This window comes from Mytilus trossulus, chromosome 6 (assembly GCF_036588685.1).
Source record: "Mytilus trossulus isolate FHL-02 chromosome 6, PNRI_Mtr1.1.1.hap1, whole genome shotgun sequence".
Taxonomy (NCBI): domain Eukaryota; kingdom Metazoa; phylum Mollusca; class Bivalvia; order Mytilida; family Mytilidae; genus Mytilus; species Mytilus trossulus.
Window position 1 is genome coordinate 24,960,608 of NC_086378.1, and position 288,358 is coordinate 25,248,965.

At 33.2% G+C, this 288,358-nt stretch overlaps 8 protein-coding genes across 10 annotated transcripts; 3 read left to right on the forward strand and 5 right to left on the reverse strand.

The window, feature by feature from the left end:
* Positions 1-629: 629 nt before the first annotated feature.
* LOC134720980 (syntaxin-16-like) lies at positions 630-11,816 on the reverse strand. Its single transcript, XM_063583613.1, has 8 exons — positions 11,613-11,816; positions 9,934-10,028; positions 8,858-8,910; positions 7,787-7,893; positions 6,857-7,019; positions 5,698-5,807; positions 3,311-3,454; positions 630-2,353 (listed from the first exon to the last, which is right to left on the reverse strand). Exons 1-8 carry the CDS (start codon positions 11,691-11,693, stop codon positions 2,171-2,173), a joined length of 936 nt encoding a protein of 311 aa, XP_063439683.1. The 5' UTR covers positions 11,694-11,816; the 3' UTR covers positions 630-2,170.
* A 1,755-nt stretch (positions 11,817-13,571) lies between these two features.
* LOC134720981 (vesicle-associated membrane protein/synaptobrevin-binding protein-like) lies at positions 13,572-26,141 on the reverse strand. Its single transcript, XM_063583614.1, has 7 exons — positions 25,994-26,141; positions 24,045-24,197; positions 23,162-23,268; positions 22,568-22,645; positions 20,735-20,803; positions 20,115-20,210; positions 13,572-17,940 (listed from the first exon to the last, which is right to left on the reverse strand). The coding sequence occupies exons 1-7, from the start codon at positions 26,043-26,045 to the stop codon at positions 17,761-17,763; spliced, it is 735 nt and encodes a 244-aa protein (XP_063439684.1). The 5' UTR covers positions 26,046-26,141; the 3' UTR covers positions 13,572-17,760.
* Positions 26,142-26,363: 222 nt separating this feature from the next.
* LOC134720982 (cilia- and flagella-associated protein 418-like) lies at positions 26,364-35,759 on the forward strand. The gene is made up of 6 exons (XM_063583615.1): positions 26,364-26,643; positions 28,628-28,694; positions 31,028-31,086; positions 31,330-31,395; positions 32,224-32,372; positions 33,156-35,759. Exons 1-6 carry the CDS (start codon positions 26,543-26,545, stop codon positions 33,251-33,253), a joined length of 540 nt encoding a protein of 179 aa, XP_063439685.1. The 5' UTR covers positions 26,364-26,542; the 3' UTR covers positions 33,254-35,759.
* Positions 35,760-45,280: 9,521 nt separating this feature from the next.
* Positions 45,281-60,569, reverse strand: LOC134720983 (eukaryotic translation initiation factor 6). Its single transcript, XM_063583616.1, has 7 exons — positions 60,339-60,569; positions 58,333-58,418; positions 54,983-55,158; positions 54,441-54,551; positions 48,888-48,953; positions 47,917-48,098; positions 45,281-46,594 (listed from the first exon to the last, which is right to left on the reverse strand). Exons 1-7 carry the CDS (start codon positions 60,443-60,445, stop codon positions 46,585-46,587), a joined length of 738 nt encoding a protein of 245 aa, XP_063439686.1. The 5' UTR covers positions 60,446-60,569; the 3' UTR covers positions 45,281-46,584.
* Positions 60,570-67,837: 7,268 nt separating this feature from the next.
* Positions 67,838-122,522, forward strand: LOC134720984 (protein spire homolog 1-like). 3 transcript variants are annotated; one of them, XM_063583618.1, is made up of 15 exons: positions 67,838-68,205; positions 81,869-81,924; positions 86,953-87,156; positions 105,120-105,245; positions 107,371-107,436; positions 108,115-108,273; positions 109,341-109,427; positions 114,030-114,150; positions 114,925-115,031; positions 115,624-115,726; positions 116,464-118,232; positions 119,924-120,058; positions 120,678-120,779; positions 121,260-121,360; positions 121,997-122,522. In XM_063583618.1, the coding sequence occupies exons 1-15, from the start codon at positions 67,911-67,913 to the stop codon at positions 122,343-122,345; spliced, it is 3,780 nt and encodes a 1,259-aa protein (XP_063439688.1). In that variant the 5' UTR covers positions 67,838-67,910; the 3' UTR covers positions 122,346-122,522. The 3 variants fall into 3 exon arrangements, with proteins under 3 accessions (XP_063439688.1, XP_063439689.1, XP_063439690.1); XM_063583619.1 differs by having other exon boundaries at positions 116,464-118,151; XM_063583620.1 differs by lacking the exon at positions 109,341-109,427.
* Positions 122,523-149,903: 27,381 nt separating this feature from the next.
* On the forward strand, positions 149,904-167,838 carry LOC134723276 (forkhead box protein H1-like). The gene is made up of 4 exons (XM_063586897.1): positions 149,904-149,985; positions 159,059-159,177; positions 162,145-162,213; positions 166,080-167,838. The coding sequence occupies exons 1-4, from the start codon at positions 149,911-149,913 to the stop codon at positions 167,314-167,316; spliced, it is 1,500 nt and encodes a 499-aa protein (XP_063442967.1). The 5' UTR covers positions 149,904-149,910; the 3' UTR covers positions 167,317-167,838.
* An 11,447-nt stretch (positions 167,839-179,285) lies between these two features.
* On the reverse strand, positions 179,286-180,665 carry LOC134722440 (uncharacterized). The gene has a single exon (XM_063586061.1). It carries the CDS (start codon positions 180,663-180,665, stop codon positions 179,286-179,288), a length of 1,380 nt encoding a protein of 459 aa, XP_063442131.1.
* A 3,562-nt stretch (positions 180,666-184,227) lies between these two features.
* On the reverse strand, positions 184,228-189,006 carry LOC134722441 (uncharacterized). The gene is made up of 2 exons (XM_063586062.1): positions 186,114-189,006; positions 184,228-185,402 (listed from the first exon to the last, which is right to left on the reverse strand). Exons 1-2 carry the CDS (start codon positions 189,004-189,006, stop codon positions 184,228-184,230), a joined length of 4,068 nt encoding a protein of 1,355 aa, XP_063442132.1.
* Between the last annotated feature and the right edge of the window lie 99,352 nt (positions 189,007-288,358).

Below are 288,358 nucleotides of genomic sequence, written 5' to 3' on the forward strand. Positions count from 1 at the left end.
ATTTTTTTTTAATATCCCAACATGTTCTACATAATATGTAAGGTTAATAAGTTGTACAATATGACAATATTTTAGATAATGACTAGACTGTTTTGGAATGTGTATTTGTCCTATAGGAATGGTGATATAAACAATACTTTTCGATACATTAACATCATTACATACTGCACAACAACCAAACATACATACATAAATTATGTGAAAGAATCATTTCCGTATTTAACACAACTTTTTGGAATTTGGATCCTCAATGCTCTTCAACTTCGTACTTGTTTGGCTTTATAAATACTTTGATATGAGCGTCACTGATGAGTCTTACATAGACGAAACATAAACTTTATATCTCATAGAAAGGCTGCACAGAAATATTTCAATATAAATAATAATGAAATCATCTCCTTTATTCTTATATTTTACTATATGAATATCCAATTTAGAATACTGAAAATTCTGAGAACTGATAGTTTCTAAATTGTGTTTTTTTCTCTTCTAAAAAGAATAAAATTGTTGAACTTGAAAAAAAAGAGAAAAAAAAGGTTAATTTAAACAATATTAATGAAAAGAAATGTCAAAATTTTGGAGCTAACTTTACAAGATAAGACATTAGCCTCATATCTGAATTTCAATACTAAGCTTAGTTTAAACACATAACAAGGCTGATACTTTGCATGAAAGATCAATTTGATTTTTTTTTTAACACAAGAAACATCTATGTAATGCCCCAGTCTACTTAACTACAATATTTTCCAAAAATAATAACAGCAATCACCCTATAAAATAGAATATTTAAAAGAAAAGGTGATTGTCCAAATGATATATTACAGTATATTATTACAACCTCTAGCATTTCACTTAAATACATATTTGTTTTATTATTCTTAAACAGTTATCTGTGTTTATAGTTACAAACTAATCCCCAATTATCCCCCTTGTAGTTTTCGAGGACATTGTTTTCAGATTTTATCAGATTTTTTTGCATCAACCCTATTCAATAAACAACTTATTATATATCAGTCAAAGAAATGAATCCCTACTTTTCTAACCTTGTTAATCTAATGAAAATATATTTGTCTATTGTTGAAGGTTATATGATGACCTCTACATGTCTAGTTGAGCTACCTTACAATCTATTTTATAATGTTTATTGTCAATTTAACTCGTATTCTAAATTTTGATAACATCAGTTGTATGCAGTCTTTCCTAACATTGTTTTAACAAATCTTACATTTTTTCACATAGTTCAACAATTGCAATTATAAAACTAATGCACACAGAAATTTCTGAATTAAAAATACACAGTGATGAACACAGTAACTATATATTGCACAGTTGAATAATTATATAATCTACAGATAAGATGTCATGCAACACACAAATCATCTTAAAACCAATTTAAATCCCTCTACTCAGGTATTTCTAAGAAATTGTATTAAAAATTTTAAATTCTTAAATTCAAAATGTTGTCCATTGCTGAAAAATTATTGAATAATGAAGTAAATCATCCAAACTTTATAAATTCATCCTCCTGTTGGTTGTGAATACACGAAAAAGTGAAAAACTGACATAAGCCTGATAACTCTCAAAGTCAATAAATTAGTAACTTAGACAGCATTTTGTTGATTAACAATAGGGATTTTGCATGAAAATTTCTTGAAACATAGTTATTAAATCAAAAACTGCAGCTACAAGCGAAAAAAAAATCAAATTTAGCTACACTTTCTAACATTGTCACCTTGTGTTGGCATAGTCAATCATGAAGAAGATTATTTGGCAATGGCGGAAATTTAGCAAATGATGGAGGTGTGCCAGCATGAAACAGACCATGGAGATACCTAAAACTTGTAAATTGTTAAATAATCATAAAAATACTAAAATGATTAGACTATTTGAAATTTTAACTTTAACAACTTCTGATAGACTCTTTTATACACATCCATATATAAATGCAAGGATACTTCAACCTTTCACTTTATAAAGACACCATTGAAGATTTTTTGAAAATCATTCATGACATTAAGTATATTTGAGGTAAAACTTAACTTTCCTGCACCAACATAATGCATAGTTAAATGGCACCATCCAATGTTTCCTTAAGTCCCTAAACTTTTAATTCAATCACAGCCTTTTTTTTTTTATTAAAATATTAAAAATCCCTAAATGACAACTTATGCTATCTTTTGACAGCTATCAATATAATCAATAATAATATAATAACAGCTGCTAATATAACAATACATAACATTTTTCTATTTTTCTTTTGATATTTTTCGGCTTTCTGTAATTGTTGTAGTCCTTTATCTACTTGTACACTGGCATTTTCTACATTATAGTCTATTCTATCTAATATTGTTCCCTGAAAAATAAACAATAAGTAAAATGATACAAGTATTAAGGACTTTTTATATACTTTTTGTGTTCCCAGAAAAAATAGGATTTATTTCAAATTTATCATTGATTTGATTCAGCCATGACCTATAATGGTTTACTTTTTTTTTTTAATTGTTATTTGGATGGAGAGTTGTCTAATTGGCACTCACACCACATCTTCCTATATCTATAAACTGCAATCAAGAAAAAGCAAACAAAAATCCTTATTTAGCATTTGATTTGCCATTTATGATATTACAAACTGGAGTCTACACATGGTATATAATATTTCTTTTATAGTATGTGTGTAAGTGTGACAATTTCCAATCAGTATTTTAGTTGTGTCCCTTTGATGAATGGATTGAAATTAGTCTTATGAACAACAATTTGGATAGTTAACAGCCAGATAACAACTTAATTTGAGTCCTTCAAAACCTACATCTTTGACATGATAATACAGATAATACACTATTTCAATTGTGATGTTCACCGCAAAACATTACAAATAAGACAGTTTCATGAGGATAAGAAAACAAGTGAATTTATCACTTTGACAAATCCCTCTTCTAACTACAGAAACACAAAGTTTTTTTTATTCATTCTTAGAAAGTTGAATATATAAATTCAAGAACTTTGTAAAACTACTAAATCAACAAAAAACTTGAACCAAAGTACATATTATGATAAATTACCTCCCCTTTCCAACACTAACGATCTATAATAAAAATTATCTGCATGGATTCGAATTTTGTTTCTGTAAGACCTATATTTTCAAAAGCAGAGATGACATGAAAAGATTTTAGGGACTTCATTCCTTTTTTGCTTTAGAGGTACTGAAAAAGATTATTACACAAACATTTCTGCTATGAATGTGACATAAAATGATGGGTTGCATCAGGAAATTATGTTGTAACTTCATTTGTATTAAAACTTATACACTTACCTGATCTACAACCATAGTAGCTAAATCTTTAAATATTTCATTCAGATCTGTTATAGACTGTACTATTTGTGATATTTCTTTCTCTCTTTGTTTCACATGTACTGTATTATCTTCAACCATGTGTAATTGTGATGAAGTAAAACCCTGCAATATGGAAATAAACATTTTATCATTCAATATTTTTAAAGATGTCCTTGCAATAGTAGTCAACTTTTATCATGGCAACAAAAAAGTTGATGTGTGCTTGGTGTTCAGTGTGAGCCAAGGCTCAGTGTTGAAGGCTGTACTTTGACCTATAATGGTTCACTTATTACAAAATATGACTTTGATGGAGAGTTGTCTCATTAGCACTTCTTATATCTATAAACCAGTTTCATGAACTCATGTGTGAAAATTCCTACACAAGTGAAACAGTTCTATAAGTGTGGATGAAATGATTGATCTGGACACAATTTTTAGAACATTTTACTGGAATTATAAGTACATTTTATTAGAGATTATTTTTGCATTTTTTTATATTCACATGCCATAAATAAATGTTGTACTACTATTTTGTTTTCATAGAACTATATTCAAATGAGGTCCGAACTCTGGCTGGTTTTATAAATAGTGTAACAAGTAATGTAGACATCATTGACTAGTTTTAAAACAATATTATTCATTCAAAGTGCATAAAACAAGAGGCTCTCAAGAGCCTGAATCGCTCACCTTAATTCTTTTGGTTAAATCTCTCATCAATGATTATTTTGGCTTTTCAATTTATTTAAATGTTCTTTGGATCCTCCTATTTTCTTCAAAAGCAAAAAAAAAAAATTTTCTCCTATGTTCTATTTTAGCAATAGGAGCTATGTTTCTTTACATACAAGGAAATAAAATTTATACTAGATACTCTGAAACTCATTTAGCCTAAGTTAAGCTGCAGTTTCAAAGGAGAAGATTTTTTAAATGCTGTATACAGTTTATCTCTATCTATAATAATATTCAAGATAATAACCAAAAACAGCAAAATTTCCTTAAAATTATCAATTCAGGGGCAGCAACCCAACAACAGAATGTCTGATTCATCTAAAAATTTCAGGGCAGATAGATCTTGACCTGATAAACAATATTACCCCATGTCAAATTTGCTCTAAATGCTTTGGTTTTTGAGTTATAAGCCAAAAACTGCATTTGACCCCTATGTTCTATTTTTAGCAATGGCGGCCATGTTTGTTAATAGATCAAAACTACGGATACAATTTATAAACTTGATTCCCTAAGGAACATTCAGTTAAAGTTTGGAAGTATTTGGCCCAGTAGTTTCAGAGGAGAAGATTTTTGTAAAAGATTACTAAGATTTACGAAAAATGGTTAAAAATTGATTATAAAGGGCAATAACTCCTTAAGGGGTCAACTGACCATTTCGGTCACGTTGACTTATTTGTAAATCTTACTTTGCTGAACATTATTGTTGTTTACAGTTTATCTCTATCTATAATAATATTCAAGATAATAACCAAAAACAGCAAAATTTCCTTAAAATTACCAATTCAGGGGCAGCAACCCATTAACGGGTTGCCTGATTCATCTGAAAATTTCAGGGCAGATAGATCTTGACCTGATAAACAATATTACCCCTTGTCAGATTTGCTCTAAATGCTTTGGTTTTTGAGTTATAAGCCAAAAACTGCATTTGACCCCTATGTTCTATTTTTAGCAATGGCGGCCATGTTTGTTGATAGATCAAAACTTCGGATACAATTTATAAACTAGATACCCTAAGGAACATTCAGTTAAAGTTTGGAAGTATTTGGCCCAGTAGTTTCAGAGGAGAAGATTCTTGAAATAGTTTACGACGACAGACGACGACGGACGCAAAGTGATGGCATAAGCTCACTTGGCCCTTCGGGCCAGGTGAGCTAAAAAGGGGAAGTAAGCAAACATTACAAGCTCCTACCAACAAAAGTCTATTGGACTTCTATCTATAATAAAAGTAGACTTAAAAGGTATAAAATGCCACTAATAATACAGGAAGTGATTTATTGGCAAACTTATAAAGCAAGAAAACTTTATTATATTTCTTATATCTATTCACTTTATTTATTTTTATTAAGTCTTTTGTTACTTTTCTTTAATAGGCATCATCCTCAACACTGAGGTTGTGGGTTCTAACCCTGCTCTTGCAGGTGCACTCCACACCAATCCTAATTGACTAGGATTGTCAGTTTTCCTCTCAAAGGTCATGGTTTTCTCCAGGCACTTCAGCTACCTGTACCAATAAAAACTGGCAACCACTAATAGCCCAAAATTGGCACTTAAAAGTGATGTTAAAACTCCAACAATCAATGAATAGGCATCATTTAAAATACAACTCTAAGCAATGAACATAAATTGCTTCCTTCCATTACCTTGTCAAATACATCTTCAAAAGGTTCTATTTCCTCCATAAATGACCCTGAGCTTGGACCTATATTTGTATCAAAAAATTCTCTGGACCTTTCTTCTCTACTTTTTATTTCTGAAATGAAGACATAAAGAAATTGTTTATTGTTGAATAAATATAGTTAATCATAGTCTTTACCATTTAGAACTATTTCTTACTTGTGAAACTCAAGAGTTGTCTGCAGTTGATGTAAATACTTTTTACTTACATACAGTACTGGTGGAATTACTACAAACACCATCAATGTCCTCAGCCGCGGCCATTCATCATCATGTGTTTCGACCCCTAACTCTGTACACTATCATTCATTTATTTCCATACGTAGTTCGATTCATGATTTAAAAAAAAATCTTCAAACATTGCTTTCTGAAACTCTAATGTTGTTGAAATAAATATGATTAATAATGAATCCATATTCCACAGTATATCTTGATTTAGGTAATAGATTGATTTGTCTACCTTTTTATCTTTTGACAAAATTCAAGATGAAAAACAGCATTAAAAGCAATGCTTGTCTGATTAGAACATTACTAGTACTGAATATTTCAATACTGAACAGGTAAGGTTTTCATATTCTAACATTTGAGATGCCATATTTACTGAGGTTATTTTATTACAAATTTACAGTTTCCTGGTTTGACTAAAACTGACTCATTAATTAAGTTACAAGGAAAAAACTGGAAATGTGTTATACTGCATGACATAACCAGATGAAGATCTGTGTCGTTCAAAAAGAAGCTTTGACTTGTAATGGGGATAAGAAAACTTCTGGTTTCAGTGAAAATATTTTTGTGTCACAATGGAACTCCAAGTAATAGAACAAGTTTACATAACTTTGAAATCTTACAGTATTTGCAATTGTGTTCTTGACTTTATTTCAGGGATGTTCCATAAAACATATATAGGACCCAGGGCAGGCAGGCACTTCGAAATCTGAACAATGGTAGGGTGTCATCTATATTTTTTATAGCAGAAATGCAAGTGAAATTGTAAGTTAACTCTATAGGTGGTTACCTCTCAAAAGTGCCTTCACTAGGTATCATTTATATTTTAATGGAACAGCTCTAAGTCATAAGTATGTGTATAAAGTATTTCTTGTCTACCTAACAAAAGATACCACTTACTTCTAAGGTAATCTGATTGAGTTTTTCTAAAATTTAATGACATATCTTGTAGTGATCTGGCCACAGATGATACTATATTTTTGGCTAGTCTTTTTTCCTGCTCTGTCCCATGGTTTCCTTTGTGACTTATTCTCTGAACTGTTATTTGACATCTGGTAAACATCTGCAAGAAAACTAATGTTTAGTTTCAAATCAATATTACTAATTGGATGTAATTTTTTATGGATTTATATGATTAAAACTAACCAGGAATTTAAATGAACAACAGAGTACACATTATATATTTGCCTGTATGCAGACTTTAGCAAAATCATGAAATGAAATAGTCATAAAAATAAAAACATTTTTCCTAATCAAAGAAAATTACTACCAATGACATATCAGTGAATTCACAGTATGAAATATTTTGAATGTTACTGCAATGTAATAAAATTGTGCTATTTGGATGATTAAATTGTGTACTCTTTGCTAGGGCAGAGTTTATTATTGTTTTGCATGCAATTGTGTTTTGACTATCTACTACAGCAATATATAATTCATCAATTGTGTTATTATATATGTCCTGATTTTTCTATATACCGTTTGATATTCAAATGAATGAGATAAAACATTTGTAGATATCATAACTCAAAATACTTGTTATATCTGGACACAAGTATATGTGCCTCCCTATGTCAGGAACATTGTCAGTGGTGCTCCTTAGTTGTATTCTATTTTTTACTTTTTAGTGATTCAGAGAATTTAGTATGGACAGTACTTTTTGATGGATTCAGTTTTATTTATCCAAATAAAATAACCCAGGCAGTAAACAGCTTGACACTGGTCTATTGTTAAAATTCATATACTTGTCTTTTTTTTTTTTTTGTCAGTTGGTTGCTGTCTGTTAGGTTTGCATCTCCAATCTCCTTGAAATCATACATAAAAACAAACCTGTGTAATATCTTGTGTCATTATTTCTATAGCATGTTCCTCCTGTACATTATCATCTAAAGTTGGTCTGTTTAAATGTCTGTCATGAAGGGTTGCAAGTTCTTTCACTAAAAAATCAAATATACACAGCTTTATATAAAATTCAAATTGTTTGGTCTGAGAAAGCCAGTGTAATACCATTAAGTTCAAGATAACAGTTGGTTCCATCTAACAATGATTGTGCATATGTACTGTCAATTTCCAAAAAGAAATTATTGCAAAATTTATTAAAATAGCTATTTTGACTTGACCAACCAAAAATCGTGAAAAATTGTTGTGAAATCTCTTTCATATTATCCAAAGTGCCAAATCAAAGTGATTGTAAGCACTGAATGGTAAATATTGCTTTAATTTATCAGTGGGAACTTAAATTAAATATTGAATCGGTTGTAGTTGATTCAACTACAATTTTGAACAAAGATAAATAACTCTGAAGTTTTAAAGACGACTTAATCAATGACATCATTGATACTTTTAGAATAGATATTACAGTATTAGGTTTATGTACCTTGCAAAAGGTGTTTTTTTGGAAAAAAAAGTTTGTTTCCAGTTTTGTGGTGAAAAAAATAATTTGTTTTGGACCCTGAGAAAAAAAAATTGTTTGTTTCACCCTCAACTGCCACTATATGTAATGCTAAAATTGTAAGAAAAAAAATTGTTTTCGGTTTGTCGCTAAAAAAATAGATTGTTCTTCGCCGAAGGGAAAAAAAAAGTTTATACAGAAAAAAAAACATAGCCCCCCCAGAAAATCAAATGGTTGCTGCCTAAATATCTTGTATTGTTCATGGATAGGATGTATAGAATGTGATGATCAATGCACTATATTATGTGAATCTCAAAAGGTAGAGATAAACCTTGGAAGATTTGGATATCAAGTCAGTACCATAGGGTTTTGTTAGCATTTCATGCAATCTTTACTCAAAAAGATAACAAATGAAAAAAGGGTACCTTTGCAGCAAATTGCTTTTTCAATAGTTGATTTAATTGAATTTTTATATGTAAATTGAAATCTGATATAATCTGTCTACTTACTTTTAGTTTTGATTTTTGTCATTTCATACTGTACCTCTTCTACACCATCTACCCTGCAAAAATAATGTGTAAAATGTATTTACATCATGTTGTACAAGAATAAGGGGGTATGAATGACCTTTATTGTCATGCATTAAATTGGTTAAAATTTTACGATTATTTGTCAAAATATCCTTATCATGATTTGTCAGACTCATAGGTCAAAAATAATTATCTTAACTGTTATTTTGGAGAAAAAAAAACATGTGTGAGCCAAGGCTCCGTGTTGAAGGCCTTACTTTAACCTATAATGGTTTACTTTTTAAATTGTTATTTGGATGGAGAGTTGTCTCATTGGCACTCACACCACATCTTCCTATATCTATGATTCAACACAATCAGTCAATTTTTTAAAGAAAGTGTACATGTATATGTTATCGTCTTGCACCAAAAATTGCCAGTTGTCATTAGGCAAGAATTTTTACCGTAACTTGTCCCTTAATCATAAACATTAACTTGTTGGCTGCTGCAGGGCCATCTTGTCATAACTCTAGAAATTAATTCAATGTTCATAATGTTTGAAGGATTCCAAATCAAAAAGCAAATTTTTTTTTACTTGTTCATCGTTTTTTTTTTTTTTTTTTTTTTACTTGAAAAGTTGAGTAGAGTAAACAGTATTTTTATCTTTATCTGGTTATAATATGGGCTATTTAATAAGGTGAAATGGGAAGTAAGTTGGCTATAGTTTTTGTGATGAAAGTATCATGTGTAACTTACGGAAGTCTAATTCATATAATTATGCATTAAAACATAAAAATGTACTAACTAACAAATCATTTGGTCATGTTTGTTATTGAAAGTAAACTCTTCTTTGTTGCAGGTTGTCTTGATTTTATGTGTTTGATGCACATTTACATAAATTACAGTCATGGATAATACATGTACTTGTACAAGTCATGCTTATTTGCTTTAGGAATTAAGAATCATTTACTTGTATAAGTCAATTATAAGATTTAATTTTCATTTTAAAGTTTGAATAATCGGCAATTTAAAAAAACTAAAAATTATCTAATAATTAAATTGTTTGTCGTACTTACCATTCTGGAGGCAATCTTGATGATTTTGTATTAATACTGCCCATTTCCATATCAGAAGCTGCATTTGAAACAAGTGCCATCCGGTCATCATTAACCTGAAATTATATGTTTTTGATGTCAGAACATGCACTTTAATCATTGTAAAAATTTACAAATAAATAAACAAGTTCTCAATTTTTTTAAACTGCATGTTTGCATGGCTGTTCTTATTAAATGTTTGTATTGCTATCATGATCAAGACTCAACAAATAATTTCAGAGAGGTTACAATCAAGGAAAAAAACAATAGGCAACAATTTTTATTTGTGTGGTGATGAATTTTAAGTAATTAATTGCAAGTCTGAATTTATTTCTCTGATGTAATGATAAAGATCTCACATTTTTTTATATATCATATTGCATAGATTTTTCATTGGCCTAATCTGAGATTGTCCGAGATTACTCTGACGTCACACGGCTGTTTAGCCAGACAAGCTGGGGCCTTGGGACGTCAGAGCTCGTTCCATATCAAAAAGTGGGTATTTTCCCCCCCCAAAATAGATGCGCTACTTCCTCACTTCTGAAGCCGACTGAGGGCCTTGGAATTATATAAATCGGGCATCAATCTCTTTAGTTTTCATTTATCTCTTCATTTATGTAAGTTTCACCTACCTGCGAAACCTTTAATTTTCTATATTTTAACATTTTTCATGAGACCCATGATTTCTGCATTTTTGACTTTCATTTCAAATGGACGTCAAGTTACGATAGATTTCGTGGCCTCGAGACTCAAATATGCAAATATTTATATTTTGTTATAGGAGATCGATGTTTAACATTTAGAAGCAACCACGTTTTTTCACCTCCTTTACAGGAGATTGGTAACTAGCATTTAGTTCTGACCACGATAACAATCGACAGCTCTCGGATATTTCGGTAACTTACAGCAGAAATGAACGAGGTGTTACATTATGGTCATTTGCACTGTTTTCATGTGGTCACGTGATAATCTTTGAAAATGAAAGGCAAAATAGAGAAATCATGGGTCTCTGTGAAAAATGTTAAAATATAGAAAATTAAAGGTTTGGCAGGTAGGTGAAACTTACATAAATGAAGAGATAAATGAAAACTGAAGAGATTGATGCCCGAATTATATAATTCCAAGGCCCTCAGTCGGCTCCAGAAGCAAGGAAGTAGCGCATCTATTTTGGGTGGGCAAATACCCACTTTTTGATATGGAACAAGCTCTGACGTCCCAAGGCCCCAGCCTGTCTGGCTAAACAGCCGTCGGACGTCAGAGTAATCTCGGACTAAGTCTGAGATTACTCTGATGTCCAACAGCTGTTTTGCCAGACAAGCTGAGGCAGTGGGACAAAACAGCCCTTGGACATCAAATTAATCTCGAACTACATTGGGCATGTCTTAAATTTTCCATGTTGCGTTGTTTGTACTATTACTTGTCTATTTGTCTTTTTCTTTTGGCCATGGCATCAGTTTATTTTCAATCTATGAGTTTGAATGTCCCTCTGGTATCTTTCGCCCCTCATACCACATCTTCTTATGTCTTATAACATATTTATTGCAATGAAGATCTCTCAAGTTTGAATATAAAGAGTATATAAAAGTTTTTGTTGGAGAAAAACAGATATACATGGAATGAAAATAATTTAGTTTGTTTTCTTGAATCTATTGATTTCTTACATGTTCAGAAAACATATGACGACTTTGTAATGCATTGTTTCTCATCAATATGAAAACCTCTGTTAAACTTCGTGTTGCCATTTTAATGTTTTCTCTGTAGTGTTTCTACTACAGAATATCTTTTAGAAAAACCGGCTACTGTCAAAATTTCAGGAAACTGTTTTCATCCAATCCATCATCCGCAGTAAATAATGGTGTTGCTTGCTTCTCAAAAGGTTTACTCCGATGCTCCGAAACACGTATCGGTCGACGTTTCAAATTCAATTTTAAATCAATGTAAGTTGATGTTAGGCTGCATTTATTCTATATTCAAAAATATATTTTACTCTCCTCTATAACATTATATAATGTGCAAATACGAGGGTTTAATAAAATATAAGAATCGTTTCTGTGTTGTATTACTCCCATGCAGGAGCACCTTCATTGTAGCAATAAATGTATTTGTGTTTAAACTTTAATTGCTTGCACTCAGGTGTTAATATTTTGTAAACTCTGATTCTTAGATTTAAAGAGAAAAAATATCGTGGTCAAAAGCAGATGACTACACAAAATTCTCGTAAATCCAAATTTTCCACTTCCTTAATTTTGGAAAAAATAATTTGAGTGCATTGAAGGACTAAAAAAATGTTGGTGCTTTATAACCTTCCCAACTTGAAGTTAAACTGGTTGCTCCCTTTGAATAATATTAAACTGCATGGTAATGATTCACACACACAGCTGCATAAACTGTACCATATTTAATCACTTACCTTTTTATCTATAATTGAAGGCTATACATAAACCTGTAGGTATGTAGTTATTCATTCACTCTTTAATCTTTACTTTTTTTTCATAGGCTATTTAACACAACCTTCTTTGATGATGACTATATAAAAGGAGATGCACATGCCAAGGAAAATAATAATAAGTTTTATTTCATTTTAAATTAAAAGTAAGGTTTAAAATCTTGAACTATATAATTATACTTATTTCAATAAAACAGAGTTATTTACCTCATGTTATTACTTCTGTCTACAAGTGGGAGATTTAGCCAGCTATAAAACCAGGTTTACTTCACAATCTTCTACTAAAGAAAATGCCTGTACCAAGTCAGGAATATGACAGTTCTTGTCCATTTGTTTGATGTGTCTGAGCATTAGATTTTCCCATTCAATAAGGGACTTTCTGTTTTGGATTTTCTTTGGAGTTCAGTTTTTTTGTGATGCTACTTTCTCCACTAATTATGAAACTAAACATCTGGCCTTGGCCTGTTTTTGGGCTCTTTTGCAGGTTGTTGCTACTTTTGACACATTTCAAATTTCCATTTTTAATTTTAGTTTTGATATTTATCATAGGACTTGTAGCAACTTTGCTTTTAATAATTTTTTTATGTTGTTCAATAATAATGACTACACATTTATCTAATTTTTTTATATAATTTATTAACCAAGAAATTTCCAGGAAATGTTGCACAAATAAACCTCAATGATAATTTGACCGTAGTTGAACTGTTGGATATATTAAGGTGGATCATATGTTCATTCTATCCTCTGGAATATCTGAGGAACTTTATTAAAAAAAAATCACCACCAATAGTTCACGTTGACTTTGAATAAACAAAGGTGGCAATTTTTCTTTGTAGTTGTGAATAATCAACGTTTATCTTTCTAGCCAGTATTGACACCATTCTTTTTGTTTCGATGTGATTGGTTATGTTACCCAGTAGATTATTTCATTTCAGAAAATACACTAATGCTTTCTTTGAAATCATTTTTGTGATGTGTTATGTAGTATGTATTTTGTTTTCATGAATGCCATTAGGGTATAACAGTGCATTATTTATAATATTGATCAAACCTAAAATCCAAACAAAATATGATTTATGAATCCAAATCAATATTTGTTTGTTTTTTAATACCAAAATCATTACTTTTTTTCTCTAATGTGTGAGTGAACCTATGGCAATAAATATAACATCAGTATCATCATAAAAGTTTATTTTAACAAACTAAATGACTTGTACACTTTCATTTCAGGACTTTCTCCATTCTATTCTTTTATGATGTCCCATGAAAGTAACAAATGGTTGAAGCAGTAGAAATGATGGTTGTGTAACATCAGTTAGAAACGTTTACATCTATAGTGTTACATACTGAATATACAACTGATTACTTGTATTACATTCAAAGCAGGTAGTTTATAGCACATAAATAAATTACATGATTTTACACCGAAAACCATTTAAGTATTCTCAATTGCAGATTAAATTGCACACACATATGACTGGAATAATTGGTCAGTAAAATTTTAACAGCAATGAAGCCATAATAAATTATTTTTAAATCTCCCATGCCACCCTTGCTCTTAGCACTTGAAATATGACTTGGCTTTATTATTTTGAAGTTTGTACCCTGTCAGTTCTTAGACATTACATTACAAAATGAGGAAACAAAGAATTATATCGGTTCAACCCAGGCTATCCAATACTAATATTGAAATATGATGTGAAAAATGAAAACTACATGTATACTAGTATAAAATATCATTCTTTTTTAATCAACAGGTAGATGTCATTCAGCAACTATATATCCTTTTGGTCATTTGAGCCCTTTCCCTATATTAAATCTAATAAATTAATTATATCATTTTTGTCTTGTAAAACTTTGTATAACTTTACTTATACTTGTTCACTTCATTCAATTATTTTTGTGAAAAAGTTTAAAAGATGTTTCAAAAAACTTATGCATTTATATTCCTCCCAGTAATAGTGATCAACATTGTCTTTTCTTTTTTAATGTTTTCAGTGATGCAGATTTTTTAATTGACCAGATGGCAAACATGTTATTAAACTTTTTGGAGAGAATTTTGTGAAATACATAATGGAAAGAATCTATATCTTCCAACTAAATGTTAGTCTTCATTAGATACTTCTTTTCTCTCCACAGTTGTCACATATAAAAATGTATCAGATTCAAAAAGGTCAGAAAAAAATAATCAAAAACATGAATCAAAGAGGAGGCTACTCTTGTTCTACAAGTGACAATCTTGTGTTACTCATGTCAAATTCTGCTGGTAATAAAATGAAGTTGGTGATAAAAGAAGATTGGTTGACGTCTAACCTAAAGAAACTACTAAATTTAAAACATAAACAATCTTAACATGACAATTTGAAATTATACACAAGACAAAGGATAGACAAGACCATGGCCATTAAAAACACTGAAAATCAAAATGATCACTAAATCATTACCCAAAATATACTAGACTCTAGTGACTTGTGCAAAAGCAGGGAGATAGGAGAATTTAAACCAATGAAGAAGAAACACAAGACAAGACCACATGTTGCTTATTTTCACAAAGGTTTGAGAAAGGATAAATCAGCTAAGAACTAGAGTAAGGTGCCTGTAATGTAATTAATTTGTACAAAAGAACATCTATAAAATATATACACCACTCATTTAATAATTCAAGAAAGGAGTTGTCAAAACATGGCTACTTTTAAACAAAATTTATTCCACTTTCAATAAGCTATTTACATATTACCAACTTTTGACTTTATAATTTTTCAATAGATTGCTACTTCTGTGGTTATACCCCCTGATACTAGGTCAAGTTAGAGCCACCAAAATAAGTAAAATCCAACATATAATGTGTGAAATTTGAGGGAAATGTATACGGTTTTCAGTTGAGTTTTAGAAAATATAAAGTCATTAATTTCACCCAAACATTTGTTTGGATTGAAAGCTTGATTTTACTTCTTTTAGTTGCTCTTACATGACTTGGTACCAGGACGACTTACCACAGAACAGGTAACCTGTCAAAAAAATATAAATTGGAGTCAAAAGTCAGTAATAATTTTTTTTTTAAAAGTCCACAAAGACAGGTGTCCAGCATTTCTCTATCTCTTCTCTGCAATATCAACATGGAAAATTATTCTGTTGAGTTTGTACATCAGAAAGTCTTTCTAATAAATTAAAGCTATGAAAATTTATAAAGTTTTTTCAAATATGATGAACTTATATCACTATTAACCTAGAAAGCTTGTTTAAAGTATTCGAAAGACAAAGCTTTAACTTGTAATAATACCAACCAAGAGAAAATATTATTCAATTTCATAAGACATTCATTGTGTAGCAGGAAAATCACGAAAATAGAAGATATTATATAACATCTGATCTAATAAATTATAAATATTATACATCAAACTGACACATAGTTTATTTAAGAAAGAAATACTTGCATATTAAGTATCAACCAATACGTTACAAAACTTCTCTCCATATTTCTTCTTTTCAATACATGTACAATACCCAAAGCTGTGATATGGTTGTGATGAGACATATGTACAAGGGGACTTTATATTACCTTCTTACATCTGAAAATCCCTATATTTTGGCATCATTGTCACAACCACTGTTTATGATTTCAAGTTCTAAATGTCGGAAAGCAGAAATGTATCGCATTATAATTGTACAACATTTTATTGTTCTGTACTTAAAGGTATAAAATTGTTTTGTTTTCATTTGGTGTCTTTCATAAATAAAACAAAAGAAATTATGAACCTTCAACTAGACTTCATAGAATCTATTTTAAATAAGGCAAAACTTAAGAAAAGAACTTATTCAAATAAACAGTCTAAACAAACAAAAAGAATAACAATAGAAAAAGTAAACATTTTCATAAAAAAAAAACTAAAACAAAACAAAATAAGACCATGGAAAATAAAACAGTGCATCAACTTAAATTTTGGTCTAAAAAATGAAATATACAACATCTGTACAAAGGCCTAAAGATGCACATGTGCATATGATCATCATTAAGTTTTCTTTCAAATATGGTCGTATAGTTCCTATAGACATTTCAACATTTCAGAAAATTTTATGGGTTTTGTGCAAAACCAGATTTGATCTGAATTAAAATGTAATGTAATTCAAAGCTAGCACCTTTATAGAATTTTTCGATAGAATATTTATAAAACTATTCCAGGAACTATATGCTTTATCAACACTTCTTTTAATAACAAAACTCCCAAAACATATGTGTTAAATGATTATACACCTTTCATATAATACACAAGTATGAACCCATCTAATACACCATAAAGTATTCTATCAATTTGATGAAAGAACATACAAGTATGAAATTATATCATTCAATAATGAATTATAACATGCATTACTTCTGATATTAAGAAATGATTTTAGCATTCATGTATTGTTTAATGTTAGATATATAATAAATATAGTAAACTGCTTGTATTAGTCCTTTTTTTGCATGCAAATGTTTTGGAAGTTAAGCACATATTAATAACAAGTGCCACAGTAATTTCAATTCAATTGACAGAACATTATCATTTTAATATTGCTCATCTTCTACACAAGTTTTATATACAATAATTAGTTGCTCTCATTTATTATATCCAGTATCTAAACAACAACAAAATCTGATTTCACAAGGTGATTAAAAAATCCTTACATCTTTATCTCTATCTTTTTCTTTCTCACTCATATTCCTTAAAAGTGCTTGCTTTATAAATATGAAGTGCTATATGTCAACATCTTGTATATCAAATTTACCTATCTTTGAATTTTGTTGGAAAACTGAACCAAATTTTGAATAAAAAGAATATGTGTTCTTCACAAAAAAGGACAACTTGTAATTCAAATATATCAATAAAACTTTAAAGAGCCTGTGACTTTCACCTAGGTCTATTTTTAGCCAAATAGATTGGCATGAAAAGTCATTGGTCACATATTTAAATGATACCCTTGTGAAGTTTGGCTAAATTTGGCCCAGTAATTTCATAGAAGTTGGTCAACGATGACAGACTCCAAGTGATGAGAAAAGCTTACTTGGCTCTTTGGACCAGGTGAGCTAAAAATGTATAAACAACTAGAAGCAAAAATAAGGACCAAAATTCCAACCTTTTTATAGACGAGGTACATTGTACTTTGAAGCTAAATAAGTCCTTTAACCGACCGCTATAGTTATGAATAATAAGCTTCCTAATATTGTCTTGTACCAATCAAACTCACTATTACACCCAATTACTTATCTTAAATTTAAACATTGACAGTTACAAATTAAAATGTCTATTTCTTTAAAAGTTATTAAATTCCAGTCTTATATAGTCACTTTCAGTTTGATGCATTCACATGTTCAGTTATAGTTATAACAGCATTTTTCCAAGAATAACTCCTATAATTAGTGCAGCAATAATAATAACTATATTAGGGAACGCTGTTATCTGACTCATTAAATCCTGTTTAGTTTCTGGTGTAGGTGTGTATGATGGTGTTGATGACACTGTTTCTTTTAGGGCTGTCTTTCTTAATCTTGCTTCACTGTCCTGAAAAAGAAAAATGTAATTTTATGAATTTGCAGAAATTTTTGCTGAAAGGTGGGGGGATGGAACAAAATGATTTCCCTGTCCAGCTAGATCATGTGAAAATAAAAGTTCAAACATTGGAATTTTGCCTTGCTAAAGCTAGGTCATTTTCCAAGTTAAAAAGTGGCATGCAAGTAGAATTGTAAATTACTCACAACCAAACTTGAACTTGTGTGCATATTGATAAAATAATATCTGACATTCCATTTGTAATAAAATTTCATTTCTCACTACAACGTTTAACCTAGAAGTTCTATGTTCTGTTAAAAAAGATAAACTTTTTAAGCAGCAAACAAATTTATACCCCATTTTATTGAAGACATATGGATAGTATGGGTATGTGTTTGCTAATAAAATAGAAATTGGCCTTGGGTCACAGAAGATCTCTTGCATATAGAATTATACAGGGACATACTTTTCAAGTGTAGTAAGTAACACTACCCAATTCATAATTAATCAAAGTTTTGTGGTACTAAGCATTGTGTATAAGTTTCATAACATTTGGTTGAGATAAATTGAAAATTCAGTTAGAAAACTGATCCAGAAAATTCAGCATTTTTTTCCATTTTAAAGGACATAACTCTAAACGGTAAAAGTGACACCACCAAAATTCAAAATTAGCTGCGTGTTGTGGTAATAAGCATTTTGTATCAGCTTCATAACATTTGGTTAAGGCAAATTAAGTTGGAGAACTGAAACAAAATTCAGAATTTTTTTATCAAAAATTTAAACAGACCTCTAGAACAGTTAAAGTGACACAACCAAAATTCAAACTTGATCTGTGTTTTGTGGTAATAAGCATTTTGTATCAGCTCCATAAAATTTGGTTGAATAAACTTTATTTGAAATTGAAAGGTAAATTCAGTTATTTTTCCTTTTGAAAAGGGGCATTACTCGAGAACAGAAAAGGGGACACAAACAAATTTAAATATGATCTATGTTTTGTTGTAATAAGCATTGTGTATAAGATTCATAACATTAAGTTGAAGCAAACTAAAGTAAAAGATAGGAAACTAAAAATTCAGCTATTTTTCTAGATCTTGAATGGTTTAAGTGATGCCACCAAAATTCAAAATTAATCTCTGATGTGATACTGTGCTTAGTCATATGACAAATTATGGTGAGGGCATAAAAAGTCTGTTAAGGTATTTTAAAAGCACACCTGAAACAATAATTTTGTTCAAAGAAAGATAACTCAATCGTAATTTTCTTTAGTTCAAAATTAATATTTCCAGATCTGTCTACATCCTTCTAACTTTATAAAATACAAGTCTATTGTGATATGGTGCAAAGTTAAATTGCCTAGTGTGTGTGTGTGTGTGTGTGCGCCAGTATACTTTATTTTACCTTGCCCATTAATTTCAATGTTGACATTTTTAAACAATAGTTCAAGTAGCTGTTTAAGATATTGAATAGTAACTATGTAACTTTTCTCAAGCATAATTTCAATTGTGTTTTAATTTTATGGTTATGTTTTCATATGTATACAAATGCAAGTACAAATTGAACATGATTTGAAGCCAATGCTATAACTGCCTTAGTCCTATCATGCTAATGTAAGCTCCTTCCCAAGAAAGATGGAATTTTCTTATCATGCAAAAATTAACTTAATTAAGCCCTCAAAATCATAGCTTAAACCCTGATTTTTTGCAGCAATACACAAATTTTTAAACTAACTACAAGCTTAAGAGGCACCTCCAAAAGTTGTTTTACAGATTTAAGACCAGTGATGCTGGTCAATTTTAAAACAACTTACAGTTGCATTAGTATCTCATTTTCCTCCTAAAATCCAAGTAGAAATGTACAGGGTGCAAATGAAAAGTGAAATATGCCAACAGACAGAACAAATACATGTAAAAGGGCAAGCTTTTAAGTGTCTAGTAAAATTGGCATATATATATCTATTAACTCCTATGGAAGTTAAAGAATAGTTTAATGACTGCAGGGGTAGGCAGAAGTAAACATTGTGTTCACAAATCCATACTACCACAGACAAATCTTACTTGATATGGATATGATGAACATGAACTTTCTTTTGGCAATGGTTTCGGGAAAAGATTCTGTTAGCATTACAATTAGACTAGGCCACTAGTTTTCATTACAATACTACATTTCAACAATCACTCTATAAATACCTTTAATGATTTATTTTCATCCTGCAGTTTTTCTATTTCTGCTTGTAATCTTTGTTTATCTGATTCGCCTTTTCTTCCCTCTGATTCAGGACTTGACTAAAAAACAATGGATAACTTTAGTCTATTACTTCATGTACTTGTTTAATTTTTAACATATCTTTAATATTTTTTTTTTAGTAAATATCATAAATTTATTATCTATTGTTAACCCCTCTATAACAATAATGAAATAAGTCCTCAACGTTTTAAGCAGGCCCTTGCTAAAAAAAAAATTTCAATCATGATCTAATAAGGGGAGATAACTCAACAACTGTATAATAATGACACCTTTGACGCCACCCCCTTTCCTCCATAATGATGCTGTGTAGTGCCGCAGTTAAAGCATTCTCCTACGGAAAATCTGTATCAGACTTAATAAAAATTTGTATCTAATTTAAAAAGGATATGTACGACTGGAATTTCATTGATGAGATATTTGTTTTCCGTATGCATTAAGGCTTTAAACCTGATAATTATTTTTATATTGAAAAAATCCTATGCGAATCAAGTAGGTAAAAAAAAGAATCCATGGAAGAAAGGTTAAATATTCAATATGAGGAATAAATAATACAACTTGATACCTTTATTGTTTGTGAGGTTTCTAACTGTACTTGTTTCACTGGTTTTATCTTTTCTGTTTCTTCCCTCGTCTACAAGAAATACATAAAGTTTAAAAAATTATATCTTTTTTTCTATTGGCAGAAAGCTATAATAAGATCTCTATGGAATTCTGAGATCTATTTATATCACTAAGGTAATAAATATTCATGTAATTCTTTATTGATTTCTAAAATTAATCAGGTTAGGAAAGATCTCTTCTTCATGAATGATTAATTAAAAAAGCCTATTAAGGTAATTACCTGAAGATTGATAACTGTATTGCAATAAAGTAGATCACCTTATTTCATGACATGAACGGTTTTAATAGAAAAATTACCAAGTCAATCAGGGCTCGACATTACCGTTTGTCCGATTGTCCGGGACAAGTGGAAATAGGTGTCGGGCAAGTAGATTCATCATACTACTTGTCCGATGGGACAAGTGAAAAAATCGATGTCAGATGTCAATAGATCAAATTCAAGACTTATACATTACTAAAAATATGAATGATTGTTTTATTGATCATACAAAATGAAATAAATATTCATTGATTGAACCAGAGACATATAAACTTGTATATTATGTCTCTGATTAATTTGAACATGATGGCAGCCATTGACCAGGGGAAAATAAGTAAGGGGAAGGAAACCAAATGTAAATGTTTCTTCTTTAATAGTATAAGCCTCTTGAATTAGGAGCACCTCCATATGCATGATATGGAGTTTTCCTTAACTTTAAAATTTTAAATTAAAGTCTGTATTATTTGATTTTGCTTTTAGGCATAACATTAACTTAAAAAAGGTATTATTTAATAAGATCTATATGTTAAAATAATAAGCTAAGATGGAAAAATTAGATAAAATCTAAAAAGGCAGATTTTTTACTAAAATGTTTTATGTACTTCATGATCATATATCAATGTATGTAAAAATCAAGACAAATTGTAAAATCTTGTTTTGCACCATCAATAAATTAAAAAGGTTTATTTGCAAACAAGGTGCCAGGTATATTTAAACCATACCACCACTTCAGAATGAATATAGGTCCACTAATAGGAGAACCTAGTGGTATGGGAAGAGATATGATTTAATGAACGACACATGATAGTGACAATGTGTTAGAGAGCTCAGTCTTGCAAATAAGCCTTCAGTCTGAAATAATAAAATGAATTTTGATGTAGTATTCATATAACATAACAAAATGCTCCCTTTATTGATCTTTATTAGGTACAATCAAAGGGCAAGTGTTATTATTGCATATAACATGTATAATCAATATGGAGAATTTTCAATTATAAATTCGGACAAGTGAGTTATGAGTTCGGACAAGTTGATTTTCTTGCAACTTGTCCGAAGGGACAAGTGAGAAAAAATGATAATGTAGAGGCCTGTCAATGGTACTACCAGTTATTTATTCCTTTTCAAAGATGCTTTATTCATTTCTATGATGTTATGTGATTATATTTTGTATGTATTTACCTCTTGTTTCACATGTGAATGTGACAGAGTGTTTTTAAATAAAAGCATATTGTATTATATTGTATTTACTGGTCATCTTCAACAACAGTACAGTAAATTAAAAACTGACGTTTTCATTTAATAATGTTCTTATTGCTGTTTCAAAATTGAAAAACAGGGGGAGTGAGATGGGAGGAAGCAAAATTATGAATCGTGGGGGGGGGGGGGGGGGGGTTCATTTTCTTATTCTAGAATTTTATATTCTAAGTGGGGTTGAGATCTTTATAAAGTGCCTCCCATGCCCCTATATGTTATTTTGGAAAAGCCTTTTGGACATATATGAATTAGCTACATTACCTGATTATTATCATTAGGAATTTCAAACAAACATTTCAATTTTGAATCCATTAAACTTTCTGGTTTGGCTTCTTTCCACTGAAAAAGAATAAATAAGTATCATTATTTTATAAAGCTCCATGCATTCAACATTTTATTAGCAGTTTAGTGTGACAATTGAAGTAAAAAAGTGTTGTTTTTTTTTGTATTCTGCAATATTTTAATAATGTTTCATCTTGCTGGTTAGAATAATTTTTATACTACACAGCAAATACAATATTTAGTATATTTATGAATGGAGAGAACAATTATTTTATTTGTACATCATGCACCTGTAGTGTCAACAAATGGTTCATCTATAATACACTAGCAGGGACAGTGCTGGGTGTCACCAAGGGTGCATTTTGGTTTTTTATTTCACCTGGCAACAAAATACAGCTGCTGGTGATATTTCTGATGTTAAAATTCTTGTCTTTTTTTACTGTAATGGTTACAATATAGATCTTCCAATTAGTTTTGTTTCTAGAAACTAGTGATAATGATGCTAGTACTGGATTTTTGAATATATAACCAGCCTCCTACTGCTGATAATGCGAGTAAAAATTCAAAACATACCAATTGTTCCTGGCTTTCAATTGGACCATCTGGAGCAAACATAGTCTGAACCATAAACTTGTGTTTATTTTTTTCCAATGGATCATAGTCAAAAGGTTGCAGCATCACTGAAATATATCGAAGTTATTAAGTACAACATACTACAATTACAAACATTTTGTTAAATGTTACCCTTCTACAATTTACAGTCCATATTTTGAGAATCTATTTTAATGGATTATGGTTATTCAAATATTGCAGATTCAAAAAAATTCCCACTCATTTTAAATTTGCTTATTCACAGAGAATAATTTAATAGAACATGTAGAATGAATGTCCACAACTTTTAGGGCAAAGATTGCATTGTAGAAATCCTGTTATTGTTTAGTGTAGTCCATATTATATATACATTATACATGTAAACAAGAATGTGGTACATGTATGAGTGCCAAATGCCAATGAGACAACTCTCCATACAAATCACAATCAACTTCATATTCAAATCAAATGCATTGTCAAGGTACATAAATACAGCTACTCAGGGTTCTCACTAAGGCAATCTGTGAGTCCTGGACTCATCAAAATCTGCCTGGACTCACCATTTTCAAAACTGGTGAGTCCAAAGATGCATCAAGATTGAAATATTTTGGATAAACTGAACACAGTTAAACACAAATCATCATTTTATAGCAAAAGTTTAAAATTGATACGAATTTAATGTCATTTCATTGCTCTGTTAGGCCATGGAGACTAAATTATAACATAATAATGTCTTCTTGCTGTTGGACTCATTATGGCCAAAAATAAAGAGTCCCTGGACTCGCCTTCAAAAATCCTTAGTGAGAACCCTGCTACTGACATGACTGTACACACACAGATTGTGAAGGGTATATGTAGCTCTTACCCGATACATTAACACTTTGGTTTGGATCGATGATGCCACTGTTTGGTCTGACACAGTACCTCTTTGGTGCTGTGGTTTTTACTTTGAAACATACTTTCTGGTCTGAGGGGTTGGTCAACTTTAATTCTGATGTTACAACATCTGTGAATGGTCCTACAATAAAAGAAATGGGTTGAAAAAAGAGGTAATGAAAACTTTATTTATGTATGTGTGTTCAAGTGTAATTTATAATGTTGAACTTTTCTATGAGAACATTATTTTTTATTTAACAATCATTAATGCAGTTTACAGTCATGAAAGTTTTACTTTGCAAAAAAGTAGTAATGGTGTATCTTGCCATAAAATTATTGGGTAATCCAGTCAGAATATTTTTTATTTTCATTAATCGGAAAATATAATAAATGTATAAATAATGTATTAATATTTTGAGATATATGTACATGTACATTAAGAAAAGGATGATGTACATTGTGTTGGATATTTTGAAAGATCTAGAAAAACCTGTGACAAAATGAATCCCGAACTGATTTAAAGTACCTACGCCTAATTTTTAGTATTCATATTGTCATCTGATAAACATGATAAAGTCATACAGCTTATAAAGTGTAGTCTCATTATTTTTTTTCTGTTTGAACCTGTAATGATTTCCTTACTTCAATCGTAAACTTCATGTGACATTACTATTGGTATTTTATGTACAGTTGCAACCTATTATTTTAAATGAGTAAAGTATATGGAAAAATTATTGTTTAAACTTGGGAATTTTAAATTACAGTCAAACAACCACCAAGTATCAAGAGAGACTCCTGCAGAATACACCAGCATGACCAGTAGATGATTTAATATAGTAAAGAGTCACCTTCTTGTCTTCTCTAAACTAGCCAAATATTATCAGTTCCCTAAAATTTCCTCCTCCCTTGTTCATGTTATTGTCAGCTGTTTTGAAAATGGCAGTATGGTCAGATCATGTATTTTCGTATTAATTCGCACTTTGCATATTTTTCAATTGAAATTGTGATGTAACATTGCATTCTTAATAGCACGAAAACCCTGGCATGAGACAAGGCTGTATTTCCATGATTTAGGTTTAAGAAAAAGAGCCTATATATGAAAAATGTTAATATTTTGAAACAGTTTCAATCAGTATACAGATTCTCACAAAATTTAGTAAAAGGACACACCACAGACACAGTGAAAATAAGGATAAACATTTGTTGTACACTTATGGGTTCGCGTTGCTTATTCTTTAGTTTTCTATGTTGTGTCATGTGTACTATCGTTTTTCTAATTGTCTTTCTTCAATTTTAGCCATGGCGTTGTCAGTTTATTTTTGATTTATTATGAGTTTGACTGTCCTCTTAACGTATATTTGTTCCACCTGACAGAAGGTTACATTGGAAACTTTGTTATAAACAATGTCATAATACCTGTTCCTGTTGGAACAAATATTCTGTACCATTTATTCCGTTAGAAACATATATTATGAAGGAACTACTATTCCGTGACACTGACAGTCCCTCTGGTATCTTTCGGCCCTCTTTTATTGCTATTTGACCGCCACTACTGGACATCACAAAAGTTCTGATAAATTTTGATGTCATAGTAGAAAATATCAGAAGCTACGATGGAAAAGTGATAGTTGTATGCGGGACATATTCCCAAATAGTTTTAAGGTTTGTTCTAAGGATAGCATTGATTTTAACTTTTTTATTTTGTTAATAAAAATAAGTTGTTGACATGGTCATGATGGTTGAGAAATAAGAACACAATCATTTTCAAGATAATTTCTATATCGAGAACGCGTAAGATATTAATTGGTTTAGATTGGTAGTAAGTTAATAAAACTATTAAATGTGTTGTATTGATAGGGTGTCATCGCCACATCGGCCGGTTATTGGGTCATACAATTGTATTTTCATTATGAAGTCGGCGAACTGTTGAGCGATTACCTTTAAATTTTAGTTCAATGTCTGGGTCTAATCTCAGCACTTGCTTTGCCATAACGATTTGACTTTAAGGCGCAGAATTAAACAAATATATGCAATGAAATATAAAAGTCACATCTGCCAGACTGGTTTCGTGGTATACGCATGCGCTCATTACTCATTTGCCAAATATACAAAAATTACGAACAAAACGAATTTTCAACCAGAATAAATAAATTAATAATCCAAAGAATTATTCAATTCATTTATGCTTTATTTCTGCAAAAAATATTACTATTCAACAGTTTGTATAAATAAAAATATTACAATTTAAAAGCTCAAGTGGATTAAAAAAGTTGTGACAACAGGTCGATTCAAGATAAAAATTTATATGTTTGTAAATCAAGTTCACCCTTATATTGTCTGTTACCTTTTTTTAATTCTTTGAAGGTAAAAAGTAACAACAGAAAGCTTAAATCAGTAAGCACAGGAAGTACAAGGAAAAATGTTTGGTAGTGACAGCTAAGCAGCACATTTTTCTTGTTCATCTTATTTTAATTTCTAAAATATAAAATGGCTGATGATATAGATGATTTGTTAGATGAAGTAGAAACAAAATATTGTCCAAAAGATAGACGAAAGGGCAAAGAGACATCAAGTAGTATAAAATCAAGGTTTGTTTGAATAAGTTTTAAAATAAACTTAAATTAAAATGTGACTCTTGATCATGTTTACGATTGGAACATGTTGTCAGGTGAAGTCTTTGAGAAATATAAAAATAGAGCAGTGTGTACAATCAGAGACATATATACCAATGTGTATATATCCTATCGTAGTCTAAGATCGTTCATCTTGTCAGTTCGTTAGGTATTTGTGTTTGAACTTAACACACGGGGAAACTCCGCATTGATGTCACTACGGTACTTCTGGCGTAGAAAAACAGTGCAAAATACATTTTTTCTGCACTTTTGAATAAAAAAACATTTCTAAAGGTAAGTTTTCATTGTTGTTCTCAATTATTGCCAAAAAATGCCAATTTTCTAATGCCCGTTTCAATCCCAACTTCCGAATATTTAAAAACATTCTAGAACTTCACAAAATCCCATTTCCGGCCTCCATTGCTTTGTGTACATTCCATTCAGCGTCATCAATCTTGTGGCAGGCAATATAGGTCAAGCAAAACGTATTTTTAGGAATTTAAAAATGACATGCTCCTTACCTCTTTCTCGATTTTCCCGCGAAAAAAGCTCAACCAAAATGAAAGGAAAACTATATGAAAAAACGATGCCCATGCCATAATTTTGAACAGGCATATAGAGTTGGTTAATAAGAAACCATTTACATTTATTTTTCATAGAATTTTCTTTTAATTCATTATAAAAAGATCGATATTCTGACCATCATGACTGTATGTAAATATTCAAACAAAATTCCCTTGATGTCAAAAGGGATGGCAAAAAAAGAGTTTTCCTGTTGAATAAAACCCAGAACTATTGCAAACTCTTTTGAAGCAATATCCCAGAAAGAAATAACGTAATTGCTGTAGACTGAAAAATCCCCTAATTGACAGTAGAGCAATTTGATTGGATATAACGAACTGACATCACGTGATTTTGACGCCATTGAAATTTTAATGTAAACAAACAAGGTCAGAAGGTTCCGTATGGGACATCATTGTACATGTAGTTACTGACAAACAATTACGAGTTATCAAGCTTGCCAATGCATGGTTATAAAAAATTAAAGCTAAGTCTACAGAAAAAAAAAGAAAAAAATAGCCTTAGTATAACGACTTATCATTACACCTGGATATGTCTCTGGTACAATGAAAATCAGAAATGAATGTAAATCATGTTATCAATATATAAATATATCATAACGATTAGTATAATTACTTAGAATTTGTTGATTTTTGATGATTGTCAAAACAAAATAACTTTATTAAAGTTAAAACATGTACATCTACAAGTAAATTAATTTGTTCAAGTGTTAAACACTTTATTTTATATTCTTTAATATATATACCAGAGAGCCACTTCTGGTTCAAAGCTCTTGTCTATAGGGATTAAAAAGCACATTTGATAGCAATAACTCCTACATCCTTAACAAATACAGAGTAAGTTATGAGAAAGAGAAAATCAGAAGTTATAAAAAGAACTGTAAATCCACTGCTAAAAGATTTTACAGGAAAGTGATCTCCCCTGAATGAGTACTAAGTAGAAGGTTTTGGGATCTATATAACACTGCTACATGTATGTCCATTGATAAAGAAGCCACACAGATTGAAATAAAAAAAATCTGAGAAAGATGCAATGCGTGCAACAATAACAGAACAAATGTAAAAAGATTTTTTAAGTACAGTCTTATTTTAAAAGATTTTTTTTATCGTTTATGGCTACATTTAAATTTTCCAAAAATTTGAATTTCTATATTGTTAGTGTATACTTATGGTGTAGAAATTTTGACGCTGTTCCGCAGCTAGCATCCTCTTATTTGAAGCAGAGATCCACAACAGAATTATTACATTATTTGGAAAAAAATATTAAGAGACCTTGACAACTCTTTATTTTACATACATATATTAAACGTAATAGAAATAAAAAAAAATGGAAATTTTACATATATATATTTGTAATTGCTTTTGTTTATGAATAACAGGCGAAAAGCTAGTGAAGATCATGATGACTTGGACCAGATATTAGATGATTTGAAAGTAGAACCACTGGTTTGTAGTTAAAATTTATCAATTAAAAATTGAATGCTCTTTTTTGTAAATTTATTGGGGTGTAAAAGCGTTGACCGAAGTACATTTTGTATGAAGCGCAGAAGCGCTTCATACTAAAAATGTGCACATGGTCAACGCTTTTACAACCCTATAAAGTTACAAAAAAAGCATTCAATACTTATAATTACATTTTTACCTATAGGATCATGAAAACACGCCTTTTATCAAGTTTTTATTTCATTTACCTGTGCACTTTATTGTTATCAAGTTTTTATTTCATTTACCTGTGCACTTTATTGTGGGACCTCGTGTCATCATAAATGATTAAGGAATATCACAAGATTGCTAGTTAGCGAATCAGAATAACGTATTATATTGAAACATGCATCTAATGTAATTATAGATATGTAGTTTGAGTGATATCAGATCCACGGCAAAGGGAAGGATATCAAAAAAAATGTAAAACAAATAAATAGATGTAACCATGTAAAGATAAAGAAATGCAATATGTGTCTTTGTAAATGAAACAACCAAACACAGTCAAACCAGGAAGGATAGCACAAAGTTTTAAACAATAGACAAGTATCTGTACCACATGTGAAGCAGAACAGCACTTATTCTTAAATAATAGACAAGTATCTGTACCACATGTCAAGCAGAACAGCACTTATTCTTAAATAATAGACAGTATCTGTACCACATGTCAAGCAGAACAGCACTTATTCTTAAATAATATACAAGTATATGTACCCCATGTCAATGAGAACAGCACTAATTCTTAAATAATAAACAAGTATCTGTACCACATGTCAATGAGAACAGCACTAATTCTTAAATAATAGACAAGTATCTGTACCACATGCCAAGGAGAACAGCACTAATTCTTAAATAATAGACAAGTATCTGTACCACATGTCAAGCAGAACAGCACTTATTCTTAAATAATAGACAAGTAACTGTACCATATGTCAAGCAGAACAGCACTTATTCTTAAATAATAAACAAGTATCTGTACCACATGCAATGACATGTCAATGAGAACAGCACTAATTCTTAAATAATAGACAAGTATCTGTACCACATGCCAAGGAGAACAGCACTAATTCTTAAATAATAGACAAGTATCTGTACCACATGTCAAGGAGAACAGCACTAATTCTTAAATAATAGACAAGTAACTGTACCATATGTCAAGCAGAACAGTACTAATTCTTAAATAATAGACTAGTATCTGTACCACATGTCAAGCAGAACAGCACTAATTCTTAAATAATAGACAAGTATCTGTACCATATGTCAAGCAGAACAGCACTAATTCTTAAATAATAGACTAGTATCTGTACCACATGTCAAGGAGAACAGCACTAATTCTTAAATAATAGACAAGTAACTGTACCATATGTCAAGCAGAACAGTACTAATTCTTAAATAATAGACTAGTATCTGTACCACATGTCAAGCAGAACAGCACTAATTCTTAAATAATAGACAAGTATCTGTACCATATGTCAAGCAGAACAGCACTAATTCTTAAATAATAGACTAGTATCTGTACCACATGTCAAGCAGGGCAACAAACAATCTTAAACAATAAGACAATAGATATAAGAAGATGTGGTATGAGTGCCAATGAGACAACTCTCCTTCCAAGTCACAATTTGTAAAAGTAAACAATTATAGGTCAGAGTACGGTCTTCAACACAACACTAAAAGGGCCCCAAAAATGACTAGTGTTAAACCATTCAAATGGGAAAACCAATGGTCTAATCTATATGAAAAACAAGAAACGAGAAACACTTATGAACCACATCAACAAACGACAACTACTGAACATCAGATTCCTGACTTAGGACAGGTATCTTTACCAAATGTCAAGCAGGATAGCACACAGTCTAATACAAGATACAAGTATCTGTACCGCATTTCAAGTAGGACAACTCATAGTCTCAAAACAATAGAACAGAATCTGTACCACATGTCAAGGGCACAAGGTCATATTTAACATGTTTAAGTCTGTGTTTCTTTAACAGATATTGAAAAACTTGTCATAGCAGACCTGGTTCACAAATGAACAGCATTAAAATAAGGAGATGGGGTATGATGGCCAGTGAGACAACTTCCCGGTAATAGTTCTGCTCGAGTAAAATACAGCATACATGTACAAAACAACAGGAAAATGACATAATTCTGTTATATTTTTAAATATTCACTGCAGTCATAATGCTTTCTTCAGAATAATATATTACCATGACATAATTGCTTAACTGTAAACGCAGATGAGTTTAAATTTTTTCGAAGTGAAAGATGCAAGTATTACTTCTTTTATATTACAGCCAGACGTTAAACCAATTAAATCAAATGGGTATGATGCCAGAACAGAGACAGCTAAAAAGTGAGTATAATATCCCTGACCTGAAGTTATTGAAAATGGTATTGCTTTTGAAGTGCTTGACAGTCATTTATAACCCATCAGTTTTAACAGCACTTTGATAAAGGAGATAGTTATTTGTGTTTTGTTTTGGATTACCTTCTTTTCACATACTTATCAGATGTAGTCAAATCATATACATTGATGCAATACTCTCTTTTGTATGTCATAAAAATGTATTTTATATATATATATGTTATTTTTCAGATGTTATCCAATATATATAGGTGGGGCCAACTGCTCTTGTGGAATGGGAACATCCATGAGTCAAAAGTAAGTATACTATTATGCCATATAAAAGGATTGTAGATTAAATAATAAGGGGAGATAACTCTATTTATTACCCAATTTTCTTGAGTTACAAACATGCAGTAAAAAGACTGACATATAACTTTTGAAATGAACATTTTTTTTTGCTTACCTGGAATATTGACATTTTCTACAGAAAATATGCACAATACCATTCAGACTTCAAAATATTGGAATCTCCACAGAGTTTTACAATAGAACAGTTTGCTTCAAAATCTTTTCAGATTTCTAGTCCAAAGACCAATAATCTGACATTTTACTTATATGACTCAATAAAGTTTTCCAAAAACTTACTAGTTCAAATAAAATAATTCTGAGGCATTAAACAAGTAGCTTACAATGCAGACTATAGAATTAATCTGACTTTACAATCACTACTGATTTGATATTATGTCTACTGTGGATTCATTATTATTTGTCGGATATCAATTTTCTTGGATTTCATGGGTACAGGTGAACCACGAAATAAAATGTGCAACAAATGACAGATTTTATATAGGTGTGTATGCAGACTATGGCAAAACCACGAAATTAAATATCCGCGAACATGTAATTTTCCTTTATCCACGAAAATTGATACCACGAAAATAAACGAATCCAAAGTATTAGGCCTATCAACATACACAAAAATAGGATAATTAATTATCAATGCAAAAATTGAATTTCCTTTGCATAAAATCTGCTTTATAGAAAAGTGTCAATTAACAAATACATGTTAAATAACAATCAATCATTCTTTTAACAATTTGATCAATTGAGATGTTTATTACCGTAACTTTTTTACTATTACAGAACCTGTGATAAAATGAGATGTACATCATGTGATTTTAAAGTGGTCAGTTTTGATAACTTTGAGTGGACCACAGATACAGACTATTTATTTCTGAGGAATCATGCTCCAGATTTCCAAAAACTAAAGTCAAATTTAAATTCTAGAAAAGGTAAGTGAAGAAATGCACCAAAATACTATTGCTCTTAATAATGCATTAAAAGATATACATCAATTTTACAGCAACCCAATGACAAAAAAATAGAATAATTCACTATTTAAATTAAATAAGAAGTGAAGTGGGGGGATGTCAGTTAACAAAGCCACACAATAAACTCTGTCATGTATGAACAACAGAAAGCAATAAAGCCTAAAAAAAATGCCAATATGAGGTAAGGTACGTCAGATTATTGTGTAATGACTAAAAGACAGAATAAGCAACTACTTTAAAAATACTTAAATATTGGTTTACTGTGGCTGTCTTTATAAGTTTATAGCACTAGTTCCTTAGCCTTAACCCTTTCCTCTAAGAATTTTTTTTTCTCACATACTTGATTCGCATAAGATTTTTTCAATAAAAAAAAATCATCAGGTTTAAAGTTTTAATGTATTGTGAAAACAAATATTTCATCTATGAAATTCACAAGTTAAATATTCTCATGAATATCCTTTTCATATTGGATACAATTTATTTTAAGTCTGATGAAGATAATTTGTAGTCAAAGCGTTTCAACTGAGGTACTACAAAGGCGTCAAAAGGCGTCATTATGGAATAAAGGGGGTGGCGTCAAAAAGCGTCATTATAGAGGAAAGGGTAAAGGCAACTGACACAGCCTGCTGAAATATAACCTTTTGAAACTAAATATAACTATTAACAAGTACAATTAGTTTTAATATTTCACTTTCAACTTCTGGTTAACAGTTAGTTTTTTAGATTTACTTCTTCTACTTGCAGGATACAGAGCTTATTGTTGTCAGTGTTCATTCAGATCTATAAAAGATTTAACACAGCTTAAAGATCCACAACTTAAATGGGTGTGTGGAAAACATTGATGAGACTTTGATCTAGATCTGATTCATCAAGCATCTTTATATCTACAATACTGTCATGTGATCATTTGTGTTTATTTTGAGAACATCCAACAAATGTCATTTTACTTTATATAATACTTCAAAATGTGTTCAAGTGATTGGAAAGTATTATTATAATTATACACCATTGTTTACTGTCTCCTCACTTGTAGATTATTATAATCTTTCATTGTCACAAAAATGGCTGACAAGAAGCTTACATTGGTCACTTTGTATTTGACTGCTAATTTGTTTGATGAAGTTCAAGTACAGAAAAAAAATATAATCCTGGTTTTAATTTAATACTGCAATAGATTTTTGTCCAAGATTTTCTATTTATGACATGAAAGTACTAACTAGGTGAAAAAGGTATTTTTGTTCTAATGGCAAATAATTTATACTGTAAATTCATTTTCATCAACCAGTGTATAAGTTCTCTCTCTCTCAGTTGATTTTAAGGTTGTAACGTTTTTCTTTCTTTTTCACTGATGTGCCTTTTCATAATGCTGGGAAAATAGTTTGTATGTCTTCACGATAATTTACATTGAATAATACATGTATGTGTAATGGGACCACAAATGTTTAAAAGTTATAGTGCATGATTTGTGTCATAATTTATGTTGGGTTATTCCAGTCTTATATTCTTTATTTATTTTCTATTATTTTGTTCTTGCCAAAATATAACAGAAGTCATATGAATAACATTTAATTTTAAGATTTTGTCATGCGAATTGTAAGAATGGCCTTTTGAACAAATATTAATCTTATGTTCCTTCTTAAGTTCTATTGATATTGTTGTTTACAGGCTTTTTTATTGGGGTATTTACTATTTAGGTGTGTGCAATCTATATTGATGTAGAATTTACTGCTTTACTCTGCTAAAATGCTAGTCATATTTATCTATATTTAAACTCATATAAAAGCTTGTAAACTGGTGAATAGGGAACTATAACAAAAATAACACTTTTTGTGATAATCATAACAAAATCAATCATTTGTTTAATTTGGTATCCCCACAAATTAAAAGTCATTTCAAAACCAAAATTGCTCATTTAAGGTTGCATTTCTGTAAATATTGACAATGCAATTTCCCATAGGAACTCCCTTTACGGCTCAAACTGTACCACTTTTACAATGAAGTTTTGAAAAAAATCTTATTCTAGAATTGAAAGTTCATTTGCACCACAATTTTTTTCAAAGGTCAAAATATAGGACTGTGCATCATATTTTCAATGTTTATTTGCCCTGAACTTCTCAGAGTTTAAACTTACACTAATTTTCTTAACTACCCCTACCTCGAATGAAAGGTTACCACAGATCTCATTGTAAACAATATGTACATGTAAATGTACTGGTAACATTCCCAAGTTATGTCTCTGTCAGATGGAACACAGAGAGCATAACTGGGAACCAGTATGTAAACAAAATTAATTTTCTATGAATATTCAAGATCTCCCCAAAAGAGGCGTGTTTTGAGAAACAGCTGTATTTACAAAGTGCAACCTTAAATAGCATCTGTTAAAATTATGATATTTGCAATATACATGGAAATGTATATCATATTGTTTATCATTTATCAAAAGAATTGCATTAGAAGTTTGCTACACTTGACATTTACAGCCAGTAGAAAAAATATGTTAAAGTTGGTACAAATGTACTTGAATTTATTTTGATAGCAATACCAATTTCACACAAAACTATAGCCTCATGTTCTCAATGCTTAACATACTAGGAAGGAATTCTCTACTTTGTTTTAAGTTATCTTAATTTTTGTCCATTATTTCCATTCACCAGATCATTTTGAGAACTTAAAAAATCAGTTACAACTTCACAGAGAATGGGTGGATCATTAATTGACATGTTTAAGTGTTTGCAAGGGAGATAATTTTATGTTTAACTGGATGCTAAGTGTGATTTCCACACTAAAAAATATATATCTGTCTAAATCTCTCTTTTTAAATGGCCTCTGAAATTCTAAAGAAAGTCTCAAGATGATTTTGAAGTGCAATAGCAACAACATAGCTTAAATATTGTATACAGTGTTTTTGTATGTTTAAATATTAATCTTTATCATAAAAAGTCTTTAGAAAACAGAATTATATCAGAAGCTGGCAGTATCTAATTACAAATGTAGTAAGAGCAGCATGGACAAAGCATATATATTTCAGATGACAAGGTTGTACACTATTAAAGTCTTAGTTTATAACGTTCCCAAAGTGTGAAACAATTGTCTTTAGACTTAATTTTGCATAGTAAGTGCTAGGTTATTGCATAGTAAGTGCTAGGACATTGCATAGTAAGTGCTGGGTCGATGCTTTAATAGAAATTAAAATATTCAGAAAGCTAATATATAACCATCTTAATTGTGTGTTTCAGCAAGAAAGGGAAGGTTGCACTTATTCTGAATTTCTATATATTTGTTTCATGTTAAATAATTTATTGTGAACATTATATGTGAATTTTTGTTAAAAATAAATGTTGAATAAAGTCTTTCTTGTAATAAATTCAAGGCATTTTAACCACTGATGGACAGATGAACATATTGGTTTGATGCTGTTAAGGTGGTACCTAACACTACAGGGAGATAACTCTGTAAAATCAGATTAACGTTTTAATTACGTTGTGTTGTAAAGGAAATACTAAGCTTCTCAATGATCAAAATTGGTGTTTGTCAAACTGCTATAAAACCAGTGTAATTTTTTTGACAAAACGGTTGGTTCAAAATTTTTGAATTTTTTTATATTTTTGATAAAGGGTCAAAGTAAATACTTTGTGAAAATTTTATGAAAATTAAACGAGCCAAATTTATTTTAGTGAAAGTGTTGGGTACCACCTTAAGTTGATTTTGTGTCCTAGTTATGACTATGTTCCATAAAACTTTGGATATTTTACATATTCCATGTGCTACTTGTCACTTTCATTTTTTTTTACCTGCCTTACTGAAGGTGAAAGCATGTCTTATAATCCCACACATCTCTCTGTTTGACCTTGCCAGTTGGATAGCAAACTTTCTTCAAATTATTTTATGAAGGGAAAGCTGTAATATTTAGTGCAGCTTAATGCTGTTGGACAATTACCAGGAAGCAGTTTATTCATCCTCCGTGTAGCCACTTTCTGTTTGTGTATTGTTTGAAACTTCTGTCAAAATTTTATTGACTTCTATCAAGAGGAAAGGTTTGATGTTTAATCTGCAGCTTGATAGTGGAAGCAAGTATGTTAAAGCAATTTTGACATCATCTGTGAATTCACTTTCTGTTTACCAATAGTTTGACTTTTTACCACTCTCTACATTGTACTAGAAAATATTATTTTCTTTGAAGGGAATAATTGCATGTGTTAGCAGCTTCATATAAATGGTGAGATGTATTGAAAAGGCAATATTTAAATCCACAGTCCATCTTCTTTAGGTTTGTCTATAGTTTGAAATTTTCTGACAGACATGTTCATGTTTACCATAAGATCATTCCATACACCTATTATAGTTGAACTATTGATTATAGTACTTGAAGAACAGACCAACACACACAAACTGAATATTGACCAATGAATCATGAAAATGAGATCCAAGGTCAGATGAAACCTGCCAGACTGACATTTATCCTTTACAATCATTCCATACAGATAGTTGACCCTCTGCTTGTAATATATGAAAAATGAACCAAATCTAGTAACTTTAATCTTGAGCAATGGTCTATGTAATCATGGTTGAGGTCAGGTGAATCCTGTCTGATGGACATGTTGATGCAGCATGGATCCCATATACCAAATACAGTTATCTTATTAATCATAATATGTGACAAATTGGCATGACATAAACACTAGTTATTTTAAGCAGTTGCTGACATATAAGGCCCATGAAAATGAACACATGACAGACAAAAACCTTGTAACATAAGGTATCTGCATTCAAGGTATGAAGCATCCAGGTCTTCTAACTTTTGAAATATAAAGCTATATACAACCAGATGCTCCACAGGGCACAGCTTTAAATGACCGCAGAGGTTGAACCCTGAACGGTTGGGGCAAGTATGGACACAACATTCAAGCTGGATTCAGCTCTAAATTTGGATTGTGATTAAATAGTTGATACAGCTTAGGTTTTTGACAAAGAATAAATGTGGTCTAATGAACTTAAAAGAAATGTTTTGCCTTTGAGCAATTCACTATGCTGTTGAATATTAATCCTCTCAAAAAACTGTTTGAAGAAATTTTGAAATTTTCTTTTTAATTATGAAATCGGAAATGAGAAACATTGACTCCCCCCCACCACACACACAATTTTTTCCCCATCCCTCTTTCCCTTATTCCAAAACTGATCTCAATTGATCTCAATTCAAATTTCTAATGGAGTTTGCAACAATAATTACTCATTTAAATACATCATAAAATATTAAAATGTAAAAGTGCTTGTTATCACTGAATGGTAAAGGTTTTTTTTATTTATTAGTTGGTAGTAAGTGAATATACATTGTAAATTGTATAAAACAATGATTTTAAGTTGATTCAGCTACTTTTCTGGACAAAGAAAGATAACTCCAATTTTCAAAAAATATTTCTCTAAAGAGCCTGTGTCGCTCACCTTGGTCTATGTGAATATTAAACAAAGGACGCAGATGGATTCATGACAAAATTGTGTTTTGGTGATGTGTTTGTACATCTTAATTTACTGAACATTCTAGCTGCTTACAATTATCTCTATCTATAATTAACTTGGCCCAGTAGTTTCAGAGGAGAAGATTTTTGTAAAAGATTACTAAGATTTACGAAAAAATGGTTAAAACTTGAATATAAAGGGCAATAACTCCTAAAGGGGTCAACTAACAATTTCAGTCATATTGACTTATTTATAGATCTTACCTTGCCAACATTTATTGTATTTTAAAGTTTATCTCTATCTATAATAATATTTAAGATAATAACCAAAAACAGCAAAATTTCCTTAAAATTACCAGTTCAGGGGCAGCAACTCAAAAACTGGTTATCCAATTCATCTGAAAATTTCAGAGCAGATAGATTTTGACCTGATAAACAAATGTACTTCTTGTCAGATTTGCTTTAAATGCTTTGGTTTTTGGGTTATAAGCCAAAAACTGCATTTTACCCCTATGTTCTATTTTTAGAAGTGGCGGCCATCTTGGTTGTTTGACCGGGTCACATCACACATTTGCCAAATTTGGTTTAATTTGGCTTGGTAGTATCAGAGGGGAAGATTTTTGTAAATGATTACTAAGATTTACGAAAAATTGTTGAAAATTTACTATAAAGGGCAATACCTCCTAAAGGGGTCAACTGACAATTTCAGTCATGTTGACTTATTTGTAAATCTTACTTTGCTGAACATTATTGCTGTTCACAGTTTATCTCTATCTATAATAATATTCAAGATAATAACCAAAAACAGCAAAAATTCCTTAAAATTACCAATTCAGGGGCAGCAACCCAACAACGGGTTGTCCGATTCATCTGAAAATTTCAAGTCAGATAGGTCTTGACCTGATGAACAATTTTACGCCATGTCAGATTTGCTTTAAATGCTTCGATTATTGAGTTATAAGCCAAAAACTGCATTTTACCCCTATGTTCTATTTTTAGACTTAGTTGGTTGACCGGGTCAACGGACACAATTTTCAAACTAGATACCCTAATAATGATTTTGACAATGTTTGGTTAAAAATTTGGCCCAGCAGTTTCAGAGGAGAAGATTTTTGTAAAAGTTAACGACGCCGGACGCAGGACTTTTTTTGAAGATTTCTTTTTTGAAGATTTTTCCTATTACACAATACGGTGCAATTGAAAAATTCTTGCTATTGCACAATACTGTGCAATTGAAGATTTCTTGCTATTGCACAATACTATGCAATTGAAGATTTCTTGCTATTGCACAATACTATGCAATTGAAAATTTCTTGCTATTGCACAATACTTAAAATAATAATTTTTTATCCTGATTTAGACTAACCTGAAAACTGGGCCCATAATCAAACATTGAAGTACATGTTCAGATTTGGCATATTGAAGAACCCCAAGAATTCAATTTTTGTTAAAATCAAACTTAGTTTAATTTTGGACCCTTTGGACCTTAATGTAGACCAATTTGAAAACAGGACCAACCAGATGCTCCGCAGGGTGCAGCTTTATACAACCACCAAAGTTGAACCCTGAACGGTTGGGGCAAGTATGGACACAACATTCAAGCTGGATTCAGCTCTAAATTTGGATTGTGATTAAATAGTTGACACAGCATAGGTTTCTGACACAGAATGAATTTGGTCTAATGAACTTATAAAATTTTTGTTTTGCCTTTGTGCAATTCACGTTGCTGTTGAATATTAATCCTCTCAAAAAACTGTTTGAAGAAATTTTCTTTTCATTTATGAAATCTGAAATTAGAAAAATTTACCCCCCCCCCCCCCAAAAAAAACCCATTTTTTTTTCACATCCCCCTTTCCCTTTTTCCAAAACTGATCTCAACTCAAATTTCTAATGGAGTTTGCAACAATAACTACTCATTTAAATACATAATAAAATATCAAAATGTAAAAAAAGTGCTTGTTATCACTGAATGGTAAAGATTGTTTTAATTTATCAGTTGGTAGTAAAAGTGAATATACATTGTATATTGTATAAAACAATGATTTAAGTTGATTCAACTACTATTCTGGACAAAGAAAGATAACTCCAATTAAAAATTTCTTACTATTGCACAATATTGTGCAATTAGATATTTCTTAATATTGCCCAATACTGTGCAATTGAAAATATTTGCTATTGCACAATAGTGTGCAATTGAAGATTTCTTGCTATTGCGTAATTGAAAATTTCTTGCTATTGCACAATACTGTGCAATTGAAGATTTCTCGCTATTGCTGAAAACTGTGCAATTGAAAATTTCTTGCTAAAGCACAATACTTAATATAATAATTTTGGATCCTGATTTGGACCAACTTGAAAACTGGGCCTAAAACCAAAAATCTAAGTACATGTTTAGATTCAGCATATCAAAGAAGCCCAAGAATTCAATATTTGTTAAAATCAAACTTAGCTTAATTTTGGACCCTTTGGACTTTAATGTAGACCAATTTGAAAATGGGACCAAAAATCAAGAATCTACATACAGTTAGATTCAGCATATCAAAGAACCCTTAAAATTAATTTTTGATGAAATATCAAACAAAGTATAATTTAGGACCCCAATTTGGACCAACTTGAAAACTGGGCCAATAATAAAAAATCTAAGTACATTTTTAGATTCAGCATATCAAAGAACCCCAAGGATTCAGTTTTTGTTAAAATCAAATGTTTAATTTTGGACCCTTTGGACCTTAATGTAGAACAATTTGAAAACGGGACCAAAAATAAAGAATCTACATACAGTTAGATTTGGCATATCAAAGAACCCCAATTATTCATTTTTTGATGAAATCAAAAAGTTTAATTTTGGACCCTTTGGGGCCCTTATTCCTAAACTGTTGGGACCAAAACTCTCAAAATCAATCCCAACCTTCCTTTTATGGTCATTAACCTTGAGTTTAAATTTCATAGATTTCTATTCACTTATACTAAAGTTATGGTGTGAAAACCAAGAAAAATGCTTATTTGTGCCACTTTTTGGCCCCTAATTTTTAAACTGTAAGGACCTCAACTCCCAAAATAAATCCCAACCTTCCTTTTGTGGTCATAAACCTTGTGTCAAAATTTCATAGATTTCTATTTACCTAAACTAAAGTTATAGTGCAACCAGATGCTTCGCAGGGCATAGCTTTATACGACCGCAGAGGTTGAACCCTGAACGGTTGGGGCAAGTATGGACACAACATTCAAGCTGGATTCAGCTCTAAATTTGGATTGTGATTAAATAGGTGACACAGCATAGGTTTCTGACACAGAATGAATGTGTTCTAATGAACTTAAAATTTTTGTTTTCTCTTAGAGCAATTCACTATGCTGTTCAATATTAATCCTCTCAAAAAAATGTTTGAAGAAATTTTCTTTTTATTTATGAAATTTCAAATGAGAAAAATTGAACCCAATATTTTAATCACATCCCCCTTTCCCTTATTCCAAAACTAATCTCAATTATAATATTCTAATGGAGTTTGCAACAATAACTACTCATTTAAATACATCATAAAATATTAAGATGTAAAAAAACTGCTTGTTAACACTGAATGGTATTGGTAAAGATTATTTAAATTTACCAGTTGGTAGTTAAAAGTGAATATACATTGTATATTGTATATAACAAAGATTTAAGTTGATTCTGGACAAAGAAAGATAACTCCAATTAAAAAGAATTCTTGCAATAAAATATTTCTTGCTTACTATTTTGGACAAAGAAAGATAACTCTAATTAAAAAAAAAATTGCTATTTCACCATATTGTGAAATTAGATATTTCTTGCCATTGCACAATACTGTGCAATTGAAAAGACTTGCTATTGCACAATACTTAATATAATAATTTAAGATCCTGATTTGGACCAACTTGAAAACTGGGCCCATAATCAACCAGATGCTCCGCAGGGCGTAGCTTTATATGACCGCAGAGGTTGAACCCTGAACAGTTGGGGCAAGTATGGACACAACATTCAAGCTGGATTCCGCTCTAAATTTGGATTGTGATTAAATATTTGACACAGCATAGGTTTCTGACACAGAATGAATGTATTCAAATGAACTTAAAATTTTTGTTTTCTCTTAGAGCAATTCACTATGCTGTTGAATATTAATCCTCTCAAAAAAATGTTTGAAGAAATTTTCTTTTTATTTATGAAATTAAATGAGAAATATTGAACCCAATTTTTTAATCACATCCCCCTTTCCCTTATTCCAAAACTAATTTCAATTAAAATATTCTAATGGAGTTTGCAACAATTACTACTCATTTAAATACATCATAAAATATTAAGATGTAAAAAAAACTGCTTGTTATCACTGAATGGTAAAGATTATTTAAATTTATCAGTTGGTAGTAAAAAGTGAATATACATTGTATATTGTATATAACAAAGATTTAAGTTGATTCTGGACAAAGAAAGATAACTCCAATTAAAAAAAATTCTTGCAGATATTTCTTGCTTACTATACTGGACAAAGAAAGATAACTCTTAATTAAAAAAAAATTTGCTATTTCACAATATTGTGAAATAAGATATTTCTTGCCATTGCACAATACTGTGCAATTGAAAAGACTTGCTATTGCACAATACTTAATATAATAATTTTAGATCCTGATTTGGATCAACTTGAAAACTGGGCCCATAATCAAAAATCTATGTACATGTTTAGATTCAGCATATCAAAGAGGCCCAAGAATTTAATTTTTGTTAAAATCAAACTTAGTTTAATTTTGGACCCTTTGCACTTTAATTTAGACCAATTTTAAAACTGGACCAAAAATTAAGAATCTACATACACAGTTAGATTTGGCATATCAAAGAACCCCAATTATTCAATTTTTGATGAAATCAAACAATGTTTAATTTTGGACCTCGATATGGGCCAACTTGAAAACTGGGCCAATAATCAAAAATCTAAGTACATTTTTAGATTCAGCATATCAAAGAACCCAAAGGTTTCAATTTTTGTTAAAATCAAACTAAGTTTAATTTTGGACCCTTTGGACCTTAATGTAGACCAATTTGAAAACGGGACCAAAAATTAAGAATCTACATACACAGTTAGATTCGGCATATTAAAGAACCCCAATTATTCAATTTTGATGAAATCAAACAAAATTTAATTTTGGACCCTTTGGGCCCCTTTTTCCTTAACTGTTGGGACCAAAACTCCCAAAATCAATACCAACCTTCCTTTAATAGTCATAAACCTTGTGTTTAAATTTCATAGATTTCTATTTACTTATACTAACGCTATGGTGCGAAAACCAAGAAAAATGCTTATTTGGGTCCCTTTTTGGCCCCTAATTCCTAAACTGTTGGGACCAAAACTCTCAAAATCAATCCCAACCTTTCTTTTGTGGTCATAAACCTTGTGTCAAAATTTCATAGATTTCTATTAACTTAAACTAAAGTTATAGTGCGAAAACCAAGAAAATGCTTATTTGGGCCCTTTTTGGCCCCTAATTCCTAAAATGTTGGGACCAAAACTCCCAAAATCAATACCAGCCTTCCTTTTATGGTCATAAACCTTGTGTTAAAATTTCATAGATTTCTATTCACTTTTACTAAAGTTAGAGTGCGAAAACTAAAAGTATTCGGACGACGACGACGACGCCAACGTGATAGCAATATACGACGAAAATTTTTTCAAAATTTGCGGTCGTATAAAAATCTAAGTACATGTTTAGATTCAGCATATCAAAGAGGCCCAAGAATTTAATTTTTGTTAAAATCAAACTTAGTTTAATTTTGGACCATTTGGACCTTAATGTAGGCCAATTTGAAAACGGGACCAAAAATGAAGAATCTACATACACAGTTAGATTTGGCATATCAAAGAACCCCATTTATTCAATTTTTGATGAAATCAAAAAAGTTTAATTTTGGACCCAGATTTGGACCAACTTGAAAACTGGGCCAATAATCAAGAATCTAAGTACATTTTTAGATTCAACATATCAAAGAACCCAACTGATTCATTTTTTGTCAAAATCAAACTAAGTTTAATTTTGGACCCTTTGGACCTTAATGTAGACCAATTTGAAAACATGACCAAAAGTTAAGAATCTACATACACAGTTAGATTCGGCATATCAAAGAACCCCAATTATTCAATTTTGATGAAATCAAACAAAGTTTAATTTTGGACCCTTTGGGCCCCTTTTTCCTAAACTGTTGGGACCAAAACTCCCAAAATCATTACCAACCTTCCTTTTATGGTTATTAACCTTGTGTTTAAATTTCATAGATTTCTATTTACTTATACTAACGTTATGGTGCGAAAACCAAGAAAAATGCTTATTTGGGTCCCTTTTTGGCCCCTAATCTCTAAACTGTTGGGACCGAAACTCCCAAAATCAATACCAATCTTCCTTTTGTGATCATAAACATTATGTTTAAATTTCATTGATTTCTATTTACTTAAACTAAAGTTATTGTGCGAAAACAAAGAAAAATGCTTATTTGGGCCCTTTTTTGGCCCCTAATTCCTAAACTGTTGAAACCAAAACTCCCAAAATCAATCCCAAACTTTCTTTTGTGGTCATCAACCTTGTGTCAAAATTTCATAGATTTCTATTAACTTAAACTAAAGTTATAGTGCGAAAACCAAGAAAATGCTTATTTGGGCCCTTTTTGGCCCCTAATTCCTAAAATGTTGGGACCAAAACTCCCAAAATCAATACCAACCTTCATTTTATGGTCATAAACCTTGTGTTAAAATTTCATAGATTTCTATTCACTTTTACTAAAGTTAGAGTGCAAAAACTAAAAGTATTCGGACGACAATGAAGACGAAGATGACAATGCCAACATGATACCAATATACGACCAAAAAATTTTCCGTATTATAAAAATCAAGAATCTGAATACACGGTTAGATTTGGCCTTTCAAAGAACCCCAACTATTCAATTTTTGATGAAATCAAACAAAGTTTAATTTTAGACCATTTTGGCCCCCAATTTGTAGGGGTAAAAACTCTCAAAATCAATCCAAACCTTTCTTTTGTGGTCATAAACCTTGTGTTAAAATTTCATAGATCTCTATTAACTTATGCTAAAGTTATTGTGCAAAAACCACGAAAAATGCTTATATGGGCCCTTTTTGGCCCCTTATTTCTAAACTGTTGGGACCAAAACACCCAAAATCAATCCCAACCATTTATAGTCATAAACCTTGTATTTAAATTTCATAGATTTCTATTAACTTTTACTTAAGTAAGAGTGTGAAAACCAAATGTCTTTGGACAATGACGTCAAACGTGATACCAATATATGACCAAAAAATTTTCAATGTTTGCGGTCGTATAATAAGCTAACATTGTGTAGCCACTAAAGTATAAATCTTCCTTACTACTACGTTTGTCACAGGCCAAACAAACAGACAAAAGTTTACAGATCTTGTTATTTATTTTCGTACAGTATTTAGAAAATAAATTCTAGATGACAAATTATGATGATAAATGTAATTGGCACTTTCACATATTGGTTTACATGATCAAATTATTAAACTTGCAATTATTTCATTCTGAAGTGACAATTTGACATATATACATTATAACATGTTTGTTTTATCAATAATCTTTTAAATTTTACATAATTCTTTTATCTGTTCCTAGATTTTCTTTCCTTCTTGTTAAAATAAGAATGCTTCATCATTATTTTTTGTAAGCTAATGACATCATTTCTGGAAATAACTGTTTTAAGGATAATATTACCGGTAAAGTAAATTCTAGATGTTCTACAAACTTTTCATATGTACAATGAGGAATAAAAGCTTTCAATTTTCTATGTGTTTAGAGTATTCAAAATGCAAATACCTCTGAACAAAACAAAAATTAATATCAGTGATGGAGTTATTTATTTATAGCACTATGATTTATACTGGTGGATCTCAATCCTTCCTGCCTTCATAAATTCCATAATTAGCTTTTCTTATAAAACATTTACTGTAAATTTAGAAATTATTGCTTGCAATTATTATTGCGATTTTGTCATTTAAGACTTAAACCCGATTTTAATTTTTACTATTTTGAGAAAAATCCTGTACAATTCATATTTCAAAATGTTAGTTTAAATCATTGCGTTTACAACTCTGTCGCATTTTTTGCAATAATAAAACCTCGCAATCATTTCTGAAATTACAGTATCAAAATAATTTACTTTCTATTTCATTAAAAATATAGAATACAAAGTGGTTTTTTCTAACGACTTCCCCTGAAATAATGTGCAATGCACAAAACCCTAATGGGAATTATTATTAAAGTTTTCATCATAAAGAACATGTGTACTAAGTTTCATGTTGATGTGATCACAATTTTTATTAACCAAAACTTTAATCTGATATTAGATGGACGGGGAGACTGACAGACCCATAGACCTAAAAATATAATGCCATTCCATCAATGTAGGTGGGCATAAAGATGCTAAACAGTTTATGAGAAAAATAAAATATACACATGTATTAATTTCAAACAATAAGTTTATCAATGTTGAAGATTTCCGTTTTTTTACTGGCCCAGTTTTGAATAAGTCTGTTAGGTGTAAAGAATTTTCCAGATGAGAACTTTACTCGGCCACATCACCAATTAGCCCGGTTATATATATGGGTTCTCAGTTATGGTCTGGTTAAGCAATCACATCTTCTTGCACACATGTATTCTTCATTCATCCATTTGTAATGTCTTTGTTTTCCTTACGTCATACTGAAATACACAAAACCATGTTGCATTATTATAGGGTAAAAAGAATGTGTCACCAGTACACGGATGCCTCACTTGCACCATCATTTTCTATGTTCAGTGAACCCTGAAATTGGGGTCAGAATTCTAATTTAACATTAAAATTAGAAAGATCATATCAAAAGGAACATATATACTAAGTTTCAGGTTGATTGGACTTCAACTTCATCAAAAACTACCTTGACCAAAAACTTTAACCTGAAACTGGACAGACAAATGAACGAACGGATGAACAGACCAAAAAACATAATGCCCCTTTCTATCGTAGGTGGGGCATAAAAGCATTTTTAAAGAATAATAGGAAATTCTTTCATAAAATTGATTTTGAGATTTATCAAAACCACAAATATCAATATATCATTTTACATTTCCCAAACTTAATTGTGACTGATATTTAATTAAATGCTTTTGTAGCTACATGTTGTAACTTTTCCAAAATCCTGTATGGTACTCAAGTGTCAAATTGTTCCTGTTGTGACAAAAAATTGTATAGCTAACATTTTTCTACTATGCAATGGAGACAAACTTATGATTTGTGTATAAACAAAAAAAATGCTTATGTTCAATTGATTTGTTCAACTTGTCACATGTGTTATGCATAAACTAAAAGTGTAAAAGCAAATCATTGTTTTGTCCATGAACCAGTGAGTTTTCTACAAATGGTGTTAATACACAAATCAAGTACCTTAACAGTACATCAAACATGAGTTACACTAAACGTCATGGTAAAATTTAATTTCAGTTTTTTTATGTAATGGTAAAATTTATGCTTCTGTTTTTATATGTAATGGTGAATTTTGTGCTTCTGATATTTGTTTATGTAATGGTAAAATATATGCTTGTGATATAAAAGGGTCAATTTAGTCCCTTCAAGATTAAAAGTTTCACAGAAAAATCAGCAGCACAACCTATGTCAGACCCTTGCAATTGAAGAAGTGTTTAGATGGTTGGAAGTTGTGAACTATATTTCAATTTCTTTTTAGATAACATTTATGCTGGCAGTGAAATGGCTAAATGGGATATTTTCTGCTTTATATATTAATAGGAGACTTAAAAGTCAGCATTGGCTTTCTATGTATGGTATAGTTTTCAAGATATTTAGTCTGTGAGAACATTTATAATGCTTGTAAATTATGTCCATATCTTATTCTGATATCTGTACAAAAATACTTTTTGTGTAATACTGGACAGTTTGGTATCTTTCGTCCCTCTTTTATTAGGTATTTCTGGTATGGGAATAAAAGTAGCATTTTATAAATGAATTATCTAAAGTAGTAAGTCTTTACCTATCAATTAAACTTTCTCTCATTTCTGTAGAGATTGAACTAGGTTGTCTATCTCCAAGTTTAAATACACTTTCTACAACTGATAATTCTGTACTGGTTGTATCAAGTCCACAGAATGCTATCCAGTCATTGACTACCAGACCTGCTGCTATCACATCGCTGCCTCGGTTTACTGTACCTGCCTAAAATACAAAGAGAACTCAAATTTATGGTGAATTACAGCTTTCCATGGTAGTATTTTCCATTCATGAAAGTCCATGTGCTTACTAGGGTTTAGTGTTTATGAGTCTTTATGTTTCTATGTTGTGTTCTGTGTACTTCATTATCACTAAACTTGTATATATATTTGTTTAGGGGGCAGCCGAAAGACGCCTCTGGGTGCGGGAGTTTCTTGCTACATTGAAGACCTGTTGGTGACCTTCTGCTGTTGTCTTTTCAATGGTTAGGTTGTTGTTTCTTTGAAACATTCCCCATTTCAATTCTCAATTTTACTATTGTTTGTTTGTGGTTTTTTATGGGTTTTTTTTGCCATAGCCTTGTCAGTTAGCTTTTGACTTATGAGTTTGACTATCCATTTGGTATCTTATTTGTTGTTGTGGTGTTCTTATGAATGTTGTGTTCCCATGGTCATTTTCATTGAATTTCACTTCTAGTGCAAATTCAAATTTAAATATGTTCTTATTTATTGTGTTGTTTTAATGTAGTTTTCCACTAGTATTAAATTGTCTTTGAGTTTTAATCATATGCTGGAAGTACAGTTTGCTTCCGTTGAAATATGAAACTTCAAATATGACTATTATATTTTATTTCGACTAATTCCTCAATACCCGTAAGTAAGTATATGACTTTCTAAACTTTTAATACATGAGTAATACATGTAATACATGATTATTTTTTATAGCTGTTTTAAAATTTTACTTTTTATAACTTTACTACGGATTATATTTTTTTCTAGACTAATGAAAACTTACCACTAGTGGAACTTGTAATAATGATGATAATTCATCTTGATCTTCTATGGTGGTTTTGGGATGTACCTACAATTTATTTTGAGAACAAATTAATTGCAAAACATTTAAAAGCATATATGGTATACAGTACGGGTAGGGACTTATTTTTATGGATGTCTTAATCCGTCTAGTCGGATATGAATAATCGGACATCTTTATGGTAGGTAGTATGGTCATTAATCAACAAATCCAGGTGTGATTGGCAATATATTTGTCCTTTCATCTTAATCCGTGCTGCTAGAATTACGGTTCACTGATTTCAGAATCAGGTTACCTGTGATTTTAACCTCTCAGTCACTTTATTGATTACATCGTTTTTGACATAAAATATTTTTACAGGTGAAGTACTGGAGAAAACTTTGTTTTAGGCTTAAATTAAAATATTGTTTGTTTGCAGTTAACCGACCGACCCTTGAAAATCCTCCCGACTATGAAAATTTTATTGCTTTAAATTTGAAGAATTTTTTTTTAAATACCTCTATTGAAGCGATCCGGAACTTTGTGTCCTTTCCGGAAATGATTTAAAATCTGGGTCAATTACGCACTTCAAGTTCGGTTTTTCTTAGCTTCCCGTCAAGCGTTCATGTGACCATTTAATGATAACGCACATGGAAATTGTTTACAGGTATCCATGAAGTCACGGAGGAGTACTTTACGCTGTCGTCTCGTGTCAATTTTAAGACAAATACCAAACAAAAAGTTTATTAGTAAACTGTTTATACAGATTCAGGCACATGTAATGATGTGTGATGATATCATTGACGATGATGCAGCGGATATTCATAACTGACACAATAACCATTCTGTCTCAAACAAATCGGGTTCAGAATCTGTGGAGCCTGACTTTATGGAACCAATTTCAGTGGTTAAATAATTCGACAGCAGATTGAAGTATGGCATATTTTCTACAAATCGTTGTGAAGACGACAAAGATGAAACCACTCCTATTTTCTACAAATCGTTGTGAAGACGACAAAGATGAAACCACTCCTCGGTGACTTAAATCTTCATGGATATCTGTAAACACGCCTGTACGGAGGAAGGGCTCATTTGAAATGTTAATGGATATAGATCATGCCAAATCAATAAGAAGCAACCTTAACTACACAAAGATGTAGAGAAAATGAATGGTTAGCTTGAAAAAAAAATATACTCTCTCTATATTAAATCTATCTTCGATTGCAATGAGTATGCTTCTTTAGGATAAGGGGGGCTGCCCCACTCATTGCAATTATTCTCTTTCTTACATTATTAAATATACCAAAACTGTGTGGCCTGTGTGAATTCAATTCAAACATGTCCTTAGGAGCTATGCTGCCAATTTTTTTTATGCATTAAAAACATTTCAGTTCAGACCATTTACTTTTAATGGGGTGCTATGGATTTCACCCCAAACTTTAGATTTCTTTGGTTTTCATAAAAGCCTGGCAAAAATATAACCTTATCACATATAATTAAATATTGTTAGAAATATGAAAACAGTCGGTTGTCTTAATACTTTTTTTCAATTGAGGAAGATTCAATGGTGATTTTTTTTTTATTAAAAATACACTCTTTAATAATTGTCTTATAAATCTATAATATATACATTTTTTCTGATGAAAATACTCTACTCATGAAAACATTTTAGTCAAGAAGCATACCTGTCTGAATATATTTCTTTAAAACAGTTCTAGTCATGACATTCCTTGTTTATAAGTGTTCCAGTATTTAATAATTATACCATATTTTATGTCATAAATTGGATAATGACACTATGTTAAAGTTTCAGTTTTGGTTAAAAAGTTTTTTATCTGAAAATGCCTGTTCATTTGATGTTGGTTTTCAGCATGTCCAGTGTTTGTTGTTTTAAATAGTTTTTTTTTTCTTTACAAGAAACTTGGTTTAGTGTAACTGCTTGTTTAAACTGTATTTTGGCTGATAAAATAAAATATTTTTCCTACCTACCGACCCTTCAGTCTGAAGGTACAGTCGGAAAACTGCAAACAAACATATTTTTAAGGTTGGCCTTAATAAAAATAGCCTATTTTTTTAATTATGGTTTTTATATTTCAACTGCTATTTATGTTCTAATTTGTTCCTCAAAATTATTTTTGTTCTATGTTCTTTGTTGTTTATTTTTTGTTTTTTTGTGTATCTGTTTCTTATTTTTTTGCATAAAATTTCAAACATAAATATTTTTACATGTATTCTATTTCTGGAAGCTTACGGTTATTTTTGTTTTACTCGTAAATCCATTAGCAGAATGCTGTCTCCAGGGTTAGTTTGACGCGGCCACATGCAAAATATTTCTATAATATGTATTTAATATTCAGTCTGTGTTGGGTCAGTTCCGAGATATAAAAAATAATTACAGTGAGCAATACTTGTATATTATTTAGTAGCTTGCTGATTCTTTGTAGTTTTTACTTTTTACTGTAAACAATTTATTGTCCGAAACTTCAAAGTTGGAGATGTATCAATAAAATATAACGCAAATAATAACACTAGAAGAAGATATTGATTCTTCCCGGACATAAGTTTATTTTAAGATTTCCGTGTCTGTTCATTATGCTAAATTTATATAATTGATCTGCATTTGGGGGTAGGGGGTAAATAGGGTTCGGATCTCGAAATCCCGGGCTTAAAAACACGAAGTCCCAAGGTCCCGAATTTAAATAAATCAAAATCCCGACATCGCGAAAAAAAGAATTCCCAGATCCCGAAAGTGTTAATCCCGAAATCCCGAACTTAAATTAATTGCGTAATATTAATTTACGCACAATCCATGTAAAAAAGGAAACTTGTATGTTATATATTTTTAACAGCAATTTGTTAAGAAAAATTTGCCGTGAAAAGATAATTCCATGATACACATGTTAGTGATCAACAGCGTGTGCACGTGGTTGAACTTTAACTTGACTCCACTCACAATATTATTGAATGCTAATAAAAGATGTTAAAGATCGATTTTGTCCACTGCACGAGATTCTTATATGGCGGGAAATGTCGTAACAGTAAACTCAGGTGACCTTACTGAACGACCGTGGGAAAATCCATTCATGATTAAATTTGATGTGGAATGATTGACAGTATTGTGCGTTAGTTTTGAGGCTCTTGATCGATTGACCAGAATAGAAATTTAATCGATTTACATACATGTAAAATCAAAACAAGATTAAGTCTTCTTTAACTATTTTTTGTTTTATTTTTATCAGTCATTTCCCGGATTCCCATTTAAATATTCTACTTTGGAGAACTCCTTTAAACTTCGGACAACATCGATTTAAAAATTCTTACGGACTGCGCGAGCTATAGAATGACTAGAAGTACGACGAAAAAGTAAAGACAGCTGATCATGAATAGTACGATTAGCCTTCAACCCCATTGGGGTATAAATGTGCATTTATTCAATAAACTATATAAGGTTACATTTTGATTTTCGTGTATCGATTCGTAAAATATATTTATAATAAAAACACCGGCGATTTTCATAAAAGAGTCGACTGAGACATGAAAATAGAAAGGCAATATCTCGATTGTCAACAATTTTTTGTTAAATAAAAAATAGGAATCGAAATATGATCATGGCGTTATAAATATTGTATTTAAAGAAACCAATTGTTTGACTTTCAAAGAGATTAACGGGAAATATGTTAAAATAGAAAGCACGAGTGATCTGTCTGACCAAAATGTTTTACTTGCGAGAAATGATTGACAGGTGTGAATTGATGTAGAGGCTCCGACGGGGAAAGTTGTATCAAAAAGGAAAATAACTTTCTTCACAATGCCTATACATATTTTATAAATACGATATGTTGGCCTTATACTTAAAATTGTGTTTCTAATAATAACATTAACAGGAACAGGACGTTAAAAGGGGGAAATAATATAACCATCAATGAAAACTCGTATAATTTACGGGATTGATGTCTCAACAATTTGATTTAAACTTCGATTGAAAACAGTCTTGGTTGTTATTAGGCTTATTATTTTGAGTAAGAGATGAAATATTTACTGTTTACAAATACAAATACAAAATAGTTTATTGGCACAAAACTATTATAATAATTGGCAACACAATATATTGTTAAAAATCGTCTTTATTTTCATTTTCAAATTATAAAAAAAAATATCCCACATTCATGATATTTAATTTTAATTTTAATTCTAAACATTTAATTTTTAATTTAAATTCTTATATTTAATTTTAATTTCAATTCTTTCTCTTTGAATACAAAACAATATTTTACATTTATCTATTCTCCATAAATACAAATATATCTGTACAGGTAAAATTTAATTCTAATCAAGCTGGTACAGATTGATTTACGACCTTCCACTTGGATATTGCACAGCAGGTGTTTATTACTCTGGGACAACTGTCCGACCAGTCTGACATCTAGACGGATTAAGGCTTCCATAAAAATAAGTCCCTACCTGTACTGTATGTATTTATTCAGGGACAAAGCTTAAAGGGGCCACAGTCGCCTATGGCTCCCAGATTTTGAGCTGGGCTCCTAAACTTTCAGTTAAATTTCTGTTGAACATATAGAAGCTAATTATAAAATATCTGGCCTTGAAGTCATACTTGATACTTTGCTCAGTGCTTGGAGCACAAAAATCATGCTCGAAACATGAAATCCAGAATGTTGATTGGTTCATTTTGGAGTCTGAGTACAAAAAACTGACTCAAAAGTTTAATGACCGCAAGGCCTGGTCTGGCCTTGAAGGCATAAAACATTGCTCAGTGCCCTGAGCACAAAAATCATGCTCGAAACATGAAATCCAGCAATTTGATTGGTTGATTTTTGAGTCGGAGTACAAAAATCATGCTCGAATGTTTTATGACCGTGAGGCTAGGCCTCCCAGCTTGGAATTCCCCAATTTAGTCCCTGTTTATTACCTACCATTCTATTCAAGGACTAAATATAATTTGTACAACATTTTTGTCTGTTCTGTTGTGTACATGTGTAAATGGAAAAATGTCAAAATTTCTGTATCAATGTTTAGTTTACACCTTTGACGGGACCAGCTTCATATTTCGATGCATCATAATTCACCAATTCAACCTATACAATTCTAAAAATCCAACTTTAAATTTACTGGCATTACTAATGTCATTTTTATTAACCTTTTTGAACTGACTGTATCATGTAATATTGCAGACCATTTGAAGTGTGGCTGTCAATTTTGATTATCATTTTGACTGTTGCCATTATATCTTAACTACCATGACTTCTGTAAATTTAGAAGTTATTGCAAGTTTTTTATCATTGCGAAAAATGTGACATAGTTGTAAACACAATAATTTAAACTCACATTTTTAAATGTTTTATATAAATTAAACAGAATTTTTCTCAAAATCGTAATAATTAAAATCACATTTAAGTGTAAAATGACAAAATCGCAAAAATAAATGCACACAATAATTTCTGAATTTACAGTAATTTTTTTTCATTCACCATGATTGCAGTCAAAGCAGTCCAAAATGATCATAATTATATTTTTCACAATATGTTAAAATCTAATTACCAATCCTCCTTGATTACTGATTGCACAATAACTTCCTACTAAAACATTGTCTGCAACTGTTTGTCTGAACACTTCTACTTTCAACACATCAGAGATTATTTCTTCCGTTTCCTGTAATAATAATATATAATGTTTTATATTTATTAAGATCATATATGTATTTACCAAACAATAGATACATGTAGAAGTTTTCATCTTTGTGGGTCATAAAGCTGTTAGTTTTCCTTGACTTTTGGCAAGTTTTCTAAAATCAGTGGCATACTAGTTATTAAATTGTTTTCTTGTTAATAAAACAGGTTTCTTGATAAATTTAAATGAGGCCTGTTAGAATGTCTGTTACATGGCAAAGGAATCTATATTAAAAATTCCTCAAATTGAGTGCCAGGCTTTTGGCTTCAAAAGTTAACCATGATAATGCTGGAATATGGAAAAAAAAATTTACACACAGCATATAATAAGATTGATATCTTAAGCTTTACGTCATAGGATAATGCATGCAACATTTCATTAAAGACAGTAAATCTAATATTTCATTTACTTACCCTATCTAAATCTGGATGTACCAAGGCAACATAATCGTTACATGTGATAACATTACCAAGGGCAGATAAACGTTCCTCAACTCTCTGTATTTTAACAGTGTCAGGAAGAGAATTTCTTATATGCTGTAATTCTTGATCTGTTGTTGTGTTTGGAACAAGTAAACCATTTCTGTTTCCTGGTTAAAAAATAAATAATTTAATTTTGGATGTAACACGTCTTCTGATTGGCTGAGGTCCTTTTGTTTATCAGCTGATGGACATAATTTAGTCATGTGACCGTGACTACATCACTGTTTTTTCATGGTTTACTACAGTGTAAAATGGAGTTTAGAATTAAATAATAAGAAATAACTGTAATATCCTCTCATGGGTTATTCAGTGTGCCCCACATTTTTTAGGTAATTTCTTCATAGACAGAAAAAAAATTTAGTTATTCCTTAAAGTCATAAGAAACGAGTGACCGGTGAAAAATAATATTCCTCCAATTCTTGAACCAACACATACAAACATCATAAACTTAGTCTTCTGTACTCGAATTTATCATTTTTTTCGTGTAAATTTTGTATAATCGTCAATTTTTTTTTCAATCGGTCAGTGTTGTTGTGAAAATATGGCAGGTAATTAAAGTTCGTGTTTTGAAGCCGAAGTTAAACGATTGTCACCTGTTTGTCAACAATTGACGAAAAATAAACAAAAAAGCATGGCAATTGAGCACGTGTTTAAAATGTAAATACAGATAATAGTTTATTTTAAGGACATCCATGCGTATTGTCGTCACTGGATTTTTACGAGATGGGTCACACTGAGGTCGCCATGCATACAGAAAATATGTGGGGGGAATTGCTTGCTGGAAGGAAGCAATTCAAATAAAGTAAACTTCTTCTAAATATGAATAAATTAAAGAATTTTCTTCAGAAAAAAGTATATGTACATAAGTTTTATAATGAAAACTATCCATTGAGTTATAAAAAACATATGCATTAATTTTTTTTGACTTGAGGTTTCTTATGACTTTAAAGAAAATAAATTTATACCAGAACAAGAGGCTCTCAAGAGCCTGAATCGCTCACCTTAATTTTTTTGGTTAAATTTCTCATCAATGATTATTTAGGCTTTTCAATTTATTTAAATGTTCTTTGAATCGTCCTATTTTCTTCAAAAGCAGAAAAAAAAAATCATTTTCTCCTATGTTCTATTTTAGCCACAGGAGCTATGTTTCTTGACATACAAGGAAATAAAATATAGAATTTATACTAGATACTCTGAAACTCATTTAGCCTAAGTTTGGCTGAAATTGATACAGCAGTTTCAAAGGAGAAGATTTTTTAAAGTAAGTCAACATGATGAACAAATTGTGAAAACAGTCTTTAAAGGGCAATAACTCCTTAAGGGGTCATTTGACAATTTTGGTCAAATTGACTTATTTGTAGATCTTACTTTGCTGAACATTTTTGCTATAAACAGTATCTATAATAATATTCAAGATAATAACAAAAAAATGCAACATTTCTTTAAAATCATCAATTCAGGGGCATTATACCTGCAAAACCAGTAACCCGATTCGGCTGAAAATTTCAGGACAGGTAGACCTTGACCTAATAAATACTTTAACTTCTTGTCTTATTTGCTCTAAATGCTGGAGTTTTTGAGATATAAGCCAAAAACTGCATTTAAATCTGTGTTCTATTTTTAGCCATGGCAGCCATGTTTTTTGACGAAATTAAATATAAAACACAGACTTTATTTTATACACCCTACTGATTATTCAGTTGAAGTTTGGTTGAGTAGTTTTAGAGGAGAAGATTTTTTAAATATGATGAACAAATTGTGAAAAATTGTCATTAAAGGACAATAACCCCTTAAGGTGTCAATTGACAATTTTAGTCATATTAACTTATTTGTAGATCTTACTTTGCTGATCATTTTTGCTGTTTACAGTTTAACTTTATCTATAATAATATTCAAGATAATGACCAAAAACTGCAAAATTTTCTTAAAATTACCAATTAAGTGGCAGCAACCCAACAATGGGTTGCTTGATTCATCTAAAATTTTTAGGGCTGATAGATCTTGACCTAATGAACATTTTTATCCCATGTCAGATTTGCTCTAAATGCTTTCGTTTTTGAGATATAAGCCAAAAACTGCATTTGACCCCTATGTTCTATTTTTAGCCATGGCGACCATGTTTGTTGATAGATCAAAACTTCGGATACAATTTATAAACTAGATACCCTAAGGAACATTCAGTTAAAGTTTGGAAGTATTTGGCCTAGTAGTTTCAGAGAAGAAGATTCTTGAAATGTTTACCAGGACGACAGACGAGGACGGACGCCAAGTGATGGCATAACCTCACATGGCTATGCCAGGTGAGCTAAAAAGGAGAAGTGAAAAATTTATCATCTATCAAGTCAATGATCTGGATTTATCATGTAACCTCCAGGGGAGGTAATATTTATAAGTTCCCTTGGATTTTGAGGGTAATATAAATCTCGTCTAAATAACTTTGTTCACACAAAGCAATACTTGACATTGCAATTTTGATAAAGGAGTAGGTCCGGTAAGGACCGATTTCGGCCTCAAATTCCAGTTTCATCTGACGAAAGATTTTGACCACTTTTTAAACACTTAAGTGTCTATTTTATATTATTCAATTAATTTATGTGCAAGATTTTAACTTATTTAGTCATTAAAAACTATCCGATTCAAGCTTAAATATGAAAAGTCTACCAAATATGCGAAAAAATGTCACTTTTCAGATGGTTTTTGTCAAAAACGAAAGTGGACGCATCCGTGTTCATCCTCAATCTTTACATATGTTATGTTTTATCATTAAGTACAACTTCCATTTCAATATTTTGGATGAACACGGATGCAGCCACTTTCGTTTTACCCGGAAACCGTCTAAAACTTAACTAAAATGCTGGAATTGTGAAGATTTCAGTAATTTAGCACGACTTCATGGTGCTAGTACCCAATATATGTGCATTGTAATGTCAAAAACAGCCCATATTTATGTAGCAGAACCATTCTACTAACCAATTACTAAGAAAAAGTTTACATTTTAACAATTTTGTAAAACTGCCATATTTTGGGGCCAAACAGAGGTCTTACTGGACCTACTCCTTTACCAAGTTGACAATCTTAATTGTGATACCTTTTCAAAATGATTTACATGTACATGTTCAAGAAATGCAGCAAAAGTATGTTGTGTATATGCAATGCTTGCATGTACATTTGATATGGTATCAATTTAACATCTCTTCAAAAGTTGTAACAAAATAACGGGTATAATTAAATTATGTTTAAGATCTGCACTTAATTTTCATTATAGTTAAGATCCTACATACCTACACACATCCTTCCAATAATTCTGCATCCTGCAAGACTGACATGTACTACAGGTATAGTTTCTGATAATTCACCTTCAAACACACTGAAAAATAAATTTTGAAATAAATGAAATGTAAAAATTATTTTTATTTAATATCAAACATCTCAAAGCATGCAAAGACAGACAAAGAGCCAAATTTGGCTGCACATTCATTACATTGAGATTGTTTCCCAAGAACATGAAGCAGTGATCGGGAAGGACGTGCGCCCTGCGCCTGTAGCGCATATTCACCAGAAATGGCGCATAGAGTGACAAATGTAAGCGCCCATGTGGCGCACGATATTTTTCACATCGTTTCGAAACGTTTTTTAGATATTGTCAAATAGTTTTCCGATCGTGTTCCGTGCCGCCATGTGTGTGTACACAACTGTATAATGTTCCTCCAATCATAGGAGCACCCATATATTTTTAGGACGTCTCGGGTGTTTTCCTTTGGTAATAGAACCATGCGGTTTAACGTCTCGGGTGTTTTCCTATGGTAATAATAGAACCATGCGGTTTAACTGATAACCCAAAAAACGCAATTAACCATCATTCATGATATAATTTTTTATAAACAACTTAACAGTTGTGAAATTTGGCTATTACAGACGAGATTTAACTCTAATAATAATCTTTCAATTTAGTTTAGCTTGCTATTTTTTCGATTGAAAACCCCTGAAGCCTTTTTATGAATAAAGTTTTTGTCTCCATAAAAGGCGCTTAACTGTCCTTGTCATTTTTTGGTCTTTGGCTCGTTTTGACATTTTGTAAACATGACTTCAGCGATTTATTGTTTTGTTCTATCAATAAATGGTACTCTCTACTGTTATTCTTGTCATCTTGATGAAGTAATAATAATAATACAAGAAGTGCAGAGGATGTTCCTGAAATGTCCTCTAATACGGAACGTCTGGAATGAGTATGGTATCGACGAAGACCCAAATTTAATGTTAAAAAAAACCATGAACATGAACAAGCCAAGGCAACAGTAACAGTTTATACATTGTAAATAAAGGTTTATCTTTTTGGAAGAAGTTATTGTATATTCATTGAAATTACAGAATCACAGGAACAATATTATTTAAAATCATAAAGGTAAACTTGTACCTACACCTCTTTTCCAAAACATGAGAAAATAATGATACTTTTTATTTTTTTACAGAAGTCAATTCAAATGGCCCACTCATTTGACAACATGGCCCATTATTTTTTTAAATGGCCCATTGAATTTGTTTTTGAGGGGCCCTGGGCCCATAGTGAAAAAAACCTTCCAGATCACTAATGAAGAAATATATAAAATAAAATTCAGAATCGACAAAGTTGATGCCTTAGCTTGCATTTGAAACTATAACTGGCAATTACTAAAGAATGGTTAAAGTTATGCTACCAAAACTTGTACCTGATTTTTTTTAAGGTAATATAAGCATTGTGTTTAATTTTCATAACATTTGGTTGAAGCAAACTTCAATTAGAGAACAGAAACAAAAATATAAATCAGCAATTTTTCCAATTGTAAAGGGTTGAAAACTATAAATGGTAAAAGTGATGCGCGGTCGTATCATGCCACAAAGATTTTAACTTGATCAGTGTTATCAGGTAATAAGCTTACAATGTAGTGTATAAAAGAGAGTCAAAAGATACCAGAGGGACATTTAAACTAAAATGTTGAAAATACATGTAAAAGGACAACGCTAAAAAAGAAAAAGACCAATAGAAAAACAATAATACGCATAAAAAATCCCACAACATAGAAAACTAAAGACTTGTAACACAAACCCCAAAAAATAGAACAAAGTTTCACAGATATTTATATCTATATTAAACAATAACAGCAATAAATTTGTAGACAAAATAAAAATCAAAGTTGTGTATTGATGTTATTTTATTGAAACAGATCCAATTAGACTCAGCAGACAACAGAGTGATGTTCTTGTTAAGAAAAGTTAATTTTTCGATTTATAATATAACCAAAAACCTCACCTGTAAAAGTTTTCAGAACCACCTATTGCAGTAAGGCAATATGCATTTGTCAGTTTACTGAACACACCAATTTCATTATTTCCCTCAAACTGAGCACGGACAGCCATATCAGTAATATCAAAAATTCAAATCTTCGGTTTTAAAAACAAGATTATTGCAAAATCATGAGAAACTTTCTCGACAACGTGCAATATCCAATGTGTAGTGAGTAAATCGTCATCAGAAAGTGTGCTTTTGGGTTGTTTCATATTTCAGATCGATAAATAAAACGAACTATGAAAATGTTTCCTTCAAATTCACGTTCTGAAATTTACCATCAGTTATCTCAAATTTGCACCAGTTGGCCAAATAAGAGACATATATACACATATGTGTATATATGTCTCTGGCCAAATGAATGTTTTCTAAACAACAACTTTTAAGTCTGTAACTTGACTTAAACACATAAAAAAATAGAAACTGGGGAAATTGCCTGTTTTAAATAATCATTATTGAGGGTTTTCCTAGACAAATGTACGTGGAACAAGTTATCTAAGGCAGTGGCTATTTGATCGGCACCGGCAAATTAGCACATGTAGATAGGGTAAGTCATATATTGCGAGGGGTCTTGGGGCCCCTCAAGGCCCCTGGAAGGTCTGGTGTTAATAGTGAAAAATTCTGCATTCTCGCAATTTCCTGGAACTTACCTCATAAAAATCATATAATAATTTGAAGAAAAAAAATAATTTGAGAAAAACACTCACACCACATCTTCCTATATCTATTGTTCTAATGTGTATTGGGTTGAGCTAGATTGGATAATAAGGAGCAGCGTCTGTGCAACTTACATGCTATTTTTCAAAATGAGAAAATTTATACATGAATAAATGCAATTACATTTCTCTATGTTTAAGTTTTTTTTTTCACCTTTTCATTCTCAAAATAATTCTAAAAATCAAGGAACATTTCCTTCTAATACTGAAAAAAATGTGTCTGATGACATTTTTATTTTTTCACGGTTTTTGTTTAAAAGACCAAGCCAGATAATCGCTTGATTATAATTGTATTTCTCAAGTTTTCTATTGGCACTGAAAGACCATTCTGCGATTGTGTCGGCAACACAATCACAATGTTGGTTCCGTAAATGAAAATAGTATACTAGTTTCCGGAATGAAGTATAGCTACAAAGTGACTATTATCATATTTGTATTTCAATTTTAAACTTTGGAGTAGGTTCAGTAAGACCCCTTTTTGGCCCCAAAATATAGCAGTTTTAAAAAATTGTTCAAATGTAAACTTTTAGTTATTTATTGTATAGTAGAATGGTTCTTCTACATAAAAATGGACTGTTTTTGACAATGCAATGCACATATATTGGGTACTAACACTATTAAGTCATGCTAAATTACTGAAATCTTCACAATTCCAGCATTTTAGTTAAATTTTAGACGGTTTCCGGGTAAAACGAAAGTGGCCGCATTCGTGTTCATCCAAAATATTGAAATGGAAGTTGTATTTTAAAAGTATAATACATAACATATATAAAGATTGAGGATGAACACGGATGCGGCCACTTTCGTTTTTGACAAAAACCATCTGAAAAGTGACATTTTTTTGCATATTTGTTAGATTTGTCATTTTTGAGCTTGAATCGGATCGTTTTTAATAACTAAATAAGTTAAAATCTTTCACATAAATTAATTTAATCATATGAAATAGACACTTAAGTGTTTAAAAAGTGGTCAAAATCCTTCGTCAGATGAAATTTAAATTTGAGGCCAAAATCGGTCCTTACCGGACCTACTCCTTTATCTTATAACTTCACTTCTATTCATAATAGATTCATCATATTTTTATTTTAGTCAAATTTTCGATGTGTACACAGTTAAAAAAAAAATAGATAAGAAGTTTTTAAAGTGTTTATATGATCAACAGTAACAAAAGTTTTTAAATAGAAAAATATAATTTAAGCGGAGCCGGCTAAATAACAAATTTACTATTTTGCCGGTGCCGGTCACCTTTGACCTTGACATCAATTTTGAGGTCATAGGTCAGTGAGCTCAAATCAAAAGACCCCAGGTCAATCACTTGTATAGTTGTGGAGAAATACTGATTTCAAATACATAAGGGGAGAAAACTCCTATAAGGGTTAATCAAAACTCGACTTGAATAGGTTGAAGTTACGCCTTGTTGTAAACAGTTATTTGGCAAACACATCATATCATTTACTGTAACAGTTTCTTTTGAATAACGATAACAAGCAAAATTCAAAATTTATAACATGACCTTGACCTTTGACATCGACCTCAATTTTCCTTAAATGGGCCAAGGACTTTATATCAAAAGACTGTAGGCCTCTCCGACTTATAACGTATGAATTGATCCAACATATATCGCCTATCTTAAAATTAAAAAAAAAAAACTCCCATAAGATGTCTTCCGATCACTCCAGTCAACAAGAAAAAGAGGGCACAGAGAGATAACTCCTATAAGAATAAGTGTTTGGTCACACAGGGTGAGTTTTGAAACCCCCATTACTGTACAACATCAGTGGCAAAAAATCCATTCGATATGTTGTAAGACAAAAAAGCATCTCAGACGTCAGAATAAAAACAAAAATAATCAGAAGAAAAACAAAAGGTGTTTCCACGGTTTAAGCAGTCGAAAAGCACGGCGTGTGCAATGCCAAAATATAAGTACACTGTACAATAGGACTAACGATGTATAATTGTGAAGCGATACATTGAGAATGGAAGTGGGGAATGTGTCAAAGAGACAACAACTCGACCATAGAACAGACAACAGCAGATGGTTTACATATTTCGTATATATAAACCATTATAGTTAAAAGTACGGTCAACACGGAGCCTTGGTTCACACCGAACAACAACGGTCTAATATATATGAAAAAGGGGGTAATCGAGAAACGGGAAACACTTATGAACAACATCAACAAACAACAAACACTGAACATCATATTCCTGACTTATGAAAGGGGCATCAAATGCAGCGGGTTTAAACATTTTAATAGATACCAACCTTCACCCTTATCTGAAACACTAAAATTTTGTAACATCACTTCTTCTTCTTCTTCTTCTTCTTCTTCTTCTTCTTCTTCTTCTTCTTCTTCTTCTTCTTCTTCTACAGGATCACTTTGTAGTTGCACGTATGGCTTGTAGTATGTATTCTTAGTTGCGTTTAAACAGTTATAAGGCTAGTTACCGGACATATATACAGGGGAATTATATATGTTTACGTAGTAAAATAGTAAAATAGTTCATTCTTGAAAGATAAATGTTGTAAAATAAGTTACTTCACCCACGTTCGCACCGGTAAAAAGAATAACAAACTTGCAGCATTCAAGTCTAAAATAGTTCACCTTTCACAATATGGATTAAGGATCTAAAAGCTAAAAACACTTTGTATTAATTGAAATGGCTAAAGTCTTTAGTTGTTTTGAAATAAATTCCTAATTTATTTCGGAGAAAAACTCATTTTACGTAAATGTATGTATGGGCTCTAAACACAATATCACTCTAAAATGAGAGTGGGATATCCCTTTTGTACTAAGGTTTCTATGCACGTACAAACAAACTTCCAAAACCACATGTATATGTGTAGTTATGAAATAATTTTGTAAACTTTTTTTAAATAGTTATTGATAACGAAATCTCCAAAATCAATAAGCATTTAGCAATTATACATAGATTACGTTTGTTGAATTCTACAACGTCACTACAGATACGGGCATAGCGCACGAGTTTGTAAATAAACATGCCATGAGACAGGACCAAAGAAACATTGCTATTCAAAAAGGAAAAAAAATACTAGAAGGGAACGAAAATTCTTGTCATTTGTCGAGAATTATTTTAAAGAATTTCCTGGTAAATTTATACACTAGTAATTTTGGGGCCCTTTATAGCTTGTTGTTCGGTGTGAGCCTAGGCTCCGTGTTGAAGGCCGTACTTTAACCTATAATGGTTTAATTTTTAAATTGTTATTTGGATGGAGAGTTGTCTCATTGGCACTCACACCACATCTTCCTATATCTATTATATCTAGAAAAGGTAATTTATTGCTGCTTTATAAGAATTATTTAAAGTCAATTCTCTTACATGTATGTATGTATGTATGATTCTTGGTGATTTGAAGCAAAATATCTTTAAAGGCACTAGTAACTGTTGTAAATGTAGATCATCACTGGTATTTACTTAATCGATTGTTCTTATACTTTGTCAACATGTAGATTTTACCATGCTTTTTCCCAGAAATATGATAAAAAGTATGTGTCTGACACTGTGCTATTTTTCAAGCTATAAGTTATTCAAATTCGCCTTATTTAAATATATTGAATTTTCAAATGAAGTATGAGAAGATACATGTAGGTTCTATAGTGAGCTTTTATAAAATAAGAATAAAACAGACATTTCATAAGCATTATTTTACAAAAAAAGATTTATAAAACAATTGTCTCCCTTTATATGGCTAAGTTAAAAACAAAATCATGAATTCAAAAGAAACCAAATATTTTGTATTCGTAGAAAAAGCAATAAATCAATATATCACGAATTTCTTTCTGTATCTGATACAGTCTAACACATAAATTGACATTTTGTCTAAAATATATGCCGATTTAAGCAAAGAACTAGACCGATTGCGTGATGTTATTATACAATCCAAGATGGCAAGGTTGTCAACAAACTGTCCATGTAGCAGTTTAATCACTTTAGTTCACCGTCGGGGAATATCAGTTTCAGTAAGTAGATTTCTTTTATCATAACAGAAGAAGGTATCATATGAGTTGCAATACATAAACCATATGAGACGGGTTTTTCAATGTTGATAACTTGGTAAACGGACAGAAAGTCACAGGACAAAAAGTCACAGGACATAAAGTCACAAATGTGATAGGACAAAAAGTCACAGGACAAAAAGTCACAAACAGTTTTTTTTACAATTGTTGGAATATTTCAGAGAAACATCTTTAAATAATTACTTTTTAATACATATATTCATATTAAAGTTAATGAAATTTATCATTTTACTTGAAAAATGAAGATTTATTTTATTTTAATCATGCAAAAGACATATTTCTTGGCACTATGAAGCCATTTAAGTGCCAATCTACTTTGACATTTTGTTTTCTTAACAATTATTTGATCATCTTTTATATTTTTTTTATAAATTTTGCTTACAAAATTGGGTAATATACAATACTTCAAGAAAAATGCAAAAATGTTTTTTTTAAAATAAGCATTTGTTATTCAAAGAAAATAATCAGAAAAAATGAATTGTGACTTTTTGTCCTGTGACTTTTTGTCCGTGACTTTTTGTCTGTGACTTTTTGTCCTGTGACTTTCTGTCCTACATTCGATAACTTAGCCAATACATTGTAAAAACCCTTACCAGCTTATATGTGCAGTTGAGGTCTTCAGTAATTTCTGGAAAGCAATTTAAGAAAAAATAGAAATGTTCAGGTGTAATGCTGATTGGAGATCTCGAAGAAATATCTTTTTGTTTGTGTACTTCTAATTGTAATATAAATTGGATTTTTTCCTTTGATGTTTTGATGAAATAATTTGCTTAAAAAGTGTAATGAGGGAAAAACCATGGTATATTATATGCAAATTGATGTTGTACCATACTTTGCTAAATAAATATGCAACTCAACTAGAATCCAAAGGAAAAAAGACGGAGTTTCAGCCATGGTTTAACATATTCATTTTTATATTATTCCATGGCTGAAGCTCCACCTTTTTTTCAAATGTGTCCGCCTCTTAAATATTAAGGAAACTGTTAAACGTACTAAAAGGTCACTGAGATCTTTATTTGTTTTCATTTTATAACAAAAAGCAATAATTTATTTGTGCCCACATCTTAAGAAACCTTTTTCAAACAATATAGGATTGTTACGAATTCCCCTAATTTTGGAAACAATTATTAAATGTTTCTTCTTTAAGTTGTGAAAAAAATGAAATGTGAAACTATCATTTCCTTTGCTAAAATCCAATTAAATTTCGATTTAAAAAAGGAGGTACCTATAGAAAAAGGAATAAAAATCGGCTGAGAAAAAAACATTTTTTTGCGATCAATTAGGGGAACGTACACTATCTACGCTCCCTGGATCCGCTACTGTTTAAATACAGTGTGTTATCATTAAAATTGTGTTTTAATAAATAATATTATAATTGAATTAATAAAATAACAGAAAAAAAGCAGTTTGTACGAAAACTAGAAATGTATAAATATGCATTTTTCAATGAGATGAAAATTCTGTAAAATATGATTAATTTGTATAATACCTTGAAAAAAAAAACCCCAAACAATTCTTACAGTCATTAGAATAATTATTTAATCCTTGTCGCTGGATTCCGGCATTTTTATTTATCTCAGTCTGATGACATTATGAAATTAACTGCGCAAACAATCATACCCGGGAGCAAAATAAAATAAAAATCGGGAAAATCCGACATTTTCTTTCCATTTTTACAAAACCAGGGGTTCTATTACATGAAATACACAGTCAGAAGATCATACAGGAGGCGCAAAGGTGACTTGCGCGAGCTTCCGTTTCATTGGATAAAACTATAATGTGATCAATTTCCAATATTAGTTGAAGGTCTTGAAGCTGTCAATCATTTTATTTATATTACAAATTTTATATACCATGTGTCTTACTCATTAACATATTTAAACAAACTCATCCTTCGGATTCGTTTGTTTAAATATGTTAACTCGTAAAAACCATGGTATATATAGTAGAGTGGGGTGCTCATTTTCGCCACATCTTTCCATGTTTTCTATAGTTTATGGACAGGTCTAAATGTTTTTGAAGTATACTGATATTTCTATATGAAGATAACTTCAAATGCAAAATATTCTTAAGCTTGAAAACGGGTTTGTTTAAAAAAAAATCATCTGAAAAGTTAGATTAAAGTGTGTATGAAATTTCCGGATGTTTTGTCAATGGGGGACACATATTCGCCGTTTTTACACATCTATTTAAAACCAAATAACCGCAGCTTTTAACAATTTTGATCAAATCAATTGCATGATAGATGAATTGCAGACATTTCAAAGGTGTAAAGAATTCAAAATTAGGGCATTCAGTCAAATATTTACTTGAAAATACTTCTTTGAAATCATGTTTTTTATTCAGGAAATTGTCATAAAATCGTTCTCCGTTTTTCGGTCATTTTCAATAGGAGCCGCAATTTTGTCTCAGTTTAAAAAAAAATTTCATATTTGTTTTAAAAATATAATTTACCGGTACATTTCTTCCATTTCAGACTTCCTTTGAAGTGTTTACACCTCAAAATTCTAAAACGGCGAAATTGTGTCCCCGGCGAAAATGAGCAGCCCACTCTACTTGGTTAATGATTTTAAGACTAACAACGACATTTTAATTTATAAACCCAGCCTTACTGGCAGATCTTACTTACAGTACTCTGCGGGCTTTGATTTTCAGATTGTTGCTAAATAATTTAGAGTTATCTCCCATGAAGTAAATAAATATTTCGGTATTTAATACCAAAATGAGTGCGATCAAAGCGTGACATGTTTTCGAAACGACCGGATAGATAAAATGGGATTATGGCGAATACGAGCCAAAATGAGAATGGTGATATATTTATAGATTCTTTATCATTAGAGGATATATTAGTAGCTTTTAATAATGCTGTCAATGAGGAACAGGCTTGGTCAGTGTGTTACCAATGTGCACAATTTTTTCAAAACTTCGAAAGTCAATCTCTGGATGATTGTCGTTTCAAGTATCACGAATTGTATAAATATGGAAAACGTGCTTTAAAATTCAATAAGGATGGTGCTGTGCTCATAGAATATTCAGAGATTAGTCGAGGCACTGGAAAGGGTCCTCCAGGAAAGTGTAAGTTTATTTTAATTTTATAATTAACTTATAAATACATGAATTTCTAACATTCTAATTACGAATTTATATGTTATACCAAGCAATCTCGAGGCTGTAGCAGATGCTGACTTACAATATAAAAAAGAAGATGTGGTATGATTGCCAATGTGACAACCGTCCACAAGAGACCAAAATGACACAGAAATTAATAAAGTTCTATAGGTCACCGTACGGCCTTCCACAATGAGCAAAGCCCATTCCGCATAGTCTGCTATTAAAGCCTTAGAGAACTTTAACGGTAAATGTAACTATCATACAGGCTATGCATTCAAATAACTCATAAATTTTTAGACACTGTAATAACATTCAAGAGGGTCATTATGACCAATATGGGGGTACCTTCATGATGAATGACATTAACAGTAATTATTGATGCATGACAATAAAATGTACACTGTCGGTTAGACAATGAAAAATTCAACTGATTTTGACCTATCTGATAGGTAAAATTTTTGGACAAATCCCAATAGGATACTTTGACAAATCATGGTAAAATTTGAACCAATTTGACCATAACAATAGCTGAAAATTACTGTTAGATGACTGACGTTAAAGGACCTGATATTATACTACCCTCATAACAAAAATACACGTTATCACTTTTTTTCGCCATTACTGAACATCACACAGTCACAGGTTCCAGTAAATTTTTATGTCACAATGGAAAAGTGATTGTTGTATGACGTCAATAGTTCAAGCGGGACAGATGCTCGGGTCAGCTGGGAATAGTGATAAGGTGTACATGGTGTATGTAACCCAGTGTCTGCTTCTTGTCCTGACGATCAGTAAGAATTTGGTACCATTTCTTTTAATGGAGCATCACAGATTTGATACCTAAGGCAAACTCCTTGTGTTCGATTGTTTATTTGTGGATAAATTAAAAGGCTGAACTCTTTTGTCAGAGAGGGCCATATCAATGAATTTGAAAATTTCAAAGGCAATTCTCTAAACATTAAGGTAGCCAATATTTATTCCTAACTGTCATTAAATTATTACATTGAACATACATGTATCAGAGAAGAGATTTTACTTGCAAAGGCTTCATGTAATTTTTGATTTTTTGTTTTGACGATTTTAACTAAGGGTTGTGTGATCATACATGTAGAATAGATGATAATCACTTTGTACATTCTTTTGAGCTAACTCACAAATGTACAAAAAATGTAGCATCAAAGGGAGAAAGTAGAAAATTGTTTGTCCTTGACATTGTTCAAACAAATAGTTGATGACAATAATCGTGATAATCAAAATCAAAAAAATTGTTGCATCTAAAGCTCAAAGATTGAAGGAATCAACACATGGGGAAGATTTTCATTTGAACCCCTTTTTGATGGAATAAGAAAAAAACACAGATAAGGAAGGGAAGCAATGAAGGTCTTGCATATATATTCATCATGTTAATGTTAACTGTATGCATGTATTTTGTCTGAGGGCCCCAATGAAAATTAGACTAGTAATTTCTAATTGAGTTACCCTCTTTAAATAAAGAATTTATTATTATTATTATTATTATTATTATCATACAAGAAGGCAATGTACAATGTATTACTAAATGTATATATACATGTATATCATGTATATTGGCACTACTACATTTTACTAGTCATCAGGTTGTGTCTTTTCTTGCAGGATGTCTTTTTTATAGCTTTAATTTGTTATCCAGAGTGTATTTTGTATAGCAGGATTTCCAGCACATTTACAAATTATTATTGTACAAGAAAGTAACCACCAAATTACATCTTGCATCAAGTTCCTTTTCAGTAAAAAAAGACTGGCGCGTTGGAGGAAAAGAAGACAAAGAAAAGATAAAGAAGTACAGCAGCACATATAAGAAAAGTTTATCATTGTTTATGTTGCAAAACAAATTTACTGTTTTAAAAAAGATATAGTATAATACATGAAGTTTACCATAAAGTTGTGGTCACATCAACTTGAACCTACTTACATAATGATATGTCTATTCTTACATGTTTTATGTGATCTTTAAAAATTCCAAATGAGGGTTTTAAACCAGATTTTGCTGTTCACTGAACATGGAAATGTGATAGTGTTAGCAGCGCATGGCGTTCTCTGGATCAATGTTCTTGCTTATATTTGTCTTGTTTTCACGCAATTAGTCTCCTGCATTAACAGATTTGCATGTTCAGTGTGGTTTACAAACCCTTATTACACACATGAATGGCAAAAAATATGTCTTGACAGACCTTGTTAAGTGTTTTTGCTATTTGTACAAATTTGTTTAAGTTTTGAAAAGCAGCCAAATTAAAGGTTTTAAATTTCTCTGTATTGTTAATTTTCAGCCATTTTCCATGATATAAGAAATCTCATATGTCATTTAAGAAATAGAAAGTCATTGTAAGACAACAGCTCTATTGAAGTATGTGGAGGTAAATCATTTCCTCAATGAAATCTGTCAATATGTGTTAACCTGACAATACTTGCCTGACCTCACAATTATACTATACACATATCATGTTAATTTGATTAATATTGTATTGTCTATATAGTACATGGATCATGATTATAGCACACAAATAGTAAATGAGTCCTGGAATCATGAAAATATGTCTAGACTCATCATTTTCATAACTTGTGGGTCCAAATATGATTGTAAAATGTTGTACCAACACTGAGCACTTACAGTATACCATCATTTTATTAGATATTTAAGAACAGTTTTAATTTGCTGTCATTTTTTTATTCATTTTTGTCATCAAGACTGAAATCGTAGATGATATTTACATGTATATACATGTATGTATATAAAATATAAAATTTCATATTCACTGTAATGGCCATGGCAGACGCAGATCCAGCCATTTTAAAAAGGGGGTTCCCAACCCAGGACATAGGGGGGAGTTCCTACTACATTTGTATATGTTCTCATTCAAATGCATTGATCGTCCCAAAAAAGGGGGGGTTCCAACACCCGGAACCCTTTCCCTGAATACGCCACTGCATTGATCGTCAATGGACAAACATAGCACTCTCTGAACTAGCCTACAAGAATGTACCAAGATTAAAATGTGTGATAGAGAACATCATACAAAAAGTGTAGGTGGCATTTCTGGATTTTTCCTATTGGTGATGGGTGCTTGGATAATACAGTCACCAATATTTATTGAACATTAGTTTAATATATAACTGTTTATCATGACTTGTTTATGTCTAATTCTTAAAGATCGTTTAATTTCAATTTCAAAATCTTTCAAGTATATGTCAATTAAGATTTTTACAGTCAATTTGAATTTGTTTATTTAAATAATCTTGTAAATTTTTTATCATTTGAATATTTTATGACATTTTTTATTGGCGATGAATAAACAACTATTAAAATATTTTCAACTGATCAAAGATTCTTAAAATGTATATATATATTTTAACTTAATGGGGGGAATTATATTCTTACAGTGAATGATTTGTGCAATGGACTGACGAAACTTTAATTTAATTTTTGAACGCCTACAATTTTAATTTTAAAATTTGTAATAAGGTCAATGTTTATTTTACAAATTAATTTAAGTAAGAGAATAACGGAGTCATCGATAAAAATAGTTTGGAATTCTAAGACCTGCCATTCCTTCTTTTTGTTATTTGTTATTTAATTACATATTTGAACATTTTATTATATTTCCTGTTTGAAATATGAATAACTGTAAATAGCACATGTGGACAGTTTAGGTTAACACTTTCAATTAGGTTTACATGTAAAATCATTTCAGATGTTAATTTGTTTATGCATACCTTTCATTTTACTACATTGTAATTTAGTGCACATACAGTGCTTAATTTTTTTACATGTCAACTTTTACTTATACATGTATCTACAAAACATGTCAAGTCAATTAATATTATGTAGAATTAGATATACTTTTTGCATTGTACCTACATGTACTCTATCAATACATGAATATTAATTATTTAATTTTTGTTGTGCTAAACAACCATAAATGTTGACAACTGACGTTTTATTTCGTCTTTAAATTTCAATAATTTGTCAACTATTGAAGGTATAATTAACTTCTAAAGTTTAAGATTTAAAAAGTACAACTGCATGAAATATTAATTCTGGTCATTTCTATATATATATATAGGAGACCGTTTTATGAAATCCTTCTAGAACGTCTAGGATTTGGTTAGGATTTAACTATATGGTGTTAATTGAACTATGGGGTTCAAAGAGTTCTCTATTGTTTGAACGTGAAATAAACAGTGTAAATATTTGTGTTTATTTTTATCCTATAAATACACTTGACACATTCTTTATGTAGTAATTTGTTAATTCTTGTCTTTGATTGATTTAAGATCTTGATAGTAATCCTGGGGGCCATTGTATCCCCATAAGGATTTAGATTTTAGACTTTTATGTTTGTTTGATTGGGAATTATGTTATTTGAGACCCCCTTTCTATTGTATTTGGTGATAAACCTGTAAAAACATTATGCTATGTTATCTGTTATCTTATAATTTGCCTGATTGTGATTTTTTTTAATTTTTTTTGTGCTTTCACCTTTATTTTTACTTTTCATGTAAAATATCTTAGAGGTATTTACAAATTAACCAACTTTAATTATGCTCTGTATAGCGATAGACCTATATAATTACTTTGCATTTATCATATTTAAAAAAAAACATCTATAAATATTTTGTTGTTTTAAAACATGATGTCACAATATCTATATATGGAATGTTCATTGATACTTTTGTAAGACATTATTATAGTTTGAAATTCCAGATTGAACAATTATAATTAATGTCCTCATAATTGACATATTTTTAGCCTTTTGTTTGGGTTATTCAATTTGTATGATTACTCTAGAAAAGGAGTGACTTTTGTATGATTTTGTAACAATGTTCTTAAATATTTTCAGAAATAGTATAGTTATTTTATAGAAATGCATTTGGAATTTGCGTAGTTATAAAGTATGCACAATTAGATGTAGATATAATTAGAAAACCAGAAGTTTCCCCCAACAATTTTTACATAATTTATCTTTTAAGATTGTATAGATAAATGTTATTTTACGTTATTGCCTATGATATTTTAACATGTTTAAAAAAAGTTGTGTTAGTTGTGTATTAACAATTGTTCACTTTGTTTATATTTTATATTTTATTTTTAATGCGCCTATTTAAGGTTTTGATATACATGTATGTAGGTATACATATCTAAACTTCATGAAGGCTTTACAACATGCATGAAATAAAACATTTGTACCATTTTGTCATTTATGTGTTTTAAGCTTGTAATAGAGGCTTTTAAGTATAATTTTATGTTTAAAAGATCGGAGTTATACATAAGTTTAGTTATAAGTGGATGATAATAGACTGAATTGTCAACACGATTCGTGTGACATTTGTAAAACATGCATGTATACATGATATTTTTCCTCCATAATACAACATATATATTTGTATGACAGTCATATAACATGTATATGCTTCTAAACTTTTTGTATTTAGAATATTTGAATGACCCTGTATTAAAAGTTTCGTTAAAATTAGTAAATCTTAAATATAGATTTAAAATGCCTTCACCAAGGCGGAGGGGGTGTTTAATGTTACCCTTGACCGTACATCCAGAATAAGTTTACCAGAACTTTAGTGATGTTTTGTTTTTCTCAACCAATAGTTATGAAACTTGTACTCAATACTTATGTATAACAAAAAAACACTGATCAAGTCGAAATTTTGGTGGCGTTACTTTTACCATTTATGAATTATGCACCTTTCTAACATTATGCATGTATGCCAGTGGGAGCCTATCTGTATCCCATAGACACATTCTTCATTTATTTGTTTAAATAGGAGTTTTAAGACTATTTAGCATATTTTATAGTGGTCTTGCCTCAGTCTCTCAGTTTAAGAGGTCACAGTAGATATTATCTACACAGTTAGTAGTCCATATTTCAGACCATTTAATAATGACATGGATGAAATTGACAGTTATTGACCAGTACCTGATTGTCCTTAGGATGTTAACATAAGTGACCATTACATGATAACACATATACTACCTCAATTATCCGATTGTAATCAAATTCTTTGATGTGATAATTGTATATTCATACCTGTCACATATGAATTCACACGAGACCTTGAATTTTCAGGTAGTATGAATATATTACAACTCCTACTGTGATGAATATATATGTAATTCACAAGGACAATACTATAAAATATTCAGATTTATTGAACATGTATATTTCGTGTAATTTGATGTAAACATTCTCCCAATAAGCACACAGGTGACCTAAGCTGTCAAATTTGTTATTTTAATGTTTAATTGAATTTGAACTTCTTTTTATTAATTTGCTTTTGATAAGATAGTTATTATTTTCTGTAATTCTGTAGATTAATATATATATAGATGATTTAACACCATGTTAAACCAAAAAGAACTGAATGTATGATAGTGAATTTTCCAATTTTCTCCTAAATTGCATAAAATGAGAGTGACCATTTATCTAAACTGAAGATAAATTATGGTCATTTATTTTTTACACAGGCTTCATTATTTTCATACAACTTTTTCTTTTTCGACCTGGAAAGGTCACTGATGACACCTGACACTAATTAGGCTCACTTTGTAAAGGGACCTGAACTGTTAGACCTTTGTGACATACAGAAATACAGTTTGACAATTTGTCACTGAAAATTTATCATCTTTGTTTATTGTTTCGTTTGTAAATGTTAAAATGTAAACAATGACCAGTACTGGTCCAGTTTGAAGTATAAAACATTTCTCAGATACTTTTTCTTCACTTTGCTGTATTTATTTCCTATCCATTAAATTTGATCAGTTCAAAGAAAATATCTAAAAGAGGGATGAAAGATACCAAAGGGACAGTCAAACTCATAAATCTAAAATAAACTGACAATGCCATTGCTAAAAATAAAAAAGACAAACAGACAAACAATAGTACACATGACACAACAGAAAACTAAAGAATAAACAACACAAACTCCACCAAAAACTGCAACTTGAAATTTTTATTTTTTCTCTTTGGTATTTTGATAATGATGATAATGGATGAATGTTTTACATCCAGTGACAAATAAATTGCATATTCAGGATGAAGAGCATGTGTTTATACGAAAAAGATAATGTTAAAGCTGTTTATTTTCATATGTAAATGTGATCATGATATTTTACTTTTCATGTGCATCTTTCATTTTATAGGGTGACACATACTCATGTACTGTGGATATATATTGAAATTTACTAGTTTTTTTAGATATTATAATTCATGGTTTTGCCAAAGTCTGCATACTAGCTTACAGACATTGAATATATATTTAAAGTTGTGGTTTACTTGTACATTGTACTAACAAAATTGTTAACTTTAGAAAAATAATGAGTCCACAGTACATTTCAAATCTGTACAATGTACGCAGGATGATCAAATGTGTAAGTTTATTTATTTTTGGTATAGAATTTTATCAAACTTTGATTTCAAGAAAAGAATATCCAATTTCGAGACTCATTGTGGTTTGTTTTCTTTTCCTCTAAATTTGTGGTTTATTTTATTATTGCTTGTTCGGTGACCTTAGGTCAGGTCAAATCAGAGTTTTTACATTGACAAGTTGACAAACAGTGGTCGTTTGACTTTTAATTGTAACATAAAATAATTACTGGCCTCACTGCCCAGGTATTCATGCCTGAGGTTTTGAAGGTTTAAATGTTTTTATCCTTGTTTTATTGTCCGAGGCAAGCCGACTGTAAAAAAGCCTAATCTTTGCTGAACCATTGTACATTGTATAGGATCATGCTCATTTTGTCAATATTGTGTATAGGTGTATGATGTTGTTGGTACAGGTGTCTGTCTCAATGTCCCCCTCCAAGTATGGTTTACGTAAAATGCAGCTTTATATTTAAAAATAAGGTAGTGATATCTCTCTATAAATGTGACGTCCTTTAAATGGTTCAGAATTAAACTAATAGTTACGGCTCACGAAATTTACATTCTCTCGACTGGTATTTTTTGCAAATACCCCTCCTTAACATGATATATCTGTTGACAAATTTTATGGTTATATCAGTGTTTAATAAAGTCCCTTTAGCAAATCAAAGCACAGGTTTTCAATTAGTGCTGTTGAAATGAATAACAGAACAATAATTTATAGAAATTTTCTTCCTGAAGATATATTTCAATATGCAACATTTGGGGATGTCTAATTAAAAATGACAATTTTTTTTTATGCAAAATATGGCCTTAGGAACAAACCAGTTTTAAACCTACTGATGTAGATGAACATTTGTATTGTTAATGTTTTACTTTTAATTTTCAGTTTAAAAATAAGTGTTTATATATATATATATATATATATGTATTAACTGCCATAGACAAAAAAAACCCAAATGGTTTTTTGCAGTTTTAGTTTTTTGGTGCTTTTAAGGTTTTTAAAGAGTATAAAAGAAATTAACTAATTTTGCAAAGATTTTTCTATAGGACATGAAGTTGAGCGCCTGCTATTTAAAATTTTGATCTGAGCAAGGGGATGATATAACCCCTTGATCAGAATGATTTCTGGGTTTCCTTACGAAAACGCAGACTTTGCTGTCATTCCATTTATTATTTTGAAACTGCAGGTTACTTGGACGACTATATATCACATTTAGTTGAAAAGCTTGTCTTTTACCCCAACTAAGAAGTGGATCCAGCTATTTGAAAATGGGGTGTTACCAACCAAGAATAAGGGTAGCCTGGGGTCCTGGCTAATCTTACGAAGTGCAGCTAGATATTGGGCCGGGATACCTGGCTAGAATAAGGGGGATTCCAACCCCTGGAACTCTCCACTCTCACTGGATCTGCCCCGATGTCAAAAATTCATATAATGAAATGCTTGCAAGACCTATTATTGTAGATTTTTTAACAAAAATATAAATATATAGGAATTTAAGTGGTTTTATGATAGGTTTTCATACCTTGAAAAAGTAAGTTTTAAATGGTTTAAAATTGGTTTGGTTCCTTAAACTGTTCAAACAAAAAACGTAAATTGAAACAACACTAAAAATCTGTTGGCCTTAGGTTTCCAATTGTAAGAAAAGGTGCAAATATTAAAATTTAAAAAAAAGAAATACATCAAAAGAATTGAAGAGCTGTGTCTTCTTGTAATAAGTTTTTCACTAGCGACAAAGTAATGTAAACATGAAGTTTGACAACACACACGCTATAGAATATGTCAGCGTTTCATGTCAGATAGGGTTGACAGTTTTATGTAAAGAGATTGTTGTTTAATCTACTTAAATGTAATTAGTTGGGTAATCGAAGATTGAATACATGTATAGTTGCATTGCTTCTAATCTGGGGGCATTCTCTGTATAATGTTGTGAAAAATAATAACCCAATTAAATGATTTGGAAGAGTTTCATTTTTTTCTGATTTGAATAACGATTTTAATTCTGATTTCAATTCCGATTTTAATTCTGATTTCAATGCCCTACCTAGAGGAATTATGTTTTTTCCATCCTTAGTATATGTATGTAGGGGCCTCCTTGGTAGAGTGGTCTTCTCTAAGTCGTCTTAACTACTGTATCATTAGCCTGTGAACAAGTTCAGTCAGTTGTGGGATCCAGCACAGTCAAGCACAGTTTAGTCGACTTCAATCTCAATTGAATAGGATTTCAGTTTTCCTAGTGATTGTCCGTGGTTCTCTCAATGACACTCAAGCTGCCTCCACAGGGGTGGATCCAGCCATTTTAAAAAGGGGGGTTTCCAACCCAGGACAAAAAAAGGGGGTGTTCCAACTACATGTCCCCATTCAAATGCATTGATCGGCCAAAAAAAAGGTGTGTTCAAACCCCCGGACCCCCCCCCCCCCCCCCCCCTGGATCTGCCAATGCTCCACCAATATAAACTATTATCATTGAAATTGTATTAAACACCAATCAAGCAATGATATATTTTACAATAAATGTTAAGTATGGAAGTCTGAGAAAGACAGTTATTTTGTTGCAGAACATTCAGAGAATGTTTATTTTGACTTCCTATCTTAATATACATGATAAGGGGGGATAGAACCTTTATCAGGACTCTGGGATCGGGTGTTTTTAAGCGCGGGATTACGGAATTGACCCTCTCAGGATTCGGGAATTCTTTTTTTTGAATTTCGGGACCTCAGGATTTTGTATTTTTAAGTCTGGAATTTCGGGATCAGGATCCTCCTACCCCCCACCCCCCTCAATGATGTGCCTAACCCCAAACTTTTTTGAGAAAGAGCTATCCTATCATAGTGCCCACCACACAAAGCTAAAATTTATCAAAATTTAGAGACCAAAAACTTCCTGGACGAATATCAAATGTAAATACATGTAGACACTAAGTATATTTGTACTTCACATCAGACATGCAAAAGATAAATTATTTAAATAAAGGTATTGTCCTAACATCCCTGGTATTTGTGATTCCCGTCCAAATACAACCTCGTTATATTTTGACAGACTGATTAAATAGAATGGTTAAAAATGTCTGTAATTTTTATGTGGGCTGTATGTATAATGTTGGAATGTTTGACTAAAATATAACTTTATAAATTAATGACAATTAAAGAATTTTTTAAAACACCAATTTGGCAGTATATCAACTTATCCTGGCTTAAGATTAAAAGTTCGGAGACTTTTGTCGATAAAATAAATATGAGATGTATTATATTTGTAAACATAATTGAAATTCTTTGTGAATAGAAATTAAAATGTTTGTATACTTTACTTTATATTGAGCTTTAGAAGTTGTAATTTTTATTTACCAACTTTTTAGATTTTTTTTTTAATATTTGCTGTATATGCAGATACTGGTACAGCACATACTGTAGTTACATGAAGTACAACATAAAAAAGTTTATAAAAGGTTTGAAATTAAAAAATGTCACATTGATAAATTTATTATACTCTTGTTATTTACATAAAACATTACAGAGATGACTATAAATTTGAATAAAACATATTTTTTATATTTATTGATATATTTTTTGTCAAATTGTGATCATAAAGAATTGACCTATACAACTGTTCAACTATAGAAATGATGCTCAGCTTTTTAAATGTTGATTGATTGCTGATTGGCCAGTAGCAAATATTTGGGAATTTCATAATCACATTCAACAATTATCAGATTGGAAGGTTAATAGAAGATGTAAGCAGAAAATATCACAAATCTAAGAATCTCTTCAAGCAATTAATTATCATTAGAAAATGAGATATCCATGCCAATGTTTACATGCCCTTTTCAGATGACAGTGTGTGGGTCAAACAATGTTTTATGATACTCTAAAGATTAGAACCTATTTAGGAACATATATTTCTGTAACAATTCTGTTACATTTTGATCCTCTATTAAGTGGGTACACAGATTTGCACATATATAAAGCAAAAAAAGCATTCAAGAACCATGACTGTTTAGCTTAATTTATGTACCAAATGTTTATTAAAACTGTTATTTTCTTTAACTATATAACATAGTTGCAAGTTAACTCATTGTCATTTGTCAAGTGCATAATAAGAAATAATACACTAAATAAGCAATTATCTGCATGTATGCATTAAAAGTTAATTTGATATATATTTTTGACTCCTTATAGACAAAATGCAATAAATATAGCAATTTGTCAACCATTATGGTGCATTGGTGTGTAATTTCATTCATTCATAAGAAAAACGATTATAATAGAGCAACAGATGTGTCATCTTTGTGGTATTGTAGTAAACTGCAATGGTATTGTTCCAATATCTGATTGGTCTTTAAGGCTTAGTAACATTACCTCATGCATTGAATATTTTTCTGCAACTATTAAGTGCAGTAAATGTCAGATCTGTAGTCAGAAATTTCAGCATACTATTTACCTTATTTCTATCCTTCAATTGACTAGCAACTGAATGTTTTAAGAGAGACCCTCTTTTTTTTAAATTTTGTATATTTGTCTTGACACATTTTGTTGCAATTTCTATTTCAAAATTTGGAACATTTAATTTGCATTATAAGTTATAACTAACAGAAGGATGCCACCAAGACGCCTTGTTGATTTTGTGTCAAAGGGTAAAGGTCAAGGATATAAAGCACCTAGATCTTAAAAAATGTTTTTGAACACTTCCTTGAGTTTACTTTGGCCCACATGCATGAAACTCTAAGATATGCTATAAAAACATGGGATAACAAGATACTCAAAGATACTCATAGATTGTAGTTCTAAATGTGGATTTAGGCCCACATTCACATTTTAAGTTTTAGATAAAAACATTCCAATCAGGCATTTGAACAAAGCAGATTCACTACAAAAAAAAAACTTTCGAGTTACTAAAAGTAATCATTGTAATTTTCAGAGGGGAGCTATGTATAAGTTTTTTGGCCATCAAATATTACAAGTGCTAAAGAAGCATTGGCAAAATTAAGAGTATAGCTTTAACATTTAGGCAGTTCCAACACATTATGGGAACCAGTTGCCCCCTCCCCCTGTTCAGTTTTCCCTATGCAATTGAAGCAATTTGATACAGACATTGAAGTTTTCAGTGTAACATGCAATATGGTTGATCTCCATAACTAATTCTGGATTTGTTAAATACTATTTTTTACACCCTCAGGCATTTGTCAGAGGTTGTGTGATAGGTTGTAGACTTATGTTTACCTGTTAGTTCAGAAGTTGATTGCCTGATCCTTGTATATGGAAAGAATTTTAAATATTAAAACAAATATGTTTTTATATTGAATTTTGTCAACATGTCAATATAGAAATATAGATATATTAATAATATCAGCATGAAAACAGTTTATGGGAAGATTTTGATGGGGATTACTTCAATAGACGTGACAAAAACTTGAAGTTAATTTGTCTGCAGTTTACATTGAATTAGCTATAGTCTACCAAAGTTATGGATTGCACACAGCTGATTTAACAAACAAATTGTATAATTAAAAAGGAGAGATTGTAATTTAGTTTTCCTTTTCTTACAGAATCTCCAGAATTCTTGGCTTCCTAGATTTTATGTTGCCCTTTTTACACTGTTGAATTGTAAATTGTAATGTCTTTTGGTCATTTTCATTTTTTTGCCGTGGGGTTATTGACTTTTGCAATAAAAATCATGTTGAAGAAAACTAAATGACAATGGATTGCCAAAAGACTATAAAGACAAACAGCAGAACAAAAGTCCATAAAACACTTCACAGAAATCTACAACAGTCGACAAAACACTACACAGAAAGCAACAACAGTCCATAAATTAATACACAGAAAACTACAACACTCCACACATCACTACACATGAAACTACAACAGTGCAAAAAAACAATACACACAAAATTACAAGTCCAAAAAAACTACCTAGAGAACTACAACAGTCCACAAAACACTACACAGAAAACCACAACAGTCCACAAAACACTACACATGGAACAACAACAGTCCAAAACAACACTATACATGGAACTTAACAACAGTCCACAAAACACTAACAGAAAACTTAAACAGTCCACAAAAACACTAACAGAAAACTTAAACAGTCCATAAAACACTACTTAGAAAACTACCGATTGAACTTCACTTACACTGTATATTTCTTACATGACATACTATCTTTAGACAATCTGATGTGGACAATGTAATGACTTTTTTCTACTTTTATTTTCAGTAAAAAGGAAGAATTCAGTAACAGGAAAAGATATTAAAATAGTCACAGAAAACGATGTAAGTAGTTGATGAGAACAGTAAGTTTAGGGATGTTTGAAAATCTGCTCTGACTGAAAAAGTTGTAATGAAGAGTATTAAAGGTATTAAATACCCCTTTGGGAAAACTTTTGTTCACCTTTGACTTTTCTGGATTTAAGTACCTTTTGTAATGCTTTGTGCACTCTTAGTCTTTTCATCTTTCTTTGTTTTGGCATTGGTATTGTCTTTTCTGTTTAATGAATGATTTGGAATGGACAGTTGGTATCTTCATCTTGTAGGTTTTTATTAAAGATAATAAACAAAACTACCAAGTATGATAATGGTTCAATAAATCAAAGAATGAAAAAAGGACTTATTATTGATTTTAGTTGTTCATAGTTTAGACTGGGTAGTAAGGATTAGGATTATCTCTTTGCTCTATGACTAAGTAACGTTCTTGGACCTTAATAAGATTATCCTGATCCAGTTATAACTAATTATAACTTATTGTGCGCAATTGACGAATTCTAATGATTCGTTACAGGTGCCACAAGCAGATTAATTCTTGTTGATCTCTACATGTCTATCGTTTTCCTGTGTGACTTACGTATATACATTGTGTATTATGAACGGTTTTAGTTGGAATTTAGTGAAGTACATTGTATTTCAGATGAACTTTCTGATAAAATTGTGGCATGTGTGTGACGGGAGAGATTTCGATTAGATTTATATGTAGTATTGAGCTATAACACTCATGTATTTAAAAGTCCAGATGAATATATGATCAAAACTGAAAAAGTGAATCAGTTAGATTTACATGATAAATGGTATTTCTTAGTTTATACAATTATGGAGTTTGAACTTTTGAATTCTCTTACATTTGTAGAACTTTGTCATTGAGTAAGACATTGTCTCGTATGTGTCTCTAGAATACTTTGTTATGATGCTGAACTTCAGGTCAATATATGATCCCTATAATGGATACATGTACTGGTAGTAAATTTCTGAGGATCAGTTTCACGTTTTTTTACTGAACAAAGGAAGAAAAAAATATTTTTATGGCATTTGATATGTCCAGGGTCATGGATAGAAAAGAATTGTTGTTAGATAAATTTTGTTTATTTGTAATCCATATTTATACAATTAATTAAAAACTGCAATGTTTCGTGACTATATCAGACCCACTCTAAAAAGATGGAATGATTTGATAAGTGTTGTACCCTAACATCCTTGATAGGTTGAAATTTCATATAGGGAAATTAATGATGAACCATTTAAAATGAATTTGACCCAAACCTTCAAATTCCTCCGATTCATTGATGTAGTAAAAATTCGATTGAAATGCTGATTTAAAAGTTAAAATGTTTGTATTCATTTACATTAAAAAAATCACCTCTTTATACACACAAATAATTCAAAGATTCAATAAGCTGATTTGGGTAGGGCTATTGATGGTAGCCCATTTCCTGTTTAAAGATAACGTAAAATATCATTAGTAAAGTCCATTTTTGTGGGTTACACAGATTTCTTCTTATGTCCTTTGAAGCTTTTGTTGTCATACATCATGTGTGTGCATCTTTTAATGTGGTATTCAATGTGTAGAATAATCATATATTAAATGAACTGAAAGAGAGTTATTTGATATGAAGCTGCTTTAAACAATATGTAGTTGAAGTATACAAAAATAAAATATGAATAATATGAATTAAAAAAAGATTTTTGCTGCTTTAAACAGCCTAAATGGGCTATTAGGATTCAAAATAAGTGCAAGCATTGTATGTGGAGTCTTTGACTATTTGTTTGTTTAGTTAATCTTGAAAACTCTTACAATGCATTTGTTTTCTAAAATGTGGCCAACTGCATTGTATACATATCAACAAAGTTATGGAATCTGTAAAACTCAAGTAAACCAATAGCTAGAGTTGTCTATTATCATAATTATATAATGCTATATACTGCATGTCAAAGTTGCTGGTACTGTGAACCATCTTACTTTGATGATATTTTATTTCATGTTTAAGGTTAACCCTCTCTATCCAACTTAATGGCCAAAAGTCATTGAATAAATCTCTTGTGAAAATAGGATTCTTCAGGGTATGATCAAATGATGATGAAGGCATTCTTAAATGATGTTGGTGGCATTCTTATGCAAGTGGCCTTTTGTTAATTGTTGCACAGTATTTGCGTTCATAAGAGACACAAAAAAATGCATAGCTATGTTATCAGGGGTAAAGCTATCCTGAACTTTTGTACTTTCTTCACCTTGGAAAATCAACATCTTTATTACTTCTCTAAAGTCTTGGAATAAGTATTAAAAACATTTAATGACTGAAATATGAAGAGCTTTTAAATTCTTTTTCAACATGATTTACAGTTAAAACATAGCTTTATATAGAAAATTCTTGTTTGTTTTGCAGATCGAGTTTGAATGATTTAGTTGAAAAATAACTCAGCACGACATTTTGACTTATTTCAAGGGTTACTTTTGTATTTTTCATTGTTTTTAAGTAGGTATAAAGGTGTTGATAAAAGTACCTTGGCACAATAAAACACACATAAATGGGCCATAAACTATTAACACAATTCATAAAGTCAAATATGGTTGTGTTTGTAATATATGTGTTTTAGTATTATAATATTGACAAGTCCCATTTAATATTTGTTTACAACATAATGATGTATACGAATATCTATGTTGCATAATTCATGTTATAAAGATTTTTTATAAATCAATATTTTCCTCTATTCAGGAGCTTCAAGTCTGGATGTCCTGCATGTATTTAATGCCAAACAAGTAATAATAACTCTGAACTGCTGACTGTTTTCTAGTGGTTAATTTTAAACTTATCTCTTGCCGACAATGATCCAAACTTAGTATACTAGTATTAAACGGTGGTCCAAGACCTATTATAATAGCCCTAATGCACAGCTGAGGGAGCATTATGTGTTATCATTGTCTGTCTGTAGTCTGTACATACATGTATGTACGTCTTGAAATTGGTTTCCTTTCACTAGATTTAGTTTGCCTTAACCAAATATTGTGTGACTTATACACAATACTTATTATTAAAAACAGAAAGATCTAGTCTGAATTTGGGTGTTATCATTTTTACTGTTCCAGAGTTATGCCCCTTTACAAATTTCCTCAGACTGCTGTGGTATCCTTAGTCCATAATTGCAGACTATAAAATTTTGCATTATTTGAACTTGGTGACAGATAACTGCTATTAGATGACTATGCTTTAAAGTGTTGGCCTCAGGCAAAATTCGTGTTAAACACAACCAGGCATATTTAATAGAAAACATTTATAACTCTCAAGTATCAAAGAAAGTTTCCAATTGAAATAGAGATTTTGCTACAAGATACATTTTAATTTAGAGTTTCAGTAACTAACATTTTATTATAATTATATGATAGGCGATCAATCATTATTTAAAGTTTTAGATACCCTGACCTGTAACATTTATTTCTATTTGATGAAGGTTAATTATTTGTTTAGGTTTTTTTCTTTAAATACCAGTTCGCAATATACATATATTATGTATAATTTTAATTCCCTTTGAAATTTATTGTAAGAGATAATTTATTTTCATAAAGAAAATGAGTGTCTAATTCTTTTAAAGAATATATGTAATCATATTAAAACTTGGTTATGAATGGATAATAATTTATTTGAAATACTGAATTGAGGATATAATTACTGAAATGAATGGGATAAACTTTGTCTTACATATTTTCTTATTATTTAATGCTGTCATTTGTATGCTTTTAAACAAACCATCTTGAAGGACATGTGTCAAAAATTTGCCAAAACTTAAAACCACATTCCTTCAGGAAGAGAGATGGTTCAGTGAAAACATTCGGTCAAAAAGGTGCTTTGCATTACAAAATTCCATTTGACGTTTATTTCTACAAGATTTCTTGTACATTTTCAGACTTATTTTAACTTTTAGTTTCTTGTGTACAATTTGGAGTTTTAGTATTGCGTTCATTATCACTGAACAAGTATATATTTGTTTAAGGGGCAGCTGAAGGAGGCCTTCAGGTGCAGGAATTTCTCGTTACATTGAAGGCCTGTTGGTAACCTTCTGCTGTTGTCTGCTCTATGGTTGGGTTGTTGTCTCTTTGGCACATTCCCCATTTCCATTCTCAATTTTATAACAATGCTCACTCACTCACAAACTCACTCAGCTCTTAAGGCAGTTTGTTTTCTCTTTGCCACATTCCCTGTTTCCATTCTCAAATTTATGGTCAATGCAATGATCTTTCTTTTCACATTCAAGTGCTCAAGTCTTCATACTACATGTTTTGACTGTTGGAGAACAAGTGAGGTGTGCATTACAACACCTTCTGAGTAAACATTCTTGTGTGTCTATTATGGGGAGATATAATACACCTTATGGCTATTTGTCTGCCATTGCTGGATATCACACAGATTCCCGTAAAATGTTGACGTCATAAAACAAAATATCTGACGCACAATGGAAAAGTGATTGTTGTTGACTTCAAAAGTTCAAGTGGCCTGGTCAGCCAGATTAACGATAAGGTGTATTGGAAATGACCAGTCCATCAAGGAGGGTCATCAAGGACCGTTCTTCTTGCGATGTTGTCATGGTTTTTGTCAGTCAGACCACCCTCATATCTTCTGTCTCCATTTAAGACGATAATCTGAAGTTTGAATTCTCAGATATATATGTATTTTGGTGGCAAATTTTGAATGCTACTCTTATTGTTTATATAGAAGAATAGCAAGAATATTTATAAACACTTAAAAAGACAACCAGTATAATCATAATCATAGTGCATCAACTGCTTGCCCAACCTGATCTGATGATCCACTATTGACAGATGCTTTAACTGTTCCAAGTTTTATGTCAAAACGAGAATCCTTCAGAAACAAGAGGACTGGATCCTGAATCATTGAAAAAGACAGATGAATATGCTGATGTTTTAACTAGATTTTTGATGGTCATAAAACTTTATATGAAATATATGGGTGATATTATATAATCATGATGATAACTTTCAAAAACTTAGGTATACAATAATTTGAATTATTTTTTCAGGCAATACAAGCCCTTGGTCTAGTTATATACCAAGCATTAGACTTTGGACTTGGGGACAATGAGGAGCGCCATCTGGGAAGAGATTTGGAACATCTCTTGGAGTTAATGATAAATCCTGATGAAGAGGATGAAACATTTAATGCAGATGATGAAGGAATAGAGAAAGATGCTAAAGAAGGGTGTACATTTCAGGAAATCACAGTGGTAAGTCAATTGTATGGAGTTCAGGATTGATTCTCTGAAAACTGTGTTGAATGAATGGGAGATAACTTAGGGGAAAAAAGGATGAAAAAAAAAGTGAATTGCATTTGTCAGATGTATGAATAATTCTTTCATTGTAATGTGAAGGAGGCGCTAGGACAAATAGAAATGTAAAGACAGCATTTGCATAAGGAGCAGGAACATTTTAGAATTGTATAGATAATCTTATTTTAGGAGTTAAAGCTTCTAAGCATTCCTTTTTATACGACCGCAAATTTTGAAAAAAATTTCGTCGTATATTGCTTTCACGTTGGCGTCGTCGTCGTCGTCGTCGTCGTCCGAATACTTTTAGTTTTCGCACTCTAACTTTAGTAAAAGTGAATAGAAATCTATGAAATTTTAACACAAGGTTTATGACCATGAAAGGAAGGCTGGTATTGATTTTGGGAGTTTTGGTCCCAACATTTTAGGAATTAGGGGCCAAAAAGGGCCCAAATAAGCATTTTCTTGGTTTTCGCACTATAACTTTAGTTTAAGTTAATAGAAATCTATGAAATTTTGACACAAGGTTTATGACCACAAAAGAAAGGTTGGGATTGATTTTGGGAGTTTTGGTTTCAACAGTTTAGGAATTAGGGGCCAAAAAAGGGCCCAAATAAGCATTATTCTTGGTTTTCGCACAATAACTTAAGTTAAAGTGAATAGAAATCAATGAAATTTAAACACAATGTTTATGACCACAAAAGGAAGGTTGGTATTGATTTTGGGAGTTTCGGTTCCAACAGTTTAGGAATTAGGGGCCAAAAAGGGACCCAAATAAGCATTTTTCTTGGTTTTCGCACCATAGCGTTAGTATAAGTAAATAGAAATCTATGAAATTTAAACATAAGGTTTATGACTATAAAAGGAAGGTTGGTATTGATTTTTGGAGTTTTGGTCCCAACAGTTAAGGAAAAAGGGGCCCAAAGGGTCCAAAATTAAACTTTGTTTGATTTCATCAAAATTGAATAATTGGGGTTCTTTAATTTGCCGAATCTAACTGTGTATGTAGATTCTTAATTTTTGGTCCCGTTTTCAAATTGGTCTACATTAAGGTCCAAAGGGTCCAAAATTAAACTTAGTTTGATTTTAACAAAAATTGAAACCTTGGGGTTCTTTGATATGCTGAATCTAAAAATGTACTTAGATTTTTGATTATTGGCCCAGTTTTCAAGTTGGCCCAAATCGAGGTCCAAAATTAAACATTGTTTGATTTCATCAAAAATTGAATAATTGGGGTTCTTTGATATGCCAAATCTAACTGTGTATGTAGATTCTTAATTTTTGGCCCAGTTTTAAAATTGGTCTAAATTAAAGTGCAAAGGGTCCAAAATTAAACTAACTTTGATTTTAACAAAAATTAAATTCTTGGGCCTCTTTGATATGCTGTATCTAAACATGTACTTAGATTTTTGATTATGGGCCCAGTTTTCAAGTTGGTCCAAATCAGGATCTAAAATTATTATATTAAGTATTGCGCAATAGCAAGTCTTTTCAATTGCACAGTATTGTGCAATGGCAAGAAATATCTAATTTCACAATATTGTGAAATAGCAAATTTTTTTTTAATTAAGAGTTATCTTTCTTTGTCCAGTATAGTAAGCAAGAAATATCTGCAATAATTTTTTTTAATTGGAGTTATCTTTCTTTGTCCAGAATCAACTTAAATCTTTGTTATATACAATATACAATGTATATTCACTTTTTACTACCAACTGGTAAATTTAAATAATCTTTACCATTCAGTGATAACAAGCAGTTTTTTTACATCTTAATATTTTATGATGTATTTAAATGAGTAGTAATTGTTGCAAACTCCATTAGAATATTTTAATTGAAATTAGTTTTGGAATAAGGGAAAGGGGGATGTGAATAAAAAATTGGGTTCAATTTTTCTCATTTGAAATTTCATAAATAAAAAGAAAATTTCTTCAAACCTTTTTTGAGAGGATTAATATTCAACAGCATAGTGAATTGCTCTAAGAGAAAACAAAAATTTTAAGTTCATTTGAATACATTCATTCTGTGTCAGAAACCTATGCTGTGTCAACTATTTAATCACAATCCAAATTTAGAGTGGAATCCAGCTTGAATGTTGTGTCCATACTTGCCCCAACCGTTCAGGGTTCAACCTCTGCGGTCGTATAAAGCTACGCCCTGCGGAGCATCTGGTTTCAAGCTGTTTTCCTATTCTGTTTGAAGAACTACGTCCATGATACAGAACCAATTTTATAGCAGAAAAAAAAGAAACTGTTATGCAGAAACTGAATATCATATAACGATACACAATGATCATGATAAATATTTAATAGACCAGGAATTCAGTTTTATCAGTTTCTTCCACTGCCCTGGTTAAATTTTCTGACCCAAAACTGAAATACTTATATCTTAATTTCATTCAATTAAATGAGGCCAAATTGAAAGAACATGTCTCTTTAAAATACAAATAGACAAAAATATCAACAAAATTTGTGTATTTGAGAATTAACTATTCAAAAGCGTATTGCATTACACCCTGGATTTTAAGTGGGTGCAGCTCGGGGGAAAACCCATTTTGGTCACAAATAAAATTTTAATGTAAGGGCATGCAGGATATGGAAATTTTATACTTTATGCCTGAAATATGAATTTCTATGAAGCCTATAAAAACGATTTATACTTTGATAGTCTTTTTGCAAGCTAGCATACCTAGACCTAAACGATGATTCAAAGATTTGTCATAATTTAAACATATGAGTAATCTGTGTATTGTAGTAAACTACCCCCATGACTTTAAATATTGTCTGATTACATTAAACCTACCCTGCAATTGTTACACCTATACCCTTCATAGTAAAGATTTTATCACGATAGTTCGGTCAATCATCAAACATTACGATTCTTATATCTATATAAAGACTTGACAATGCCTGTCCATCTATTTGTTTTTAGATTCAAAATATAGATATGAGTTTATTAAGTTGTTAAATTTCTCAATGTAGGGGGTTCATTATGGGCCATTCAGCTTTATATCTGCGTGGTATATGATGTTTTGAAAAATAATATTTATAATTTGAAAATTGGCATGAAACACCAAAATTTTGGTTGTTATTGTTATAAATTAAAATAGCATTTTACAAAATATAAGTTTTTCGTTGTGGGTCCAGTATATGAAGCATTTGTTTGGCGATATTTTTTGGCAAGAGAAGGGCTTAGTTTTAAAATATTGTATATTGCATTTTATTCACCCTTTATGCACAATTACAAGTAGATCTAAGACCTGCAATATCTAGAAAGATTAGAAAAATACAAAACTATCTTTTCATCTCTTCTACTCAAAAAAAATATTTTAAAGAATTTGATGTTCTTGAAATAGAACTTCAAACTATTCATCAGAATGTTAGAATTTGGACAAACAAATTTTTTGAAATTATTTTTACCAAACATAAGTGCTTCCTGAAGTGGTCTTTGATCTTTACCTTTTATCTCGTTAACCTGTAAGGTGATCTACCTGTTAGTCAAAATAAGACAAATAAGAAAGGTCACTTGTGCTTTCCTTATACCGTATAAGGTGTAACCCTTAAAGTGCATAAACAGTAAATAAAATTCTTACTGTGGGAAAAATTATCAGTATGATTTTTTTTTCATCATCGCATGATTTACCTTCAATGAAAACACATTTATTTCAGTGTTATGTAATAAAATAAGTAAATTTTTTTTAAAATTTATTTACTTTTACATATGGATGATAATTATAAAACTGGTAAAATGATTTATTTTTAATGCCTGGATGAGTGATTTTCTCATGTTTAAATATTTTTAGAGACTTTTAATTAAAAGATACAATATGTGCAGTATCATACCTGTTTACTTAACTTCTCAAGTAACTGAGAGTTATGCAAACTATTCCTTATTAAAACTGCCAAGAAACTTAAGAAGGAGTAAAGTTAAATTCGGTTTCTTTATTAAGTTGTTACAACTTTAATCATGCATTATAATCATCTGAAAAAGGATATTTTAGTAAGTTGTACAATGCTGAATACGCTATTCTCTCATTCCCTTTATATGTAAACATGACATAATTAATATTTTGTAACAAAAAAGTATGTTCTTGCTGGAAGTGGGAGTATATATATAGATAGATTTACTTCCAATAATGTTCTCTCTGAGTCTATAATGGGTCTTGTATAAGATGGTTGTCATTATTTGCACATTTTGACCTGTCTGTGTCTTCTCTGCAATGCAGTTTGGTTTTGACTTGTCAAAAAACGATTATTTGTTATGATAAACCATTACAGCCACCCATTATGCTTCATTTCAAATAATTGAATAAACTAATTTGCAGGAGATATTTGATACATTGTTCATACATGTAAGCTTATTAGTTGGAAGTTCTGAAACATTCTAGAACCTAAAGGTTTTGGTCTGTACACCTGGCAATTTTAATATTTGTCCTTCATCATTTGTCGATAGGGATGGACAAAGGACATATATTCAGTAGGATTTATACAGTAGTTGCGAATTATCAAATTTATCATCACTGGGCTACAAATTTATTAAATGGGTTGTTAGGAAGGTTGACATTTGTTTAATTTTTCAATTTTAAATCTTTGAATGTTTTGAAAGGGAAAGTTCATGACCACTTTTATGTATAGGGAAGGCAATTTATGTTTGCAAGGGTCAGACTTAGATTAACTTTGCTTATGTTGATCTGAAATAAATAAAATTTGATGTTTTTGATGCATTTAAGTCACCACATAACTTCAAATTACAATAGGTTGACATCTACATTCACTAGAACAGGTGTGATACTAAACTGATAATAAATCAGCATTTTATATGGAATTGTCATTATTTGTTTATAGTAAAAAAAATAACCTATATATTATAAAATTTATGACTTTATCCTGATTGAGGTGATTTTTATAGCTTTACAAGTAAGGACATAGAAATAAAATATTTAGCATTGTTATAACTATCAGACAGAAGAAAAGAGGGTATAATTTACTTCATTTTATGAACCCTGAGCATGTTTAATACTTGTCTGAAACTGCCTGATAATTTCCCAGATATCTGTTTCCATTGTGAAAAAGGTATGATAATTTCCTTGTGGAAATCCCCTTTGTACTACTAAAAATGTACAAAGACTCAACAAAATTTTAAAGGCTTTTTGATACTGATTTATCAGGGCAATAATTAAGTGCCTGATATATCATCATAAATAATAATAAAATTTTCTTTTGATTTGAAGCTCAATGTTATAATATGTTTGACAGTCACAAGGAGGAATTTCAGGTTCACATTACATTACATTACAGTAGCAAACAAAGATATAAGATATTTGCCAGTTAAAAGAAAGGCATGTTTTCCAACCCCTTTATCTTTCATACATTATAGGTTTGGAGACTACAATGCCAAAACATAGATCATTTACTGTTAAAAGCTGAAGCAAGAATCATTTTACTGTTAAAAGCTAAAGCTTAGACCATTTGCTGTTAAAATTCAGAGTAGGGACAATCAACATTTAGAAGCCTGAATAAGTAACATTATTTTTATAACCAGGGATTAAATACATTTTAAGGCCACTTTCTTTGTACACAAGAGTTTTGATATTAAAATCTGCAATGTTTGTCATAAAATGTTGAAGTAACTTGTTTATTTTTATCTCTTTATGTCATCTTAGTAAGTGAGAAAAATAATAAAGTCATATGATTCATCCTGCAAGTTTAACTCAATTTTGTGCATCCTTTAGTTATAAAACAAGGTCATGAGGGGTAAACATTTTAATAGAGAAAATAGTCTATTTAAATGAAATTTTAGATGAAGGAGTGTGTTATTTCAATCCATTTATTATATACATATATATTTTTACAGAAATATGAATCCGTGTCTAGACTATAGTTACCATAATTACATGTAGATATTTGTATATTATATGTGATATTTATTTGTTCATGCTAATTTGTTACTGAATCAAGACTATTGAATTAAGTGCAGTTAAGTCATTAATGGATGTGTTGATTAAAGTCCAGACTTGCCCAAGAGTAACATAGGAAAGATAGCCCTGTTGGGTTTCAATGTTCCAAGGGGGTCACATTGGTCGTGTCAGATCCCAGATTGCACTTTTTATTTTGTCTGAATCCTGTATCTTGCTTATCATTACATTAAAAGTGCTTGTAATTTTACAAGTTCAGACCAACTTTGTTTCCTATTTTTAAGCAAAATAGTTATACTTTCATGTGTCACAATCAGGAAAATCTTCCAATCCAGCCTCATGCTTAGACCCAAACAAGAGCCACTTTCTCTGTGTACATAATAGAGGAGGGAATCAGGACCTTTATCAGTACTCTGGGATCTGGTATTTTTAAGCTCAGGATTTCGAGATTGACCCTTTCGGGATCCGGGAATTCTTGTTTTTAAATTTCGGGACCTCGAGATTTCATGTTTTTAAGCCCAGGATTTCGTGATTTCTTGTTTTAAAGCCCTGGAATTCGGGATCAGGCCGGCCCCCCTTCTACCCTCCCTCTTAATAGAAATAAAATTTTGGAAAAGCAGTGTGAATATATAGCCATTCTTAAAGATCCATTAGACAGTCAAACATGTCTGATAAAATTGGGTTAGACTGGGAAAGACTTTTTTTTAACATTGATTTTTACAGCATGACCAATGTTCTATAAAAGTCAGCAGTCTTAATCACTTGCTATATAGTGAAACAACTTTTTGAAATGTCTTTTTTTGTCATTACAAGGTTACAAATCATTTCCATTATGTTACAATCAATATTTCTAATCATATGACATTTCTCATAAATAGACAAGTTCTTATATCTAAGAACAAATTATATTTCCTTAACTGATTGAACAAATTGACAATTTGATAAAATTTATCTATATTTTAGATTTGTTGATTTACCGGTAAACAATTTAAATTTTCCGAATAAAATTGAAGGATTGATACTATTTAATTTGATGTGATTGCCAGGGTTTCTGTAAAGTATCAAAAGGAATGTATTGATTTGGTCTGATATCGGTGATTGAGTTTAGTATTGGAATGTGCTATTAAAAGGAACATAGGTATAGAGATCTATAGAGAGATCACCAAGTGGAAACCCTTTCAATATCTTCGATCATATAGAAGGTGAATTGATCACTAGAATATATATTGGAATGTCATGACTCTGCATAATTAAAGTCAATTCATATTGATTTAATGTATTTAATGACTTTTGTTTTTTAATGTTTGATGTATTTGTCAAGCGTTTGATATAGGTTTTGAGCTCACCTGGCCCGAAGGGCCAAGTGAGCTTTTCCCATCACTTGGCGTCCGGCGTCCGGCGTCGGCGTCCGTCGTCTGTTGTCTGTCATCCGTCGTCGTTGTTAGCTTTTACAAAAATCTTCTCCTCTGAAACCATTGGGCCAAATTAAACCAAACTTGGCCTCAATCATCATTGGGGTATCTAGTTTAAAAAATGTGCGGTGTGACCCGGTCAACCAACCAAGATGGCCGTCACGGCTAAAAATAGAACATAGGGATAAAATGCAGTTTTTGGCTTATAACTCAAAAACCAAAGCATTTAGAGCAGATCTGACAAGGGATATAATTGTTTATCAGGTCAAGATCTATCTGCCCTGAAATTTTCAGATGAATCGGACAACCCGTTGTTGGGTTGCTGCCCCTGAATTGGTAATTTTAAGGAAATTTTGCTGTTTTTGGTTATTATCTTGAATATTATTATAGATAGAGATAAACTGTAAACAGCAATAATGTTCAGCAAAGTAAGATTTACAAACAAGTCAACATGACCGAAATGGTCAGTTGACCCCTTTAGGAGTTATTGCCCTTTATAGTCACTTTTTAACCATTTTTCGTAAATTTTAGTTATCTTTTACAAAAATCTTCTCCTCTGAAACTACTGGACCAAATTAATCCAAACCTGGCAACAATCATCTTTGGGGTATCTTGTTTAAAAAATGTGTGGTGTGACCCGGTCAACTAACCAAGATGGCCACCACAGCTAAAAATAGAACATAGGGATAAAATGCAGTTTTTGGCTTATAACTCAAAAACCAAAGCATTTAGAGCAAATCTGACAAGGGGTATAAATGTTTATCAGGTCAAGATCTATCTGCCCTGAATTTTCAGATGAATCAGACAATCCGTTGTTGGGTTGCTGCCCCTGAAATTGGTAATTTTAAGGAAATTTTGCTGTTTTTGGTTATTATCTTGAATATTATTATAGATAGAGATAAACTGTAAACAGCAATAATGTTCAGCAAAGTAAGATTTACAAAAAAGTCAACATGACCGAAATGGTCAATTGACCCCCTAAGGAGTTATTGTCCTTTATAGTCAATTTTTAACAATTTTCATAAATTTTTATTTACATTTCCACTGATACTACTGGGCCAAGTTCATTATAGATAGAGATAATTGTAAGCAGCAAGACTGTTTAGTAAAGTAAGATTTACAAACACATCACCATCATTAAAACACAATTTTGTCATGAATCCATCTGCTTCCTTTGTTTAATATTCACATATAATACCAAGGTGAGCGACACAGGCTCTTTAGAGCCTCTAGTTTTTATGGAATTTTTAATATACCAAAGACCTGTATAATAAATTCTATCTTTTTTATTAGGCAATAATAAAAAGTAAAAACAAATGAAAAGCTGGTCAGACCATAAAAATGATATTTTCTTGGACACAATCAGGTTAAATGTATTTTTACTTGTGTTATTATTGATCTTTAAATGCATTTGTATAGAATAACTGACCAGTGGACAAACCAATTGTGCATTTATGTCAAACCTAAAGAGAAAAATAGAATAACAAAAATAACAAACTCTGATTACTCTTAGAAAAATTATGAAAGGAAAGTCCCTAATTAAGCAAATGGCAAAATCAAAAGCTCAAACACATCAAAGAATGGATAAAAAACAACTGTCATATTCCTGACTTATTACAAATTACTTCTGAATCTAAACTCATAATGTCTCTGGCCTGTTTGAATTTAATTGATATACATGTATTCCCAGTATTCCTAAACATATATAATTTATTAATTTAAATCAAAGGCAATCAATTATGTTAGGTATAGGTAGATCAAATTAGCCATAATATTCTTGTTTTATTTATGAGCTGACTGTCTTTTGATGTTATGACCTGTCACAGACCACACACCTGAAAAGGTTAATTGTGTTTCGACATCTATCCTGCTGAGGTACGGGGATACATGATATACTCAAATTAGAGACCTAAGTATTGGGACTAATTAAAACAAGGAAAATGTCAAAGATATAAGGAATATTTGTAATGGCCCACCCCTGAAAAAGTTAATTGCTTTTCTTTATCTGTCTACCATACACTGGAAGTTGACCAAAAGTCAATAGATTCAATAATGTGCTGCTTATCAGAAACAGACATTTCGACAGGTTAATTACAGGTTGTGTTCTATTTATGTTGCATCTAACTCAATAATGCAATTGTATTGTATTTCAAGAAAAATAAAATAGAATACCAGGCAATTTGCACAAAGTTTTGTTAGAAAATTTGTACTACTCTGGATTCATTGAAAAGTCATTTTTACGGGGTTTTGTGGGCATAGATTTATAGCACTCCTAATAATGTTCAACAACATTTAAACAATTTTCTGTAGACTTGTTAAGAAGACTATCAAAACCACAAAATAAGAAATGGAAGGTGTTTCCAACCATTTGTCCCTGACTATTCGAAAGAATATTTAATTGATCTTAAAAAAGGGGGGGCTTTCACCCCCCCCCTGGATTCTCAACTGTTAGGGCTTAGTGGTGACTAAATAAGACAGCTTCCTGCTAAGGTTGTGAACCTTTTGGGCAAGCCACAATTGGAGATACAAATTGTAATAGTGAAGAACCAAATCTGCCTTATATGTAAACTTTATTATTTTCACGTATTACGTAAAGATATAAACACTAATATATTATATTTCACATATAACATCAGTTACATGTGCAATTTAATTTTGATAAATGAAACTTTTAGACATTATATCATAGTTTATCATTCAAGACTGGAAATATGTGGTCTTTTTTGTTAAAACATCTCAAATTTGTTAAAGTCACCTTCAGGCAAATTAAATTAATGGAAAAAATATATTATTATTAATAATTCGTTTAAAAATGTTTGAAAGGAAAATAAGGAAAAAGAAACTCCATTTCATAAGGATGATTTCTTTTTATTTGTAGAACTTTAATTAAAATTAAATGTTTACTTACAAATGTGAGTGATTTATTTATTTATATCTTTTATGGTTTTACAAGCCAATTGTAAAACTATAAAACGATAGAAAAAAAAACTTAATGTTTTGGGTAAAACAAAATGCTTAGGCAATCTTTAGTTGTTTATGATTAGAAGACAGTGTTGTTCATCAAGGGGGTTTAATTAAAAGGTTTTATACATTATAAACTAATATAAAGTTAAGTAACATCTATGTTATAAAAGGTTTTCACACTGACTTGAGGGTACCCGGATAAGAAGTTGTATATGGTATACTACTTAGAATTTTTCCATTGCTACTGCATTTTTTTTTTTATTCAAAACAACAACAACAAAAAAAGAAAATAAGAGGTATATTTATTAGCAGCTAACTATCAGCTAACCCAAATCCAAATAAAGAAGCTAATAATTTCCATTCCATTATTCAATTCTATTGAAGTTCACCTGACTGCCTCAAATTCACAAATGGAATTATTCTTTTTTTAGCAATCTACGCTTTTCTAATAATTAAACGAAACCAGGAATTAACATTCTACTCATATAGTTTGTGATGACAAGTTAAAATGAAATATTTGATGTAAGTTTAAGGTCATGGTCCTCACAGTATATTGTGCAGTTAATGCAGTCTTCTGACTCCTTGTAAAGTAAAACTTTCATGTTATATTTGGAAGAAATGACATGTTTTATTTAAACAGACTTTAAATAGATGTTAAGGTGGAGTTTTAAACAGATTAAAAAATATTTATAAAGACAGATTTAAGCAATTAATAATTTTGACTGCAAACTGAATTTGTTTTCAATTTAATTCAAAGTGTAAAGAAGAAATCTTTAAATATAGGCTCATTATATAGTTAAATTTTATATATATGCCAACTTAATGCCTAAATGGATCTCAATGCCTTTAAAAAAAATGTCACCACTTGGTGGCCGTCCAAGTAAGTGTCACCCTTGTCCTTACATTCCCTTCAAAATCAAACAATTGTCCAGACTTTTACTGTCATGCATGTTGACCTTGACCTTATTTATGGTTTATATGTGTGTTATATATATATATAGTGATCAATTTGTACATATCAAGTACTTGTTTTGTTTTGGTAGACCAGATTTTTGGTCTTTGAAACTTGGTGGCAAGCTGAAGCAGTTGTCCATTTTTCCCTCTAAATTTGATACTTCCTAAAAAAAATACATACATGTAATACACATATGGCCAGTATCTGGTATATTTGAACTTGTTTGTAATACATTATTGTATTGTTAGACATGTAAGATGAAATCTTGAATATATAAGCCTTTATTAGAAAGGCAGTTACTAATATGTTTGATTAAACAGCATATTTGTATCATGCTTTAAGTTGATTGATCTTTATATTTACTTTAAAATTCTATTTAGGATAAAATATCAAAATTTTATTGACATTTTTGTGAAATTTTGTAAATGATCAATAAAGATTTAAATTCAGTAATGAAGATCAATAAAAAATGTTAGTAATAAAATACTGTTAATCAATGTTCATAAAATTATTACTATATGTCCCCATTCAAATGCATTGATCGTCAAAAATAAAGGGGGGGATTCCAACCCCCAAAACCTTCCCCCTGGATCCGCCACTGTCATAACACTTTGCTATCAAAGTTGGTACAAACCAGTACAATTATCAAACTATTACAGTTAATAAGTGGGAGGTTTGTCCAGATTAGTGTGTTGTCTAAGTTTATAATGACACCATTGAAACTGAGGTTACATAGAGCTTCACATTAATGTTAACATTTACAGTAGATAAATTGTGTTCAAAGTTGATGAATTAACAACACTTCTAGTTAAGGAATCAAATTATGTAGGTTTGGTATTTAGATAGATTCGACTGATCATTAGAACTTCTCAAGTCTTAAAATTACTTCCCTGAAAAATGATTTTGTTCATACAACTGAAACTAGATTTTGGATTCTTATAAGAATAAATTCCTGATAATTATCCTGTCAATAGCAGAAGTAATTGCCCAACAGTCTGGCAGTCCTATCAAATACCCATAATTACTGTGTTTATAATCCTGTCAGCTTCCTGTTGTCTCTGAAACAAACCATAAACAGACATAAATAAAGAATAGAACATTGATCTGGGTCATGAAATCCTGAGTTATTACAAATACAGGAAAAAATATATTGAGGTTTAAAATTGATCCTGCCTTCATCAGACAGTTAATTTCGGAACAAATTACAACAGACATTATTAATTGGCAAGCTCAGTAGAATAATCATGATGTAACAAGTGCTGCAGACAGATAAGATAATCAGGATGGATGGACTGCCAGGCGATAATGAAAATATTGACTGGAAAACTGTCAATGACTTTCAGTGAAACTATCTGATTGAATACCGTCATGATATTGTTACTTATAGCAGGGGCGGATCCAGGATTTTAGATTAGGGGGGGCGCAATTTTTATATTCACCAAGCGGAGCGAGGCGAAACAAATTTTGAGGTTATTTTTTTTTGAAATATTCTTCTAAAGGGGTGCAATGTAGGTATTTCAAACTATTGTGAGGTACAGTCAGCAAGAAATTAAAGTTTCAAGTAGAAACCACCTAAATCCAACCTGACAACAATCTACAATCATTAGTATCATGGACGGACTGATGTAAAACAATATGTTCCTGTTCCACAAAAAAAACCTCTCAGTTATGATGGCAAGGTCTCCTACAAACTTGAAAAATCTTCAACAATCTCCTAACACCAATAACTTGCACACTACATGTAAGAGATTCATTCTGCATATCTATGATAGAGTTTATAAAGCTGCAGCCCAAAACAGATGCTGAAGAACATGAGAACATTTTATTTTGATTCTGTGTTCCTACACAAACCAATCTACACTCAAGACACCAGCACTTCTAAAATATATATATCAATATCAGGTCATAATATCTGTCAAGCAATCCTTGAAAGACATTGGTGCTGATAGTTGGGATAAACAGATAAACAGAAACATCACAAAAATAAGAAGCCCTTGTTTGCAGATCGTCAATGTGTCTTAGCCATTCAACATGGTTTAAATTATGTGAAATGAAACTGGTTCACTTAAGAATTACTTTAACATTCCATAACACCATCCTCGACAAACTATGTTAGGACGATGGAAATGTAAAGAGTTGACAGATAGACGGGCGGATCGACGGAAGCAAAGTGAGACAAGACAGATCACATCAGCTCACATGACCAATGCTAGATACTAGAATTTGATTTTGCAAAGGAAAATTTACACTTTTCGCCGTGATTTTCAATTGTCCTTTCATAATATGTTTTAACTTTTTGGATTTTCGGAGGTCGTGCCAGACTTTATATATACTGTGTTCGCCACAAACCACTAAATTCAGAATGAGATACATTTACGAAGTTATTTTTATTTTGTGGGGATCCTGGCCATGCATGTAATACGGTATACATAATTTGGCACTTTGATTATCAAAGAAATTGATTATAAAAACGGCAAATACAATGTAACAATTTTTTGTACTTTAACTGCTAAAACATTTTTTTCATTTTTTAGTCAGACACCTTCTTTGAAGTGTATAATATTTATAGAACTTGAATAAATCGTAGGTCAGTTGATTAGTAAACACGTTGATTCTGTTACTAAGCCGGTTTCTTAGCATAGAAAGTCCCTGGTTATACTGACTGTTTTACATACTTTGAATGTTAATAAGGAATGGTCTCTTCTAATACTGAAACAAGTTAAAGAAAACCCATACTTTGCAAATTTCAGGGGGGGCGCATGCCCGCCAAGCCCCCCCTAAATCCGCCCCTGTATAGGGAGGAGATAATCACAAAAATCTGACTGAAAAACAGTCCTACTGTAACACATACAACGGCCTTAATGACACAATCTGACTGAAATACAGTCATAGTACTGTAACACATACAAAGGCCTTAATGACACAATCTGACTGAAATACACAGGCATTATGTATGACAATTATCTACATTTGTTTAGAAGAGGGACTACAAGTATTTAAAAGAAGAAAGACATAAAATAAATTATAGATAGCAACACAACAGCTAGGGCATGACACCATACTGATATTACTACATGACACCATACTGATATTACTTCTTGACACCATACTGATATAACTACTTGACATCATACTGATATTACTACTTGACACCATAATGATATTACTACTTGACACCATACTGATATTACTACTTGACACCATACTGATATTACTTCTTGACACCATACTGATATTACTACATGACACCATACTGATATTACTACATGACACCATACTGATATTACTACTTGACACCATACTGATATTACTTCTTGACACCATAGTAATATTACTGCATGACACCATACTGATATTACTACTTGACACCATACTGATATTACTACTTGACACCATACTGATATTACTTCTTGACACCATACTGATATTACTACTTGACACCATACTGATATTACTACATGACATTATACTGATATTACTACATGACACCATACTGATATTACTACATGACACCATACTGATATTACAAAAGAGTGTTTGCCAGACTGTGCTGAAGGTCAATTTTTAACTCTGAAGTCTTAAAGCTAATTCTCAGTTAACCTGCTACTTGTCTTAGTCATGTACAGTCTTAAACAATGAGCAAAGCCTGTGGCCTCATAGCACACAGCCAGCTATTGAAGGTCTAAAATGACAAATGTAAAACCATTCAAATAAGAAAACTAAACACCTAATTTATGTACCAAACTATTAACCAAAAAAAATGTTGCTTTATCAGCAATCACAAAATAATGAGGAAATCATTGTAGCCGGTTTTGATTTGCCTTTGTGAATATTCACTAGTTCAAAAAACATGCATATTGATAGTATAAAAGTGAATTTCAATGCAAATAAATGTATGTTTTACATGACGTCATTTGCAGTATTTAATGTCCTGAAAATTGAATTTTAGTATAATTCCCACCATTTATCATAAAGGGATACAGTTTATTTTAGAATGTGAAAGAATTTCATCAAAATAAGCATCTTTGTAAGAAATTGAATATGATCTCAACTGATAATATCTCCCTTTTATGTAGTAAACTTCATTTATCATATTTATTTCTATACTTTTACATAATTGAAGATGCATTTAAATTAAGTTGTCTTTTTTAATGGCGTATTTTCAGACAGTTAAGCTAAATTATATGGCATATGGAATATATTAGTATGAAAAGGTTTAAGTTACATGCAGTATATTATTCTTGAAATAAGAGACTTTGTTTAGTACCTTATTTATTTAGATTATATATTGCCAGGGAAATTTAGAGTAGATTTGAGTTATACCTGGGTTGCTGTCTTTTTTGTTATTTCTTTTATCAAATGTTTTTGTATTTTCAAATCCTGATGAATGATTGTAAATACATTTTGTGCCACTCTTTGTTATTTACAATGAACATTTAGTTGGAAAAAATAGGTAAAATAAACTTAAACACCAAAGGCCAAATACAACTATTCCCTGGACTAGCAAAATATTCTTTTTTAAATGTGTTGTGTAAACTAAAATTAAACTGGAAATTAACGAAATTTTAGATAGATATTCTAATAATAGTGATTTTTCTGAAGGGAGGTGTATCCTGGTAACAGTTCATTGATGACCAAACGAGACAAAAATTCAACATCATTATCAAAAATCTTGATATTGAAGTGGGCGTCTGACCCAAACATGACACATATAGGTTTACAATTCACCCTAATGGGTTTAAAATAACGGAGAACTTATCATCGCCTATAAAAAGACGTGTGGTGAAGCAGATATGTCCGCGGATAGGACCCGTCTTTTTATCGGTTGATGGTCACTTGATGATTCTTTGATCCCTTGTTTATTTACCTTCAATGTCCGTTAATAAGCAATTGTTAACTTGCCAATAGAGATAAAGCATGGTCAATTTGTATAAATATGTCAAACAATAAGTTAGAGTTTAGATAGATTTTAGTAAGTTTATAACCATTTTTGTCAATAACACTTGAAGGTGCTAGGTAATTGTGAATTGTTTTACTTTAATTGTGTTTACTATTGGAAGATAGATATAAATCCCAAACATACGCCAGGACAATTGTTTATTGTGGGGTTGGACTGAGGTAATCATTCTTTATCCTGGTGTTGTTCTGGTCTGGTTGATAAGGCATACTTGTGTTGTAGTCCTATTTATATTTTGCAAGCAAGGATTAAAAAGGTCTTTTGTCTAAACTTGGACTTTCATTATCAATTTTACAAGGATTAATTGAATATTATATACTTTAAAGTTATGGCAAGGCCTCTTTTTGAACCTTCCTGCACATATGCCTATTCCCATTTTATCATCCAGGGACAGGGGGGAAGATGTGATTGGCGGTTTTGAACATTAGTCTTTCCTACTGATCTTAATTTTTGTAAAGTTCAAATTTACATGAGTAAATGTTTTTTTGTTATTTGATCATAATTGCAAAAATTGGTGAATATATCCCCTTATGGAAGCTACTCACTGATCAGAACATCAGGACATGTACAGAATGATAATCTTCTTCATTACAGAAATAATAAGATTTTTGCCAAGATTTTGATTAATTTTTATACATTTGCACAGAAAGATTAAAATTTAGTGGTAAAAAAATAATATCATTTCTTTTTTTCTGTAATCAAAGTAATTACAAAATCTTAGAATTATTAATAAATTCAAACACTGCCTTAGGTCTATGGTGTTATAAGTTCATGACCTCAACAGTTTGATGATAATCAGTTCTCTCTAGTTATGTTGACCGTCATCACCATTTTATACCCAAGATGTAAAAATGTCAGGATGTCTCCATTTATTAAATCTCTCTCATTATTTATTTGTCCAGTCAATGTTGAATTTTAAATCTTGAATAATAAGAATATCGTCTTCACTCTGTCAGCCTTTTGTTGTCAAACATATGATATATGGTGTTCTTATGTGAATCATAGAAACTGTATTCAGATCATAAAAGATATTTTCTTTACTTGGACGAAGTGATTGTTTGTATAATCCATTAGATTTATCACAGCAGTATAAAATAAATATTGAATTTTACTTTCAAGAGTTTTAACTTGTTTTTCTTGTAACAAATAGTAAACAGTTATTTATAAAACCTGAAGGTATTATGTCCATATATTGTATGAAAACAATCAGAAACTGACCTCTGAGCAGGTATTGAAGATTTAGAAGTTAAAATATGATGGTCAAAGTTTTCTGGACTCAACTGTTGTATTGTTTCTTATATAAATAAAGTTTTACCCTTCTGTTTAAATCTTGACCACATGGCAGGGTACTATTGTTATGAACAAGATTAGTCAAATACAACTTTGTTACATACTGAAATTCTGTCATAGTTTTTAGTGAAAAGATCAGAATTGACTCTTAATCCTGGTTGAATCAAGTGTTAACATTAGTTTTACATAAAGATCTAAGCATACTGACCTTTTTGAACCAAAATTAAATTATTCTAATAGCTTTAAAAAAAACTAAGGACAAAAAAACTAAAATTTTGACCATCATTTAGCTTTTCTTTTTCTATTAATTCAGTCTTAAAATACAGTAAGTATTGTTTTGAGCATGCTAGCGTCTACATGTTTATAATACAGTTTTTGCTTTATTGGTACATGTTTCAACATTATATTCATAAAACATTTTTTTTCTATTTCCAGTTGTGTGTAAGACATCTAACCAGCAACCAAGATGCAGGTTACCATTATAAAGCTGTGTGTAGAGCACTGGCAGCTGAGGCAGCAGAGCTTCTACTGTTTCTGGACAAAGTTACCAGGGAAAATAAAGTAAGTTCTTAATGCAAATCTATCAGTATGATGTTTTTACCTCCATCCTCCTCATTCAACAAAATCTCTTGTATTTTTTTTCAAACAATAATTAAAGAAGCACCTAATTTTTTACTTCAATCTCAATTGACGATACAGAGGCGGATTTAGGGGGGGGCGGGGGGCCCGGGCCCCCCCTTTTTGGAAAAAAATGGTTGCTTATATAGGGAATCACTGAAGCGTGACTGGAGCTGGCCCCCTCTTATGGCAGTCAGTGGGCCCCCACTTATGAAAATTCCTGGATCGGCCACTGCGATACCTGTCAGTTTTCTATGGGAACTCCTAGGTTTCTCTGCCAAAAATAAATGGCTTCCATGAAATAGCCAATAGTGATGAAAGCGGCTTTAAACCAAAAATGGAACTATCATTATAATATATAATTTACTGACATTTTCATGAGTTAAAACCATGATTATCAACTATAAGTGTTCTTCCAGGAAATAGTTTTAACTTTAAGTATTCCCAGTATGCATGTACCCATATTGACATGCAGATAAAATTGTTTTTGAATGCTAAATAAATATGCTTTAAGCCTTATACAAATTCATAAAACTTTTATCAAAATATGATGATCTTAAAAGTTTAAGGACCTTCCTTAACCTTAAATATTACACAATCTGCATTCCATGGCCAGGACCCCTTATCTGACACATAAACACTATCTATAATTGATTTTGCATTTTTTATGGACAAGTAATTACGTGATTGACAGGCAGAGATATAAATTATCTACATCCTTTTTAAAATTTCTGCTTTTTCATACCTTCCCTGTTTAGGTAATTGATTATCCTTCAGGGTGGTTTTATTTTACAATATAATCAATTAGGTATTTTATCCTCAGTGTAAATACAGGTTTTATTGCTCACTGAATATTTGGGTAGAGGTCGTTAAATTCTATTCTGTATTAAATTGAACTACCTATAATCAATGGAAAATCCAAAGAATTTAAAAAAAATCATTCATTGTTGTCAGAAAAGAACATGCTATGATTGCACAAGGAATATATTCAGAAATGAAATTGAGAGATTTTATGTTTTATCTCCCAATAATCAGCAATTTTATATTTTATTGGCGGAAAGTATTTTATATGGAAATTATGGCATAATTTGTCATCAGAAGATTTACTGTTGATATGAATATATGAAGTACTCTATATAGCTATTTGATGAATTTTAAATGAGTACATAAAAGTATTCTATAATAAAAGAAGGTACCAAGAGGGGAAAAGAAAAATATGGTGACCATAGAAGTGAAAATGATAATTGAATCAAGGGGCAAGTGGAAGCTTGCCTCAGGGTGCAATATTTTCTCACGTTGAAAATTTTAACAAAATAGAGAGCTTGTAGAACAATTGGGGATTATAGCCTTGCATGTTTGCATTGAAAATGGATAATAGGGACACACTTCTGTAATTTTTCATATACATGTACATGAGCGAATTCCTTGCCCCAATTTTCATATTTCTTGTTGTTTCTATAAAAGGGTTCGAGTCTGAAACTTGCTTAGGTTTCAATATTCAGGAAGCAGATTTTGCTGTACAGTTTACATAAGTTTAATTGGATAGAAATGACACTTTCACATTGTATATCTCACCAAATAACTGTTACTAGAGTACATTACTATGTTATTCGCTGTCTATCAGATTGAAGTTGAAATTCATTAGTTTGGGAGGATTTATTATCCTAAAGAATAAATCTATTAATTTATTTATAAGACAAATAGTAAAATCCATATACCAAATGCAGACAGACAAATTGCTTTTAAAAACAGCAAACCAAACAAAGGTTTCAGATCTAACAAATAAAGCTGTAATGTAGCCAAATCATGGTAAAGTAATTAAAATTGAGAATGGTTATTGTGAATGTGTCAAAGAGAGAACAACCTGACCAAAAAGGAAAGACAGCTGAAGGCCAACAATGGGTCTTTAACACAGCACATACAGAATTAAAAACAATTACATTGCATAGCTATGTATATTTTGTTAAAAATTATTATAAAAGTAGTCACAATAACTCAAAACATGTGTATATTTAGTCATTTCTATTTTCATCAGTTCTTTTATCCTTTTTTGTTCTATTTTTTTCAGAGGTTAGTAGAGACACAGCTTGATAAGGATCTCCAGCAGCTCGACAATTTACAGAGAGCAGATTGGGTAAGTTATCCAAGAAAGATAACTCTGATTCACAAAATATGCCACCTTCTACTCAACTGATTTAGCATATTCAGCTGTAATGACCATTTTAAACGCAGTTCTCGGATCCGTTATTTAAAGACTACAGTTTTCTTTTGTTCTGTAAACATCTTCAACCTAAAACATATTTTCACAATGTGTTGCAAAATGAATATAAATGAAATATACCCCCAAGGGTGACTGGGGAAATAAAATATGGTCACTTGGTCTTCTCTTGAAGTGAGGGGTCCATTTGGCTGTGCAGGATGTATCAAGTTTGTAGCCGTGTCCAATCAGAATGGGGACTTTAAATCTGATGCATTGTGTACAGTAAGCGCCATGCTCTTTGCATGTAAAGAACCTTTGCAACAACTCTTTGAGGGGTCCGTAGGTGGCCTGTTTGCAAGGCAAAATTTCTGTCCCTATTCAATGTACCCTCATTTTCTAGTGGCAGTCCAAAGGAGTAGGTTTTTTTGTCTACCAGACCAGACACATTTGGTATTCCATTTTATTATACAATGTATTTAAAGTGTAAGTATAAAAAAGAAGATGTGGTATGATTGCCCAATGACACAACTCTCCACAACAGACCAAATGTCAGTTTGATGCAGAAATTTTGACATAGATTTGTTGAATTAATTTTATCTCCCGATATTTCAGGCCAGACTATGGGTGCAGATGATGAGGGAATTAAGACAGGGTGTCAGGTTAAAGAAAGTAGAACATATCCACTTGCAACCAGTAGAGTTTGAACTGACTCCATTTGAGATACTTATGGAGGACATTCGAACCAGGAGATATACACTCAATAAAGTTCAGGTAAGAACAGTTGTTTCACTTTTTAAGAAAAAAAATGAGAATATTGCATAGGCGGATCTAGGGGGGGGGATTTGGTTGATTATATAGGGATTCATTGAAGCATGACTCACAGGAGCGGGCCCCCCTTAGGAAAAGTTCTGGATCTGCCACTGTATTGTCTGACCGTACTGAAGTTTGATTTTAAAGCCAACTTACTTTGTGATGAATGTTTTTGACTGTCATGTTTTGTGCCAATTTAAAAATTGACTTGTAGTGTGCTTTGAAACCTGTAAGACTTTAGAAATGTGTGTTTAAAAAAAATCAGAGCTCTTTCCACATATGGCAGAATTGAAACTTTTAATGGAAAGTAGAGGACTATGTCTCATTAAAATAACAATTAAATGTGGATATTTAAGATAATCTTATTTTGAAATATGTTTGAAATGTTTGTGATTATCAAAGTAAATGCAAAGAGATTATAATTCTGTTCTACAATTTTTATCTTTGAAGATTTCATCAAATAATATAACACTTGAAAAAAGGAAAAAAAGTTGATTACCGGTAAAATGCATATTTATATCAAAACATGACAAATAGGGAGAAAATCTTTATACAAGAGTTTACTGTTTATATAAATTTTGAGCATTCATTAAAACAAAAATAATGAAAAGGTATTTTTGCACATATTTTTTTTCTGAGCATATGAGAAAATTTCCTGATTTTTATAGGAGGTTTGGTTTTATAGGTAAAGTATAAATGTGTTTAGTCACTCTATACAATTTTAGTCAATACAAAGATTTACAAATATATAAGGTAGTTTATTATGAAAGTAAATGCATGGTGTGCTTAAATGAGTTCAGCATGGCACCTTGAAATGTTAAAGGAGAGAGAGGAAGCGGTAATGCTGTGTTTGTCTACTAATGTCATGTCTGGAAGAAGAATACCTTCAATTTCTCTGCTTTTTTGCAACCACACCAATATGTCTGAGTCCTGAGTTTGTTTAGTTGCATGGTCTGCAGATATCCATTCCTTTATATGACTTGTATACTACTAATACTGTTACATGTGCATGTTGTGTTATTTAATAGGTAAATGGTGATATACCAAATACAGTCAAGAGTGATGCCCATGCCGTCATGTTAGATTTCATCAGGTCAAGGCCACCATTACAACCAGTAAGTATGTTAGGATTAGAAGGGTTATATAGTTTAGTAACCTTTAGTCAGGTCAACGACTCAACGCTACCATTAATTAAAGATTATTGGTGGATCTCAAAAAAAAAAGAGGGGGGGGGGGGGAGTTTCTCAGCTATACTCTCGTATTATTTGGACAAGACTCAGTTAAACTTTGCAAATTTGAAGATGAAACATTCTGAACAGACAAATATACTATAGGAAAAGTACCTTTAATAGACGTATTTACACTTTTGGTATTAAGCTGTATATTGCCTCGGAATGACCTTAAATCGACTCTGAATCACATTTTGACGTCAAGCAACAATCACTTTTAAATTTTGACGTCAAATATTTTAAATTATGATGTCAAAGTTTACGGGAACCTGTGTGATTTTGCGTAATGGCTAACAAATTTGCATACAAGTGTAGATACATCTATTCCTTCTTGAACTTGAACTTGCTAAAATGTCATTAGCAATGTATTTTAAATCCCTCACCTTACTGATAGGTCAACATTTTGATTATATAAATAAGTTTTTATAGTTATGTCTATAGAAAAAAATAACCAAAAAGAATTTATAATATAAGTTTATGACCAAGTAATTCTTCTGAAGTGTTATTTTTCTAAATTCTTATATAATTTTTCTCTATATCATTTAAACCCAAGGTTAAATATGAATGATTTTGTAATTAAAGTTATCAATCTTGTTAAGACTTTTAATTTTGTGGGTCATCACACCAAATTTAACATTTATGAAGAGCATTTTACTAACAAATATCCTTAATAATAATATTGTAATAACTTCTATATCTACGTGATCTATTAAATATTTAGGTTAAAAGTTCTATAATCTGCCTATAATTTTCTCTAATTTTCCAATGGTAAAGAGAATTGAACACTTATTCATACTGCTAATTATGTAGCCTCTGAAAATCATCTGTGCATTTTTTCAGCATGTGCTCGTGTTGTATGTAGATAATTGTCTATATCCATCAATTAACTTCGCCATAAATCCTAGTAATCACCGCTTGTGTATTTACTTACTGTCTGAAACTGTATGTTCATTACTATGGATGTTTTAGACGCGTGTACTAATTCTGAAAACTGTGAATTTAATCAAATTCAAAATGAGTTTGCTATGGAAATAATTGAAAAATTGCAAAAATGGAAAATGTCTGAAAATTTAGAAAACAAGGATTTGGAAAAAAATGATATTGAGGTCAGTAGTTTTAATTGTGTGACATTATTTACCTTTTCCAAAGATTGACCGACTTTTTATTGAGGAAAGTAAATGTCAGATTGAAGTTATAAATTTAATTAAAAATTTCGAGACTTTAATTTCACGTTTTTGACATGTCCTATCACCTTACAATTACATTCTTGACTAAGTACAGTTGTGTGACATATACTGAATTAAACAGTATATTTTACATCTATATATAGGACACAAATTGATAGTAAGGGTCTATGATACCATAGTATTCATGGTTGTAACTAGTACAGAAATCTTGCATGTAATGGTCAACTTTTACTAATTGTGACTTGGATAGAGTTGTCTCAATGACACTCATACCACATCTTCTTATATCTATGCAAATTTTGATGTGTCTAGTCCTTATTGTTTTCATATGTCAGGGAAAACATTATTATGGAAGTTAGTTAGTAGTTAAATATATGTAAATTTTCATATAGGGATAAAAGTTTTCCAATACTTGTAATAAGAAGGTCCTCTTGTTTTGTCTTTTTTTGTTAGACTGGATTGACACACTTCTTAAAAACAACTAAGAAATTACTTCAATCATATTCGGTCATCAACTCAACAGTTTAAATGAGTTGTAATGTGTGAACACTTTTGGAACTGTCAGATACCTATTACCAATGGTATTTCAACTGATCGGGCGGAGCTAATGTTTTAATTTGCATGTGGACAGTCTATTTGAAGATGTGTGTGATAAGGATGATTGCCGTTATAATTAATACTGATTTCTCATCACCAATCAGTGTCATCAAAGGAATTTACAAAAGAATAACTAGACACTTCATTGATGAGTTTATCCTAAAACACCTATCTATAGATGGAATGGTTTATTATGAGCGAACCGATTAAACTCCGCCCAGTCAAGTGAAATAAATAGAGTAATACCTCTAGTTTGTGGTTACTTTTTATGCCCACTTTGGGGCTTCATGTTTTTTGTCTGTGCATCAGTTAGTCCATTAGTCCGTTCATTTGTCTAGCTGTCCTAGGTAGTTTTAAATGAAATTCAAGTCCAATCAACTTGAAACTTTGTACACATGCTCCCTATGGTATGATCTTTCTTATTTTAATGCCAAATTTTTGGAGTTTTGACCCCAATTTTAACATTCACTGAACATAGAAAATGATATTGTAAGTGGGGCATCTGTGCAGTTATTATAGACACATTCTTGTTTCAATATATGGAATGAACTTTTAAAAGTTTTGTCACATATTATGCCAATACTACTGAACATAACTTCTCCATATTTCAGCAGCTTAATGGTAATGAGAAAGAATAGAAAATGTGTCCCCTGGGGTAAATTTGATATTTAGAAAAAAATAGAAACAAGGACCAGAAAAGTCTTTTATTTGTCTGTACATGTATATTTTAGCCAAAAGTTAGTATACATGTACAAAGTTTGCACACTTTTTGGAAGCATGCAATGTTAAAGGTGTATATAGTAGAATTTAGTTTACATGAACCCTTCATACAGAAATAGATTTTGGCAATTTACCTATGTAGTAGCCTTAAAATTAAATAAAGATGATTAGAAGCAGTCAAAGTTGGTTTACACAGAAAACATTAGATGAAAGTAGAATTGTCTATGTAATGAATAGGGGCATTTACTGTTTACATGATAACATCTGTTCTCCTGTCTGAAACCTTTCAATCTCTAAAAGTATTCTGATAAGCTCATGATTATAGTAGAAAGCTTATTCTGTTTGAAAACAGTTGTTTGATGCAAAAGATAACAATATATTACAATAAGAGTCTTCACGTTTTGTAAAACTATTAAAATTTGATTTTTAAATAAATGACTTGTATGATATATTAACTGCATGTTTTGAAATGTGTAATACCATTGAAATAATCTGATACTGAAACAATGTTTCATTATCAGTATGAAAACATCACTCAGTTGGACCTTCTGATTGGTCTAGTCATCAGTAAAGCAGATGCTGATGACCTTTCCTGAATTTTAAATAATACCAATGACTTTTCCAAAGGAGTAGAGGCAAATAAGACCCTTATTTGGCCCAAAAATTACCGCAAATTTAAAAGTTATCATAAAAAAATTTAAATTACTGAAAAGTATCTAAGGTGAAAGGTATTGAAAAAAACAAAACAATTTTGGACATTGAACAAGTTACCATGGCAACAAATCATGACTTAGTTTGCATATTTTGTAAAATTTCGTGATTTTCCTCGTTTTCCATCAAATTTTTAAGTATATTTTAGATTGAAAAAGTATGTTCGCACCCAAGAAACAACTTATTATTTCGCGAGATTTTGTCAATAGTTATATTAAAGCTGCTGTTAAATTTTTTTGTTGTTTCTTGGATGCGCCAATTTGAAAAAGTTATCAAACATTTTATTTTCTTGGGCCAAAACCAGGCCTTTCTAAATGAATTTAATGACTTCCTGAATTTCTGCAAAAATCCAATTACTTCTTCCTAAATTCAATTACTTTACTTAAACTCTGTTTCCAAATACTGTGGATTCTTAATTTTTCATGGGATACCAATTTTCTTGGATAATCGTGGGTACATGTGAAATCAAATGTACAACGAAAAGCAAACTATTTATATACGCTGTATACAGACTTTGACAAAACCAGGAAATTTAATGTCCACAAACATTTAATATCCACAAACATTTGATATCATATCCACAAACATTTAATATCCACAAACATGCAAGTAGGAGGCTACAATTTTCTGTGCTGATTCAGAAAGAGACTTTTTAGACAATCTTTTTAAGTATTAGTAAGCCAATAGATTTTCCAAGTATTTATCATTCAGTAATTGATCAATGCACTACAAATCTGGTGTGGTTGTGAGAGATTAACTTATGATTGGGTTAATATAAAAAAGAAGATGTGGTATGATTGCCAATGAGACAACTATCCACAAAAGACCAAAATGACACAAACATTAACAACTATAGGTTACCGTACGGCCTTCAACAATGAGGAAAGCCCATACCGCATAGTCAGCTATAAAAGGCCCTGATTAGACAATGTAAAACAGTTCAAACGAGAAAACTAACGGCCTTATTTATGTTCAAAAATGAAATTGAACGAAAATCAAATATGTTACACATAAACAAACGACAACCACTGCATTTACAGGCTCCTGACTTGGGACAGGCACATTCATAATAATATGTTGGGTTAAACATGTTATCGGGATCCCAACCCTCCCCCTCAACTGGGACAGTGGTATAACAGTACAACATTCAAGTTCTCAATATTAACTACATTTGATACATGTATTTGGGATGTCAACAGTGAATGTGTGTGTTTGTTAATTTATGCCAATTTTACAGTCTGTTACATGAAACTAAGTTTTGTTGTTATTTTAGGCTAAAGATAGAGTACTGAAATCACCACCAAAGAGAGAGCTTTCGGTTAGGGAACAATTGTTACTCCATATAAGATCTCAACCACCTAAATTGAAATCCGTTAGTGAGGGCCAACATATGGGTAAGTGTAGACATATCTATCTATCAACAGACATAGATTCAGGGAGGTATTTTAGAAGTAAGGACAGTGACCTTGGTCACTATAAAGAATAGCTGCCATTCGGAATTACTGTAATGAATAATCCTCAGCTGTTACCAGAAAGGGCAATTAATTTTCAACTAGATACGAAAGAGAAAAAATAGGGCAAAGACCCAAATGCCGTTTTACAACAAGACAAGTACTTAGTGGTAATGGCAGTGACTTTATTCGATACTAGTATTTTGAAAATTGATGAGGGATTTTTAAAAGAATATGCTGTCAGACAAATAAACCTCATCTATCATTAACATTGCTGAAACATAAAAATTTGTATAATAGGTATTGGGTATACATGAATGAGAAAGCAACCCAATACATTGTACCACAAATTGTGATATGAACTATGATATCATTGGCTTATTATCAACTTTTCTTGCTTTTGTAACCTGTTGATATTTCACATCATTATATACTGTGGATTTATTATATTTCGTTGAATACCAATTTTCGTGGACTTCGTGGGTACGGGGAAACCACGAATTGCAAATTTTCTGTATGATTAAAGTAGACTTTTGGAAAACGAATAAATCAAATATTCACGAAAAATGCAAGTTTTCCTCAATCCACAAAAATTGGTACCCACGAAAATAAATGATTCCACAGTATACAAACTTTTGTACAGCCCTTTCATACTGCAGTAGAAAATAAAGTTGTTTTTCACTTGCATTGATTGTAAACATTGTGTTTTATTTGTAGTTGAGACATCCAGAACCAAGTTGGATAACAACAATGAGAAAGAGAATCCTCAACCAGTTAGGAAAGTCATCAAACCAGATTTTAATCTGCTGCTTGATAGCTTTGAGGTTTGTGTTAGTTTAACACTAATAGTATTGTAACTTTCCAATAGATTGATTAATATCTGAAGATGGATTGCATTTGGCCTGTTTAACTTTTCGAGTGTCACTGATGAGTCTTTTGTAGACGAAACAGGTGTCTGGCGTATATACAAAATTTAGTCCTGTTATCTATGATGAGTTTATTTTTAAATGGATCAAATGTGACATGTTTAACAACTTCTGAATTTCTGTTAAGAAGTCAGGAAAAACAATTGAGTCCTTATTATTTTGAACAGAGACTTTAACTACATCATGAAGAACTCTCAGTTCAATAGCATCCTCGTGATGTTTGTTTTAGATATACTTCGATAAATACAGTTACGATGTAGTTCCTTTCACTATACTTTTTATTTTGTTAAGAATTTATTGTTTGCTTGTTAAGACAAATATAAATGAAAAGTGATTGAAATAATTATAATATTACAGAAATTCAGATGTAGCCTTTGGCTGTTTTGTGTCCCTTTAGTTAGGTTGTTGTCTCTTTGACACATTGCCCATTTTCATTCTCAATTTATGTGTACAAGACTCTTTATAAATTTACAATGTTTCTCTCCTACAGGATGATGAAGATGATGATAGTGGCACATTGAGTCCTAAATCAAGAAGATCTAGTGTCGCAACACCTTCTCCAGAACAAGAGGTTCCTCAATGGAGGAGAACTGGTAATTTATTTCTGTAAAATCGCATCATTAATTTATGTGAAATGTCAATTACACATGTACATGAGATTTTGTATTACTATGTGTAAGGTTTTAACTGGTTAAATGTTTTGATATACATGTTATAGGTAAAGTTCACTCAAATGCCAATCTTTTAAAGTTATTTAATGATATTTTATAAGCAGGAATTTTGAATGTCATGTATAAAGATAACGTAAATACTAATGACGAACACAAACTTGAAAATTTGAAGACAAAAGCAAAAGAAACAACAAGTACAGAAAAACTAAACAGAAAAAGATTTTGTTAAAAAAAATTGAAATGAATTTATGTGCTCTGGAAGAGTAATCAGTCCCAACTCCACTAGTAAAAAATTGTTGGTAATTTGCATTAAGCACAATCAAGGATAAAAGAACAGAATTGTGACTGATACAAATAAAACTAATCTGTGGTTATCTGTGACACCAACATTTTATAACATTTGAGCAAGTCATGAAGGTGTCTGTAAAACAATCTTGAGTTCAGACTTCAATTTTATCATGAGGAACCCTCATTTTAATATCATCCATGTTATGTTTGTTCTAGATATTCTTGAAAAGTACAGTAATGATGTTGTTCCATATTTACTATCACCTAGCATGATGGGATTGTACTGTTTATGTGGCGTCATATTTAAGACTTTATTATTCACTTATAGAATTCACTCAGAACATTGATTTAAATTTGTTATTTACTTTCAGTTGTAAGAGATGTAGTTACCCAGGAAAGACACAACATCCTGAAGAGACGTAATACAATAACAGTATGTGAATCTCCCCAGGTATCCCCTATTTCTCCTGTTGAGAATGAGGCTTCGTTAAAGCATCGTGAGCATGAATCAAAAGTTAAACGGAGTGGTCCTGTTTCTAAGTCTAATGCATGTCCAAGTGATTTACGCAAACGTTTGAATGACAAATTGCATGGGTGTTCTAGTGTTTCTCGGTTACATACTCGTCGCATGCATGGTTCAATATCTGAAGTACCGTCCGAATCTGATAACAGTGAATCTGTTGTCGATGAACGAAAGACAGTGAAAAGTGAATCTCAGACAATGGTTAGGAGAGCATCATCATCACTTAGTAGGATGTCCTCTTCTACACTGAACAAAGTTAATTCCGATGACAAATCAAGAGTCAGACGATCAAGTAGTAGAACAATGAGCACAAACGATTCTGATGCTGCAAGACAAAATAGTAAAAGTGTAATAAGAGTTCAAAGAAAAATTTCAAATAGCGAAGAAAATTCTTCCGTACAAACTAATGAGAGTAAAATTAGAGTGCGGAGAAAAATATCAGACTCTGGTAAAGAATCAGTGCAGGTCGTGAAAAATGTTAGTGTTCAAAGAAAACTGTCAAGCAGTTCTGAAATTTCTCCATCACAGGCCGCTGAACAAAAAAGAAGAACACAAAAACTTTTAGACAGAGATGAAAATTCAAAGCAAAGAACTGAAAATACTGAAACTAGGAAAACTCAATTATCAGACAGAAGTGAGAAAAATAACACTGTGCAAAGAGCAACTTCTTATAGAATTAGAAGACCAGTTTCTTTTGAATTGTCTGAAGATAACGATAGCAATCAGTCTTTGGAATATAAGTCATCACAACCTCATTCACCAAAAATAATAATTCCGAAACGTTCGTCATCACCCATATCACATTCATCACCATTATCACCAATTTCACCAACAAAAACGCATGTTTCTATGTGTTTTGCTGGGTTAACTGATATGTCGTCTTCCCCTATTAAAATGCATGTTTCTCCAAGTTCGAAAAAGCAGCATGAAAACGCATGTATGAATGACTCTGAAGATACTGAAATTTCATTAGGACGATCGCTTCCCAGTCGTAGAATTCTAGTATCAAGAAGGAGTTCTATGCCTGTCAGTAAATCTTGTAATGATCTTGATGAGACAGAATCTCCACAACCTGCTGATTTACACAGAACACAAAGTGTGCTGGAAATTGAACCTGAAAAACCAAGACCAAAACCTCGACCACGACTTTCCATAAAGAGGAATAGTCTTTCTCCAGGAGATACAATAACCGACATTTCTCCTTCAGTGCCAAAAATTGAATCTCCGGCAGAAACAACACCAAAGGAGGAATCTGCTGTTAATCCACCAAAACCAGTGCCAAGACCCAGAACAAAACTAGTGCAAAGGTCACAGAGTCAGAGAACTTCTGTCAGACATTCATTAGACTTAACACAATTACGTGCAATAAATACACCTGACTTCTCCATTTTAGAAAATGGAACAGTCCAGGAAGAAACAGAGAATAAGCCATCTTCTCCTCGGAGGAGTTACAGGTCAGAAACACCAGATCCATCAATGTTAAGAGGTGAAACATCTCCAAGGTTATCTGAATTAAATGTAAATGAACTTTTAAATGTAAGTGCTCCGAGTGTTCAGGAGAAAGATACTAACAACAGTAGTTGCGCACCTCCTTGCCAAGACTCTAGCTCTGAATCTGTGAGTACCTAACCTATCTTTAACCTTCTAACAAAGACATAACCAGTATCCTTCTACTTTGAACACCTTTTACACAGACTTTCTCTGTCTGTCTGTCACATTTTTATTTAAAAAAACAAGAATTTCTTCTTTAACCAAAAAAATATCAGCTGGATCATTCATCATTCTTTTCATTTTAGATTTAACAATATTCATTTGCTTCACAATTATCTGTATTTGTAGAAAACTATATTTTGCTTCAGTAATTTTCAGGACGATCTAATAGTATTTACTGTTTTATTTTAATTCAAATATGTATTTGAACAAATAATTGAAATAACAATAACAAATATTTTGATAGCCTATTTAAGATATTGGTTATGTCTTTGAAGCTGGTTGTCTCAAATCTGTTTTAAGTCATTGGCGGCAATGTATATTTATTATACAGTTTTTACGCCATAAGAGACAATCGTAGAAAATAAGATGAACTTTAGCAGCTTAAATTACTAAGTTGTGCTTTTCTTCATTAAAATCATTTTTTGAATAATACAATTTGTTTAAAAAGAACAATTTAAAGATCTGAAAAATATTTGGTAATTTTAGCTGCAGGCTTATTTAGTTTAGATTTAGATTTATTTTTGCGAAATAATTTCAACCCATCAACGCAAATGTTAAATGTATTTGATTACATTTACACTTTTGATGGATTCCATCAACATGCTGTTAGTTTTGATTTCTTCACATTATTAGTACAGTTTCACAAACTTAGAATTACAACAATTTTAAATACAGAAATTTTCTGTGATTTTAACAATATTTTGTAGGTTACATCCCTTTATTAGAGCAATCATATGAACTTTGATATTGTTATTACATTTTGGTGTGAGAAATTCATTTCAAACATTAGAATAAGAAAATTTATTTTAAATCAAATGTTAGTATATATTAGAAAATAAAATAATTAACTGCACCAGGGAAGTAATTCATAAAAAACAAGTTTGTAGACCAGTAGATTCCTTCTTTATAAAACTAGAATATTTCATCTGAACCACATGTACCATAGAATCTTTAGTATAAGCTAGTTTACATGGAAATTCAGTTTACATTTATCATAGAATTTGTTTACAGTTACAGTTATAAAATAATTTATTTACTGTTATCATAGAATTTGTTTACAGTTATCAAAGAATTTGTTTATAGTTATGAAATCATTGAATGATTTGCATATATTTTAGTTGTATTGATTGAGTCTCATAAAGGGTACTAAATATTTTGCATGGTTTATTGCTTGTTAAATGTCAGTATTTTTTCTATTATTTTTAAATAAATCTTTTTGTTTCTCTGAAGCATATTGAAATCAGTTCTTACTTTATCCTGCAAGTTTGTATAACTGCATGAGATAGAGTAAAATTCTAATAGCTTCTGCTATTGACCTACTGACATAATGACAAGATAATGAAAGAGATTTTTGGGGTGGAAATGTATTAAGGCAACATTTTCTGCCTACAATAGTTGTTATTCTTATTGAATATTGGCACTCAGTCAATTTCTTTTTAAGTGAAGTTCAGATTCAATTTCTTTTTTTTTTAATGGTGGATTTTTCTTTTTTATGGGTTCACCACTATTGCTGATACTTTAAAACTTTATAAAAACTTAAAGAAATCTTAAATATTAACATATTTTAAATGTCAATTCTTATTTTCCATTTGAAGAAGTGGCAGCATCCTATAGAGTGTCTGTCATTAACATTGGAAGAAGTCATGCATATCAGAACAGTGCTAACAAAGGCAGAGCTTGAATCATTGATAAACCAACCAGAATTCTACACTATGATATCAAAAGGAAAGGTATGGTACCTGTAATTAGTTCTTATGTCATGACATATTTATATTAATCTAAAGATGTACAGGAGGTTCTTGAATTCTGTTGCACTTCGTCACAAAACAAAACACACAAATCCCAAGAATTCAAAACCTGTATAAGTACTGTGACACAGAAATTAGCAACTACATGCATATGTCACCGTAAGGTCTTCAACAATTAGAAAATTTAATCCTTCAAAGTAAGTTATAAAAGGCATATAAATGTTAGATTTGTTCAGCTATTGTCTGATCTCTATATGTTTATGGAAATATTAACATAGAGACAGTCATACTGTAAATTCAGAAATTATTGTGTGCAGTTATTGAGATTTTTTAGAATGGACAAAACTACATGTTTTGTAATTACGATTTTAAAAAAAATATTCATACAGAACTATACTTCAGCTATAAGAATATGAATTCTTATCGTTGCATAACTCACCCAATTGCATTTTTGCATTTATAAAAATCTTGCAATAATTTCTGACTTTTCAGTACTAAGTTCAATGATATTGCCATTGAATTCTGAAAATTTATAAACTGTTTTGTCTAAGATTTAGGTAACAAATGATTCAAACTCAATAAAAACTATGTATTTTTTCAGGTGTGCTTTACCTGTAAAGAAGTGAAGTTCTCCATTTTAGGTCAGTGGGGGAACAGGTGTAAAATCTGTAAAAGAAACGTGTGTAACAACTGTCTTCGAAAGGTAAGGGAAGATAATTCGCTTAGATTTCTTATTCTGGATTTCATGTATTAACAGGTACAAGATATATATAAAAAGTATGAATTAATTGTGTTTAATCACTAATGGAAGTGAGATAGTGAAATAGTGATAAGCAGGTTTGGTTCAGTTTTGTTGAAATAAGCTAAGAAACACTTATTCATTATTCAGATACTATAAGCAATAGGTCAACAATATGTGGTGAATGGAATGATTGTAAGGTGTACATGTTTGCTTGTCAGGGTTCATCTTGACCTCAATTACACGAATCATTGATAAGTGTATATGATACTTAAACATGTAGTAAATGTTTTATCTTGAAAGACTTTCAAGCAGAAAACCAATCTTGATATGTAAAGCAGGCAAAAATTTTCAGTGTGTGTACTATTGTTTCTTAGATAATATATTAGCTTTAATTTCTAATTAAACAATATTTATTTTCTATTATTTGGGTTTTTTTTGCAGATGAACATTCCTACAGAACATTTCCATAATATACCTGTACATACACTTAGTCCTATACCTCTTGGTCAAGAAGCTTTAGATATACTCAAGGTCTATGAAAGGTAAATATGTGATAAGACTAATGGAAGTAAAGTCTGTGTTAGTCAGATTCGTTATTGGTAGTTTATTTACATATGTTAGCAGCCGTACTTCACAGTAGAATTTTAAACAGGAATGTTACTGTCAGTAAAGACGATACAATATTTTGTTCAGAGTTTTATTGGAGAAGAATGAGAGAGAAACTTGAGAGTTTTTGTTTCAAAACTATAAACCAGAAAAGTGATTTTCAATTTAATTTAGAAAATTATACATATATCAACATGTATTTTCATGACATGACAAGATATACAAAGTAATCAAACATATTGTGAGTATACAATGTAAAAGAAAAGAGCCAAAGTTATACAAACAAGATAAAACAGAGACAAAACTAACCACACGTGATCCAGTATCTACATTTACACCTTTTATGACCTTTATTATATAAACTTCTAATCAGATGATGGAAAAAACATTATAAAGGGAGTAAAATTGAGCTTCGAAATGGGGAATGTGTCAAAGAGATAACAAGTTGACCAAAGAGCAGGAAGCAGCTGAAGGCCACAAGTAGGCTTTTTAAGCTTTATATTGTGCTTTTATCAAAATGAATGTGTATTAAGAACTGTTGTAACATAATCTTCTTTGTCTTATCTTTTCAGTACTGGATCAGTTCCTCATTCTCCACTTACACAGAAAAAACTTTTACGTGAGATAGAAAACAAATCCCCGAAGAAATCTCTTCAGAGATCTCAAACATTTAATTCTTCTCCGAACTTAGCAAGTCCATTACCGAACAAAAATTTACTGAAAGGACCTCAAATGAATGTGTGTTGTGAATGTAAAAAGATGATCATGGATATAATACGGACAAGTCGGACTTCTATAGCTCTGATAAATAAAAGAAAAACAGTTCAATCAACTACAACTAGCAACGAAGAAAAGAGGCCGTCTTCTTTATCAGCATCTTCACTGTCTCTTAGTGTCAAAAACTTCTTCACACAGAAATAATACATATACAATTGTACATGTGTAGACTGTGTATTTTATGTGTTATTTTAATTTCAAATACTACTTAAATTGTTTCAATCAAAAGTTTCTGTTCTAGATCAAAGCATTTATATTATATACTTGAAATAATTTCATTTTATTTTTAAAAAGTTATATTTATTAATCTTGTTAAAAGTTATTTACAAAAATGTACCTAGAATCTCAGTATTTGAAAGCTATCAGTTTTGTGGCATAATTAAAAATCTCAGTTCATCTAGAAATCATTTTTTTGGAGAATGCTGAATCTTTTCAACTATAATATTCCATCTTCTGATAAAATACCTCATTCCAAAATCTTTTTTTTCTTCTTTATTTGACATTTATTTCAATGTTATCCATTAACCAGATCTAACTCAAAATTGTTGGTACAAGCAATAGATGTAACATTCGTATATTGTCTTTTTTTTGCAATTTTGTAAGAAAATCATATCTTTGTCCTATAATCCACAAGCATCATATAAAAATCAATGAATTTTGTTTAAATTACTCCTTTATTGCAATTATATTCATTATCTCTCAAATCATACGTGACTTGTACAATTCTTTAATACTATCTGAGTATTGAAGCTGACCGTGAGTTTCCCAAAATGCAATTTCATAGACACCATTGACAAATTGTTCTGACAGTGTATTAATACGGTGTTGTGTATATATGTATGTAAAAAGGCCATAATGTATATTTAGTTCATAGCACTGTAAAAATATCATCCAATTCATTGTCATAAATTTTATTTGCAAAGACTTATTTATTTATATATGGTGCATCGTTGCATATAGTTGTGTTTTAACAATGTAAAAAGTGATGAGCCATTACAATATTTTTAGAGGTAAATAATTAGGATCTTTTAATTTATTACTTGCATATGAAATTTAACAATTTTGTGACAATATTTATAGAATTTGAATTACAAAGATCATATTTAATAAAAATGTTGTCAATTCTTGTTGTGCAACTTGTCATACTGTAAACCAACTTATTTTCGCGGATACTTTATTTCGCGTTTAGTCCTATCTAGACCACTTCGCGGCCATTTAAATTCGCAATTTTCTTATTTACTTGAGGTGGTTAAATAAGAAAAGATCCAAGTGATACATATTCGCAACGATTTAAATTCACGTTATTTTTCTACTCGCGAAAGTCACGAAAATAAATCGCTCGCAAAAATCAGTTGGTTTACAATATTCAATCCTGCAAAGTAGCAGCTGAAACATAACTAGTAAACAAATTTTACAGTTACCAATTGGGATAGTGAAAAATAATTTACGTTAAAAGACACCACATCATCCCTATGGGTAGTCTAGAAACTAAATCTTCCTAAATGTTCTGATTGGTTTTTATCTTACTCAAGTGAATTTAATACTGGTTGATACAAAGAAATTGTATTATTATTATTGAGGCAGGGAATTTAATACAAACTAGTTGCTGTCAGGTAAAATTGACACTGTGGTTCAAAATTTTTAAACTTCCAGACGCATTCATTCGAGTTGACATTTTTCAAATAGCGGAATCAAAAATCTTTCAAAAAAACACTTTGTTGTGATATTACTGTATAATTAAATGACTTTAAATATTGTCACAAAAGCACTTTTAACATTACATTTTGTGCAGCAATAAAGTTAGTTTTAACATTAGAAGCATAATGTGATATTATAAGCCATCCATCTGGTTGTGAATTTCTCTGTTCTTTTATACATACTAGACGTAGAATTAGTAACAAAGAACTTAAAGTGAAAAAATCAAAATAAGTGGTGCAAGTCGATTTCGATTTCCAAAGTTTAAATTGTTTAGGATTTTTTTATACTATGGTTAAAACTACTATTCTTATTGGTGCTTTTGATTTGAAAATTAAATGCAGTGCTAAGTCTGTAATGACATACTTGAGCAATAAGACCTAAGTATTTTTCTGGAATTTTATTGATTTGTATCATGTAATGTTTATATACTATCTATTAGATACTGCTGTCATTATTTATTGTATTGTTACACACTTTGTGGTACATTAACGTGATTTTTTTGTAAAAAAAGAAGAATGTTACACGCAGTGTAAGTTCTTTATATTAGTTCCAGAACAAGAGGGATGGAAATTGAAATAAAAACCAATTTATATAATTTCATTTATTGATTAATACAGTTATTGTTCTTTTTTTTAGTTCTATTCTTTTCAATATCCATATAAATCAGTTGCTGCTTAATACTGAAAATCTTGAAATGATCTTTTTTTTTAAATAATCATTTGCATGATTTTTATTCTTTTATCTAAAAAAATGGATGTCTTCAAAATAAATTTCATAGAAGCATTTAAATTCCATTTGCCAAGTCAAAAAGAGTTATAAAGTAATAAACAGATAAGAGCTCGAGTACAACTCAAAGGGAGTCTTAAAATAGGTTATATAGTTAAATTATACTGCTGAATAGATACTGCCTATATTCAGAAGATATATTTTATAAAATACATGTACTATAAAGTTATGCTGAATTTCAGTAAAATTGATAAATTTATTCCATTGTTAAATTGAAATAGTGCGTTATTTCTGTGATATTTCAGAACTGTTATTTAAGGCAAGCTTTGATATATTATATGGTTTACTAAATCAAGTTGATCTTTATCCAATCTAACAGGAATGAAATAATAAAATAATAAGTATGAACCTGTATTGTTTTTAGTTTTACCATAGTATGCCTATGATCACATGGATCATCAGTAAATCATTAAACTAGGTTTATTTTTATCAACACAGTCTTGTAGATAAAGACTTAACACGAATATGCCAACAAAACCTCTGTACTAAGGCAAGTATAGTCTTGTAGATGAAGACTTAACACAAATATGCCAACAAGTCCTCTATCCTAAGGCAAGTTTAAGTTATGACCACTTTCAATTTTTTTTTGTCTTCAATGAAAGGAAATGATCAGTTATGCTTCATGATATGTGTAAACTCAACCAATTGCATGCAGTTACACAGGTTCAGACCAGGTATTGGTCGAGTTAGTTCACTGTTTTATGAACTTTTATTTTATAAAGAAAATGATGTTATTGCATTTAAAAGGCTCCAGGGTTACATTTGGTATTTGAATTTCATAAAATAGAAACACAAAGGATATGGGGTATCTGTCCATGACATAAAATCAGTACATACACAGAAAAAAAATCAAATTCACAATACTTTACAGCTAATACATTAATGCTAGCTTGCTTGCTTTGCTTGTATCAATGTTTGTCCAAGCATGACAATTAAGATAGGCGGTGCTTCAGCATGTATACATCATACTTAAATTTTATTGGACGTTATGTTTGAAGTTAAGGACACTAAATTTTAAAACATCACATGATGACAAATATAAAGCACAATCGTAGAAATGGAAGCCAAAAAATGTATTTGTTTTTTCTCGAAGATATGCTTTTTCATCATCCAACTGAAAGACTGTCGTCAAGTACTTTTAGTAAAATAAAATAGCTATTCGAACACACCTACTCTGATTTAGTGATTCATTACATAGGTATTTCATTTGACCCATATGTGTCATCTTTTAGTACTGTGATTTTTTTATGTTATAAAGTCAACCTGTAGCTTTGCTATATAAAAATGATAGAATCTGAAGCCAGATGATGTATCAAATGTTCTTCCTTTGTACGTTTTTTAGACAAATTATTCATCTCAAACACACCCTAACATAAGAGGGTTCGCTCGATTTTCTCTTTTTGATACAATTGTTACAATTTTTTTTCTTTTTTTTGAGTCACGTAATGGAAGGACAGACACAGAAATAAGTAAACTTATAGATTGATATGTTCTCTGTCTGTATTAATTTTAAAAAAATGGAGGTATTTTCTTCATCCAACTTGATAGATAACCATGTCGTCGACTTGATATCAACTGTTCTGCTTAACTATGTAATAGATAAATTGAAAACTTATGCAAATGGTTGGTTTTTTTTACAATAAAACACTTCGTATTTGAGAAGAAAATTGTTATTTTATTTGTTTCTATTCACTTTTAAAAAAAATCTTACTAAAGTAAACATAACAGAAAGCACTTATCGCCTTCTCTATAAACAAAGAATAATCAGTTTGAAGGTTTACAAGCAAAATTAATCAAAAGTGCGCAATATTCCATAACAATAGACATAATAAAAAAAAGGGATACATTAAGTCAACCCCCTACTTAAGTTATCCCTTTTATTAGAAAATCAAGTGCACCTTCTTATGTTAGGTAGTGTTTGAGATGAATATTTTGTGTTGAAAACGTACAAAGAAAGAACATTTGATACATCATCTCGCTTCAGATTCTATCATTTAATAAAGCATAGCTACAGGTTGACTTTATAACATAAAAAAATAACAGTACTAAAAGATGACGTATATGGGTCAAATGAAATACCTATGTAATGAATCACTAAATCAGAGTAGGTGTGTTCGAATAGCTATTTTATTTTACTAAAAGTACTTGACGACAGTCTTTCAGTTGGATGATGAAAATGCATATCTTCGAGAAAAAACGAATACAATTTTTTGGCTTCCATTTCTACTATTGCGCTTTATATTTGTCCACTTGACTGTGATGTTTTAAAATTTAGTGTCCTTAACTTCAAACATAACGTCCAATAAAATTTAAGTATGATGTATACATGCTGAAGCACCGCCTATCTTAATTGTCATGCTTGGACAAACATTGATACAAGCAAAGCAAGCAAGCCAAACAAAGATTTGTCTTGCTAGCATTAATTTATTAGCTGTAATTGCTGTTCCTCATTTCAAATAGTTAGTACTTCCAACGCAGACCCATTCTAAGAATAGAAAATTATCAAATTTAATATATAAGTAGATGGGGTATAATTGCCAATAAAAAAAACTCCAACAGAGTCAAAATAACATAGATTTTAGCAACTAAAACCTGATATCCCCTATAGATAGATAAAAAATAATTGTAGTGGTTATGAAATATATAGCAACAAGGCTGCCATCATTAATATGAAATGGAAGTTAATAAATATTTCAGTTGAAAATTCTAAAACTTTTTTTGTCAACAAGCTTATGCCACCAAAGATTGAGTTAAGGTAGCACAATACAAAGATTTTTTTACTTCCAATCACTAACCTTTGAAATGCTGTAACTTTCTTATGAATGCATAGAAAATAACAAAAGAAGTATATATAGATAGATAAAAGATTAATATTTTAAATGAATGAAATATTTTTATTATGCAATCATTATGTGATCAATTATTATGTAATTAGCGGCAAAATCTGGGTAAGTTCACTCGAATGAATTTAGCTCTATGATCTCTTTAACTATACAGAAAATTTTAACGAAATCTTAATCAACACATCATGGGCTTCAATAGGGTGTCTCAGATTGTCTCTATGGTGTTCCATTCTCTCATAAATCTCTAATTAGTGTAAACATCCTAACCGCATAAAAGAAGATAGTGTTAAATTAGGTGTAAAATTTGTTCTATACATTCTATCTGAAATCTGAGACATCTTTTTGTAGATAATGGCCATAGGAACAACATATAATAAAATCAACCCTCTAGGGATAGATACCTATGCAGAAGCTAATTTCATTTGAAAGTGGAAATTTGGTGAAAAATATTTTAGACACAGTTAACATTATTATTGGTTACATAATTGTTGCATAATACTAGTATTGCATTAATTTGAAAGAGTAATCTGTTAGCTATCCAAAACTACCACTTTTATAAATTTTCAAGCATTATTAAGAAAGTTACAGCATTTTAAAACTTGGGGAGTTGGAGTTATAAAATCTTTGTATTGTGCTACCTTAAAAAGGCATTTATTATTCGCTTAAAGACTGGTAGTTTACGACTTTCCTTTGAATAAAACTTTCAATCAGAGAAAATACCAAAGATTTTTGTATTAAATCTCTGCTGCAATTATTTATACTACAATCAAATGTCCAATAACATCAAATTTTAGAAATGTAAATAAAGTAGACCTTTTAGTAGAAGAATAGATTATTTTTACCAGATGATGTTCTTTTGTTCAAAATATTCTTAGACAAATCACTTTGCAAGTTAGAACCAGCAGAAGGTACATCTGTGTTTTGGGGTGTATTATCTCCAAATAATGTTTCAGATTGATATTCTAGTTAAAAAGATTGATTTTTCCAACAAGTGCAAAATCCTTTACAAATATGTCAAAACATCTGAAAAGATAACTAAACTGTACCCCTTAAGAATATGGTTGATGCTAACTTTCACCAAAAATGCCAGTTACTTTTATTTTAATTGAAAAAATATCAAGATGTATGTAGAGGACTATCTACTACAAAAATTTGGTTAAACATTACTCTCCGAGAACCATGATCATACCAGTTATAAATCATGTAACTCGTTTAAACTTAAACATTTTACTGGTTTTATCCCTAACTGAATTGCGCCAGTTATTTGCTCAGAATACAAAATATTGGGTGTGACAGACTGCACCGGATAGCCACCCTGTTCGGCAGCATCAGATAGTCAGTGTGATAAGCATCACAAAAAATCAGTCTGACAGGTATCATTAGTTAGTCAGTGTGACAATCATTACAAGATAGTCAATGTGACAAGCATCACAAGATAATCAGTGTGACAAGCATTAAAAGATAGTCAGTGTGATAAGCATCACAAGATAATCAGTGTGACAAGCATCACAAGATAGTCAGTGTGACAAGCATCAAAAGATAGTCAGTGTGACAATAGTCATAAGTTACTCAGTGTGACAGGCATTAGAAGTTAGTCAGTGTGGCAGGTATTTTAAGATAGTCAGTGTGACAGGCATCACAAAATAGTCAGTGTGACAGACATTAAAAGATAGTCAGTGTGACAGGCATTAAAATATAATCAGTCTGACAGGTATCACAAATAAGTCAGTGTGACAGGCATCCTAAGTTAGTCAGTGTGACAAGTATCACAAGATAGTCAGTGTGACAAATCTCACAAGATAGTCAGTGTGACAAGCATCACAAGTTACTCAGTGTGACAGGCATCACAAGATAGTCAGTGGTAGAGGCATCTAAAAATAGTCGTCAGTGTGACTGGCATCTAAAGATAGTCAGTGTAACAGGCATCTAAAGATAGTTAGTGTGAAACGTATTTAAAGATAGTCGTCAGTGTGACAAGTATTGAAAGATAATCAGTGTGACAGGCATCTAAAGATAGTCAGTGTGACGGGTATCTAAAGTGTGTCGGTCAGACAAGGATCCACAGATAGTCAGTGTGACAGGCATCAAAATATCGTCAGTGTGACAGGTATCTAAAGTAAGTCGGTCAGACAAGCATCAAAAGATAGTCAGTGTGATAGGTATCTAAAGTAAGTCGGTCAGACAAGGATCCAAAGATAGCCAGTGTGACAGGCAACACGACCAAACTAGAGGTGATCCCAGAAGTTCCGGATGGGTAAGCACAGCTTAATCATTCAAAATTTATCAATGGTTATTACAAGTTTTTATAATTGGTTAAAGAATCGTCCAAGAATATATGTGAGTGATTCAAAATCAGAGGAAATTGGCAATACATTTTTCGCAGTTTGAACTATGTTTTAATCTCCAATGGTATATAAGTAGTCGGTGCTTCGGTACTGAAATGATTTATATCATTCAACATTTTATTAAATTCTCAGTTGATAAATATGATCAAACAGGGGCGGATCTAGCCATTTTAAAAAGGGGGAGTCCAACTATATGTCCCCATTCAAATGCATTGATCGGCAAAAAAGGGTGTTTTCTCCAATAGCTCTTTGCATCCATGACAGCTGTTTATTCGGGACAGTTATATCATTTTTAATGTAAACTTTGTTTAGAACGCACCTACGCATGTGATATTTCCGCGGGTTTTTGGTGAATATACTCAAATTTAAATACGTCGGATATCTTTTTAAAGATAGTTCTTGTTTAAATTTTGGTCACAAAGCTCGCCACGTTTTCATGTCTTATACATCCCTAGTTATCAATATCACTGGACTAACATATTGTGCTCAGGGACAGCTGCTTATGTATGCACAAAACATTTTCCAACAATCAGTTCATTATAATACATAAAGGATCATAAAGATATACAACTACAACTCTAAAACTTATTTGATATGTAAACGGTATTATCTTTATGTAACATTATGAAGAAAATATAGATTTAAGTCCGTCTCTTGTGGTGTTAATATCAAAGAAACTCCTTGAAATGAAACTGTTCTAATAAAGGCAAAAACTGCATCAAATATTCACTTTGATAAAGGTATTATACTCTGCAACTGCATCAACATCACCAACATTGAAAGACTGATGCAAACAACAGTAATGTTTACTGTATGTAAATGTTGTGCACAATGAATTTCTGAAACATAACACAGCACAGTCTACCTCAGTTGTATAACTCTCTGTGTAAAGCGAGTTTACATAAGACTTAAGTTTAATGTTAGGCCAGGCCAAAATATACATTTCAGAGTTCATGGCTATTGTTGGTGATTTCAGAGTGATTGAAACGGTTGTATCCACTGCAGGGATGCTGGATGTCACTGCACTCTCTGTAACAACCTTAGATGCGTCTTTTGTTTGTGTTTCTGTCTTGACCGTTGGTGCTGGAATAGGGTCTGGAGCTGGAGGTGGGTCGCCACCACTTGGTAAACCAGGATAAGAGTCACCACCATATCCACCACCACCATATCCACCACCACCATATCCTTGGGATGTAACACCCAGCTTTGATGCCACTAAAATTATAATCAGACAAAATTTTGATTAGCTGATTATATTTGCAAAGAAACTGTAAAAATGCATTGATTTGAATGGCCTTCATAATTATACAACTATAGTATGAGTGAAATTGGTAGAATGTTCTTTTACATATGATAGTCTTATACATGTATTAAAAAAAAGAAGTTTTAAAGGTTTCAATAAAATTGAATTTGGATATTTTAGTTTCCTTTTTGTCAAAAAAGCTCTGCATTCTTGTAGTTTTTTTTGTTCAATGTTTTGGACGGTATGAGCGCTTCTGACGAAATTCAGAAAAAACCGGTTCGTACGTACAAAATTAATAAAGTGTTATTTTCTTTCTTTTCTTTTTCCTTTTTAATTGCACGTGCTGACTTTAATACAATCATATCGACCTGATCTGTTCCGGTGCGATACCTACAAAATTTATCATTGGGACAGAAAATGTATGTTTATATCAATAAATACTTGAATTTTAAGAACAGATGACGCGGGTTCCATGATAATGAGACAGCAACCTATAAAAATGCCATACAGTGGTAACCATCTAAGACGTATACTGTGTACCCAAATGTAGAAAATATCAGACCAATAAGAGTATGCAGAGAATGAAGATAAATTAGTAAAACTTTAAATAAAATTGCATCCAAATATAAGGCTTACCGTATAGAACAACAGCTATTATCCTGCAAAAATTCATGTTAACTCCTGGGCTGTCAAAAAATTAAAGTACTTTGAAATTTTATTCTGTAACTCTGTATTTATATTTAGTTTGGCGTGATTTGTTTGGAATTAACTTGAGATTTTATATTTTTTTGGTTGACTTCTTAGGTGTTTTTAAGTGCGTTCAATCCTCGATTAAAAGGTCTTCCATATACAAGACTATTACATTAGTTTATGCTTTCAACAAATACTAAAAACTATGGAATTAACTTTAGCAGCCGAACTATATATAGAAGTAAATGCAAATGATGACACTTATCATAGGTTTCCTGTAAAGTGCGAAACGGAATAACAACGGAACGGAGTCAACATAACAAACCAAAACGAAAAGACACAGGACAAAACGAAACACAATGAAAGGAACAAAATTGATATAACCAAGACGAAAGGCAGACGAATTTAAGCCGAGAAAAAGATTTTAAAAATAACATTTTGTCCCCAAACGCGCAGAATCGAACAAAAAGAAACACTTTGATCATCAAAATGAGAAAAAAAACAAGAAAAAAATTAATTTCAACCATTATTATGCAAAAAAAATGAGAAAGAGGCTGACGATTTGAAGACATGCTCCGAGTGATTCTATTTCAACTGTATGTGCGTGTGGTTCTTTTTGCATGTTTGCATTATTGATTTAGCCCTTGATGAAGCACCTGGCATTATTGAGTATTTTGATTGATTATATAGGGACTCACCGACTCGAGCGAGCCCCCTTTAGGTCAGTCAGCACCCTTGTATGAAAAGTTCTTGATCCGCCAAAAATATTGTTGCGTATGCGTTAGCTTGTCTCTTTGGGGGAGAGCTTAGTGGCATATCACTTAGACTATTGCTTGTTCCAATTTATGGTTTATAACTTTTTTACTGAATTTTTGATATTTATTAAAACTTGGCCAAATCCGTAATTAGCTACATATTTTAAAAGTAAACACCAATAATTAGCATATGTATAAGTTGATGTTACCAATCTACAATGGTTGCTTTTGTCGTATTTGTATTATTTTTATTGTTTGAGCATTAACTAAGCGTATATAGAAGAGGGCGTTGAGTATTAATAGACTATGGGTTTTGCTCAGAGTTTATCATACGATGACGGAAAGTGCAAAATTAATGACAACTACATAATCCCGTAAACTGATAAATTAAATACAAATAACGAATATCCTTTATCCTTCTATCCGCGATTATATTTTGGAGCACCCCTTTAAAAGTGTTAATTTCTTATCGTTTCGTCATATTTCGTTTCGATTGTTTCGATCCCGCGTTCCATTTTTTATTCCGTTTCGCAGTTTACAGGTACCCCTTGTCATACCAAATATTTATTATACATGTACATACAACCTTTCTAATTATATAAAATTTCTCCGTGAGAAATGAAAACACTTCCTTACATGGAACCTACACAAGGAAGTTAAAATTAAAAATAAATAATAATTTATGCTAGTTTCAGTTGTTTTCATCCTGAAAAATTCTTACATAACTCTAAGATTAGACTGAAAACAAGCGAGCTTGTTTGTGCGTACAGAAAATGTATTTAAAATAACATAAAGCTAAATTTGAATCATATTGTCACAAGGTATTGACCTTTTCGTCACAAAGTTTCAAAAGCATAATAATAAAGAAATTTCAATCCCGGTTGTACGACACTTATTATAAATTCCATATCATATAATTAAAGGATGTACTTATATAAGTGAATTTGAATGGCTGAAATCAGAATTGCTACATAAACATTTAATGTCCAGCCCGTAATAATGTTAAGATATCCTGTTCGGTCGAGTTGAGAACACTAGAAGATACCCGCAAAATCGCGATACAACAAAGAGTTTTAAATTTTGCGGGCAGTACGTCGTCTAAAACACATATCGAAAATGGTTTTTGAAATTATGTATTTTCACATAAATTGGTGTTTTCCATGGAAAAAAGATTAGTTTTAAAGACAAATTAAGGAGGTACAAAACACAACATTTAGACGTCATATCACACATATTTCTGACTTTGTATGGGTTCAGCGGCTTAATGAAATTGGTCTCTTCCTTTAGTAGTATAGCCTGCCAATGTTAAATAAATACATAAGCCATGATTTGAGTCTGTACTAAACCAATACGATGCTTCAATAAATCTTTCTTAAAACCTTAAAGTATTTAAAGGACTTAAAAACTCTGTATGATTGATGACCCTCCTGGAACTATTGTAGTCGTCCACACTCGCTTTACGGTTCTTCCATCGGCTAACAAGAAGGAGAGTATCTAATGGCGGATCCAGAACTTTTTGTAAGTGGGGCCACTGACTGACCTAAGGGGGGGCACGCTTCAGTAGTTATTCAGTGATTTCCTATATACTCAATCATTTTTTTTTTATCCCAAAAAGCCCCTACCCCCTCCCTGAATCCGCCTATAATAACGTACTTTATGGATTCATCCGAGGACAACAACTTGGTAACCATTTATCCCCGACATATTTCTTTGTACTCATTATCACAATGAGTGTAACAATGTCCAAGTACGAAAGTTGCGCTCTGTAAACACAAGCTAGTGAATATGGCAGACAGCATTGTATTCAATTCCATTCTCAACATCTGATGTCAACAGGTTACGTTGTATTTTCAAAATCAAGTTACTAATATGTTGGCTCTTTGCACTTCTTGTTTTTGTTGGTCTGATATGATTTACCTTTGGATTTTGCAATTGTTCCCACATTATTTAATTGGATCTGATACTACCCCTGTTTTCTAAATAATGGGAATAGCACAAAAAATTGGGCCTTACAAACCTACAAACCACTCTGACCGAACGTGTTTGCGAATTCATCCGTCACGCACAGCCAAAAGGATTCCCCATTTAGAATATGGTTTTGATGATGATGATAAGAAGGCAAAAAAAAAAAAGAAAATCTATTCAGATTAAATAAAGAGACACAAAAAGTAACAATGAAACTTGTTTTTATATATAAACGGCATTAAAGTAATGTTGTGTTTGTGTGTTATTAGTGACCGGTTGTATTTGTGTTTTGTAAGTGACCAATTGTGTCTGTGTTTTGTCAGTGACCAGTTATGTTTGTGATTTCTCAGTAAAAGGTTGTGTTGGTGTTTTGCCAGTGATTAGTTGTGTCTGTGTTTTGAAAGGTGATTTGTTGTGTTTGTGTTTTGTCCGTGACCGGTTGTGTTTGCGTATTCATAAAAAAATGTTTGTGTTTTGTCAGTGACTTGTAGTGTTTGTGTTTTGTCAGTGACCGGTTGTATATGTGTTTAATCAGTGACCGGTAGTGTTAGTGTTTTGAAAATTGTCAGTGACCAATTGTATATGTGTTTTCTCAGTGACCGGTTGTGTTCGTGTTTTGTCAGTTACTTGTTGTTTTTGTTTTTTGTCAGTAATTTGTTGTGTTTGTATTGACTGTGATTTGTTGTGTTTGTGTTATATCAGCGACCGGTTATGTTTTTGCTTTATCAGTGACCGGTTGTGTTTGTGTTTTCTCGGCGACTGGATGTGTTTGAGTTTTGTCAGTGACTGGTTGTGTTGTGTTTTGTCAGTGATCGGTTGTGTTTGTGTTTTGTCAGTTACAGTTTTGTCTTGAACAGTTGATAAAACGTCAGCTGCTGTAATTTCACCCAGGCCAAAACCACAGGTTACAATATCCAACGTGGATTTTACTAAAAAAAACTGAGGTTTACGCTGTGTCTCCATTTTATTTTGCATGTCTAGGATTTAACTATTAGAAAACTAAGATTTGACTGGAGTGTAAATCTTATTTTGCAAGTTTATAAATATTTTAGTGTTATGTAAAAAACTGCATAAAATAGTTTTTTTTTTCACTGAAATAGTGCAAATATATTGCAGTATAGGACAATTTTTAAACATCAGTGTGAATATTCTACATCTAATACAAACAGATCAGAAATTGGTTCATGGATTTTTTTATTTCAGGTATATATTTGTTCTAATATGGAAGGTAAAAGGTTGCTTAATTCGCAATCATACCGGTACCGCCTTTTTAACCGGCTAACAATAATATAAGATAAAGGTGGTATGATATGATTGCCAACGTTAGTAATACTCTGGAATGTAAAAGACTTTTTGGATGATTTTACGTGCATTCTGTTATTGGTGGAAATATAAAAAAGAAGATGTGGTATGATTGACAATAAGACAACTATCCACAACAGACCAAAATGACACAAATGTTGTATTATTTCCCTTAACTCAATAGTTACATAAACATAAAAAAAAAATCTTTCAACAAATAAAACAACAACATATTTGATTCCTTCACTACGGAATTAACAATAGCAGCTGAACTATAGACGTAAATGACAATGCAGGCATCCATGTGAATATACTCGACACATACTCCATACAATATACTCGACACATACTCCATACAATATACTCGACACATACTCCATACAATATACTCGACATATACTCCATACAATATACTTGGTCGGAAATCTCTTTGTGGGGAATTAACTGACACGTATTTGAAATGTATGTAAAGAGGTTGAAAACAAATTAAATGAAGAATGTATGCATATATTTGAGTAAAATCTGTTAAAAAAGGTGAAGTGATAAAGAAAATATATTTAACACATTACAAAGGTAAATTCCAATGGACTTTTTTTTATTACCAGTAAGGACGTTATACAGGTTTTACAATACAGTTTTGAATCCACAAACCAGATGCTCTCCATTTTACATCTTTTTTTATGTGAAACTGGCCATCCGCTGATTGATAGAATCGTTTTCATAATAGTGTGGACGAGACCATTTCTTGACACGCTTAGATTATCAATATTATTGACTAGAGCAGATTATGTGAATGTCACCAACGGTTGTACACACTGCTACGGGAATGTGTTGTGCATGTAAGAGCGAGACAACAGCAGGGATACAGTTTAAAGAAGAATTTGCACAAGCCCCAAAGCAAGTTACAAGCTTGTGGTCATGTGTGATTTTGATATTTTTATTTAAGAAATCTAGCATCAAACTGGCGAACATACAATTTTAAAGCATTACCATCAAATCAATTATGAAAAATATCACAATTAGTAAAAATTACTTCGTTTGGTTTTCGTGAATTTTACCACTGAAATGTTCTGAATAAAGGCAACAGAAGTATTCCGCTCTTCAAAAGTCACCAATCGACAAAGAGAGAATAAATCTGGACTACACACCAAAACCGGGGGAAACACATAAACTATAAGAGGAAAACAACGGAACAACAGACACACTGGAGTGCAATAAAAACAAACGCCAATGCATTATACATAGAATCGAATTTTTTGATAACAGCTGCCATATTCCTGACCTAATAAAGAGTTAATTCTGAAACATAATTTGTGTTTACTTTGATAGGTTGAATTGCTGTGTATAAGGTCAAGACCGTCGGTAGTTATTAATTCAAAGATATACCTATCGAGGCTGAGAACATGCCAATGATATATGAATTGATGCACCATTACATGAATTGTACTAGACCAACACGACAACAAAATGGTTTAATAAAATGTTTAAAAGGATCAAGTGCATGTGCAAGTGCAAACTTCGATTCAATCCTATCATGTATAACTATTGCAAATTCCAATTGAATAAGGTCGCAACCAACAATAAAATATTATGGTTATTTTATATAACATGGTATTCAGAATTAAGAGTATAGCTTTTTTTGATTGGACTATATTTGTATTCGTTTCTTATTTTTACATCGAGATGACCGTGAGGTTATTCCGATGTATTGCTATCGCCTAAATTTCCATTATGCAAATTAGTTTTTGGTTTTCAACCGACATACCTTTGCACACGTACCGATAAATTATGTTAAAGCATGCGGAAGAATATCTCAAAACGTTTTGTGACACTCCCGGCAAGGACCGGTAACTCTGTAATTGTTTTGCGGGGAAAATAGAATTTCCTGTCATTTATTCATCACCCACGCACGAATTTGAATCAGAAAAAAATATATATCTGTACATTCACCTCACTTTCAGGTATACATACATATAGATGTGATCTGTTTCTGTGACATGTGCATTTGACCATCCACAAGAACTTGTGGTCATCCGATGTCAGTACTTCTGTACTTTGATTATTAGAGACTTCGTGTACTGTGCATTATACCAAGTTAAAATATTTGTTTTTCCTTTGTCGTTTCGAATTCGGAACTGAAAAATATTTTCTACGCTTATGTGAGACACGTGTTTTAAGTGCAAAATTAATAGGCTAAGAAGATAATTACATATTACGTTAGAAAAGACCATGCGAAAACGATACTTTTGTACTAAATAATACTGTCCTAATACTTTTTCTTTAATTCTAGCATGGTTTCGTTAAAAAAAAACTTAGTTTTCTGAAGTCTCTGTCTCGAAAAGACTATTGTCGTCTACGAGGAAATTAAGGGAATTGTGATGCCAATATAAAAAAGAAGATGTGGTATGATTGCCAATGAGACAACTATCCACAAAAATTCATTTTGGTTCTTGCAAGTACTTGCTTCTGATGTTTTGACTTGTTGTTGTCCTCTAGATTTTTGTCCCATCTTTTAATAAAATTGGTTCTGTTTATTTCACATAGTTTGCACCCTACGAACCCTCAGAGAATTTTTTCTATGGGTTCTTAGTTGTCGAATTCATGTGCATCGTTTTACCCAAATTTTAATATTGTATTCAACATATACTTAAACGTAGACATAAATTACAAAAATTGCAAAAGGAAAATTAAAAATGCATGGACTCGTTATAATGTATCAGCAACTCGTATATAAGAGAACGTGCAGTGGTAAACTGACTGTTTTCTTAGTTCTTCTGATTTCATGCTACATGTATGAGTAAAAAGTATGTAAATTGTGCTTTTATCTGTACAACAATAATTGTTGCAGGTCGAGTCGGTCGGTCATCGTATAGATTATGCTCGTTGCTGCCTTATTTAACTTTAAAACGTTAACCTTTTTTTCTTTTTAATGAATGAACACGCTTACAACATTCTGAACACATTCACAGCCCGTATCAACTAAAGTTTAAAGTAAAGGTTGCATGAATACGGATTCACATCAGGATTTATTGATTTGCAAGCCAATAATACATCAGCGATATTTGTTTATATGAGCCAAAGTCCTTGTACTGAAAATAAAATACTATAAAAGGAATAACTACATCACATATTTATTTTAATAAAGGTATTATAACCAGCAACTACATCAACATCATCAATATTAAAAGACTGATATAAACAACAGTACTGTTTATTGTATGTAAATGATGAGCACACTGAATTTCTGAAACACAACATCGCACAATCTACCACATTTGTGGCATTGTCTGTATAGAGCGTGGATACACTAGGCTTTAGTTTAATATTAGGCCAAGCCATGTCATAAATCGACGACTGTAAGTTTTGACCTATTGGTGACGATATCAAACTAGATAGAACAGTTGTATCCATCTTAATAATGTCTTGGTTAGTTGCACTTTCTGTCTCTGCCGTGGATACGTCTCTTGTTTGTGTTTTCTCAGTGACAAATTGTGTTTGCGTTTTCATGGTGACTGATTGTGTTTGTGTTTTCTCAGTGACCGGTTGTGTTTGTGATTTCTCAGTGACCGGTTGTGTTTGTCTTTGCTCAGAGACCGGTTGTGTTTGTCTTTGGTCAGTGACCGGTTGTGCTTGAACAGAATCTTGATCAGGTAGATCAAGGGCAGCTTCTCCAAAACCACAGATTACAATATCCAACTTTGATGCCACTGAAATTTAAAATAAAAACATTGTTTTGATTAAACCAGGTAACTGTTGTGACTGTGTGACTTCAATTAAACTTGAAATTCATTCCATTTACTAATTGAACTTCAACGATTTGACTGAATTGGGTAAATTGCTAGTTTTCTGCAAGTATATAATTAACTAGATTAGGAAAGTTTTGTGTTTTCTCTGAAATTGCACGAATATTGGCGTACAGGACAATTCAAACACCTCATTGTATTTAATCTACATTTATTATCAGTAAAGGGAGGTTAAAGGTTGAATAAGCTAAACTGTACTTGGTTACTGTGTACTGATCTTTTTTTCTTTTTTTACCATGACGTTGTTGGTTTATTTTCGACTATCAGATGAAAATAAGAAGATGTGGTTTTATTGTCAATGAGACAATTCTACACAAAATGATATCAGTATTAACAACTTAATGTCATCGTATAACCTTTAAAAACGACCATAGTCCATACCACATAGTCAGCTATAAAATTTCCCGAACTGACAAATGTAAAGCAATCCAAACATCAGACAGATACAAATAGAAAAAAAACATCTTCCAAAACACAGAGTAGATGTTGCAGGATACTCATACATCCCCATCACATAAACTATCAATTTGTACACATCTAACGGATTTAGTGATCGAAACGAAGGCATTAAGTGTCAGAGAAAACCATGACCTTTGTTCAATGCCAATTTTTTTATGAATTTGAGTGTCCTTTTGGTAACTTTCGACTCTCTCTTAGAGCCATCTCAGATTAGCGGGTTTTTTTTAAAAGTATTTCCGGTCAGAATGGTCTTTTGACAGTCATTGAAACACATGAAATATCGAATGAAAACTTATCTGCTGCAGATTTAAAAAAAACAACGAAAAAAAACCAACGAATTATTTAATTTCACTTGCTAATTTTTTATTCAACCCAGCCTTATACGTATATTACCACGGTTTCAAACGACTTACCATAATATAGAAATAACAAAAGAATAAAGTAAAAATAGATATAACAGAAAGCAACAAACGAAAACCCCAAATTACAGGCTTCCGACTTCGGACAGGCATGACTTAACATATCAAGGTTTATATATTGGCAATCATGAAAATAAAGAAAAGGGCTAATGGAGGAAAAGACAAAGAGACATCAAACCATTTAAAAAATGAATTAAAAAAAACATTGTACCTGGCAATGACAGTATGAAGAGTGATTAAGATGAGTAAATATTTAATAAAACTACAAAGACAAACAAAATATTAACTTACCATATAGAATAATAATCATTATCATGCAGAAATTCATAGTAATATAGATCCTGATTTTTTAAATGTTCAAGGTTTGCTTATAACATTACGTATATGGATGGCTCTTTTGGAACCAAACCTCAGTGTTAATATATATTTTTGGTCAACTCTGATCGTGACAGACTTCTTATGAAATTTTAAGTGCATTCTATTATTGATAGAGAGTTGTTTTACTTCCCTAGACACAACTGTTACATTAGACTGGTCTTTCAACACAAAAGAACAATCGATTCCTTTACTATAGAAATAAATGCAAATGAAGACACTTATGCATGATATTCATGCATACGTACTCGGTATATACCAGCTTGTTGGAAAATGTCTCCGTGGGAAATTAATTTCCTTATTCTAAACCTACATAATTAGTTTAAAAAATTTAACTCTAGAATGTATACATATTCTTCTGTTTTGAAATTGAAAGGTATATGCACATCTCTGAGCAAGATCTTCAATTAAAAACGGAAGCATGTCAACACCATTATAAAAAAATCATTTTACACGACATAAAAGATGATTTCAATAGGAATAACACTAGTCATGATTAGTGAGTCTTTTTGTCACAAGATTTCAAAAAGCGGGTATTTAGACCGTTATACGACAAATATTATAAATTTCTAAGAAATCCATGTTATTTGTAAGAAAAAAAAAGGATGATTGTGACTGTTTCAAAATAACAATCGTTTTTTATTAAAAAGGACTGTTATAAATTGATAGTATATTTATAACGGAACTTAAAAAGAAGAAAAATTGATGGGTCCATTTGCTTGTTTTGTTTTTTTTAGACATAAGCAATTGAAAATGTGGCGGTAAATGATTCTCTCTAGATTTTTCATATAATTAACATTAGCAACATTTTACTTTCAAAAACCATAAAAAAAAAACCACCCATAATTTTACAACTTTAACAATCCTGTATCGTTAAATGTACAAAGAGTGGAGCATTCTTTAAACATTGTTAACGACACATCGCATTTGATAAACGTTCGCATTCTGACAGGACGACACAGCCAAACAGACGCTAAACATTGACAATATTTTTACTGATGATCGGAGGCAGACCAAACGTGATCTTTTTTTATATTACCCGGTCATCCTTTTGTATCTATTGTACAGAAGATAGATGACTTCCCTACAGAACAAAAGAATACATCAGTCAAATATCATAGTCTCATAGCAACTTTGCCTCTCAATTTATGACAGTAATGGTGTTTGTTAGTACTCATCTGCTTTGCCCTTCTTTGGTTTTTTAATTACGACACCTGATCTAAACAGGTATAGATGCCTACCTGATCTAAACAGGTATAAATGCCTGTCAAAAAATCTTATCAGTTTAAAGAAATAAAACGAAGATATCAGGTTTACAATAAAGATTCAAATGAGTTTCTAAAGGTGTAATATCAAACAAAAGTCAATGTACTGAAAATGAACGAATAAGGCAAAAACTACTTCAAATATTTGTTTTGATAAAGGTATTATACCCAGCAACTGCATCAACATCACTAACATTAAAAGATTGATACAAACAGCAGTACTGTTTATTGTATGTAAATGATGTGCATTTTGAATTTTTGAAACACAATACAGCGCACTCCACTTCAGTTGTAGCATTTTCTGTATAGAGCGGGGATACACTAGACTTTAGTTTGATATTAGGCCAAGCCAAGTCATAAATCGACCACTGTAAGTTTTGAACGATTGTTGGCGATATCAAGCTGGATGGAACAGTTGTATCGTACGCAAAGAAGGCTGATGTAACTGCACTGGTTGTATCTGCCGTCGATACGTTGTGTGTGTGTGTTTTCTCGGTGACCAATTGTGTTTGTGCTTTCTCAGAAACTGGTTGTGTTTTCTCGGAACCAAGTTGTGTTTGTGCTTTGTCAGTTACCGTTTGTGTTTTTGATTTCTCAGTGCCCGTTTGTGTTTGTGCTGTCTTAGTGACCTGTTGTGTTTGTGTTTCCTCAGCGACGGTTTGTGTTTGTGATTTCTCTGTGACCTGTTGTGTTTGTGCTGTCTTAGTGACCTGTTGTGTTTGTGCTGTCTTAGTGACCTGTTGTGTTTGTGTTTCCTCAGCGACGGTTTGTGTTTGTGATTTCTCTGTGACCTGTTGTGTTTGTCCTTTCTCAGTGACCGGTTGTGCTCCTGTTTTCTCAATGACTGAGTATGCCTCTGTTTTCTCAATGACCGGTTGTGCTTCTGTTTTCTCAATAATAGGTTGTGCTTCTGTTTTCTCAGTGACCGGTTGTGCTTCTGTTTTCTCAGTGACCGGTTGTGATTCTGTTTTCTCAGTGTCCAGTTGTGCTTCTGTTTTCTCAATGACCGGTTGTACTTCTGTTTTCTCAGTGACCAGTTGTGCTTCTGTTTTCTCAGTGACCGGTTGTGCGTCTATTTTCTCAGTGACTGGTTGTGCTTCTGTTTTCTCAATGACCGGTTTTGTTTCTGTTTTCTCAGTGACTGAGTGTGTTTTTATTTTCTCAGTGACCGGTTGTGCTTCTGCTTTCTCAGTGACTGGTTGTGCATTTGTTTTCTCAGTGACCGGTTGTGCCTCTGTTTTCTCAATGACTGAATGTGCATTTGTTTTTTCATTGACCAGTTGTGCTTCTGTTTTCTCAATGACCGGTTGTGCTTCTGTTTTCTCATTGAAGATTTGTGCATCTGTTTTCTCAGTGACCGGTTGTGCTTCTGTTTTCTCAGTGACTGGTGTTACTTCTGTTTTCTCATCGACTGATTGTGCTTCTGTTTTCTCAGTGACTGGTTGTGCTTCTGTTTTCTCAATGACTGGTTGTGCTTCCGTTTTCTCAATGACCGGTTGTGCTTCTGTTTTTTCAATGTCAGGTTGTGCATCTGCTTTCTCAGTGACCGGTTGTGCTTCTGTTTTTTCAGTGACCGATTGTGCTTCTGTTTCTTCAATGGCCGATTTTATTTCTGTTTTCTCAGTGACTGGTTGTGCTACTGTTTTCCAAGTGACTGGTTGTGCTTCTGTTTTCTCAATGACTGGTTGTGCTTCTGTTTTCTCAATGACTGGTTGTGCTTCTGTTTTCTCAATGATAGATTGTGCTTCTGTTGTCTCAATGACCGGTTGCACTTCTGTTTTCAATGTGACTTGTTGTTCTTGAACTAGGTCTTGATCAGGTGGACGGCCGTCAGCTCCTGGAAAGCCAGATTCACATATTACAATATCCAACTTTAACGCTAAAATAATAAAAAAAAAAAATTGAATTATGTAAATATTGTGTTTTAAATTATTTTACAAGTCATATGATTTGGTTAGGGTTAGGGTTAACTATTTTTTATAAAAAATGAAATGATTTGACTGGATTAGGTTAATTATTCTTCAAGTATTATAAACATTCTGTTTTTATGTTAGCCATTACATAAGGGTAGATTTATTTGAAATATTGAAGAAATACCAGTCAGAACAGATTACAAGAGCTATTGTTTTCGGTCCTTTGGCTTCAGATATCAAGCGAAAACTGACCTGTGATGACTGTACGTGTTAACATGTCTTAAGAATGTTTTCTTAATACTAGTGTTAGCTGTATATAAACTTTTTAACATATATCAATGTGCTTTTAAAGAAATGTGCTATGCAATGATTTTTTAAATTTAACTCTGGGAGGTTATACCTGCCTGTGTCAAAACCCGGATAAAAAAGGGGAATAGTCATAAAAACCAAATATTGCAAATGCTCAAATGTCTTATGTAAAAAGCGCAAATGTCTATTTTTGAAAAGCGCAAATATCCTATGATTTGAAACGCAAATGTCCAAAAATATAAGCGCAAATGTCCTATGAAAAAGCGCAAAGGTTGCGCGCCGAGTTATTCCGTGATTTAGCAAAATCAATAAAATCATATGTCATTATATATAATCCCTAGAAGTGACCAGTACATTCTAAAATATGATTTTTACAAATTTCCTGATTTCAAATAAATTCAAATTCTCATTTAAATCAGTCGGTCCAAGACCACAATTGTCATCCCTTGATGTTCGTTGTTCCGAATATAGTCACTAGTGTTGACAGTGGGTTACTTGCCACTAGTTTTTATACCCCTTCCAAATTTATTTCTCCATGTTTAATGCCTCAAATTGCAAGTAGGGGGATGAAATTACACTGTAAAAAAATTTGGGTCCATAATTTTAAAGGAAAGTAGTGATTTGGTCCAGCTGAAAAAGGTTGAAAATTAGCACTTCGGTAGGTGTCAAAAGATTGCAAGACGCCCTAAACATAAAATTGTCCATATTTTGAGTTAGAGCCAATGAATTTTTCTATAGTTTTGATATAATTTGACCCAAAAGTAGTATAACACTGTAAAAGTTTCTTTTAGAAAGCGCAGGCGGGATTTTTTAAATTTTTATTTATGTTCTAAAAGAAATGAACTACGAAATAATTGTGGTCTCGGACCAGTCCATTTGGTAAATGGTTATAATTGTAACACTTTGTATTAATATATACACAGGAGACACAACAAAACATTTGGAAATCTATAGTCATCTATTTACCAAAATACAAAAAAAACTTAAAAAAAAGAAAAAAAGATTAAAACTACTACACCGAAACGTCGATATATTTTCAAGATAAACCAATATGACTACAAGTATCTTTTGAACAAATTACCGGATAGAATGGTCTTATGAAAGTCGGTAAAAAAGAAAGAAAGGCGTCGAAATGGTTGTGCTACAGCTTAAAAGAAACATGAACTATTTCAGTTCACATGCTGAATTTGATACAACCGTAGTCGATGTAGCCGTTACGTTTACTACCGCCTTTTCAAACTGATTAAAATAATATTACTAAGAAAATGTGGTTTGATTGCAAATGATACGTCAAAGTTCAGATGATGCGGATTAAAAAACTGTAAGTAATAATACGGCATTCAAAAATGAGCAAACTCTTAACCAGTTTGTCAGCTGTAAAAGGCCTGACATGACAAACAGTCAAACATTTCAAAAAATAAGCATATCAAGGTTAATATATGGTAAATCGTTAAAAAAAAGGGAGATACGGAGATAAAGACAACGAACCGGCCAATCAATTTAGAAATAACACATCCCATCATGGATATGAACCAAAAACGAGTGACATGTTAAACTTAATACATAAACATTATAGAAAAATAAACAAAATATTTAACTTACCATATAGAATAACAGCCGTCATCATAGAAAAATTCATAGTAGATCTCGATGTTTCAGATTTTAAAGGTTACTTTAAACTAAAGCTTTTGCTTGTACAACTGTGTGATTGTATGAAATATATATAGTCTAAATCCTTTGGAACAAGACTTCAGATAAATATATTCTTGATTAACTCTTATTGTAACATACTAATTGGGTGATTTTAAGTGCAATTTATCATTAGTGGTTTTACTATAACACAACTGTTACATTAGATTGGTCTTTCAACAAATGAAAGAAAAAATAACTGATTGCTTCGGAATAAACAAAAGCAGCATAAGTTATAGAAATAAATGCAAATCAAGACACTTGTCAGAATAGATTCACGCAAACATACTCGGTACATATATACATGGTGGGAAATCTATGCGTGTGAAATAAAAACATTTGCTTGTTTGAAACCTATGTTTCTACTGTTTTCAACTTGAAATAATTTGCAGAACTCTGGATGAGATCAGTTAAAATAGTGCAGTATGTCAGTGATTATAGAAAATCCATTTCACACAACAAAAACGTACATTTCAATTGGAATGTCACAGGATTTTTTTTTATTAGGAAATATTTTGTCAAAAGGATTGAAATAGCATATTTTCTTAAAGTTATAGAGAACACACTTCTTAATTAATTTCTTTCTAGAATAATTCCATTTTACATACATGTAGTTTTAGAGCTTGAATACAATGTCAACCATCATACGGCCATAAGAAAATCTTTATACTTTTAACAGTAAAGTCAGGGATCCGGTAAAGACAAAATTATAAATAAATATTAAAATTATATTAATAATATTTATATATCTCATTTAAAAGTGAAATAAACTTTTCTGCAACGGAGTTCAGGATCGAGTCAGTTGTCACTTTGAATGAACGAACAGATGCCTCTGGTCAAATGAATAGATGACTATGCTACAGCATTAGAATAAATCAGTAGTAATTCAGTCATTTTCAAAGGTGTAGTTTCAAACCAGAATAAAAGGGGAGTCCAACCATATGTCCCTTTCAAAAGCATTGATTGTTAAAAGAGTGGGTCCAACCCCCGCACCCCTAGATCTGCCTCTGAAAAATATCGTGGCGGAAAGCTAAGCTGCTATGCAATCTTTGGCAGCCTTTATTCCAATATATTTTTACATTTTCAGGTGACCAGGTAATTACCATAAAACCCACCACAACGGTTCATTTTTTTTTTTAGCTTAAACAAGAATTTCATCATAAAATGTCTTCGTTTATTTTATATATATTAAAATTCCTTCAATTTTATTACATTATTGTTTTTACATTTGTCCTTATAAGACACGTATTTTGGACAAGTTTAATTACGGGATATAGTTTCACAAATCAGGACCTCTTCAGGACTAAGATGCATACTCAGACCTCCCTAAGACACCGCAGAAGCCATTACTTCTGTAAAACCGAATTTAGTGAAATACCTTTAACGGGTCATACAAACAGAGAAGGTGTGTTTGAATAACGAAAAATCAAAAGCTTAGTTTTACTACAATTGTTTCAATTTTAAATGTTTTTTTCAAAAGTATTTTCCATATATAAAAATACAAACCAACTTGATGGTAATCCACGATAAAAAATAAGCTATTTTCCATGTTGTATTCATATCTGCTGGAACATAATACATGTATATTACCCAGATCTGTGTTTGCAAATACGTTTATATAAAATGAAGCTGAAATCTTGAATCATCAATTAGACAGTTAGTTTTATCTTTTTTTACTGGACTAGTGCATTTTTGTTCAGTGCTCCAACTATGGATTAAGAGATCATTTATAAGCATTGGTCTGTTCAAAGTCAGTTGTTCATATTTGACATAATAATTAACAACACATACATTAAGTCTTGTTGGTTGATTATTTGATGTACAGTCGCAAATATTTCATGCATATTTAGAGCAAAAATAAAGATATAAATATTTAATTTCGTTCCGTTAAATCCATTTTTTTAAAAAGTAAATTATTCTTTTCCACTGATAAATTGTAGTGATTTCTATATATTTTAAAAATGTATCAAGGATTCATGGTATTTCAGGTACATGTAATGCTTCGTGCAAAAGAGGTTTCTTGGCTTTTAGAGAATTATAGTTTCAATTTAACTTCAAACAAAAAGGACAGTTTCTGTAATAAGATCAATTGGATTTATATTTACATAACATGTGATTGATTTTCAACTATAAACTATAACCCCGGCCCCCTTTATGATCCAAAACGTTTAATTGAATATTTCTAAAAATCGAGAGGGAGCTTACATCCATAGATAGAAACAATTCACCAAATTTTTATGGGAAATCGTGAAAGCAGGTTGTAGTTATTGTACGACATGTTGACGACAGACAAACAGTCAGACAACGGTATACCATAATTTGTTCCGTCTAAAATACAGGTTGTAATTATTGTACGACATGTTGACGACAGACAAACGGTCAGACAACGGTATACCATAATTCGTCCTGTCCAAAACACAGGCGTTTAAAAAGTTATCAGGATTATAATTTATTACGCCTGACGCGTGTTTCGTCTACATAAGACTCATCAGCGACGCTCAGATCAAATTAAAAAAAATGTCATTATAAAGCTTTAAAAATACAAAATTGAAGAGCATTGAGGACTCAAAATTCCAAAAAAAAAAGCCAAATACGACTACGGTAATCTATTTCTAGGATAAGAAAAGTTTTCGAAAATTCAAAGTTTTATAAACAGGAAATTTATAAAAAAGACGATATAATTGATGTTCATGTCAACACCAAAGTGATAAGTAGATAAAAATAGATAAAGCTGAAATCTTGAATCAAGATTTTTTTTTTCTAAGTTTGTCTGATGTTTGGTTGAGAGTTAAAAAGTGCTACTTTCTATGTAACTGTTAATCTGACCATGGTGAAGCAATTGCAGAAAACCTATAAAAAATATTCTTTAATTTATAAAGTGACTTACAAATATCTAATTTTTTTTAGCGAAAAAAGCTGCTACTGTAGATAACTCAATAATCAAGGAGTTTGACAAGTGCCCAATGGACCTGAAATCGTTTATAGAATGGGGGGGGGGGGGGGGGGGATTATACATGTATAAGCATTTTCTTTGCAAAGAAATTGTAAATCTACTACATCCAGACTTACTTTAACTACATTTTGCAATTATTTGATTGAAAAAGAAAAACGAATTTCACCATTTATTGTATTGTCAAAACATCTATTATTTGTTACATTTGTAAACGGACAAATAGTCGGATTTTAATAAATTACAATCATTTACAATAATTTTCAGAATATGCATCAGAAAAATCTTTAATGCTTTTTTGTAAGATAAATGAATTCTGAATTACTTACAGATTTCTTATTATCTTATTATACTATTTTCATGAAGATTTCACAGAGACAAAATGTTTTTAAAAGTGATTCAAAGCTGAGACTACTATAACGTTAAAGTCGTTTCAGTTCAAAGTGAATATAATTAAAACCTTTAATAAATTTTATCATTTTTAAATTAAAAAATAAATAAAAAATCTTAATTAAAAAAACGTTATTAAGTTTTACGAAAAGAAATATTTATTGGTTTGACAAAATTTTTTCTTCTTCTATCTATTCAAAACCAAAAATACATATTAATTTATTTTTTAGAAAATATAAATTATTTTATAATATATATATTTTTTCTATTTAGTTCGAAAAGTATATTCTAGTAATGAGATGGCATCTAAGATGACACTTAATTTATGGTTTCTTTGTAACCGCCAACGTTTCCGTTACGGTCCCTGATTTCAGTTGCCCGCCACGAAGACAATACAGGGTCGCACCTTACCCCTAGAATATACCGTGTATTCCAGACATACCGTCGGGAAAATCAGAATTGTATATTCAGGTGGGTGACTTTAACCAAGAGTTGACAGGGACCTTTGCTATGATAAATACAAACATTACCAGAGACGGTCATTATTCAAATTATAGAAACCCAAGAGAACACATCAAGATATATGTGAGTACATTTTTGATTATTTAATTTACCTATATATAAAGTGATAGAAAGGGAATTTATACTATATTAATTAAGTGTTTGTTAGATATGTTATGTTAGGTGTATTGTATATCTGGTAAATCCTTATTGTTGTTAAAACATGTCTTTTATGGGTAACACTAAAGACCTGAAAGTGGACCTGAAAAGACCTGAAAATATACGACTTAAATTATTCAAACTGCAATAACTTTTTTTATTTAAGAATTGAATGCTTCTTTTTGTAAATTTATTGGGGTGTAAAAGCGTTGACCGAAGTACATTTTGTATGAAGCGCGGAAGCGCTTTATTCTAAAAATGTACGCACTGTCAACGCTTTTACAACCCTATAAAGTTACAAAAAGAAGCATTCAATACTTATAATTACATTTTTTAGCTAGGATTATAAAAACACGATTTTCATGAAGTTAAATTTTTAAATTCACCTGTGCACTTTATTGTGAGACCTCGTGTCATCATGAATTAAATGTTATTGTCTCATGCAACTGCTTACGGAATAATATATGTGATGTGCAATTAGCCAATCAGAATAACGTATTATAATGAAACATACATCTAATGTAATTATTATTGGATGGAATTTCTTCAAGTTGGAATTTTATTAATCGCAAGTATTCATATTTCATTACAATTCAAATATTTTAAATTAAAAACAAGTTTTTGATGCCTAAACGGAGAAATGAAAAGAACTGAAGGGACTAATTCTTACTTCAATTACTTTTTTAATATTCAATGGATATCTTTCAAATTTTGATTTTGTGAAACCAAAAGTTCCATATAATGATAACATATAAAAAAAATACGTGAAAAATATTGTTGGGGTGTCAAAACTCTGACCTGAACGGAAATTTAAAAATCTGAATAAGCCTAAAAATTCAACTTAACAAACAAGTTACAATATCAAATTAAAGTTTGAAGTTTTATTTATAAATAATGAATTGTATATTTTAAATGACAAAATATGTCTTTGTTTGAAAAAAGAGAGGTTATTTTTTTAAAACATTGATTTTAAATTAATTCTATGGAAAATATGGGATCTCTATTTCTTGAGGAAACCTTGTTGTAGGGGTACATGTGTATCTATGAGTTATGTGAAGAATGTGTTGCCTTCCGAATGGCTTTTTTTGTCATTCAGAGTTTGTTATTGGTTGTATGCGTCAGTGGGTGGTTCTAATCATGTATTCCACGTATAGTTCCTATAAAATATATATGGTGTAGTTTAACTCCCGATCTACCGATATGTTTTTTACAAACTTTCTGTATGATAATGTCCTTGCTTAAAAAAAGTCTATCGCGCTTGGAAAAAGAGATCATAAAAAAACTTTAAATGGATTTAAATTAATGTGGGCTTCTTTTAATATTTTTTTTCATAAAAAATACAAATTTATTTATCTATATTTCCTATATTCTATGCAAAGCACAACAGGTTAGGGGTCAAATTAAAAACAATTGAGTAATAAATTTGGAGGTCACTGTAAGATTTGAAAAGTTGAAAAAGGTTAAGACACAGAAAGTCCGACCTAGGACACAAAGTTTCACATAATTTGTTTATGATTGTTGAATATATAAAAAAGAAGATGTGGTATGATTTCCAATGAGACAACTATCCACAGAAGAACAAAATGACAAACATTAACAACTATAGGTCACCGTACGGCCTTCGACAATGAGCAAAGCCCATACCTCATGGTCAGCTATAAAAGGCCCCGATAATACAATGTAAAACAATTCAAACGAGAAAACTAACGGCATTATTTATATGAAAAAATGATATATGTTTTTGAAATAATATATTTTTACAACACATATTCATTTTACAAAATTAGGAAATTGCTCATTAGCCTTGATAAATGAATAATAATCAAATTTTAATCAAGCAGGATATGTTTTTTTTGTGGCCATCAGGAACCACAATGAGAAATTGTTTTCTTCACTATCAGAGATCATCATTATTTGTTTAAAACACACATTGAATATATCTTGTAGTTTAAAAACGTTTTCCCAAATGATTTTTTTTTTCAATTTTCAACGAAAAGAAATTTCAAAACAGAATATAGACATTTTGTCCGTGTATTCTTATCTTTAACGTACTATGTCTTGTGACTTTCTGTCCTACATGTTCCGTGATTCATAAATTAGTATTTCTAAATTGTAGACCTCCTGGCCATAACATTGTTTTTTAAATGAAGCGAATAGAATGTTCTATATTTGTTCTATATTTCATGATTCACACATGTCATAATGAGTCTGGTTGATGGTTATTCAATTTTTTTATTTTTTTTTTAAATTTTCAGCCATTTTTTCTCTATTATTTCTTAAAGTTAAGATACCTACTATTCTTTTCTTCTTCTCTACTTTAATTACCCATTTTTCTATATATTTTTTTAATCCTAACCCTATACTGATTCATCACCCTTAGGGTCCGGTCAATATTTAATGGGGGGGGGGGGCGGTGCAATTCATATTTCTCCCTGTTTAAAAATCTATGTCCTACCCTCTGAATGTACCAAAAAAGTTTTTGTCCTATATGAAATAAATCTAAACTAGCTTGAAGAAGGCAAGTACGATTCTTTTTCAATTTCACTTTCGCATTCTTTTATGAAGAGTAATACACTATAGTTTATGAACAATTTGTATAATCTTTTTTTTTTATTATAATTTTTTTTACTTCTGTCTTTTGGCTTTGTTTTTTTCTTAATTTTCTAGTTAAAAAGTTTTATTGTTAAATAGTTTTCCTTATTTTTAAAGATGTAAATTTTATTTATTCCTACCTTTATTCAATGATTTGCATTTGTTTAATTTGAACAACACTGCTGGCACTATATCATATGTTAAAAAGAATGATTAATTTTATAATTTTGGTTTGTTATTATTTATTTCATATGTATGTCTATTTTTTTCAACCTTTTTAAAATCATTTCATGATATAAATATATGTCTAGATTTGAAATTGTATTTCCATTGTTGTTACTTGTTTGTTCCTCAATTAATCTTGACCACCATTTAAGTTTTTTTTTTGTGTATAATTTGTATATATAGCCCATTTTCTACATTCATGCATACATATGCCATTAAAAATATTGCGTTCCTATCAGTGCTTAAGACTAAATAAGTAGAAGTCCTATCAAAAATAAAATTAAAATAAATGAGTGTCCTATTACGTTTTTCACCGGTCCCAAACCCCCCAAAAAAATATTGACCGGTCCTTTATATACCCTATAGTTTACCTACAGTTGATTTTTTCTATTCGAGAAAAGTTTTAAAATAAAACTTCTAATGAATCTTATTAAAACAGTTAGTTTAAAACTTGTCTTTAATATTCATAATCTCAGCTTTTTGTGTCAGATATTAAGTGCTCCTAGCATAAATAAATGAAGCAAGTAAGCATCTCTAACAAGGATACCTCTTTTAATACACATTCCATGTAATAATTAAATCAAAATTGATCTTTTTGAACTATTTGAGTACATCGGAAACTCCTGGTACAAATGTTATATGCTGTGCAATTCATTTGCACAAATTAGCATACATTTCTGACTATATATTTTCTCTTCAAAAAATACATTTCATAATTACTTACGGAGAAAACTGTTATATTTTACATACTTGATATATTCTAAATATAAAGTGTAAATACATGTATGTGCGAAGATGAATAGAAAAAAAAACACATTTACTTTTTTAAAGGTTTTATTCGGTTAAAATATAATACACCATTTGTAATGGTAATAAAATACTTGCCACTGGACATTAATTAAGAAAATACCTATCACTTATTTTAACATTTTTAGTAGACACATCGATGCTTATTCGTTTGATTGTATGTTTTTTCTCTCTCAAAATATATAAAAGAAGATGTGGTATAATTAGCAATGAGACAACTCTCCACAAGAGTGCAAATGACACAGAAATTAACAACTATTGATCACCGTTAGTTGAATATTCTTTTCGTCGTTGTTATTTTTTTGTCGTGTTGTTTCATATGAATATCGACCTGCTTGATATCTTCGTTTTTTATATAGAGATAAATGGCATTAATTTTAATGCAAATCTATATATAACTAGACTTCTGTTTACATTTGATATTTTAAAATCATAATTTTACCCTCACACCTGAAAGGTTTATATTGTAATTCACTTTCCGTCCATCTGTTAAAAAAGGGTTTCATTGGTCTTGGAAAACAACCGAATCATTTGTGAAAAGTAAGTCTTTATAAATATAATTAAAAGTGTGGATACAGATCAGTGCGGATAGCAATTGTTGAAATTATGTTAGTATGTTTGACAGCGTTTTCCCCACTGAGTTCATGTATTGGTTATGACACACCAAATGTTATTATATGTATAAATAGAGTTAAGAATAGTTAATGGTCTTTTATGATCAAATTGATTTTAGAATCTGTGTTAAAACATAATTTGATCCATGTTACCACAAAAAATAACACCGTACTAAGATGCAAGGCAAAGTTGGAATACAAATGTTTTGCTCTTTAGTTTTCGCTGTACACCATTTTTTGTAAGACCTGTTTTATTTGCTGAGATTCATTTAAGGAATGTTGTTTAATCTGAAATTGAATGCTGTAAAATAGTGTGAAGGGGGTGCTTAAATTGTTTTAACATCAGCTAGGAGCTTAATAGGATTCTTTATCTTGAAAATATCGTCTTAAAAAGATGATATTGTTTATATCCCGTCTGTTCAAAAGATTGATAACACTATACCGTAAGGCGTCCGACATTAAATTGACCGGATAAAGTACCAGTACTCTTATATATTCCTGTAAGGTCAGAAACCCTATGTTAAACTTACAGACCCAACTATATTGCGCCCTATAGCTATGTCAGTATATTAATTTTTTTTTTGGGGGGGGGGGGGTCGAAGGGGTCATGATCTCGAAATCCCTGGCTTACAAACATACAACCCGAGATCCCGAATCCAGAAGGGATCAATTCTGTAATTCCGAGCTTAAAAACACCCGATCCCGAACAGGTCCTGCCCTCTTAGTTGTTCAAGGTGGTATAATAAGTCAAGATAGTCTCAAGCAATGTATCTTTCATAAACAAATTAAAAGACATATGGTGATTTTGGATTTACCCACGTACTTAAAACCTAAGTTTCATTTGTTTATGCTCAGATTGCCAAAAACATTGACCCAGCTAAATCACACATTTTTCTGAGCGTTTCGATGAAAATTGAATAATAAGGAACATTTTCTTTTTCCCAATTAATACTGGTGTAAAACTTGTTATCGTCTCTTCAAATCTACAATTTCCAAATAGTGATTATTGTTTTGTGCGCTTTAAAATCTTTTTTTAGATGATAAGTATATACATTTAAATTTAATAACTGGTGTCACAAAATTTTAGTCAGCAAATATTTTTCACTTCCAAAAAAACATTCTCAGTTTAAGGATGTACACCTAGAGAAGCCAAACATTTCTAGAATTTAACTTTTTCTAAATCTGATTTTTGTATCACATGTTTTAGGAATAATTCAATAACGAGATTTCAACAAGACTGAAACACTTTAAACATGTATCGATTTGTTTGTAACGATTTCAATTGTATGTTTCTATGTCCCGGAAAATCTGTTTCCTAGCAATAAATGGGAACAGGAATATTTACAATAAAAAAAACCCCCCAAAAAAACCTAATCCAAGATGTTTGTTTCAATAGCGAAACCTTTCCTTAAATTCATCTAAAATATCAACACGATGTTAGAAATCGAAGAAAGAGTGCCTTTTCAACATTTATTTAGGATTGATTTAATATTGTGCATTTCATCTCAAATTATATTCATATACTATGTTTTATTAGGTTTTTTTCTTATGATCGAGAACAAATACATGTTACAAAAATATGTAACAGGTGGATCTTCCTTTTGCGTGACAATTTTTCCAAATATGTTTATCTGGATCGATCGGGTTAACAGGATAGAGAATTATTATGCGCTTAAAACGAAAGACGTATGGTCTTTTATACTGCACTCGTTCTATTTGAGCAGTCAAAATGCGGTGACTGTATTTAATGAATGGCTATTATTTATTTTGATTTTATTGAACCATAAAACTAATTTTTGACTCTTCACATTGAATAATCCGCGAAGCGGATTATGTAAAATGTGAAGAGTCAAAAATTAGTTTTATGGTTCAATAAGATCAAAATAAATCATTGCCATTCATTATAAATAAATTTCTATCAAAAATAAGGCCCAAAGAACTTTTTATATTATTTATATTAACAATAACAAGCGTACACACATGTTGGCGTATGAATACTCAACGTCAGAGTGGGCGTGTCGCCATCAAAATTGACAACATTGAAAATAAAACTAATAATTTTAACCAATCAGAAGACAGTAAAAACACCAAATTTATTTATATTTCTTTGAAATATACAGTCACTGACCTGATATCACTTTTCCTCAAGAATATTTAAATAGAAATTGCCGAAATTGTAATTTATTATTCATACGACCAATTCAACCTGTTCTTGTTTCCAATGTATACAACGACTCAAACTTATTTCTTTTACAATTTTTAGAAGAAAAAAATATTTCACTTAAATCATTATGTTTTATGCTTATTGTTGATATTTTAGTTCATTCTCAAACAATTCCTTCACCCTCGATTAAGGATTTCATTAGGAAATGTACATTTCATTGTGGTGTATATTTCTCCGCCTGCATGATATGAGGCCTTTTTATAAAAGGATAAGCTTCCAAATATTTAAATCAAATTAAAAAATTAACACATTAAACAACAATTGAAAATGTTTTTTTTAGATTGCAGTATAAAGACAATAATAGTGCATTGACTTAATTGACATATCAACGATATAAGGATTCGGCACGAAACGGGGAAAATGCTCGGCAAAGCCTCACTTTCCCCGTTTCTAAGCCTCATCCTTATATCGTTGATATGTCCAGTCAATGCACTATTATTGTCTATCTATGCTAAGAGTATGAACCTACAGTTTTTTTATTTCATGGTTTGACGAAAGTTTCTCATTTTTCACCTATTCAATTTAAATATGCAATAAAAATATAGTACCTTCTTTTAGGAATAAGTTAGGTCAGCATTTTAGACATTATTTGACATTTCTATCCAATGCAATGGAAAACTTTTTGTTTCAAATTCAAAACTTCGTTGAAACATCTGGATTTTTTCCTTTTGGGTCACCATCTTTGTCCGTAATTTTGTTTGCATTATTTGTCATTTCTACCATTTTTGGTTTATTAAAATCACAATAAATCAGGAAATATATCTTGACAAACTTCGAAGCCAAACATGTGGCAGCGAAAACTTATTTGTTAATAACAGACGCTGGCTAGAGGTATAGGGGAGGGTTCAAATGTCATGTTTAACCCTTCCGCATTTTTGCGCCTGTCCCAAGTCAGAGAGCCTCAGGTCTTTGTTACGAAGTATTTTTTTTTTAATTTAAGTTTGATTTGGAGTTTTTTTCATTCAACTAGTACTTATGCTGTTTCGAGTCCAACTAAATAATACCTCCGTTTTCGTGATTTTTACTCCGTGTTGAAGAGCAAATAATAAATTACAATAATCACGACCCCTTTCATTTAGCAAACGTGAAAGCACGCCCGTAATACATACGTGAAAAACCAGGCCTCGTGTAGGGTGAATTGACATCTCGCTGCAACCAGATGACTCCACGAGGGGTTGCATTTTCAATAATTTCTGTCCTCTATTAAAACTTGTAAATTCCAGAAGCCGTTCAAATCTCCTACTCTTTAACCTCGACCTATCTTGCAGAATCTACCTAATGCGTATTTGGTCTTGTCTCAAAATATACATGAGTTATTTTCCTGTTATTTAAGAAATCCATAATAATTAAACAATATTGAGAGAACTCATTTATACACGTTAATGAAACATTGCAGACCATAATATAAATAAAAGCCTTTTCAGAATTCCGGATAGATTTAATATTTTTATGTGTACAAAATAACTAACAAGTATAGTTAGGATTTTTTTAATCAAAATTGATATCACATGAAGCAACTTCCTGAATAACGAATGACATTGGTATGATCTTATAAATATACGGAGATGTGGTATGAAATGGTCAATGAGACAAAATAACGAAGATGTTAGCAACTATCATGAGATTGCCTTACGACCGTCAACAATGAACAAAACCCTATACTGCATGCATAGCGATTTATAAGGCCCGATTAGTTCATTTTTGTATATTTACGATATACGAAGCACGTGTTTCTTAAACACATATAATATTAGAAATAATTATTAGACACACGACATGGGTAAAATCTGTTTGTTCTTACTGTGTTCAAATCTGGATAAAACACACCAAACTACCTCACATATACTGCACAGTTCAACAGTACTTTTACCTTTAGGGGCAGTTCCTAGATTTTTTAAGGGGGTTTTCCTAAAAAAAAATATCACTGAGTGTAGCGAGACTAAAATTTGCATTTGACAATTTTATGCTAAAACATCATATTTTCCAATTACAGGATGTGCCATTAAATATGTTATGATTATTTTTGTTCAATATAAATCTCAGTGTTTTACACTTCACAGTCAAACCAGATAAAACTGATGTAGTAGTCTCAAACTAAATGTTTGTCCATATGGTGATGCATATACTCATATACCAAATACACGCGATTTTTGTATTAAGTTCTTCGTGTGCGAGTTCTTGCATGTTAAATACTCCTATATGATCGACATTTACAAATGTTTTCGGGATAACTTATATAACGTAAGATTTAATGTTACAGTTGATGATAATGACTGCGGCTTAACAGAGTAGCAAGGCATCCGTAAACAAACACATAGTACCAGTCCATCTCAACCACTAAGCATTATTTTTTATTTATGTCAATAGATAGATGTATATAGTCGCCGTAGGGTGTTCCTCATTGTTGAAGGGCTTACGGTTACCTATAGTTGGTGCAACTTCTTCGTCTTTTAGTATCTGGTGAAAGGCTTTGGTCTCATTTGCAATCATACCACGTTTTCATACTTTCAACAACAATTTTCTTATTCATTTTCAGATAAATTACTACATACTACTACCCAGAAAATTTATGATGGATCCCAGTTTTGCATTCTGCAGTTACTATCCTGACATTTACCAACAGCCATACACACATCCAGCTTCATCACCATATAGGTAAGACATTTTAGTATTTAACAATGTGTCAGTCAAATATTGGAAGAAGCAATCTAGTCAAGTGTTTCAGTCTTGCAGTGGCGGATCCAGAACTTTCCAAAAAAAAAAAGGAGAGTGACTGACTTAAGGGGGCCCCTACCCAGTCATGCTTCAGTGATTCCTTATATCAAACAAATCCCCCTGGATCCGCTTACCGACCGTGCAAGGGCTGTATAGCCAGTCAAGGTCGTTAAAAACTTCCATTTGTTTGGATCCGCTTACGTCTTGTACATTCTCTGCTTTCAAATATTCAACTTGAGCGTTCCTTATAAAGGTCAATGCAGGACAGCGCCTCCGAAGTATGTTATTATTAAACGTGTGGTTTTCATTTATCTCACCTGGCCCAAAGGGCCAAGTGAGCTTTTCTCATCACTTGGCGTCCGTCCTCCGTCGTCCGTCCTCGTTAACTTTAACAAAAAAAAATTTCCTCTGAAACTACTGGGCCAAATTAAACCAAACTTGGCCACAATCATCATTTGGGAATCTAGTTTAAAAATGTGTGGCGTGACCCGGCCAACCAACCAAGATGGCCGCCATGGCTAAAAATAGAACATAGGGGTAAAATGCAGTTTTTGGCTTTAATATAACTCGAAAACCAAAGCATTTAGAGCAAATCTGACTCGGGTAAAATTGTTTATCAGGTTAAGATCTATCTGCCCTGAAATTTACAGATGGATTGGACAACCCGTTGTTGGGTTGCTGTCACTAAATTGGTAATTTTAAGGAAAATTTACCGTTTATAGTTATTATCTTGAATATTATTATAGATTGAGATAAATGTAAACAGAAATTATGTTCAGCAAAGTAAGATTTACAAATAGGTCAACAAAAAGTAAACGAAATGGTCAGTTGGCCCCTTTATGAGTTATTGCCCTTTATAGTCAATTTTAACCATTTTTCATAAATCTAAGTAATCTTTTACCAAAATCTTCTCTGAAACTACTGGGCCAAATTAACTCAAACTTGGCAACAATCATCTTTGGGGTATCTTGTTTAAAAAAATGTGTCCGGTGACCCGGCCATCCAACGAAGATGGCCACCACGGCTAAAATTAGAACATAGTGTTAAAATGCAGTTTTTGGCTTAATAAATAACTAAAAAACCAAAGCATTAAGAGCTTATTAGGTCAAGATCTATCTTGCTGTTTTTGGTTATTATCTCGGATATTATTATGGATAGAGATAAACTGTAAACAGCAATAATGTTTCGCATAGTAAGATTTACAAATAATTCTACATAACCAAATTGGTCAATTGACCCCCTAAGGAGTAATTGTTCTTTATAGTCAATTTTTAACAATTTTTATAAAATTTATAGATTTTTCCTAACTTTTCCACTGAAACAACTGGGCCAAGTTCATTATAGATAGAGATAATTGTAAGCAGCAACAATGTTCAGTAAAGTAAGATAAACAAACCCATCACCATCACCAAAACATTATTTTGTCATGAATCCATCTGCTTACTTTTGTTAAATATTCACATAGACTAAGGTGAGCGACCTAGGCTCTTTAGAGCCTCTAGTTATGTCTTATATGCAATAACATCGTGTGTAGTAATATAAGAATGTATTTGAATACAACTTCCTAATTATTATTCTGGACGCATCTCGAACATCACAAACTTATTCGTGTAATCGCACATCCAAATTTTTGAAATTTTATAAACAAACATAAGAAATAACCGATTGACAAAACATAGGAAACACACTTCCTTATCAAAAATTATAAAAAAGCGAAAAACAAATCATATTCTATCTTTCTGAATTAAAAAAATGTGGGAAAAGATCTTCAATTTTTCAAAATTTGGATATTAAGAGAATCTCAGTTTTTAATGAAATTACAGAATAATAATAAACCTATATCATATTTCATGTAAGTCTTTAAACATTGATAAATTTTAGCTATCCCTATTTTGGTACAGAAAACCAGAAAAATCATGCAGATCCCGATTTATTCTTTGCTTTAACTTAATTTGTATAAGTGAATCGTATTAGCAGGACACTTGCTATGATGTTTCTTTGAATGCTGTTTTTAACACACACTAGACTTGTTTTTCTCTTAAGAATTGCTTTACATCTTTTCCATCCCTGGCTTACTATACACGATGATTCAGTTCATTGATGAATAACGTCATATAGAAAACTTGTTTCCATTTACAGCCTTGTCCTTTCGTCGTTGGTGTTGGTATGCTGTCTTTCATGCTCACTTACATTTATAAAATGCTAAAGTGATTCGAATATTTTATATATCAAAATCTGTATAAAAGTTTTTTCGTGCTTTTTGTTTTTATCGAAGTAGTGCCATTGATTTCAAATTGAAACTCTAACTACAATTTCTAGGATCTATTGCACCATCTATGACGGATGCTTTGAACAGATAGAGTAACTGAATTGCTGATACTATTATTATTGTAAATCGAGCATTTTTCAATATAATATGTAATAAATTTGGCTTTGCATCCAGGTTAACTGACTTACTATATGTGTAACTAAGAGCAAAACTACTACACAGGTCTGTTTTCCCTTCAGCTCCATTTTTATATTTATTGGTTGATTGGGTGCTCGTATACAGCAATACTAAAACAGATATTCACTTAATCATTGCTTTCGAAACATTACAAATAAATCATGCTAAAAAAGAGTTACTATGAACAATCCGATCACAATACTTATCCACTGAAAACAACACAGCAAACATTTGTCGCTAATAAAACATTTGACCCTACACGAACCACGCTATACTACATCTTCTGATTTTCTGGTTAGCTTAGAAAATGGAAGTTCTTTTACCAATACACGACAGTGTGTCAGTGTAAAACTTTGAACTAAAGCTTGCTAGTTGACCCAAAGGACACTTGTGCACTTTCAATTAGGCCCTATATTATCTTTTGGATGTATTATCATTATCACTTGTTTTTTTTTTTGCAGCACTCAATATGCAGCACAGGACAACATTGACTATCAGGCAATCTTCCCCAACAGATATACTGAGTCCAGGTAAATACAATTAGAAATAATTTCATAATATACGATTTCGTTTTTTTGACCAGTCGAAACATTTCCGTATAACATTCAATATCTAAGAGTACCCCTTCCCCTCCCAAAGAAAAAGCCGATAAGAAACAAATGAAAGACTCGTTTCAACTATTAATTTCTTTATTGTTGGATAAACAATACGATTAAGGTGGTACCTAACACTACAGGGAGATAACTCTGTAAAGTCAGCTTAACGTTTTAATTAAGTTGTGTTGTAAAGGGAATATTTAGCTTCCCAGTTATCAAAATTGGTGTTTGTCAAACTGCTATATAACCAGTGTAATTTTTCTGATAAAATGGTTGGTTCAAAATTTTTATACTTTTGTTTAAGGGTCAAAATTAATACTTTGTCAAAATTTTATGAAAATTAAACGAGCCAAATTAATTTTAGTGAAAGTGTTGGGAACCACCTTTACACTTCATTCACCATTAGCAAATATCGAAACATCGGCTTAATCTTATTCATCTTCGCTAGCCAAGGGTTACGATCCACTCCCGCTCTCTTGAAGAGAGCGGGAGTGGATCGTAACCCTTGGCTAGCGAAGATGAATCTTATTGAGTTCAATCAAGTTGGAAATAAAAAAGTTAGAAATAAAAATATCCCAGAAGATATTTAAAGAATGATTTAAAAACTTATGTCATATGCCTTAGCTGCTTGATTGATAATTATACATATTTTTGACAGTATTTACGCATTCATAAACTAGGTTTATATTATACACTGCACGTACTCAATCAGTAATATTTTCATAAGAGGGCACCTCGAGTTAGAATAAATTATTCCCCGAGGCAGTACTTTGCAGTTGATAAATATCGTTATTGTGAATTTTTACCATTTGAGTCGGCCAGTTCATATTACATTATTATCTCAATTTCAACTAAAATATATAACTTGCTGTTAAGTTCTTTCGAGACAAAAAATACTAGGGGTATGAAAAGGCACTATTTGGGATTTTTATAAAAAACAAACACCATGATAAAAATGTTATTGCAACCAAGTTAGAAATTGATTGAAGCATATATGCTCAATTTTACTTATAAAAACAAATGATAATGGCATTTGCCCGTGTAATATATCTCTAACAACCTGAAGTTTTCTGCAATAAAAACTGCCTCCACTTACAACCAAATAGGGTTTAAAAAGTACTTCTGTCAGTGTGGCCGCCCTTTCGTTAACGATTTGTTTCGGATAGTAACAATGACCGCTTGATCAAATCAATGAATTAATAAAGGAGTATTAACTTCGAATTCGACCAAAAGTTAAAAGACGATATTTATTATTGCTAACCTTGATTAAAAAGCGAAATAAAGAATTGATATATAGCTATTATGGTCAATGTAAATAATTTCGTCAGTTGAAACAAGCCCTAAAATATCACTGGTGAATTAATGCTTGCAAATCAATATTGTCTTTTGCGTCAGTGTTCATAACCTTTAATTTTGACTTTATACGCGTATATTCAGCCATCGACGATCGGCATGATCATTCATTTAAAAGAAAAGTCTGTTAACATAGAACATTGAAACAAGAGCGACACTAGGAATATCATTTTTTGACGAACAACACAAATGATTCCTAAATAGACAAAACAATGACCTATAAAAAAGAAGATGTGGTATGATTTTCAATGAGACAACTCACCACATGACACCAAATGACACAGAAATTAACAACCAGATTATGTTACTTTACAGCCTCCAACAATGAGCAAAGCCCATACCGCATAGTCAGCTACAGAAGGCAACGAAATGACAAATGTAAAACAATTCAACCGAGAAAACTAACAGCATAAGTTATGTATCAATGTTACATATGTATTCTTCATCCATCTCATAACACGAAATATAACGGACCAAGAAAAATCTTATTACACAAATTACTATCTATTCATATTTGTACTTAAATGAATGTCGGCAGTCTTCGGAGATTATTCTGATAGCACGAATTGCGGACACATTATAGCTATCCCATTGTTTATTTTCGACGTTTTGTTATTCGTTTATACATTTGATAGGGTCATATAAGGGCGTCTTTTTGTAAACTGGTTAAAAAAGTTTATAATACCAGGAAAAAATGTAACTCTGCAAAACAATAACAAATATCATAAGCAATTTTATAAATGTTAAATAGCATGATTAACTCGAGAATGATTAAACACAAACAGTATTAACATTTCAAGATCACGACAAAAAAGGCCCAGGATCACTGGCACTTTATAATATAATATAAACCTCGCAAGTAAAACCGTCAAGGAAAAAGCAAGACAAAGCCACTAGAAAATTATGTACAAACTATCCAATGAATTCATGTCAACGATAAGTTTACATTTGGCAACTTATTCTACCCAATGTACTCGTTTTAGTGCTTAAAAATTATTATATATCCTATAAGAATTTGAATGAAATCGGTGGACATGGACTTAACAGCTGATGACCCTTTCACACACATTTCTGGACAAAACAGGTCAAATTCGATTTTGACGGATTAAAAAAAAAGTAAAATCACAAAAATACTGTACTTAGAGGAAAATCAATTCGGAAAGTCCATAATCAGAAATATATTTACTGCTCAATATTTTGTGTCTTTTAGTGATACCTTTCTTATATTTTGTTTACTTGTGATGATATAATTACATCTTTCTTATATTTTGTTTACTTGTGATGATATAATTACATCTTAAAAAATCTTTTATGTTTAAACACAACGTAAAGTCCATAAAACACTAACATTTACCATTTTGCTGTTTGAAATTGGTTAAGTTAAATTAGACTTAGACACATTGTAATAATCCGTGAAAAACAGGGGCCTGTTTATCGAAACTGTCCTAAGATCGGTCCTAAGATTTTCTTAGGACAGAAGTTAGGATAAAGTTAGGACCGACTTACGACACGTCTCAGCATGCACATCGAAGCTATCTTAGGAATATCTTAGCTAGGACGTCCTAACTGATGTCTTAAGTATTGGCGGAAAAGAAAATACAAACCGAATATGAAAAAAAAAAAAATGATATCATACATGTATTTTATCAATAATTTTATTTCAAACATGGTTAATTTGAATCTAATAACTAATATGTAGTTTTAAATTAAATACATATTTTTTTGTAAACTAATTGTTCATTTAAACTGTATGAAACAAAACATGACACAAAAATTCCAAAAAATAACAAACTACGTGTAAACAAGATATATAATACGTAAATATCATAACATGTTTTGGATGAGTTGAATTCGAAGTGTCACCTTTTCATTCTTTAATAGTTCAAATGCAAATCTCGTGCATTATTCATATCATTACGGAGAATTTCAAATATTTTTACTACTGCTTTAAAAATAATACGCGTGAAAATGAACAAAAGACGAAATTCGAATGTATCCTAAAGTTAGGACCATCCTAAGACCATCTTAAGACACCTAAATTGGTATCCTAAAGTTAGGACAATTCCTAGGATTTTCCTTAGTTGCGACATGTTTGATAAACCCATTTAGGACTTAGATGTGTCCTAAGTTGGTCTTAGGACACGTCCTAATCCTAAGAGAGCTTCGATAAACAGGCCCCAGGTCCAGATCGATTTTGACCACTTAAAATGAAACGGTCTGCTCCTTAGTTTTCTCATTTGTATCTTTTTAAAAACTACCAAACTCCATGGGCCATAAAATACGTATAAGTTAAATTTTGACATCCTGGACATTTTCTATCATTCAAGAGTTATGATGCGGGCGGTTGTATATGTGATGAATAGATATGTAAATATACAAAGAAATTTAATGAGAATTTTGTATTTGATTTTGACCTGTAAACTAATAACCCATCTTTTCTATTTCAGTCAGCTTATGAAAAGTTCAAAGCGTACGGCCAGTCCTTCAGATGGCAAAGCCCCTAAGAAGCCCAGAGTATATCAACGCTATCCTAAGCCACCTTATTCCTACGTGGGTATGATCATCACAGCTATAGAGACCAGACCAGATAAAAGCATCACCTTATCAGAGCTGACAGCTAGTCTCAAGGTCATGTTTGAATTTTTCCGTGGTCCATACACAGGTTGGAAAGATTCCATTCGACACACCCTCTCCAGTAGTCCATGTTTCATAAAGACAGAAGAAAAGCGCAAAACCACTTGCTTATGGATCGCCGACCTCACCACAGCACCGTCTAATGTCTTCAAACGTCAAGATACTAGGGTAAAAGATGAGAAAGAGTCATGGGCTCCAACACTACATGAGCAACTCAACATACCAGAAATCGTGTTACCCAGCGCAGAATGTCGTCTTCTTGCAACAGATTTCCATGTTACTTCATCAGACATCAAGCCAGTTATTCACAAGTCACCAGATTTCAACTTCAGCATAGACAACATCCTCACCAACGTCGACCGTCCAACTGTTGAGAATGACGACGACTCTAGACGACGACTTAGCTTTAGCACTGATTCACCAGTATTTACCACCAAGAGTATTAAACTCCGTCGTAACGCCAAGAAATCTACTCACAAACAGTTGTCTAAACTTATCGCCGAGCAGTCTGCCGCATGGGGTATAAGCCAAGACCAAGCTATCGAGAATCTTAGTTTCCTCTGCAAGAGCATTCCATCTGCACTTCAACACTCTAGTGTGTCTTCTGCACCATCTCCTGTAGCAACAGCTTCGTCACCAGATAGTTACTACCTGCCATCCCCATTGTCAGTAATAAACTCACCCGACACTGTTACGTCAACATATTCACCAGTCACACCTACCTCTCCATCCAACCAATCTGTATCAAGCAACTCAGCATCTGTAAGTCAGCATTACCCACAACCAACATTTACTATGTTACAAGGACCTTCCTTCTACCAACATGACACCAGCTATGCTCCTTCGTCGTTCTACGAACATCAGAATCAAGCTACGTTGAATTTCAGTGACTACCACAATGCTTACTATCAACAGTATACAGACTTCCATTCTTATCATCAGTCACCTACTTACCATGTCGATACTAGCAGCCACTCAATACAGCCACTGAATCTGTCATCGACAAGATCTTCCCCCGTCACATCGCCATCATCATCTGATACGTCATAAACATTTCCGTGTGTTAAAAAACACTTGTGTTCTGTCATAGACAATCATTATATTGGGTTCCATTATCTGAAAAAGACTTTGTTAATTTTATCAATTTTGATAAATTGTTTCAATGATTGACATTCCTTTATAGATTTTAAAGATAATATTGAATTTGCATACATGACTTAGTATACTATAAAATGTATATATTCAAAAATAGTGCAATACCAATATACTCATATGCATGTACAATATTACTAACTCTTACTGAGAAATACTTATGATTTTTTATGGAAAAGATAGGAAAAAGTTATTTATTTTAAAGAAAAGGATGTCTAAGTTACAATTATGAAAGAGAAAATACTGATCTATGTAAAAGAAAAGTTACTTGTGTCATAGAAAAAGGGGTTATAAGTTACATAGGTAAAAGAAAAAGAGGTTTTAAGTTATCTAATAAAAGAAAAATGAGTTATAAGTTACTGATGTTTTAGTAAAAGAAGATAAATGCTATCTAAAACAAATAGAAGTTTTTAATCTTTGTAAAAGACAAAAAAGTTATAAGTTACTTATGTCACACTATAGTTATCTAATATGTAAAAGAAGTTATTAGCTATTTATTTAAAGAAAAAAGTTATAAGTTATTGTTGTTAAAGATTAAATTATTATGTATATAATAAACTATTTATTTGCAATATTAGTCTTTTTTATGAGAAAACAATCAATTCAAAAAACAGATAAAACTTTACGACATTTGAATTGGCGAATTCAATACCGTCACAAATTATATCAACATTATTGCAAATTCTAAGAGAATCCAAATTCACTAGTTATACAAATACAAAATCATGGAACAAACGAAAAACTACTAAAGACAAAACAAAACAAAAGTTGACAATTAAGTCTTGGATGCATGATTCTTTTATCAGTTTTTAGTTGGTTTGAACTAGCTGTTGAACTAGTAACTGCGAGCAGTCTGTCACATAAGTACTTACTGTCTTTTTGTTGATGGGATATACAGCTACCCGGCCACGTCCATTCTGTGTAGTATTTGTCTTTGTATCAATCTGATGAGTTTAGTCATTTTCAACTGCTTTTTATAGTTCGTTCTTATGATGTACTGTTACACCACTGTCCCAGTTTAAGGGAGGATTGGTATCCCGCTAACATGTTGAACCCCGCCATTCGGTATGTATGTGTCTGTCCTAAGTACGGTGTCTGTAATTCAGTGGTTGTCCTTTGTTTATGTGTTACATATTTGCTTATCGTTAATGTGTTCATAAATTATGCTGTTAGTTTTCTCGTTTGGATTGTTTTACATTGTCATTTCGGGCCTTTTATAGCTGACTATGCGGTATGGGTTTTGCTCATTGTTGAAGGCCAAACAGTAACAGGTAAAATCACAAAAATACTGAACTCCGGACAAATTAAAAACGGAAAGTCCCAAATCCAATTACAAAATCAAAAACTCAAACACATCAAACGAACGGATAATAACTGTCATATTTCTGTCTTGGTATCTTCATGATTCTGTATTTCTGTACTAATCTCAACACTATTATAGTAATCATAGTTATCTAGCATATTTACAATTTTCATGTCAGAGGAAGGCTATTTTTGAGTAACTGGAAATAAAGGCTCTGTCGTTAGTTCGTTCATGCAGGAATTAAGAACAGTGTATCAAACTCCCAAACACCACAAAGTTACCCACATTTTATCTGACCAGATATAATTAGCTTATTTTTAAAGAAAGATTTTACAACACCTATAGGCATGAAATAGGTATTCAATGTTACATCGATAAATTACGATTTCCAAGGGCATATAACTCCTGTAAGAACATTTGTTATGCTTCAAAGATTTTGCTGTCAAACCTTTGATATAAACTTCTCTGACTGTTTATGAAGTCTTTACATTTAATCCATTGGATGTTGAATGTGAAATTAACCATAATTTAGTCTTAGGCAGACAAAAGAAGATGTGGTATGAGTGCCAATGAGTCAACTCTCCATCCAAGTTATAATTTGTAAAAGTAAACCTTTATAGGTCAAAGAACAGTCTTTAACACATTTGTACTGTTACACCGCTGTCCCAGGTTAAGGGGATTGTTGAGACCCCGCTAACATGTTTGACCCGACACATTCTGTATGTATGTACCTATCCCAAGTCTGGAGCCTGTAATTCAGTGGTTGTCGCTTGTTGCTGTGTTACACATTTGTTTTTCGTTCATTTGTTTGTACATTAATTTGGCCGTACATTAATTTAGATTGTCTCATATTAATTGTTACAAATACATTTAAATCGAAATGAACTTTGCTCATTGTTGAAGGCCCGAACGTTGACCTACAGCTGTTCAAAGCTAAATGAAAATAATTTTGTTTAAGGTATACAGTATAAATGGGGAACGAAAATATTAGATGTATGGCTTTATTTATTTGTTGATATTGTCTTTAAACTACCTGTCTGTAACTGCGAGTATTCTCAGATCTGTACCTATAGTGTCTTTATGTTTCTGTTGTTGTGGGGTAAAGGTTCCCGGCCACGTTTATTCTATTTTTGTTTGATGTATTATTTGTATCCATCTGATTGATGAGAAGTTTTCAATGCATGATTCTTTTATAAGTTTTTAGTTGTTTTGAACTAGCTGTCAGTAACTGCGAGCACTGTCACATAAATACTTACTGTCTTTTTGATGTTGGGATATATAGGTACCAAGCCACGTTCACTCTGTGTAGTATTTGTATCAATCTGATGAGTTTAGCCTTTTTAAGCTGATTTGTATAGTTCGTTCTTATGATGTACTGTTACACCACTGTCACAGATTAAGGAGGTTGTTGAGACCCCGCTAACATGTCGTTGTTCTTAAAATTCAATAGTCAGAGTTGAAGGGTAACTTTTTACTTAAGACTATGCAACTTTCATAATTTTCTTACAAGGAATGTAGGGGTATATTTTTCATGTGTGCGTTGTAATTTTGTGTCATGGATTTCTTTTCATTACGATACGAGATTACATAAGCGAAAAGTGAAACTGGTTACCAATATAGAATCATATTCAAAACAGTGTGGTCCTGGCCATTGATTGACGACCTAAATTATCCCATTGACTGGGACAGATTAGGAGAACGTGTGTCTGTAACGACCATTGCTCACTTCTTACTTATTATAGAATTTAAACTGTGGGGTCACCAAAGGTTCTTAACGCCTTTAATAATAAAATAATTCGAAAAATTATTCAGGAATAAACTTTATGTTTTGATTTATATTATTGATATAAATCAACACATCGTATTTTTCCGGATTCTTTTTTTTCGAATTGCTTTATTTAGGTGTTGAGAACCTTTGGTGACCCCAAAGATTCAGTGTCTTTAACAAGTACATAGTGAGCAGTGATTGTAACCGACAAACGTTCACCTAATCTGTCACAGTCAATGGGATAATTTAGGTCGCCAATCAATGGCCAGGACCACACTGTTTTGAATATGATTCTATAATTTAATCTAGATGAGAGTTGAGAGTTGTATCGTCTTAATGTGAAAGTAAGCTTTGATCTCCGACCGTTGATATTTAAAGAATTTCGCCCTTACCCTTTACTTACGAAATTAAAAAAAATGTCATTTATACGCTTGCTGTCGAGCGTACGAGACATTGTCGCCTACACATATGTATGTCGTTTTTACCGAAGCATATTATGATTTTCATGGTACCTATGTTTAAAGTAAAATGATTAAAAGGAAATGTGAGGTTTATGTTACTGTAACAGCAACCTAATGACAAAAATGCCAAGAGTGAGACATACATTGTTCAAATATGAATGCAAAGATGGTCATTACAGATTTTTTAAGTTAAATATCTTATATTTTTACCCTTATGATTTTATTATTAATGTAGAATTTCCTAACTCCAAATGCTTATTACCGGTAAGCGATTTTGAGACGATGTCAGATCTTAATTGCTGTTATGGTTTTGTGGAGATGATTTTTGAAAATTAATTGACAAATGTTCAAATATTTCAAATATCCATTAGTTGCTATGAAAGCCATGGTCAGGCGCGGATCCAGAGGGCGGTTCCGGGGGTTGGAACCGCCTCTTTTATTTGGACGATCAATGCATCTGAATGGGGACATGTAGTCGGAACCCCCCTTTGACCTGGGTTAGGACCCCCCTTTTTAAAGTTGTTGTAGTATCCGCCCCTGAATGGTAATTGTGGTAATCTTTACTTATGGTAATCACTTTAGCTGTCAGAGTCATCTATATGCACTTGCTAAATAATTCAATTTCAAACTTAAGGCTTAAATAATCAAACATTTTCTATTGCATAAAAGTTCTTTATGTGACTATTCATGATCCGTTTTAAATGAAGCTTTCGATGAAAGAACTGCAGTCTGATACAATTACGAAGCAGATACAATAGAAACACGCTGTGACTTTAGATACATTGTTTAATATCGCTTTTTAGCGGCATTTGGGCAATTCAATCTTTTCAGTAGTTCTAAAACTGTGAAGTTTGGTTTTATTTTTTGTTATTGTAAAAAAGTCGGATATATTAATAGATACATCTTGAAAGCATTTATGGATAAGCTTTTCTCTGCGTTACTTAAATTAGTTTAATGTAAAAACCAAGAAAAATCAAATCATGCTTTGGACTTGATACAATTGAAGTAATCCACAGTCAAATGAGAAAGGCCGTGCAGTACAGAAATATTTAAACTTTACGTACTAACATTTTAAAGCACGTATTCTAAAGCGCTTAAACTTTTGAATTATATGAATGTTAACTAGGTTAATTTGGAAACTGCGTTCTCTTGTCCGTACGTATACGAATGCAAATTTCTTATTTAAGTATTACTAGGTTTGTTTAAATATCTGACTTTTGATGATTAAAATGGAAGGTTTTCTTATTTACATTACAAAAAACTTAAATCACCAAACACAGATGCATTAATTTCATTGTAAGTGAAAAATTAAGATTTGCATACATCTATTGAATCCATAATTTGGAGGCAATGATGCGTACTAACATAATTGCATTATCATGTTATTTATAAAGTGCAAAACAAAAAAGAAATCAGGCGATATCATAAAAAACGCAACATTCAGAATAAAGGCTTCGAACGACATGGTCTCTATTGCACGATGGAGTGGATTTGTATATTGATAGTTCTAATTGTTGTAGGTAAGTAAAACAGTATTTATTACATAGTCTTTTTTCTGAAAAAGGATGTTTGCTAATTTTTTTCTTCAAAATAGCAAACTTAAAAAAACTGTTATAAATTGATAGTATATAAACGAAAGAACTAAAATACCAGCAAAAATGAAGGGGTTGTGCGCGTTTTTTCGAGATATAACTCATTGAAACTTTGGCGGGAAATAATTCTATCTAGACTTTTCATTTATTTATATGAGTTTGAATATCCATTTGTGTCTCTCGTCTGTTTCTCTCTCTATGTAATGTTATTAATGTTAGTTATCATAGAGAGCAACCTATTACATATACACAGACTGGTAATACATTGAAGGTTAAAGCTGAGAACAGTTTACCTAATCAATATAAATGTTCCTGGTTAAAGTTATTATTCCCAAAATTCTATTTTTATGGGTTAAATGAGAAATTTTAATTTTATCTACCTATCGGACTGGGATATTCCTATTCAAGATGGCAACCAGGTAGAATTTTACAAACACATTCTTTTGATGATTTAGAATTTTAAAGTACTTTCTCCCACAAAACATGATTGGTTTGATTGCTGTTTACATACAATGGCAACTATTTAATTAAGATCCACAAAAATTGACAAAGATTATTTATAACTATTTTTCAGATAAAGCAAACACGACCTTTAGGGGTAATGAAAGTATTATTTTTTTCGATTAAAAGACGACACATGTTTTTGAGGTAGCCCAGAAATTCAGGGTTTCAGACTGAAATAAAAAAAATGAGAAGATGTCATAATTTACTTTACTCGGTTAAGAATAAACTGTGATTCATAACAAAACAGGAACATGTCTGTTTTTAAAGGGGCGCAATTGGTACCTGTAGGAATACATTAAACCTTTCGAAAAAGTTTTTTTCAAAACATAAATAGATACTGTAAAGGAGAAAATTATCAGTTCCCATTATCTCACCTCACTTCTAGAGTAAATTTCTCTAGATATAAGAAGATAGTTTATGAGAGCCAATGAGACATTTCCCCATAGCAAATTTACCATTTTCATGACAGAAGAAAGATTTACGTTAGAGGAAATAAATTTGCACTCAGTTTTTTTTTAACTATTTAATTGTATAGTAAATGCGTGGTTTGTAAGATTGTCTGGATGTATAATGGAGTGAAAATTCCATTATTTCAACAGACTCCAAAAATAATTAATTTCTATTATTTGCATATCCTTTATTACAAAAAAGTAATACGTTACGCATATGCAGCTATAAAAGGTCCCGAAATGACAATGGTAAAGAATTCAAACGAGAAAACGAACGCCCTAATTTATGTACAAAAAAGGAACGAAAAACAAATATGCAACACATAAACAAACATCAACCGATGGATTACAGGCTCCTGATTTGGGACTGGCACATACATACAGAATGTGGCGGGGTTAAACATGTTAGTGGGATCCCATCCCTCCCCCTAACCCGGGAAAGTGGTATAACAGTACAACATAAGAACGACCTATAAAAATCAGTTTAAAAATGCTTAACTCATCAGATGGATAAAATACAAATACTACAAATATGAGTGAACGTGGCCGGGTACTTGTACATCCCAACAACAAAAAGACACTAACTGACACCTAGTTCAAAGCCACTAACACTTAATAAAAAAAAAGCATGCACCTAAGTCTAAATTATCAACCTGTACACAGTTGAAGCAACCAATTGATTAAGTGTAAAGACGTCATAAACAGTCGGGGGGGAAACATGACCTTGTGCAATGCCAAGATACAGATATCGACAGAAATTCATGTGCAGTTTACATAGAAGCGACATTTAAATGTTCAGAGCGCCAGGCTTAATATCAAATCTGATAGCGCTATGCTTGTTTACTTTTTTTCTACTTTATGTCTTTCTGTGAATCACACGAACCTCCACGTAGAAGAATTCAAATTTTCATTCATAAGAACTTCAGTGTGAAAATATTACATCAAAACAATTAATGTCATGTTCACAATTTTTAGATTGTACAGTTGCAACTGATCCATATATGGTATGGCCGCTAGGTGACCAACACAATGCCGATGAAATCGCAAGAAAATCGAACTCACTGAGTGACGCTAATAATTATAATTTAACATTTTCCGGATTTCATCCTGATCTACGGTATGCACCTATAGACTTGAAGTCTGGATATATAGATGTAACTATAAATGAAGTTGGAACATTCAGTGGATTTACGTTTTTCATTTATATGAATCCACGATCAGTTGTCGACAGGATGATATTTGACTACAAATCCTTAACTGAGAGTAACGGAATAAATGAAGTAATAGTACGACTGGCTGATAGTACAAGCGCATGCGTCAAGGTATATGCAAGCATTTCTGGATCGCAACATATTGAACAAAAGTGCGCCACTTTTGATCCACTTCCTGTTAATGCATGGGCAGGAGTTTGGATATCTTATAAAAGTGGAAAGGAATTGAGAATAAATCTTCTTGGAACAAATTTAGATATGATCACTTCTTTGGCTGACACCGATCTGATATTTCCCGGAACAATACGATTTGGAGGCTGTTTTTCCTGCGACAAGCAACCATGGGATGGCCTTTTAACCTGCGCACTATTCTACAACACAGATATCAGTACCTTAAACGAAGATGTATATAAATTCTGTAACGTTATTGAAGGTACGTTAATCAGTAATTTATAATGAAAATAAAAATAATAAAAAGTTTAAATAAAATAACAAGTTATTGATTGTACAATGGCAAAGCGCTTTTTTATGTTTAATCTTACATTTGTACATGATATCTTATTGTCATGAAACCATGCAAAAATCCTTAATTGATCTATGAATTGGTTGGGCCACAAAATTTAATTTCTTGTTCTATGGATTTTTCAACTTTAAAATTTGGGACGAGCGAGCGATTTAAGATTTTTATAATCATAATTTTTGAATGGGATACTCATGTTTTATGTTTGCAAGTTTAGCCGCTACTTGACAAACTATTATTTTTTATTTGTTTTCATGATTTTTTCCTAGAATCTTTTTATAGTAACTATTTTGACTGATTGACGGAATAACCAGATGCTATATTTTAACTAAATCATCTTAAGATAATTGTTGTTGAGTTAGGTTTTGATAAACCCATAAGTTTCAGAGACAGACGACGGACAAGAAAAGCTTACCATGGCCATTTAAGTAAATATATTATTTGAATCTAAGTAGATTGACACAAGAAATATAGAAGAACAAATGAGGTGGGTTTCGAATAAAATTAAAATTTAAAATTAAATTTGTAAAATCTAATATCATTATCGGTACCATTTTTTGAAAATTCAAAACTTATTAAAAAAATAAGAAAATAATAAACCAAAAAGAAAACAAATCATAGCTATAGGATGACAAGGAGTCTTTGTATTGATGATATAATTCTTAATTCATTTTTCATAACAGCATATTTAAAAAAGCATGATTTTATCATTTCCATACCATCAAAGTTAACAACAAATATTCTATTGAAATATATTGATAAAACCAGAGACATATATATAAGATCTAAATCAACAACAATAAAATTGAAAATGGAAATGGGAAATGTGTCAAAGAGACAACAACTCGACCATAGAAAAGACAACAGCAGAAGGTCACCAACAGGTCTTCAATGTAGCCCCGCACCCGGAGGCGTCCTTCAATTGGCCCCTTAACAAATATATACTAGTTCAGTGATAATGAACGCCATACTAAACTCCAAATAGTACACAAAAAACTAAAAGTAAAAATAAACAATGTCCAGTTCAGTGAAGTTTACGGTCTCTTTTAGACAAACATAAAACATTTAGAAATATGTATTATTTTCTTTTTTTCCAGATCAAACGAAATCCGAAACAACGCAAACATCTCCAATTATTCCAAATGACGTCACCAGTACGCCATTATCTCGAGCAGACGTTCCTAGTGACGGTTATACTCTTGTGTCTTTAGATTCGGCTATCGATCCTGTTATTACCGCAGATTTGTTTTTAAAAGAACGTAATATTATTCGCTGTGCATCACAATGTTCAAAATCTGCAGACTGTCTTTCGTTTTCATATTTTTTCCTAGAATGTAAAATATATAATAGCACTCACACTGGTAGTATCGTCGATGCAATCGGCACTAAAGTATTTCATCGGAAATTTCCATAGCAACAAGTGACAGTGAAAAAGTTTGTCTTTTCCGATTCCATGAATTCAAACAGGGATAGTTTTACAGTAAACTGCTCTTTTGTCTGGTATAGTTTGTAGTCTCGCGAGAACTTGTAGACGAGATTCTTTGTATTGTTCTTTGTCATGTATTTAAAATTGATAATTAATTACATTACATGTATGTTTCATTATAATACTTTTTTTTTATTTGCTAACAGCAATCTCGCGGGATTCTGGAATTAACATATCAAAATGACTTTGGTCAACGCATTTACATTTAAATGAATTTACAGAAAAAAACCCCATTTAATTCTTAATTGAAGTACAATGAGTTGGAGAAATTTGAAATATGTTTAATTTTAGGATCAATTTGTCATCTTTATTATAGAGAACATAATTACTATTATATCTTAAACATAAACTTCAAACGTCTTCCGTGAAGGTGCATATCTAAGGTTGCTCCTGGAAAACATGACATACACACTGAAATCGATACTATAAAACCCCGCTTATAACCCCTTACCGAATTCATTGATTTTGTACCGTCAATACCCTGTAGTTTTCGCCGCTGTCGGACTCAGTTCTTGAGAATACCAGTCGCCTAGTAGCAAAAAGTAAAATCACAAAAATACGGAACTTAGAGGAAAATCAATTCGGAAAGTCCATACTCATATGGCAAAATCAAATAACAAAACGCATCAAAAACGAATGGACAAGAACTGTCATATTACTGACTTGGTACAGGCATTTTCAAATGTAGAAAATGGTGATTAAACCTGGTTCCATTACGCTAACCTTCTCATGTCTTATTTTTCATGTAACATTTAAGTCAATTATTAGTGTAAAAAGTATAACAAAAATATCGGACTCCAAGGTGAACTATAAACGGAAAATCCATTAAAACTGTCAAAATCAAACGTGAGCTACCAACGGAAAATAAACTGTCATATTCCTGACTTGGTACAGGCATTTACCGCAAAAAAGTGGTGGGTTGAACTTGGTTCCAAATCTAGCTAAACCGCCCACTTCCATGAAAGATATTTATAGTTTCGTAATATTGACAAAATTGGATAAGCACTTCAAACAGACATAATATGTTAATGTAATAATAATTGGGATCTAGCAGCCAAAAAAGGTTGCAAATAAACTCATAGAAACCATAATTGAAATTTTGTATTTATGTCCGACACGCGTTTCGTCTACAAAAGACTCATCAGTATCGCCCGAATCAAAACAAGCTAAAAAGGTCAAATTAAGAACGTAGCTTTAGAGCATTGAGGACCAAAAACTCCTAAAACATTTGCCAAATACAGCTCATCTATTCCTTAAATAGAAAATTCTGAGGATTTAATTTTTTTCTTCTTTTTAGTACTTTTTAAAAGTTTATTAACCGAATACAATTTTGGCTCAACTTCTGATGTTTTATTTTCCCTTTCATCCGCAAGATCAAGTGATTCGCTCACAACATTTGATAAATGGCCAATCTCTTTTTTCATTGTCATTATCTGCTTCTGTTGATGGGTAGATCTCAATTTCAATGACTTCAGCTCTTTTGATTTTTTTTTGGTTATTTGACTGATGTCTCGTTAGTTCATATTAGAATACTTGTAGTCCACACGGATTTGAATTAAACATTATTTGATAGCTTTAAAATGAATTTTATCTGAAAAATCCTTTATTCTTTTTCTTCTTCAAGCAATATTGACAAAATTGGATAAGCACTTCAAACAGACATAATATGTTAATGTAATAATAATTGGGATCTAGCAGCCAAAAAAGGTTGCAAATAAACTCATTATAGAAACCATAATTGAAATTTTGTATTTATGTCCGACACGCGTTTCGTCTACAAAAGATTCATCAGTATCGCCCGAATCAAAACAAGCTAAATAGGTCAAATTAAGAACGTAGCTTTAGAGCATTGAGGACCAAAAACTCCTAAAACATTTGCCAAATACAGCTCATCTATTCCTTAAATAGAAAATTCTGAGGATTTATTTTTTTTCTTCTTTTTAGTACTTTTTAAAAGTTTATTAACCGAATACAATTTTGGCTCAACTTCTGATGTTTTATTTTCCCTTTCATCCGCAAGATCAAGTGATTCGCTCACAACATTTGATAAATGGCCAATCTCTTTTTTCATTGTGTTGATGGGTAGATCTCAATTTCAATGACTTCAGCTCGTTTGATTTTTTTTTGGTTATTTGACTGATAGTTAGTTCATATTAGAATACTTGTAGTCCACACGGATTTGAATTAAACATTATTTGATAGCTTTAAAATGAATTTTATCGGAAAAATCCTTTATTCTTTTTTTTCTTCAAGCAATATTGACAAAATTGGATAAGCATGTTGAATAATCTAAGTAAATCATGCGTTGTGTTTTCTATACGTTTAATCGTTGTGATAGCTAATGCGTATAATATAACGTCACACAGTATAGCGTTATGGTAACAACGTTACCATAACGTAATGTTAGTACTTCGCGTATTTTCCGACATTCTGGGGGCCGACAAAAGTGAAATTTTTATATGAAAATATTAAAAAATGTAAATTCACAATATAGATAAATAAATATTTAAAATTAATGTCCATCTCAAATAAAATAATCTACTTCCTTAACCTTAAATAAACACAATTAAAGTTTATTTCTTGGTCCATTCGTGGATGTTTCTCCTGGCACACACGGCGGCTTCACGAAACGGTAATCGTCTTTGTATGTTACTAGTTCCCGGTTGTTGAGTTTCACGTGTTTCCTTTGGGTGGATATTGTCACATATCTCTAAGGGATATAATTTGACGATCGGTCGTGAAAAGCGTCCGGATTTTGTTCTCACTTCGGCTGCTCTCGTAAGTCCATAATTTCCAGTTATTTTAAAAGAATCAACGACTCCAATTGTCCATTTGTTTCTTGGATACTTGTCTTCATGGATTTGAACAACATCTCCCACTTTAATTGTCTGGTCGTTATCTCCTGTTCGGGTGTGGTATTCACGTAGCGACGTAAGATATTCTGATTTCCATCGTGACCAAAATTGGTCAATTACGAAAGTTTGTAGTTCAGCACGTTTAGAAATGTCGCTTCTTTCTATGAAACTTGTATTTTCGTCGATGTCTTGTCGTGGATACGGTGTAGTTGTAATCCTTCTCCCATAAAGCAGGTGCGATGGTGTCAAAGGTTCCTGATCCTCGATGTCGGTGGACACATACGTTAAAGGCCGATCGTTCAACACGGCTTCAATTTCGGTGACTATTGTTTGTAAATCCTCCAATGTAATGTACGATCTTCCAAGAACTTTTCGTAAGCACATTTTTGTTAGTCCTTTTAAGCGCTCCCACCAACCACCATACCAGGGAGCTCGTTTTATTATGAATTTCCAAGTCGTTCCACAGACGGATAACGCATCATTTAAGGTTTCAGATTTGGTAAGCCTCTCTAAAGTCTCGGATGCGGCCATGTATGTTGACGCATTGTCAGATATCATCACTCTCGGCAAAGACTTGCGGCTCGTAAATCTTCTGAACGCTTGTAAAAAAGATCTTTCTTTAAGATCTGTGACGACCTCTAAATGCACTGCGCGCGTTGACGCACATGTAAATAAGCATATGAATACTTTGCTCCCTTGTCCGTTATTGTCTTTAACATATAACGCTCCAGTAAAATCAACACCTGTGACGGTAAACGGTGGTGCTTCCATTAATCTTGTCTTTGGTAGAGGTGGAGGATCTGGCGCACTGTACGGTTTTCCGGTTACTTTACGACAAGTGACGCATTTACGAAGAACTTTTTTCACTTGTTGACGTATTTTAGGTATCCAATAATTTTGGCGAATCTCGGTGACTGTGGCTAATACTCCTGAATGTTTTAAATTCTTATGAACTTCCGATATAAGCAATTCAGTGAAATGATAATTATTTGGTAATAAACACGGAAATCTTGAATTTTCACTAATTGGAGCATTATGAATTCTCCCGCGGCAACGAATAATTTCTTTCTCGTCTATATATAGTCTAGTCTCGATCATCCAGCCGCTTTATTTTTCAAAGTATAGCGTCTGGATGACAAGTGATATAAAAATGGTAATTTATGACATTCGGAATAGTATCGGATTTTTTAGCTTGTATTTGAAGATAATGTCCAAGACGAATAACCAAGAAGTTGGTTATTGACTTCGGAAGAAATTATATTACGATAATACTATTGAAAAGCCCGAGTGTACCGATTGTTGTTTAAAGCTATTTATATTTTTCTGTGACGACATACAAATCGTGGAAAACACCAGACAGCATGGCTTCCATCACCCCAAAGGAAAATAACAGCACATCAAATTTTGGTAAGATATAAACATGATATAACAACACAAACTGTTACATAAGTTTTAATACAACCTGAAACACCGAGTAGTTATATTCTTTCATGCATGTCCGTGCTACGCAAGCAAGATATAATAATATATATAATAAATGGCAATTTTTGTATTGACTGGGACCACTCGAACAGTCGTGTGTACGCTATAAATACATTTTGTGGTTGATTTGTATTATCTTTAACTTCATAAATACTTTATTGAAAGTGCTATGAAATATGAACTTCATCCAGGATAAGTTGTTGTATCTGTCTGCATTGTATAATGGAGTTCGCATTTTGATATGTGTAAAAAAAAAAGGGGGGAGGAATGATACGCAATGTTGTACACATTTAAAAGAGGGAACGCAATCCAAAAACATTAATAGCAGAAGAAAACCAAACAAAGTATATCGAGAAGATGCCAATTTGAACATACACCAAACGGTTTAAATGATTTGTGCTCGATTTTTTTTTAAACAAATGCATTTAGCTTGTACAAACATAGAAGAAGTGGGACACGTTGTTATAAAAAGTAATTTAAATATACTATTAGTAAACAAAGTCTGGACTGGTGAACTGGACAATACTTTTTTGCACTTTTAAAAGGCATTTTTTCCACACTAAAAAAAAAATCATAAAAGAATACATGCAATGTTGTCGGTGAATATATACCAATTAGCTTTCTAAACCTTAAAATAAAACCATGCCATGAGGAAAACACTGAAAATTCGATTTTATGCAAAACAATAGATCCAGCATCAATGAAAGGAGGTCTCAATGAGGCAACAACCGGTGACTGATCCCAGTGATATACATTACCAAAAGTAGACATCAACATAATTAAGAGGACATACTGTTGACTTAAACAAAAACTGAGAATAAAAGTACTAAAAGGTCAACATTATACAAATAAGAAGATGTGGTATGAATACCAATGAAACAGTTATCCACCCCAAGTTCAAACAAGGTGGATGTGAGCACTTATAGGCAACGATATGGCCTTCAATAACGATAAAAGTTCATGCATGATTTTGATAGAGAATACAAACAGGGAATGTGTCAAAGAGACATCAACCCAACAAAAGAACAGGAAACAACCCAATGCCACCAATGGGTTGTGTCATCAACACAGCGAGATAATCTTGCATGCCGTAGCGGGATTCAGCTTGCACCAAGACATTTTAAAATGTATATTTATGTATGATGTTTTTTCCAAACATTTTGTTTTTCATATATGCTATGCTGGTGACCAAAAATTAATATGATTTTAACATTTACTTTCTTTTGTAGACAAACCAATGAAGATTTCTGGACACAGCCTATTATGTGTAAAATGTGAAGAATTAAAAAAAAATCAATAATACTTGAATTTTCATTGTATCATAAACAGCTCCAATTTTATAAGAAAAAAAGATTCAAAGATTTGTTTTGAATTACTGAAGCTGTCAGCAATCATTATAATCACAGTATAAACATTATTCTGACAGCACCATAAAGCGAAAAAAGGTACACAGACATTCATTAAGTAAATAAAACAAAAATCAAGAATCACATTGTTGTCAGATATGTCAGAGAAATTAAACAAATCAAAAATCATATAAGAAATTTAACAGTTTTCACGTTTGAATTGTATCTCATTTACATGTCTGGCCCTTCTCAGTTATTTATATGGTATGGAGTTTTCTTAATATTGAAGGCCCAGCAGTGATTATATTTGCGAACATCAATGTCATTTGAACTTTGCTAGGTTGTTGCCTCATCAGCAATCATACCAATCTACTTTTTTTATATAAAGGTTCACATGTACAGGAGAATTTTTGTGAAGCTGCCTTTTAATACATGATGGATATTGGAATCAAATTCGTATTACGTGTGAACTCAGCATAATAGTTTGTAGTAGGAGAATACACTTTCAGTTAATTTTTTTTATAAGTTATGCAGTATGGGACAAATCCCATTCCATCTTTTCCATGTGATTGATTCAAACATGTATTCAAAGAGTAATAAATTGGGTTTCATGAATGACTGGTTAACTTATGTATTAAAATTTTCTTCATGGACACGGAGACTGACAAAGTGGTATTGTGTGAAGATTGGTCCCTAAATGTTTTCTTCCCAAAAGGATTAGGCGATATAGATTATTGTGAAACATTCAGACTATTCTGTCGTTTGCAATTTTAAGATCAGTTAACTTTGTAAATAAAAAGTTGGATCATTGTATGATCTTACTGATCTGCCAGTAATAAGTTGTTATGGAGGATTTTCTACATTGAAATCTTAGTATTTGTAGGAGTTGTTTTTCTTTCCAAAAACGTAACTTGATGTGTGCTTTTCGAGTAAGGTAAGTGCATCAGATATCTGAAAGATTATATAAAAAGGAAAGCATAAATTATAACAAGGATTTACTGAAATAAGAATAACGAGACAAAACTAAGAAAAAAGGGGGAAAATAAAGAATACAGACTAATGTGGATACAATATAGATTAATATACCGACTGTTGGTTGCTTATAACGTCAAGTGGAAAATATTTCATAGAATAGAGAGTGTATGCTATAATACAAAAATAGAGAAAAATGACATTTTATCGAGCATTATTAATATAGTATGAAGATAAGAGAACATTAAACGTGGTGTGTTATAATATACAAAAAGATTGATTTTGGGTTGCTTGGTTATCGTCTTGTGGTAAATATTGGTATTAAATGTTCAGGACTGAAAAAATGACAATAAATATAAAGATGAGGTTCTAGGATTATAGTTCGGGATACATGTCGGAGAAAATATAACTCACCAGAAAATTAGGGTATATTGTATGGCTTTATGTACAACGGTCCACCTTTACGGATCCCTGGGCTCTCTTAGCGCGATACCCTCTATACACAAACAGTGGCTGATCCAGACCTTGTTATAATGAGGGCACTCTACAGTCATGCTACATTGTTTCTTTATATAATCAACCAAATTTTTCCCACGAAAAAAAATTCTGTCTTAATTCTTAATTATTTTTTTTACATGTGTCACAAAATTCAAGAAAAAAGACCACCGCTATTAATTACATTTTTTTTATCGTTCTTTTAAATATGCCCATCTGCAAGTTGGGCAAAATATGGTCAACTACAAAATGTCAGCTTTAATAATCACATAACTTTTATACATGTAACGTTACACTGTTTACTGTTTGTATTAATTGTTTTTAAATAGAATGGGGATACCGGAAGTGCTATGTATAGATATGTTCTATATATAATTATTTGTTACGCCCCCTATAAATATCTGACCAGTCCGGTTAATCACCCCAGACGCTATATATATATGCGTCTGGGTTATCGAGACTATATATAGTCGTAATTGTCGAATTAAAGTATTGGGTGTGTTCGATTGCGACTTCAAAGTCCTGATTTCTTTATCAAATGAAATCCTCTGAGCACTTATTATCCATTTTTCTGTTGCAGCTTGTAGTTCCTCGCATGTGATGAATTTGCTCTGTATTCTCTGTGAGCGTGATTTGCAGCAATTCGCTATGAATCGGTAAATCCACGAACTAACACGTAGTATCTTTGTTAATGTACTGTATCTCATAATATCCAGTATGCAATGAATGCCATGTGTATTATTCCCTTCAATTGTATTTGTAACGTTTTCCTCTTGATCTATATTCGTTAAAAAAATGCATGTGTTAGGTGTCCACTGCGGCCAAGATTTTGAACAATTGATCCATTCAGGTCCATTAAACCACAGTTTAGCATCTGCTAGTTGTGAAGCGCTGATCCCTCTTGTCAATAGGTCTGCAGGGTTGTCATTCGTTGGACAATATTTCCACTCTGAATCCTGTGTTAAAGATTTAATTTCTGTAATTCTGTTGTGAAGGAATTTTTTCAAATGTTTAGTCGTTGTTAACCAGTGTAAAACTATTTGACTGTCCGACCAATACGTGACTTTGTTTATTGATAAAGCTGATTTTACGTGTGTTGCAATTCTAGCTCCTATCACAGCGGCCATTAGTTCTAATTGTGGTAATGTCAACGTCTTTATAGGTGCAACACGGCTCTTAGCAAATACTAATGTTGACTGCTGTCCATTTGTAATATAAACAGCTGATCCGTAGGCTTTTTGGCTGGCATCAACGAAAACATGTAACTGTTTTGGTTCATCTGTACTCTTAGCTAAAATCTGTCTCGGTAACTCTGTGTTTGTTGAAAATTCTAAGTCTTTAGCTAATTCCATCCACTGTTGTTGTACGTTTAACGGTAGTGGTTCAACCCACTCAAGTTTGTATTTCCAGAGGTCTTGCATTAAGATTTTGGCCCTAACGGACACTGGCGAAAGTAATCCCATAGGATCGTAGATTCGAGATGATTGACTCAGTATTTCACGTTTTGTTATGTTTGGTTCCTTAATATCTGTTACATTAACTTTATGAAAAGAAATTGTATCTTTTTCAGTGTTCCATATCATTCCTAGTATTTTTACCGTTATTAGATATAGGAAGATGTGGTGTGAGTGCCAATGAGACAACTCTCCATCCAAATAACAATTTAAAAATTAAACCATTATAGGTTAAAGTACGGCCTTCAACACGGAGCCTTGGCTCACACCGAACAACAAGCTATAAAGGGCCCCAAAATTACTAGTGTAAAACCATTCAAACGGGAAAACCAACGGTCTAATCTATATAAACAAAACGAGAAACGAGAAACACGTATATATTACATAAACAAACGACAACTACTGTACATCAGATTCCTGACTTAGGACAGGTGCAAACATTTGCAGCGGGATTAAACGTTTTAATGGGCCCAAACCTTCTCCCTTTTTCTGAAACAATAGCATAACATCACAACATATAAAAACATACGATAAAATATCAATTAGCAGACTTAACTCAATCAAAAAACGTATGATTACACAAAGAACGAATAAATTTGATCTGCGATATCTGAATACAAATGCACAGTTAATTAAATATTAGAGACAAACAGTCATGACCAAAAGGCTATCAAACAAATTCAAACACACTGAGAAATATTTAACCAATCAATGTTCACTTTAGAAAAAAACCCGGTTTTTTATAATCTTGTTCTTTTCGGCTAAATTTTCGTTTTTTGCAATTTCAGTTAAATCACTGCAGTTTGAGCTCCAAGATCGCAAATTGAATCCTCCCTTTGACATGACATTTCTCGCATCCTTGAAATATGCAATGGCTTCGTCATAAGTCTCAACGCTTGACAGAATATTGTCTACATATAAGTCCCTTTTCATCGTTTGTGTTATACTATTTTCATTTTCGTCCAAGTGCTTAAGTAGAGTGGCATTTAAAATAAATGGTGAGCATGTTGCGCCAAACAATATCGATTTAAACCTGTAAGTTGTAAGATTGCTTCGTGGGTCGTCGGGGTCAGCTAGCCAAAAGAAACGTGTAGCGTCACGATCCTTCTTCTCAAGTCCTATCTGTAAAAATGCCTTTTCAATATCTGTACTGATACCATATTTTCCGATTCTGAATCGCATTAATATTTTCGTCAAGTCATTTAGATTTGGTGGTGTTGACATTAAGCAATGATTTAAGCTGGCTAAATCTTGCTGTGGTTTACAACTACAGTCGTACACTATACGAATAGGGGTAGTCTCGGAATCTTTTTTAACAGGATGGTGAGGAATGTAGTGAATCATATGATTGTTGTTATCATCTTCCGTATCTGAAACCCTCTCTATAAATCCTCTCTTTTCTTGTTCATTGATTATTTCACTGTATTTTTGTAGCAAGTGCGGTTCCCGGTTTAGACGTCTAATTATATTCTCGGTCCTACCTTTAGCAATGGCCATATTTGAAGGCAAATCTGGGTGGTCAACTTTCCAAGGCAACTTTGCTGTGTATTTTCCATTCTCGTAATCAATAGCTGTATTCTGGTATGTCTGTAAATAGTTGGTGTTCTCCTTGTTTTCACATGTATTGATTCCTATTGACTCAAGTGTCCAAAACTTTTCAATCTCTGTGTCCTCCAATTGATGGGATGAAATGACGTTTAAAAGAACTGTAGATCTTGAATGCTGGCTGATATTTCCAATAGTTGGTCCTGATAACAGATATCCTATCTTTGACTGTACAGCGGTGGGTCCTTTTCCTCTTATGATTTTGTCCTCAATAATTTCCCAGTAATAATCCGCGCCTATTAGTAGATCGATCTCAAAACGCTCTCCACTGTGTACAGAATGTGCAAGTTTAAGTCCTCTCAAATGTGGTAAGCTCTTTGTAGTATGTGAAATACTGTTATGAATCGGGACGGCAATTTCCGGCACAATGAGTGTGTTTATACGCACATTTTCTCCCGTGTCGGTCTGTAATTGTATTGTTGCAGTTTCCAAGTTACGAACTTTCTGAGATAAATCTCCGAACGCAGACAGTTGAATGCTGACTTTCCCCGTTGTTTTAATTTCAAGTTTATCGGCTAATTTCTGAGTGATAAAGAAACGTTGCGCTCCTTCGTAAAATAAGATGTTACATTCTGTTTTTACGTCGTTATATATAACTGGTGCAGTTGCTGTTTTTAGGAGAATGTCGGGACTTACTTGTGATGCATGCAATACACTAGTTGTGTCTGATGTTTCAACCACGTTGATAGCTGTCTGCTGTATTTTCGGCTCCTGCTTCGTATCTGTAATGACCTCTTTCCCTTTACATATGCTTGTATGATGCATTCCATTACAATTTTTACACCGTTTTGTAGACTTACATGCGGCCACCCGGTGTGACCCTAAACAGTTAAAACATAGCTGTTTCTGTTTTACTATTTGATTTCTAGCGTTTGCGTCTGTTACTTCAGAGCACTCCGTTGGATAGTGCTGACCTGAACAAAAAATACATGTATGCGTATTTACCTTCTTCCGTGTGTCAGTTAATTTACCTTTATTGTGTGATCTTGGTTGTGTTCCTGTGAAAAATGCTGTGGTGTGTAATCTGTCCGGTTCCATGACTCCCTGTCCTGCCTCAAGTATTTCAACCTCTTTAGTTATTGATTTTCGTAGATTTTGCAACATCAAATTATCTCTCCCGTGTTCTCTTGCAATAGATTTTCTTACGTCAATCGGTAACTTGTCCAAAACTACAGGTACCAAAAGCGAACCATACATCTCTGACGTTTGACCAAGTGACTCTAATCCTCGTACGTATGATTCTAATCTGTCTCCGTAAGACCTTAAACTAAAAGCATCATTTGTCGGTGCGGGTAAATTCATGAGTGCTTTCATGTAAGCATGTATCAGTTTGCTAGGTTGTCCGAACCGATCTCTGAGAAGGTTGACTGCGGTTTCGTAGTTACCATTTGTCAAAGCGAATCCCTCTACTGTTTGCGCGGCGCTTCCCTCTAGCTGGGCTTTCAGATAATTAATCTTTTGAATTGGCGTTAAAGTGTCGTTGAAGTGTATGGATGACTCGAAACAATCCCAAAATGTCTGCCACTTGAGAATATCTCCATTAAAATAGGGTAAGTCTAACTTTGGAAGCCTATGGTAATTAGATTTTGAAGATCTCGGTTCTGACGGGACTTGAAACATGACATTCTCCGACGGACGGGTATGAACTGCAGGGGCGTGCATTGAATACTGCTGGTTGATAGAATCTATTGCACATGTGTTCATATCAACTCTAGCTTCGGGTGTGAAATTATATGCGTCTGGGTTAAGTCTGCTCGTTGAAGGACCAACAATATCATGCGAAATTATAGTACTTGTTTCAAAGGACTTAATAAATTTCCGAATTTGTCTAATTTTACAATCAAGTTCGTACATATACTCATCTGAGTCGGTGATTTCCTGCTCCAGATTTTCCTCCGATGTCTGTTCCAAAAGTCTGTTATTCAGGTCAATCAATGTTTTCTGTTTCTGCGTGACGGCATCATCAAGGGCTTTCACTTCGTCAACTTCTGTGTCTGTTTTTGACTTTAACTCGTCGAATTTCACAAGTAGCTTCGTGACGGCTCCTTTGTGTCCAGCACGAACTGACTTCAGCTTTGAATCCATATATATCCAAAGGTTACGGCACCATTAAATGTTGAATAATCTCAGTAAATCATGCGTTGTGTTTTCTATACGTTTAATCGTTGTGATAGCTAATGCGTATAATATAACGTCACACAGTATAGCGTTATGGTAACAACGTTACCATAACGTAATGTTAGTACTTCGCGTATTTTCCGACAAAGCACTTCAAACAGACATAATATGTTAATGTAATAATAATTGGGATCTAGCAGCCAAAAAAGGTTGCAAATAAACTCATTATAGAAACCATAATTGAAATTTTGTATTTATGTCCGACACGCGTTTCGTCTACAAAAGATTCATCAGTATCGCCCGAATCAAAACAAGCTAAAAAGGTCAAATTAAGAACGTAGCTTTAGAGCATTGAGGACCAAAAACTCCTAAAACATTTGCCAAATACAGCTCATCTATTCCTTAAATAGAAAATCTTGAGGATTTAATTTTTTTCTTCTTTTTAGTACTTTTTAAAAGTTTATTAACCGAATACAATTTTTGCTCAACTTCTGATGTTTTATTTTCCCTTTCATCCGCAAGATCAAGTGATTCGCTCACAACATTTGATAAATGGCCAATCTCTTTTTTCATTGTCATTAACTGCTTCTGTTGATGGGTAGATCTCAATTTCAATGACTTCAGCTCTTTTGATTTTTTTTTGGTTATTTGACTGATTATTTGACTGGTTAGTTCATATTATAATACTTGTAATCCACACGGATTTGAATTAAACATTATTTGATAGCTTTAAAATGAATTTTATCTGAAAAATCCTTTATTCTTTTTTTTCTTCAAGCGTTATTGATGAGGCTTTTGTAGACGAAACGCGCGTTAGACGTTCAAAATTATAAACCTGGTATCTTTGATGAGTTTGTTTTAAGAAAAATGTTTTTTTTTCTCATTTTACTCAAAAGTTATTGACATCTTGTTTTTCTAAGCGTCTTACAGTTGTGTGACAGCTATTCCGAAAAGGTTTCAAGTTGATATAGGATTTGTTTTTATTCTCTACGAAATTAAAAGATATTATTGCAATATCAAAAAGATCAATCGGTTATCAATCAAATTATGAGATAAAAGAATCATAGAAAATAAAGAATAGTTTTTATTACAGGCTAAAAATTTGTTTTGAACGTCGCCATAACGAGGTAAACTAATAATTTCAATTCTTAAATCATCGAACAAGATCTGTTATTCAAAAGGATTTAAATCAAAGGTGTTGGGTATATAAATCAAGGTTGTATACGTTTCTAGTTACAAACAAAATGATAGAAATGAGAGCTTGCTTGATTTTTATTACAATTATAGGTAAGTTGAAATACTGTTAGTTAGATACCTAAATATATGTTATGGTCAGCTGTAAGATGTTATACCACCATTGTTTCCTCCAATAAGTCATGGTAAAATTTGCACTTTTCAATTTGCAGATTTTTATCTTTGTTTCAAAGTTTACTAATCAAATGTTCACCCCTTTTTTCCCTTTGTCACATGCTTTAGTAACCATGTTACCTCAAGTTTTCAAATTATTCTAAAAAAAACCAACACAAAATAAAGAAAGAATGGTGTTTTGAAACGCCAAAAATATATGTTTATGACTCAGATTTACTGCAGTGAAATGTAGGATTAATTTCCTAAAACTGTCAAATTCAAAGGTATATTTTTTTCAAAACTAACAAATAGAAATTAAACAAAGAAATAATCAGAAAATGTAGAAGAAAACGTTTAACTGAAATACATTTTTGACATGTGGTACTAGTAATTACTTTTTCTCATTGATACTATAGTAAAAACAAATAAGGCAAACACTAGAATTAATTTCCAGATTAAATCGACCAAAACTAAGATTTCAGAAGTGACTGTGACAAAGGAGAATACGTGGGATACATAGAAAAAGGAGTATGCGTCTTTTAAAATATTTGGTCTTATACACGTGAATCTTTATACACGTTATAATACAGAAAAATCATTTTTAATATGTTTATAAATCATCGTTTTCCTTTCTTTTACGTTAGCATGGGGATATTCCGTAATAATTAATTCCGTTCTTAACCTACATGTTTAGTGTGCTTTAATTAAAGTATGATTTGATTCAAATGAGCTTGGTGTTCCCAAGTATAAAAAAAAATCAATATGAAAGGGTAATTTTTTGACCCTCATTTCAACGACAACTTTTCATAGATATGAGAAGATGTGGTATGAGTTCCAATGAGACAACTTTTCATCCAAGTCACAATTTTTAAACGTATGCCATTATAGGTTAAAGAACATTGTTAAACACGGAGCCTTGCCTCACACCGAACAGCAAGCTATAAAAGGTAAAAAAAATGACCAGTGTAAACCATACAAACGGGAAAACCAACGGTCTAATTAATATAAAAAACGAGAAACAAGAAACACTTATGAACCACATCAACAAACGACAACTAATTAACATCCGCTACCTGACTTAAGACAGGTGCAATCAAATGCAGCGGGTTTAAACATTTAAATGGGTACCAACCTTCACTTAATGTATGAATGTTTTGATTCCTTTCACGGATTTGGCTATACTTTTTGGACCTTTTGGATTATTGCTCTTCATCTTTTATATAAGCTTTGGATTTCAAAAAATTTTGCCACGAGCATCTCTGAAGAGACATGTATTGTCGAAATGCGCATCTGGTGCAAGAAAATTGGTACCGTTAATTTTATTGACAATTATTTCAACGACAACTTTTCAGGCTGCATTTCAGCACCCACTCCGTATATGGTATGGCCTCTTGGAGATCGTCATTATGCAACAGAATCCGTACGAAATTCCAATTCTTTTCTTGATCATACAACCAACAACTTTACTTTTTCTGGATCTTATCCAGGACTTCCATATATTCCAATGGACTTGAACAACAATCCAGTCGATATATCTATCAATGAGGTGGCAAGTTTCTCAGAGTTTACTTTCGCAATCTACCTCTTTCCTCGAGCTACTGATGATAGAGTAATATTCAGTTACAAACCATTAGTAACTGGTGAATGGATAGAAACAATGGAGGTGAGACTGTTATCATCAACAGTTGCCTGTGTTGAACTATATCCAAGGGTTTCTGGAAGTCTGCTAGAAGTTGAGAAGTGTAGTATGTTTTCACCACTGTCTCTTAACAAATGGACTGGAGTTTGGATATCATACAAAAGTGGAGAAAGACTAAATATTAACGTTATTAATGTCGAGTCAAATTTAGTTATGTCTCTATCATCCTCCCTTGTCTTTCCTGGAACTATTCGTTTTGGAGGACAATTTGATACAGACACACAACGTTGGGATGGTTTAATGACTTGTGCCTTATTTTACACGCAACATATCAGTACCTTCAGCGGTAGTGAATACAGACATTGTAATGTTACATCAGGTAAATATACCTCTGATAGTGTAAATGTATATTTTATTGAAGACAAATAGCCGAGTTATAGACAAAATAGAAATGAAATAAAAGCAGGTAAAATATGAATAGTAGACAAAGGAAAAGTATCTTTTTCAATTTTTCTTTATATAACATTATTTAAATCTGATTACGGAGCAAGATATTATAAGGGGGGGACAGAACACTTTAAGGAGTTAATATATCCAATGAAAATATTCCTGTAAGTTGTATGGTTCAATTTTTTATTTTTTTTAGAATTTCCGAAAGATTTCGAAACAACTACTGATTACACGGAAACTGGACACATAATAAACCAAACAACACAAAAAGAAACCAATGCGCACGTTTCAGCGAATTTTGTTATGATATACAACGACACCAGTATTGATACATCAGTAGCTGTTCTTTCGATAACAGTAGAACAGGGCATGGTTAGTTGTGCTCTGGTTTGTTCAAGGTCATTAGTCTGTCTGTCATTTACATATGAAGAAGGTCAATGCAAACTTTATACAGCAGTTTTTTACGATGACACTATTGTGACAACAGGTTCAAAGGTGTATAAGAGGAATGTTTAGTTCTTTTCTGTCTTGTTGAGTTCACAGAATCATTGAATTTGAAATGTAATATATCACATAGAATTGTTGTGTAGGGTTTAAATTAAAAAGAAAAAAAAAAGATGATTATGATATAAAAGACAAAAAAACAAGACCTAATTATGCCATTTAAGAGTGCATATATTTGCGTAATGCAAATTAGACGTGAGTGTTAAATTTGATATATGTTTTAAATTTTTCATATGAATAGCCAAGTTATAATTTAAGAAATGAGTGGGGAGATACGCAGTCTATTTGAGATCATAAAAAATCAAAAAGAACTTGTGATTCATTATCTTTTATTTATGACAGGAGTTATGTTTAATTTCAAAGGGTTAATTTTTATTAAATGTACATGTTTAGAATTCGCTCCATGATTAATGGCGACTTGTGATTCTTCAAATTTGACAAAACTAGAAAACATTGTTTTATACCTGCCGATATAGCTTCTCTAAGGTGATTTTTAAGAAATAAGATTTTTATGTAATTTGTATGGGGAAAAAAATGGATTTGTATGTTAGTTTAATTCAATTATTTTTAAAACGTATTTGGAATGGCTGGAATAATGTATTCACACAACTAATCAGATGCTGAATGAAAAGCACATATGTGGTATCTGACAACACAATAAGTATCGTGTTTTTAACATAAACTTATCATTGACATCCTTTTAACTTGGTAAAAATCCAGTTTCCAACAATTATTTAAAATAAACTATTATACCTGCTTTACTTTCTCATTTTTATGGCATATAGATCGCTTATCAAGTACAATGCTTAGCCAATGCTTTACATGCCTAAAATACCTTTTAAAATACCAAAGGTATAAGAAACATATATTAAATTGAGAAAGTACATTGATAACTTTTACTTGATTTTGTTATGTTCATTAGTTATGTTCAACTGACTTAATGGAGTTAATATTTTATAATACGTCTGAAATTCCAAGCAATCAGAGCCAGGATTTACGGTTATTATGAAACTGCCTATTCTAGTGGTGTGAATCAGACGTGGATATTCCAAATTTCCAATGATCTTTTACAGTACACACAAGCTAAGATTCTTTCATCTTACAATGATATTAACACTTATCACAGGTACCAGTATTATAATTAAGTACGCCAGACGCGCGTTTCGTCTACTTAAGACTCAACAGTGACGCTCATGCATATCAAAATATTTATAAAGCCAAAAAAGTACAAAGTTGAGGGGCATTGAAAATCCAAAAATTCCAAAATGTTGTGCCAAATACGGCTAAGATAATCTATGCCTGGGATAAGAAAATCCTTAGTTTTTCGAAAAATTCAAACTTTTGTAAACAGGAAATTTATAAAAACGACCACATTATTGATATTCATGTCAACACCGAAGTGTTGACTACTGAGCTAATAATACCCTCGGGACGAAACGTCCACCAGCAGTGGCATCGATTAAAACATTTGACAGTTCTACATTGTACACACATATTTCCAATTCCAAACTTAAAAAAACTAATTGAAATAGTTGGTATTGCCTTGTTTGATAAAAAGACTGGCCAACGTAGATACACGTATCTTGTCTCAGGAAGGGATATCATACTGTGTAAAGAATCAATTACTCTGATTCAGACAAACAATTCTCCAAAACTGATATTAGCAAGATGCTTGATTTCTTGATTGACAACCTATTTGTTACGTTTGGAGGATGTGTTTTTCCCATGGGAACTAGTTGTGTCCCTCTTTTTAGCGACTTGTTCATTTATTCGTATACTGCTGACGTCATACAAGAACTTCTTAGGAAGAAAGAAAAGAAGTTAGCCATATTCTTTAACTTTACTTTCCGTTATAAATTTGATGTTATCTCACTAAATAGTTCAAAATTTGGTGACTATGTTGAACCCATCTATCCTATTGCACTTGAGATACAGGATACAACAGATACAGGTAAGTATGCCTCATATCTTGTATTCATTTAGACATTGGCAATGAAGGTCGATTGAAAACAAAATGTAAAACAGCTTCTCAAATGTGAACATATACATGTTTATGAAGAAACATTCAAGCAGCGCCTGCATACGATGGTAATATCTCCCAGTTGATATGATATTCAAGGGCTTGTGTTTCCTATGATGATTTCCTTGATAAAGGGTTGCTGCTAACAAGGAAGCTATTGGACAGAGTATTCCAATGGATGAAGATAAAATCATTCCTTCGTAAGTTTTACGGTCGCTATCACGAGTTGGTATTGTGAAACTGTAATCTTTATAAATAGTAAAGAAAAAGTCACCATAAGCATCTGAAAGCAAATAACAACCAGTAATGATCTCATATAACTTTAAATGAGAAGTCAATTATTGGTGTCAAGTGTGTAGACATGACCTTTAGAAAGTGCTTATGCAAACATGCAAGGTTTATTTTTAAATATAATGTAAACTCTAAAAGTGTTTTGTATAAAAGAATTACAGCCGAGAATTAACGTCACTTGTGAGGAAAAGCAGTGTAATATAAGGTAAGAATACATTTTTGTAACTATATGGGAAGATTGAGAAATCTCAAATTGTATTTAACTGTATCACAACTGTCATACCACGTTTTTTTTTCATCTTATTTTTTTCGTTTATTTGTATTTCAATAGTCAAGATTTTACAATACCTCTACAATCACCACCTGACTATGGGTTTTTGGGTAAACATTGAAAGTTTTATACAAGACTATCCATTAAAAAAAAGTTATATTCATAATCATCATTCAAAAATATAGCTGCTCACACTCACACTTTCTCTCACTACTTACACACAGTCATTGCAATCTTACTTTTAGTATGCATGTATGTCTATATATTTTAAAGTAACAATCAAATATCAACTGCTCACTATAGTATATTTTAATGTATAAGGGTTTGTTTTTGTTGTCATGATCAACCAGTTCCATTACAAATTAGGTTTATAAATAACATTTTAATAATGCTTTATACGAGTTAGAAAATCAATACTCCACTTCATTGATTGTTTATTTGTCAGCAAGCCACCAATTTTCAGACATTATCCGTTAATAAAAATATCAGTTTTGTAATGTAAATAAATTTAAAAAAAAACAATTTGATAAATTCTTGATTTTTCAATATCAATAATTTTAAGCCATAACCTCCATTTGACCACATTTCGACACGTTAAAAAGAAAGAAACAGAATATAGGAAATTTTAGTCTTTAATCAGTGATTTTCTTTGAATATAGCACAACGTTCAATTTTATCATCAGTATAACAGGTTTCTCAATTGCATATTCCGATTCATACTTTTTATTTATTTCGAAATTTTGAAATTAAATTCATGAACAAATAAATTGGCATCGAATTGACAATTAATAATCTTTTCTGTTACTTCGATATAACTATCGGGAATAAATCAATTATCCTTTTCAAGAATATTGTAAAAACCGAATAAAGACAGATTTTACATCAGTGTTATATTTCGAACGTAAGTGAAGATTTTTATTTGTTTGATCTGTATTTGAATATTCATGAAGAAACCGCAAACATTATGTACTAGTATCAAGTAGAAAAAACTCAAATATAAAAAAAAGAAGATGTGGCATGATTGCCAATGAGACAACTATCCACAAAAGACCAAAATGACACAAACATTAAAAACTATAGGTCACCGTACGGCCTTCAACAAAGCCCATACCGCATATAGTCAGCTATAAAAGGCCCCGATAAGACAATGTAAAACAATTCAAGCGAGCAAACTAACGGCCTTATTTATGTAAAAAAATGAAGTCAATTAGTAATCAACCTATAGGTTTTATGTCATTATCAATTCAGCAAGTTTGTATACAAATTACAGGTTTGACTTTTGAAACCATATGTCTTACAAACCCCATCAAAAGTCGAGACAAAGAACTTTCATACATAAACTCTATAATTATTAGACATTATTATGAACTGTCAGTGCCTTTCTATCATTTCTTTGACTTTTAGTTTTATTGTGTGATATCCTTGAACCATTTCCTCTCATCAGCATATTCATATCAAGCACCTCATTATCTGCGCTAGTTCAATAGCCTATGTGTTTTAACATAATCAATTTAACGATACAAATGAAACGGTCAAATTAATGTATTAAAATTATCAAGTTTTATGTAGGAAACCATTTATTTTCTTATTAGAATCACTAAAATAAAAATTGAGTAAAGTTATATTTTACAGAGTATTACTGATTGGTATTTTCATGATTTTCTTATGTTTGATATTTTCAAAAACTTCTCTTTATAAAAAAAATGTATTTATATTTAAAATGGTTGTATTAAAGAATACCACCACCATTGACTAGGCAGTAGAAATTAAGTCCATCACGATATAGGTTTATCATCAAAATCCAGAGACTATCATGAAGCCGAGGTTTCGAACTTAGTGATTGTTTGATTCAAACATATCATAAGTGGATGTATGCATAATAAAATTGAGAATGGAAATGGGGAATGTGTCAAAGAGACAACAACCCGACCAAATAAAAAGACAACAGCAGAAGGTCACCAACAGGTCTTCAATGTAGCGAGAAATTTCCACACCCGGAGGCGTCCATCAGCTGGCTCCTCAACAAATATATACTAGTTCAGTGATAATGAAGTTTACTTAGTTACGATATGATAATGATGTATAGGTGTGTATTTTAGGTATATGCTTTATATTTGAATCACTACAGACAAAGATGAAAATATCAGTAGCAGTGGGCATTGTTTTTTGTTGCAGCATGACGTTTGCTAGAAAAGAAGCCGTGGATTTGATAGTAAAGTCTTTCGAGGTACATTTTAAAGTGTCACAAATGCAATTATGATTTAAGCGTTTTACAAACGTATTCACAAAATACATAAACATTTTTTAATAATAAATGGGTAAGACAAAATATTTTGACTTGTCATTTAGCTGGTTTAAATGTTGTTAAAACAATACGACAAAAACAGCATCACACTTGTTTAGAGGATTTTAATAGTAGCAAGAACAGTTTGTCATGTCATAGTAATTATGAGGACAGTCGTGTATCAGTAAAACATAAAAACAAACTGTACAAATAGGTTGAAAAAAGATAACATTAAACCGTAGGTTTCCCCGTTTGAATGGTTTTACACTACTCATTTTGGGGCCATTTTAAAGCTTTCTGTTCGGTGTGAGCCACGGCTCTGTGTTGAAGACCATACCTTGACTAGCTATACTTATAATGGTTTTTCTTTTACAAATTGTGACTTGGATGGAGAGTTGTCGCATTGGCACTCATACCACATCTTTTGTCTATTAACTCTTAAGATAAATACAAATAGAAATAAAGCTAACATGTACAAAAACTCAAAGTGTACTTGTATAGGTACTTGTAAATTCCAACAGCAAAAAGATACAAAGTACAGATCTGAGAGTACTAGTTCAAAGCCAAAAAAAAAATAATTAAAAAGAATGCATCTAAGTTTGTGATACAATTGAGAAAAGAAATGGTGAATGTCTCAAGGGGATATCAGTCCGACCGAAAAGCAAAAAATAAAAAAAAAACAACTTCCGAAACAGTTTCAGCTGCTGTATTCCAATTAGGTCACTTTACTGGCACTATAAAAGAAGTAAACAACTAATAATGTACCCGAAGGAAATTTTTAAACACAACGTCTCTTATCAATTGCAACATCAAAAGAGTGAACACGTCAAGTGAACGGATAAACTGTCGTAAAAACATATCCTTACGAAGTTACTGTTGGATTACACATGTTTGTTTAGCTAGCCGAACCTCTCACTTGTATGACAGTTGCAAAGAATTTCATTACTTTGACAACAATTTGTTAGTAAAAAAAACATACATAGTTGGTATATTTAAAAAACAAAATTTGGATACAGCATTTATAATTGATTTGAAATAATAGATAATTAGACATTCAATAGACAAAGCAGATAGGCACAACTGAAAGTCAAGAATACAAAAAATGAGCATAAAACAAAAACGGGATGTACAAATACCGAGCAAAGCCAAAAAGTATATTGCCAAAAGCTGGATAAACAATAAAGGTAAAAAATGTAACAGACAAATACTATACTTCAAGACCATGATGTTTTATTTCTGAAATTGTTATGGAATATGTATAACCAACTGAAGGTCTTCGTACCTTTTTACTTCTTCTTTTTGAACTTGCTTTGGATTTGTTATTTCTTTTATTCTTTTTTTTTTTTTTTATTATAATAGCTTTTGTTTTGTTCTGATAAACAATAAAGAGCGTTTTGGCCCTGTACTGTTTTCTGTTTTTTTTACAGCAGAGAATACATATTCACAAAAAATATTTTCTACAGACAGGAATAAAACGAAATATAATGAAAACTAATTTCCAGATGCACCAGACCAGAGTAAAACGATCTACAATACCAGATATAAAGAGTTCTTTGTACACAGTATTCATAAATACAGACGAAAACCATGATGGACACATTACAGTAGACGAGGTGGTAGACTCTATAGTTGGTAGCACTGGCATACAGAAATACAGACGAAAACCATGATGGACACATTACAGTAGACGAGATGGTAGACTCTATAGTTGGTAGCACTGGCATACAAAAATACAGACGAAAACCATGATGGACACATTACAGTAGAAGAGATGGTAGACTCTATAGTTGGTAGTACTGGCATACAGAAATACAGACGAAAACCATGATGGACACATTACAGTAGGCGAGATGGTAGACTCTATAGTTGGTAGAACTGGCATACAGAAATACAGACGAAAACCATGATGGACACATTACAGTAGACGAGATGGTAGACTCTATAGTTGGTAGCACTGGCATACAGAAATACAGACGAAAACCATGATGGACACATTACAGTTGACGAGATGGTAGACTCTATAGTTGGTAGCACTGGTATTCATAAATACAGACGAAAACCATGATGGACACATTACAGTAGACGAGATGGTAGACTCTATAGTTGGTAGCACTGGCATACACAAATACAGACGAAAACCATGATGGACACATTACAGTAGACGAGATGGTAGACTCTATAGTTGGTAGCACTGGCATACAGAAATACAACCGAAAACCATGATGGACACATTACAGTAGACGAGATGGTAGACTCTATAGTTGGTAGCACTGGCATACAGAAATACAGACGAAAACCATGATGGACACATTACAGTAGACGAGATGGTAGACTCTATAGTTGGTAGCACTGGTATTCATAAATACAGACGAAAACCATGATGGACACATTACAGTAGACGAGATGGTAGACTCTATAGTTGGTAGCACTGGCATACAGAAATACAGACGAAAACCATGATGGACACATTACAGTAGACGATATGGTAGACTCTATAGTTGGTAGCATTGGAATACAGAAATACAGACGAAAACCATGATGGACACATTACAGTAGACGAGATGGTAGACTCTATAGTTGGTAGCACTGGCATACAGAAATACAGACGAAAACAATGATGGACACATTACAGTAGACGAGATGGTAGACTATAGTTGGTAGCACTGGCATACAGAAATACAGACGAAAACCATGATGGACACATTACAGTAGACGAGATGGTAGACTCTATAGTTGGTAGCACTAGCATACAGAAATACAGACGAAAACCATGATGGCACATTACAGTAGACGAGATGGTAGACTCTATAGTTGGTAGTACTGGCATACAGAAATACAGACGAAAACCATGACGGACACATTACAGTAGACGAGATTGTAGACTCTATAGTTGGTAGTACTGACATACAGAAATAAAGACGAAAACCATGACGGACACATTACAGTAGACAAGATTGTAGACTCTATAGTTGGTAGTACTGGCATACAAAAATACAGACGAAAACCATGACGGCCACATTACAGTAGAAGAGATGGTAGACTCTGTAGTTGGTAGCACTGGCATACAGAAATACAGACGAAAACCATGATGGACACATAACAGTAGACGAGATGGTAGACTCTATAGTTGGTAGCACTGGTATACAGACATACAGACGAAAACTATGATGGACACATTACAGAAGACGAGATGGTAGACTCTATAGTTGGTAGCACTGGCATACAGAAATACAGACGAAAACCATGATGGACACATTACAGTAGACGAGATGGTAGACTCTATAGTTGGTAGCACTGGCATACAGAAATACAGGCGAAAACCATGATGGACACATTACAGTAGACGAGATGGTAGACTCTATAGTTGGTAGCACTTGCATACAGAAATACAGACGAAAACCATGATGGACACATTACAGAAGACGAGATGGTAGACTCTATAGTTGGTAGCACTGGCATACAAAAATACAGACGAAAACCATGATGGACACATTACAGTAGACGAGATGGTAGACTCTATAGTTGGTAGCACTGGCATACAGAAATACAGACAAAAAACATGATGGACACATTACAGTAGACGAGATGGTAGACTCTATAGTTGGTAGCAATGGCATACAGAAATACAGACGAAAACCATGGTGGACACATTACAGTAGACGAGATGTTAGACTCTATAGTTGGTAGCACTGGCATACAGAAATACAGACAAAAACCATGATGGACACATTACAGTAGACGAGATGGTAGACTCTATAGTTGGTAGCACTGGCATACAGAAATACAGACGAAAACCATGATGGACACATTACAGTAGACGAGATGATAGACTCTATAGTTGGTAGCACTGGCATACACAAATACAGACGAAAACCATGATGGACACATTACAGTAGACGAGATGGTAGACTCTATAGTTGGTAGCATTGGCATACAGAAATACAGACGAAAACCATGATGGACACATTACAGTAGACGAGATGGTAGACTCTATAGTTGGTAGCACTGGCATAAAGAAATACAGACGAAAACCATGATGGACACATTACAGTAGACGAGATGGTAGACGCTATAGTTGGTAGCACTGGCATACAGAAATACAGACGAAAACCATGATGGACACATTACAGTAGACGAGATGGTAGACTCTATAGTTGGTAGCACTGGCATACAGAAATACAGACGAAAACCATGATGGACACATTACAGTAGACGAGATGGTAGACTCTATAGTTGGTAGCACTGGCATACACAAATACAGACGAAAACCATGATGGACACATTACAGTAGACGAGATGGTAGACTCTATAGTTGGTAGCAATGGCATACAGAAATACAGACGAAAACCATGATGGACACATTACAGTAGACGAGATGTTAGACTCTATAGTTGGTAGCACTGGCATACAGAAATACAGACGAAAACCATGATGGACACATTACAGTAGGCGAGATGGTAGACTCTATAGTTGGTAGAACTGGCATACAGAAATACAGACGAAAACCATGATGGACACATTACAGTAGACGAGATGGTAGACTCTATAGTTGGTAGTACTGACATACAGAAATAAAGACGAAAACCATGACGGACACATTACAGTAGACGAGATTGTAGACTCTATAGTTGGTAGCACTGGCATACAGAAATACAGACGAAAACCATGACGGACACATTACAGTAGAAGAGATGGTAGACTCTGTAGTTGGTAGCACTGGCATACAGAAATACAGACGAAAACCATGATGAACACATAACAGTAGACGAGATGGTAGACTCTATAGTTGGTAGCACTGGTATACAGAAATACAGACGAAAACTACGATGGACACATTACAGAAGACGAGATGGTAGACTCTATAGTTGGTAGCACTGGCATACAGAAATACAGACGAAAACCATGATGGACACATTACAGTAGACGAGATGGTAGACTCTATAGTTGGTAGCACTGGCATACAGAAATACAGGCGAAAACCATGATGGACACATTACAGTAGACGAGATGGTAGACTCTATAGTTGGTAGCACTTGCATACAGAAATACAGACGAAAACCATGATGGACACATTACAGTAGACGAGATGGTAGACTCTATAGTTGGTAGCACTGGCATACAAAAATACAGACGAAAACCATTATTGACACATTACAGTAGACGAGATGGTAGACTCTATAGTTGGTAGCACTGGCATACAGAAATACAGACGAAAAACATGATGGACACATTACAGTAGACGAGATGTTAGACTCTATAGTTGGTAGCACTGGCATACACAAATACAGACGAAAACCATGATGGACACATTACAGGAGACGAGATGGTAGACTCTATAGTTGGTAGCAATGGCATACAGAAATACAGACGAAAACCATGATGGACACATTACAGTAGACGAGATGTTAGACTCTATAGTTGGTAGCACTGGCATACAGAAATACAGACGAAAACCATGATGGACACATTACAGTAGACGAGATTGTAGACTCTATAGTTGGTAGCACTGGTATTCATAAATACAGACGAAAACCATGATGCACACATTGCAGTAGACGAGATGGTAGACTCTATAGTTGGTAGCACTGGCATACAGAAATACAGACGAAAACCATGATGGACACATTACAGTAGACGAGATGGTAGACTCTATAGTTGGTAGCACTGGCATACAGAAATACAGACGAAAACCATGATGCACACATTACAGTAGACGAGATGGTAGACTCTATAGTTGGTAGCACTGGCATACACAAATACAGACGAAAACAATGATGGACACATTACAGTAGACGAGATGGTAGACTCTATAGTTGGTAGCAATGGCATACAGAAATACAGACGAAAAACATGATGGACACATTACAGTGGACGAGATGGTAGACTCTATAGTTGGTAGCACTGGCATACAGAAATACAGACGAAAACCATGATGGACACATTACAGTAGACGAGATGGTAGACTCTATAGTTGGTAGCACTGGCATACACAAATACAGACGAAAACCATGATGGACACATTACAGTAGACGAGATGGTAGACTCTATAGTTGGTAGCATTGGCATACAGAAATACAGACGAAAACCATGATGGACACATTACAGTAGACGAGATGGTAGACTCTATAGTTGGTAGCACTGGCATACAGAAATACAGACGAAAACCATGATGGACACATTACAGTAGACGAGATGGTAGACTCTATAGTTGGTAGCACTGGCATACAGAAATACAGACGAAAACCATGATGGACACATTACAGTAGACGAGATGGTAGACTCTATAGTTGGTAGCACTGGTATTCATAAATACAGACGAAAACCATGATGGACGCATTACAGTAGACGATATGGTAGACTCTATAGTTGGTAGCATTGGAATACAGAAATACAGACGAAAACCATGATGGACACATTACAGTAGACGAGATGGTAGACTCTATAGTTGGTAGCACTGGCATACAGAAATACAGACGAAAACAATGATGGACACATTACAGTAGACGAGATGGTAGACTATAGTTGGTAGCACTGGCATACAGAAATACAGACGAAAACCATGATGGACACATTACAGTAGACGAGATGGTAGACTCTATAGTTGGTAGCACTGGCATACAGAAATACAGACGAAAACCATGATGGCACATTACAGTAGACGAGATGGTAGACTCTATAGTTGGTAGCACTGGCATACAGAAATACAGACGAAAACCATGATGGACACATTACAGTAGACGAGATGGTAGACTCTATAGTTGGTAGCATTGGAATACAGAAATACAGACGAAAACCATGATGGACACATTACAGTAGACGAGATAGTAGACTCTATAGTTGGTAGCACTGGTATTCATAAATACAGACGAAAACCATGATGGACACCTTACAGTAGACGAGATGGTAGACTCTATAGTTGGAAGCACTGGTATTCATAAATACAGACGAAAACCATGATGCACACATTACAGTAGACGTGATGGTAGACTCTATAGTTGGTAGCACTGGCATACAGAAATACAGACGAAAACCATGATGGACACATTACAGTAGACGAGATGGTAGACTCTATAGTTGGTAGCACTGGTATTCATAAATACAGACGAAAACCATGATGGACACATTACAGTAGACGATATGGTAGACTCTATAGTTGGTAGCATTGGAATACAGAAATACAGACGAAAAACATGATGGACACATTACAGTAGACGAGATAGTAGACTCTATAGTTGGTAGCACTGGTATTCATAAATACAGACGAAAACCATGATGGACACATTACAGTAGACGATATGGTAGACTCTATAGTTGGTAGCACTGGTATTCATAAATACAGACGAAAACAATGATGGACACATTACAGTAGACGAGATGGTAGACTCTATAGTTGGTAGCACTGGTATTCATAAATACAGACGAAAACCATGATGGACACATTACAGTAGAAGAGATGGTAAACTCTATAGTTGGTAGCACTGGTATTCATAAATACAGACGAAAACCATGATGCACACATTGCAGTAGACGAGATGGTTGACTCTATAGTTGGTAGCATTGGCATACAGAAATACAGACGAAAACCATGATGAACATATTACAGTACACGAGATGGTAGACTCAATAGTTGGTAGCACTGCCATACAGAAATACAGACGAAAACCATGATGGACACATTACAGTAGACGAGATGGTAGACTCTATAGTTGGTAGCAATGGCATACAGAAATACAGACGAAAACCATGATGGACACATTACAGTTGACGAGATGGTAGACTCTATAGTTGGTAGCACTGGCATACAGAAATACAGACAAAAACCATGATGGCACATTACAGTAGACGAGATGGTAGACTCTATAGTTGGTAGCACTGGCATACAGAAATACAGACGAAAACCATGACGGACACATTACAGTAGACGAGATGGTAGACTCTATAGTTGGTAGTACTGGCATACAGAAATACAGACGAAAACCATGACGGACACATTACAGTAGACGAGATTGTAGACTCTATAGTTGGTAGTACTGACATACAGAAATAAAGACGATACCCATGACGGACACATTACAGTAGACGAGATTGTAGACTCTATAGTTGGTAGTACTGGCATACAGAAATACAGACGAAAACCATGACGGACACATTACAGTAGAAGAGATGGTAGACTCTGTAGTTGGTAGCACTGGCATACAGAAATAAAGACGAAAACTATGATGGACACATTACAGTAGACGAGATGGTAGACTCTATAGTTGGTAGCACTGGTATACAGAAATACAGACGAAAACCATGATGGACACATTACAGTAGACGAGATGGTAGACTCTATAGTTGGTAGCACTGGCATACAGAAATACAGACGAAAACCATGATGGACACATTACAGTAGGCGGGATGGTAGACTCTATAGTTGGTAGCACTGGCATACAGAAATACAGGCGAAAACCATGATGGACACATTACAGTAGACGAGATGGTAGACTCTATAGTTGGTAGCACTTGCATACAGAAATACAGACGAAAACCATGATGGACACATTACAGTAGACGAGATGGTAGACTCTATAGTTGGTAGCACTGGCATACAAAAATACAGACGAAAACCATGATGGACACATTACAGTAGACGAGATGGTAGACTCTATAGTTGGTAGCACTGGCATGCAGAAATACAGACGAAAACCATGATGGACACATTACAGTAGACGAGATGGTAGACTCTATAGTTGGTAGCACTGGCATACAGAAATACAGACGAAAACCATGATGGACACATTACAGTAGACGATATGGTAGACTCTATAGTTGGTAGCACTGGCATTCAGAAATACAGACGAAAACCATGATGGACACATTACAGTAGACGAGATGGTAGACTCTATAGTTGGTAGCACTGGTATTCATAAATACAGACGAAAACCATGATGGACACATTACAGTAGACGATATGGTAGACTCTATAGTTGGTAGCATTGGAATACAGAAATACAGACGAAAACCATGATGGACACATTACAGTAGACGATATGGTAGACTCTATAGTTGGTAGCACTGGCATACAGAAATACAGACGAAAACCATGATGGACACATTACAGTAGACGAGATGGTAGACTCTATAGTTGGTAGCACTGGTATTCATAAATACAGACGAAAACCATGATGGACACATTACAGGAGACGAGATGGTAGACTCTATAGTTGGTAGCACTGGTATTCATAAATACAGACGACAACCATGATGCTCACATTACAGTAGACGAGATGGTAGACTCTATAGTTGGTAGCACGGGCATACAGAAATACAGACGAAAACCATGATGAACACATTACAGTAGACAAGATGGTAGACTCTATAGTTGGTAGCACTGGCATACAGAAATACAGACGAAAACCATGATGGACACATTACAGTAGACGAGATAGTAGACTCTATAGTTGGTAGCACTGGCATACAGAAATACAGACGAAAACCATGATGGACACATTACAGTAGACGAGATGGTAGACATTGAAGACCTGTTGGTGACCTTCTGCTGTTGTTTTTTTATTTGGTCGAGTTGTTGTCTCTTTGACACATTCCCAATTTCCATTCTCAATTTTAGACTCTATAGTTGGTAGCACTGGCATAGAGAAATACAGACGAAAACCATGATGAACACATTACAGTAGACGAGATGGTAGACACTATAGTTGGTAGCACTGGCATACAAAAATACAGACGAAAAACATGATGGACACATTACAGTAGACGAGATAGTAGACTCTATAGTTGGTAGCACTGGTATTCATAAATACAGACGAAAACCATGATGGACACATTACAGTAGACGATATGGTAGACTCTATAGTTGGTAGCATTGGAATACAGAAATACAGACGAAAAACATGATGGACACATTACAGTAGACGAGATAGTAGACTCTATAGTTGGTAGCACTGGTATTCATAAATACAGACGAAAACCATGATGGACACATTACAGTAGACGATATGGTAGACTCTATAGTTGGTAGCACTGGTATTCATAAATACAGACGAAAACAATGATGGACACATTACAGTAGACGAGATGGTAGACTCTATAGTTGGTAGCACTGGTATTCATAAATACAGACGAAAACCATGATGGACACATTACAGTAGAAGAGATGGTAAACTCTATAGTTGGTAGCACTGGTATTCATAAATACAGACGAAAACCATGATGCACACATTGCAGTAGACGAGATGGTTGACTCTATAGTTGGTAGCATTGGCATACAGAAATACAGACGAAAACCATGATGAACATATTACAGTACACGAGATGGTAGACTCAATAGTTGGTAGCACTGCCATACAGAAATACAGACGAAAACCATGATGGACACATTACAGTAGACGAGATGGTAGACTCTATAGTTGGTAGCAATGGCATACAGAAATACAGACGAAAACCATGATGGACACATTACAGTTGACGAGATGGTAGACTCTATAGTTGGTAGCACTGGCATACAGAAATACAGACAAAAACCATGATGGCACATTACAGTAGACGAGATGGTAGACTCTATAGTTGGTAGCACTGGCATACAGAAATACAGACGAAAACCATGACGGACACATTACAGTAGAAGAGATGGTAGACTCTGTAGTTGGTAGCACTGGCATACAGAAATACAGACGAAAACCATGATGAACACATAACAGTAGACGAGATGGTAGACTCTATAGTTGGTAGCACTGGTATACAGAAATACAGACGAAAACTACGATGGACACATTACAGAAGACGAGATGGTAGACTCTATAGTTGGTAGCACTGGCATACAGAAATACAGACGAAAACCATGATGGACACATTACAGTAGACGAGATGGTAGACTCTATAGTTGGTAGCACTGGCATACAGAAATACAGGCGAAAACCATGATGGACACATTACAGTAGACGAGATGGTAGACTCTATAGTTGGTAGCACTTGCATACAGAAATACAGACGAAAACCATGATGGACACATTACAGTAGACGAGATGGTAGACTCTATAGTTGGTAGCACTGGCATACAAAAATACAGACGAAAACCATTATTGACACATTACAGTAGACGAGATGGTAGACTCTATAGTTGGTAGCACTGGCATACAGAAATACAGACGAAAAACATGATGGACACATTACAGTAGACGAGATGTTAGACTCTATAGTTGGTAGCACTGGCATACACAAATACAGACGAAAACCATGATGGACACATTACAGGAGACGAGATGGTAGACTCTATAGTTGGTAGCAATGGCATACAGAAATACAGACGAAAACCATGATGGACACATTACAGTAGACGAGATGTTAGACTCTATAGTTGGTAGCACTGGCATACAGAAATACAGACGAAAACCATGATGGACACATTACAGTAGACGAGATTGTAGACTCTATAGTTGGTAGCACTGGTATTCATAAATACAGACGAAAACCATGATGCACACATTGCAGTAGACGAGATGGTAGACTCTATAGTTGGTAGCACTGGCATACAGAAATACAGACGAAAACCATGATGGACACATTACAGTAGACGAGATGGTAGACTCTATAGTTGGTAGCACTGGCATACAGAAATACAGACGAAAACCATGATGCACACATTACAGTAGACGAGATGGTAGACTCTATAGTTGGTAGCACTGGCATACACAAATACAGACGAAAACAATGATGGACACATTACAGTAGACGAGATGGTAGACTCTATAGTTGGTAGCAATGGCATACAGAAATACAGACGAAAAACATGATGGACACATTACAGTAGACGAGATGGTAGACTCTATAGTTGGTAGCACTGGCATACAGAAATACAGACGAAAACCATGATGGACACATTACAGTAGACGAGATGGTAGACTCTATAGTTGGTAGCACTGGCATACACAAATACAGACGAAAACCATGATGGACACATTACAGTAGACGAGATGGTAGACTCTATAGTTGGTAGCATTGGCATACAGAAATACAGACGAAAACCATGATGGACACATTACAGTAGACGAGATGGTAGACTCTATAGTTGGTAGCACTGGCATACAGAAATACAGACGAAAACCATGATGGACACATTACAGTAGACGAGATGGTAGACTCTATAGTTGGTAGCACTGGCATACAGAAATACAGACGAAAACCATGATGGACACATTACAGTAGACGAGATGGTAGACTCTATAGTTGGTAGCACTAGCATACAGAAATACAGACGAAAACCATGATGGCACATTACAGTAGACGAGATGGTAGACTCTATAGTTGGTAGTACTGGCATACAGAAATACAGACGAAAACCATGACGGACACATTACAGTAGACGAGATTGTAGACTCTATAGTTGGTAGTACTGACATACAGAAATAAAGACGAAAACCATGACGGACACATTACAGTAGACGAGATTGTAGACTCTATAGTTGGTAGTACTGGCATACAAAAATACAGACGAAAACCATGACGGCCACATTACAGTAGAAGAGATGGTAGACTCTGTAGTTGGTAGCACTGGCATACAGAAATACAGACGAAAACCATGATGGACACATAACAGTAGACGAGATGGTAGACTCTATAGTTGGTAGCACTGGTATACAGACATACAGACGAAAACTATGATGGACACATTACAGAAGACGAGATGGTAGACTCTATAGTTGGTAGCACTGGCATACAGAAATACAGACGAAAACCATGATGGACACATTACAGTAGACGAGATGGTAGACTCTATAGTTGGTAGCACTGGCATACAGAAATACAGGCGAAAACCATGATGGACACATTACAGTAGACGAGATGGTAGACTCTATAGTTGGTAGCACTTGCATACAGAAATACAGACGAAAACCATGATGGACACATTACAGAAGACGAGATGGTAGACTCTATAGTTGGTAGCACTGGCATACAAAAATACAGACGAAAACCATGATGGACACATTACAGTAGACGAGATGGTAGACTCTATAGTTGGTAGCACTGGCATACAGAAATACAGACAAAAAACATGATGGACACATTACAGTAGACGAGATGGTAGACTCTATAGTTGGTAGCAATGGCATACAGAAATACAGACGAAAACCATGGTGGACACATTACAGTAGACGAGATGTTAGACTCTATAGTTGGTAGCACTGGCATACAGAAATACAGACAAAAACCATGATGGACACATTACAGTAGACGAGATGGTAGACTCTATAGTTGGTAGCACTGGCATACAGAAATACAGACGAAAACCATGATGGACACATTACAGTAGACGAGATGATAGACTCTATAGTTGGTAGCACTGGCATACACAAATACAGACGAAAACCATGATGGACACATTACAGTAGACGAGATGGTAGACTCTATAGTTGGTAGCATTGGCATACAGAAATACAGACGAAAACCATGATGGACACATTACAGTAGACGAGATGGTAGACTCTATAGTTGGTAGCACTGGCATAAAGAAATACAGACGAAAACCATGATGGACACATTACAGTAGACGAGATGGTAGACGCTATAGTTGGTAGCACTGGCATACAGAAATACAGACGAAAACCATGATGGACACATTACAGTAGACGAGATGGTAGACTCTATAGTTGGTAGCACTGGCATACAGAAATACAGACGAAAACCATGATGGACACATTACAGTAGACGAGATGGTAGACTCTATAGTTGGTAGCACTGGCATACACAAATACAGACGAAAACCATGATGGACACATTACAGTAGACGAGATGGTAGACTCTATAGTTGGTAGCAATGGCATACAGAAATACAGACGAAAACCATGATGGACACATTACAGTAGACGAGATGTTAGACTCTATAGTTGGTAGCACTGGCATACAGAAATACAGACGAAAACCATGATGGACACATTACAGTAGGCGAGATGGTAGACTCTATAGTTGGTAGAACTGGCATACAGAAATACAGACGAAAACCATGATGGACACATTACAGTAGACGAGATGGTAGACTCTATAGTTGGTAGTACTGACATACAGAAATAAAGACGAAAACCATGACGGACACATTACAGTAGACGAGATTGTAGACTCTATAGTTGGTAGCACTGGCATACAGAAATACAGACGAAAACCATGACGGACACATTACAGTAGAAGAGATGGTAGACTCTGTAGTTGGTAGCACTGGCATACAGAAATACAGACGAAAACCATGATGAACACATAACAGTAGACGAGATGGTAGACTCTATAGTTGGTAGCACTGGTATACAGAAATACAGACGAAAACTACGATGGACACATTACAGAAGACGAGATGGTAGACTCTATAGTTAGTAGCACTGGCATACAGAAATACAGACGAAAACCATGATGGACACATTACAGTAGACGAGATGGTAGACTCTATAGTTGGTAGCACTGGCATACAGAAATACAGGCGAAAACCATGATGGACACATTACAGTAGACGAGATGGTAGACTCTATAGTTGGTAGCACTTGCATACAGAAATACAGACGAAAACCATGATGGACACATTACAGTAGACGAGATGGTAGACTCTATAGTTGGTAGCACTGGCATACAAAAATACAGACGAAAACCATTATTGACACATTACAGTAGACGAGATGGTAGACTCTATAGTTGGTAGCACTGGCATACAGAAATACAGACGAAAAACATGATGGACACATTACAGTAGACGAGATGTTAGACTCTATAGTTGGTAGCACTGGCATACACAAATACAGACGAAAACCATGATGGACACATTACAGGAGACGAGATGGTAGACTCTATAGTTGGTAGCAATGGCATACAGAAATACAGACGAAAACCATGATGGACACATTACAGTAGACGAGATGTTAGACTCTATAGTTGGTAGCACTGGCATACAGAAATACAGACGAAAACCATGATGGACACATTACAGTAGACGAGATTGTAGACTCTATAGTTGGTAGCACTGGTATTCATAAATACAGACGAAAACCATGATGCACACATTGCAGTAGACGAGATGGTAGACTCTATAGTTGGTAGCACTGGCATACAGAAATACAGACGAAAACCATGATGGACACATTACAGTAGACGAGATGGTAGACTCTATAGTTGGTAGCACTGGCATACAGAAATACAGACGAAAACCATGATGCACACATTACAGTAGACGAGATGGTAGACTCTATAGTTGGTAGCACTGGCATACACAAATACAGACGAAAACAATGATGGACACATTACAGTAGACGAGATGGTAGACTCTATAGTTGGTAGCAATGGCATACAGAAATACAGACGAAAAACATGATGGACACATTACAGTAGACGAGATGGTAGACTCTATAGTTGGTAGCACTGGCATACAGAAATACAGACGAAAACCATGATGGACACATTACAGTAGACGAGATGGTAGACTCTATAGTTGGTAGCACTGGCATACACAAATACAGACGAAAACCATGATGGACACATTACAGTAGACGAGATGGTAGACTCTATAGTTGGTAGCATTGGCATACAGAAATACAGACGAAAACCATGATGGACACATTACAGTAGACGAGATGGTAGACTCTATAGTTGGTAGCACTGGCATACAGAAATACAGACGAAAACCATGATGGACACATTACAGTAGACGAGATGGTAGACTCTATAGTTGGTAGCACTGGCATACAGAAATACAGACGAAAACCATGATGGACACATTACAGTAGACGAGATGGTAGACTCTATAGTTGGTAGCACTGGCATACAGAAATACAGACGAAAACCATGATGGACACATTACAGTAGACGAGATGGTAGACTCTATAGTTGGTAGCACTGGTATTCATAAATACAGACGAAAACCATGATGGACGCATTACAGTAGACGATATGGTAGACTCTATAGTTGGTAGCATTGGAATACAGAAATACAGACGAAAACCATGATGGACACATTACAGTAGACGAGATGGTAGACTCTATAGTTGGTAGCACTGGCATACAGAAATACAGACGAAAACAATGATGGACACATTACAGTAGACGAGATGGTAGACTATAGTTGGTAGCACTGGCATACAGAAATACAGACGAAAACCATGATGGACACATTACAGTAGACGAGATGGTAGACTCTATAGTTGGTAGCACTGGCATACAGAAATACAGACGAAAACAATGATGGACACATTACAGTAGACGAGATGGTAGACTATAGTTGGTAGCACTGGCATACAGAAATACAGACGAAAACCATGATGGACACATTACAGTAGACGAGATGGTAGACTCTATAGTTGGTAGCACTGGCATACAGAAATACAGACGAAAACCATGATGGCACATTACAGTAGACGAGATGGTAGACTCTATAGTTGGTAGCACTGGCATACAGAAATACAGACGAAAACCATGATGGACACATTACAGTAGACGAGATGGTAGACTCTATAGTTGGTAGCATTGGAATACAGAAATACAGACGAAAACCATGATGGACACATTACAGTAGACGAGATAGTAGACTCTATAGTTGGTAGCACTGGTATTCATAAATACAGACGAAAACCATGATGGACACCTTACAGTAGACGAGATGGTAGACTCTATAGTTGGAAGCACTGGTATTCATAAATACAGACGAAAACCATGATGCACACATTACAGTAGACGTGATGGTAGACTCTATAGTTGGTAGCACTGGCATACAGAAATACAGACGAAAACCATGATGGACACATTACAGTAGACGAGATGGTAGACTCTATAGTTGGTAGCACTGGTATTCATAAATACAGACAAAAACCATGATGGACACATTACAGTAGACGATATGGTAGACTCTATAGTTGGTAGCATTGGAATACAGAAATACAGACGAAAAACATGATGGACACATTACAGTAGACGAGATAGTAGACTCTATAGTTGGTAGCACTGGTATTCATAAATACAGACGAAAACCATGATGGACACATTACAGTAGACGATATGGTAGACTCTATAGTTGGTAGCACTGGTATTCATAAATACAGACGAAAACAATGATGGACACATTACAGTAGACGAGATGGTAGACTCTATAGTTGGTAGCACTGGTATTCATAAATACAGACGAAAACCATGATGGACACATTACAGTAGAAGAGATGGTAAACTCTATAGTTGGTAGCACTGGTATTCATAAATACAGACGAAAACCATGATGCACACATTGCAGTAGACGAGATGGTTGACTCTATAGTTGGTAGCATTGGCATACAGAAATACAGACGAAAACCATGATGAACATATTACAGTACACGAGATGGTAAACTCAATAGTTGGTAGCACTGCCATACAGAAATACAGACGAAAACCATGATGGACACATTACAGTAGACGAGATGGTAGACTCTATAGTTGGTAGCAATGGCATACAGAAATACAGACGAAAACCATGATGGACACATTGCAGTTGACGAGATGGTAGACTCTATAGTTGGTAGCACTGGCATACAGAAATACAGACGAAAACCATGACGGACACATTACAGTAGACGAGATGGTAGACTCTATAGTTGGTAGTACTGGCATACAGAAATACAGACGAAAACCATGACGGACACATTACAGTAGACGAGATTGTAGACTCTATAGTTGGTAGTACTGACATACAGAAATAAAGACGATACCCATGACGGACACATTACAGTAGACGAGATTGTAGACTCTATAGTTGGTAGTACTGGCATACAGAAATACAGACGAAAACCATGACGGACACATTATAGTAGAAGAGATGGTAGACTCTGTAGTTGGTAGCACTGGCATACAGAAATAAAGACGAAAACTATGATGGACACATTACAGTAGACGAGATGGTAGACTCTATAGTTGGTAGCACTGGTATACAGAAATACAGACGAAAACCATGATGGACACATTACAGTAGACGAGATGGTAGACTCTATAGTTGGTAGCACTGGCATACAGAAATACAGACGAAAACCATGATGGACACATTACAGTAGGCGGGATGGTAGACTCTATAGTTGGTAGCACTGGCATACAGAAATACAGGCGAAAACCATGATGGACACATTACAGTAGACGAGATGGTAGACTCTATAGTTGGTAGCACTTGCATACAGAAATACAGACGAAAACCATGATGGACACATTACAGTAGACGAGATGGTAGACTCTATAATTGGTAGCACTGGCATACAAAAATACAGACGAAAACCATGATGGACACATTACAGTAGACGAGATGGTAGACTCTATAGTTGGTAGCACTGGCATGCAGAAATACAGACGAAAACCATGATGGACACATTACAGTAGACGAGATGGTAGACTCTATAGTTGGTAGCACTGGCATACAGAAATACAGACGAAAACCATGATGGACACATTACAGTAGACGATATGGTAGACTCTATAGTTGGTAGCACTGGCATTCAGAAATACAGACGAAAACCATGATGGACACATTACAGTAGACGAGATGGTAGACTCTATAGTTGGTAGCACTGGTATTCATAAATACAGACGAAAACCATGATGGACACATTACAGTAGACGATATGGTAGACTCTATAGTTGGTAGCATTGGAATACAGAAATACAGACGAAAACCATGATGGACACATTACAGTAGACGATATGGTAGACTCTATAGTTGGTAGCACTGGCATACAGAAATACAGACGAAAACCATGATGGACACATTACAGTAGACGAGATGGTAGACTCTATAGTTGGTAGCACTAGTATTCATAAATACAGACGAAAACCATGATGGACACATTACAGGAGATGAGATGGTAGACTCTATAGTTGGTAGCACTGGTATTCATAAATACAGACGACAACCATGATGCTCACATTACAGTAGACGAGATGGTAGACTCTATAGTTGGTAGCACGGGCATACAGAAATACAGACGAAAACCATGATGAACACATTACAGTAGACAAGATGGTAGACTCTATAGTTGGTAGCACTGGCATACAGAAATACAGACGAAAACCATGATGGACACATTACAGTAGACGAGATAGTAGACTCTATAGTTGGTAGCACTGGCATACAGAAATACAGACGAAAACCATGATGGACACATTACAGTAGACGAGATGGTAGACATTGAAGACCTGTTGGTGACCTTCTGCTGTTGTTTTTTTATTTGGTCGAGTTGTTGTCTCTTTGACACATTCCCAATTTCCATTCTCAATTTTAGACTCTATAGTTGGTAGCACTGGCATAGAGAAATACAGACGAAAACCATGATGAACACATTACAGTAGACGAGATGGTAGACACTATAGTTGGTAGCACTGGCATACAAAAATACAGACGAAAACCATGATGGACACATTACAGTAGACGAGATGGTAGACTCTAAAGTTGGAAGCACTGGTATTCATAAATACAGACGAAAACCATGATGGACACATTACAGTAGAAGAGATGGTAAACTCTATAGTTGGTAGCACTGGTATTCATAAATACAGACGAAAACCATGATGCACACATTGCAGTAGACGAGATGGTAGACTCTATAGTTGGTAGCACTGGCATACAGAAATACAGACGAAAACCATGATGGACACATTACAGTTGACGAGATGGTAGACTCTATAGTTGGTAGCACTGGCATACAGAAATACAGGCGAAAACCATGATGGACACATTACAGTAGCCGAGATAGTAGACTCTATAGTTGGTAGCAATGGCATACAGAAATACAGACGAAAACCATGATGGACACATTACAGTTGACGAGATGGTAGACTCTATAGTTGGTAGCACTGGCATACAAAAATACAGACGAAAACCATGATGGACACATTACAGTAGACGAGATGGTAGACTCTATAGTTGGTAGCACTGGTATTCATAAATACAGACGAAAACCATGATGGACACATTACAGTAGAAGAGATGGTAAACCCTATAGTTGGTAGCACTGGCATACAGAAATACAGGCGAAAACCATGATGAACACATTACAGTAGACGAGATGGTAGACTCTATAGTTAGTAGCACTGGCATACAGAAATACAGACGAAAACCATGATGGACACATTACAGTAGAAGAGATGGTAGACTCTATTGTTGGTAGCACTGGTATTCATAAATAAAGACGAAAACCATTATGCACACATTGCAGTAGACGAGATGGTAGACTCTATAGTTGGTAGCACTGGCATACAGAAATACAGACGAAAACCATGATGGACACATTACAGTAGACGAGATAGTAGACTCTATAGTTGGTAGCACTGGCATACAGAAATACAGACGAAAACCATGATGGACACATTACAGTAGACGAGATGGTAGACATTGAAGACCTGTTGGTGACCTTCTGCTGTTGTTTTTTTATTTGGTCGAGTTGTTGTCTCTTTGACACATTCCCAATTTCCATTCTCAATTTTAGACTCTATAGTTGGTAGCACTGGCATAGAGAAATACAGACGAAAACCATGATGAACACATTACAGTAGACGAGATGGTAGACACTATAGTTGGTAGCACTGGCATACAAAAATACAGACGAAAACCATGATGGACACATTACAGTAGACGAGATGGTAGACTCTATAGTTGGTAGCACTGGTATTCATAAATACAGACGAAAACCATGATGGACACATTACAGTAGAAGAGATGGTAAACTCTATAGTTGGTAGCACTGGTATTCATAAATACAGACGAAAACCATGATGCACACATTGCAGTAGACGAGATGGTAGACTCTATAGTTGGTAGCACTGGCATACAGAAATACAGACGAAAACCATGATGGACACATTACAGTTGACGAGATGGTAGACTCTATAGTTGGTAGCACTGGCATACAGAAATACAGGCGAAAACCATGATGGACACATTACAGTAGCCGAGATAGTAGACTCTATAGTTGGTAGCAATGGCATACAGAAATACAGACGAAAACCATGATGGACACATTACAGTTGACGAGATGGTAGACTCTATAGTTGGTAGCACTGGCATACAAAAATACAGACGAAAACCATGATGGACACATTACAGTGGACGAGATGGTAGACTCTATAGTTGGTAGCACTGGTATTCATAAATACAGACGAAAACCATGATGGACACATTACAGTAGAAGAGATGGTAAACTCTATAGTTGGTAGCACTGGCATACAGAAATACAGGCGAAAACCATGATGAACACATTACAGTAGACGAGATGGTAAACTCTATAGTTAGTAGCACTTGCATACAGAAATACAGACGAAAACCATGATGGACACATTACAGTAGAAGAGATGGTAGACTCTATTGTTGGTAGCACTGGTATTCATAAATAAAGACGAAAACCATTATGCACACATTGCAGTAGACGAGATGGTAGACTCTATAGTTGGTAGCACTGGCATACAGAAATACAAACGAAAACCATGATGGACACATTACAGTTGACGAGATGGTAGACTCTATAGTTGGTAGCACTGGCATACAGAAATACAGGCGAAAACCATGATGGACACATTACAGTAGCCGAGATAGTAGACTCTATAGTTGGTAGCAATGGCATACAGAAATACAGACGAAAACCATGATGGACACATTACAGTAGACGAGATGGTAGACTCTATAGTTGGTAGCACTGGTATTCATAAATACAGACGAAAACGATGATGCACACATTGCAGTAGACGAGATGGTTGACTCTATAGTTGGTAGCATTGGCATACAGAAATACAGACGAAAACCATGATGAACATATTACAGTACACGAGATGGTAGACTCTATAGTTGGTAGCACTGGCATACAGAAATACAGACGAAAACCATGATGGACACATTACAGTAGACGAGATGGTAGACTCTATAGTTGGTAGCAATGGCATACAGAAATACAGACGAAAACCATGATGGACACATTACAGTTGACGAGATGGTAGACTCTATAGTTGGTAGCACTGGCATACAGAAATACAGACGAAAACCATGACGGTCACATTACAGTAGACGAGATGGTAGACTCTATAGTTGGTAGCACTGGCATACAGAAATACAGACGAAAACCATGATGGACACATTACAGTAGACGAGATGGTAGACTCTATAGTTGGTAGCACTGGCATACACAAATACAGACGAAAACCATGACGGTCACATTACAGTAGACGAGATGGTAGACTCTATAGTTGGTAGCACTGGCATACAGAAATACAGACGAAAACCATGATGGACACATTACAGTAGACGAGATGGTAGACTCTATAGTTGGTAGCACTGGCATACACAAATACAGACGAAAACAATGATGGACACATTACAGTAGACGAGATGGTAGACTCTATAGTTGGTAGCAATGGCATACAGAAATACAGACGAAAAACATGATGGACACATTACAGAAGACGAGATGGTAGACTCTATAGTTGGTAGCAATGGCATACAGAAATACAGACGAAAACCATGATGGACACATTACAGTTGACGAGATGGTAGACTCTATAGTTGGTAGCACTGGCATACAGAAATACAGACAAAAACCATGATGGCACATTACAGTAGACGAGATTGTAGACTCTATAGTTGGTAGCACTGGCATGCCGAAATACAGACGAAAACCATGACGGTCACATTACAGTAGACTAGATGGTAGACTCTATAGTTGGTAGCACTGGCATACAGAAATACAGACGAAAACCATGATGGACACATTACAGTAGACGAGATGGTAGACTCTATAGTTGGTAGCACTGGTATTCATAAATACAGACGAAAACCATGATGGACACATTACAGTAGACGAGATGGTAGACTCTATAGTTGGTAGCACTGGTATTCATAAATACAGACGAAAACCATGATGGACACATTACAGTAGACGAGATGGTAGACATTGAAGACCTGTTGTGACCTTCTGCTGTTGTTTTTCTATTTGGTCGAGTTGTTGTCTCTTTGACACATTCCCCATTTCCATTCTCAATTTTAGACTCTATAGTTGGTAGCACTGGCATAGAGAAATACAGACGAAAACCATGATGAACACATTACAGTAGACGAGATGGTAGACTCTATAGTTGGTAGCACTGGCATACAAAAATACAGACGAAAACCGTGATGGACACATTACAGTAGACGAGATGGTAGACTCTATAGTTGGTAGCACTGGCATACAGAAATACAGACGAAAACCATGATGAACACATTACAGTAGACGAGATGGTACACACTATAGTTGGTAGCACTGGCATACAGAAATACAGACGAAAACCATGATGGTCACATTACAGTAGACGAGATGGTAGACTCTATAGGTGGTAGCACTGGCATACAGAAATACAGACGAAAACCATGATGGACACATTACAGTAGACGAGATGGTAGACTCTATAGTTGGTAGCACTGGTATTCATAAATACAGACGAAAACCATGATGGACACATTACAGTAGACGAGATGGTAGACTCTATAGTTGGTAGCACTGGTATTCATAAATACAGACGAAAACCATGATGCACACATTGCAGTAGACGAGATGGTAGACTCTATAGTTGGTAGCACTGGCATACAGAAATACAGACGAAAACCATGATGAACATATTACAGTACACGAGATGGTAGACTCTATAGTTGGTAGCACTGGCATACAGAAATACAGACGAAAACCATGATGGACACATTACAGTAGACGAGATGGTAGACTCTATAGTTGGTAGCACGGGCATACAGAAATACAGACGAAAACCATGATGAACACATTACAGTAGACAAGATGGTAGACTCTATAGTTGGTAGCACTGGCATACAGAAATACAGACGAAAACCATGATGGACACATTACAGTAGATGAGATAGTAGACTCTATAGTTGGTAGCACTGGCATACAGAAATACAGACGAAAAATATGATGGACACATTACAGTAGACGAGATGTTAGACATTGAAGACCTGTTGGTGACCTTCTGCTGTTGTTTTTTTATTTGGTCGAGTTGTTGTCTCTTTGACACATTCCCAATTTCCATTCTCAATTTTAGACTCTATAGTTGGTAGCACTGGCATAGAGAAATACAGACGAAAACCATGATGAACACATTACAGTAGACGAGATGGTAGACACTATAGTTGGTAGCACTGGCATACAAAAATACAGACGAAAACCATGATGGACACATTACAGTAGACGAGATGGTAGACTCTATAGTTGGTAGCACTGGTATTCATAAATACAGACGAAAACCATGATGGACACATTACAGTAGAAGAGATGGTAAACTCTATAGTTGGTAGCACTGGTATTCATAAATACAGACGAAAACCATGATGCACACATTGCAGTAGACGAGATGGTTGACTCTATAGTTGGTAGCATTGGCATACAGAAATACAGACGAAAACCATGATGAACATATCACAGTACACGAGATGGTAGACTCTATAGTTGGTAGCACTGGCATACAGAAATACAGACGAAAACCATGATGGACACATTACAGTAGACGAGATGGTAGACATTGAAGACCTGTTGGTGACCTTCTGCTGTTGTTTTTTTATTTGGTCGAGTTGTTGTCTCTTTGACACATTCCCAATTTCCATTCTCAATTTTAGACTCTATAGTTGGTAGCACTGGCATAGAGAAATACAGACGAAAACCATGATGAACACATTACAGTAGACGAGATGGTAGACACTATAGTTGGTAGTACTGGCATACAAAAATACAGACGAAAACCATGATGGACACATTACAGTAGACGAGATGGTAGACTCTATAGTTGGTAGCACTGGTATTCATAAATACAGACGAAAACCATGATGGACACATTACAGTAGAAGACATGGTAAACTCTATAGTTGGTAGCACTGGTATTCATAAATACAGACGAAAACCATGATGCACACATTGCAGTAGACGAGATGGTTGACTCTATAGTTGGTAGCATTGGCATACAGAAATACAGACGAAAACCATGATGAACATATTACAGTACACAAGATGGTAGACTCTATAGTTGGTAGCACTGGCATACAGAAATACAGACGAAAACCATGATGGACACATTACAGTAGACGAGATGGTAGACTCTATAGTTGGTAGCAATGGCATACAGAAATACAGACGAAAACCATGATGGACACATTACAGTTGACGAGATGGTAGACTCTATAGTTGGTAGCACTGGCATACAGAAATACAGACAAAAACCATGATGGCACATTACAGTAGACGAGATTGTAGACTCTATAGTTGGTAGCACTGGCATACAGAAATACAGACGAAAACCATGACGGTCACATTACAGTAGACGAGATGGTAGACTCTATAGTTGGTAGCACTGGCATACAGAAATACAGACGAAAACCATGATGGACACATTACAGTAGACGAGATGGTAGACTCTATAGTTGGTAGCACTGGCATACACAAATACAGACGAAAACCATGACGGTCACATTACAGTAGACGAGATGGTAGACTCTATAGTTGGTAGCACTGGCATACAGAAATACAGACGAAAACCATGATGGACACATTACAGTAGACGAGATGGTAGACTCTATAGTTGGTAGCACTGGCATACACAAATACAGACGAAAACAATGATGGACACATTACAGTAGACGAGATGGTAGACTCTATAGTTGGTAGCAATGGCATACAGAAATACAGACGAAAAACATGATGGACACATTACAGTAGACGAGATGGTAGACTCTATAGTTGGTAGCAATGGCATACAGAAATACAGACGAAAACCATGATGGACACATTACAGTAGACGAGATGGTAGACTCTATAGTTGGTAGCACTGGCATACAGAAATACAGACAAAAACCATGATGGCACATTACAGTAGACGAGATTGTAGACTCTATAGTTGGTAGCACTGGCATACAGAAATACAGACGAAAACCATGACGGTCACATTACAGTAGACGAGATGGTAGACTCTATAGTTGGTAGCACTGGCATACAGAAATACAGACGAAAACCATGATGGACACATTACAGTAGACGAGATGGTAGACTCTATAGTTGGTAGCACTGGCATACACAAATACAGACGAAAACAATGATGGACACATTACAGTAGACGAGATGGTAGACTCTATAGTTGGTAGCAATGGCATACAGAAATACAGACGAAAAACATGATGGACACATTACAGTAGACGAGATGGTAGACTCTATAGTTGGTAGCACTGGCATACAGAAATACAGACGAAAACCATGATGGACACATTACAGTAGACGAGATGGTAGACTCTATAGTTGGTAGCACTGGCATACAGAAATACAGACGAAAACCATGATGGACACATTACAGTAGGCGAGATGGTAGACTCTATAGTTGGTAGCACTGGCATACACAAATACAGACGAAAACAATGATGGACACATTACAGTAGACGAGATGGTAGACTCTATAGTTGGTAGCACTGGCATACAGAAATACAGACGAAAACCATGATGGACACATTACAGTAGACGAGATGGTAGACTTTATAGTTGGTAGCACTGGTATTCATAAATACAGACAAAAACCATGATGGACACATTACAGTAGACGATATGGTAGACTCTATAGTTGGTAGCATTGGAATACAGAAATAGAGACGAAAACCATGATGGACACATTACAGTAGACGAGATAGTAGACTCTATAGTTGGTAGCACTGGTATTCATAAATACAGACGAAAACCATAATGGACACATTACAGTAAACGAGATGGTAGACTCTATAGTTGGTAGCACTGGTATTCATAAATACAGACGAAAACCATGATGCACACATTACAGTAGACGAGATGGTAGACTCTATAGTTGGTAGCACGGGCATACAGAAATACAGACGAAAACCATGATGAACACATTACAGTAGACAAGATGGTAGACTCTATAGTTGGTAGCACTGGCATACAGAAATACAGACGAAAACCATGATGGACACATTACAGTAGATGAGATAGTAGACTCTATAGTTGGTAGCACTGGCATACAGAAATACAGACGAAAACCATGATGGACACATTACAGTAGACGAGATGTTAGACATTGAAGACCTGTTGTGACCTTCTGCTGTTGTTTTTTTATTTGGTCGAGTTGTTGTCTCTTTGACACATTCCCCATTTCCATTCTCAATTTTAGACTCTATAGTTGGTAGCACTGGCATAGAGAAATACAGACGAAAACCATGATGAACACATTACAGTAGACGAGATGGTAGACTCTATAGTTGGTAGCACTGGCATACAAAAATACAGACGAAAACCATGATGGACACATTACAGTAGACGAGATGGTAGACTCTATAGTTGGTAGCACTGGCATACAGAAATACAGACGAAAACCATGATGAACACATTACAGTAGACGAGATGGTACACACTATAGTTGGTAGCACTGGCATACAGAAATACAGACGAAAACCATGATGGTCACATTACAGTAGACAAGATGGTAGACTCTATAGGTGGTAGCACTGGCATACAGAAATACAGACGAAAACCATGATGGACACATTACAGTAGACGAGATGGTAGACTCTATAGTTGGTAGCACTGGTATTCATAAATACAGACGAAAACCATGATGGACACATTACAGTAGACGAGATGGTAGACTCTATAGTTGGTAGCACTGGTATTCATAAATACAGACGAAAACCATGATGCACACATTGCAGTAGACGAGATGGTAGACTCTATAGTTGGTAGCACTGGCATACAGAAATACAGACGAAAACCATGATGAACATATTACAGTACACGAGATGGTAGACTCTATAGTTGGTAGCACTGGCATACAGAAATACAGACGAAAACCATGATGGACACATTACAGTAGACGAGATGGTAGACTCTATAGTTGGTAGCACTGGCATACAGAAATACAGACGAAAACCATGATGGACACATTACAGTAGACGAGATGGTAGACTCTATAGTTGGTAGCAATGGCATACAGAAATACAGACGAAAACCATGATGGACACATTACAGTTGACGAGATGGTAGACTCTATAGTTGGTAGCACTGGCAAACAGAAATACAGACGAAAACCATGATGGACACATTACAGTAGACGAGATGGTAGACTCTATATTTGGTAGCACTGGCATACAGAAATACAGACGAAAACCATGATGGACACATTACAGTAGACGAGATGGTAGACTCTATAGTTGGTAGCACTGGCATACAGAAATACAGACGAAAACCATGATGGACACATTACAGTAGACGAGATGGTAGACTATAGTTGGTAGCACTGGCATACAGAAATACAGACGAAAACAATGACGGACACATTACAGTAGACGAGATGGTAGACACTATAGTTGGTAGCACTGGCATACAGAAATACAGACGAAAACCATGACGGATACATTACAGTAGACGAGATGGTAGACACTATAGTTGGTAGCACTGGCATACAAAAATACAGACGAAAACCATGATGGACACATTACAGTAGACGAGATGGTAGACTCTATAGTTGGTAGCACTGGTATTCATAAATACAGACGAAAACCATGATGGACACATTACAGTAGACGAGATGGTAGACTCTATAGTTGGTAGCACTGGTATTCATAAATACAGACGAAAACCATGATGGACACATTACAGTAGACGATATGGTAGACTCTATAGTTGGTAGCATTGGAATACAGAAATACAGACGAAAACCATGATGGACACATTACAGTAGACGAGATAGTAGACTCTATAGTTGGTAGCACTGGTATTCATAAATACAGACGAAAACCATGATGGACACATTACAGTAGACGAGATGGTAGACTCTATAGTTGGTAGCACTTGTATTCATAAATACAGACGAAAACCATGATGGACACATTACAGTAGACGAGATGGTAGACTCTATAGTTGGTAGCACGGGCATACAGAAAAACAGACGAAAACCATGATGAACACATTACAGTAGACTAGATGGTAGACTCTATAGTTGGTAGCACTGGCATACAGAAATACAGACGAAAACCATGATGGACACATTACAGTAGATGAGATAGTAGACTCTATAGTTGGTAGCACTGGCATACAGAAATACAGACGAAAACCATGATGGACACATTACAGTAGACGAGATGGTAGACATTGAAGACCTGTTGGTTACCTTCTGCTGTTGTTTTTTTATTTGGTCGAGTTGTTGTCTCTTTGACACATTCCCCATTTCCATTCTCAATTTTAGACTCTATAGTTGGTAGCACTGGCATACAGAAATACAGACGAAAACCATGATGATCACATTACAGTAGACGAGATGGTAGACACTATAGTTGGTAGCACTGGCATACAGAAATACAGACGAAAACCAAGATGGACACATTACAGTAGACGAGATGGTAGACTCTATAGGTGGTAGCACTGGCATACAGAAATACAGACGAAAACCATGATGGACACATTACAGTAGACGAGATGGTAGACTCTATAGTTGGTAGCACTGGTATTCATAAATACAGACGAAAACCATGATGGACACATTACAGTAGACGATATGGTAGACTCTATAGTTGGTAGCATTGGAATACAGAAATACAGACGAAAACCATGATGGACACATTACAGTAGACGAGATAGTAGACTCTATAGTTGGTAGCACTGGTATTCATAAATACAGACGAAAACCATGATGGACACATTACAGTAGACGAGATGGTAGACTCTATAGTTGGTAGCACTTGTATTCATAAATACAGACGAAAACCATGATGGACACATTACAGTAGACGAGATGGTAGACTCTATAGTTGGTAGCACGGGCATACAGAAAAACAGACGAAAACCATGATGAACACATTACAGTAGACTAGATGGTAGACTCTATAGTTGGTAGCACTGGCATACAGAAATACAGACGAAAACCATGATGGACACATTACAGTAGATGAGATAGTAGACTCTATAGTTGGTAGCACTGGCATACAGAAATACAGACGAAAACCATGATGGACACATTACAGTAGACGAGATGGTAGACATTGAAGACCTGTTGGTTACCTTCTGCTGTTGTTTTTTTATTTGGTCGAGTTGTTGTCTCTTTGACACATTCCCCATTTCCATTCTCAATTTTAGACTCTATAGTTGGTAGCACTGGCATACAGAAATACAGACGAAAACCATGATGAACACATTACAGTAGACGAGATGGTAGACACTATAGTTGGTAGCACTGGCATACAGAAATACAGACGAAAACCAAGATGGACACATTACAGTAGACGAGATGGTAGACTCTATAGGTGGTAGCACTGGCATACAGAAATACAGACGAAAACCATGATGGACACATTACAGTAGACGAGATGGTAGACTCTATAGTTGGTAGCACTGGCATACAGAAATACAGACGAAAACCATGATGGACACATTACAGTAGAAGAGATGGTAGACTCTGTAGTTGGTAGCACTGGCATACAGAAATAAAGACGAAAACCATGATGGACACATTACAGTAGACGAGATGGTAGACTCTATAGTTGGTAGCACTGGTATACAGAAATACAGACGGAAACCATGATGGACACATTACAGTAGACGAGATGGTAGACTCTATAGTTGGTAGCACTGGCATACAGAAATACAGACGAAAACCATGATGGACACATTACAGTAGACGGGATGGTAGACTCTATAGTTGGTAGCACTGGCATACAGAAATACAGGCGAAAACCATGATGGACACATTACAGTAGACGAGATGGTAGACTCTATAGTTGGTAGCACTTGCATACAGAAATACAGACGAAAACCATGATGGACACATTACAGTAGACGAGATGGTAGACTCTATAGTTGGTAGCACTGGCATACAAAAATACAGACGAAAACCATGATGGACACATTACAGTAGACGAGATGGTAGACTCTATAGTTGGTAGCACTGGCATACAGAAATACAGACGAAAACCATGATGGACACATTACAGTAGACGAGATGGTAGACTCTATTGTTGGTAGCACTGGCATACAGAAATACAGACGAAAACCATGATGGACACATTACAGTAGACGAGATGGTAGACTCTATAGTTGGTAGCACTGGCATACAGAAATACAGACGAAAACCATGATGGACACATTACAGTAGACGAGATGGTAAACTCTATAGTTGGTAGCACTGGTATTCATGAATACAGACGAAAACCATGATGGACACATTACAGTAGACGATATGGTAGACTCTATAGTTGGTAGCACGGGCATACAGAAATACAGACAAAAACCATGATGGACACATTACAGTAGACGAGATAGTAGACTCTATAGTTGGTAGTACTGGTATTCATAAATACAGACGAAAACCATGATGGACACATTACAGGAGACGAGATGGTAGACTCTATAGTTGGTAGCACTGGTATTCATAAATACAGACGAAAACCATGATGCACACATTACAGTAGACGAGATGGTAGACTCTATAGTTGGTAGCACGGGCATACAGAAATACAGACGAAAACCATGATGAACACATTACAGTAGACAAGATGGTAGACTCTATAGTTGGTAGCACTGGCATACAGAAATACAGACGAAAACCATGATGGACACATTACAGTAGACGAGATAGTAGACTCTATAGTTGGTAGCACTGGCATTCAGAAATACAGACGAAAACCATGATGGACATATTACAGTAGACGAGATGGTAGACATTGAAGACCTGTTGGTGACCTTCTGCTGTTGTTTTTTTATTTGGTCGAGTTGTTGTCTCTTTGACACATTCCCAATTTCCATTCTCAATTTTAGACTCTATAGTTGGTAGCACTGGCATAGAGAAATACAGACGAAAACCATGATGAACACATTACAGTAGACGAGATGGTAAACTCTATAGTTGGTAGCACTGGTATTCATAAATACAGACGAAAACCATGATGGACACATTACAGTAGACGAGATGGTAGACTCTATAGTTGGTAGCACTGGCATACAAAAATACAGACGAAAACCATGATGGACACATTACAGTAGACGAGATGGTAGACTCTATAGTTGGTAGCACTGGTATTCATAAATACAGACGAAAACCATGATGGACACATTACAGTAGAAGAGATGGTAAACTCTATAGTTGGTAGCACTGGTATTCATAAATACAGACGAAAACCATGATGCACACATTGCAGTACACGAGATGGTAGACTCTATAGTTGGTAGCACTGGCATACAGAAATACAGACGAAAACCATGATGGACACATTACAGTAGACGAGATGGTAGACTCTATAGTTGGTAGCACTGGCATACACAAATACAGACGAAAACAATGATGGACACATTACAGTAGACGAGATGGTAGACTCTATAGTTGGTAGCAATGGCATACAGAAATACAGACGAAAAACATGATGGACACATTACAGTAGACGAGATGGTAGACTCTATAGTTGGTAGCACTGGCATACAGAAATACAGTCGAAAACCATGATGGACACATTACAGTAGACGAGATGGTAGACTCTATAGTTGGTAGCACTGGCATACACAAATACAGACGAAAACCATGATAGACACATTACAGTAGACGAGATGGTAGACTCTATAGTTGGTAGCACTGGCATACAGAAATACAGACGAAAACCATGATGGACACATTACAGTAGACGAGATGGTAGACTCTATAGTTGGTAGCACTGGTATTCATAAATACAGACGAAAACCATGATGGACACATTACAGTAGACGATATGGTAGACTCTATAGTTGGTAGCACTTGTATTCATAAATACAGACGAAAACCATGATGGACACATTACAGTAGACTAGATGGTAGACTCTATAGTTGGTAGCACGGGCATACAGAAATACAGAAGAAAACCATGATGGACACATTACAGTAGATGAGATAGTAGACTCTATAGTTGGTAGCACTGGCATACAGAAATACAGACGAAAACCATGATGGACACATTACAGTAGACGAGATGGTAGACATTGAAGACCTGTTGGTTACCTTCTGCTGTTGTTTTTTTATTTGGTCGAGTTGTTGTCTCTTTGACACATTCCCCATTTCCATTCTCAATTTTAGACTCTATAGTTGGTAGCACTGGCATACAGAAATACAGACGAAAACCATGATGAACACATTACAGTAGACGAGATGGTAGACACTATAGTTGGTAGCACTGGCATACAGAAATACAGACGAAAACCAAGATGGACACATTACAGTAGACGAGATGGTAGACTCTATAGGTGGTAGCACTGGCATACAGAAATACAGACGAAAACCATGATGGACACATTACAGTAGACGAGATGGTAGACTCTATAGTTGGTAGCACTGGCATACAGAAATACAGACGAAAACCATGATGGACACATTACAGTAGAAGAGATGGTAGACTCTGTAGTTGGTAGCACTGGCATACAGAAATAAAGACGAAAACCATGATGGACACATTACAGTAGACGAGATGGTAGACTCTATAGTTGGTAGCACTGGTATACAGAAATACAGACGGAAACCATGATGGACACATTACAGTAGACGAGATGGTAGACTCTATAGTTGGTAGCACTGGCATACAGAAATACAGACGAAAACCATGATGGACACATTACAGTAGACGGGATGGTAGACTCTATAGTTGGTAGCACTGGCATACAGAAATACAGGCGAAAACCATGATGGACACATTACAGTAGACGAGATGGTAGACTCTATAGTTGGTAGCACTTGCATACAGAAATACAGACGAAAACCATGATGGACACATTACAGTAGACGAGATGGTAGACTCTATAGTTGGTAGCACTGGCATACAAAAATACAGACGAAAACCATGATGGACACATTACAGTAGACGAGATGGTAGACTCTATAGTTGGTAGCACTGGCATACAGAAATACAGACGAAAACCATGATGGACACATTACAGTAGACGAGATGGTAGACTCTATTGTTGGTAGCACTGGCATACAGAAATACAGACGAAAACCATGATGGACACATTACAGTAGACGAGATGGTAGACTCTATAGTTGGTAGCACTGGCATACAGAAATACAGACGAAAACCATGATGGACACATTACAGTAGACGAGATGGTAAACTCTATAGTTGGTAGCACTGGTATTCATGAATACAGACGAAAACCATGATGGACACATTACAGTAGACGATATGGTAGACTCTATAGTTGGTAGCACGGGCATACAGAAATACAGACAAAAACCATGATGGACACATTACAGTAGACGAGATAGTAGACTCCATAGTTGGTAGTACTGGTATTCATAAATACAGACGAAAACCATGATGGACACATTACAGGAGACGAGATGGTAGACTCTATAGTTGGTAGCACTGGTATTCATAAATACAGACGAAAACCATGATGCACACATTACAGTAGACGAGATGGTAGACTCTATAGTTGGTAGCACGGGCATACAGAAATACAGACGAAAACCATGATGAACACATTACAGTAGACAAGATGGTAGACTCTATAGTTGGTAGCACTGGCATACAGAAATACAGACGAAAACCATGATGGACACATTACAGTAGACGAGATAGTAGACTCTATAGTTGGTAGCACTGGCATTCAGAAATACAGACGAAAACCATGATGGACATATTACAGTAGACGAGATGGTAGACATTGAAGACCTGTTGGTGACCTTCTGCTGTTGTTTTTTTATTTGGTCGAGTTGTTGTCTCTTTGACACATTCCCAATTTCCATTCTCAATTTTAGACTCTATAGTTGGTAGCACTGGCATAGAGAAATACAGACGAAAACCATGATGAACACATTACAGTAGACGAGATGGTAGACTCTATAGTTGGTAGCACTGGTATTCATAAATACAGACGAAAACCATGATGGACACATTACAGTAGACGAGATGGTAGACTCTATAGTTGGTAGCACTGGCATACAAAAATACAGACGAAAACCATGATGGACACATTACAGTAGACGAGATGGTAGACTCTATAGTTGGTAGCACTGGTATTCATAAATACAGACGAAAACCATGATGGACACATTACAGTAGAAGAGATGGTAAACTCTATAGTTGGTAGCACTGGTATTCATAAATACAGACGAAAACCATGATGCACACATTGCAGTACACGAGATGGTAGACTCTATAGTTGGTAGCACTGGCATACAGAAATACAGACGAAAACCATGATGGACACATTACAGTAGACGAGATGGTAGACTCTATAGTTGGTAGCACTGGCATACACAAATACAGACGAAAACAATGATGGACACATTACAGTAGACGAGATGGTAGACTCTATAGTTGGTAGCAATGGCATACAGAAATACAGACGAAAAACATGATGGACACATTACAGTAGACGAGATGGTAGACTCTATAGTTGGTAGCACTGGCATACAGAAATACAGACGAAAACCATGATGGACACATTACAGTAGACGAGATGGTAGACTCTATAGTTGGTAGCACTGGCATACACAAATACAGACGAAAACCATGATAGACACATTACAGTAGACGAGATGGTAGACTCTATAGTTGGTAGCACTGGCATACAGAAATACAGACGAAAACCATGATGGACACATTACAGTAGACGAGATGGTAGACTCTATAGTTGGTAGCACTGGTATTCATAAATACAGACGAAAACCATGATGGACACATTACAGTAGACGATATGGTAGACTCTATAGTTGGTAGCATTGGAATACAGAAATAGAGACGAAAACCATGATGGACACATTACAGTAGACGAGATAGTAGACTCTATAGTTGGTAGCACTGGTATTCATAAATACAGACGAAAACCATGATGGACACATTACAGTAAACGAGATGGTAGACTCTATAGTTGGTAGCACTGGTATTCATAAATACAGACGAAAACCATGATGCACACATTACAGTAGACGAGATGGTAGACTCTATAGTTGGTAGCACGGGCATACAGAAATACAGACGTAAACCATGATGAACACATTACAGTAGACAAGATGGTAGACTCTATAGTTGGTAGCACTGGCATACAGAAATACAGACGAAAACCATGATGGACACATTACAGTAGATGAGATAGTAGACTCTATAGTTGGTAGCACTGGCATACAGAAATACAGACGAAAACCATGATGGACACATTACAGTAGACGAGATGGTAGACATTGAAGACCTGTTGTGACCTTCTGCTGTTGTTTTTTTATTTGGTCGAGTTGTTGTCTCTTTGACACATTCTCCATTTCCATTCTCAATTTTAGACTCTATAGTTGGTAGCACTGGCATACAGAAATACAGACGAAAACCATGATGAACACATTACAGAAGACGAGATGGTACACACTATAGTTGGTAGCACTGGCATACAGAAATACAGACGAAAACCATGATGGACACATTACAGTAGACGAGATGGTAGACTCTATAGGTGGTAGCACTTGCATACAGAAATACAGACGAAAACCATGATGGACACATTACAGTAGACGAGATGGTAGACTCTATAGTTGGTAGCACTGGCATACAGAAATACAGACGAAAACCATGATGGACACACTACAGTAGACGAGATGGTAGACTCTATAGTTGGTAGCACTGGTATTCATAAATACAGACGAAAACCATGATGGACACATTACAGTAGACGATATGGTAGACTCTATAGTTGGTAGCATTGGAATACAGAAATAGAGACGAAAACCATGATGGACACATTACAGTAGACGAGATAGTAGACTCTATAGTTGGTAGCACTGGTATTCATAAATACAGACGAAAACCATGATGCACACATTACAGTAGACGAGATGGTAGACTCTATAGTTGGTAGCACGGGCATACATAAATACAGACGAAAACCATGATGGACACATTACAGTAGACGAGATGGTAGACTCTATAGTTGGTAGCACTGGCATACAGAAATACAGACGAAAACCATGATGGACACATTACAGTAGATGAGATAGTAGACTCTATAGTTGGTAGCACTGGCATACAGAAATACAGACGAAAACCATGATGGACACATTACAGTAGACGAGATGGTAGACATTGAAGACCTGTTGTGACCTTCTGCTGTTGTTTTTTTATTTGGTCGAGTTGTTGTCTCTTTGACACATTCTCCATTTCCATTCTCAATTTTAGACTCTATAGTTGGTAGCACTGGCATACAGAAATACAGACGAAAACCATGATGAACACATTACAGAAGACGAGATGGTACACACTATAGTTGGTAGCACTGGCATACAGAAATACAGACGAAAACCATGATGGACACATTACAGTAGACGAGATGGTAGACTCTATAGGTGGTAGCACTGGCATACAGAAATACAGACGAAAACCATGATGGACACATTACAGTAGACGAGATGGTAGACTCTATAGTTGGTAGCACTGGTATTCATAAATACAGACGAAAACCATGATGGACACATTACAGTAGACGAGATGGTAGACTCTATAGTTGGTAGCACTGGTATTCATAAATACAGACGAAAACCATGATGCACACATTGCAGTAGACGAGATGGTAGACTCTATAGTTGGTAGCACTGGCATTCAGAAATACAGACGAAAACCATAATGAACATATTACAGTACACGAGATGGTAGACTCTATAGTTGGTAGCACTGGCATACAGAAATACAGACGAAAACCATGATGGACACATTACAGTAGACGAGATGGTAGACTCTATAGTTGGTAGCACTGGCATACAGAAATACAGACGAAAACCATGATGGACACATTACAGTAGACGAGATGGTAGACTCTATAGTTGGTAGCAATGGCATACAGAAATACAGACGAAAACCATGATGGACACATTCCAGTTGACGAGATGGTAGACTCTATAGTTGGTAGCACTGGCAAACAGAAATACAGACGAAAACCATGATGGACACATTACAGTAGACGAGATGGTAGACTCTATATTTGGTAGCACTGGCATACAGAAATACAGACGAAAACCATGATGGACACATTACAGTAGACGAGATGGTAGACTATAGTTGGTAGCACTGGCATACAGAAATACAGACGAAAACCATGATGGACACATTACAGTAGACGAGATGGTAGACTCTATAGTTGGTAGCACTGGCAAAAAGAAATACAGACGAAAACCATGATGGCACATTACAGTAGACGAGATGGTAGACTCTATAGTTGGTAGCACTGGCATACAGAAATACAGACGAAAACCATGACGGACACATTACAGTAGACGAGATGGTAGACTCTATAGTTGGTAGCACTGGCATACAGAAATACAGACAAAAACCATGATGGACACATTACAGTAGACGAGATGGTAGACTCTATAGTTGGTAGCACTGATATTCATCAATACAGACGAAAACCATGATGGACACATTACAGTAGACACATTACAGTAGACGATATGGTAGACTCTATAGTTGGTAGCATTGGAATACAGAAATACAGACGAAAACCATGATGGACACTTTACAGTAGACGAGATAGTAGACTCTATAGTTGGTAGCACTGGTATTCATAAAAACAGACGAAAACCATGATGGACACATTACAGTAGACGAGATGGTAGACTCTATAGGTGGTAGCACTTGTATTCATAAATACAGACGAAAACCATGATGCACACATTACAGTAGACGAGATGGTAGACTCTATAGTTGGTAGCACGGGCATACAGAAATACAGACGAAAACCATGATGAACACATTACAGTAGACAAGATGGTAGACTCTATAATTGGTAGCACTGGCATACAGAAATACAGACGAAAACCATGATGGACACATTACAGTAGATGAGATAGTAGACTCTATAGTTGGTAGCACTGGCATACAGAAATACAGACGAAAACCATGATGGACACATTACAGTAGACGAGATGGTAGACATTGAAGACCTGTTGGTGACCTTCTGCTGTTGTTTTTTTATTTGGTCGAGTTGTTGTCTCTTTGACACATTCCCCATTTCCATTCTCAATTTTAGACTCTATAGTTGGTAGCACTGGCATACAGAAATACAGACGAAAACCATGATGAACACATTACAGTAGACGAGATGGTAGACACTATAGTTGGTAGCACTGGCATACAGAAATACAGACGAAAACCATGATGGACACATTACAGTAGACGAGATGGTAGACTCTATAGGTGGTAGCACTGGCATACAGAAATACAGACGAAAACCATGATGGACACATTACAGTAGACAAGATGGTTGACTCTATAGTTGGTAGCACTGGTATTCATAAATACAGACGAAAACCATGATGGACACATTACAGTAGACGAGATGGTAGACTCTATAGTTGGTAGCACTGGTATTCATAAATACAGACGAAAACCATGATGCACACATTGCAGTAGACGAGATGGTAGACTCTATAGTTGGTAGCACGGGCATACATAAATACAGACGAAAACCATGATGGACACATTACAGTAGACGAGATGGTAGACTCTATAGTTGGTAGCACTGGCATACAGAAATACAGACGAAAACCATGATGGACACATTACAGTAGATGAGATAGTAGACTCTATAGTTGGTAGCACTGGCATACAGAAATACAGACGAAAACCATGATGGACACATTACAGTAGACGAGATGGTAGACATTGAAGACCTGTTGTGACCTTCTGCTGTTGTTTTTTTATTTGGTCGAGTTGTTGTCTCTTTGACACATTCTCCATTTCCATTCTCAATTTTAGACTCTATAGTTGGTAGCACTGGCATACAGAAATACAGACGAAAACCATGATGAACACATTACAGAAGACGAGATGGTACACACTATAGTTGGTAGCACTGGCATACAGAAATACAGACGAAAACCATGATGGACACATTACAGTAGACGAGATGGTAGACTCTATAGGTGGTAGCACTGGCATACAGAAATACAGACGAAAACCATGATGGACACATTACAGTAGACGAGATGGTAGACTCTATAGTTGGTAGCACTGGTATTCATAAATACAGACGAAAACCATGATGGACACATTACAGTAGACGAGATGGTAGACTCTATAGTTGGTAGCACTGGTATTCATAAATACAGACGAAAACCATGATGCACACATTGCAGTAGACGAGATGGTAGACTCTATAGTTGGTAGCACTGGCATTCAGAAATACAGACGAAAACCATAATGAACATATTACAGTACACGAGATGGTAGACTCTATAGTTGGTAGCACTGGCATACAGAAATACAGACGAAAACCATGATGGACACATTACAGTAGACGAGATGGTAGACTCTATAGTTGGTAGCACTGGCATACAGAAATACAGACGAAAACCATGATGGACACATTACAGTAGACGAGATGGTAGACTCTATAGTTGGTAGCAATGGCATACAGAAATACAGACGAAAACCATGATGGACACATTCCAGTTGACGAGATGGTAGACTCTATAGTTGGTAGCACTGGCAAACAGAAATACAGACGAAAACCATGATGGACACATTACAGTAGACGAGATGGTAGACTCTATATTTGGTAGCACTGGCATACAGAAATACAGACGAAAACCATGATGGACACATTACAGTAGACGAGATGGTAGACTATAGTTGGTAGCACTGGCATACAGAAATACAGACGAAAACCATGATGGACACATTACAGTAGACGAGATGGTAGACTCTATAGTTGGTAGCACTGGCAAAAAGAAATACAGACGAAAACCATGATGGCACATTACAGTAGACGAGATGGTAGACTCTATAGTTGGTAGCACTGGCATACAGAAATACAGACGAAAACCATGACGGACACATTACAGTAGACGAGATGGTAGACTCTATAGTTGGTAGCACTGGCATACAGAAATACAGACAAAAACCATGATGGACACATTACAGTAGACGAGATGGTAGACTCTATAGTTGGTAGCACTGATATTCATCAATACAGACGAAAACCATGATGGACACATTACAGTAGACACATTACAGTAGACGATATGGTAGACTCTATAGTTGGTAGCATTGGAATACAGAAATACAGACGAAAACCATGATGGACACTTTACAGTAGACGAGATAGTAGACTCTATAGTTGGTAGCACTGGTATTCATAAAAACAGACGAAAACCATGATGGACACATTACAGTAGACGAGATGGTAGACTCTATAGGTGGTAGCACTTGTATTCATAAATACAGACGAAAACCATGATGCACACATTACAGTAGACGAGATGGTAGACTCTATAGTTGGTAGCACGGGCATACAGAAATACAGACGAAAACCATGATGAACACATTACAGTAGACAAGATGGTAGACTCTATAATTGGTAGCACTGGCATACAGAAATACAGACGAAAACCATGATGGACACATTACAGTAGATGAGATAGTAGACTCTATAGTTGGTAGCACTGGCATACAGAAATACAGACGAAAACCATGATGGACACATTACAGTAGACGAGATGGTAGACATTGAAGACCTGTTGGTGACCTTCTGCTGTTGTTTTTTTATTTGGTCGAGTTGTTGTCTCTTTGACACATTCCCCATTTCCATTCTCAATTTTAGACTCTATAGTTGGTAGCACTGGCATACAGAAATACAGACGAAAACCATGATGAACACATTACAGTAGACGAGATGGTAGACACTATAGTTGGTAGCACTGGCATACAGAAATACAGACGAAAACCATGATGGACACATTACAGTAGACGAGATGGTAGACTCTATAGGTGGTAGCACTGGCATACAGAAATACAGACGAAAACCATGATGGACACATTACAGTAGACAAGATGGTTGACTCTATAGTTGGTAGCACTGGTATTCATAAATACAGACGAAAACCATGATGGACACATTACAGTAGACGAGATGGTAGACTCTATAGTTGGTAGCACTGGTATTCATAAATACAGACGAAAACCATGATGCACACATTGCAGTAGACGAGGTGGTAGACTCTATAGTTGGTAGCACTGGCATACAGAAATACAGACGAAAACCATGATGAACATATTACAGTACACGAGATGGTAGACTCTAGAGTTGGTAGCACTGGCATTCATAAATACAGACGAAAACCATGATGAACATATTACAGTACACGAGATGGTAGACTCTATAGTTGGTAGCACTGGCATACAGAAATACAGACGAAAACCATGATGGACAAATTACAGTAGACGAGATGGTAGACTCTATAGTTGGTAGCACTGGCAAACAGAAATACAGACGAAAACCATGATGGACACATTACAGTAAACGAGATGGTAGACTCTATAGTTGGTAGCAATGGCATACAGAAATACAGACGAAAACCATGATGGACACATTACAGTTGACGAGATGGTAGACTCTATAGTTGGTAGCACTGGCAAACAGAAATACAGACGAAAACCATGATGGACACATTACAGTAGACGAGATGGTAGACTCTATAGTTGGTAGCACTGGCATACAGAAATACAGACGAAAACCATGATGGACACATTACAGTAGACGAGATGGTAGACTCTATAGTTGGTAGCACTGGCATACAGAAATACAGACGAAAACCATGATGGACACATTACAGTAGACGAGATGGTAGACTATAGTTGGTAGCACTGGCATACAGAAATACAGACAAAAACCATGATGGACACATTACAGTAGACGAGATGGTAGACTCTATTGTTGGTAGCACTGTCATACACAAATACAGACGAAAACCATGATGGACACATTACAGTAGACGAGATGGTAGACTCTATAGTTGGTAGCATTGGCATACAGAAATACAGACGAAAACCATGATGGCACATTACAGTAGACGAGATTGTAGACTCTATAGTTGGTAGCACTGGCATACAGAAATACAGACGAAAACCATGACGGACACATTACAGTAGACGAGATGGTAGACTCTATAGTTGGTAGTACTGGCATACAGAAATACAGACGAAAACCATGACGGACACATTACAGTAGACGAGATTGTAGACTCTATAGTTGGTAGTACTGACATACAGAAATAAAGACGAAAACCATGACGGACACATTACAGTAGACGAGATTGTAGACTCTATAGTTGGTAGCACTGGCATACAGAAATACAGACGAAAACCATGACGGACACATTACAGTAGAAGAGATGGTAGACTCTATAGTTGGTAGCAATGGCATACAGAAATACAGACGAAAACCATGATGGACACATTACAGTAGACGAGATGGTAGACTCTATAGTTGGTAGCACTGGTATTCATAAATACAGACGAAAACCATGATGGACACATTACAGTAGACGAGATGGTAGACTCTATAGTTGGTAGCACTGGTATTCATAAATACAGACGAAAACCATGATGCACAGATTGCAGTAGACGAGGTGGTAGACTCTATAGTTGGTAGCACTGGCATACAGAAATACAGACGAAAACCATGATGAACATATTACAGTACACGAGATGGTAGACTCTATAGTTGGTAGCACTGGTATTCATAAATACAGACGAAAACCATGATGCACAGATTGCAGTAGACGAGATGGTAGACTCTATAGTTGGTAGCATTGGCATACAGAAATACAGACGAAAACCATGATGAACATATTACAGTACACGAGATGGTAGACTCTATAGTTGGTAGCACTGGCATACAGAAATACAGACGAAAACCATGATGGACACATAACAGTAGACGAGATGGTAGACTCTATAGTTGGTAGCACTGGCATACAGAAATACAGACGAAAACCATGATGGACACATTACAGTAGACGAGATGGTAGACTCTATAGTTGGTAGCAATGGCATACAGAAATACAGACGAAAACCATGATGAACACATTACAGTTGACGAGATGGTAGACTCTATAGTTGGTAGCACTGGCAAACAGAAATACAGACGAAAACCATGATGGACACATTACAGTAGACGAGATGGTAGACTCTATATTTGGTAGCACTGGCATACAGAAATACAGACAAAAACCATGATGGACACATTACAGTAGACGATATGGAAGACTCTATAGTTGGTAGCACTGGCATACAGAAATACAGAAGAAAACCATGATGGACACATTACAGTAGACGAGATGGTAGACTATAGTTGGTAGCACTGGCATACAGAAATACAGACGAAAACCATGATGGACACATTACAGTAGACGAGATGGTAGACTCTATTGTTGGTAGCACTGGCATACACAAATACAGACGAAAACCATGATGGACACATTACAGTAGACGAGATGGTAGACTCTATAGTTGGTAGCATTGGCATACAGAAATACAGACGAAAACCATGATGGCACATTACAGTAGACGAGATGGTAGACTCTATAGTTGGTAGCACTGGCATACAGAAATACAGACGAAAACCATGACAGACACATTACAGTAGACGAGATGGTAGACTCTATAGTTGGTAGTACTGGCATACAGAAATACAGACGAAAACCATGACGGACACATTACAGTAGACGAGATTGTAGACTCTATAGTTGGTAGTACTGACATACAGAAATAAAGACGAAAACCATGACGGACACATTACAGTAGACGAGATTGTAGACTCTATAGTTGGTAGCACTGGCATACAGAAATACAGACGAAAACCATGACGGACACATTACAGTAGAAGAGATGGTAGACTCTGTAGTTGGTAGCACTGGCATACAGAAATACAGACAAAAACCATGATGGACACATAACAGTAGACGAGATTGTAGACTCTATAGTTGGTAGCACTGGCATACAGAAATACAGACGAAAACCATGACGGACACATTACAGTAGAAGAGATGGTAGACTCTGTAGTTGGTAGCACTGGCATACAGAAATACAGACAAAAACCATGATGGACACATAACAGTAGAAGAGATGGTAGACTCTATAGTTGGTAGCACTGGTATACAGAAATACAGACGAAAACTATAATGGACACAGTACAGTAGACGAGATGGTAGACTCTATAGTTTATAGCACTGGCATACAGAAATACAGACGAAAACCATGATGGACACATTACAGTAGACGAGATGGTAGACTCTATAGTTGGTAGCACTGGCATACAGAAATACAGGCGAAAACCATGATGGACACATTACAGTAGACGAGATGGTAGACTCTATAGTTGGTAGCACTGTCATACAGAAATACAGACGAAAACCATGATGGACACATTACAGTAGACGAGATGGTAGACTCTATTGTTGGTAGCACTGGCATACACAAATACAGACGAAAACCATGATGGACACATTACAGTAGACGAGATGGTAGACTCTATAGTTGGTAGCAATGGCATACAGAAATACAGACGAAAACCATGATGGACACATTACAGTTGACGAGATGGTAGACTCTATAGTTGGTAGCACTGGCAAACAGAAATACAGACGAAAACCATGATGGACACATTACAGTAGACGAGATGGTAGACTCTATATTTGGTAGCACTGGCATACAGAAATACAGACAAAAACCATGATGGACACATTACAGTAGACGATATGGAAGACTCTATAGTTGGTAGCACTGGCATACAGAAATACAGAAGAAAACCATGATGGACACATTACAGTAGACGAGATGGTAGACTATAGTTGGTAGCACTGGCATACAGAAATACAGACGAAAACCATGATGGACACATTACAGTAGACGAGATGGTAGACTCTATTGTTGGTAGCACTGGCATACACAAATACAGACGAAAACCATGATGGACACATTACAGTAGACGAGATGGTAGACTCTATAGTTGGTAGCATTGGCATACAGAAATACAGACGAAAACCATGATGGCACATTACAGTAGACGAGATGGTAGACTCTATAGTTGGTAGCACTGGCATACAGAAATACAGACGAAAACCATGACGGACACATTACAGTAGACGAGATGGTAGACTCTATAGTTGGTAGTACTGGCATACAGAAATACAGACGAAAACCATGACGGACACATTACAGTAGACGAGATTGTAGACTCTATAGTTGGTAGTACTGACATACAGAAATAAAGACGAAAACCATGACGGACACATTACAGTAGACGAGATTGTAGACTCTATAGTTGGTAGCACTGGCATACAGAAATACAGACGAAAACCATGACGGACACATTACAGTAGAAGAGATGGTAGACTCTGTAGTTGGTAGCACTGGCATACAGAAATACAGACAAAAACCATGATGGACACATAACAGTAGACGAGATTGTAGACTCTATAGTTGGTAGCACTGGCATACAGAAATACAGACGAAAACCATGACGGACACATTACAGTAGAAGAGATGGTAGACTCTGTAGTTGGTAGCACTGGCATACAGAAATACAGACAAAAACCATGATGGACACATAACAGTAGAAGAGATGGTAGACTCTATAGTTGGTAGCACTGGTATACAGAAATACAGACGAAAACTATAATGGACACAGTACAGTAGACGAGATGGTAGACTCTATAGTTTATAGCACTGGCATACAGAAATACAGACGAAAACCATGATGGACACATTACAGTAGACGAGATGGTAGACTCTATAGTTGGTAGCACTGGCATACAGAAATACAGGCGAAAACCATGATGGACACATTACAGTAGACGAGATGGTAGACTCTATAGTTGGTAGCACTGTCATACAGAAATACAGACGAAAACCATGATGGACACATTACAGTAGACGAGATGGTAGACTCTATTGTTGGTAGCACTGGCATACACAAATACAGACGAAAACCATGATGGACACATTACAGTAGACGAGATGGTAGACTCTATAGTTGGTAGCATTGGCATACAGAAATACAGACGAAAACCATGATGGACACATTACAGTAGACGAGATGGTAGACTCTATAGTTGGTAGCACTGGCATACAGAAATACAGACGAAAACCATGATGGACACATTACAGTAGACGAGATGGTAGACTCTATAGTTGGTAGCACTGGTATTCATAAATACAGACGAAAACCATGATGCACACATTACAGTAGACGATGTGGTAGACTCTATAGTTGGTAGCACTGGCATACAGAAATACAGACGAAAACCATGATGGACACATTACAGTAGACGAGATGGTAGACTCTATAGTTGGTAGAACTGGCATACAGAAATACAGACGAAAACCATGATGGACACATTACAGTAGACGAGATGGTAGACTCTATAGTTGGTAGCACTGGCATACAGAAATACAGACGAAAACCATGATGGACACATTACAGTAGACGAGATGGTAGACTCTTTAGTTGGTAGCACTGGCATACAGAAATACAGACGAAAACCATGATGGACACATTACAGTAGACGAGATGGTAGACTCTATAGTTGGTAGCACTGGCATACAGAAATACAGACGAAAACCATGATGGACACATTACAGTAGACGAGATGTTAGACTCTATAAATGGTAGCACTGGCATACAGAAATACAGACGAAAACCATGATGGACACATTACAGTAGGCGAGATGGTAGACTCTATAGTTGGTAGCACTGGCATACAGAAATACAGGCGAAAACCATGATGGACACATTACAGTAGACGAGATGGTAGACTCTATAGTTGGTAGCACTTGCGTACAGAAATACAGACGATAACCATGATGGAAACATTACAGTAGACGAGATGGTAGACTCTATAGTTGGTAGCACTGGCATACAAAAATACAGACGAAAACCATGATGGACACTTTACAGTAGACGAGATGGTAGACTCTATAGTTGGTAGCACTGGCATACAGAAATACAGACGAAAACCATGATGGACACATTACAGTAGACGAGATGGTAGACTCTATAGTTTGTAGCACTGGCATACACAAATACAGACGAAAACCATGATGGACACATTACAGTAGACGAGATGGTAGACTCTATAGTTGGTAGCACTGGCATACAGAAATACAGACGAAAAACATGATGGACACATTACCGTAGACGAGACGTTAGACTCTATAGTTGGTAGCACTGGCATACAGAAATACAGACGAAAACCATGATGGACACATTACAGTAGACGAGATGGTAGACTCTATAGTTGGTAGCACTGGCATACAGAAATACAGACGAAAACCATGATGGACACATTACAGTAGACGAGATGGTAGACTCTATTGTTGGTAGCACTGGCATACACAAATACAGACGAAAACCATGATGGACACATTACAGTAGACGAGATGGTAGACTCTATAGTTGGTAGCATTGGCATACAGAAATACAGACGAAAACCATGATGGACACATTACAGTAAACGAGATGGTAGACTCTATAGTGGGTAGCACTGGCATACAGAAATACAGACGAAAACCATGATTGAACCATTACAGTAGACGAGATGGTAGACTCTATAGTTGGTATCACTGGCATACAGAAATACAGACGAAAACCATGATGGACACATTACAGTAGACGAGATGGTAGACTCTATAGTTGGTAGCACTGGCATACAGAAATACAGACGAAAACCATGTTTGACACATTACAGTAGACGAGATGGTAGACTCTATAGTTGGTAGCACTGGCATACACAAATACATACGAAAACCATGATGGACACATTACAGTAGACGAGATGGTAGCCTCTATAGTTGGTAGCACTGGCATACAGAAATACAGACGAAAACCATGATGGACACATTACAGTAGACGAGATGGTAGACTCTATAGTTGGTAGCACTGTCATACAGAAATACAGACGAAAACCATGATGGACACATTACAGTAGACGAGATGGTAGACTCTATTGTTGGTAGCACTGGCATACACAAATACAGACGAAAACCATGATGGACACATTACAGTAGACGAGATGGTAGACTCTATAGTTGGTAGCATTGGCATACAGAAATACAGACGAAAACCATGATGGACACATTACAGTAGACGAGATGGTAGACTCTATAGTTGGTAGCACTGGCATACAGAAATACAGACGAAAACCATGATGGACACATTACAGTAGACGAGATGGTAGACTCTATAGTTGGTAGCACTGGTATTCATAAATACAGACGAAAACCATGATGCACACATTACAGTAGACGAGGTGGTAGACTCTATAGTTGGTAGCACTGGCATACAGAAATACAGACGAAAACCATGATGGACACATTACAGTAGACGAGATGGTAGACTCTATAGTTGGTAGCACTGGCATACAGAAATACAGACGAAAACCATGATGGACACATTACAGTAGACGAGATGGTAGACTCTATAGTTGGTAGCACTGGCATACAGAAATACAGACGAAAACCATGATGGACACATTACAGTAGACGAGATGGTAGACACTATAGTTGGTAGCACTGGCATACAGAAATACAGACGAAAACCATGATGGACACATTACAGTAGACGAGATGGTAGACTCTATAGTTGGTAGCACTGGCATACAGAAATACACACAAAAACCATGACAGACACATTACAGTAGACGAGATGGTAGACTCTGTAGTTGGTACTACTGGCATACATAAATACAGACGAAAACCATGACGGACACATTACAGTAGACGAGATGGTAGACTCTATAGTTGGTAGTACTGACATACAGAAATACAGACGAAAACCATGACGGACACATTACAGTAGACTGGATTGTAGACTCTATAGTTGGTAGTACAAGCATACAGAAATACAGACAAAAACCATGACGGACACATTACAGTAAACGAGAAGGTAGACTCTGTAGTTGGTAGCACTGGCATACAGAAATACAGACGAAAACCATGATGGACACATTACAGTAGACGAGATGGTAGATTCTATAGTTGGTAGCACTGGCATACAGAAATACAGAAGAAAACCATGATGGACACATCACAGTAGACGAGATGGTAGACTCTATAGTTGGTAGCACTGGTATTCATAAATACAGACGAAAACCATGATGGACACATTTCAGTAGACGAGATGGTAGACTCTATAGTTGGTAGCACGGGCATACAGAAATACAGACGAAAACCATGATGGACACATTACAGTAGACGAGATGGTAGACTCTATAGTTGGTAGTACTGGCCTAAAAATTAATCCCAATATGGGACAGGGCTTTAATGTTGTATTTGGTAATCCAAAATATGACTTCAATGAAAACGGAACCCTCGAGGAAAATGGTATGAATTCATTAACGTTAGAACAACACAGACATAAGTAAAGGTGCTATACATGTGTTTGAATGTTACCTACGTAAGTATATGCTACATACACAATAACATTTAGATAATCATCGTTTGAAAAACTAAATCAAAAGCACAATACTTACAAAACTTTGATTTTTTCGAAAACTAAGGATTTTCTTATCCCAGGCATAGATTACCTTAGCTGTATTTGGCACAACTTTTTGGAAGTTTGGGTCCTTAATGCCCTTCAACTTTGTACTTGTTTGGCTTTGTACATATTTTGATATGAGCGTCACCGATGAGTCTTATGTAGACGAAACACGCTTCTGGCGTACTAAATTATATTTGTGAACATTATCAGGATAACAAATTTGCTTCTGAAACTTTTCAGTTGCGCGTCTCCTTTATGAAATATTTTTTCTCTCTAAAAAATCGTGTCATACAAAATGCATGCTAGAATTCCATCAATATTGAAAATATTTAACGTGAATACCTACTTGTTTTAATGAGCCTGTGCAATACGCAGTTATATGATACCTATCTAATAAACTCATCATAGATACCAGGACTAAATTTAGTATATACGCCAGACGCGCGTTTCGTTTACAAAAGACTCATCAGTGACGCTCGAATCCAAAAAAGTTAAAAAAGCTAAAAAAAGTACTAAGTTGAAGAGCATTGAGAACCAAAATTCCTAAAAGTTTTGCCAAATACAGCTAAGGTACTGTGGATTCATTAATATTCGTTGGATACCAATTTTCGTGGATTTCGTGGGTACAGAAGAACCACGAATTCAAATGTTCAACGAAACACAAATTTTGTAAAGGAATGAGTGTAGACTTTGCCAAAACCACGAAATTAAATATCCACTAATATGTAAGTTTTCCCCAAACCATGAAAATTGGTAGCCACGAAAATAAATGAATCCACAGTAATCTATGCCTGAGGTAGAAACGCCTTAGTATTTCAAAAAATTTAAAGTTTGTAAACGGTAAATTTATAAACATAATCATATCAATGACAATTCATGTCAGCACAAAAAGTGCTGGATGACTACTGGCCTTATGATACACTCGTGGAAATAAATCTCCACCAGCAGTGGCATCGACCCAGTGGTTGTAAATAAACTCATCATAGATACCAGGACTAAATTTAGTATATACGCCATACGCGCGTTTCGTCTACAAAAGACTTAATAAAATGAAACAAATTAAGTAAATTGTTTGCAAACCTAAGGTCAAACGACCTTTGAAATGAAATATATTTTATTCTCTTTACAGGAAACGCTCGCCTTGACGAATGTAGTAAAGTTTTAAAATAAATTAAATATATAAATAAAAATTACGACAAGATCATTTTGCTAACAATCTAAAGTTCAGGCTGCTTTCATAGAATACAATTCAGGTTTCAAGGAGGAAAATTAAAACATTGAATTCATTCAAATTTTTTTACACAATATCCTCTGATTAAATACTCTCATCATTTGGTCAGTCAGTAGAAAACGTGACACCTTACATTGTTTTAGCACTAAGACTTTATTCCGTATGGTCGAGCTATGTTGTGTCATGTGTACTATTGTTTTTTCTGTTTCTCTTTTCCATTTTTAGCAATGGCGTTGTCAGTTTGTTTTAGATTTATGCAGTCTTTATTTCATACAGTGGAAATTTCAACTCGAAATAATGCCGAGGTTATTTATTTTTCTTGATAAATTGATTTTAATGCTATATATGATAGTAGCAAACACAAAACACACGTTAAGTGAATACAAACATATGCTTACACAAAATGTATGACTGTTGATACATACACCTATCTCAAAACAAACTTGTAATAATCAAAATATATAGATTATCAGCACGTATACAGAGAATGAAACTTTAACTCATAACAGAATATCTTATTTCCTACCATGCATTTTATATATTAATTATAATACTATTACTAATTATATTTTTTTGTATGCTTAATACAATGGTAAATTACATTCGAATTGTCTCTTTTAATGCCCCATCTAGGGGCATTATGTTGTTTTCGATCTCTGCATCCGTTCGTTGGTCCGTCCGTGTGTCCCGCTTTAGGTAAACGATTTTGTCAAGTTAATTGTTAATGAAGTTGAAGTCAAATTAGCTTGAAAAAACCCGTCACTGACCAGTCTTTTGTCGACGAAACGCACGTCTGGTGAAAATACACAATTTCAATCCTGGTTTTTATGATGAATTTATTTGACCCCAATTTTACGGTCCATTGAATATTCTAAATGAAAGCCCGAGTAGGGTATCTGTGTACTATGGATACATTCTTGTAATTCTTTGTTTTAATCTGTTTTGTCTTTTATACAATAATTCAGTAAATTGGTCAATTTCAAATATCTGAAATGTCTTTAATGCTTCCTTGCCTTTTTTTAAAGAATATTCTGAACTGATTAAATCTGGAATTTGAATGTGAATGGGAATGCAGAAAAGAAAAGCTGAAAAAGTTGCATTGAGGGGAGCAGAACAGGAATTTGACAATTTTAGTTAAAACGGTGATTCTGTTAATGTTAGCAATACTGTATAATAACATGTAAAGTAATATTGTTTGCATTGTCTTCATATTTAAAAAGTAAATGATCATAAAATGTAATCAGAATTCACAAAGTCACGAAAAGTCACATTTAAGGTTTAATATTGTTTGATATATATTATTTACACTTCATTTTAAAGCTCCTTTGAGTGTCTTCTAGTTGTGATATCACCATTGATTTACTCTGTCAGTCTTTGTTAAATTTGCACTTTTAAAAAAATTGTGCAGAATCTATATTTGTTTCAAATAAAGAAAAACTTGGCATGCGTAAAGTTTTATCCTGTCAAGTACTGTAGAAAACAAATTCACATAACATTTCATTGCATACAAAAAAATAACCATCATTGGAACTTATTTAAACAAATTTTCAACTCTTTTTTTACCAGTGTACACGCTTTAACATGTTTGATGACCATATAACCTCAAGTTTCCAAAGAAACGTCAAAAAAATAAATAATGTTGCTTTAAAATACCCAAGATATATGTTTATGACCAAGAAATGTTTTACTGAAATTACATGTAGGATTAAATACCTACAACTGTCAAATTCAAGGGTATATATTTGTCGACCTATTTTCATATGCAACAGGATGTGACGTACCATGATTTGATGGTATTACACCTCTACTGACACGGTACCAAATTTATCTGATATTTATTCCACAGGAGTGTAAAGATTTAAAACAGATAAGATACAACTCGTCTAAACATCAACCCAACAATGTTAGATCTGTAAATTTGCTTTCGCAAATTTTTGGTTCTTCCCTCGCCGGGATTCGAACCCATGCTTCTGTGATATCGTGACACCAAATCGCCTGCACTGCAGCCGTCCCGCTAGACCACACGACCACCTGGGATCTCAATAAAAGAGCTTCGGTGGGCATGTGTTACCTTTCCACGTCAGTTTTAATCTAGCGGCGTACTACAGTACATGATATATAAGGCATGCAGATGTTATTGTTACAGATCAGCTAAATTATCTATAGTAAAGGATCCTACAAATTAATGTAAGATACAGTCACAGAAAATAATTATATTCATAAGTACGTCTGAGTCGGTGACAACCCTACAACAGATGTATCCATAGGATCGCCATCAATGATGGTGATACATGGCTGTGTACATAATGTATATACAACTCGTCTAAACATCAACCCAACAATGTTAGATCTGTAAATTTGCTTTCGCAAATATTTGGTTCTTCCCTCGCCGGGATTCGAACCCATGCTACTGTGATATCGTGACACCAAATCGCCTGCACTGCAGCCGTCCCGCTAGACATATATATATATATATGTTTAGGGGACATCTGAAGGACGCCTTCGGGTGAGGGAATTTCGCGCTGCATTGAAGAACTGTTGTTGACCTTCTGCGTTTTTCTGTTCTATGGTCGGGTTGTTGTCTCTTTGACACATTCCCGATTTACATTCTCAATTTTAAAGCTTCATATAATACTATCGTTGTATGTTATAAATCGTAGTTCTACTAGTGATTTGAACAAGTGTCTTGAATCATAATTCCTACATGGCTTTAATGAACATTACAACAAATCTTAGGATTTACCTTGTTTGTATTTGATATTATAGTTTTTTCAAAATTCCATACACACCATGGTACATTGCCAGCTCATCTGCATGTTCTACAAGGGAATTGTTCATTACATGGACAAAACATCGGTTTGCAATGAATGGGTCTTCAGAAATATTATGAAACTGTTTAATTTCGTAGTGGTATGTACCATATGTTTATAATAAAACTAACTGTAAAGAACACTCTGGATAATTTTAAATATCAATATTTCTCTGAAATTTTTCTTTTAAAACTTTATATTTTTAACTCTGTATGTCACCATTTCCTATGTGAAACTGAAAAATCGTCTTACAGAAGTAATCTATAATGTTTTTCAATTAACAAATGGTAGCATACGCTATAAATTTATTACTTCGGTATACCATATGGCATATTTTGTTAGCAGTGAACAAAAAAGTAAAACATGTTCACAAGGAGAACAAGTTATCAGTATGCTGCAGTTTCATATTAACAATAGTTATCAAAAGTACCAGGATTAGGATTTTATACGCCAGACGCGCGTTACGTCTACATAAGACTCATCAGTGACGCTCCGATCAAAAAAGTTAAAAAGCCAAATAAATACCAAGTTGAAGAGCATTGAGGACCCAAAATTTCAAAAAGTTGTGCTAAATACGGCTAAGGTAATCTACTCCTGGGGTAAGAAAATCCTTAGTTTTTCGAAAAATTCAAAGTTTTGTAAACAGAAAATTTATAAAAATGACCATATAATTGATATTCATGTCAACACCGAAGTGCTGACTACTGGGCTGGTGATACCCTCGGGGAAGACACGTCCACCAGCAGTGGCATCGACCCAGTGGTGTAAATATTTATCAAAAGTACCAGTATTATGATTTTGTAACGCCAGACTCGCGTTTCGTCTACATAAGACTCACCAGTGACGCTCAGATCAAAAAAGTTAAAAAACCAAATAAATACAAAGTTGAAGAGCATTGATACCCTCGGGGACGAAACGTCATATTTGTTGAAATTGTAATTTTAGACATTCCTATGGGAACGAACAGTGCGTCTCTCCCTGTAGACTTGCATACGAGTGGAGCTAATGCATACGCTTGTAAAACACTAGAGAGTCAATGAAAACAAATTTAATAATTTCACACTCAGATATATTGATAAATAAATGTTCTTTCCTTTAAAATTCATTTTTTTCTGATTGGATCCATTAATATATCCTCCAGAACTAGAAATTAAAGAAACAAAAAAATACGGCTTCCTCTTTTTATACTAAAAACACGAATTCGACATAGTAAGTTATCAAGACCTTAAGCTTGCTGGTAAATATTCCGCACTTGCCTCACAAATAATACATGATGGTCTTGAACTATAGACTATAGGTACGGACGTTGTTTGTAATCTTCATTTCGTGTTCCAGCATACTTTAATATGTTGCTGTAAATTATTAACTTTATGTTTACAGTTCAGTGCATTGACAGTAATATCCTTCTGGCGTGGCTAGGTACGTTTTGTTTTGATTTAGTCATTATGTTTTATTCTTGTCGTTCATTTATGGTTATGTTTTTCGTCTATATAATGAATGAATGAATAAATAATCTATTAAAGTGCAACCTGAATTGCCATTATATAATACATATGATATGAACATTGTTTTTTTCAGCCAGCCTTATAGGGTTACGAAGCACTGTCATTTTAAAACATTATTATACATGTATAGCTACATTTGATTTGATATAAAATATTATATATGTTTTTGTTTTCTTTGTTGACATATTTTTTGTTTTCTTTGTGATTAAATATTATAACACAATGTTGACTGCTATACTGCTTTTTTTACATTGTTTACTTTTATATCCGTTCGTTTTGTTGTTCGCACATTGGTATCAGTATAATGGAATTTTATGCGACTGCACTGATATTGTGAGGTTAACATAACTATAAATCTAGGTCTAATCGACTTTTTTCAACATAAGGATATGTCTATTAAAAGTCTGGAATATGACAGTTGTTAAGTCGTTTGATCATGATGTGTTTCAGCATGTTTATCTTCTATTAAAAGGATAATTTCAATTTTAAGTTCCTTGGTGCTCGGTATTTTTGTTATTTTACTTTTATCTTAGGGTAAAGCTTTTTATCCTGTTTGGTTTAATGAAATAATATATGATTTAATTTTGAGCGCAGTATTTTCAATACTTGCTGTCAATCAGTTGATCTGTTGGATGATGACCCCTGTTCATTAAAAAAAGTAATTTCCTGACAAAACTGATTACTATTTTACATGTTTCATAAATAATACAATGGCTTATTCGACAATCGACGAAAAAAAAACCAAAAAACGTCATACAGAAAAGTATTAGTTTAGCCTAACTAGCACAAACTAACTATTTTCGTATTTTATTATCGTCAATAGTCTTATCTTTTAATATTACAAAATGCAAAATCATACTCCAATCAAAATTAATACATTTTGGCTACTGTTATTTATCGATGATAAAATCTTAAAATTTTACGAATGAGATACACATTATGTTGAACTTAGAAACAGTATGCACTTCACATGGAGACTTATGTATGACAACAAACTCCGGCCTTATAAATAGATAATTATGAAATGTTTTCACACAGATTTACCACTTCACTAGTTATATTATTAAAATATATATTCAAAATATTTTTGAAACGACCGAATTAAACCCATATTAAATTAATATAAAATATGTTAAGCTGCATTTACCATATGTGATAAGGAAAATAACATATTGCAATCACCTTAGAACAAGTCTTAATTATAGGATTTAATCATTGAATGGTCTTGTTTTGTGAATAAGGTTTAGAATTTTCTTGTAAACGACTATTAATTTGTACATTGGTTTTACATTTTTAGTCTTTGTCATTCATTGCACGATAACTCTTTTCAAAACGTTTTGAATACATTTAATCATCTAGTAAAGACATAGTAGATGTTTTATCAGTATCCACACGAAATGGTAATCAGAAAGACTTCGAACTATATTGCTAAAACGTATATCATGTTGAAAAAAATTCATAGACATCAGAGGCGGAAATTACGAGATGTCATTCAAATCTGAAAAGTATAAATGAAACACATAAATGATAAGACACTGCATGATAAGAAAGTATTGATTATTTAAATAAACTTGTCTTAAGACATCATTTTGTCAAGTTTCATAGTGAAAATCATGCTGTATAAAAGTGTGTTAGGACTGTTATATCTATATACTACTAGTGGTAATGTATTATTGTAATTAATCACACATTGAATTATATTTTTGTTTGCAGATTCTGTTTTAGAGAAATAAATTTGAGTCTGATGTATTTTAGTAAATATACTATAGTCAAAATAGAATTGAGAATGGAAACGGGAAATGTAACAAAGAGATGTAAGGTTATCCTTCGTCAAAATAATTAGCCATTCCACCATTTTGGCTAATTCATAATGATGGTAATTTCTTCTTAACTTTCACTCAGTATTTGTAGTAAATCTTGAAAATAATAAGAATTAAAAAAAAGTTTTACTGACAGTTTGTGAAATAGCACCGGTGAAAAGAATTCTCGAATCATTGCGCGCATTATTTGACATCTTCCAGTTTCCATGTCCAAGTTTTTTTAAACGTCTTATATTCGACTACCCGTACCACAGTAAGTACCCTATACCCCATTCCCAAATTTTCGTGATACTTTAATGCATCATGAAAAAAACGTTGCGTTCGAGTTACACTTTCGACAAATTTGGACTTACACTGGATACACATTCGTAATCGACGTTCATATTCCGTAAAAATGAGTATATAAAACCCTTCAGTACTATGATACTTTAGGGTGTCAAAATACCCACGGAAATGCACGTAGATAAACTTTAACCAATTGAATAATTGGTCATAAGGAATGTTTTTAGTTCACCATAACTAGCTTGCGTATTGTAAAATGTGTTTTACGGTTTTTATTCTGTACCAGTGCATTAATTGTGTAAAAATAAAGATAATTTAACAGTATCTTTATTCCACCATAAACCTAATTGGCCCTCCCCTCCTCCCCCACAATACAAACAGAATAAAATTATTACAGGTTTTCTTGGACACTGAACGGTGTGATATTTGTTGGCTATTACTTTTAATAAATGTATACAAAACAGTCACAAATATTTCAACAGATGAAGTTTTCAGTCGGAAAATAAGTAAAAGAAAGCGTCACCTATTCGACGCAAACGAAAGGTCAACTTTTAAGAATAATCAATTGAAATATATAGAATGTATTAAGGGGTTTAACAACACTATACCATAAAAAAGCCTGTCGGTTTTTTTTTTTTTTTTTTTTTCTCATTCATAAACTAGACCAAGCTAAACATCTTATAAACATTTTAACACATTTGAACCTTTAAAAGACTTGGCATTTATATCGACAATATCATACTTAAACAGGATAACTGAGGCGAATATCAGTTCACTGTATAACCTTTACTGGATTCTGGATTTAAATTTTTAGAGTCAGCCCCGAAAAGTGAATGCGATGGTTCTTTTATTTGAAAAAAACTAACCATTTAATGTGCTATACCAGTCGGTTGTTTTTGCAAAAATTTATAAAAGTTAACCGCAAGATTTTTTCGTATTAAAATGTAAACTACGCCTCAACCGTCAGATTGGCTTAAGGATTATGTACCCTTGTATTGATTCAATGCTAAACATATGGAAATTTTATAGAAAATCCACAGCCTTTATCCTTGCACTCTCATATTTGGCAATTTGATGACTGATAGATATTGGATTATTGCATGCAGTGCTAGCATTGATCTCTTTAAAACAAGTTTATTTATGTAGTTATTGGTTAAAGCAAATAAAAATATGGACCAAATCAAGTACACCTTTCAAGGTGCGCTCGACTTTAGTGACTCAGCACGAGCTGTTTTGAAATTTACAGGTTGCTTATAACTTTTTGTAAAAAATAAACGCTAGTACATTGTAGATAAGCAAGTGAGTAATCTTTGTTTCAAATTTTATAACTTGTATTAATGGCTGTCGATTTTCTATAAAAATCGTGGTTTATTTGCCACAAAGGCCTCTTTTTCTATTAAATGCAATGAAACAGTAAATAATAATGCTTTGCATCAAGTTTCCCTGTGGTATATGTATAAAATGGCCTATCTCTATTATATCTGTAGTTTTGAAACTATTGAAGTTTGAAAAGTTCGTACAAAAATGGCTACAGAAGGGGTCATCAACCTTAATAGATGAGAGCAATATTCCATTCTGATAGTACATAATGACCATTATTTTTTTGTCTTTTGATCTAGGCCTTAAATATTTGGCATGTGGATGTTTCATCATTGGCTTGAATGTCTTGCATCATGATGATCTTCATGTGACCTTCAAATTTGTCCTTGATTTTAGTTTAAAGCAAATAAGTCTTAAAAATGCTAATGTATCAAAATAGTCTTTACTCTTAGATGCATGATTTTTTGTATTACTTGTTAGTGCATGGCTTTGAACTAGCTTTCAGTAACTGCAGTACTCTCAGATCTGAACTTAGTGTCGTTTTGTTATTTATATTTGGATATACAAGTACACGGCCACTCTGTGTTTTTGTTAGATGTATTTCTATTTGTATCCATTCTGTATGTATGTTCCTGTCCCTAGTCAGGAGCCTTTAATATAGTGATTGTCGTTTGTTGTTGTGTTACGAGAGGAAACAAATCCGGTATAAAAATTAAAACTGATGGAACCACATCATCCTTAAAAGAGTTTAACCAACGATCAACAGAAACACTGACGTGAACAACAGAAACACCGCTAACAAATACGCAAGCACGAACTATTTGACATCGAACTGTCATATTCCTCACAATGTATAGTACATTTGTAGACAAATTGTGGGTTGAACCTGGTTTAACGGCTAGCCCAACCTCCCGCTTCTTGACACTGTTAAAAAAAACATATCGTTGAAATGACAACACTACGTGACAGAACTACAATTCAGCTGGTAAAATAACAAGTAACATGCCGGACCAATTTGGCATGCGCATTTCATTATGACACTAAATTACAATGAATATCAGTTAAGCAAAACGGACGCCACGCGAAACTCGGAAACATACCATTAACACAATTTTATACTCATATGACTAACAATGGCTAGATGGACTTGAGACAGGTGCAAACAATGCGCTAAGGTTTAACTTATTTTATGAGTTCACACCCTCAACTGTAGCCAATGTGGAATAAACTAACATTCAGCGTAACGCACAATAATTTGAAAAAACGTCCAAGTTTGATACTAAACAAGGCAGAAAACAGTAGAAATAATCTAAACTGCTAGTGATCAACGGAAAATCAAATAAGATTATCCGGACATGCCGGTTCAAGACATCTTTTTAACTGATTGAAAAAATATGTCTTCATCAAATGAAAATAAACGACAATCAATATGGTAGAGGCTTTAGAATCATGCCATCATAAAATATACTGGAAAAATATAACACGTATAATGCCAAAACATTGGTTGTTTATTGCAATTTTATTTCCGATACAAAATCTTTATGACTGAATCAATATTAATTCAAATAGAACATCTTTATATATTTGACTACATTATTATAAGTAAATATCTCCTTTGTGAGTACGTCTGTACAAAGGTCTGATTTGCTTTTATGGCTGCGCCTCTTCGTATTATTAATTTAACCTTCAAATGAATATTTGGTAATTAACCATGGTTCATAATTGATGTTTCCATGTGCTTTTGCCATGTGATTAGAAACTTTCCGATTGAATTTCCTTCGGAGTTCAGTATTTTTATGACTTTACTTTTTTTCACCACATTTCAGAAGAAGAGTATGAGACATAAATTATTCATAATCGATTTGTAAACAGCATCATTTTATAGAATATTGTCTTTTAATGACATCTATGGGTATTAAAATTCTTTTTTAGTTGATGTAAGCTGTAATGGGAAAATGACATTTATCAGAATTTAAAATTCGTTTTTAGTAGTTGTAAATTGCCGTGACTGGTAAATGACAAAACATCAAGACTATTTTTCATGTCTTCTCAAAGAGTTCCTACTTAATAAATTCCCTCTGAAAAATATTATGATTTGAAATTCTTTTTCAAACAGAATCAATGATGAAATCCATACAACTTGAAAATTTTAAAAGTTACTTTATATGGGTCATTTTAAAAAAAAATGCAGTACACCCATGCTAAATTTTTAATTTCTAATGGCAATTTCAGTTGTAATGATTAAAATGAAAACGTGTCGAATTTGTGATTCAGAACATTAATAATAAACACCCCTTACATCTCTTTATTTTGATACAATTAAACTGCATTTCAGTCCGATTTTGGGGTTATTTGTGTGCGTACATTGTCAGAAAAACACATTTCAAATGATTTTATCCCGATTTTCTGATCGCCTTGATATCTACAAAAGGGGCTTTTTAAGAACGTTCATTATTAAACGAAAAATTGCAGCTTCTTTATCATTGTATGTAACAGAATATCTACAAACTAAATTCAATCAGCATACGGGAGGTTCATGTCTATCCTGTTACCGCTACTGAAATCAGTCATTAAATTATTCTTCCTATGAATATTGAACCAGTCAGTGTTGATTTCAAAAGTGCAAAGTAATTTTTACATTTAAAACGCCTCGTTTCTTGAACGACAGTGTAGAGAAAAGAAATTTAAAGACATGTAGTAAAAAAAAAGAGTGTACTTTTTTCCATGTCTATGCTGTTACCAACAATTTTGATTAATAACACCAATAGTATGATTGTAAAAAGTGCAATGACGAGTAGGAAACCAAATTCACAATAGAAAACCATAATCACTTCACCAAAGGGAGTAGAAAATTTCTCCACAACAATCAAAAACGAAGAAATTTGTCTATCCTGTTGTGTCTATCCTGTTACTATTGATGCTATGGTTACAGTAACAGGTTAGACAATTGTAGACAAATACGTCGTTAACTTTTTCATATTAACATTTAGCTGCAAAACAAATGAAATATTTCATTGTTTGAACGCATCTTCAGGTTATAGCGTCTTAATCTTCCCAATTAAGCATTTGCAGGTGCAATACTGATATCGGTAACAGGATACACAAAAAGGTAACAGGATAGACTTTTATATAGTGATATATCAGAAACGTACGTTCCTGTTACCAAAGAAATAAAGAGAAAAGTAAACTAACTTATGAGGGATTTACTTGATACTGGGTTTATTTGAAAGGTTGAAAAAATGCCGAACAATATAAATTGCTATCTTAAACTTGCATTACTGGTGTTAATTTTTAAAACCTTTGAAAACCAATGTTTAGAGGCATTTTTCAGTACAACCTAGAAAATTGGCAGAAAATCTATTATTTTACATAATGAATATATATAGAAGATTATTATCTTGAAAACCATCTAATTGGCTACAACAAGCTTTACATTTTATCTAAACCTTTTCATAATAAACCAAAATTTCTTTTGAAAATGGTAACAGGATAGACAAAATATTGTCCCACCGATCCAAAAATGTTTCAAGATATTCTTGTATGTTATCATTAAGATTGCATCTTTTAATATCATGTTGTTCTTAAAGTACTGTTTGTTTTGATTTGCTTATCTAGAGGGTTGTTTGAAAAAGTAACCTTTAATAAATTTTTCAATTTCAAAATTCGACATTTTTTCGAAAATGACCCATATACTTCTATCACTATACAGTACATCATCAACAACCAATAAAAACGCAGATGCGGTATGATTAAAAAAAATATTAAACAAACCCGGAACTCCTAAGCAAATTTGAAAATGATTCATGAAAACTGACAAAATCAAGCTGTCAATAAACAGAATAAATGAAAAACATAGACTTAATTTATACTCTTCGACATTTTGTTTCTTCCACTATGCAATGGATACAGCGAGAAACAATGTTAGAAAAAAATCTTTTGGGATTGATATATCTAATTATGTCGTGGGGTAATGTATTATTTTGATAGTATACATATATTTTATAGGATAGTTGTATTCTGTTTTGGTGGTCTATTATAACAGTTATAGCACCATTCTGTACCTAAAGGTTGTACTTTGTAAATATAGCTATTTCACAAGTCACGCCTCTCTTGGGAAGATATATAATATTCATAGATATGTTAACTTGTTAACGTATTGGTTCCCATATATGATATCTGTGCTTCATTTCATGGAGACATAATCTGGGAATGTTACCAGGATAGAAAATTATGATAGCGCCAAAAAGTTAGTTCCAAGGAAGTGCAAAAGTTGAGGTAGGGGTAGTTTTAAATGTTAGTAAAAGGTAAAACTTTCAAAAGTTCAGATAATATACATGTTAAAAATATGCCGCAAAGCTCTATATTTTGACCTTTGAATAAATTAGTAGTGTATATCAACTTTTCGTTTTGGTATCAATTTTCACGACTCTTCAAAGTGGCACAGTTTTAGCCACAAAGGAAGTACATATGGAAAATTACACTGTCTATATGTAAAGAATTGCAACCTGAATATGTATCCAACAAATTAATCGATTTTATTGTGAACAATATTCTTCAAGACATTACAAAAAATACTTTCGTATGAAGTAATTTTCCAATTGAAACTTTTATAGATATTGTTATTTAACATCAATGCAGTATTCAAATATCTTTCCTAACTCGTCTATTTGACAATATTAAAAGGGACATACAATCGAGGATTTTTTACGTGACAACACCTATTCATGCACACACATACACACAAACAGTGTTTTTCATTCTACAAGTGCACTAGAAATTTTCTTTTATTATATTTTCTCACCATCGTATTTTTAAAAAGAAAGAACATTAAAAGGTATCTTCCAATATTAAGATTCGTAATTACCCATCATTTTGGGAGAGACAGTTCCGGTTGAATCAATCTGGTTATCAACATGTATATACTAAGTATCTATAATATATAAAACAGTCGTGTATCAAATTTTTTATCCTATGCAAAATACCATTTTATGTTTTAAAAGAAAAAGAAAACCATTAGTGACAAGAAGACATAAATAGTACAAATATTCAAAACACATAACCCATGACCTGAAAAATATCAGCGGGTATACAACACTGTTACAAAATTAAGACGTAATTGATTTGACTGACTGTTCACCGTATACTTAGCGTCAGCCATTGTTTAACAGTGACATCACAAAATATAACCGCATTTTTAACCCAATATAATACGATATATAAAGCTACAAATTTTGTTAACTGTATACTGCTTGTAAACTAAACAATTTGGAAGTCTGAAAGCATATCAATATTAAATTTTTTTATTTCAAAAACTCATAATAAAATTCATTAAGTGCAAGATAAAATAGACAAGAGTATGAAACCTTTTCAAAATAACTCAAACAATTGTTTTATCTTATTTCTTATTTAAGATTCAACGGAAACAGCAGTTATAAACGGAGGTAGCTGAATATATTAAAATTCATCACCTTTGTATCCACTACAAAGTAAAATGCTTGAATATTTAAAACATATCATTGACTAGTAATGAGCAGAATAATAGATATAAAAAGATGTGGTATGAGTGCCAATATGAAAGTCTCCATCAAAGTCACTATTCGTAAAAGTAAACCATCATTGGTCAAAGTACGGTCTTCAACACGGAGCATTGGCTCACATCGAACAGAAAACTATTAAAGCCCCCACAAATGACATCCATGATACTACTAGTATATATATTACAAAGAAAATGGAGTAAATTAAAGGTATACTAAAGAAAGTGAAAAATCAATCCAGCTAATAGCTATAACTTCATATAAATATACTTCAAAGTGAGCCCTCGTTCGAGGTCCTTGTAAAATTGGTTGGATTAAAACAAGCTACCTTTTGGCAATGAATGAAATAATGAAGATGTTTTATTAATAAAATTATGTTCTCTCCATTCAAATTGCTACACAAGCATCTGAAAAACAACTCACTATATTGATATGAAAATTCAATGACTTTCTATCAAAGAATCTTTATCATATTCTGAGATTTAAAAAAAATGATTTCTTGCATCAAAATTAAAAAAAAAGGTTTATTTATTAATTATTCTTTTTATAACAGAAAGATCATTCTGTCTATTTGACTTGGAAATTTCACAGTTGTACAACATCATTTTTGATCTTTCGATTTAAATATGCCTGTACAAATATTTTATTGTAAAATTATAATCTTTTCTGATGCACACAAAAATTTTAATTTATGTATAATTGTACTTTTAGTATTCCCTTAATCCTATGTATATTTATTATAATAATTTAGCCTTGTATTTATGGTTCTTTTCTTATCTACTAGTAAATCACTACCGAAATTAATGACAGGACATATATACAAAACTTAATGAATTACTAAAATCAAGAGTTTTGCATTATATTGCAAACTTAGAAAGGAATCTTAAAAAATTTTGTGTGGCACTAATATGCTTTCGTACAAGAGAATCATACATTTTGAACAAGTTTTATTGCAAAGTATGAGAAATAAAAAAATAAAAACCGTTTGCAAATAGTATATCTTATACGAGATTTCGATTTATATATTTTTTTAAAAATCTATCGGAATTTAAATTCCTCATTATCCTACTTGTTAATTCTGTCTGACAATTATACTAACAATTTTCAATCAGAACTAATGAGTAATTTATAACATGTATAGCGTCATTACCGAAATCTATAAAAACTTTAAAAGGATAAAAGATTCTTTCTATACTGCTTACACTATTTTATTACACCACTAACAACCAATCAAAATAAGAATGTTGTATGATATATATATATATATCTAAAAAAGAATAACAAGAACCACAAACTGAAGGCAAATTAAAAAAAGGTACTGTTCATGAAAACTGACACAATCAAGTTCAGTCAATCAAAATAAGAAGTTTAAAGCATTAACTATACATTGACGTAAACGTTTCTTTTGGACGGGTTGTTGTTAACTTTGCAGTGGATATAGCAAAGCATTATGTTCGACAGAAATATTTTAGGATTGCTATATCTTTTTTTGTCGTGGGGTAATGTATTATTCAAATAACGTAGTACATGTATTTTATTGAATGGTTATATTTTGGTAGTCTATTATTTAAGTTATAAATCCTTTTGTATTTTTAAATATATATGAAGAACATTAATCGAGACTTTATTGGGATAAAATATTCTTCGAATGAAACAATGTACCCATTGTAAAAGAGGGACGAAAGATAGCAGATTGACAGTGAAACTCATATATTGATAATAAACTGACAACGCGATGGCAAAAAATTGAAAGACAATCAGACAAATAGTAGTAAAACAGACACAACATAGAAAACAAAAGACTAAGCAACACTAACCCTAACAAAAACTAGGGGTGATCTCAGGTGCTCCGGAAGGGTAAGCAGATCCTGCTCAACATGTGACACCCATCGTGTTGCTTATTTTATTACAAATCAAGTAGTCCAATTCGGAAGGCAGTAAATGATTTTTATATACAAGGTTTATAATATTGTAATCTGCAGGGTGTACCCCCTGACATTTTTTAATCTTTGGAAATCAACATTTCCAATTGTTTTTCATGTTTTGCCAATTTACAAGTTCTAGTTGATAATTTTTGGCTAAGACCCTTTGTTATGTTAGGATATTTAGTGATTTGTCTTGTTGCAAGTCAGGAAATATTTTCAATGGAAATATTTCACAATTTTTTAACTTGTTCAGAAGTTCAAAGTTAGTCATGTTTGTTGTTTCTTTTCATAAATTTCACAGGGCTTAAAATCATATGAAAGTAAAAGCCGTATAATTCCCACGTTTAACTGCTACTTTATTTTTGTAAAATTATCATTACATGTTTTAAATAAGAGGTAAATACAGTTTTATTGATTCTCAGCTGTTCGAAATCGATCGCCTTGTAAACAAAGTCACATGACCGTCTAAACGTCTAGGAATTCGTCTGCTGTGTATTTCTGTGAGATTTTAGTATTTGTGCAAGATCAGTAAACGTGAAAAACAAGAAATTCATTAATAATTTCCTATAATAAAATATGTATCTAAATGATATGAATGTGTCACCCTTTGATTATTTTTGCAATAAGCCTGTTTACAAAGTGATTACGCCAATTGTTGGTATTTGGATGTTCCAGTCTAAATTTGGGTGTGCCATCACAATCTTAAATATAGACTTTTCTTACCCTAATTTATCCATGCATCATCACAAGGCTTAGACAAGGGTGACTTAGTTATATAAAAAATATTAGAAGAATATATCGTATTCCTGTATTTTACCATATTATTATATTTATGTGCTAAAAAATATTTAGTCCTGTGGATTATGCGTTTTGTTAGTAAAATAGAAATTTCCAGTAAATGGTAAATCAACTTACAATTTCCAAATGAGCAAAGACTGATTCCCTGACTAAAAATGGATCCTTCTGTTCACTTATCATTTTAGTGCTGGTGCACTTAACTTCATAAGAGTAAGATTATACGTTTTGGCCAGTTGTCGTGTGGCTGGGCAGATATTTCTTTGTTTCAGGCACACACAATTGGTCCATAATAGCTGACCATCCAGACACACACATATATATACATCTGTTGTAGGGTTGTCACTGACTCAGACGTACTTATGAATATAATTATTTTCTGTGACTGTATCTTACATTAATTTGTAGGATCCTTTACTATAGATAATTTAGCTGATCTGTAAACAATAACATCTTCATACCTTATATATCATGTACTGTAGTACGCCGCTAGATTAAAACTGACGTGGAAAGGTAACACATGCCAACCGAAAGCTTTTTTTTGAGAGCACAGGTGGTCGTGTTGTCTAGCGGGACGGCTGCAGTGCAGGCGATTTGGTGTCACGATATCACAGTTACATGGGTTCGAATCCCGGCGAGGGAAGAACCAAAAATTTGCGAAAGCAAATTTACAGATCTAAGATTGTTGGGTTGATGTTTAGATGAGTTGTATATATATATATATATACAAAAAAAGTTTCTTTTCAAGCGGTGTACAGAAATATATATTAAAAATTAAATAAACAAAAAGAGTTTTAAAAGCATCATTGTCTAGCGCTTTCATCCATTTTGGGACTTTTCAAGACTATGAACGTCGTTATGAACGTCGTTATGGGGAACACATTAGTATTATGACGTAACGTCATTGTTCGAAATATATTAGTAGTATGATGCAACGTTATTGTTCATGTAACTACTAAGCATTAAGCATTTAGTCAGCTATAAAAGGCCCCGATAAGACAATGTAAAACAATTCAAAGGAGAAAACTAACGGCCTTATTTATTAAAAAAAAAAATGAACGAAAAACAAGTATGTTACACATAAACAAACGACAACCACTGACTTTGGACAGGCACATAAATAAATAATGTGGCGGGGTTAAACATGTTAGCGTGATCCCAACCCCCTAACCTGGGACAGTGGTATAACAGTACAACATAAGAAGTCAAGGGAAATGTGATTTTCAATATATGTTGCAACTCTACACACGCATTTGATGGAGACATATCAGATTTTTAAGTTTTTAATTTGTCACTCAATTTTTATAATATTTAAATATATTTACGTACAATATTTATGAGCATTTTTTTGTTTAAGCTTTTGCGGATGTAAATGTAGCATTAAGAAAACCAACAAAGCTTTCTTCCACATTTGAACAATATAACTCTACATATGCCCTAGATGGAGATAGGTCAGATAGATCAGTTCAAGGGGCTTTTATCTGCGCGCAGTCAAACAGTCTTTCTAATCAACAGTCATGGTTGGTAGTCGACCTACAAAATGTGTATTTCATTAATGAAGTAGATATTTTTGGACGTACAGATTGTTGCCGTAAGTATTATTATGTTTACTGGTTTACTATAATATACAAATACAGCACAATATTTAAGTATTCAAAGTATCTGGATCTTCTTAAAGATATAAATACGTGAAAAGCATAAAAAAAATCGGAATAAGATAAAATATTTTAATTGCATGGTTATAGATATTACATAATAATTTATGATTGTCAAAAACTGATTGCTAATTGCGCGAATGTGGGTTCTCTGAATTCTGGTATGTATACTAACATAACATCTTCTACACAATTATTATGAAACATGATATTTTGAAGTCAAACAAATCTGAACATGATCTTTTAATAAGTAGATTATTCTAAAGTAGGAGAGCTGCTTACAATGTGCGAAAATTCAAAAGTAATGCATGCCAAAATATATTATTTTAATATTACTGATAGTAAATTACTACCAGTAGTGTTGACTTCTAATGTTTGATATGCCCCATATATAATTGAGTAATTTAAAAGAAGGCCATGTATAATACGAAAATTATTTGATTATTTATGAGAAAAAAAGTAAATCAAAAGAGCATCGGGGACATTGAAAAATAGTGACTCCGAGAAAAAAATAAAAAGGTGAAATTCCTAATCAAATGGCAATTCAAAAGCCCAAGCACATCAAACGAATGAACAACGACTGTCAAATTCCTTATTTGGTACAGGTAAATAATAAGTCGAAATATCACTATAGCATGAAGGTAAATGATACAATTAACAATTCAAAAAGTCGGCAATTTGACAGAAAAAGAACCAACAGTAGAACCAAACCTAGACAAGGAATAAGAGCTACTCACAGGGACAGTTCACCAAAACAAACAAAATCCGTTCTGACAAGCTCGTGTCGATGCTTTTATACCTTAAGGGCTGACAGACCAACTGCAGGGGAATCGACCTGCAAGTAGAAAAAATGTAATGGGACCAATGTTACTATACCAGATAATAGTATGCATTTTGGCAACTTAAGACTGACCGGTGATGACTGAGGCAAAACGTTTTGAAATGACCAATAATTATCGAAACTTGAAAAACTGCTACAACAAATCAAAAACTCATTAGGAGAAAGGCTAAATCGTTTTATAAGCAAACTTCACCGAAAAATTCAAGACGACTCACATAGTTTTACGTACTTTCTTGGGTGAATATTTGGTTAGTGGTGAGGCTATCATATCGTAGTATTTCAATTTCAATTCATTCCTCTATTTTGTGATTTATTTTATTAATAGTTCACTTTCTCGCTAACTTTGATGTTGAAATTATTTTGCCAAAATGTACATGCAATCATTGGAACAATCTTGAGGAAGGAGATACAACAAATTGTCATTATCAAGCAACAGGAAGCCAGAGAATCACGGTTACATGTCCCCCTAACACTAAAGGGAGGTATGTAAGGATTAAACGCAGGGATACGGTATACTTAAGCATTTGTGAATTAGAAGTGTATGGAAATCCAGTAAACATCCTCCATGAATCAGGTAGAATAATTGATTTAATTTATAGTTACACCTGTGTTATTTTGGATAATTTGAAGAATGCCATCTACTTTAAGCATTTACCTTTAAAAGTTTTCTAATGACAAGTCTGAATAAGGTGACACAAGGTTATCTAATTGTTCAACTTTTAAAACCAATTGAGCAAAAAGCTTTTTCAGTAAGATGCAAAAAAAATTTAAAATAACAAAAATATCGAATTCCAAGAGTGATACATAATGGAAAGTCCCTGACCAAATACAAAATCAATCGCTCAAACACATCAAATGAACTGTCATATTCCTGACATGGTAGTACAGTTTCTTTTGTAGAAAATGGTGTATTGAACCTTGTTTTATAGCTAATTAAGCCTCTAACTGGTATGCCAGTTGTATAAAATATGTCGTATGGTATCCCAAAAGAGGGACGAAATATACCAAAGGGACAGTCAAACTCGTAAATCTAAAACAAAGTATTACAATTATAGTGTATGCAACCATTTTCAGGTTGACAAGCATTGTGGGTTATTTGTTTTGGATGATTTTTACACACAAAATGAATGGTGGTATATCGTGTAGTCATCTGTTCTCGATAGTAATCAGTTCTCGATAACAATGCACGTGATTAAAAAGACGTAATTCGTGAAATCGCACATGTTTTCTTTGAATTTGTCGGGATTTCAAGGACAGAACATTTTTTTTTCAACACTTTAAGTTTTCAGACACAGTACCACAGTAGAAATTATATTTCCGATTTTAACCTACTCTTCATTATTTACAAAACTACCCCAACTTAATCTCCTTGGTTCATAAAAATCACGTTTTCAAATGTTAACAAAACTGAGCTCGAAAAGAAGGTCAAGTCCACACGCGTCATAAACAACTCTAAGATGTGGTGTGACGTCGCTCAGGAAAAAATCTATGTAACGGTACGGTGACCTGTAGTTTTAAATGTTTGTGTCAATTTGGTCTTTTGTGGATAGTTGTCTCATTGGCAATCATACCACATCTTCGTTTTTTATATATATAACACAGTTTGGGACATATCTTATGAACTTTTAAATTAAATCAAACTCAATTTTGGGAAAAGTAATACCCTTTAGTATTTTTACTTTGACAGTAAACAGCTGTGACAACATCCTATAACATATAAGAACTTATTCAACAAACCATTTAAAATATATAAAATATTAATATTCAATGCATATTTTTGTCTTTGCGTGATAATTCCTCGAATATCTGCTAAAGATGTCTAAATTGATCTATCAGGCTTATATTATTTCTAAAGACCCTCTTTCTCTGTGGGCACAATTTGGGTACAGGTATCCAATACAATGTAATACAATAGGGGGGTTATTGAGATCTTACAAACATGTTTAACCCCGCCGCATTTTTGCGCCTGTCCCATATAAGGAGCCTCTGGCCTTTGTTAGTCTTGTACTATTTTAATTTTAGTTTCTTGTGTACTTTTTGGAAGTTAGTATGGCGTTCTTTATCACTGGACTAGTATATATTTGTTTAGGGGCCAGCTGAAGGACGCGTCCGGTTGCGGGAATTCCTCTCTACATTGAAGACTTGTTGGTGACCTTCTGTTGTTGTTTTTATTTGGTTGGGTTGGTGTCTCTTTGACACATTCCCCATTTCCATTCTGAATTTTAAGTTATGATTTTTCAATATATTGAATAAGATCAAACATGTTTTAATGAATTTTAATTTTAGAAAATTACTTTCGTGATTCATTATAAGTGTAGAGTCTTTCCTGTTGTTTTTGGTGAATAATTGTCCCATTGGCAACAAAGGTATGTCCTTATACTTTTATGGTGACTAAAAACTGTTTGATCACAGATGTCTTTTTATGGAGCGGATTGAAAACCCAATATTGTAACCAACTTTTTGAAATATTATGTACATATATAATTTAGTTTAAAAACAAAGTTCAATTTTTTATTTAAGGTTTGGGAAGCATTATTTCTATCTATGCATGTGGAAAAATCGAATACGGATATTCCGGTCCTGTTTTAAGCTCATTTGTAACAAAAAGTAACATTCAGTGTACAAGCACGTGCATCACGACGACTTTATGTTCCGCTGCAGAGTATGACATAAATACAAACGTATGTACACTGAAAGGAGAATGTGTGAATGGATTACAGTCATCTTTGTACCCAGACAGCAACAAACAAGTATTTTTTATTCAATAGGATTAGGACGTGGAGACACTTATATGCTGATTTTAGGCTTTAATAATGATATCAAGAATTAGCAACTTATGCTGAATTATATTAACATAAAACTTATATCGTGACAATCTTTTGCTCTGCAACTGATTACGAACTTCTATCTTTGTGTTAATATAACTTTTCTTTAAATGCAAAGATAAGTTCATGTAGTTAGTTATTAGTACTTGAAACAAAATAATACTTTCGAATCTAAAATACCGTTTCTGACACAAAATAAAGTAGACATGGGGAAATAATATTAAGTACAAGTTACCCTACGTACAATAAGGAAAATCGTTGTACTCATTATGGATATCTTACCTTGATGTAGATATCGATTAATAGCTGAGTAGATAAATAATACATAAAATATCTAAGATGAATATATATTTTTTTTATTATTATATTTCTTGTAGAAAATCTTATTTGGTTTCCCATTAATAAAAGGGATATATTACTTTTTAGAATAGTTGTTCTTCTTCTGGTTTAACTTCTCCTTTTCATGTTCTTCACTTTTCGACATTGACATATTGTCTGGTATTAAATTGTATCAAAAAGAAGGACGAAAGATACCAGAGGGACAGTCAAACTCATAAATCAAAAATAAATTAAAAACGACATTGCTAAAACAAAAAGGCAAACAGACAAACAATAGTATACATGACACAACATATAAAACTAAAGAATAAGAAACACGAAGCCCATCAAAAACCGGGGCTGATCTCAGGTGCTTCGGAAGGGTAAGCATTTCCTCCAACACATGTGGCACCCGTCATATTGCTCATGTTATATCAAATCCAGTTAAAAGTCTAATTCGGTAGGTCACAAACATGAAAGGGAAGTAGATTGTAGTTTCGACGTTAGGAACATATCCGATATTATCTGTGAAACACTTATTCCATAACGGTCATCCAACTCGTGATGGCGTTCGTAAAATTTACAAAACTTCACCATCTGGAACTCTTGGTTTAACAGCTTCCTTGTGAGCAGCAACGTTATAACCCTCTATCAAGAAAATTGTGATAGGATATACAAGCACGGGAATATTGTATCAATTTGGAAGATATATACCCCGTATGTAGGTGCTGATGGAATATTGCTACTAAGAAATGGAAACAATTGGAAAGCTGAAATCATATATTAACATACGACTATGGTCATTTGTATATTCTTCACTTTGTTTGTTTTGCTTATGTTCTTTGTCTATGGAGTGTTTATTAGCTATTTTCGATTTTCTTTCCTGACCAAGTTTTTTCTTTTTATATAGATTCAGATTATAGCACAATGTTGACTGCTGTACACTGATCTTTGATATTTTCAATTATTATGTCTTGTTTTGCCCACACATTTTGCCAATATAATGAAAATGTCGGCGAATGTCATCTACCGAGAATAGAGATTGATTACCGGAAGGGTATAATATATTCGGATTACGATTAATACACTGTTTCCAAGAACAAATAAATAATGCAAATCGCTGCATGACACACATTTCTATGATAAGAAAACCGTGTATATTTTTTTATTGGTACTGTACAATGTCGAAAGCGCAAGAATCGTTGAACACATTGGTACAAAAAATGACTGGATTAAAAAAAGTGACACAAGCACGCACTTTTTTTTTTTACCGTATATTGAGTTCAAAAAGTCGACAGACATACACTTATTATCACTGAACAAGTATATATTTGTTTAGGGGCCAATTAAAGGACGCCTCCGGGTGCGGGAATTTCTCGCTACATTGAAGACCTGTTGGTGACCTTCTGATGTTGTTTTTTTTCGGTCGTGTTGTTGTCTCTTTGACACATTCCCTATTTCCATTCTCAACTTTACTTAGATTTACCCGTGGCTATTGTTTTTTTGTTGTCAAACAGCAACACCCTCTGTCCCAATACCCTCAAAAGATTCATTAAACACCTTTATTTTTTATATTCATGTTTTACATTGTTATTATATTTGCAGCATGTATAAGAATCTTAAAAGCACCCAACCCTTTTATTTTCAACACTATTTAAGTTTTCCTTTTATTCTGTACTCATAATTCTTGTGAATGTGTTGCAAACCAATGCATATTTGTTTCATTTTATGGGGACAACACAACATTGCTTAGAAAGCAAAGTTAATTTGGTTTAATTTTAGTTAGTCAACTGAAGAGAGCATTTCTCCACCAGTTTGCAATTTACTAAAAAAAAGTTTCTAAAGCGGCAATAACATCATGTACATGTATATGTAGAACGGTGGTTGCCAATCAGAAATACATCAATTATAAAATAGTATCGTGATTTTATTATAATGTTTCAAAATGTAATATTATTAGCATTTAGAAAGTAAATCATATAGGAAATTGCACGATCTCTTTAACCTCGGCGAATCTAAAACATTAAAGACATACAACAAACTGATTTGCAATTTTCAAAAAGGATATTAATTATGATTATTGTTAAATGATTGCTATCATGTGCCAATACAGAAAAAGCTGATACACTGCAGTCGACCTGATAAATTTTCACACATAGTACACAATCAACACAAATTTGTATTCTGTTGATTTCGGAATTAGTTTCAATAATATCTTAATCCTCAAAACATATTTCTATTTTTTTGTACGAATGAATAATTCATTCATGTTTATACTAAAAGAATAAATGTTTTTTTTTGTATTTTGACTTTATTTTCTTTATTTTTCTGCATATAAGATTCCAATCAGCAAATACTATATTTTGAACTCTTTTGACAATAAACAAAGCTGAAATGTAAAACATAAGGCTAGTATGAACCTCACTGTACACGTAGCAAACTATCTTAATTTAATCATGTTAACCTAGACAGGACTTGGTGGCAGTTATACGGCACCCTAGTCAGTTCTGATTCTATCAGACGGGAATATTTTTTTTTACAAAATATCGGCATACAAAATATATGATATTATTTTTGTCGTTTAACTGATATAAATATTAAAAAGAAGATGTGGTATGATTGGCAACGAAACAACTGTCCACAAGAGACATAGGCATTAACAACTTATGTTCACCATACGGCCTTCAACACTGAGCAAAGCCCATACCGCATAGTCAGCTATAAAAGGCCCCGATATGACAATGTAAAACAAGAAAACTAACGGCCTTATTAATATAAAAGAAATGAACGAGAAACAAATATGCAACACATAAACAAACGACAACCACTGAATTACAGGCTCCTGACTTGGGACAGGCACATACTTAAAAAATATGGCGGGGTTAAACATGTTAGCGGGATCCCAGCCCTCCCCCTAACCTGGGACAGTGGTATAAGAGTACAACATAAGACCGAACAATAAAAATCAGTTGAAAACGGCTTTACTCATCAGATGGACAAAATACAAGTGGACGTGACCGAATATTTGTACATCCTGACAAAAAAAGACACTAGGAACAGATCTGAGAGTACTCGCAGTTATTTGACTGCTAATTCAAAGCCACTTGCAACTAATAAAACAAATCACGCATCGAAGACTAAACTATCAATCCGTACACATAACATCCAATGGATAAGTTGATATTCTTTCCTTCGATACTAGTAACTTCTCGAGACATTGTTTCGTGAATCTGATGTGCCAAACATAATTTCGCAATCATCTTTTCTCCATGTTAATGTTAATTTTCGAAATGACCCGATTAAGTTAGTTTTACATGTATTTCAGATTTCAGGACCATATGTATTTTATTATTCTCCATGCATCATTATTGATTGTATAGGTCAAATCTTTATACATAAGTTGTGCATTGACAGATTATAAAGCCAAAACTACGATCTTTCATCAATTGATGTAAACGGGAAAATCTTATAAATAAACATCTTGATTCGTATTTGAATAAAGGTATGAATGTTGTCGATATTCAAATATCACATTCTGAAAATAATTAAGAAATAAATGAAAGAGTTCATCATATAGTTACTTCTATAATAAGAAAACAAACTTCAGCTGACTATGTTGTACATTATGATTTTTTTATATCTAAATGTATTTGTGAACTAAGCTAAACAAAATATCTATGGCAGTGATGATTAAGTACAGGACGTGACTTACATTTTTTCATTAGAACAGAGATTATTTTGATCCATTTTTTAACAAAATTGTAAGAGTTTGTAAAATTGGGAAAACAACCCATTAGTGGTATTTAAATCATAATGACTTCAGATAAGTCGACTTTAGTAATAGCCAGACTATTGTACTCATGTTTTGTCATTATAAAATATTTGTATACAGCATCTTAGTTTATTAAGGGTAGACTATCCTATCTTCTTTTATATGATTAAGGTAGCACAATACAAAGACTTCCTATTTCCAACCTTTACAATTCTGTTACTTTTTTAAAGACTGCATATAAATTAATAAAGAGGTATATATATAAATAAAAGGTTAATCTTTTAATTGAATACAATGTTTTACTTTATTTCTACCTTAAAATCCCTTTATAAAATGTTTATATATCAATGTATTTGTGAACTAAGTTAAACAAAGCATTTATGGCAGTGGTGGTTACATGATGTAACTTACATTTTTTCATTAGAACAAAGATTATTTTGATCCATTTTTTATGAATATTGTAAGAGTTTATAAATGTGGAAAACAACCCATTAGTATTAGTATTAGTTTAAATATACTGACTTCAAATGAGCTGTACTTTGTTTTGCATTAGAACATATTTATACTATTAAGGGTAGACTATCCTACTTTCTTTTATACGATTAAGGTAGCACAATACAAATGTTTTTATACTTCCAATCTCCAACCTTTAAAATTTTGTTACTTTCTAGAAATTGACAATGAGGGTGGGTTAAAAACTTTACGACAAAAGAGATAATTTCAGTTTTCCAATTATGAACTTTACATTTCTAAGTAGTAATATTCCAACAGCACCTGCATACAGGATATATATATCCTAATTGATACGATTGATACGATTTTCCCGTGCTTGCATTTCCTATCATGATAGAGTGTTGCTGCTCACAAGGAAGCTATTAAACCATGAGTTCCAAATGGTGAAGTTGAATTCATCCATTCGTAAATTTTACGGACGCCATAACGAATTGGTTGACCGTTATAAAATAACAGTTTCACAAATGATATCGGATATGTTTTTAACGTCGTAACTACAATCCCCTTCCCTTTCATGAATGTGACCTACCGAATAAGGCTATTTACCGAATTTGTTATCACATAAGCAACATGACGGCTGCCACATGAGGAGCACGATCTGCTTACCCTTCCGGAGCACCTAAGATCATCCCAAGTGTTTTGTGGGGTTCGTGTTGCTTATTCTTTAATTAGTTTTCTATGTTGTGTCATATGTACTATTGTTTGTCTGTTTGTCTTTTTTCATTTGTAGCCATGGCGTTGTCAGTTTATTTTCGATTTATGAGTTTGATTGTCCCTCTGGAATTTGTCGTCCCTCTTTTAAGACTGCACATACATTAACAAAAGAAGAATAGATAGATAGATAAAAGATTAATCTTCTATACAAATGCACTAAGTTTGTTCTGTTATCATTATGTAATCAATTATCACTGGTGATAAACTGATCACCGTAACTACAGTTACGGTGATCCCAACACGGCTGAGACCAAAACAGGTAAAAACCTTTTTTTTGTAATTTCTCCGTGTACATGCATTATTTTAAAGAATTAATCAGCCGCTAGGTTGCTATGTACGGTATCGGTGTATGTGTGCAATATCATACGTGACCTTTGGTTTTTTTGGTTGATAAGTAAGGAATCTCGGCGTTTTACATAAGATAAATGAGATAAAGCTTTTCTTTTCTTTTCGGATGTTTACATTAAAGTATATTCGAGTGCACCTTTATATACAAGTTTGTTTCGAAGTACGCGTTTGATAACGTTGTTATTTCTTTATCTGTTATTAGTATCTACAGTAGATAGTTTATTATTTCGATCGACCATTATCATCCGTGCAAGGGCTGTAAAGCCGGTCAATGTCGTTAAGAACTTCCATTTATTTCGGCAGCTTGATCGCATAACGCGAAGTTATAAGACATAATAAACATTTTGGTTTGAATAAAACCGCCGTGTTTTATTTATAATATTAAGGGCGCACGGGTTAGTTTAGTTGAAACATATTTAATTTGCAAAAGAAATGCATGTTATGCATACTACAAACGAAAATTAGAAATAAAAAAGAAAAAAATACAATATAATAAGGAAAAATAATGAAAAAACTTGACTGGAGTGAAGGGTTGTAAAGTAGAAATATAGAATGTTAGTTGATTGTTTTAAATCTTTGTATTATTCGGATATAAGATTGTACGGACTCAAAAATGTTTTTGTTTTAGTGAAAAGAAAGGTCACCGTCATCAGCCAATAGAAGCTCAATGGATATAGCATATCTTTATAATTTTGAAAACAGTATTTCTCTTGATTCGTTGTGAAGAGCGCACTCTAAAAATAGTCTATATACTATCCTCAACAGGGTGGCCACAGCTGCATGCGGGACTGATTTTAATATTTAATATGTCTGAATAAGACACTGCTACTTGTTTTGAATAAAATCGATATGTTTTATTTCTCAGGGTGATTCTTCGTTACTTTATTTTGTCCAGTTTTATCTATAGTCTCCCTCTAAATAGAGTACAACTTCACAGCGTGCTCTAGAAATAATTGAATAAGACAGTTTTTGTATTTCAAGGTTTTGAATCTAATATTTAATGAGATTACGACAAAACTAGATTGTCAGTTTAGAAAATACGCAAAGCTTTAGAAGGCTGAGATGACAAAATATATTCAATGCATAGAAAATATACCAAGGTCGAACCGTCTCATGTATATAATGGAATTTCCAACTTTAATTTAGTGAAGATTTAACATTAGACTGCATTATATTTGAAATATCGTTTGACATTTTGTCTATTATTTCGGTTACAAGGTCACACATAATTCTTTGAACACACACATACAACACTACGGTACATATCAACAAAGCGGCTGAGTAAATCTTTAAGACAATGCGTTTACATTGTCATACATCGTTGACAATGTAATGGAATTTGATGCGACTGTCATACAAGTGAGAGGTTTAGCTAGCTATAAAACCAAGTTCAATCCACCATTTTCTACATTAGAAAATGCCTGTACCAACTCAGGAATATTACATATGTTATCCATTCGTTTGATGTGTTTGGACAATTAATTTTGCCTTTTGCTTTTTGATTTTCCTTTTTGAATTTTCCTCGGAGTTCAGTATTTTTGTGTTTTTACTTTTTACACGGAGAAATTACAAAAAGACGATTTTACCTGTTTTGGGCTCCGCCATGTTGGGATCACCGTAGCTGCAGTTACGAATTTTAGTTTAACATCAGTGAATTATTATGCAATTAATGGCAAAATTATGGCCAGTTCACTTGAATGAAATTAGCTCTATAATCTCTATAACTATTACTATACAGGAAATTTTGACGAAATCGTACTCAACATAGCAGGAGATACACAAAGGCGTAGTATCGCTTTCATATTCCATTCTCTCATAAATCTATAATTGGTGTAAACATCCTTACCATATACAAGAAGATAAGTTTTGATTTGTTGTTGAATTGTATCTATACATTTTATCCGAAATCGGAGACACTAGTTGATAGATAATGGTTATAGGAACAACATATAATTAAATTAAACCTCTCTGAATATCCATACAGAAGTTAATTTCAATTGAAAGCGGGAATGTCTTGTAATGGTTTTTAGACACTGTTCAGATTATAATTGATTACATAATCGTTATATAATACTAACATTGCATTTATTTTAAAGAGTAATCTTTTAGCTATCCATAGATACCACTTTTATAAATTTCAAGAATTATAAAGAAAGTAACAGCACATATAACTGGAGACTTGGAGATATTAATTCTTGGTATTGTGCTACCATAACATCCTACTTAAGATTATAATTTTTCAATAGTTGTACTTTAAGTCTTAGAAGATTGTCCTGAACTCGAGCGAAGGTTTTGTTTAATAGAAAAACGAAGAATATGGGTTATCATCCATTCGTATTATAACATTACATGTCGATTCTCATAATATTGTGTACGAGAATATCAGATACATGTTATTTTTTAGGGTGATAGGTTTACGTTGCTCGTACGAAGATTATGTTTATTCTCAGACTATTTATGACGTCTTTAAATTAAATTTATTAAATGTTCGATGTGTACTGATTGATAATTTAGTCTTAAGGCATGTTTTTGTATAAGTTGTGATTAACCTTCAACTAACTGTCAGTAACAGCGAGCAACCCCTGTAATGATAGGATTCGTATAAATGCCTTTTGGTACCCATCTACAATAAAATTGAATATATAACCAAAGATTTTACGGATGAGTGGTATTACTTTTTGAAAAGAAAAGAATCATGTATTTACAAAAATTATAAATAACAATTATAAGTGATTACTGAATTTTATATCTTTATCAGTGACTTTCATTTATAGCATGGGATTATACCTTCTCGTAAAAGAAATATATTTCCCTTTGTAGTGTGATCTATTAACATTTCCAGCAAATCTTTGCAAAACATAATCTTTGGTCACAGTTTACCGGTACACGCTATATAAGTAAGATTAAACATACTTTTACACTGTTCCTATTGAATGTATACACTTAGAATTGTTTGGAATTGCCTACCGATTTATCCTGACACGTTATAGCTTGCTGTTATTAACTAAGGCTCCGTTTTGAAGACCATACTTTGACCTTCAAGGGTTTGCTTTTACATATTGCTTATTTGATTGGAGAATTGTCTCCCTGACATTTAAACCACATCTACTTATATCTTTTCGTCGTTATTTGTTTTAATATCTTTCGAAGGTGATTTAAACAGTTTTATATACAAATTTGTTTCGTTCCTATCGTATAGTATTGTGGTCGGCACTAGACTGCATATCTTTAAAAACTCTATTTTCTGTTGGGCTACGTGTTTTTAAGGTTTTCGTATTATAAGTTGTGTTTGGTAGACTGTTATTTATCTTTTGTGGTAAATTTGTAGTTTTTGCAAGTGCATTTTCAGTTTGTTTTCGATTTATAAATTTAACACCACCTTTGATATCTTCTGTCGCTTTTTAACATTTAAAGTGATTATGCAATATAGCTGAACAGTAATCCAAGAACAATACCTCACATAAAATCCTCCTCCACCGGACATAACCGACCACCAAGCAAAGAAACAAAATACATTCTTCAGATAGCACAAATTGCCGGCGCCGCAACTATCGTAGAGTAGCTTTGTACTGATACGGTTTTAAACATACTATTATGTGAGCAGTGGTGTAGTGGTTAGTGCATCAGACTACTAAGGTAGCAATAAACAGTTAGGGAAAAATATTAAAATTTGCTCTCATAAATTTTACCATCCCCTTTTCATTGCTTTCTTGCAATACTAATCTTACTGTTTGTGTCATATATGTGCATATGTATGTACTCAGAATCTTCCATAGATTTTATATCCAGTATATAAAATGGTAAAATATAATTTCTTTTGGGTGTATCCATGGCAACAATCTGCACTTATTTGCTATAAAATATTGCAAAAAGGGGGGAAAAGATGTCACATATTTCCCCAAAATATGGCTCAAAGTAGAATTTCAATCGCTTGAAGTAATACCTTTTCTGAAACTGTGTACATATATCATTCAGTAGATCCAATGAAAATCATATGTCTTTCATCTCATTTTTTTGTAAAATTGCGTCAAAAACTTCGTGTAGAAAAAAAGTGTTTGTAAACATTACATTAATTTCTGGACCAATGGCCGGTCAAGCTATGAAAATACGGATTGTCTAACAGAAAATACATGTAGCCCATAAAACATGTTTAAAACAATCTTGGTGCCCTTATAAACCATCTTTGAAGGCTAAATTAGTACTCAGCTGTCTAAAAATGAATTTTGTTACACAATAACTTTCCTATTTGAAAAATCCACAGGGGCCATAATGCGAAACTAAACTCCTAACTGTGTATTGCTACCTTAATAGTAAATATTTTTTTCCAATTCTCCCTTTTTTACTAATTTTCTGTGTTCTGCTAGCTTAAACGAGTAAAATGGCCTTTTATTTTTGAAAATTGGTTGAGTAATGAATATTTTATGAAGGTTAGCAGTTGACACTGAAACGCGACAAAATTGATTTAAAGAAAAATGCCAAGTCAAAGTGTAAAATTTTGTTTTTACCTCAATTGTTGGCCAAATCTTTAAAACTATACCTTTTTTTGTCAGTTTTTTTAGTTGAAAATCTTCATAAGATATCTGATGATGCGAAATTGTACAAAATTTAGCAATTTCAAGCATGAAAATATTAATCTTTATGTTTATTGCATACCAAAGACTTGATTAAAAAAACTTGGTAGTAGGAACTTAATTTCCTACATCTGATTCAAATATATATTTAATATATATGCAAAAATGTAACATGAAATCTTGATAAAAATACTAATTTGATATATTCGCAAGAAAAAAACAAACGCGTTCAATTCTTAGGCTACTACATGCACCCCAATCCTTCAGAAGCAACGGTTAAGCGGATAGAGTACAAATATAAGCCTTGTGTCAAAATGTCTGATTTTGGTTGCTAAGGACTGTAAACAATAAAATTGACATGTATTGTCATTCTTAAAGACTTAATTCCCTCAGAAGTTGATTTAGAATCTAAATATCAATAGATTTGTGGTATGAAAAGTCTTAATGTATACAATTCTGAGCTTGGTAAGTATGCCATAAGGTAGCAATAAACAGTTAGGAAAAAATATTAAAATTTGCTCTCATAAATTTTACCATCCCCTTTTCATTGCTTTCTTGCAATACTAATCTTACTGTTTGTGTCATATATGTGCATATGTATGTAATCAGAATCTTCCATAGATTTTATATCCTGTATATTAAATGGTAAAATATAATTTCTTTTGGGTGTATTCATGGCAACAATCTGCACTTATTTGCTATAAAATATTGCAAAAAGGGGGGAAAAGATGTCACATATTTCCCCAAAATATGGCTCAAAGTAGAATTTCAATCGCTTGAAGTAATACCTTTTCTGAAACTGTGTACATATATCATTCAGTAGATCCAATGAAAATCATATGTCTTTCATCTCATTTTTTTGTAAAATTGCGTCAAAAACTTCGTGTAGAAAAAAAGTGTTTGTAAACATTACATTAATTTTTGGACCAATGGCCGGTCAAGCTATGAAAATACGGATTGTCAAACAGAAAATACATGTAGCCCATAAAACATGTTTAAAACAATCTTGGTGCCCTTATAAACCATCTTTGAAGGCTAAATTAGTACTCAGCTGTCTAAAAATTAATTTTGTTACACAATAACTTTCCTATTTGAAAAATCCACAGGGGCCATAATGCGAAACTAAACTCCTAACTGTGTATTGCTACCTAACACAAAGGTTCCTGGTTCGATTCCCGTTCGGGATGAAAATTTCAGGAACACAATTTTCGGCTCTCCCTTGACACCATTTGCGAGTATGGTCTTAAGGAAACGATGATAGTCCGTCGGAAGGGGACGATAAATGGCTGACCCGTGTTAAAAGAGAGCCATATCTCTTGCACGTTAAAGACACCCTTGTAGATTTCGAAAAAAGATTAGGCTAATGCCGCTACAAGTCAGCAGTCGCTACCGCAAGGCGGAAAGGGATTAATATAAGTTGCAAAACTTGTTTCCCAATCCACTATATTGAAATAAATATGTTTAAACTAACATACTATTGTTGCTTTTATTATTTAATATCCCAAGTGAAAATTGACGGTTCAGTCTTTTGTAGGGATCCCTTGCTATTCTAAAGTTTTGTCATTTCAACATGAAATAAAGATAAAACTACCGTAATGTTTTTTACATAACCCCACCCTTCTTTTGCCCCAACTTCCAAACTTATTTTTACTATGCCCTATTCTAAAAAAAATACATGGCAGCGGTTTTTGAGATCTCCTGCAGACAAGTTCGGGTGTTGGAAAGCCAGAGAATAAAAGAAGTAGGACAGTTATATATAAAAGACCGGATGTCACCCGAACTTCGTTGCTGTGGTAATATCAGCCGTTTGAAATATTTTACACTACAGGAACAAAACAGATTTGATTTTTGAAAGATTTCATTATGATTGCAACAATATACACGTTATTTTTCCTTTGTTGCAATTTCCATGTCAATTCTAAAGACAGTTCTATCTAGTTTTGTCTTGTCATATTCAGTCACAAAGTCCAACGAAAACTATATTATATAAGAAAAACGCAATATTTATAACTTATAAAACATAAGTCAGGCTGGGCGTAGCTGGGTCCCTTTGAAGTGCACGCCAACCAAGGGAGGTTTGCGGGGGATTGCCCCCCAATTATTTTTTACAAGACGCAAAATGGTTCTGAGGGCCTAAAATTGGTTTGAATGACAAATAATTAACACTGAATTAGATCATATTATATTAAGAAACAATAATGGTTTTCAAAAATCTGTCCTTCGTTTTTTTCGCTGCAACAAACACGTCCATCGTCTTGTCAAAATTAAACCCAAAGCCGACAATCTTTTATTTCTCATTGTGGAACGGATGTACGTTTTCAAGCGTTTTAGTACGCTAAACGACCTTTCAGCTGTCGCGCTAGCATCGGGAATTGTTAGGATAAAACACAGTATTGTATCACTAGACGGATACAATGCGGGGTTAACGATATCAAGCGTTTGACACAGTGTTGTCGGCTCTTTATTACTTGACAGAATTCGACAGCGAGCTCTCCAGCATTCACCTGCTGTCTTGAAATCTTCTAAAGACAACGCAATATCCATCAGGTAGGTGTGATGAATTGTGACAATTTGATCATTAGTTATCTGTACGACCACACACGGACTAATATACTGTGCATTCAAACAGTTTTCTGACTTCAGGAGTCGAGAATCAAGTTTTGTGATCATGTCATCTAGAAACAGATAGTAGAGAGGGGTTCACCAATATTGTTTAGGTGTATCGTCTGCATGGTTAGCTGTCGATGTCTTCCTTCCACACCGTCTAGGAACTTCTTCAACTATATCAAAAGGCTCTGCCATATCTAGAGCGGTTTGGTATAGCTCGTTCCAAACATTATCATCATTTAAATCAGAACGCAACATTTCAATAACGGTTTTGCATTCCTTCACATCCTTAAGAAGGTCGCATTCAGCACCTTGTAGGAAAATGGACATATGTACTCTCATACTACTAAGTTATTACAAATTGAAACATGATTAGCGACGCAAGATGCTGGCCTGCCTTGTTGTCCTATAAGTTTTGTAACCGTTCTAATGAGTTGACAACTACCGGAAACGCTGGTTGAACGTATACAGAGCATCTGCGCGACTAGTCCATCGAGTTTCGCATAGAGTTTAATTTTGTTCGTTTTTCCAAATTTTTCTTCGTAGCCGCTTCTGATGAAAGCTCGTCAAAGAAAGCTTGTAGTCGCTTTACAGAATAGTCAAAGTACCCCTATGTTCAAACAATGCGATTTACAATATACATAATTTGCTTCTGGTATTATGCTGGATATTCTGGCCTGTACCCAGTTAAATTTGCCGGACATGTTGGCAGCTCCATCGCAGGCTTGAGCCTTCATTTTCGCGATGTTGACACCCACATCCTTTAATGTTTCGATGAGAAACTCCGCAAAAAAGTGCTAGTCATGATAAAATCTAGAAAGTCTTCTTTTATCGAAATATCACCACTGGGAGAATCTCGCTGTAAATATCTAAGACAAACAGATACTTGTCCCGCGTCGATACATTTGTAGGCTCGTCCGCGATCAGAGCAAGAAATTGCTTGAATTGCACTTTAAAAAAAATATCGGTGCTAATTTGATTTCCAATAATGTTGATGATTTCATTCTGTATATCAGGGGATGTGTATTTGGCTCTACAATTATCGTTCGCTCGATGTGCGGTCAGATTAGGATCACCTTGTGCCTTTGAATTCAAAATAGCCATGAAGTTACTTCGCTCTTGTTTATGCCAACGAATAGCGATGTTTTGCTTCCCACAGAGTAACAGTGATTCCATTATTTTTTATAAGATGTGTTGCGGTTTACTTGTGTTTTTTTTTATAGTCACAAATTTTGTATATAATTGGCTCATCTTTAGAATCTTTCGAACAAATTTTTAACAAAATCATCTGCCTTCGCTTCGTAAGTGAAATGAGGAGACCCATCATTAAGGTGGCGCTTTACAAAACAAGTTAAATAATAAATAAGGTCGTTAGTTTTCTCGTTTGAATTGTTTTACATTGTCTTATCGGGGCCTTTTATAGCTGACTATGAGTTTTGGGCTTTGATCATTGTTGAAGGCCGTACGGTGACCTATAGTTTGTTAATGTCTGTGTCATTTTGGTCTTTTGTGGATAGTTGTCTCATTGGCAATCATACCACATTTTCTTTTTCATAAATTAGACCAGTCTGTCACTTAATTTATGAAGAGCTTACCTTTTTTTCCCTGTCGTCCAAACAATGCACATGTAGCACAATACAAGGCATCATCATTCATATAATACCTTAGCCATAGGTTATCTGTTAGCGACCTCGCTAACGATTGTCGTAGTCCCTGGAAGAAAGAAAAACACTTTATCGAACGGGCTCCACATATTCCACATGATAAAGTCAGTATGAAAAAACGAAACTGCCTATTATTCTTTATGTATATAAACACAATGCAATTAGAAAAGCAAGTAGCAAGTAAGTGCATGTTTGAAAGAGGGAATTACGGTTAGGGAAAAAAATCCGACAAAAGAAAAAAAGAACTAGCGAGAATTCTAGCACCCTGATACGGACGTAGCTAAGCCTCAAACAATGATGTGTGGTAGATCAGCAAAAAAGGAACAAAACACACACAACAGCAATCCAGAAAAAATATAAGCAAGGCTAACATTGACTATAGGAACAGACTTGGAACAGGCGCAAAATTACAAATAAATTAGCTTTGATAATATTGGATCAATACACTTGGAGTAACAGATTAAACACTTTCGGTACCCATTAAATGCGTGGTGGACAGATGGATGGACGGAATCAATTGGAAGCTGTTACTACACCTGACATTTGTATTGATGCAATATGTTCTTTATTTCGGAAAGGTAGGTTTTCCGGTTTATGGTGGGCACATATATTCAAATGTACGAGCTTCTGTTTGAAACCTGCGTAAAAAACAGTGACTTCATAGCCTCTCGATTAATTTTATGTCGACGCGTCATACTTCTATTCATATATACATACTTATATATTTTTTAAAACAAATTTCAAATCAATTGACTGATTATTTGAGGCCAATTATTTTGTTCCATGCATTGGAGGTAGTACTGGGTGGAGCTTGAAAGGTTATTCTATTTTATTTTTGATGCGTTGATGCCTTTTTTTGGACAGGTATGTGTCAATACAGTACAATATGCAGTAGTCTTCAGTTTTGCCAAAATTATTGTACGAAATTAACAATTTAACCCTTATCCGTACAAAAACATTGGTTGACTACCTCTGCAGTCCTCTTTGTTCAATAAGTAGAATTACATTTTTCTATTATTGAAATAGAGTAAGTATACCTTGTGGGAAATTTGAAGATGTGGACATCTTTCCATTTGTTGGTCAAAAGTTGTAATTTTTCATCTTTCCCTAAGGATGTCCAATCTTTCAACAAAGAAATATCTGGATAAGATGGTCCCAAATTGTTTTGTACTTGCTTCGACACTTACTCTGATTAGGCGCTTAAGCTCAGTTGATCGTCATTTTTGACGCTTCACAGTCTCGATTATCAATATTTGCCTCTGACTGTGCTTATGCATGACTATCACTGTTTGTACTGTTGGATGTCGTTTTGGTGACTAATTTGTCTAAAGTTTGCCATTTAGGCTTGTCACGCTTCGAACTGCTCATGTTTACGTTGCTTTTTAGTTACGTGTAGTACCAGAAGAAAATTTACGCAAATAAATTAGAAAACGATTTCGCAAACGGTTGATCTCACATACGGAAATATTGTTACGTTATTAAGATAGACTAGCTATAGTATACGATATCGTTTGCTAATTTACATGGTTAAGTTAAATGTTATATTTCATACTCGTTTGTAATATTTTCCGGCGTTAATTTTTTTTTAAGACCCCGAGATGTGCACGCCATGGCGTGATAGCGTATATGGAGCTACGCCACAATATAATAACAAATAAATCAGACAGGCGATTTGCGTCAAGGATAGCACTGTTATAACTTCCCACGGCGTTCATATATCTCAGTTATTAAGTTTGTGCATATTAGTAGTAGACGGAATTAATTATCAGCAACATGTTTATGCGGTCTTACATTTTCAGATACACTCTTAAATATATATTATCATTTTTCAATTATAATCAATGATGAAGTTATAACATGTATAGCGTCACTATCGAAATCCATACAAACTTGAAAATGATAAAGGATTTTTTTGTATGCTGCTAATTATATAATACTCTATATTACATTACAAACTGAAGACAAATTAAAAAAAGGTGCAGTTCATGAACACTGACAAAAACCAAGCTCTGTCAATCAACGTATCAAGTCAAAAACATTAATTGTACATTGATTTTATTCATTATCTTGAACGACTCTGCAGTGGATATAGCTAGATATTATGTTAGACAAAAAAATGAACAACATAAATTTACTTAAGGTATTTTTGAATAATAAAATTCGTAATTAACTATCATTTTTGAAGACATCTAGTTGCACAGTGTTCTAGTGACCTTATACAATGTATACATACAGGTCAGTTCATTTTCATATCGGACAAGGGAGTTCAGTCCAGTAAGGTCAATTTCGTTATCAACATGCAATTACTTCGTATCTATGATATAACATCGACGTGTTTCAATGTTGGTTTTTTTGTTGCAAAATACCATTTTACGTTTTAAAAGAGAGTTTACAACACTTACAAAACAAGGACGTCTGTATATGATTTGGCAGACGTTCATCGTTGCGAAGCGACAGTCATTTTTTTCAGCGATTTCACAAAGTATAACCTCATTCATTTTTATCCCAAGAACAATATTCAAAGCTTCAAATGTCTCTGTAAACCTTTTGATGCTTGTAAACTAAACAACCAACATAAAATTCAAAACATTTGTGAAATATCGAACTTGACACTAAAAATTGTAAAAAGCAAATATTCAACAACTGATTTTTAGACTTGAGAGGTCACAATTCATTTGTATTCCATCGGTTTCGTATACATTTTTGATCTCAAAACTCATCAGAAAATTCATAAAGAGAAAACCAAAAGATACAAGAGACTCATACAATATGAGCGAGTTTAATTGCAGAGTATGAGAAATAAAGAAAGAAGAACAGTGTTCAAATAGAACATCTGATAGAAGATTTGTTTTAAAATATTTTTAAAATGAAATCTGTCGGAATATAAATGTCTTATTAGTATCTGTAAAATGGTACATTCTTACACATTCTTACTTAATAATTCTCTATTATCATTTTTCAATCAGAATCAATGAAGAATTTATAACATGTATAGCGTCATTATCGAAATCTAATAAAACTTGAACATGATAAAGGATGATTTCTATACTGCTAACACTATATATTACACCACTAACAACCAATCAAAATTAGGTTGTTGTATAATATAAAAAAACACAATATGATAACAAAAACCAAAATTCATAATGGAGCAGTTCATGAA

Coding starts and splice junctions, on each gene's coding strand:
- LOC134720984 (XM_063583618.1), top strand. CDS start 67,911: ATGGCGAATACGAGCCAAAATGAGAATGGTGATATATTTATAGATTCT. Junction 87,157..105,119: donor CATTTCAGGAAATCACAGTG/GTAAGTCAATTG, acceptor TTCTATTTCCAG/TTGTGTGTAAGACATCTAAC. Junction 114,151..114,924: donor TAGTGAGGGCCAACATATGG/GTAAGTGTAGAC, acceptor TTTTATTTGTAG/TTGAGACATCCAGAACCAAG.
- LOC134722440 (XM_063586061.1), bottom strand. CDS start 180,665: ATGATCGAGACTAGACTATATATAGACGAGAAAGAAATTATTCGTTGC.
- LOC134720982 (XM_063583615.1), top strand. CDS start 26,543: ATGGCTGATGATATAGATGATTTGTTAGATGAAGTAGAAACAAAATAT. Junction 31,396..32,223: donor GGAACATCCATGAGTCAAAA/GTAAGTATACTA, acceptor TTACTATTACAG/AACCTGTGATAAAATGAGAT. Junction 32,373..33,155: donor AAATTTAAATTCTAGAAAAG/GTAAGTGAAGAA, acceptor TTCTACTTGCAG/GATACAGAGCTTATTGTTGT.
- LOC134723276 (XM_063586897.1), top strand. CDS start 149,911: ATGATAAATACAAACATTACCAGAGACGGTCATTATTCAAATTATAGA. Junction 149,986..159,058: donor GAGAACACATCAAGATATAT/GTGAGTACATTT, acceptor ATTCATTTTCAG/ATAAATTACTACATACTACT. Junction 162,214..166,079: donor AACAGATATACTGAGTCCAG/GTAAATACAATT, acceptor TTTCTATTTCAG/TCAGCTTATGAAAAGTTCAA.
- LOC134720981 (XM_063583614.1), bottom strand. CDS start 26,045: ATGGCAAAGCAAGTGCTGAGATTAGACCCAGACATTGAACTAAAATTT. Junction 23,269..24,044: donor CCAAAGTGTTAATGTATCGG/GTAAGAGCTACA, acceptor GATATATTTCAG/TGATGCTGCAACCTTTTGAC. Junction 22,646..23,161: donor TTGAAAGCCAGGAACAATTG/GTATGTTTTGAA, acceptor ATTCTTTTTCAG/TGGAAAGAAGCCAAACCAGA.
- LOC134720983 (XM_063583616.1), bottom strand. CDS start 60,445: ATGGCTGTCCGTGCTCAGTTTGAGGGAAATAATGAAATTGGTGTGTTC. Junction 58,419..60,338: donor GGTTCTGAAAACTTTTACAG/GTGAGGTTTTTG, acceptor TTTATTTTTCAG/TGTGTTTGAAGGTGAATTAT. Junction 54,552..54,982: donor TACATCCAGATTTAGATAGG/GTAAGTAAATGA, acceptor TTATTATTACAG/GAAACGGAAGAAATAATCTC.
- LOC134722441 (XM_063586062.1), bottom strand. CDS start 189,006: ATGGATTCAAAGCTGAAGTCAGTTCGTGCTGGACACAAAGGAGCCGTC. Junction 185,403..186,113: donor ATCTTGGAGCTCAAACTGCA/GTGATTTAACTG, acceptor CTTTTCATAAAG/TTAATGTAACAGATATTAAG.
- LOC134720980 (XM_063583613.1), bottom strand. CDS start 11,693: ATGGCAACACGAAGTTTAACAGAGGTTTTCATATTGATGAGAAACAAT. Junction 8,911..9,933: donor TCAAGATTGCCTCCAGAATG/GTAAGTACGACA, acceptor TTATTTTTGCAG/GGTAGATGGTGTAGAAGAGG. Junction 7,020..7,786: donor TGACACAAGATATTACACAG/GTTTGTTTTTAT, acceptor GTTTTCTTGCAG/ATGTTTACCAGATGTCAAAT.